The following is a 288,358-nucleotide window of genomic DNA, read 5'->3' on the forward strand; positions in this document are numbered from 1 at the left end:
TAGTTTAGCAGTAAAACCTTGAAATCAGCCCTAACCTTAACAGGAAGCCAGTGTAGAGAGGCTAGCACTGGGGTAATACGATCAAAGTGGTTGGTTCTGATCAAGATTCTAGCAGCCGTGTTTAGCACTGACTGAAGTTTATTTAGTGCTTTATCCGGTTAGCCGGAAAGTAGAGCATTGCCGTGGTCTAACCTTGTGATAACGTGCGCCTATGTGAGAGATGTAGGAGTCAGAGCAGGAGAGCAGGGATGTCGGAGAAGCGTGTTTAATCAGACAGTCCACCAACACAAAAATGACACAATCGAAAATACAAACTACGCTCTCGATTACTGAGAACTCGTGCAAACGCACCGAGGAACAAACACAGTTCCGACACTCAAATACACGTGCGTAACCGTGAAAACAACAAACTGTAAATACAAATCTAATCCCGCACAAACGAAGGCAGGCAACAGGTTACCCTTATTCACACAGAAATTAACGCAAATGAAACCAGGTGTGAAAAAAATCACAGACAAAACAAACAGAAAAGGAAAAAGGGATCAGTGGTGGCCAGTAAACCAGCGACGCCGAGCGCCGCCCGAACGGAGAGGGGCTACCTTCGGTAGAAGAATTCGTGACAAACCTAGAAGTGACAAAAGCATGGATACATTTTTCTGCATCATTACTGAGAGAACACTGAACTTCTCCTTTAAGGAGACAGGGCCTTCCATTATGTTGCTGCAGAACACTTACAAGAGGGATTCTTATCATAGGTCAGTAGGACAGTAGTTATTGCACCTGACCCACATGTCTTGTGCTATAAAACCTCTTTTTTTTTTTTTTTTTTTTTTTTTACCCCAACCCAAATAATTGAAAGTCAATGAGAATACTGAACTGAACCTTTAAGGAGACAGGGCCTTCCATTAGGTTGCTGCAGGACACTTACAAGAGGGATTCTTATCATAAGTCAGTAGGACAGTAGTTATTGCACCCAACCCACATGTCCTGTGCTATAAAACCTCTTGTAGTTGTTAACGTTTGTGGTTTGGTATTTCTGGAAAAACATGAAATGCATCCTAAAGTGCCCCATTGTAAGCATGAACAGTCAATGAATTATCTTGTCAATCTCCAACAGTATTTGGGGATAGATTGTGCCTTTTACCACTGTTTAATTCTGGTAAATGATTGGTGTAGTTATTTGATTTGTTTAATAACATCGATAAAGATTCCGGAAATAATATCCAATCAATAATCATAGTAGAGCTTACAAAATCCCAATCAGTATGTTCTAGTGAATAAAGAGCTCCCCTACCAATCCTCTTACATCACCACACAACCTATGGTGACATCGCCCTCCCGTGGTCCACTATGCAACATACACATATGTGTATGACATCATGGTTTCGAGGCCCATTTATTCCCATTATCATTCCTTCTACAACAAGAACCAGTTCTGAGAAGAGACATTCATTGGAGCTGAACATCAGTTTGATACTTCAGTTCACCTCAGGCCCAACTTGAATACACGTTGATCCTCTTCTTATGTGGTTTAACCTCTGGCAAAAATGTTCGACAAAATCATTCCTTGTTAGGTTCTACTTTTAGCTGGTGGGTAACACTGGAAAAACGTTATACAATATGTTGCTGCTTTTAGGGTTGAGGCATTTTATTTGTATTAGCTTTTATATACAAATGCATAGTTCTATATAATACAGTATGTATGTTTTTCCAGTTGGTGCCTTTAGGGTTATAAATATTATAACCCTAAAAGCGCCAATTTGGGTAATATATTTAAAAGAAATCACACATTTTTTGTCGAAGTTCATGTTTAAAAACATATGTTTTTGTATGTTTTTCATGTTTGGTACAGTTATTTTGATCAATTTCATCCATAGCAATTTGTATAAAATTGTTGTTATTTTTATTACATCACAGAAACACAAGTGTTGTGTTTCTGTGATACTCAGAGGCTGTACTGTACTATACTGTAGAATACTATACTACACACTGTAGTATCCCTCATTCATTTGCAGTACTTACTATACAATTTTGTAGCATAATGTAAAATACTATAGTAAATACTACAGTATACTACAGACTGCAAAACACTACAGTAAATATTACTGTAATGTCCACAAAAACACTACATATTACTATATTATATACCAGGGGTACTCAACTCTTACCTTACAAGGTCCGGAGCCTGCTGATTTTCTGTTCTACCTAATCATTTATTGCACACACCTGGGAGGTGTAATTCAGTCTCTAATTAGAGGGGAACAATGAAAAAATGCAGTGGAAATGGCTTGAGGTCCAGAGTTGAGTTTGAGGGGTATATACTACAGTATTTAATTAAACCCTGCCCATTCCCCTCTCCCATATCCCAATTTCTGCCACTGTCATGACTCCCACCGAAGGTGGCTCCCCTGCCTGTTCGGGCGGCGCTCGGCAGTCGTAGTCGCCGGTCTACTAGCTGCCACCGATCCCCTTTTCCTGTTCTGTTTGTTTTGTCTTATTGGTTGCACCTGTCTCTTATTTTGTTTTTGATTCAGGACTATTTATTAAGCCTGTTAGGCCCGCCTGTTTTTCTGCGGGTTTGTTTTCTGTTAGTCATGGTTGTGCGTTTAGTGTTCCTGACTGTTTGTGCTCTGTGTTGGGTTGGACATTTTTGTGATTATTTCGCCTGTTGGTTTGGGCGTTAGCATTGGAAACCGAAATAAAGTCCAGTTTCCCCAGTATCCTCTGCTCTCTGCGTTTGACTCTGCACCCACCATCCACCCATAAGTGACATCCACCCATAAGTGAGAAACCTACATGTCATGTATAGACCACACAGTAACCCTGCAGTTTATAGAAAAGAGCAGAAGCTCTGAACTACTGTACCAGTTCAGACCTCAGTCCTTCCTTCCTACCTACAGGTTACATTTGCTCATTGAGTATTTTGTCCAGTAGGTTTCCTCAAGGAGAAAGCCCTCACTGCCCTTACAAAAAAATAGTAGTCAGGGTGCAGTGTAACTGCAGCACACTGTAGTTAGAGTGCAGTACAACTATTCTGTTATTGCAGTTATTCTGCAATTACTGTGTACAAAATACCATAGTCGACTTCAATTGCTGCACTTTTACTGCAGTTTCAAAACTGTAATCTTTTTTTGTAAGGGTGCTATGTCAAAGATAATAAAACAAAAACACTATAGTAAATACCACAGGAATGTCTGCAAAAGCACTACAGTAAATACTACAGTATAATAGTCTGCAAAAACACTACAGTAATTATTATACTGTATGTATATTATAGTAAACGGTACTACAGGCATGTCTGCAAAAACACTACAGTTAATACTATTTATAACATAGTTATCATGGCTCAGGAGAAGACACAGATGCAGATAGTTCAAAGTAACACATTTTATGACAAAAACATGGGGCAGGCAAATGACAGGTCAAGGGCAGGCAGAGGTCAGTAATCCAGAGCAGAGTCCAAAAGGTACAGAAAGGCTGGCAGGGTCAGGGCAGGCAGAATAGTCAAAATCGGGAAAACAGAGACTAGAGAAAAAACAGGAGTAAGGGAAAAACGCTGGTAGGCTTGACGAGACAAGATGAACTGGCAACAGACAAACAGAGAGCACAGGTATAAATACACTGGGGATAATGGGGAAGATGGGCGACACCTAGAGGGGGTGGAGACAAGCCAAAGAGAGGTGAAACAGATCAGGGGATGACAATAGTATACTATAGTATTTTTTCATGTGGGGATCTGCTCAAACAGAGGGCATGATCACTCATTTGACTAATTGCACCCTTTTGAGTGAAATGTACATAATATATCATAACGAGGGCAGATTCAATGTCAAGTAATGGGCCACAAAGACCAGTAATTTCACCAAGCACGCGCTTAGGTGTACTGTATATCCTTTCTGTGTCCTTCTTGCTGTGTGCAAATAAAACTATTTTCCTCCAGCAATACATTCCATATTTTGAGTGTCCTATGAAAAAAAATTCAGGGTCCTGATAATTCACTCGGATTTCCAGATTCAAAATGTATGAGAGCATGAGAGTGACCATAGATTAAATAACGTGTAACTTTGTTACTGGCGTGAGTAGTCAGACATCTGTCAGACAAGATAGTAGTCAGACATCTGTCATTGGAGAGAAAGTTACAGTAATTCTCAACGGACACAGACAAAGTTGCTGTGACCTTCTCCTCACAAACGTTACTGGTAAGGGCAAGGAATGATGATTTACAACAAATACAAATCAGTATGTGCTATACATTGGATAGAGAGAATACAATGTAAATGAACATACATGAAAACAATGTGCACCATTTTTCCAATAATGATATATATTTCTTTCAGAGAGCAAGAAGAATATGAACATTTACTGAATAACTTGCAGCTGAGAGCGAGAACATAGAGAACACTCATAGTGTCTGGCATTATAAGTAATGACAAGTGTATTTAATAACACATTGAGAACATCTTACAATCACATGACAGATTATATCTCAATAAAATGATTCATAACCATTTTGTCTCCAATGAATTACATGTGGCGTAAAGCATCCATGTGCTGTACTTCCTGGAGGTAATCACTGATCTGTAAGTGGATGAGTGTAGACATGGTGTCCATGTCATTGCTCTCACCGATCTTACAATGGCAGATCAGTGATTTATTTGACAAAAGAAAGAAGCAGGGGTCAATTTCTTAAGTACTCAAACTTAGTCCCCTTGGACTAACTCAGTCTGTGTGATTGATAGGAGAAATGACCAATTCGGCTGTGTTTTTATCAGAACTATAAACACCAGGGCTGAAGTATGGATAGAGCTTCTCAGTGGCTGCGTTTCAAAGTCATAAAAGACACACCCTCGTCCACTTACCCTTTCCTTATGCCCTTGGGGGAATCCCATATTTGTTGTCGGTTCAAACGATTAGCCAAGCAAGGGAAGTTTGCAACGAAAGCCCCTTAATTTTATAGCTATCATACAGTAGGCATATATTAATAATTATATACTTAATATAAGTAGACATGCAATCGTAATTGACTGTAGTGCATATAAAGCACCCATAAGCTACCGGTGGCTGAAAACACAATCATCACAGGATGAACAAGTGACAAGATTCCGGGCAAGGGCGGTCCATTCCTTCCTCCCTCGCCCCTTGCTCTGCAAGTGTATACTTGTCAGACGTATTGATACGTCATCAGAAGTGTCCACTTAATTTGAGGGCGGAGGGGATAGGGTGTGTCTGTTAAGTGTTTGGAATGCAGCCATTGAAGGCTTAGCCTGTGAAAGAGTAAATATGAGACCTGGCCTTCACATCATAAAAGGAGTTTCAAGTTTCAAGTTTTATTGTCAAGTGCACAAGTACAGTGAAATGCCTTTCTCGCAAGCTCTTTCCCAGTAATGCAGTAATCAATATCAGTAGTACTATCAAATAAAGTAAAGTAGAACAAAAACACACAATAAATATAAATAAGACCATTTTATTTTATTTTATTTGACCTTTATTTAACTAGGCAAGTCAGTTAAGAACAAATTCTTATTTTCAATGACGGCCTAGGAACAGTGGGTTAACTGCCTGTTCAGGGGCAGAACGACAGATTTGTACCTTGTCAGCTCGGGGGTGAGAATATGAGAATGAGAATATATGTAAACTACACAGTGCTACACAATGCCTTCAGAAAATATTCATACCCCTTGACTTATCCCAGATTTTGTTGTGTTACAGCCTGAATTTAAAATGGATTAAATATGATTTTTTTTCAAACGACAAAGTAAAAACATATTTTTAGAAATTTTAGCAATTGTATTGAAAATTAAATAAGAAATATCCAATTTACATAATGTAAGAATAATTTTTAAATAAATACACAATGCAGAGGACGAGTGGTCAATAGATTACTAATGATCAATGGAAATAGTGTTTTTTCTGTAATAGCGAAGTATTGATCAATGGGTCAGAGACATAGGAGGAATTTCAGTCCGGGACTCATAGCTACATGGCAAGTTCTCATTGGTCCAAATTGTTTATACATTGAACCTGAAATAGGATACTTGTTATTTGGCCATTGGCACAGTTTTATTGCAAGGAATTCTAATTGGTCAACCACAGGTTAGGGCTGGGTTATAAAACTACATTCTGTCCCATTGTTCTGTGGAGAGAATCACTGAGGACAGGTGAGCATGAACATCTACCATCTATGTCACGTGTGCTCCGTCTCCGGCCTCTAGGTCATCAGGCTGCTCATTATCCTGCACACCTGTCATCATCGTCACACACATTTTAATTTTAATAGTCAGAATAAAGACGTTGCGTCCGGGAGCCGTTACAGGCTCTCATGCCTCAGCCAGATCGCCAGGCTCCCCTGCCGGATCGTTGGGCTTTCATGTCTCCGCCGGATCGCCTGGCTTCCCTACCTCAGCCAGATCGCCAGGCACCCCTGCCGGATCGTTGGGCTTTCATGTCTCCGCCGGATCGCCTGGCTTCCCTACCTCAGCCAGATCGCCAGGCACCCCTGCCGGATCGCCTGGCTTCCCCTACCTCAGCCAGATCGCTTTCATGTCTCCGCCGGATCGCCTGGCTTCCCTACCTCAGCCAGATCGCCAAGCTCCCCTGCCGGATCGTTGGGCTTTCATGTCTCCGCCGGATCGCCTGGCTTCCCTACCTCAGCCAGATCGCCAGGCTCCCCTGCCGGATCGTTGGGCTTTCATGTCTCCGCCGGATCGCCTGACTTCCCTACCTCAGCCGGCTCATCGGGCTTTCATGTCTTTGCTGGGTGGTCAGGCTCCCCTGCTTCCACCAGCTCGTCAGGCTCTCATGCCTCAGCTGGACTGTTAGGTTCCATGGGTGACCGGTCCGCTCCTGATCCCCGGGATCACCCCTTGGGTTGGCACCCTGCGGCTGGAGCCGAACACACCGGGGAGGGGGTACTGTCACGTATGCTCTCTCTCCGGCGCTCTAGGTCGTCAGCCGGATTGACAGGTTCCCGCGTCTCAGCAGAGGTGACCGGTCCGCTCCTGATCCCGGGATCATCATCTTGGCCGGTGTCCTGCGCCCGGAGACGCGCGTCGGGGAGGGGTTACTGTCATGTCTGCTCCCTCTCCGGCCTCTAGGTCAACAGGCTGCTCATTATCCCGCACACCTGTCACCATTGTCACGTGCTCCAGCGCTTCATGACACTCACCTGGACTGCATCACCTCCTTGATTACCTTCCCTATAGATGTCACTCTCTTTGGTTCCTTCCCCGTGCATTATTGTTTCTGTTTCATGTCCGTGCATTGTTTGAGATTCTTGTTTTGTATTCTGTTCTGTTTATTTATTAAAACATTCACTCCCTCTACTTGCTTCCCGACTCTCAGTGCACATCCTTACATAGTTACAATCTACCTCCCCACACGATTTGTTCTCTTTGAATTAAACCTATTTTTCTCCCCCTGATCTGCTTTGGGGTCTGTGTTATTGAAGAGTAACATCAACTGCTAACATTTGGTGCCATGACCTGGAAGAATAGGTCTGAACAACAACAAAAACTCAACTGTGTGTTGATCCAGAAGAAAGAGAGAAGGCTGAGTGCAACCCACTTTGGGGAGTCAACTCTTAATCTCCTGATTGACAGCATAATTGCTGGGTGAGTCTAGACCAATATCATTTTAAAATAAACAAATCAGGTTAAAATTAGTGCATGCAATGAGTGATACACATCTGTGATGTATAAGGATCAAGTCCTTTGTTTTCTATAACAGGGGTTCAAGTCCTATATTAAAAGGTTTGAGTCCTTTCTTTTTGTGAAACCTTCTTGTTGCATAGAAGTGAATTGCTAGTTGAGTTGCAATTTTTACACTTGTGGTTAATGTAAGTCTTCAACAAGCTTTTTGAAGTGAACACAGGTTTTATGAGAAGCCAGGCTCTACAGAGACTATTTGTGTTCTAGAAGAGGTCTGAGTACTCAAAAGGGGTTATACATACACTACCATTAAAACATTTGGGGTCACATAGAAATATCCTTGTTTTTGAAAGAAAAACCTTTTTTTTGTCCATTTAAATAACATCAAATTGATCAGAAATACAGTGTAGACATTGTTAATGTTGTAAATGACTATTGTAGCTGGAAACGGTAGATTTTTTTATGGAATATCTACATAGGTGTACAGAGGCCCATTATCAGCAACCATCACTCCTGTGTTCCAATGGCAAGTTGTGTTAGCTAATCCAAGTTTATCATTTTAAAAGGCTAATTGATCATTAGAAAACCCTTTTGCAATTATGTTAGCACAGCTGAAAACTGTTGTTCTGATTAAAGAAGCAATAAAACTGGTAATCTTCAGACTAGTTGAGTATCTGGAGCATCCGCATTTGTCGGTTCGATTACAGGCTCAAAATGGACAGAAACAAAGACCTTTCTTCTGAAACTCGTTAGTCTATTCTTGTTCTGAGAAATGAATGCTATTCCATGCGAGAAATTGCCAAGAAACTGAAGATCTCGTATCCGGGATGCTGGCCTTCGAGGCAGAGTTCCTCTGTCCAGTTTCTGTGTTCTTTTGTCTGTCTTAATATTTTATTTTTATTGGCCAGTCTGAGATATGGCTTTTTCTTTGCAACTCTGCCTAGAAGGCCAGCATCCCGGAGTTTTGCTATTACATTACAAATTGAGATCAGGTATATACAATTTCCTTTGATCATCCTAGAGATGTCACTAAAACTTGATTTGGAGTCCACCTGTGGCCAATTCAATTGTATGAACATGATTTAGAAAGAAACACACCTGTCTATATGTAACTGATGTGAAATGGCTAGCTAGTTAGCGGTGGTGCGCACTAATAGCGTTTCAATCGGTGATGTCACTCACTCTGAGACCTGAAGTAGTTGTTCCCCTTCCTCTGCAAGGGCCCTGGCTTTTGTGGCACTATGGGTAACAATGCTTCGCGGGTGTCAGTTGTTGATGTGTGCAGAGGGTCCCTGGTTCGAGCCCAGGTTGGGGTGAGGAGAGGGACGGAAGCAAAACTGTTACACACTGTATATAAGGTCCCACAGTTGACAAGTCCAAGAAACTGTCCGCAGATCGCCGAGGTAGAATTGTGATGAGGCATGCATCTGGGGAAAGGTATAAAACAATTTCTAGAGGGGTGAAAACATTCTGTAGTCTGATGAGGAAAAAATGTTAACATTGCTCCTGAATGCAAAGCGCTATGTCTGGAGAAAACCAGGCACAGCTCATCACCTGTCTAACACCATCCCTACTGTGAAGCATGGTGGTGGCAGCATCATGCTATGGGGATGCTTTTCGGCAGGGACTGGGAGACTGATAAGAATTGAGGGAACAATGAATGGAGCCAAATACAGGCACATCCTTGATGAGAACCTGTTTCAGAGTGCAAACAACCTTAGACTGGTGGTGAAGATTTGTGTTTCAACAGGACAATGGCCCCAAACATACAGCCAAAGCAATGCTGGAATGGCTTTAAAACAAGAATATGAAAGTCCTTGAGTGGCCCAGCCAAAGCCCAGACTTGAATCCTATGTAAAGACTTGAAGAATACTGTATACCGGCGCTCCCCATCTAACTTAACAGAGCTTGAGAAAATCTGCAGGGAAGAATTGTCGAAAATTTCCAGATCCAGATGTGCAAAGCTGATACAGACATACCAAAGACGACTCAAAGCTGTAATCACCACCAAAGGTGCTTCTACAAAGTATTGACATTTACATTTAAGTCATTTAGCAGACGCTCTTATCCAGAGCGACTTACAAATTGGTGCATTCACCTTATGACATCCAGTGGAACAGTAGTGCATCTAAATCTTTTAAGGGGGGTGAGAGGGATTACTTTATCCTATCCTAGGTATTCCTTAAAGAGGTGGGGTTTCAGGTGTCTCCGGAAGGTGGTGATTGACTCCGCTGTCCTGGCGTCGTGGGGAGTTTGTTCCACCATTGGGGGCGGGAACCGTTCCTCAGTGGTAGGGAGGCAGAGCAGCGAAAGTTTTGACTGGGCTGAGCGGGAACTGTACTTCCTCAGTGGTAGGGAGGCAACCGTGATGGCGAGATCATGGAACGGGCAGTCCTTCCCCGGGAGGAAGAGCAGCTCCGTCTTGCCGAGGTTCAGCTTGAGGTGGTGATCCGTCATCCACACTGATATGTCTGCCAGACATGCAGAGATGCGATTCGCCACCTGATCATCAGAAGGGGGAAAGGAGAAGATTAATTGTGTGTCGTCTGCATAGCATTGATAGGAGAGACCATGTGAGGTTATGACAGAGCCAAGTGACTTGGTGTATAGCGAGAATAGGAGAGGGCCTAGAACAGAGCCCTGGGGGACACCAGTGGTGAGAGCACGTGGTGTGGAGACGGATTCTCGCCACGCCACCTGGTAGGAGCGACCTGTCAGGTAGGACGCAATCCAAGCGTGGGCCGCGCCGGAGATGCCCAACTCGGAGAGGGTGGAGAGGAGGATCTGATGGTTCACAGTATCGAAGGCAGCCGATAGGTCTAGAAGGATGAGAGCAGAGGAGAGAGAGTTAGCTTTAGCAGTGCGGAGCGCCTCCGTGATACAGAGAAGAGCAGTCTCAGTTGAATGACTAGTCTTGAAACCTGACTGATTTGGATCAAGAAGGTCATTCTGAGAGAGATAGCGGGAGAGCTGGCCAAGGACGGCACGTTCAAGAGTTTTGGAGAGAAAAGAAAGAAGGGATACTGGTCTGTAGTTGTTGACATCGGAGGGATCGATGGGGTGCAACTCCTTGACTCGGGGGTGTGAATACTTATGTAAATGACATGTTTCTGTATTTCCTTTTCAATACATTTGCAAAAATTTCGAAAAACATGTTTTCACTTTGTCATTATAGGGTATCGTGTGCAAATGGGTGAGAAAGAAAAAATACATATTATCCATTTTGAATTCAGGCTGTAACGTAACAAAATGCGGAGTAGGTCAAGGGGTATGAATACTTTCTGAAGGCACTGTATTTACAGGATTAGTAACAGGGTCAGTGCCAATAGCATATTTACAATGTCCAGGGATACTTGAGTGGTAGGGGTAAGGTGACTAGGCATCAGGATATATGATAAACAGAGTAACAGCAGCATATATGATGATTGTATGTGAGTGTGAATGCGTGAGTGTGTGTAGAGTCAGTATGAATGTGTGTGCGTATTATGTGTGTGTGTCAGTGCGAGTAAGTGTGCATAGTCAGTGCCATTTTGTTATCTAATTAGCAGTTTTATGGCTTGGGGATAGAAACTGTTCAGGAGCTTGTTGGTGCCAGACTTGTTGCTCCTGTACCGCTTACCGTGAGGAAACAGAGAGAACAGTCTATGGCTTGGGTGGGTGGAGTCTTTAACAATTTTCCGGGCCTTCTTTTCACACCGCCTGAAACAGGATGGCAGGGAGCTCGGCCCCAGTGATGTACTGGGCTGTCCGCAACACTGTAACAACGTTCTTCGTTTGTAGAAAGAGAGTCGGACCGAAATGCAGCGTGGTGGTTACTCATGTTACTTTAATGAAAGAAAACGGAACGATACATGAAATAACTGTGAATACAAAACAACAAACGGAACGTGAAACTTATTACAGCCTATCTGGTTAATACACAAAGACAGGAACAATCACCCACGAAATACAACGTGAACACAGGCTACCTAAATACGGTTCCCAATCCGAGACAACGAGAAGCACCTGACTCCAATTGAGAACCGCCTCAGGCAGCCAAGCCTAACTAGACACACCCCTAATATTATGCAATCCCAAATCCTATAAAACCCCAATACGAAACACAACACATAAACCCATGTCACACCCTGGCCTGACCAACTATATAATGAAAACACAAAACACTATGACCAAGGCATGACAGAACCCCCTCCCTAAGGTGCGGACTCCCGGACGCACCTCAAAACCATAGGGAGGGTCCGGGTGGGCGTCTGTCCATGGTGGCGGCTCCGGCTCGGGACGTGGACCCCACTTCATAAATGTCATAGTTCCTCTCCCTCGCGTCCTGGGATAATCCACCCTCGCCGCCGACCAAGGCCTAATAGTCCTCATCCAGATCCCCACATAACTGAGGAGCAGCTCGTGACTGAGGGGCATCTCGGGACAGAGGGGCATCTCGGGACAGAGGGGCATCTCGGGACAGAGGGGCATCTCGGGACAGCTCGGGACAGAGGGGCAGCTCGGGACAGAAGCAGCCCGGGACTGAGGGGCAGCCCGGGACTGAGGGGAAGCACAGTACTGAGAGGAAGCCCAGTACTGAGAGGAAGCCCAGTACTGAGAGGAAGCCCAGTACTGAGAGGAAGCTCAGGCAGGTAGTAGGCTCCGGTAAATCCTGGCTGGCTGGCGGAACTGGAAGATTCAGGTTGACAAGCAGATCAGGAAGATTCTGGTTGTCTGGCAGATCTGGAAGAGACTGGTTGTCTGGCAGATCTGGAAGAGACTGGTTGTCGGGCAGATCTGGAAGAGACTGGTTGTCGGGCAGATCTGGAAGAGACTGGTTGTCGGGCAGATCTGGAAGAGACTGGTTGTCTGGCAGATCTGGAAGAGACTGGTTGTCTGGCAGATCTGGAAGAGACTGGTTGTCTGGCGGCGCTGGGCTGACTGGCGGCGCTGGGCAGACTGGGAACACTGGCGGCGCTGGGCAGACTGGCGGCGCTGGGCAGACTGGGAGCACTGGCGGCGCTGGGCAGACTGGGAGCACTGGCGACGCTGGGCAGACTGGCGGCACTGGCGGCGCTGGGCAGACTGGCGGCACTGGCGGCGCTGGGCAGACTGGCGACGCTGGGCAGACTGGCGGTACTGGCGGCGCTGGGCAGACTGGCGGCACTGGCGGCGCTGGGCAGACTGGCGACGCTGGGCAGACAGGCGGTACTGGCGGCGCTGGGCAGACTGGCGACTCTGGGCAGACTGGTGATGCTGGGCAGACTGGCGGCGCTGGGCTGACTGGCGGCACTGGCGGCGCTGGGCAGACTGGCGGCACTGGCGGCGCTGTAGAGGAGGAAAGCGCTGGCTGCGCTGAACAGGCGAGGCGCACTGAAGGCCTGGTGCGTGGTGCTGGAACTGGTGGTACTGGATCGAGGACACGCACAGGAAGCCTGGTGCGGGGAGCTGCCACAGGAGGACTGGTGTGTGAAGGTGGCACAGGATAGACTGGACCGTGAAGGTGTACTGGAGAGCCTGAGAGCAGGACTGGCACAGGACGTGCAAGGCTAGGTAGGTACACAGGAGGCCTAGTGCGTGAGGCTGGCACAATTCTCACCAGCCGACTAACACGCACCTCAGGACCCTGTATGGAGCGCTGCCCCAGGTGCCATCAACTCCCCGACTCGCTCCGTCGGACGAATTTTGTACCTATAGCACCAAGCTAGCAACTCCCTCATTACTCTCCACTCCACTTTCCCCATTAACTCCTTCACAGTCTCTGCTTCGCTCACCTCTAGCACCGGCTCAGGTTCTGGTCTCCTCCTTGGCTCCTCACGATTAACAAGGAGAGTTGGCTCAGGTCTATCCCCTGACTCAGCCATACTCTCCCTGAGCCCCCCAAGAAATCTTTGGGGCTGGTTCTCAGGCTTCCATCCGCTACGCCGTGCTGCCTCCTCATATCTGCGCCTCTCAGCTTTCGTCGCCTCCAGTTCTTCCTTGGGGCGGCGATATTCTCCAGGCTGAGCCCAGGGTCCTTTACCGTCCAGTTCTTCTTCCCATGTCCATTTCTCCAGGTGGTGCAGCCTCTCCCACTGCAGCTGCTCTTCACGATTAACCGGGAGAGTTGGCTCAGGTCTGACTCCTGACTCCGCCACTCTCTCTCTGAGCCCTCCCCCAATAAATATTTGGGGGTTACTTTCGGTTTTCGCTCTGCGCCGCCGTGTTTTCCTTTTTGACTCCATTCGCCTATAGCCCTCTTCGCACTGCTCCAGCGAATCCCAGGCGGGCTCCTGCACTCTCTCTGGGTCGGCCGCCCACCTGTCTAGACTACTGGGGGGCTCCATTTCTGAAACACAATAAAATAGAATCCATGAAATGACTTCAGGAATGAGTCAGCTTTAATAAGAGTCATGTCATGAGTCAGTATAATCAGAGAGAAAGAGGTGAAGCGAGAGGGTCCACTCCCATCAAAATCTGTCCACATGGGAATACAGCGATAAGCAGACCGCGTGCCTCCCAGCCATTGGGAAAATGACTCCCATTGTTGTTATTATATCTCGTCATTTATATACAGTATCTCTGGTATAATTCACTTTGAAAACCAAATGTATCATGATTTCTAGAGCCATTTAAATGATTCCTCACGAAACCCAGACAAAAAAGAACATGTAATCTACGAAATGTAATCTATAGAACAGTCCTTCGGAGGTAGGATTGTTGACATTGATATTTGACATTTGTATCTGATAGCATTACTGATAAATAATTGAGCAAAGTTAGCATATTTATTACATTTTGACCTTACCCAGGCCTCCTTTAACACTCCATAGTGTTTCATTTGTAGGTGCTACAAAGCAAACATTGGTGTCACATGAAGCTTTACTGCTTGCTCTGCTAATATGAGTAGTATTTTGATTTCTCCCCAAAGAATTGACATTCATTTATGAATATTGAAAAATGGAAACATGAATATTCAAAATATAAATGTTTTAATTTAGGTAGTTTTTCAATAGATTGTTGAACATAATATACTCTAAGGTACATCAAAGTTCCACTGGGATCTCTGCTACTTTTAGAGTTATGATCCAATTTCCAAGCATTACCAACAGTGAATGTGTAATTGGATCCAAAATCGTCGCCCTCTGCTGGTGATTTGTAAGATGTGCAATGATACAAGTAAAAGGAGAGCTGTGATTGGTTACATTGGTTACATTGCCTTCTATGCCAATTTCTCTGTATAAAATAGGCCATAACCTTAAAACTAGCAGAGATCCCACTCTGGAACTTTGATATGCCCGTAGATTATATTATGTTCAACAGTATATTGGAAGATTTGCCAAATAAAATATTCCATATCCCCCCATCACTCTACTCACCTGAGAGTAGTTACTCTGTCTCGGTGTGGTCTCGACACTCTGTAGATGTGTTGTTATCTTTACGAAGAGCGAGTTTGTTCTGCATGCAGTTCCAACTGCACTGAACAAAAATATATACAAAATATGCAACAGTTTCACAGATTTTACTGAGTTACATTTCAGATAAGGAAATCACTCAACTGAAATAAATTAATAAGGCCCTAATCTATGGATTCCACATGACTGGGAATACAGATATGCATCGGTTGGTCACAGATACCTTTAAAAAAAAGTAGGGGGGCGTGGATCAGAAAACCAGCAGTATCTGGTGTGACCACCATTTCCCTCATGCAGCGCAAGACAACTTCTTTGCATAGAGTTGATCAGGCTGATGATTTTGACCTGTAGAATGTTGTCCCACTCATTTACAATTACATTTAAGTCATTTAGCAGACGCTCTTATCCAGAGCGACTTACAAATTGGTGCATTCACCTTATGACATCCAGTGGAACAGTAGTGCATCTAAATCTTTTAAGGGGGGTGAGAGGGATTACTTTATCCTATCCTAGGTATTCCTTAAAGAGGTGGGGTTTCAGGTGTCTCCGGAAGGTGGTGATTGACTCTGCTGTCCTGGCGTCGTGAGGGAGTTTGTTCCACCATTGGGGGGCCAGAGCAGCGAACAGTTTTGACTGGGCTGAGCGGGAACTGTACTTCCTCAGTGGTAGGGAGGCGAGCAGGCCAGAGGTGGATGAACGCAGTGCCCTTGTTTGGGTGTAGGGCCTGATCAGAGCCTGGAGGTACTGAGGTGCCGTTCCCCTCACAGCTCCGTAGGCAAGCACCATGGTCTTGTAGCGGATGCGAGCTTCAACTGGAAGCCAGTGGAGAGAGCGGAGGAGCGGGGTGACGTGAGAGAACTTGGGAAGGTTGAACACCAGACGGGCTGCGGCGTTCTGGATGAGTTGTAGGGGTTTAATGGCACAGGCAGGGAGCCCAGCCAACAGCGAGTTGCAGTAATCCAGACGGGAGATGACAAGTGCCTGGATTAGGACCTGCGCCGCTTCCTGTGTGAGGCAGGGTCGTACTCTGCGGATGTTGTAGAGCATGAACCTACAGGAACGGGCCACCGCCTTGATGTTAGTTGAGAACGACAGGGTGTTGTCCAGGATCACGCCAAGGTTCTTAGCGCTCTGGGAGGAGGACACAATGGAGTTGTCAACCGTGATGGCGAGATCATGGAACGGGCAGTCCTTCCCGGGAGGAAGAGCAGCTCCGTCTTGCCGAGGTTCAGCTTGAGGTGGTGATCCGTCATCCACACTGATATGTCTGCCAGACATGCAGAGATGCGATTCGCCACCTGGTCATCAGAAGGGGGAAAGGAGAAGATTAATTGTGTGTCGTCTGCATAGCAATGATAGGAGAGACCATGTGAGGTTATGACAGAGCCAAGTGACTTGGTGTATAGCGAGAATAGGAGAGGGCCTAGAACAGAGCCCTGGGGGACACCAGTGGTGAGAGCACGTGGTGTGGAGACGGATTCTCGCCACGCCACCTGGTAGGAGTGACCTGTCAGGTAGGACGCAATCCAAGCGTGGGCCGCGCCGGAGATGCCCAACTCGGAGAGGGTGGAGAGGAGGATCTGATGGTTCACAGTATCGAAGGCAGCCGATAGGTCTAGAAGGATGAGAGCAGAGGAGAGAGAGTTAGCTTTAGCAGTGCGGAGCGCCTCCGTGATACAGAGAAGAGCAGTCTCAGTTGAATGACTAGTCTTGAAACCTGACTGATTTGGATCAAGAAGGTCATTCTGAGAGAGATAGCGGGAGAGCTGGCCAAGGACGGCACGTTCAAGAGTTTTGGAGAGAAAAGAAAGAAGGGATACTGGTCTGTAGTTGTTGACATCGGAGGGATCGAGTGTAGGTTTTTTCAGAAGGGGTGCAACTCTCGCTCTCTTGAAGACGGAAGGGACGTAGCCAGCGGTCAGGGATGAGTTGATGAGCGAGGTGAGGTAAGGGAGAAGGTCTCCGGAAATGGTCTGGAGAAGAGAGGAGGGGATAGGGTCAAGCGGGCAGGTTGTTGGGCGGCCGGCCGTCACAAGACGCGAGATTTCATCTGGAGAGAAAGGGGAGAAAGAGGTCGGAGCACAGGGTAGGGCAGTGTGAGCAGAACCAGCGGTGTCGTTTGACTTAGCAAACGAGGATCGGATGTCGTCGACCTTCTTTTCAAAATGGTTGACGAAGTCATCTGCAGAGAGGGAGGAGGGGGGGGGGGAGGAGGATTCAGGAGGGAGGAGAAGGTTGCAAAGAGCTTCCTAGGGTTAGAGGCAGATGCTTGGAATTTAGAGTGGTAGAAAGTGGCTTTAGCAGCAGAGAGAGAAGAGGAAAATGTAGAGAGGAGGGAGTGAAAGGATGTCAGGTCCGCAGGGAGGCGAGTTTTCCTCCATTTCCGCTCGGCTGCCCGGAGCCCTGTTCTGTGAGCTCGCAATGAGTCGTCGAGCCACGGAGCGGGAGGGGAGGACCGAGCCGGCCTGGAGGATAGGGGACATAGAGAGTCAAAGGATGCAGAAAGGGAGGAGAGGAGGGTTGAGGAGGCAGAATCAGGAGATAGGTTGGAGAAGGTTTGAGCAGAGGGAAGAGATGATAGGATGGAAGAGGAGAGAGTAGCGGGGGAGAGAGAGCGAAGGTTGGGACGGCGCGATACCATCCAAGTAGGGGCAGTGTGGGAAGTGTTGGATGAGAGCGAGAGGGAAAAGGATACAAGGTCGTGGTCGGAGACTTGGAGGGGAGTTGCAATGAGGTTAGTGGAAGAACAGCATCTAGTAAAGATGAGGTTGAGCGTATTTCCTGCCTTGTGAGTAGGGGGGGAAGGTGAGAGGGTGAGGTCAAAAGAGGAGAGGAGTGGAAAGAAGGAGGCAGAGAGGAATGAGTCAAAGGTAGACGTGGGGAGGTTAAAGTCGCCCAGAACTGTGAGAGGTGAGCCGTCCTCAGGAAAGGAGCTTATCAAGGCACCAAGCTCATTGATGAACTCTCCGAGGGAACCTGGAGGGCGATAAATGATAAGGATGTTAAGCTTGAAAGGGCTGGTAACTGTGACAGCATGGAATTCAAAGGAGGCGATAGACAGATGGGTAAGGGGAGAAAGAGAGAATGACCACTTGGGAGAGATGAGGATCCCGGTGCCACCACCCCGCTGACCAGAAGCTCTCGGGGTGTGCGAGAACACGTGGGCAGACGAAGAGAGAGCAGTAGGAGTAGCAGTGTTGTCTGTGGTGATCCATGTTTCCGTCAGTGCCAAGAAGTCGAGGGACTGGAGGGAGGCATAGGCTGAGATGAACTCTGCCTTGTTGGCCGCAGATCGGCAGTTCCAGAGGCTACCGGAGACCTGGAACTCCACGTGGGTCGTGCGCGCTGGGACCACCAGATTAGGTGGCCGCGGCCACGCGGTGTGGAGCGTTTGTATGGTCTGTGCAGAGAGGAGAGAACAGGGATAGACAGACACATAGTTGACAGGCTACACAAGAGGCTACGCTAATGCAAAGGAGATTGGAATGACAAGTGGACTACACGTCTCGAGTGTTCAGAAAGTTAAGCTTACGTAGCAAGAATCTTATTGACTAAAATGATTAAAATGATACAGTACTGCTGAAGTAGGCTAGCTGGCAGAGGCTGCGTTGTTGACTATGTAGGCTAGCTGGCAGTGGCTGCGTTGTTGACACTACACTAATCAAGTCGTTCCGTTGAGTGTAATAGTTTCTACTGTGCTGCTATTCAGGGCTAGCTGGCTAGCTAGCAGTGTTGATTACGTTACGTTGCATTAAAAGAACGACAATAGCTGGCTAGCTAACCTAGGAAATCGCTCTAGACTACACAATTACCTTTGATACAAAGACGGCTATGTAGCTAGCTATGTAGCTAGCTACGATCAAACAAATCAAGCCGTTGTACTGTAATGAAATTAAATGAAAAATGAAAAATGTGATACTACCTGTGGAGCGAAGCGAAATGCGACCGGATTGTTGAGTGCGGAAGTTCTGTTCGGTAGACGTTGGCTAGCTGTTGGCTAGCTAGCAGTGTCTCCTACGTTAAGGACGACAAATAGCTGGCTAGCTAACCTCTGTAAATTAAGATAATCACTCTAAAACTACACACTCTAAACTACACAATTATCTTGTGCACAATGGCTGTGCAAAGTTGCTGGATATTGGCGGGAACTGGGACACACTGTCGTACAAATCGATCCAGAGCATCCAAACAGGCTCAATGGGTGAAATGATCGAGGACTACAGGAAAAGGAGGGACGAGCACGCCTCCATTCTCATCGATGGGGCTGTAGTGGAGCAGGTTGAAAGCTTCAAGTTCCTTGGTGTCCACATCACCAATGAACTAGAATGGTCCAAACACACCAAGACAGTTGTGAAGAGGGCACGACAAAGCCTATTCCCCCTCAGGAAACTAAAAAGATTTGGCATGGGTCCTCAGATCCTCAAAAAGTTATACAGCTACACCATCGAGAGCATCCTGACTGGTTGCATCACTGCCTGGTACGGCAACTGCTCGGCCTCTGACCGCAAGGCACTACAGAGGATAGTGCGTTTGGCCCAGTAAATCCCTGGGGCCCATCTTCCTGCCATCCAGGACCTCTATACTAGGCAGTGTCAGAGGAAGACTCCAGCCACCCTAGTCATAGACTGTTCTCTCTGCTACCGCACCGCAAGTGGTACCGGAGCGCCAAGTCTAGGTCCAAAAGGCTTATTAACAGCTTCTACCCCCAAGCCATAAGACTCCTGAACAGCTAATCAAATGGCTACCCATTTTTACGCTGTTGCTACTCTCTGTTTGTTATCACTTTACCTCTACCTACATGTAAATATTACCTCAATTACCTGTACCCCCTGTATATAGCCTTGTTACTGTTATTTTATTGTTGCTCTTTAATTATTTTTTATTTTTTAACATTAACATCCAATTGACTGGTGGACATTCCTGCAGTCAGCTTACCAGGTAAATTGACTATTTCGCTCATGAAACATGGGACCAACCCTTTTATGTTGCATTTATATTTTTTGTCCAGTGTAGTTTAGGCCTATATATTTTATTCACCTGTGAAGTTCCTAAACACACTATTATTTGTGGGGTGGGCATCTACTATTATGTGTGTGTGCCGTCATCTGCACCTATCTTGGATGAAAGCCATTTAACTTGGAAGTTGCTTAGACCACATTGTTCTCAGCGCAGGGAAAGTTCATAAGGAATGAAGCCACTCATTGTCCATGTGGACAACCTGTTTTCGACTTCCCCACATGGGGCGCTCATTCAACATCGTCTTCCTCCCGTTGCCAATGACAGCAGTCAGCTGAGGATTTTGCATTACTTGATTCAGTGTAGCCGAAGCAGCACCGTAGTCCTCTAGCTTTGACGTTGTTGGAGAATGCCTAAATTGGGATAGCTGGTGTTGTGAAGACAAGTCACCTTGTTATGAAAACCATTTTCCTTGGAGCAGGTAAATGCAAAATTCCCGTAGCTTGCGTCAATTGATCGAGCAATACGTAACTTAGCTAGCTTGCTACCGCTAACGTTAGCTAGCTATTAACAGTAGGTAACTGGTGCTCTTTCAGTAAATGCTAAATTAGCTTACCCTTTACGGAAATTAGTTAGCTGGTAAACATGAATAAGCTGGTAAGATTTGATTCTTTGGTCACCGTCACAACGAATTGGTTAGCTAGGTAAATGGCAGTGCTATCAGCTAGCCGTTAGCGGTTAGTATTATTATTATTGATGAGCGCAACAGAGAGGTTAGCTAGCGTTGCAGATGCTTCCTGGTTTGAGTTGCTATGGTGGGGTTAGCTCAGGTTAACCAGCTTGCTAGTTAGCATGCTGTGTTTCCATAACGTTTCAAGTATGAACCATAACGTTACCTAGCTATCTACGCGTATGCTAATATTTAGCTGGCTGGGTCTTAGCTGTGTAGGTAACGTTAGCTAGTAGCGTTACGGTTAATGCATGTATTTTCTCCATGATACAGATAGTTACTTATCTCTAACGGGTGTTGACGTCCACTTTTCACTGTCTACCTTTTAGCTTGCTAGTTATGGCTGGAGTCAAATTATGAATAGTTTAAGGTCTTGTACTGTCTTGCACCTACCAATTCCTTCCCCTCACACAAAGGCAAAATGACAGTCATGCAACATCTTCACTATATTACTAGGAACCTAGCTAATGAGCTATGCTCATTGATTGTGCAGGTGGAAACAGTAGAGTGGAGCCGCTACACAATGTACTCAGACTGGCGCTCGCTGCACCTAATGGTGCAGAGTGACCAGGGCCACCTCAGTGTCCTTCACACGTACCCTGGAGGCGTGGGGTTGGAGGTGGCCAACGCAGTGGTCAAACCCCTGGGGACGGCCGCCATCCCCATGGCCACCGAGAACATCCTCAAGACGGACAAAGAGGTGAGGGATGGACAGAGAGTATTGTCATTGATGTGGGTTAGAGTTAATGGGGCCTTTCTGCATGAGGCTAGCCTGGGTGACGTCTGTCTGTTTCTGCCTTAGCCAACTTGTTGTTGCCTTGCCAAGCATAGCATTGTTGGATGCAGAAACAGTTCTTCGACCCCATTTTGTCACATTAGCAGTGTCAAGTGGATCAGAGGGGAGTAGATGCCTCATAACCATTTTACACTACAGAGCTGAGCCGAGCTGTACTGTGCTGGCCCGGGATACACTTCCTGAAACCGTTTTGCATTGGATACTGAAAATAAAATATTTGAGCCATCACAGTACGGTTTGGGTTGGCTCACTAGCGTGAAGGGTAGCCTATAATGCCTGATTCACACTTGGGCTGATCTGAACTGTACTCTGCTGGCTCAAATGTTTTCTTTACGCTGTCCATTGCAGCACAGTAAGCACAACTATGGTGGATACGTTACCAGGCCAGCCCAGTACACTTTGGTTTGGCTCGTTTTGGAGCTATAGTGTGAATCGGGCATAACTGTCTCTTTGACTCTGGTTCCAGGTGAAGTGGACCATGGAGGTACTGTGCTATGGCCTAACTCTTCCCCTGGAGGGGGACACGGTGAAGCTGTGTGTGGACGTATACACAGACTGGATGATGGCCCTGGTGATGCCCCGGGACTCCATTCCACAGCCGGTGGTGAAGGAGCCCAACCTGTACGTCCAGACCATCCTCAAACACCTCTACAACGTCTTCTTACCCAGGTACAGCCACAGTTGAGCTGAGCATGCACAAATGCACACAAAACACACACACATCAGGGTTTCCGTTATGAAAATGTATCTCCGGTCATTTGACCGGCAGCATTTTAATTTACCGGACATTTGAGAAATGTACCAGACCCATTTGCATTGGGTGCGTAATCTGATTAGGGCGTCCACCCACGGTGCTCAGAATGACTGAAATCACATTTCGATGATGGTAATTAATCTTAACAGAACATGCAAGTAGAGGATTTAATGACTTGTGTCCTTACCGTACACTTTGAAGATGTTAAAATAACTGTCCACATTTAATTTTCCTCAGCCAACAAGACGAGTAACGAAAAGCAAAATCACGGGGAAGCTATGTCTTTGGGGAAGCACATTTTCACCATTAAAAACGCACCTTTATAATAAAGCATTACATGCATCATCGCGATTTATGTAAAATAGCATACTATTCATAATGTGATGACTCGATTGGATCATCATTTAGGCGAATAATATAACTTAATCACTGGTCGCAAAGAAAGATGGCTGAGCACGTGTTGTGTAGAGGCCTCGGCTGTATCAGATACGTTTCTGCTTTCTTTGTACTGGAAAAACACATTTTCATGCAATTCTACCACACTTTATATGACTGGAGATATTAGCAGAATCTTTTTTAATATTACAAATTACAGGGTAGCCTACTCTGCCAACACTGACATACAATCAATAAAAAATAAATTGTACATTTTATAGGCCTACGAGAAGGGGAGACACAAATAGAATATGATGTCCATCTAAACTGGAGGAGGAAATTATTGTCCAAAAACAAACTTTTAAGTAGCACTGACCCAACATTGTTAAAGAGTGAATATGCAGTGTGCACTCACCTGGGATATGGCCGATGCTCTCCGCTGATGCCAATAGGACAGGATATAGGTTTTCTGTTGTTCGCTCAATTAAGTTGAGCATTTTGTTAACTTAAAGACAGATGAGTCTTTTCATTGTCTTCTCTTTACAGCAATAGCCATTTGCTTTCCAAACTACACTACATAACCAAAAGTATGTGGACACCTGCTCGTCGAACATCTCATTCCAAAGTCATGTGTGTTAATATGGAGTTGGTCCCCCCCTTTTCTTCGATAACAGCACCCACGCTTCTGGGAAGGCTTTCCGTTAGATGTTGGAACATTGCTGCGGGGACTTGCTTTAGCTGCATTAGTGAGGTCGGGCACTGATGTTGGGCAATTAGGCCTGGCTCGCAGTCGGTTTTTCAGTACATTTCAAAGGTGTTTGATGGGGTTGAGGTCAGGGCTCTGTGCAGGCCTGTCAAGTTCTTCCACACCGATCTCGACAAACCATTTCTGTATGGATCTCGCTTTGTGCACGGGGGCATTGTCATGCTGAAACAGGAAAAGACCTTCCCCAAACTGTTGCCACAAAGTTGGAAGCACAGAATTGTCTAGAATGTCATTGTCATGAATGTCATTAAAATGTCCCTTCACTGGAACTAAGGGGCATAGCCTGAACCATGAAAACATCCCCAGACCATTATTCCTCCTCCACCAAACTTTACAGTTGGCACTATGCATTTGGGCAGGTAGTGTTCTCCTGGCATCCGCTAAACTGAGATTCGTCTGTCGGACTGCCAGACATCACTCCAGAGAACGCATTTCCACTGCTCCAGAGGCCAATGGTGGCAAGCTTTACACCACTCCAGCTGACACTTGGCATTGCGTATGGTGATCTTAGGCTTGTGTGCGGCTGCTCGGCCATGGAAACCCATTTCATGAAGCTCCCAATTAACAATTATTGTGCTAACATTGCTTCCAAAGCTAGTTTGGAACTCGGTAGTGAGTGTTGCAACCAAGGACCGCTTTAGCACGCGGCAGTCCTGTTCTGTCTGTTCTGTGTGCTTGTGTGGCCTTCCACTTCATGGATGAGCCATTGTTGCTCCTAGACGTTTCCACTTCACAATAACAGCACTTACAGTTTGCAGGAGCAGCTCAGGAGCTCAAGCAGGGCAGAAATTTGACGATCTGACTTGTTGGATCCAATGACGGTGCCATGTTGAAAGTCACTGAGCTCTTCAATAAGGCCATTCTACTGTCAATGTTTGTCTATGGAGATTGCATGGCGGTGTGCTCAATTTTAAACATCTGTCAGCGACGGGTGTGGCTGAAATATCAAAATCCACTAATTTGAAGTGGTGTCCACATACTTTTGTATAGTATATGCCTGGCTGGGCCTCTACAGTCGCAACTGAACAATCATCTATTTTGTATCGGACAATGAATGAAAGTTAATAACCAATAGGACATGAGAGAAATAGGCTACTGGTTTCAATGGCATCTGGAAGTCTCTAAAACAATTGCGTCCGGATATGGTAGAATTTTTCCTGAGCTACTTTGAAGCCTAGGAAAAATATATGTAATAAAACGTTCAGGTTTCAAACAATTAAGTAGATATGTTTTCAAAATGCATACTGCCTCCATCTCATTGCAAAGTGGTGTGATGCACTGATGAAGCCTGTTCTTTCCTTGCCTATGCATTTGACTGGCGAATGGGAAGTGCACTTCAATTACCAGTTGAGAAATACAAATATTAGCTATTTTTAATCGTGGCCAAAAACTATTTTTAACATAAGATTACATTTAGAATTGTTGTGCAATGATTGGGCTTATAAAGGGCCTGTCTGACTGATTTTCCGCTAAATGCATTGTATATATATATACATTTATTTCCACAAAATTATTCAAATGAACCCCATAGATAAGCATGACCGGTTAAATGTTTTTCAACAAATGAATAGGATAAAAAGCATTATTTCGCCATGGAATGTTTTTTGGGTGACAATGGTGCAGTACCAATTTTATTTATCAGCTTTTTTAACAGATTAAAAAAAATATGATTTTTTTTTACATCCAAAAGCCGGCTATTACCGGTTAACTGAAACCCTGACACTCACACATGAAACGCGTACACACTCACTCCCTCAAACACTCTCCTCTTTTTTTTCTTCTACCACATCCCCCTTCTCATACCCCCACACACCCTTTCTTCCCTCTCCCTCAGGCCGGAGCAGTACAGTCTGAGCCACATCCGGCTGTGCCAGCAGGTGCTGACGGCAGTACAGAAGCTGGCCAGGGAGTCCGTCTCCATGGTGAGAGAGACCTGGGAGGTACTGCTGCTCTTCCTGCTCCGGATCAACGACACGCTGCTGGCCCCACCCACCATTGGAGGTCAGCCCCGTCTCCTCACCACACCACAACTCACTGGGTTTCCCAGGGTCATGTTAATTAGGGCACACAACGTTTTAAAACATTTTGTAACAGAAAATGAATGTTTCTTGTAGGACAAGTCCAGGTAGTCCCTCCCTGTTTCTGTTTGTTTTCTTACGTTTGGTACTTTTATCAGATTGTTCATATCTTAGCCCTTTTAGAACTTTGGAATAGGTGGTCTAAACATGGCCGCAGTAAAGGCGTAGTATAGCAGGGGTTTGACTGACTCTAGAATTAGACATCTGTTCCACTGCATAACATTATTTATCTGTGTACTGAAAGTCCCACATTACACTACTTTTCAGTTTAACCGCTGACTGCATCTGTTGAGCGAATTGATTAAGTGTATCCGATTTGAAATGGCTAGCTACAGAGCCTTCAGAAAGTATTCACACCCCTTGACTTATTCCACATCTTGTTGTGTTACAGCCTGAATTTTAAAATGGATAACATTTAGATTTTTATGTTCACTTGCCTACACACAATACCCATAATGTCAGTGGAATTATACATTTTTACAAATTAATTAAAAATGAAAAGCTGAAATGTCTTGAGTCAATAGGTATTCAACCCCTTTGTTATGGCAAGCCTAAAAAAGTTCAACAGTAAAAAAATGCTGAACAAGTCACTCACAAGCAAGCATGGGCAAAGTCCTAGAGGAAAACCTGGTTCAGTCTGCTTTCCACCAGACACTCAAAGATGAATTCACCTTTCAGCAATACAATAACCTAAAACACAACGGCAAATCTACACTGCAGTTGCTAACCAAGAAGACAGTGAATGTTCCTGAGTGGCTGAGTTACAGTTTTGACTTAAATCAGCTTGAAATTCTATGGCGACTTAAAAAGGGTTGACTAGCAAAGATCAACATCCAATTTGACAGCCCTTGAAGAATTTTAAAAAGAATAATGGGCAAATATTGTACAATCCAGGCGTGCAAATCTCTTAGAGACTTAACCCAAAAAGACTCAGCTGTAATCGCTGCCAAAGGGGATTATAACATGTACTGACTCGGGTGTGAATACTTATTTAAATGAGATTTTTGTATTTCATTTTCAATACATTTGCAAAAAAAAATTACAAATGTTTTCACTTTGTTATTATGGAGTATTCTGTGTAGATGGGTGAGAAACAATCTGTTTTTAACCTATTTTGAATTCAGGCTGTAACAACAAAATGTGGAATAAGTCAATGGGTATGAATACTTTCTGAAAGCGCTGTAGTTACCTGCGCTAGTATTGTTCAATTGGTGACGTCACTCTCTGAGACCTAGAAGTAGCTCTGCAATTCAACGTCAGTAAGACCAAGGAGCTTATTGTGGACTACAGGAAACAGGGGGTGAGTACGCCCCCTTTCACATCGACGGGGCTGCAGTGGAGCGGGTCGACAGCTTCAAATTCCTCTGTCCAAATCACTAAGAACTTAAATGGCCCACATGCGTACAGTCGTGAAGAAGGCATGTCAGCACCCCCCGGAGGATGAAAAGGTTTGGCATGGGCTCTCAAATCCTCCAAAAGTTATACAGCTGTACCATTGAGAGATTTTGACTGGCTGTATCACTGCTTGTTATGGCAAAACCGCCCTCGATCGCATGGAGCTACAGAGTGTGGTGCGGACAGCCCAGTTCATGTATTTTATTCTTATTTTTGCACTGTTTCTATGCACACTCACAGGGCTCTACATGCTACGCACGCTGATGCTCCAACACACATACAAATGTGCCAGGCACTTAACCCTAATTATTCCAGTGTTGCATTTGATAATGGCTGACCCTGGCCGCCATGATCCACACTTCAAGGGTGTCTCAGGGGGAGGGGGGGATAAGCAAACAATACATTTCCATTTCACACATGCGTGGACAAATATAAGGACAAATATAAGTTATCGATGTGTTCAGAGGGTCCCTGGTTCGAGCCCAGTTTTGGGTAAGCCAATTGACAGAAGCAATACTTCTAGTATTAATTTTATTTATTTGAGTAATTAGAAATAGATGGCCTAGATTTTCATTTTGAGTATTTAAACATAAATGACTCTCAGCATCCTGTTAACCTTTGACCCTCTCCCACTTTTGCCCCATGCCTAGTGGGTGTGGCAGAGAAGCTGGCGGAGAAGCTGATGGCGGTGCTTTTTGAGGTGTGGCTGCTGGCGTGCGCTCGCTGCTTCCCCACGCCGCCCTACTGGAAGACTGCTCAGGAGATGCTGGCCAACTGGAGGCACCACCCACCCGTGGTGGAGCAGTGGAGCAGGGTTGCCTGCGCCCTCACCTCCAGGTGATTGGGAGAGGGATGTAACCTGCTCTTAGATCTGTTTGTGCTCTTGCAAACTCCATTGCTGTCATTGCAATGTTTGGCATGACAATTCCTTAAGGAGTTGGCTGGAGGGGAGAAACAGACTGGCACCCAAGCTTAGAGGGTTGAGGTTCACAAACCGAAGGGCCCGGTTGCGCCAGCATTGCTAAGGAAAACCAAAGCTAGCAGGTGACTGATCACCCACTTTTGGGGGGTGCATGGAACATGGGGATTCTTTTCTTTCCCACTTTCTGAAGAAGAGCTTATGTGTTGTGTTCCTTTGTTGGTATTTATTTAGACACTCAAAAAATACAAAACTTGAGTACCATTCTGTTCAATTAGTTTGGATTAAAGACAAAGACCGTTTTGTTCAGTGAGCACTATAGAGGTGTCGTTCGACGAAATGAGTCCCTTTTTGATTCCTTTTGATATTGTGTAGAAATTGTGCACCAATATAGAATTTTAAAAGAAGGGCCTTTTTAATTTAGACCACATGGAATATTCAATACATCTGCAATAAAGACTTGCTAAAGTGCCAAGATTCAGCTTTTTGACATGTCCCTCTGTGACTTTTAGAAGGATTTTAACCCACTTAACCCCAACATTTCGAGTTTTCACCGTCAGTGTAAAGCCGTAGTAATTTTGTCTCTTTGACAGTCATTTCTGAAGATAATTTCTGAAGTCAAAAGCTTGCCCCTTTTAAGGTCAACCCTGTTACGTGAACTGAACTCTCATTTTAATATGGTAAAAACATTCCAATTCAAAAGAAACATACAACATTTTAATAGTCAAATCATAGTGTAAAAGCAGATGACCTAGTTCTGCTTTTTTAGAAAATGTTCGGGTGGTTGAAAACTGAATGGGTCCAGCATAACACGCCATCCCTGTGTACAAAACATTAGGGACACCTTCGTAATATTGAGTTGCACCCACCCTTTTGCCCTCAGAACAGCCTCAATTCGTCCGGGCATGTCGAGTGTTCCACAGGGATGGTAGCCCATGTGGACTTCAATGCTTCCTTCAGTTGTGTCAAGTTGGCTGGATGTCCCTTGGGTGGTGGACCATTCTTGATACACGGGGGAAACCGTTGAGTGTGAAAAACCCTGCAATGTTGCAGTTCTTGACACAAACCGGTGCGCCTGGCACCTGCTAACATACCCTTTTCAAAGACACCCCCTGAATGGCACATGTACACAATCTGTGTCTCAATTGTCTAAAGGCCTAAAAATCCTTCTTTAACCTGTCTCCTCCCCTTGATCTACACTGATTGGAGTGGATTTAATAAGTGACAACTGTAAGGGATCATAGCTTTCACCTGGATTCACCTTGTCAGTCTGTCATGAAAAGAGCAGGTCTCCTTAATGTTTTGTACACTCAGTGTATAGGCAGGCTAGAAATGTTTTAACATTTTTGTGAAGTTTTGGGGGAGAATTTCCCCTCCATGTTGCACTCAACAAGCTTCCATTCCCCTGTCACAAGGGGATTTATGGCTGATTTAAGATTATTTTCAATCCTGTTACTTTATTTGGCGCTTACAGATGCATTATACATATATATATGCTTCACCATTTCCTGGTTGCTACAATTCTAATAGTTTGCCTAGTTTCAGTTTGTGACAAAACAAGCAAGTGTAGTGTAGATAATACTTTTACCATTTAAACTACAGTGTAAAATCTTTTCAATATCCAATAATATTGTATTTTCAGCTGTTTGAAGCTGGTATACAAAAGCGAAAGTAAAAGATGCTAAAATGAAACTTCAGAATGGGAAGCATAGAAATGGTGCACAAGAACAGATCTACCACTTCTTAGACTTGTTTTCAATGAGAATGACAGATCTATGTCACATTTCTATGTGAATTTGGTTGGGTCGCCCAAAAAGTTAGATATTGCAGGTTGTATTTTTTTATTTGTATTCACTTATACATTTATTTTATTTTATTTGAGATTGAAAAACAAGTTGAGCATGTGCTCTTCACGATAGAATGTAAAAATGTGTATGTATATACAGTACCAGTCAAAAGTTTGAACACACCTACTCATTCAAGGATTTTTATTTTTACTATTTTCTACATTGTAGAATAATAGTGAAGACATCAAAACTATGAAACAACATATGGAATCATGTAGTAACCAAAAAAGTGTTAAACAAATCAAAATATATTTGAATGTCTTCAAAGTGGCCACCTTTTAACTTAATGACAGCTTTGTACACTCTTGCCTTTCTCTCAAGCAGCTTCATGAGATAGTCACTTGGACTGCATTTCAATTAACAGGTGTGCCTTGTTAAAAGTGAATTTGTGGAATGTCTTTCCTTAATGTGTTTGAGCCAATCAGTTGTGTTGTTTTAAACTAGGCAAGTTCTTAGTTACAATGATGGCCTACCCCGGGGCAAACCCGGACGATGCTGGGCCAATTGTGCACAGCTCTATGGAACTCTTATCACGGCCGGTTGTGATACAGTCTGAAATCGAACCAGTGTCTGTAGTCACGCCTCTAGCACTGAGAAGCAGTGCCTTAGACCGCTGCGCCACTCGGGAGCCCGGTAGGGGTGGTATACAGAAGATAGCCCTATTTGGTAAACGACCTAGTCCATTTATGGCAAAAACAGCTCAAATAAGCAGAGAGGAACGACAGTCCGTCATTACTTTAAGACATAGTCAGTCAATCCTGAAAATTTCAAGTACTTTGGAAGTTTCTTCAAGTGCAGTCGCAAAAACCATCAAGCGCTATGATGAAACTGGCTCTCATGAGGACCGCCACAAGAAAGGAAGACCCAGAGTTACCTCTGCTGCAGAGGATAAGTTAATTAGAGTTAATTGCACTTCAGATTGCAGCCCAAATAAATGCTTCACAGAGTTCAAGTAACAGACACATCTCAACTTCAACTGTTCAGAGGAGACTGTGAATCAGGCCTTCATGGTTGAATTGCTGCAAAGAAACCACTACTAAAGGACACCAATAAGAAGAGACTTTCTTGGGCCAATAAACACTAGCAATGGACATTAGACCGGTGGAAATCTGTCCTTTGGTTTGATGAGTCCAAATGTGAGATTTTTGGTTCCAACCGCCGTGTCTTTGTGAGACGCAGAGTAAGTGAACTGATGATCTCCGCATGTGTCATTCCCACCGTGAAGCATGGGGGTGCGTTGCTGGTGACACTGTCAGTGATTTATTTAGAATTCAAGGCACACTTAGCCAGCATGGCTACTGCAGCATTCTGCAGCGATACACCATCACGTCTGGTTTGTACTTAGTGGGACTATCAGTTGTTTTTCAACGGGACAGTGACCCAACACACCTCCAGGCTGTGTAAGTGCTATTTGACCAAGAAGGAGAGTGGTGGAGTGCTGCATCAGATGACCTGGCCTCCACAATCACCTGACCTCAACCCAATTGAGATGGTTTGGGATGTGTTGGACCGCAGAATGAAGGAAAAGCAGCCAAGAGTATGCCAGGAGTGCAAAGCTGTCATCAAGGCAAAGGGTGGCTACTTTGAAGAATCTATCATTTGAATTTGTTTTACACATTTTTTGGTTATTACATCATTCCATATGTTTTATTAAATAGTTTTGATGTAGAAAATAGTAAAGATAAAGAAACCCTTGAATGAGTAAGTGTGTCCAAGCTTTAGACTGGTTCTGTATTATATTTTTACACTAGCCAAAATGTTACACTACCCAAAAGGGACGGATTTCATGGAACGACCCATAGAGCGACTTAATTCAATTTAATTTTAGTCGCCCTCTTTGGTGGTATTATTTTAGCAGTTTTCCAATTCCACTCTCCTGGCTTATTGTGTGGGTGCTCTGGTGTTGACTTAGTAGTTGTTCTAAAAGCTACTATCTAGACATCTTGTCCCTTGATTTGCATATCTAGTGAGTCAATTTGACTTTTGGATTACTGTCTGGCATTGTACTTTTCCTGTAATGTAAGCTAACCAGTGGTGGAAAAAGTACCCAATTGTCAAACTTGAGTAAAAGTAAAGATACCTCAATAGACAATGACTCAAGTAAAATTGAAAGTCCCCTGGTAAAATACTACTTGAGTAAAAGTCTAAGTATTTGGTTTTAAATATACTTAAGTATCAAAAGGAAATGTAGTTACAAAAATATACTTAGCATCAAAAGTATGAATAATTTGAAATTGCTTATATTAAGCAAAACTAAAGACGATTATATATATTTTTTATGGACAGACAGGAGCACATTCCAACACGCATTTGTACACGAGATCAGAGGTAGTAGGGATGACCAGGGAGGTTCTCTTCATAAGTGCGTGAATTGGACCATTTTCCTTTACTGTTAAAAATAAAAAATGTGAAGAGTACTTTTGGGTGTCAGGATAAATGCATGTAAAAAGTACATAATTGTCTTTAGAAATGTACTGAAGTAAGAGTTTGAAATATAAATAGTAAAGTACAGATATCCCAAATAACTACTTAAGTAGTACTTTAAAGTATTTTTACTTAAGTACTTTACACCACTGTAGCTAACCTCTGAAGTTTTCAGTTGTTTCAAAAAGAACTGTGAGAGCAGAGAAACAGTATCTGCTATTTCATTTTGCAGGAAGTACCACTATCAATTTAAAACATAATGACAGAGAGGAGGAAATGGGCATACTAAATTGTGTGTGTATGTGTGTCTGCATGTGCGTCTTGTCTGTGTGTTGACTTTTCACCCAGGCTGTTGCGGTTCACCCATGGCCCCTCGTTCCCCCCGTTTAAAGTCCCTGATGAGGATGCCAACCTGATTCCAGTAGAGATGGACAACGACTGTGTTGCCCAGACCTGGTTCCGCTTCCTCCACATGCTGAGGTAGAGAAGTTCTGGGCCTATATCCACAAAGCATCTGAGTAGGAGTGCTGATCTAGGATTTTTCCACACAATCTTATTCATTGTGATCTAAAATTCAAAACTGATACTAGATCAGCACTCCACCTTTTGAGACGCTTTGTGCCCTGGTGATGTCCTTACATGCCCTCTTTTCCTCATCTACTTTATTTCTTGGCCACATAATATTGGGTCGTATTAATTATGCACCAAATGGAAGAAATCGAACTGAAACATTGAGGGAACTGGACCAATAAGAACTTTAATTTAAAAAATTTTTTTTTTTTTTTTAGCAAAAATGTTGTCTGTTGCCTAATGACTACAACCCCCTTTTTTTTTGCTGTGGCTAATGCCATTCAATGTTCTAGACATATTTTCCCAGCACATTGTCAACCCCACCCACTAATACAGGTCTGTGTCAGTGAATGAGGCCCTCAGTGTGTGTCAATCCATCCTCACTTCTCTCTCCTGTCCCTTGTGGTTTCCGCAGCAACCCCGTGGATCTGAGCAACCCGACGTTGGTTAGCACCACGCCCAAGTTCCAGGAGCAGTTCCTCAACTCGAGCGGCATCCCCCATGAGGTAGTGCTGCACCCCTGCCTCAAGCAGCTTCCCCAGATCTTCTTCAGGGCCATGCGGGGGGTCAGCTGCCTGGTGGACGCCTTCCTGGGTGAGAAGACGACCTCCGTCACTCAGGGTCAAGTGGTGGTGCAACACGGTGCACCTCTAGTCTGAATTTGCGTTGGGGTCAATTCAGGAAGTTAACAAATTCCAATTACACTTTGTTTTCCTCATTGAAAGGAAATTAGGAAAGTTGTAATTGGAATTCAGTTTACTCCCTGAAATGGATTTGACCCCAACCCTGGTCGGAATTTGTTTGCATACAGTATTTGTCAGCAGTTTGAACTGATAAAAGTGTAAATTTGTGCCTTAAAGGGATAGTTCACCCAAATTACAAAATTACATGTTGTTTTCCTTACCTTATAAGAGGTCTTGGACAAGGTATGACATCAATCTATGCTTTGTTTTAATTTTGTCACTGTTTCCACATGCTAATGTGCACATTAGCGTTTGTGGAACAAATCCCATTCAAGTCATGGGACTCATTTTAGCATTTTTCGTGCATGTTCAAAACATCTGCAAGTGATTTTGTTGAGCTTCACAATCGATTTTTGCTTGCTAATATCGGTACCATGACTTGAATGGGGTTTGCGCCACAAATGCTAAAACGTTAGAATTTGGAAACCGTGCCAGGGAAACTAAACCAAAGCATGGATTGCATACTGGGTAAGCCCAGTAAACGGGATGTCCTGAGGACATTCAGCGACATTCCCATTAGGTTCCTTAAGGGTCTTTGCGCGACGGTATCCCACTGACGTTCTAAGAATGTTGCTTGATGGTCCCATGGGAATGTTCTCTGGGGGCCCTTTGTCTATTTACCTCTATTTACAAGACGACATTGAGGAACATGTAGGGCCTTTTTAGGACAATTTTAGGACTTTAGGACTAATTTGACTGGGCCTTAGAACGTCGCATGATGGTCCCAAGGGAACCTTTTTTATAGTTCCAGGGATGTTCTTGGGACGTTGTGTCATGGTCCCCTTAACGTTCTTTGGACATTGTGTCGTTGTCCCCTGGAGTTTTTTTTTCTAGTACCCGATTTGTCCCGAGGATATTTTTAGGCCGTTCTGTCATGGTCCTCTGGAGGTTTTGGCAAGTCAAACTGGGCTGAAGGGCTCGCTATTACTCTCAAATGGGCTGTTTCAATGATTTGATGGTTCAAATGGTTTATAAAGAGCTGCAAGATGTGACTTGTACTAGTTGAACTGGCTGTCATTGACAACTGATACCACAGTAGCATTGTTCTGTTGTTTGGGCATAAGTTAATTGATACCCCCTAATAGTCTTATGTTTTAAGTGTGTCAATGAGTCCTGAAAAAGCACAGGCACAAGTAATAGCTCTATAAGCTGCCTATTAACACCTATTGGCTGTGCGGTTGGACAAACATGGGGTTAACACAATCCTGTTTACATGGGATGTTGCTTTCTTACCTCTTAAAACCTGTTGTGACTAGGGGGCAGTAATTTCATTTTTGGAGAAAAAAAAACGTTCCCGTAGTAAACGGGATATTTTGTCAGGACAAGATCAGTGATAACCTCAAGGAAGGAAGGGAGAATCAATGGCATTTCAAAGGTATTGGAACAGAGGCTTGTTTTTCCACTGTAATAGAGGACATTCTATCAGAGGCAGGACACGCCACAACCGCTGGTTATTCAGACTATTGGGTGTGTCTTGTTTTGGCACCTGCCCCCTTCTCCTCTGCAGGCATATCACGGCCCAGGGTCGACAGTGCCCCGCCCACACCGGTCAACAGACTGAGCATGTCCCCTCCCTCCTCCAACAACACCACGCCCCCACACAGCCGCAAGCAGCGACACACCGTGGTCACCAAAACCGCCAGCAAGAGTTTAACGGTAAGTCAACTGTATAGCCTACAAATCATGTGCATATGTCATCTTGGCCTGTGTACTGTGCTTACATCAGCAGACCTTGTTTCAAACCAAATTTGTTTTCTTTCAAGTACTTTGAGTGTTCAATCTCGCTTGCCTGGTGTGCCGGACAGGGTGGGGTTTGCACTTTCGTCGACTACTCCATTGGTTCAATCTCGCCAGATCAAGCTCAATACAGTGGCGCTAAAGTATTTGAAATAAAAAATTGTTAGTGGCCCGGATTTGAATGTCTGTGCTCTAACTCAGACTAAACGCTCCCCTTACAGGGCAGTGCAGCCCAGCCAGCCAAAGTGTCCGCGTCCCAGCAGCTGTCGTCATCACCCACCATGCTGGCCAGCCCCACCCAGAGCAGTTGGGAGATGCAGCCGCTGCCCGCCCCAGCCAGGCCTAAGGTCAACAGCATCCTCAACCTCTTCGGTCAGTGGCTGTTTGACGCGGCGCTAGTGCACTGCAAGCTCCACAGCGGCCTCAGCCGAGACCCCAGCATGACTGGTAAGCAATGACTGATCTGACTGACTGATTGCCTGCCTGACTGGATGGACAAGCTTCTACCATTTGTGTGTGTGGGGGAGGTTGGGTTGGATGCATGTCTTTGTGTTGGGTTAAGGGTTGGACTTGTGTGTGTTTTGGGTGGAGTGGGCTGGGGTCAGAGGACTGTGGTTTTTCTTTTTTCTTTCTCACTGCTTTTCACATCTGCTAAAGCACTGTGTGGAGACCACTCTGATATCAGTTAGTCTAATTGACATTCCACTCCACAGAACACTGTAGGATGGAGAATTCAATCTAGATGCACCTTTGTGCATTTCCCCAGTCAGTACACTCAATGTCTCCATCTGCAGTGTTTTATTGCAGTGGTCACAATATTGAATTTATGCTGTGAGATAAACACGATGAACTTCTGCATGTGTCTGTGTCGTTCCGTCTTGTGCCTTATGATTGTAGGAGATGACGGCACTATTGTAGGGTTGATTGTCAATCCTGCTCCTGGAGAGCCATAAGCTTAGTAGTGATCTGCCCGATTCGGCTCACCAAGGGCAAGAAGAGATCAGTTGATTTAAGGGTGGTATTCATTAGGGCTCTCAGTCGCACAATGTTTTGCAACTAAAAATGGAAATGGGTGTTTCTTATTGGACAAGTTCAGGTAGTCAGTCCATGTTTCAGTCCATTTTCTTCAGTTTGGTGCCAAATAAATGCGACCCAGGTGTGATGGCACTAAGCTGGGAGAAAGTCCTGCAATACGGCGGTTCTTCAAGAACAGGATTGGGGAACACTGATTAAGCACATGTAAAAAGGTAGAAAAGGATCATTATGTCGAGGACTGTCTCTTATCTCGTGTTTTGGTGCTTGTGTCTGTCCTGCATGCTGACTCGTGTCTACCATGTCTGATGTTTAAACAGTTTCAGGATGAAAGGTCATCCATTGAGGAGGAAAAACACAATTCATGCATTTAGAATGAATTGAGAGAATATTGATATGCTTTGATTTCTCTCTCCATTATTTCTGTTATCTTGCAGCCTCTTTTATCCAAATTCTCCTTTCTTATAAATCTTGTAAGTAGGAGCTGCGGCTTTTCTCTTGACTCGTAGTCAGTTCTTTGAATCCTGCTTTGGTTTAATTTCTCCATGGTCATCATCGCCCATCATCGTTACCTTTTACCCCCACCACCGTCATTTGAGCGTTGCGCCAACGTTCTCTCAATGTTCTGCGGGTTGGAAATGGAATGAGAGCACACAGCCTCGCCACTGTCCCGACATAGCGTTGCCAGTTTGTGACCACACCACCATATTCCATTGACTTTATATCTATCGTGGCACTAACGCTTTTTGGTTTGCCCTGAATTCAGCGCATTGTTCTCATATTGTTTCCCCTTGTGTTGTCAGTTCATTTATACGTTTATAGAATTTTGGTTTGGTGCCTCAATGCATGAAGTAAATGTCTGTACCTTGAGTGACGTCATCATAATGCAAGTACAAGGGAGCTGAGCTGACAGAGATTTTGTGCCGACGTCTTCTCACAACTTGTGTTGGGAAAAGATGTTCACGTAAAAGTTTCAAACCTTTAATTCCATTCACTTAGCCCATGATAAAGACAACACTTTTTATGGCAAACTCTGTGTCAGACGTCCCTCTTTGTGCGCCTGCTGATTTACGTTCGTACGCGTAAATGTGTGTGTGAGTCTGTGTGTTTTGTAGCCATTTAGGTTTGTTTTCCTTGTCTCATTTTGTGTCTGCACAGTTTGTGTACAGTATTTACCTCAGTTTGTGTACTTTTAATGTGTATGTGTGTTTGGTCACTTTTCAATGTGTTGTACGTGTGTTTATGTCTTCGTTTCTATTTGTGTGTTTCTATCTGTTTTCACACGTTCACGTGTGAAGATGTCCCATTCCGGGCTCCTTTCACTCCTGTGTCTCCTTCTGTCCCCTCCACAGCCATAGCCACTCAGGTGGGTCTGGAGCTGAGAAGGAAGGGATCCCAGATGTCCACCGACTCCATGGTGTCAAACCCCATGTTCGACACCAACGAGTTCCCCGAGAGCTACGAGGCGGGCCGTGCCGAGGCCTGCGGTACCCTGTGCCGCATCTTCTGCAGTAAGAAGACTGGAGAGGACATTCTCCCAGTCTACCTGTCCAGGTAAAACGGCAGTTTCATCCTAGCGTGCTGCGCTGCTGTACAGTAGGGCAAAAAAGTATTTAGTCAGCCACCAATTGTGCAAGTTCTCCCACTTAAAAAGATGAGAGGCCTGTAATTTTCATCATAGGTACACTTCAACTATGACAGACAAAATGAGGGAAGAAAATCCAGAAAATCACATTGTAGGATTTTTAATGAATTTATTTGCAAATTATGGTGGAAAACAAGTATTTGGTCAATAACAAAAGTTTCTCAATACTTTGGTATATACCCTTTGGCAATGACAGAGGTCAAATGTTTTCTGTAAGTCTTCACAAGGTTTTCACACACTGTTGCTGGTATTTTGGCCCATTCCTCCATGCAGATCTCCTCTAGAGCAGTGATGTTTTTTGGGCAACATGGACTTTCAACTCCCTCCAAAGATTTTCTATGGGGTTGAGAACTGGAGACTGGCTAGGCCACTCCAGGACCTTGAAATGCTTCTTACGAAGCCATTCCTTCGTTGCCCGGGCGGTGTGTTTGGGATCATTGTCATGCTGAAAGACCCAGCCACGTTTCATCTTCAATGCCCTTGCTGATGGTAGGAGGTTTTCACTCAAAATCTCACAATACAAGGCCCCATTCATTCTTTCCTTTACACGGATCAGTCGTCCTGGTCCCTTTGCAGAAAAACAGTCCCAAAGCATGATGTTTCCACCCCCATGCTTCACAGTAGGTATGGTGTTCTTTGGATGCAACTCAGCATTCTTTGTCCTCTAAACACGACGAGTTGAGTTTTTACCAAAAAGTTATATTTTGGTTTTACCTGACCATATGACATTCTCCCAATCTTCTTCTGGATCATCCAAATGCTCTCTAGCAAACTTCAGACGGGCCTGGACATGTACTGGCTTAAGCAGGGGGACACGTCTGGCACTGCAGGATTTGAGTCCCTGGCGGCGTAGTGTGTTACTGATGGTAGGCTTTGTTACTTTGGTCCCAGCTCTCTGCAGGTCATTTACTAGGTCCCCCCGTGTGGTTCTGGGATTTTTGCTCACTGTTCTTGTGATCATTTTGACCCCACGGGGTGAGATCTTGCGTGGAGCCCCAGATCGAGGGAGATTATCAGTGGTCTTGTATGTCTTCCATTTCCTAATAATTGCTCCCACAGTTGATTTATTCAAACCAAGCTGCTTACCTATTGCAGATTCAGTCTTCCCAGCCTGGTGCAGGTCTACAATTTTGTTTCTGGTGTCCTTTGACAGCTCTTTGGTCTTGGCCATAGTGGAGTTTGGAGTGTGACTGTTTGAGGTTGTGGACAGGTGTATTTTATACTGATAACAAGTTCAAACAGGTGCCATTAATACAGGTAACGAGTGGAGGACAGAGGAGCCTCTTAAAGAAGAAGTTACAGGTCTGTGAGAGTCAGAAATCTTGCTTGTTTGTAGGTGACCACATACTTATTTTCCACCATAATTTGCAAATAAATTCATAAAAAATCCTATATGTGATTTTCTGGATTTTTTTTTTCTCATTTTGTCTGTCATAGTGTACCTATGATGAAAATTACAGGCCTCATCTTTTTAAGTGGGAGAACTTTCACAATTGGTGGCTGACTAAATACTTTTTTGCCCCACTGTATGTGGGCCTATGTGTGGAGGTATCTTAACTCTGCATTTGTGTTAGCTTTCAATTATTCACTATTTGTGTTAGTCTTGAATCTGTCAGGTTCCTCATATAGATACCCAAATTAATATTTTGACCCACTGCAAGTTCAATCGCTATGGTTCCTATTTTGATCTGAAGAAACCTCTGTCTTTTCCCCTCAGGTTCTACATGGTTCTGATCCAGGGCCTCCAGATCTCTGACTTCATCTGCAGGCCCGTGCTTTCCAGCATCATCCTCAACTCCTCCTCTCTGTTCTGCTCCGACCTGAAGGGCGTCAACGTGGTGGTCCCCTACTTCATCTCAGCTCTGGAGACCATTCTGCCAGACAGGTGACAATACAATATATATATTATGTACAATCCTCTAAAACTACCAAATGTGAACCAGGCTCGATGTTGAAAATGGACACTATTGAAACAGACCCAATAGTATATTTTAAATCAAATCTGACTTTATTTGTCAGGTGAACAGGATATAGCAGATGTAAACGGTACAGAGAAATGCTTTTACTTGAACGCTTTTCCTAACAAATGCGAAAGCTAAGTCACATTTAAAAAATAATAAAATAATAATAATAATGAATAAACAATTTAGCTGTTTAATAATTGGGGTACAATGACCAAAAACCCGACCATTCTGGTGCTGTGACCATCTGAATGCCATGGAAGTTGTCCCGGGGCTAATAATATCTGTAATGTTAGCTAATGCTATTTAATGGGAATTCCTTGAGCAGCCATAGCAAAACAATTCAGATCATTTCTATGCTCTAGAAATTATAATTATAGGGTACTGTCCCCTTTGCTACAGGGAGCTGTCTAAGTTTAAGCTGTACGTGAACCCCACTGACCTGAGGAGGGCTTCCATCCACATCCTACTGGCCATGCTGCCGCTCCCACACCACTTTGGCAACGTCAAATCCGAGGTATGGAAATTGTTACAACCGTGGCTTTTTTTTAAGTGTCTGGTGACTACATTACATCATCTAGTCTAGTAAACATGCTTTTTAATATATATTATTTCCCAATACACCTTGATAAGAGTGATACCAGGGCGGCAGGTAGCCCAGTGGTCAGAGCATTGGGCCAGTAACCAAGGATTGACTGATTTGATTGATGTGTAGGTTCTTCTGGAGGGGAAGTTCAGTGATGATGATGGGGCACCCCACGACCAGTCCCTTTCCTTCCTGTCCCTGAGGCTACGTCTTGTCAACGTCCTCATCGGAGCCCTGCAGACAGAGACGGACCCCAACAACACCCAGCTCATCCTAGGTCTGCCACTCGGTACCATTCTCTCTCTCTCCCTCTCTTGCTCTCTCTTGATTTCTTGTCTCTTTTTTTTGTCCCTTACATGTATTTAATCTATACATTTTTATCCTTTCAGGTGCAATGCTTAATATTGTTCAAGACTCTGCTCTGTTGGAGTCCATAGGTGCACAAACTGAAACGGTAAGGCCTTTATGATTTCGGTCGGTGTTGATATGAACCAAACTACCGTCATTGACTCAAATAAACAAATGGCTCAATGGAGTTGTGTTTGTACGGTACCAGGGTAGTGTGGATGGGAGCCACGCGGGGCTGAAGGGCCACAGCCGCACCAGCAGTAGCTTCAGCTTTACTAGCGGGGGCAGCACTGGCACTGAGGCCACCAGCCCAGACTCAGAGCGCCCGGCCCAGGCGCTACTCCGGGACTACGGTAAAGCTAGTCATTTAAACTATAACTAGCTTTCTTTAGTACGATAACCATTACTATGATAACTGATTGTAGCCACGTCCCAGACTACAATAAGGACTTACTACATGCTAACTAGCTAGCGATAGCACAATTGCTATATCTACTGTTACTATGATAACCGATTATAACCAATAGCCATTTTCACAAGCAGGCTGTGTTAAGGTTAGACTAGGCATGCTATGTATTGTTTAGCACGATAGCCATACTACAATAATTTTATTTAGCATATTCATTTCACTCAGATGTTGAATGTTGTTGCTGTTTCCATTCACAAGTACTGACACCTGGTCAATGTTCTAGAAATGCAACTGTCTCAATTAACAACACTGTATTTGTCCATAGCCAACGTGGTGAAAGTGATATACAGAGTTAAAAAGCGCTGGGTAAAAATGATCTGTATGTGATGCAAGTACTACACTTGTTTGCTGTGATGCTGTGCTACTGCTCTTGAACTGGAAAAGACTGTCCCTCAACACTATATTTGTTATAACTTTATCGCTCTCTAGGCACATGTAGTTATCTTAAAAAGCCATTAATTTTTTTGCTACTGTGTGAATTCTGTTTTCACCTGTTGAGTTTAACACTTACTTCCGGTTTTACACTGCATCTGATATTTCATATGATTAGTGTATCTTCTGTGTGCTGTGTTATGGAAGGCTACTACATGATCAGATCTTATTGAGGTCATTATTCAGATAACAAGTCATGGGGTGGTCCATCTGTGGTGGTGGTGTTTCGGGGTTTACATCCTCTAGCTTTTACAGATACTGCGGCGGGCCTCCTGGTGCGCAGCATACATCTGGTCACCCAGAGGCTCAACTCCCAGTGGAGGTCCGACATGAGCATCTCATTGGCCGCCCTGGAGCTGCTGGCTGGCCTGGCCAAGGTGACACCACAACAACGCATGCTAGACCTAACTACACAAAACTAGACCTAACTACACTACACTAAACCTAACTACTGTACACTATCCTAACACAAGCTAGACCTTACTTTGACATGAGGTTGGAGTATACTGAACTTTAATATATTCCAACTGTTCTTTCCCACCACATCCCTTTCCCTTTTCTTTCCCACCCCATCTCTAACCTAAGTACCCAAACACATCCCAGCTTTAACATGACTTAAAATACACCGGCCCCAACTTCACCCCAACACACAACAAGGTTCATTACGTATAAATCCATTCTATTTTTATTTTCACCACTGCACATGCTGAGACTTAACACCAGTCCACCACACCAGACCCAGCCACTACCCAACTTCCACCCAGCTGTAAAACACTCTTCTGCAAGGGATAACCCTCAATAAAAAGATAACACATTGAAAAGGAGTCGATTAAGGTTTAGCATCCACCCAACCCACTGTACATGCACATCTAAAGTGTGTTTCTGGCTCTGTGTCCTCAGGTGAAGGCGTGTGTGGACTCTGCGGACCGTAAGCGTGCCGTCAGCTCAGTGTGTGGTTACATCGTGTACCAATGCAGCCGGCCGGCCCCCCTTCACTCCAGAGACCTCCACTCCATGATCGTAGCAGCCTTCCAGTGTCTGTGTGTGTGGCTGACCGAGCACCCAGACATGCTGGATGAGAAGGTCGGTCACCTCAGTCTAGACTGGATTCCAAACCAGATTGTAAAATGATTCAGCAGATGGCCATATGCCATCTGGACAGTAGGGTGGAAAAAAGTCCTCGTGTTTTCTTGCGCTCACACCTGCACATGTTTTCTTCCTGGTACTGATTCTGCTGATAGCTGCTATTTTAAAGGAGCGTCTCCTTGTGTTATGAAACTAATAAGTAGCTTGCTAATATTGATACCCTCGCTAATTCTAGGGGTCCGTAACCTGATCTACGGTGTGTATGTGAGAAATCAGTGTATGAGAACTGTGTTGTATGTACATGTGCCCAGGAGACTGCAACCTTACATCAGGTCCAGAGCCAGCTAGCCCATGCGTATTATTGTTTGTTCAAAATGGTGACCGATATACATATACAGTTGAATTCGGAAGTTTACATACACTAAACTTGTTTTTCAAGCACTCCACAATTTTCTTGTTAACAAACTATAGTTTTGGCAAGTTGGTTAGGACATCTCCTTTGTGCATGACACAAGTCATTTTTCCAACATTTGTTTACAGATATTATTTAGCTTATAATTCACTGTATCACAATTCCAGTGGGTCAGACGTTTACATAAAATAAGTTGACTGTGCCTTTAAACAGTTTGGAAAATTCCAGAAAATGATGTCATGGCTTTAGAAGCTTCTGATAGGCTAATTGACATAATTTGAGTCAATTGGAGGTGAACCTGTGGATGTATTTCAAGGCCTACCTTCAAACTCAGTGCCTCTTTGCTTGACATCATGGGAAAATCAAAAGAAATCAGCAATCAAAATTGTAGACCTCCACAAGTCTGGTTCATCTTTGGGAGCAATTTCCAAACGCCTGAAGGTACCACGTTAATCTTTACAAACAATAGTACGCAAGTATAAACACCATGGGACCACGCAGCCATCATACCCCTTAGGAAGGAGATGCGTTCTGTTTCCTAGAGATGAACGTACTTTGGTGCAGAAAAGTGCAAATCAATCCCAACAACAGCAAAGGACCTTGTGAAGATGCTGGAGGAAACCGGTACATTAGTATCTATATCCACAGTAAAACAAGTCCTATATTGACATAACCTGAAAGGCCGCTCAGCAAGATCGAAGCCACTGCCATAAAAAAGCCAGACTATGGTTTGCAACTGCACATGGGGACAAAGATAGTACTTTTTGGAGAAATGTCCTCTGGTCTGATGAAACAAAAATATAACTGTTTGGCCATAATGACCATCGTTATGTTTGGAGGAAAAAGGAGGAGGCTTGCAAGCCGCAGAACACCATCCCAACCGTGAAGCACGGGAGTGGCAGCATCATGTTGTGGGGGTGCTTTGCTGCAGGAGGGACACTTCACAAAACAGATGGCATCATGAGGTAGGAAAATTATGTGGATATATTGAAGCAACAGCTCAAGACATCAGTCAGCAAGTTAAAGCTTGGTCGCAAATGGGTCTTCCAAATGTACAAGCATACTTCCAAAGTTGTGGCAAAATGGCTTAAGGACCACAAAGTCAAGGTATTGGAGTGGCCATCACAAAGCCCTGACCTCAATCCTACAGAAAATTTGTTGGCACAACTGAAAAAGCGTGTGCGAGCAAGGAGGTCTACAAACCTGACTCAGTCACACCAGCTCTGTCAGGAGGAATGGGCCAAAATTCACCCAACTTATTGTGGGAAACTTATGGAAGGCTCCCTGAAACGTTTGACCCAAGTTAAACGATTTAAAGGAAATGCTACCAAATACTAATTGAGCGTATGTAAACTTCTGACCCACTGGGAATGTGATGAAAGAAAAAATGCTGAAATAAATCATACACTCTACTATTATTCTGACATTTCATGTTTTTAAAATAGTGGTGATCCTAACTTACCTAAGACAGGGAATTTTTACTAGGATTAAATGTCAGGAATTGTGAAACTGAGTTTAATTGTATTTGGCTAAGGTGTATGTAAACCTCCGACTTCAAATGTATACTAAAAAGGACAAACTAATGATTCAACCCAAAACCAAAGGCCACATGGCCACCAAGAAAATAAAAACCTGCAGCCTCCTGGCTCTGCAAGCTTGCACACTATTCGTCTCCCCATTGCCTCCACCTATGGGCTTAATAAGCCTTAACACCCGCCACTGACCCGGTTGGTGCTGCCACCTGGGTATGGTGTGTGGAAGTGTATCCTGGTAGTGTGTTGCCTAACTGTGCTAACACTAAACTACCCACCATATCATACGTTTAACACTTGCAATAACTGAGATATGTGGTTGTTTTCCCCCCTGCTTAACCTAGTGGGATGCACTTACTGCAAGTAGCTCTGGATAATAGGTTCTGCTAAATGACTAATGAAAAATGTGTCATAACTGAACTTTTACACAGTAAAACGGCTTTGGCAGTAGGTCTGTACTAAGTCAATTGTGTTTTATTCAACAGCAATGTGCCAAATTGCAATATGCTTTGTGTTACAGTGGATTTTAGAGTAGACTAACATTTTGTATACACTACCGTTCGAAAGTTTGTGGTCACTTAGAAATGTCCTTGTTTTCCATGAAAACATACATGAAATTAGTTGAAAAATGAATAGGAAATATAGTCAAGATGTTGACAAGGTTGTAAATAATGATTTTTAATTGAAATAATAGTGTCCTTAACTTTGCTTTTGTCAAAGAATCCTCCATTTGCAGCAATTACAGCCTTGCAGACCTGGCATTCTAGTTTTCAATTTGTTGAGGTATTCTGAAAAGGTTTCATCCCATGCTTCCAAAAGCCCCTACCACAAGTTGGATTGGCTTGATGGACACTGCTTATGTACCATACAGTCAAGCTGCTCCCACATCTCAACAGGGTTGAGACCCGGTGACTGTGCTGGCTACTCCATTATAGACAGAATACCAGCTGACTTCTTCTTCCCTAAATAGTTCTTGCATAGGTTGGAGCTGTGTTTTGGGTCATTGTCCTGTTGTAGGAGGGAATTGGCTCCAATTAAGTGCCGTCCACAGGGTATGACATGGCGTTGCAAAATGGAGCGATAGCCTTCCTTCTTCAAGATCCCTTTTACCCTGTACAAATCTCCCACTTTAACACCACCAAAGCACCCCCAGACCATCACATTGCCTCCACCATGCTTGACATTTCTGCGTCTCACAAATGTTTTTCTTTGTGATCCGAACACCTCAAACTTAGATTTGTCTGTCCGTAACACTTTTATCCAATCTTCCTCTGTCCTGTGTCTGTGTTCTTTTTCCCATCTTCATCTTTTCTTTTTTTTGTCCAGTGTGTGATATGGCTTTTTCTTTGCAACTCTGTTTAGAAGGCCAGCATCCAGGAGTTGTCTTCACTGTTTACGTTGTGTTTTAGAGGTACTATTTGCCAGTTGAGCACGTGAGGCGTCTGTTTCTCAAACTAGACACTCTAATGTACTTGTCCTCTTGCTCAGTTGTGCGCTGGGTCCTCCCACTCCTCTTTCTATTCTGGTTAGAGACAGTTTGCGCTGTTCTGTGAAGGGAGTAGTACACAGCGTTGCAATTTCCCGCATGGAATAGCCTTCCTTTCTCAGAACAAGAATAGACTGACGCGTTTCAGAAGAAAGTTATTTTGTTTCTGGACATTGTTTGGCCTGTAATCAAACCCACAAATGCTGATGCTCCAGATACTCAACTAGTCTAAAGAAGGCCAGTTTTATTGGTTCTTTAATCAGAACAACAGTTTTCAGCTGTGCTAACATAATTGCAAAAGGGTTTTCTAATGATCAATTAGCCTTTTAAAATTATACACTTGGATTAGCTAACAACATACCATTGGAACACAGGAGTTCCATTAAATATCTGCTGTTTCCAGCTACAATAGTCATTTACAACATTAACAATGTCTACACTGTATTTCGGATCATTTTGATGTTATTTTAAATGGACAAAAAATGTGATTTTCTTTCAAAAACCAGGACATTTCTAAGTGACCCCAAACTTTTCAACGGTAGTGTATGTGGAGTTAAATATGTGTAGCGTGATGCCTGTTTTTGACGTGCGTCTCTGTCAGGACTGTCTGATGGAGGTATTGGAAATTGTAGAGCTGGGTATCTCAGGCAGCAAGTCCAAACAGGAGCAGGAGGTGAGACACAAGGGAGAGAAGGAGCACAACCCTGCCTCCATGAGGGTCAAGGATGCAGCAGAGGCCACCCTCTCCTGGTGAGGCTCTAAATCCAGCACAATGCACTAAACACCTTGGCTGTGTTCATTAGACACCAACTGGAAGGAAAGTGGTTGATACAGGGTGGGACTACCCATACTTGTCCAATAAGAAATGCTGATTTTTGTTCTGATTCAAAAGGTTTTGCTACAGTGTGCTCTAAAAGAAATGACTGCATTTATGCTCAGAATTTCACATGGTCCATTAATAACTAATCACACAAATTATGAATGTTTGTTGGTCCCATCTGGGGATCAGTCTAGACTCTTTGAAACCACTATCTGTCCCTCCCCTCCCTCTCTTGTTGTTGTCCAGTATTATGCAGGTCCTGGGGGCCTTCCCATCCCCAAGCGGCCCGGCCTCTACCTGCAGCCTGCTAAACGAGGACACTCTGATCCGCTACGCCCGGCTCAGTGCCACGGGGCCCAGCAACTTCCGCTACTTTGTCCTGGACAACTCGGTCATCCTGGCCATGCTGGAGCAGCCACTGGGCAATGAGCAGAGTGAGTGTGGTGCATGTAAAACCGTTTTCTAAAGCAATAATTCACTTTGGTTATGATTTACTGTGGTACTAGCACGGCTGTGGTGGTAGACGGTACGAGGCGAAGACCGCACCGCAGCCTTGTTTATAACCACAATAATTCACGCCCACTCATGTATTATTGCTTTAGTAACGTTGTCCTTTATGGTATTGATGATTCTTGTCGTTCTTTATATTTATTTACAGTTTGTAATATTGTTGTATTTGGTGTTTGTGTTACTCAATTTGACTCATCTTGTAAAGTGAACAGTACTGAGACTGATACATAAATGCAAATAGGATAGTGTCTTATGACAGTGAGTAGGCATCTCAGTGGCAGGTGGCTAGTCAGGTGGCAATTTTGGCTCAAACTAGTAGTTGGTTTCCACTTTCACTGGGAGCCCGGTGTAACTGCTTCTGCTGTCTTCTCAGACCCCAGCCCGTCAGTGACGGTCCTAATCCGGGGCATGGCCGGCCGACACGCTTGGACTATGCAACTCTTCCACCAGCCCAGAGGAGCACGGGCCAACCAGAGGGTGAGAGGAGTTGGCCCACTGTGCCACCTTGGTCTGCCAGTTTTACACACTCACTCCGTACTGTGAGTGTGCTAGCATACTAAACTAATGGAGCCAACTCCAGCAACACCATCCAACAGCAGAATAGAGGCCTTCACCAAGAGCAGGCACCATCTGAAGCTCTCAAGATTAGACTACTCTCCTTTTAATTTTAATTTTTTTTGACGAACTCTGATCTACTTTTTGTCTATACACTGCATGCTGTGAATGTGTACAAGACAGCCTAACTAATTTTATTATATATATATATATATATATACACACACACACACACACACACACACACACACACACACCCACACACACAGAGTGCCTTGCAAAAGTATTCATCCCCCTTGGCGTTTTTCTTATTTTGATGCACTACAACCTGTAATTTAAATGGATTTTTACTTGGATTTCATGTAATGGACATACACAAATTGTCCAAATTGGTGAAGTGAAATGCTCCAGAGTCTGCAACACCACTAAGTAAGGGGCACCACCAAGCAAGTGGCACCATGAAGACCAAGGAGCTCTCCAAACAGGTCAGGGACAAAGTTGTGGAGAGTTGTACAGATGAGGGTTGGGCTATAAAACAAATTCAGAAACTTTGAAGGTCCCACGGAGCACCATTAAATCCATTATTTAAAAAAATTGAAAGAATATGGCACCACAACAAACCTGCCAAGAGAGGGCAGCCCACCAAAACTCACAGACCAGGTGCAAGGAGGGCATTAATCAGAGAGGCAACAAAGAGACCAAAGATAATCCTGAAGGAGCTGCAAAGATTGGAGTATCGGTCCATAGGACCACTTTACGCCATACACTCCACAGAGCTGGGCTTTATGGAAGAGTGGCCAGAAAAAAGCCATTGCTTAAAGAAGAAAATAAGCAAACACATATGGAAGAAGGTACGCTGGTCAGATGAGACTAAAATTTAGCTTTTTGGCCATCAAGAAAAACACTGTCAGGCACAAACTCAACACCTCTCATCACCCTGAGAACACCATCCCATGGGGATGTTTTTCATCAGCAGGGACTGGGAAACTGGTCAGAATTGAAGGAATGATGGATGGCGCTAAATACAGAGAAATTGAGGGAAACCTGTTTCAGTCTTCCAGAGATTTGAGACTGGGACAGAGATACACCTTCCAGCAGGACAATGACCCTAAGCATACTGCTAAAGCAGCACTCGAGTGGTTTAAGGGGAAACATTTAAATGTCTTGGAATGGCCTAGTCAAGCCCATACCTCAATCCAATTCAGAATCTGTGGTATAACTTAAATGTTGCTCTACACCAGCGGAACCCATCCAACTTGAAGGAGCTGGAGCAGTTTTGCCTTGAAGAATGGGCAAAAATCCTAGTGGCTAGATGTGCCAAGCTTATAGAGACATACCCCAATAGACTTGCAGCTATAATTGCTGCAAAAAGTGGCTGTACAAAGAATTGTCGTTGGGGGGGTGAATACTTAAGGTTTCTTGTTTTTTTTGGTCTTATTTCTTGTTTTTCACAAGAAAAAATATTTTGCATCTTCAAACTTCAAATCTTCATCTTTACACATGTTGTGTAAATCAAATGATTACAACCCCCCCCCCCCCCCCCCAAAAAATATATTTTAATTCCAGGTTGTAAGGCAACAAAATAGGAAAAATGTCAAGGGGGTTCATACTTTCGCAAGCCACTTTGTGTGTGTATATATAATCTCAGCAAAAAAATGAAACGTCCTCTCACTGTCAACTGCGTTTATTTTCAGGAAACTTAACATGTGTAAATATTTGTATGAACATAAGATTCAACAACTGAGACATAAACTGAACAAGTTCCACAGACATGTGACTAACAGAAATTGAATAATGTGTCCCTGAACAAAGAGGGGGGGTCAAAATCAAAAGTAAAAATCAGTATCTGGTATGGTCACCAGCTGCATTAAGTACTGTAGTGCAACTCCTCCTCGTGGACTGCACCAGATTTCCTGTCTTACAGGAAATCACGCACAGAACGAGCAGTATGGCTGGTGGCATTGTCATGCTGGAGGATCATGTCCGGATGAGCCTGCAGGAAGGGTACCACATGAGGGAGGAGGATGTCTTCCCTGTAACGCACAGCATTGAAATGGCCTGCAATGACAATAAGCTCAGTCCGATGATGCTGTGACACACCGCCCCAGACCATGACGTACCCTGCACCTCCGAAACGATCCCGGTCCAGAGTACAGCCCTCGGTGTAACGCTCATTCCTTTGACGATAAATGCGAATCCGACCATCACCCTTGGTGAGACAAAACTGCGACTCGTCAGTGAAGAGCACATTTTGCCAGTCCTGTCTGGTCCAGCGACATTGTTGCCGGTGAAGTCTGGTGAGGACCTGCATTACAACAGGCCTACAAGCCCTCAATCAAGCCTCTCTCAGCCTATTGCGGACAGTCTGAGCACTGATGGAGGGATTGTGCGTTCCTGGTGTTACTCGGGCAGTTGTTGTTGCCATCCTGTCCTGCAGGTGTGATGTTCGGATGTACCGATCCTGTGCAGATGTTGTTACACCTGGTCTGCCACTGCGAGGACGATCAGTTGTCTGTCCTGTCTCCCTGTAGCGCTGTCTTAGGCATCTCACAGTACGGACATTGCAATTTATTACCCTGGCCACATCTGCATCCTCATGCCTCCTTGCAGCATGCCTAAGGCACGTTCACACAGATGAGCAGGGACCCTGGGCATCTTATTTTTGGTGTTTTTCAGAGTCAGTAGAAAGGCCTCTTTAGTGTCCTTAGTTTTCATAACTGTGACCTTAATTGCCTACCGTATGTAAGCTGTTAGTGTCTTAACTACCGTTCCACAAATGCATGTCAATTAATTATTTATGGTTCAAGCATGGGAAACAGGGTTTAAACCCTTTACAATGAAGATCTGTGACGTTATTTGGATTTTTATGAATTATCTTTGAAGGAATCCTGAAAAGGGGACTTTTCTTTTTTTGCTGAGTTTTTATTTATTTATATATCTATCTATCACACACACATCCCATCTTTTTGGTAGCTGTTTACACCAGCAGTTAATACTAATACTAAACAGTAAAGAATACACCACTGTTATTAAAACTAACACAACTGTATATAATAATTCCTTGCTCTCCTACAGCAGGTGTTTGTCCCTGAGGGCCGCCCAGCGCCTAACAATGACGTGGGGATTCGCTACACTGTCAAGCAGAGGCCCTTCCCCGAGGAGGTGGACAAGATCCCCCTGGTCAAAGCCGACGTCAGCATCCCAGACCTGGACGACATTGTTAACAAAGAGGTGAGATGGACCGAACCGCACCATGATCCCAATTAGTTAGGATACCATTGGGTAAAGTGCCAAAACTCTTGATAATCCTACTTTTCTTATCCTCTCCTTCAAGACTAACAATTTGAAAGTACCTTGATAGGTTTTCATGTTAGTTCTTTCACCTATCCAGTTCTTTCAACTATCCATGGTCATGAAGGAAGGAAAGAATGCAAGTAGAGGAGGGTAGGTGAGTGTATTCGAACACAGTCCTTATCAGTGCTAAAATGTAGTGCAATATAAGCTATTTCCAAAGTGAATGACTTTTTAAGAGAAAATTTGGCACAGAGCATAAAGAGAGTAAAAGGTGTTTATGGAGACTTAATATTATTTGGGTATATTGTTGTTGTGGAGTCAAGTGTCTTCTATGAACTGACAGGATGAAGCGAGTGTGACATACACACTAAAGACTAATCACCCACACGTAAGTTGTCCAATCTTTCAAGGGGTCTGAGGCAGGTCAAAGGTTAACCAGATCACTGATGGGTGGAAAATGGAGAATACTCACATTATGTTACTCCCTAACTATCTAATCTGGGTTACTGGGGGCTCTATTATATCAAAGCCAGAACACTGTTGTTTTGCCTTAATTATGCCACTCAGATATTAATAGAGCCCTTAGACTAACATCGATCTGTTCTTGATTTCAGTGGTTTTGGTAGAGGTATGGTTGTGGCAGAACTTGGTTTACTTACATTGTTTAAGATTATAGGGTGGGTACAGTTTCAGGTACATATACTAATATATTTACAAACCTTATACAATGTGAGATTTGAGTGTGTGTCAGGATTGGGGTCAATTTCATTTACATTGTGACTCACCACCTGGATTCGGTTTTATGTTGCAACATTTTACAATTTGTTTTTTACATTGGATAAAAGTAGAGACTGCTACAAAATGGTATATCACACTGCATTTTTGAGGAACAATGGGAAAGTAATTCTGCTTTGAATGTTGATAAACTTGTAAACTCACTTTTGAGAAAATGGCCTTTGAATGTTTTGGTATCTAGTGAAGAGCTCTTTGTCTACACCCATTCAGCATTGTTCACACCCTCTTAAGCTTTAGCCCCACCCATCTCGTTTCGCTCGCGGAGCGTTTAGAGCACAAACTTGATGCTCTGGCCGATGATTTGTTTACCTCTGGATAAAATGAAAACAGCCTGAGCAGCTCTGCTAGCAACAATTTCATTACGCTTTTTTGCGACGTTTACTGACACCGGCCATATTCATCGGGTGTTGTACACTTTATTTGATTTATTTTACCTTTATTTAACTAGGCAAGTCAGTTAAGAACAAATTCTTATTTTCAATGACGGCCTAGGAACAGTGGGTTAACTGCCTGTTCAGGGGCAGAACGACAGAACAGGCAGACAGAACAGATTTGTACCTTGTCAGCTCGGGGGTTTGAACTTGAAACCTTCCGGTTACTAGTCCAACGCTCTAACCCTAGCTTAAGACATGTACAGTGGGGCAAAAAAGTATTTAGTCAGCCACCAATTGTGCAATAATTTGCAAATAAATTCATTAGAAATCCTTACAATGTGATTTTCTGGATTTTCTTTTTTCTCTCATTTTGTCTGTCATAGTTGAAGTGTACCTATGATGAAAATTACAGGCTCTCATCTTTTTAAGTGGGAGAACTTTCACAATTGGTGGCTGACTAAATACTTTTTTGTCCCACTGTAGCTAGCTAGCTAGCTAGGTAAACAATTAACCTTGCTAGGTAAACAACGTGTAAGATCACACACATCACGTAACGTTAGCTAATGACTGCTAAGGTTAGCTAGTTAAACAACAATTAACACAGTGGCAAATCATGCTGTTACTACTACCCTGCATGAATATGCTGGGAGCTAACCAACCAGGTTGAATGTTATCTAGCTAACATTAGGCTCTAACTAGAAAAGCAAATGGCTCTGGGATACGAATAATATCAGATAGGCAGCCAGCTAATGTTAGCTAGCTAGCTAGCTAACAATAAACTTTAGCTTGAATTAAAACCACTTCCTGTCAAAATGAGAAACGTGCAACATCTGAGAAATTAGCTAGCTAATGCTAGCCCATCTTACCTGTATACATCATCATGCGTGATGGACGCGTTTCCCTGTCACGAAAGCCATGCCACAATTGCCCTTAGTTTGAAGATGTAATCCTGAGGCAGATGTTTTCTCCATCGCTTTAGCTATCATACTCTAATTCCGCAGATTTCAAAACTTAATCCTCCAGAAAGTGGAGAGCAACACTTATGCAGCTCCACTACACACTCCATTTAAAAAAGGCTGCATTCGACAGGATTACCAACACAGACCGACCAGCTCAAATAGACAGAACCTTTCTATATGGCAGATCAATCCTCTCTTTGCATGTCCAGCCCGCTCATTACCTCAGCCAATCATGGCTAGTGGGAAAGTTGTTGTCTTTTTCTGTGGCTTAACCAACAAGGCTCATAATTTAAATATTGTTATTCGTATTTACAGATGACATACATGTTTGTTATTAAGGCACATCAAAGTTCACATGTTCGAGAAGGCATTTCTGCTAAAAACCACATTTTTTTATTTTTTATTTTTTTAACCGTCTCCTGTGAAGTCGTGACCTGCGACATACACCTAGTTTCCTGAATCGGGTCACAATTCAGGAATTTCAGTTTACTTCCTGAATTTAAATCCAATTTAACCTAACCCTGGTGAGTGCTTTGCATCCTTATAGTTGCCTCCAGTCACACAAACTTGACCTTGTCCGTCCTCCTCTCAGCTGGGGATGCAGCATGATAGGCTGCGCAGCATGATGACCAAGCAGATTGAGTATGAGTGTTCCCTGGAGCGCCACAGCGAGGACGTCTGGAGTTCCAAGTCATTCCCAGACCCCCTGACTGACTGCAAACCCCCTCTGCCCGCCCAGGAGTTCCAGACAGCCCGCCTCTTCCTCTCTCACTTCGGCTTCCTATCTCTAGAGGCACTGAAGGTTTGGAACTGTAGTTTCATAGTGTTCAGAACTGAAGTTTATGTCAGTGGTTGGGAACTGTAGTTTGTCAGTGGTTGGCCACTGTTGTTTATGGAAAATGTTAGAATTAAGATAAAATTATATGTTTGGTCTCTCTGCCTAGCCTTCTGTCAGCTACCGTCTTGCCTTCACCTATCGCAAAATCCAGTTTCTGGGTTTGATTGAAAAGGGGCCATAGCTCTAAAGCATGACCTGTTCACGTTGTACTGACTCTCTTACTTCAGGAACCGGGCAACAGCCGTTTACCCCCTCACCTCATCGGACTGGAGTCCTCAATGCCAGGGTTCTTTGATGACATCGCCTACTTGGACCTGTTGCCATGCCGACCTTTTGACACTGTCTTTGTGTTTTACGTGAGGGCGGGACAGAAAACCAGCCACGAGGTGAGAACTTATTACTTTTGATTAATTTTCTCATGCCAGTTTACACTATGTTTGCATTGATCCACTGTGTTATGCATTGTGATTGGTAGATCCTGATCCACTGTGTGAATGATCCATTGTAATTGGTAGATCCTGAGGAACGTGGAGATGTCGTCCAGCGTCCAGCCCCACTTCCTGGAGTTCCTGCTTTCTCTGGGCTGGCCCGTGGATGTGGGCCGGCACCCCGGCTGGACCGGACACCTGGACACCAGCTGGTCCCTTAACTCCTGCAGCAGCGACAACGACTCACAACAGATAGGTGTGCCACTCACCCCAGGGGTCGTAACCGACATGGAACCCAGGCTATTGGTGCATCTCAGGGGATTAGCTTTGAAAGCTAAAACATGTGCATGGGTCTCAGTAAAAAGTTAAAAGATGAAGATCCGGGCGTATATTGTCAGTGTGACACATTCACCACTGAAGGTGTTCGCTCGCTGAGCTAAAGCCAGGGCGATGTCTTGGTTGACTCCGGCTATAGAAACAGCATAACAAAGATTATTATTGTAATTCTATGTCTTGGTCAGGGTGAATAGGTAATGCTTCATAAAGCCAGGCCAAAATATAGTATTTTTTAGCCCGAGCCATAGTACACATTTTCTTATTCTAATTCTATATCTCAGACGAGGTAAGTATGTAATGTTTCATATTTTGCTCTGTCGCCGTAGAGGAGGCAGCTCCACCGGGGGACACGGGAGGTTCTGTATTCAACGGGGAGAAGAAGGTGCTCTACTACGCCGACGCTCTGACTGAGATCGCCTTTGTCGTTCCATCGCTGACAGACTCCGGTCAGCATTTACAAATGCTCATATTTAAATTGTCATTTTATTTTGTCTTAAAGGGACATTACATTAAGGTTTGTCCGATGTTTTCAGACCTCGAAAGTACTCTGTCAAGATGAGTCCACTTACCTATTCCATTCATTTTGGATTGTGGCAGAACAGATGGCCTGGGACGTGGTCTTATGTTAATGGTAGATCCCTTTTGAAGTGTAAAACATCTGACAAACTTTGATGTTTTTGTTGTTGTGTAATGTCTTTTTAATGCAGCCTATGTGAAGATACAGTTTTGCCCATCCCTGGGTGGCTGATAGCTGTTTTTGTGTTTACAGAGGATTCCTCGGTGCACAGTGACTCTACAGTGGAGGCGGACACACACACAGACCTCCTGCCTAGTTTACTAAAACAACCCAAGCTAACACTGGAGCTCTTCCCCAATCACTCAGACAACCTAGCAGCTTCCCAAAGGGTAATTAACCCACAATCCTACATTAATAATAATATATACCATTTAGCAGGCACTTTTATCCAAAGCGACTTAGTCATCTGTGCATACGTTTTACGCCATGCTCTACCAACTGAGAGGTTTTCGTAGTGGCATGAACCATCAAGTCTAAGATTTGTCTGTTTTTTTTCTCTTCTGTTGATATATATATATAAAAAAAAAATGTTGGCCTATATAGCCAAAAAATATTTCAAGACTTAAAGGCCCAATGCAGTCAAAAATGTGTTTTTCTGTGTTTTATATATATTTCTACACTGTGATTGCAATAATACTGTGTAATTGGGAAAATTATGATGAGCTATTTGAAAGAAAATCCCACCTGTTTTGGTGGGATTGAGGTTTGGCATGCCTGGTGCCATCACCAGTTAATAGACTGATGAGAAAGAGCTCCAAACCTCTCTGCCAATAACAGCTAGTTTTCAGTTTTTCCCTCACCGCTTAGACCACTCCCAGACAGTCCTAACAAAATTCTTGCTTGAGAAATGGCTCTTTGAAAGGAATACATTTTTGTTTCCTTTTTGACCATTTGAATTGAAAACAATAACATTAAGGTAGTTAATTGTTACCTAGAAATGATTTGATATTGAAATAAAAAAATGGCTGCATTGGCCCTTTTTAAACTAATGCATTGGATACAGTTTACATATTTGAAGGCTGGTTTCTTGCATTCTTTTGAGGAATAGATTAAATCTCAGGGTGTCTCGACAACCCTATGCCTGTGTATTTATATCTCTCTCCTCTAGCAGAATTCTATGGTGAAGACTAAGAGGTCCTCCACAGGAAAGACTGCCCCTCCCCTGGGGCCTGAGACTAAGGTGCTAGTGGTCTGGGTGGAGCGCTACGATGACATCGGTAAACAACCTCCGATAACTTCCCCTAAAAACCATTGTGCGTCCCCTAGTACAGTTTCACTTTACGTCATCATGGCTCTGTGTCATTTCTGATGTCTGTCCTTGAACAATGTTATGAGACCACTCATGATTTTTTTACTGTTCCGTTAGGACCTGCCTTTTGAAAGTGAGAAACCAAAGTGAGAAACTGTTGAAGGTGTTTCCCCTCAAATGGCCCCGTTGTTGTTTTTCCTCTAGAGAACTTCCCTCTGTCTGATCTCTTGGCGGAAACCGGTACTGGTTTGGAGGCGAACAACAGCACTTCCTGCAGGTAGGCTACTAAGACCCACACCCAACCAAACACTAACCCTAAACACTTACCAAAAACGATTGTAAATTAAGCTTGAGTAAATGTTTCAATATTGTGTCAAATTAAAGTTAGGCCACTCTAAAATCCACTGCGTCACATTTTCAGTAGGTTAGTTTACATCACACTGTGATAGTGAAGACCAAGTCTCATATTTCCTGTTGAATAGAATGGAAATGTCATGTCTTTCTTCAAACCCCACCACTTTCTCTCTGCGCCTCTTTCCCTCCTCTACTTCAACTCTCCCCCTCTTCAGGTCTGGGCTCCTGGAGAAGGACATGCCCCTGATCTTCATCCACCCCCTAAGGACGGGTCTGTTCCGGGTCAGGCTCCACGGGGCCATGGGCAAGTTCAACATGGTCATCCCCCTGGTGGACGGCATGGTGGTCAGCCGCAGAGCACTAGGTGACCAAATCATCTCTTTTTCTCTAATCTCTCATTTCTCTGTTTCTCTCTCTCTTTCTACCTCTAGATTAATTTCAACGGTCTCTCTCTGGCTTATAGTCATTTATGTTATGCTTCCTTCTCTACCCATTGCCGTGTTGGCGGTTTTGTCATCCTGCCCCTGGGATATTACAAACTACAAATATGACTAAATTCCACTCCTATTTTGTTTGGCTCATTATGTCACATTCTACTTGCTGTTTTCACCCAGGGTTCCTGGTGCGCCAGACGGTCATCAACGTGTGCCGGCGGAAGCGACTGGAGAGCGAGACGTACAGCCCGCCGCACGTGCGGCGCAAGCAGAAGATTGCAGACGTTGTGCACCGCTACCGCAACAAGCAGCTGGAGCCCGAGTTCTACACCTCACTCTTCCAAGACGTGGGGGAGGGGAGGCCAGTTCACCTTTGACCTCTCCCCTCCCTTTGAAAAACACTAACAGACACACACTCTCTCTCACACACACACAGCCCCAGATTCTCTATATTTATACAGTTCTATTTTGTTATTTATGTCAAACGCTGCCATTGACGTCGAGAGCAGTGTCAAAAAAATTGTTACCAGGTGCAAGCAGTACATTTGTAGTACGAACACATCTGAGCCTGTCTTTTCGGTGGCTACTAAGCCCCAGTTAAGCTCGGGACACCTGGCATTGAAAATATACTGCACATCCTTATCAGTCTACTCTATGCTTTGTGGCACCAGTTTCTGACGCTCTATAATTTGCAATAGGATAATCTACTTTTGGTCTTTTTTTAATATTGTGATGAAGAGTGGACAACGTTATTGGCCTTTTAATTCTCCATTTTAGAGTTTCTGTTTTTAATGAAGATGTAGCCTAAATGTAGATGGACCAGACTCCTAATATAGGGTTACTTGATCATTTTACATGTATCATATCGATACAGATGGGGAGAGAAAGGAGAGACTCTGGGATTTGGGCCGATACAGTGCGGGTGGTTGTGGTGAGAGATTTGGTGAACTGCAGTTGGATCAAGATATTATACGCGATGGATCCATATATTACTTTGAAAGTGTTTACATCTTATCTAAAAACGATCGTAAAAAAAAAAAAAAAGTATTCTCTCATGTATCTGTCAAGTCTTCCATGTCATTGAGAAAATGGAGTTGAACATTGCAGCAATATTAGGCATTGGTCAGCTTACTTACTGAGTCTCAAAACATGGAAAAATAAGCAAAGACATTTAAAGGGGTACTTCACTCCCTTATCTAAATTCTTCTGTTTTCATACCAGTTTTAAGGTGTAGTGGTGAACTATCCCTTTAATGTTGGTCAGCTACTGACTGAAGGTTGCATAGATATTGTTCTTACAATGAAGTGGACCAGTGTTATTCGTTCCGGCACTGAACCATTTTGACGTGTAGGTCATATTGCACTGTTTGTGTGAGACTGCAGATGTCAACATTGCATCTGAGGTGTTTCTGCTCTCGTCTGCAAGTCTAATCAGATCAGTCACTCCATCCCACGCAACGGCATGTCTATACTGTATGCGTGATGCAACACATGGAAGTGATGGAAGATGAGCATACGGTTCTTCTCCTTTCTGCTGATGGCACATGGTTCTTCTCCATTCTGAAGAAGGCACACTTTTTGTCAGATGATGTGTCTAGGCATTGCTCTTCTTTATCAGAAATGCATCTCCTTGTGTACGGAGAAAAGTTGTTGGTCTCTTTGAATGTGTGAGATTGTCTCAAGATCTATTTTGTTTTTTGTTGCATCTTCTAAAACAAAACGTTATGCGAAAATACACTTTGTTTCATTGGATGGCAAGTTGACTGATAGGCTAGTTGTATTAAGGAAAGGTCAAGTACAGTTACATGTGATTAGGAATCAGAAAATGATTAGAATTAACAGATTTTAATATTCACTGCAAATTAACAGTTTTATTCCATCTATACAATCGTGAGTTTACTTTGCGTATTGCAATTGGTTTACCTATTTTTGTTTACTTACTGTGCTTTTAAAAGCCCTGAAGCGAACCCTTTACTGTCTGCCTGTAATAATGTGCATTTATTTATGGCAATGATTGAAAAGGATAAACCTCCATACATATTTATTTGATCTTTATGCACTGAGCACATTTTTATATATATATTTTTTAACTTACTATTTTTTTTTTTTTTTTTTACAGTGGTCTGCAGTTTGGAGATATACTCAAGGAAGAGTTTTATCTTATGAAATGTAAATGACGAAAATACTTAGGGTCTATTTTAACAAACCTAACGCAATGCGGCGGTAGCACTATAGGTCCAGGGGTGTGTCAGAAATATTTTAGCTATTTTCACAGTGGGAATTATGGGTACAGTAGCTGGCGGTGGTGCGAAAAGGCTGGGTTTTGATGAATAAATAAGTTCTAGATGTGTTGAGGTGCTCCCTGGCTAAATATGTGGTTGCTTCAAGTTGTGTATTTCCTTTATTTTGTTATCCAATCCAATTGGACATGCCAGACGTTGTCAAAAAGCAACATTCAATTTACTATTGATAAGACCCCAAAAAAGACAGTGAATAATACTCGTGAAATTCGAATAAAAACAAAACAACTTGTTTGAAATAGGCTACATCTAAATCCAGTTACAGGCACCAATTACTCCCTGTGGGCATATAATATTCAGACAATGTAGACAGTGGAGGGTTTTACACACACACACTTTTCACGGGAGCTGGAAAAAATTTGAATAGATATTTATTTGTCTGAAATAGACCCCTTAGTCTACGACATGTTTAATCTATCATTTAATTAGATTGTCTTACTTTTTGATGGTTTTATGAATGTATGTGCTTTTGCACATAGCCTACCTTTTTGTTGTTGTTAAGGAACAAAAGTATGGAATATTAATTAATCAAAGCAATTGCATACAATCAATAGCTAATCTTATCCTGAATTACTTATTTGTCGTTTGGTCATATTTAAGAACTTGTGTTGTACAGAAAGGAAGAATTATATGTAAAATATAAGAAACGGTGAGGTTTGTCTGTTGCATTCCTCTTTTAAAAAGGCAAAAACAAAATGTATGTATGTATGCAACTGTCTGGGAGGATCACAGTGGAAAATGAATGTAACCTGCATTGATTAAAACGTATCTTTTCATTTAATCCTTTTGATCCCCAACCTTTGTTTACATGGTGTCTGAGGAATAAAGTTGAATCACACTTTTTAATGTTCTCTGAATGAGTGGATTGTTTGAGTTTGATGCTGTGCTACGAATGAGTCCACAAGAGGTCCCCTTGCGCTGACATGTATAAATCGGACACTGCTGCTGTTGGCGTTCAACTACAGTGCTCGAGTCCGTAGGAACTTGGTGGTAGCAAATTGTTTCTCAGACCCTCTTCATAATAATGACAGTCTTCTAAAATATTAAATTGAATCCATTAAAAATGTTTTTTCATTTGCAGCCTGTTCCATTGACTTGCCCATCAATTGTTCAATAGGCCTGGTTTGTGCCATGCATAAAGTAAAAATAAGTAGGCAGCCTTATTGAAAGAATGACTGGGCATATGTATTTAATTAAGAGGTGCAGAATGAATGATTTGATATTGAACTTAATTAAATTCGCAATGTTAACGTAAAGACAGTCCCTACACTGCTGCACTTCTGAAAGCGACCACTGGCACGTTGTTGCATTGCTCTCATTCCCCACAGAAGCCAGGAGGACAACAAGCGCTTTTCAGACTGCCTTCTGAGAGTCTGTGAAATTACTGCTGCCTGCATCATGTGCTGTCGTCTCCTCAAAACTTATGTTGACACACAACTAACCATCTCGAGAACATGTGATTTAGCAATCCTCAGCCTTTATTGTGAGCTGTACATTCTCAGCTGAAGTTATTTTCTTGTCGCAGAATCGGATCTCGCAAATCGATCAGCAGTCATTCGTCGTTTATTGCAGTGTCTCTGTCTTTTCTAGAGAGAAAAAAAAATCAGAATAAAGACGCATGTTTTTGTTTTGTTACTTTTGTTGAAGTTTATACGCATTGCGCATCATTGCATTTGGGGGTTTGAAGATACGGCGTTGAAAATGGACTTAAACTGCAACTAACTCGGAATACTTTTGCAGTGAACCAAGTATAAATAATAATTGAACGTGTTATTTTCCTACTCTTTGGATAAATATAAATTATGGAAGAAGACGGGCAACATGATAACGGCGGTGTTCACGGCACCAAAGATTCGGACCGCCAGCAACGCCTGAGGCTCTGTGTTTTAAATGAAATTTTGAACACCGAGAGGGATTACGTTCGGGTATTGCTTTTCCTTCAATCGGTAAGTTTTTGATCGCTCTTTCTTTGCCTCAATTGAACCCATGGCTACTTGCCAGACAGGATATGTATATTGTTCAGCTGTTGGCAAGCAGTTGTATCATTGTATCACAAATTGCTGGCAACAAACACCCTTGCAGAAAGTGAAGTCATGGCCAGCTTTCTACAGCTGCTGCTGGCTGTGCTAGGCTGGCTGAATGCATTTTTATCACATTCCAATTTTTGGTCTTAATGTGTAGCGACAGTTCACCCTTCTGTTGATGGCAGCCTGTAGAGTGGTGTCCATAATAATGATTAGCTGCATTTTATAGTGTTTCCGTTGGGGGGAACGGGCACTTCTCAGGCTTGGGCTAGTACAACACCGTTGATTTTGGGACATCTTCCGCCTTCATTCATCAGTCTGTTCATCTTGTAAATTCTGATAAAACCCCAGTAGAAACCGTGAATTTAATAGAAGCGCAATTCAAATGATGTAGCCTGGTTTCCCGCTGATTCGCGACAGTAATGGTGTGCATTTATTCATTGATAATTGCGAGCCAGTGTATCACTTCATACTAAGTGTTAGGTATCACGTTTTCTGTAATCACATCTGAATAATGAATGGCTCATTTTTCACGCGTCACCCGAGAACACACCGCTGTGCCCGAAGCTCGAGTCTAGACCAGCTGCAGGTGGCAATTCAATTTGTCACCTCTCCTTGTCATTTCTTTGTTTCCAGTCTCCTGTGTTGTCTCCTCCCATTATCCGGGCCGTCGTCTCTATGCACAGTGCAGGTGGCCTCGTTGATGGATGATGACAGCCTAACCTTGAACTATGGCTATTGCAAACTGCTATATGACAGGGTTTCCCAAACTCGGTCCTGCCCCCCTCTTGGGTGCACGTTTTGGGTTTTGTCATAGCACTACACAACTGATTCAAATAATCCAAACTTGATGATGATGAGTTGGTTATTTGAATCAGATATGTAGTGTGAGGGGAAAACACAAAACGTGCACCCAGGGCTGGTGTGGGGGACCCAGGACCAAGTTTTGGAGACCCTGCTATATGATCCAACATGTGACCTTAGAGAGTTGTAAGATACAAATGACCACATGTGATTGATAAGCATCCAAGGGCTGGAAAGAATGATGACATGTGCCCAATGGATTTTACACATTTGAAAAGAGGGCTGTCAGTCAATTGATAGGCATTCTGTGCTGGGGTGAACTCAATATTTTGTCCTCTTACACACTTCCCATGGAGAGCCTGAACATGGAAGGGGGCTATGCATGAACATGAAGGTGGGGTTGTTCTATGAAAGTAGAGTAAGTAATGAACAAGCATTAAACTAATCAACTGTTCATTTTTAGACCTGTATGACTATAACTCCTCATGGGGCAATACTCTTCACGTTTAATCCCCAATTTATTATTCACTTTATGTGGAGCAGCGTTGCATAACGGTCAACAAACCTCATTAACTGGTGTAAAGCAACCGGGGACTAAACACACACCATGACTCCCAACTTCTATGTATTTCTAAAACATACAGGCAATGTCTGAATCTCATCCCCCTACTTCTCCTCACCCCAGCCTCTTGCCTCCCATTACATCATGTAACATCTCTTAATTTAACCCATGCTTGCTCAGGTGAAGGGGTGGATCGCCCCAACAGCAGCACACTGCTTTCCACTTAACTAACCCGTTCACATCACTCCAGGGGTTAGACTCTAGAGACGTACGTTTATGCCTCGACAACGGATTTGGACAATTGCAGAATCAACTGTCTGCTGTTGTAATGATACGGCTGATAATACTATTTACAACTGTTGTAAAACTCATTTTCATGGCACCCGGTTTTGTGTGAGTGCATGTGGCTATATATGTGTGTCCTGTGTGCTTCGCATGCTACCCAATGTCCATTGATCTAGTGACGGCCATGGCGTGGCATCAATGGCTCAGCGGATTGTGGAAAGTCTCCAACACATCCATAAAATCAGTTTCGCTCCAATCCTGGCTAATCCGATAATGCTATGCTACTCCCTTCTCCCCTCCCTGCCGGGAATCCAAGCTTTTGTCGTCAAACAGCCAATCTGGTGTTGATAAGGACTGTCTGGCTGGGGGTTAGATGGGCCAGGACTGAGGCCATATGTTTTTAGTAAAGATAGAGAGAGACTGGGGCTATCTCCCCATTGAAGACACCTGAGCCGATAGATGGGGAGTCAGTGATCACCTTGGTGGGGAGTTGAGGGGGAGATTGAGAGTGTAATCTGATACTGTACTGACCACTAAGCCTCACAGCTTTTCCTCTTTGAGAGACACTTGGTCGGTTGGTTGGTTGTTTGTTCATAATCTACGCTGGTTATGAGAGGGGCTGGGGTGAAATGGAGGCGCAGCGGTTGATGAAAGAATACCCCCCCCCCCCCCCCCCCCACACATTGCTCTCGCCATCGATTCTGTTTCCCCCACCTTTTGTGTTGCAACTAGTCTGCATCAAACACACAATCGATACACGTACGAGCGGGATGACACTCAGAGATGTTTATCGAGCTTTTGTCATCTCTAACCTGCGTCCCTTATCTCTTGGCAATTACCGAAGCCAGCGAGCATATCAAATTGGCTGGGTGGGGGTGGGGATAACAGGATTCGTTTTGCGCCACAATGTCATTCCAGATCTCCGGTCCAATTTTTGGGGGGGACTAGTAGAACTGATGCTTTGCATTTGGACAGCTCACTTTAATTTAATTTCAGTCTTTGGTGGTAACTGGTATCTACTCATGTTTGTTAAATGGTACGGTGCTTTATTTGCGTTGATCAGCTCTCTGAAGAATTGGAGTGCGGCGCTAGTTTTTTCTGCTCACATCAGCTCGGATTTTCCCGACATTATCCTACAAAATGTAGGATATGGCATGAATATGGTTAGTGACATCATCCTGTGTGGATGTGGTGTGGGATTTCCACAACATTTAAGCAAACCTTAGAAAAAAGGAGATGCAACTTTTACAACGATTGGTGTTTTTTTAAATGAGATGTCTTTTTGCATCTTGACCACTCGTCACAACATTGGAGCCTTGCAAAAAACAAAGTGGCAATAATATCCACCCAAACCTCGACACGCTTCTCCCACAAAACTCCACCCGACCTGGGTCGTGTTCAGTAGGGAGAGAACGTTTTTAAACAAAGTTTAACGAATATTTACCATCTAGGACTTGTCCAATTAGAACACTTATTTGGTTTTCCGTTTCAAAGCATTTTGCTACGGTCTCCAACTTAACTCAACCCTGGACATCTACATGGCCTTAACTCTGTATTATCGTAATGTTCTGATTAGCTGGGTGATAACCTCTGTCATAACCACTGTCTGTCATGTGCGCATGTGGAAAAGATGGAAGTGGTTCAGGGATGACTTTGAAACATTTGATACTCCATAACCTATAATAGGAAACATCTGGAGATGCAGCCCCTTTGTAACCCGCTCCTGGCCACACACACACACACACACTAGATAACTTACTTGTAAGGGGGTTCATCTGATTTGTGTGTGTGCTTGAGTGTTCCTTCCCATGCCAGTGAGTATATGGCCGAGGATATGTCTGTGGTTTCCTCCTTAAAGGTGAAACCTTCAAATCCTCTTTATTTCCCCTTGCTGCCAAGCTGGTGTTGACTCCTGTGGCCAAGCCAGCTGTGGTGGGGCCAATGACAAGCCTGGTTGAACAAACAGGATGACCCACAAGGCTGTGCTCATTACCTTGGAAGACACACAGGAAGTCAGCCTTGAGCTTCCTCTCTAAGCTGCTCTCTCCATCATCCCGCCATCTCTCCACACTAGGATACACCAGCATCAGGTTTCTCTGCCCTGGTGTCTACTACTATAAATAGGTCCGTTTATAACTCCCGCCCGCTGCGCCGGTGGCTTCAACTCTGTAACCCCAACTCCAGGGCTCTAACTAACAAACCAGACTCTACTCTGCAAAAGGGAAAACGCCCCGTCGTGTCTTTATGGAAGGGTCTGGAATAGAAGCGCTGGGGGGTTGCTGCTGGGTCCCGACTCCTGCCAAGTAGTTTGTTTCTGGCCCTTTTAATACGCTTCTTAATAAGACTTCAAAGGCCTGACACGAAAGCTCATCATGTGCCTCAACTTGATGAGTGACCAATAAGGAGCCAAAGGCCCAATATCTTTACCTGTCTACTCACCCTGAATTTATTCCCGCTGCTCTATTGATCGTTTCATACAACCAGTCTGAAACTTCCATCTTTGAAGTTGTTTGTGTTACTTGAAAATGAGAGGAGTTGTACAAAACAAATGTATCAGTGATTGGATCGTCTCTAATCGATCAGAGTATCAAAGTTGATACTGGCCCAACCCATCGGTTTCTGGGACCAATCAGAGTGGTCGGAATGTGTTCACGTTCTAGGAATCATTGGGGAGGGAGGCCAATCCAGACTCATCGTGGAAAATGTGCTTACATATCCAGTTTCTTTAGATTCTACGTGGTAAGCATTGTTTTATTGATCTAAAATAGTCCAAATACACATTTCAGGCAGCGCAAGAGGAGTACTGCCTCTTGTCTTACTCTTGAAACTGGCTCACGGTTGAGATTTAATAAAATCTTAAATCTCAGCATATCCAGGAGACCTCTACTCCTCCCCAAAGCTCACGTAAATTGCCCCCCCATTGGGCCCTCTCTTGGTATCCCACCCTGTCTTCCAACACTGTGACAATTCCGTTACACAAGCCCTACAGTTCTGTCCAAACCCAGGGCCAAGGCTTAACCCTCCAATGGGAGGTATGCATTTGATGTCGTGCTCCTTAAGAAGTCACAGCGCTCGGTCTCCCTCAAGACAATTAGTACCTTATTGCAGCCGTTATGTTGCCAAGCCAACAGATTACAGCCACACCGTGACACAAAAAGAGGAAAGTGTCAGGCCCAACTAATCTTGGTTTCATTTCTAGTCATGTGTGCTCGTAAGCCATTTCTTTCCGAGGCATAAGACTGCATCAGGAATTTGAGGAATCTAGTTAACGTGTCTAAACCTCTGGAGTAGCGCAGTGGCATAATGTCACATACCCTGTGGCTATGTTTTAAAAATGTTACAGATATTTCTGAGCAGATTAGCATAGGAGGGAAGCACATATCGAGCTACGTGTTTGGCATTAAACTGTCTATATTGGACTGATCACCCCATTTTAATCCTACTTGGACTGCCACATACATACATATACAGTTGAAGTCGGAAGTTTACATAGACTTAGGTTGGAGTCATTTAAAACTCGTTTTTCAACCACTCCACACATTTCCTGTTAACAAACTATAGTTTTGGCAAGTCGGTTAGGACATCTACTTTGTGCATGACAAGTCATTTTTCCAACAATTGTTTACAGACAGATTATTTCACTGTACCACAATTACAGTGGGTCAGAAGTTTACATACACTAAGTTGACTATGCATTTAAACAGCTTGGAAAATTCCAGAAAATTATGTCATCGCTTTAGAAGCTTCTGATAGTCTAATTGACATAATTTGAGTCAATTGGAGGTGTACCTGTGGATGTATTTCAAGGCCTACCTTCAAACTCAGTGACTCTTTGTTTGACATCATGGGAAAATCAAAATAAATCAGCCAAGACCTCAGAAAAAAAATTGTAGACCTCCACAAGTCTTGTTCATCCTTGGGAGCAATTTACAAATGCCTGAAAGTACCACGTTCATCTATACAAACAATAGTTCGCTATTATAAACACCATGGGACCACGCAGACATCATACCGCTCAGGAAGGAGACGCGTTCTGTCTCCTAGAGATGAACGTTCTTTGGTGCGAAAAGTGCAAATCAATCCCAGAACAACAGCAAAGGACCTTGTGAAGATGCTGGAGGAAACCGGTACAAAAGTATCTATATCCACAGTAAAACAAGTCCTATATCGACAACCTGAAAGGCAGCTCAGCAAGGAAGAAGCCACTGCTCCAAAACCACCATAAAATAACCAGACTATGGTTTGCAACTGCACATGTAAACAATTGTTGGAAAAATGACTTGTGTCATGCACAAAGTAGATGTCCTAACCAACTTGCCAAAACTATAGTTTGTTCACAAGAAATTTGTGGAGTGGTTGAAAAACGAGTTTTAATGACTCCAACCTAAGTGTATGTAAACTTCTGTATTCAACTATATGTGTGTATATATATATATTGGTGTATGTATGTGTATATATATATATATAGATATCTCCCTTCTAGTTTTTAAATTCTTTGTGGTGTTAAATCATTTTCTGTGAGGCCGTAATGATTGATTTAATGCAGAAGCATTTGCTTTAGGAATTCAAGGGGTAAATGGTGGTTCATGAGATCAGATAAACGTGGATCTCTCTGCATCGTCGCGGTGAATACAATACCATAGGCATAGCAGCACTGTCTGTTGAAAGACTGTTCTCTCCCTGTCAGGAGTCAGTGACGTTCTCAATTGGCCTGTGTGTTTGTTTTCTAGCACACTGAAGTACGTGGACAAAGTGAAGTCTATCCAGATGTGTTGTTCAGTTTGAATGAGGACACTTCGGTGACACAAGCCTTCAATGTAAAAAAAGTCACGACAAGGAATGTTAATGGTCACACAAAGTGTTTTCGAAATGGGTGATATATATATATATTTTTTTTTTTAACCTTTATTTAACCAGGCAAGTCAGTTAAGAACACATTCTTATTTTCAATGACGGCCTGGGAACAGTGGGTTAACTGCCTGTTCAGGGGCAGAACGCTCGGGGGTTTGAACTCACAACCTTCCGGTTACTAGTCCAACGCTCTAACCACTAGGCTACGCTGATGAATTAGTTACATGGCCTCCCTTGTAAAAGGCAGCAATGGGAGACCATCAATGCCCGCTTGACATCTTGACCTGAACAAAAGCGAGACAAGTACTTTCCCAGCGCAAGCCAATACCCATTAATTGAACAGGGCGTTTTCTTTTCTCCTCCCAAGTGAAAAGGTAGAATGGAAGGATGCCTGTAAAAGTTTGGAATTGAACCCAATGGCATGTCAGCCAGTCACACAGAGAGAACTATCCAGGAATTCCCATCAGCACCCTTTGGGAATTGCCTGGAACAGTTTGTGGACAGAGGCTGCTGGGCAGCGAAACGTTTGTCAGGATTGTCAAACAGAACCAGATGTGTGGGGGATTGACAGGGGCGAAGGTCACCATTCTATTGAGAAACATTGACCACAACCAAACGCTATGACCGTAGTAGACCTTCCATTCTGACACACTCTCCAACCATGAACAGCGCCAAAGGGTTTTGATGAACGTTGAATTGGAGTTCCGAAGTTGAACTTTCTGCACCCCGGCCTAGTTGAAGACTAATAGGAGAAGGTTGATTTGTGACAGTAGTGATGGATGGGGTGTGTGACTCCTTGTGGTTTATCTTAAGACCTCTAATTGACTGTGCTCCGTGTCTACATGTGTCCTTAAATATGAGATGGGTTGGAAGAGTGGGCGAACGCTCCTTGAGTGTTTTGAGGGAATCCTATTTCAGGGACGAATTGTGCACTTACGTTGAATGTTCGCTTTGTGATGCATTGATAAGTGAACATTTGACTTGGAACTTAGGATTTACCCCAATGTCTGTACAGTCATGTACAGGTAACTTCCAAAATAAAGGAAACACCTGAGTAAATGAGGGATACAAAGTATATTGAAAGCAGGTGCTTCCACACAGGTGTGTATAAAAATGCTGGGCAAGCCTAGTTGGCTATTTTCTTTGACCACAATGGCTAGAAGAAGAGATCTGTGACTTTGAAAGAGGGGTGATTGTTGGGGCACATTTGGCAGAAGCTTCAGTGACTAAGACTGCTCAACTTGCTGATGTTTCACGATATGGCCGTCTGTCACCAGATCTCAACCCAATTGAACACTTATGAGAGATTCTGAAGCGGTGCCTGAGACGGCGTATTACACCATCAACAAAACACCGAATTATGGAGTTTCTCGTAGAAGAATGGTGTCGCATCCCTCCAATAGCATTCCAGACACTTGTTGAATCTATGCGAAGGCGCACTGAAGCTGTTTTGGCGACGTGGCGGCCCAACGCCCTATTAAGACACTATGTTAGTGTTTCCTTTATTTTGACTTCCCTGTATTTTTCTAGTGTTGTAAAACTAGTCTCATTGGGTTCAGTTAAAGATGGCATGGTACCATCTGATCAGAAGATGCGTCATGGTGGAGGGGTTCTGACTTAGAATATGTGGACAACTACAAATACCTAGGTGTCTGGTTAGACTGTAAACTCTCCTTCCAGACCTACATTAAGCATCTCCAATCCAAAATTACATCTAGAATCGGCTCCCTATTTCGCAACAAAGCATCCTTCACTCATGCTGCCAAACATACCCTTGTAAAACTGACCATCCTACTGATCCTCGACTTCGGTAATGTCATCTATAAAATAGCCTCCAACACTCTACTCAACAAATTGGATGCAGTCTATCACAGTGCCATCTGTTTTGTCACCAAAGCCCCATATACTACCCACCACTGCGACCTGTACTCTCTCGTTGGTTGGCCCTCGCTTCATACTCGTCGCCAAACCATTTGGCTCCTGGTTATCAAGTCTTTGCTAGGTAAAGTCCCGCCTTATCTCAGTTCACTGGTCACCATAGCAGCACCCACCCGCAGCACGCGCTCCAGCAGATATATTTCACTAGTCACCCCCAAAGCCAATTCCTCCTTTGGCCGCTTTTCCTTCCAGTTCTCTGCTGCCAATGATTGGAACGAACTGCAAAAATCACTGAAGCTGGAGACTCATATCTCCCTCACTAACTTCAAGCACCAGCTGTCAGAGCAGCTCACAGATAATTTCACCTGTACATAGCCTATCCAACTACCACATCCCCATACTGTATTTATTTATTTAGCTCCTTTGCACCCCAGTATCTCTACTTGCACATTAATCTTCTGCACATCTATCACTCCAGTGTTTAATTGCTATATCGTAATTACCTTGCCACTATGGCCTATTTATTGCCTTACCTCCCTTATCTTACCTCATTTGCACAAACTGTATATAGACTTTTTTTCTACTGTATTTTTGTTTACTCCATGTGTAACTCTGTTGTTATATGTGTCTAACTGCTTTGCTTTATCTTGGCCAGGTCGTAGTTGTAAATGAGAACTTGTTCTCAACTAGCCTACCTGGTTAAATAGAGGTGAAAAAAAAAAGTATGCCAGTGACTGTTCTCATCAGTTATGGTGACTAACTGGCTGGGAACAATGCTTCACAGAGAGAACACCGTTCAGCTGAATCGGGACTGTTTATTGGCTACGGTACTGTCTCTGCCTGGTTCCGCTCCTCTTGTCTGATTCAGGACCAGTGGGTGTCTGCTTTGATCCCATTATGACCGTGATCCTATGCCAGGGTGCTAATGCACTTTCCCCCACGAGCCATCTCCTCAGCGGGTCTCAATGACGCTGCTTATGTCGAACGGATTGATACACACCTCATGTTGTACCACTCCGTGTTCGTATGGTTAACCATTTCACTACATACTGAAGCTATACTTCCAAAGCTGTCAAGAACTCCCGATTCCTCTACATTAATCAAATGTTAGAAGGTAATCTTATCTAGCGAACAGCAATAAAAGGGGCTGCAGTATGGAGTGGAGATGCACAAGTTACCCAATCCATTTGAATTCAATCTCTTTCTGACCGTACCCATTTTTGACTTGAATGAAACCTTCCATATGTATTTGCTCATTGTATAAGTGATCAGAAAGCGACTTTTTGGACATGAGTTTCAAAACATTCAAGAGACAAAGACATTCAAAGTTGACCAATTTGGCATACCCCATCATACCATGAGACATGTCTTCATCGCTGGAAAAGATAAATGGTTGAGATTATCATTTTAAAAGCATATTTATTTATTTCATGTCAATGATCTAAAATGCTTCTTCGTGTTTGCATGTTTTGTAGCTTAGACCCTATTTTACATCAAGGCTTTGTTGTGCCGGCCATCGGTTCAGACACATTAACATGAGTTATTTTCTTAGATCAATGCGCACATTGCACAGTTTTTCTAGGGCTAAATCAGATCCAGTCTAAACTGTGCTATCTAGTAGGGAGTTGTAGTTTCCAACAGGCCAATAGTCTACATATTTTAATGCATAAAACATGGTAATTGACGACAATGACCATAACCCATTGCGCATCTACTTGTCCGGTCTGTTTTTCTTTTACGCCTGTGGTAATTAACTGATAATTGGTATTCAGCAGTCATAAAAGTATGCCTTAATTACTTTGAAGAACCACTAAAATAGTGATTTTTGTCAGACAGCATAGGGCAGCAGCTCTATAGAGATGATGACCTGGAATTTAAATAAAGTCATCAAATAAAACAAATGTAATATACACAACTGAACAATTTTATAAAAGTAATGTGAAATAAATGAGTGATGAGCAGTAAAGGGACTACCATCATGGGACTTTTACAGCATTCAACCCAAATAATCTAAACCAGAATCAAATTCATTTAGTATTTTTTAATAATCGAACCGAAGCGTCCTCAAAAAGCACTAATTTCTCAGCACTACTGATACATCTACTAAAATGGGAATAGATTTTAAATGTCAACTTTTTCAAATGGTACCACAAAGATGGTTGGAGGTCCACACATCAGAGAATGTTGACTTGAATGGGAATATCTGTTTTAAATGATACTGTAATAGGAAACCTATTGAAATATAGATAATAGATATGGCCATTTTAAGTTGACATTCAATAGTGGGTGGACCGTTGGCCATCTTTGGTAGTAAGCTTTTAAATGATATCAAAGCTGAACTGTTTCTGTTTTCCAGTGAGGAAGACATGGATGTCTCATGACATGCAAATCGGGTGAATTTGAAATGTTTTGGCATTCATGTCCAATGTATTTTAAAAAAAAAAAAATCTATTTCACCTTTATTTAACCAGGTAGGCCAGAACAAGTTATCATTTACAACCGCGACCTGGCCAAGATAAAGCAAAGCAATACGACAGAAACAACACCACAGAGTTAAACATGGAATTAACAAGCGTACAGTCAATAACACAATAGGAAAAAGAAGAATGTCTATATACAGTGTGTGCAAATGGCATGAGGAGGTAAGGCAATAAATAGGCCATAGTAGCAAAGTAATTACAATTTAGCAGATTAACACTGGAGTGATAGATGAGCAGATGATGATGAGCAGATGATGGTGTGTAAGTAATGATACTGTGTGCAAAAGAGCAGCAAAGTAAATCAAAACAATATGGGGATGAGGTAGGTAGATTGGGTGGGCTATTTATAGATGGACTATGTACAGCTGCAGCGATCGGTTAGCTGCTCAGATAGCTGATGTTTAAAGTTAGTGAGGGAAATGTAAGTCTCCAGTATGGAAAGTTTAAATTAAAAGGGATGCTGTCAAAAAGTGATTGAATTCAAATGGATTTACCCTTACATCACCGTCAGACTTAGGCCTGTATCATAGTGGAACCTTCCAGATCTCTGACAGCTCACCCTGTCCCAGTGATCCCTTTCACAGTGGACACACATCCAGACGGCCTCTCCACTCTGTCCCTAGATGTTATCTCCAGTGCCACACGTCCCCACTACTATGTACTTCTCACGCAAACGCACATTATTGAGTTGGCTTTGGAAGTCTGTAATTATTGTTTAGAAGTGTGTGTGTGTGTGTGTGTGTGTGTGTGTGTAGGAGGGGACTGTCCATAATTATGTGGCAGCAACGGCGGATTGACTTGAAAGAGCCAAGAGCTCATAAAAGGATATTTATACCCGATTCATTACACGTTCAGCGACTGTTAAGTCGGGAACACTTACCCCCAAATGAGATGGTTAAAAAGACCCTCCCCTCCAATTGGACACGCTTCTTTTCCACTGGGCCAATAAAAAGGCCCTGGTTCAGAGGACGAGCTGTATTCCATCATTTCTGCAACCCAGAGGTATTTGAATGTTCAGTCTTCTCACTTACAGGCAAGTAGCAATATGAGATGCATTGTACACTGTACCCTGTCATGATAGAAGCCTCCATTCTCACGGAGTCATGTTTAATTATGGGTCCTAGCAGCACAGCTGCAGGAACTCATTTGTTTTGGTTAGAATTATTATTATTGTGATCCCATTCCTTCTAGACATTCAAGAACCAATTAGTACAACGTTTTACGTTGTTTTTTTTCATTTATGTTAGAAAGCACAGCTTCTTGCGGGATTTCCGACAACCCCCAGACAAAGTGTCATGTATGGAGAGACTTCTTGTGTGTGACGAACGAGCAAATGTTTCTGAAGTCATTGTCAGTCGTTCAAATGGAACCAATCTCCTCAGACCTTCAGAGAAGACCGCACAGGGTCTCTCTTGTCTTTGAGAGGAAGATTCTGCTCTAGTCTTCCTGTCTACAGCACCACTTTAATCGAATGGAGGAGACCGACTCGTCCCCCGTAGCGAGCCAGCTTCCGCCCGTGTGAGCCACTCAGAGCCATGACCTCTAAAGCCTTTTAAAGCGGAAGTGAGACGGGGAGAAAAAGGAGAAGACTCAAAGGGGACTTTGTGTTGGCGATGAACTTGGCCAAGAGGGTCGCTTTTGGGAGAGAGTTGGATGGTGGGGGAGAGGGTAAGATTTTAGAGGGGGGGTCAGATAATTTACGTCTTGAGAGAAAAGGGGGTTTGTTGGGGTTCCCTTCATGGTGGTGACACGATGGGGCCCTTTCTCTCGCTCTGCTGTGGCCCGGCCACAAAGAGGGGATTTCTTCATTTATTTCTTCAATTTCATGCCATGTCGACCCAAAAGGGCCTCTCGGCCTCCTCTCCAAGACTACCATGTCCACCCTCACTGCCAAATCTCTCCCTCCCTTCCCAGCAAAAAACCAAGAGCCCCTTTTTTGGTGGACACTACTGTTTTTAGCTTGTTTTCTTTTGGGGGGGTTGTGGGCGGTGAACTGCGATGTTAGGCTACATGGACAAAGCTTGGATCTGCAATTCACTCAGGGGCTTCGTTTTTACTGGTGTGGGAACTGGAGCGAATTGAAAAGGGGGGGTTGGGTAGAGAACCTGACAAGTGTATTTAGTGCTTGGCTATGTTATTGATACACTGGGTTCTCTTGTGACTGAGCTGGCCTGGTGCTCATCGACGACCATAGCTGCTGAATGCTGAATGCCATTGCTGGTGAGCAAACAGGAAAATACTCCAGCTTTGTACCAGTCTCTCCCCTGACTCCCACCCCAATGCTTGGTTATGTAAGACCTGCTAGACTACCGTGAGAGAGTTCTGCCCCATTACGAATCATGAAATTGGGTTGGCAGCATGTATTTAGAAGTATATGCAGTACCTGTTTCTTATGAGTATTTCCCATATCATTTTCTCTTGCCCAGTAGACTGCCTACAAGTGGAAGACTTCCAATCCTGTTACATTTTGAAAGATTCACCGGTGCCGATTTGCCTTTTTATTTTTCCTCTCCATGTGTTTCCTGTTCACACCCACAGTTGTTCATTGACCCATGAAAGGGTTCCTACCAGAGAAGGTGAAATAGGGATCTTTGCTCCTCAATTGACTGACCTCTTTAACAGGTGCGCACGCACGCACACACAGGGAAAAGAGAACCATAATGACGCACATACTTTCTTCACTTTGCCCATGGTCGTACCCAGATGTAATTCCTGGAAACCAGTGGTTGATTTGCTTTTTCATCATACCACTAATACTCTAGGCCACTTCCCCTACAGCCACCCATCACAAAATAACAGCCTTTTCATTTGCTTAATAAAGGCATGCGTGAGACCATGCAGCAGTTTAGTGGCAAAATGTACCTGCCGCCCTTTCCCTGGCCAACCTTCTGCCCTCCTCCTCCATCACATCTTCTGCTCTCCTCTCCTCTTCACAATGGACGAGCGGCCCCTTTTGTGACTTCTGCTTTTTCTTGCCCCTCCCCCTCTTCTTCCTCTTCCTTCCCCCTCAGCCCTTGGCCCTGAGCTGCAAAACATCTGACTGTCAGCAACAGCAATCACATGAGGTGCAGAGAGAGGGCTTCGAATTTTATTCAAATGCACACACTTATTTTAATTTTTTTAAGAAACCCCCGTGCTACTTTTAGCATCACGTTCTTTTTTTTGTCTGCCTACCCCTCTGCCAGATTAGCGGCATGGGATCCACGAAAAAGCTCTCCTGTCTGTGTTTGAATGAAGGACTGAAAAAGGCTTACCCTTTTTGGCTCCTTGTTTAAACACACCCATCACTGATGTGGAGAGGGAACGTGGGAAGATGAATGACGGTAACTCAACAGTAGGACTTTTGACAACCCCAGTCAGACGTTTGGTTGTTATTGTGGATGTTTGGAGAGTGTCACTATGTCAATGTGACTTAGCAGTGAGCACACTCCATGAGTTGTGCAAAAAAATGTCGATGCACGGACAACGTGGCGATGTTTAGTTCAACGCCAGTTAACTGCCCAAACGGAACAGAACATCCTTTGAGACATTTAACAAATCAGCCGAGAAGGGCCCCCTCTTCAACCCCCTGTGTCATTCATAAGGTTGTGAAGTAGAACATTCCTAGTCAAGGTGCCGTGAATCTCCTGATTAATCCTGTTAAATTAATCTGGATAACCTTTTCAGAGCGTCTATAACCCCATTAAAGGGATCCCTTTCCTCTCGTGAATCCACGTGTGTATTCAGTGAGGGGAAACATTCGGAACATTGCAGATAGAAATGTAATGAGTAGAGATGACGCCAGTCCCTGTTCTACTCAAAACATTTCTAGCTGAACGTGCTGTAACCTCTTGAACAGACCCCACGTGCTAACAGCGTGATGGCACTTCCAGCATCGCCACTACAGCTGACTGACTTTGTGTGAGGCTCTCTGATTTTACCCCACTTTCGCAACTTGGAACGCTCCTGCCGGCTGTTATGACATAGCAGAATGATCCACTTCTCTATCAGTTAATCCCCAGCTGAATGCACCCACTTTTTTTTGTTTCTTACTGAATGTGCCAATTTAGATTTCCCCATCAGATAGATGTTGCTTGTTATTTCACAATGTAAAGAGGAGATATAGCTGAAGCACTTCCTCCCCGTGTCCTTATGGACACAACTGCGTCACAGGGACTATGGGGTTGATTTGGTCCACACGACCAGGGGAAGTCGAGCTTTAATGGATGTAGTCTGGTGTTACCATTACCACTCTCAACAGAATGGTCTCAAATATGAGCTGATTGAAAGCGGCCTTCTTTCTACGTCAGTATTTCATGTGATTTTAGAATTTTGAACACAGTCATGTTTAGATTGGCGAGCTTAGCTCAGAGGGGCCACTTGTCGTCAGACTGGCTTAGGGTCAGAAAATAGTGTGTTTTAGAATCAGTGTTGTGTTCCGTAGGCATGAAACGGGCGAGAGCGTTTTAAAGTGGAGGAGGTCGCCAACTACCTTCCAATAAGAAAGGTCACTGTTCATTGCTCCATTTCAAATATGTTTTCTGTGGCATACCCAGTGAACCTGACCCAGGCGCTTCAATCAGAGGGCAGACGTTGGAGGCAGCAGGCCTTTTCACTCTCCAGTCACTTTCCAGTTGAGCGAATGGAGAGCCCGACGCCAGCATATGGTCCGTCTGCTCGTTCACACCTCTCGGTCTGGCCCCTCCTCGCTTCGCTAATTCACAACAAACGGAGAACCCGGTCACCAACCCACATCTGACCCTTTGGCTGTTGGTCATACAAGACTGGACCACGTTTGGCTGAGCATGCCTCCGGCAGCTTGTGGCAGAGAAAGGCTATCTATCTGTCTGTGGTGATGGTTGGGCGTTGGCTACTAGGCTCTCTTCCTCTTCATCTATGACATAAAAAGAGTATGGAAGTAGAAATAAATAAAACCCTAACAAACCCATTTTCTGAGTAGTAGTAGTGCAGCCTTATGTCTCTTATGGTGACGTCCAAGGTTTTGTTGCGGTTCCTAACCAATCAAGCATTTGATGTAGCCTGTGTTCAGAATTCAACTGCATTAATCATATCTGTGGGCCTAAGACTTTTGGGCCTAATATGTTTAAATGTCACAGTACTGCAAAGTTAGTCTTAATGCTATGATCATTTCCCAACTTTCAATTCTCCAACAAGAACTTATTAATTTAGCGGTAGCCCACTACTGTACACTCTGCAGTTCTGTCTTAACTTCTTGCAGTGTGTTGTTTGCACAAAACCAGCAGTTCTGTTCATGCATGTCCTGATTGGAAATGTTCAAACCGACATGTCACTCGCACACTTCCTCTCTTCACAAAGCTTCACTTCCTGTCGCAGGACAGCCTCCTTGCAGCTTTTGTGTTGCGAGCCAGCCAGCAGATCTTCACTCATTCTGTGTGCATTGTTTGTTTATTTCCCCTTCCCCTCTGAGTCCAGCCACCGCATATCTAACTTGAAAAAAAGAAACACTTTTTAATAGATTTTGACAAAAGAAATGTTCATTTCCTGTTTGCACACCACAGAGGTACCAACAAAGAAAGAAAATAAACAGCAGCAAATCCTTTGTAACTGGGCTTCTGTGTACTAGACCTAAGTGGGACTTTTGTCAAATGTTGTCTAAACTAATTGACTTGTAGTAGTGTTTGTTAATGAGGGGTAACAGGAGTGCTGTTTGTGAAAATGGCAATGAAAAGCTAACATGCAAATGAAAAGCTAAGCGTGCTCGTGTGAGGAAATGCATCGGCGTGGGCTTATTAAAGGGGGCTCACTCAGAATTATACACAGACTTAGTGCCTCTTGAAGGTGTCACAAAATGGTTGTTGTGGCGCTGTTGACCCTCATTGTTTGGGGAAGTGAGCAGTTCCCTTGCACGTAGTCTTCTGACCATTGAAATAACATATTGAAGCTAGGTCTGCAGCACCAGCTTGTGCATCAAAGTTGATTTAATGTAATAAGGATCCCCATAAGCCGACGCCAATGGCGACAGCTAGTCTTACTGGGTTCCGACACCGAATGAAAAAGACATTGCAGACAAAAGACTTGACAGTTTACATACAAAGTGATAAAACATTCATTTTTTTTGTTTTACCTTCATATCATCCAGTCCACACAATTACCATGTTGCAAGTGAACATTCTGTATGAACTAATTATTAATATGTTGTCACTGAGGCTGTACTGTGATTCGTATACCTAGCGTTCCCCCGACTCTCTCGCTAAAGCATGGAAATAACCAGACCCAGCCAAGATAGGTTTAATATTGGGTGGCATTTTTCTAATACCTGGTTATTACGGGTGGGATTTAATCGTTTCCTCTTCCACAGACCCCAGAGTCGGGCTCAGTAATGAGTTGAAAGCAGGTGGGCTCTTAGGAGGGGGGCAGAATGTATTCAGACCAGAGAGAGCAATAAAAGCACATCTCCAAGGCAATCCTGACAAAGCCCTCAGTGGCTCATGAGGGGCACAACAATTAGAGGTATGGCTGCATGGAAGAGAAGAGGTTTCGTACGGGGAATTGACGATTGGGGCCTGGGTGATGAATCATTCATTAGTGTTATTGTACCCCTTTGGTAGAAGAATTAATGGTTTGGTTTATTTAGCATTCAACGTTGTTTGTGGCTTATGGTGTATGACTGAACAGTTGTGCAGAGGTGTGTGTGTGTGTGTGTGTGCACATGCACGCTGAGTGTGTTGGCACTGGCAGCAAGCCACCAAAAACACAACAGTGACAGAGTGCGCAAGTCTCTTTGGAGCTCCAACAATCAATCAAGTATGCCTCTGTCCAGATCGCACACTGGAAACCAAGCCCTGACTGAGACAGTGCACACAAGGTTGAAGACTCAGCAATTACCACATCCCTACTGTATAACCTATTGCTAGCAAACTGGATAGTGTATTTATATCTCAAGACCAAAGCTAAACTACAAGTTGAGATATTGAGTCAGGCATTCAGTGGTTTAGCTGTGATTAATAGTATTTGTATGCTACTTAAATACTTTGAGATTTGGCTTTTCAACCGGAAAAGTAAAAACATTTCTGGAGTGTCTAATACTGGACCGTCTGGCGGTCATTTGTCTGGCAAGCCGAGTTTAAGAATGAACTGATCTCCCTTCCAGCCCATAGCCCCTCTGGCTACAGACCCTGGATTTGTAATATTGCTCCATTCACCAGCTGTGCCTGACCTTGCACCGTACAGTAGCAGACGATTAATCACCGAGATGAATCTGAGGATCTCCAAAATGAAATTTGTGGCCCTGGTCGGTGTATCATTTGACGTGCTGTTATTAGCACATTATGTATTGACGATTTACCTAAATGTAGTCTGCATGCTATTTTTAGCTATCAGTAAGAGCACAGTGGATTACATATGCAGTGTCAGGTGTCTTGCCATCAGGGTTGGGGTCAATTCAAATAAAATGTTTTCTATGACAATTCATGAATTAAAATGTATTTCAATTCAATTGACAAAAAATAACTAACTGAATTGACCCCAACCTTGCTTGCTATTTATGACTCGCTTAGCTTTTTTTTGTTGGCATGCATACCTTGCGTATTGTACTTTTATAATTAATTTATAGAGCATACCCCAACCACAGTGGGGAGTGCCCAACATAAATGCACATGATGCTTTTTTCTTTCTAGTCCCTGACTTTTCACCAAACGTCACAGTTGTGCCCTTTGACTCCTAGAATGCCGATTTCACCCAATCACAGCAGCTCTAACTGTGGGGTCAGTCGAGTCCTCTGGCAGCTTGACTTCCACCTCTCTGTCACGTTCCCCTAGCGAGAAACGACAACAGTAACCATGGTAGTGTCCTCCCTTACCTTGATTTGCCTATTTACAACAAGAGAAAGGTTGATCTTACCGACGCGGAAAACCAAAGCCCCGATGACTGTTCACTGACGTCAAAAACCTGCATAAAGGGCAACCTGAGCCCTGGACATATGAAAAACAACAGTGTCAGACGTGATCTACCACCTTAATTGATTTGGAAATAACAAGTGAATAGTCATCTTAGAAGCATGTCGAATGGAAGATTCCTGTCAGCATGAATCTGTGATGTCTACTCTCTACACATTGTTTATTGTTTTGTCTGCTTTTTTCCTTGCCAGCCACCTGTTTTTAAATTTATTATAATTTTTGTTTAAATTTGTTTAACCCCCCCCCCCCCCCGGTCAGAATTATTTTAAATCTGACCGGCCAATGTGTTACCTGATCTGCACCCCCCATTCTGTGATGCTGGTAGCGGCGCATGGCGATTTGAGATGGACAAAGCTGCCCCCTCTTGTCTTAAAATAAACAAGTGCAGTCGTTTGGTGACGGAACACTGCCGATAGCCAATACAGCCCAGGTGAGAATCACTGGTGTCTGGATGTAACACAGACACCGAAAGGACCTCTTTGTTGCTTGCGGCCTCGCACACTTATACAAACCCCCTTCTTCCTCCACATCTTTGTGGCACATTTAGACATTTTAAGAGCAAGACCGTCCATGGTGCAGATGTATGAACTACGAAATCACAAATAAGTTGTGGCTCGAGATACTCTCGTTTTCCCCTCCTCTCCCATTCTATACCAACCCTAACCCCCCTCACACCACTCCTCCATGCCCATCCCCCTGTCCTCCTCACCATGTAGTGTGGAAGTCCTTGTTTCTTGCCCCCCCTCCTTCTAAGATGCCAGGGGGCAATCTTCCACATGAATGGACTCCTTCAACATGGACATGGTACAAGTCACCATATGGGAGGATTAATGAGTATATTATGCCTGGAGCACAATTCACCCGTTCTGAACCATCCCAAAGCAGAACAGCACCAGACCTGGGTTCAAGCCCTATTTGAAATCTTTCCAAGACTTGGAGCATTTGTTCTAGTCTGCCTGGAGCGCCAGATGGGTGGGATTTGCAGTAAGGGGATTATTTTATTGCTACATATTTCATTGCGTGTGTGCATCTGCCTGCTCTGTCATTGTGGATAGGGATGAGGAGGTGTAAAGCAGTGCCTCCAAACCCCACAAGAGGTTGGGGTCCACATTGCAAATGCCGGATGAGCAATCTGCTTCCTTGTGGACTGTCTATTAGGCGTCATGATCAAGTTCCACATACATTTTCTTTTTACACACACTGCTCCTATTTGGCAAGCGTATGCTTCGTAGAAGTTGTGAGAGACATTCAAAGACAGACAATCAACCTGAGAGGAAGTGAGGTGGGAAGAAAGAGACAGAGGGGGCATTCTAGGACCCCCTCCCTTTTTTAGTTTTCTCTCGTCAGGATTTGAGTGACAGGTCAGCTTTCTGCAGGGAGACGCAGTGCTCACAAACACACTGTTGCGAGCCACTGAGCAGCTGATCAGTCTGACGTGGGCTTATCACCGCACAGCTACATCGAGGAAATGGAAAAAAGTGTGATGCTCAATAATTAGGGTATTTATAGAGGTGTCTCCGATGATTTCCCAGGTACATTAGTTTAAGTGTCTTCTATAGCAAGGGCTTACAGTATACATTAGTTACACGTACCATGGGGATTCTGTATGCATGTAAGGTATTTGAGGCAGAGCTTAAGCTAAACACAGGTGAGACCATAATATTTACGAAGCTCACTGGATGAAGTTCACCCCCAACCTAACCCTTAAATCTAAAGTAAACTGACGACTGCAATCCCCCATATTGTATATTGCTGTACATATACCACCTAGTGTATGATACATACAGTATGAACCTAACCACTATCTTTCTCTTTTATTTTTTTTCCTCATGCAGGCCTTTTTGCACAGAATCCGACAAACTGCCGAAGAGCAACAGTGTCTGTCGCCTGAGCATGTCAAGGTAAATATGGCCGCCTATTAAAAACTATCCTAATGATGCTTTGACAAAAATTACTACGCATAAAATATTTTTTACAAAATGTGGCGAGGCCCTATGGGTCCTCGTCCAAATAAGTGCACTATTTAGGGAATAGGATGACATTTCAGACGCACCCTCTCTCTGCTACCACAGATCCTGTTCTCCAACATTGAGTCAATCCTGGACGTTCACAGAGAGGTGCTGTCTGCAGTGGAGGCCAGCCTGCACCCGGAGCCACAGCCAGGGCATGCCCTCGGACAAGTCTTCCTCCAGTTTGTGAGTGACACACACTTCCATGCACACACACGCTTGCAGTGCACATATATATGGACACAGAGACCGGCTTGAGCATAAACGCCCAGCTACGCTCTGACGCTACTTCTCACACCCTATCCACTGTTTCAATGACCTGCAGTTAGGATAAAAGATCAAAACTCATGTGAAAGTGGCCTTCGACAACTTTCATATAATAATATACACACAATCCACTCCCTCTCTTCCTCCCTCGCTAATTCCCCCATCCCGCTCCCCCCTCCCCTCGAAAAAGCCTGCATCCTGTCAGCCAGAAAGACCCCTCTATCCGTTCCTCGCCAACCCCATGCAAGGCCCCTGTCACTTGCATCCCCTTCAGCAGATTGCTTTCCTCCCTCCGTCCCTCAGTTCCCGACACCCCCCTCCCCCCTTTTGAACTCGTTTGGCCCTTGGGAACAACAAAGAGCTGCCTGTGTCGGGGGAAGAGATGGTGTGTCAGTCATCAATGGGACAATGGCGGAACTAGTTGCTCTTGCGCACACACAGACACATGGACACACACGCAGAGACACGCATCCACACACATACACACTTAGGGGACTTTGTAGAACGAGGTATTAGCTTGAGGATTGTCACCTGACAGAATACATATTGTAAAGGGTGTTTGTTCAAACAGAAAGCTCCTGTAGTCAAACTAAAACTATCAATATTCTATTAATTGAAAGGATGTTGAGAGTAGCCTCCTCAAGGAGGTGGTAACCAAGCTTTGTTTTCTAATTGGACTACTATACTGTAGAATACTCCAATCAAGAGCTCTCAGAATAAGTTCTGTGTGTGTGGGTGGAGGGGGGAGAATCTTCACATGGCCACTGGCATTGTAGCTCCGTATTCATTACAGAGCTCTCTGTCTGTGACCTCTCTCTCCTTCAACACCAACACCTCTCGCCCAATCAATTGCCCCCGTTTGGTGCACTCCGCCTCCTGCCCTTGACCCCAGTGACAGCAGACACCCCTGCTGAGATCTGATTAACCCCCAGCATTGTTCTGCTGTCAATCAAAGCCAGAGAAATACATCCTGATTCTCCTCTTATCTCGCTCAAGCTCTGTCTATTCCAATGTTGCTTAGATCACACTATAACCCAGCATTGTTGAGCGGGCCATTCACTGTCAATCACAATCACAGCATACAGATTCTCCTCTCTCTGAAGATCTGTCTTATTTCAGTGTTGCTCATAGGCCACAGTATAAAACAGCACAATGGCTTTATTCCAATTCAAAAGCATACTCCCAGTGCCTGATAAAGCTTACATTCATCAAAGGGGGAGAGGAAGTGAGAGTGGAAAATTGGATTGGAATCCAGCCTATAGTAGCCAGTGGGCCTCAAATATCACCCGCCACCATGTTGACTTTTAAGGCGTGCATGTTGTTGAATCATTGGGGGGTGTTCAACGACCGGCAGACTAAACCAACCCTGGGTAGAACCTTTGGCTGACGTTTGAACCATGTTGGCGTGAGGAGGAGGATTACACAAACCTACCCCCAAAAAACTACTAGAGAATGTTAATTCGGAAGGATACAGATGTCAATATTTGCTCTATTTCTGGGCTGTCCCCTGACCAAGGCCTCTTTCTCCCAAGCTAACAGTCATCATATTATGGCCCTTCTTAAATAGACTCATTATGCTTTGACACTCCTATTTGCCCTGTGTTTGTTATTGCCCCTCTTATCCTGCTGAAATTCCACTGATGGAAAAGGAAGAAAACCAAGTGTTTATCAAAGACACAAACACACTCTTTGAGCTATTCTGAGCACAAGTGGAGCCCTTCAAATCAGGCCCAGTTTCTTCAAGGCTGACCCGGCTTTGGAATTGTACAGGTCACATTCAGGAACTTAAAGAAATGCCCATAAGGTAAGCTTATAGATGGATTAATGTTCACTTTTAGAAGTCCTTAAAGGTCCAATGCTGCTGTATTTATCTCAATATCAAATCATTTCTGGGTAACAATTAAGTACCTTGCTGTGATATTTTTTTGATATTTAAAAAAATAAAAAAAAAAATAAAAAAAATAGCAAGAAGTTTGCTAGGACTTGTCTGAGGGGGAAACTGAAAACTAGCTGTTATTGGCTGAGAGGTATGGAACACTTTCGTATTGGTCTATTAACCCATTTACCGCCTGGTGATATCACCAGGCAGGCCAAAACATAATTCCACCAAAACAGGCTCTTACACTAAATGCATAATCATCCTTTTAACATTATTATTCCAACCTCATGGTGTGGAATGAATATATTATTATTATTATTTAACCTTTTATTTAACTAGGCAAGTCAGTTAAGAACAAATTCTTATTTACAATGATGACCTACCCCGGCCAAACCCTCCCCTAACCCGGACGACGCTGGGCCAATTATGCGCCACCCTATAGGACTCCCGATCACAGCCGGTTGTGTTACAGCCCAAATCAAATGTTATTGGTCACATACACATGGTTAGCAGATGTTATTGCGAGTGTAGCGAAATGCTTATGCTTCTAGATCCGACAGAGCAGCAGTATCTAACAGGTAATATCTAACAATTCCACAACAAAACCTAATATCTAACAAATTCCACAACAAAACCTAATATCTAATAAATTCCACAACAAAACCTTATACACACAATCTAGTAAAGGAATGGGATAAGAATATATAAGTATAAAATATATGGATGAGCAGTGACAGTGACTAAGATGCAATAGATAGAATAGATAGTGAAGGATACAGTATACGTTATACACATAAGATATGTAAACATTATTAAAGTGACCATTTATTATAGTGGCCAGTGATATGAAGTTTGTAGGTAGGCAGCCACCTCTCTGTGCTAGTGGTGGCTGTTTAACAATCTGATGACCTTGAGATTGAAAAACCGCTTCGATCTCTCTGTCCCATCTTTGATGCACCTGTACTGACCTCGCCGACTGGATTGAAGCGGGGTGAATAGGCAGTGGCTCGGGTGGTTATTGTCATTGATGATCTTTTTAGCCTTCCTGTGACATCGGGTGCTGTAGGTGTCCTGGAGGGCAGGTAGTTTGCCCCCGGTGATGCATTGTGCAGACCGCACTTCCCTCTGGAGAGCCTTTTGGTTGTGGGCGGTGATACAGCCCGACAGGATGCTCTCAATTGTGCACCTGTAAAAGTTAGTGAGGGTTTTGGGTGACAAACCAAATTTCTTCAGCCTCCTGAGGTTGAAGAGGCTCTGTTGCGCCTTCTTCACCACACGGTCTGTGTGGGTGGACCATTTCAGTTTGTTGGTGATATGAACACAGAAGAACTTAAAACTTTCCACCTTCTCCACTGCTGCCCTGTCGATGTGGATAGGGGGGTGCTCCCTCTGCTGTTTCCTGAAGTCCACGATCATCTCTTTTGTTTTGCTGACATTGAGTGAGAGGTTATTTTCCTGACACCACACTCTGAGGGCCCTCACCACCTCCTCCTCCCTGTAGGCTGTCTCGTTGTTGTTTGTAATCAAGCCTACCACTGTTGTGTTGTCTGCAAATTTGATGATTGAGTTGGTGTGCATGGCGCACAGTCATGGGTGAACAGGGAATACAGGAGGGGGCTGAGAACGCACCCTTGTGGGGCCCCAGTGTTGAGGATCAGCGGAGTGGAGATGTTTCCTACCTTCACCTGGGGGGTGGCCTGTCAGGAAGTCCAGGACCCAGTTGCACAGGGCAGGGTCGAGACCTAGGCCCTCCAGCTTGATGATGAGTTTGGAGGTGTAGTCAATGAACAGCATTCTTACATAGGTATTCCTCTTGTCCAGATGGGATAGGGCAGTGTGCAGTGTGATCGCGATTGCATCGTCTGTGGACCTATTGGGGGGTTAAGAAAATTGAAGTGCGTCTAGGGTGACCGGTAGGGTGGAGGTGATATGATCCTTGAATAGTCTCTCTAAGCACTTCATGATGACAGAAGTGAGTGCTACGGGGCGATAGTAATTTAGTTCAGTTACCTTAGCTTTCTTGGGAACAGGAACTACAGACCCCTGGGATTGAACCAGGGCCTGTAGTGACGCCTCTTGCACTGAGATGCAGTGCCTTAGACCGCTGCACCACTCGGGAGCCCATATATACAGTGCCTTCGGAAAGTACTCACACCCCTTGACTTTTTCCTAATTTTGTTACGTTACAGCCTTATTCTAAAAGGGATTATATAAAACATTTTAAACTCTTCCTAGAGCTGGCCACCCGGCCAAACTGAGCAATCGTGGTAAAAGGAGAAGGGTCACTCTGACAGAGCTCTAGAGTTCCTATGTGGAGATGGGAGAACCTTCCAGAAGGACAATCATCTCTGCAGTACTCTACCAATCAGGCCTTTATGGGAGATTGGCCAGATGGAAGCCACTCCTCAGTTAAATGAACATGGCAAACTCCAAATGGGCTGTCAAAAGTCAACTAATGACTCTCAGACCATGAGAAACAAGATTCTCTGGTCTGATGAAACCAAGATTGAACTCCTTGGACTGAATGCCAAGCGTCACGTCTTGAGGAAACCTGGCACCATCCATATGGTGGTGGCATCATCATGCTATGGGGATGTTTTTCAGCGGCAGGGACTGGAAGACTAGTCAGGATCAAGGCAAAGATGAATGGAGCAAAGTACAGAGATCCTTGATGAAAACCTGCTCCATAGCGCTCAGGACCTCAGACTGGGGCGAATGTTCACCTTCCAACAGGACAATGACCATAAGCACAGAGCAAAGACAACTCAGGAGTGGCTTCGGGACAAGTCTTTGAATGTCCATGAGTGGCCCGGACTTGAACCCAATCGAACATCTCTGGATAGACCTGAAAATAGCTGTGTAGTGACGCTCTCCCATCCAACCTGACAGAGCTTGAGAAGAATGGGAGAAACTCCCAAAATACAGGTGTGCCAAGCTTGTAGCGTTATACCCAAGAAGACTATGCTGTAATCACTGCCAAAGGTGCTTCAACCAATTACTGAGTAAAGGGTCTGAAAACTTTTATAAATGTCATATTTAAATAGTTTATTTTTAATAAATTAGGAAAAAGGTCAACCTGTTTTTGTTTTGTTGTTATGGGGTATTGTGTGTAGATTGAGATTTAATCCATTTTAGAATAAGGCTATAATGTAACAAAATGTGTAAAAAGTCAAGGGGTCTGAATACTTTCCGAATGCATTGTATATACATTTATTTTTATAACACACAGGAAATCTAGTTTTTGACTGCACTGGGCCTTTAGGAAGTTCTGTTCTAAGCCTAGTAGTAGTCTAAGAGGGTCAAAGACGTTTCATGGTCTTTACTTTCTTGTGATGTTCCATGGAAACTCAGTCAAAAAAATTTGATTGTTATGATGAGGTGGCCATGAGCTTAGAAGTTTGGTATTTTAAGCATTGCGTCAGAAAAGTTGAATGCAAGTGTCCGGGAAGACATGCACGCACACTCACTCTCTCTCACACACACCAGGTTTCCGTTTTCCGGTAATAGCCGGCTTTTGGCCAAAATTTCTTTTGAGAAAAGCCAATAAATTAAATTGGCACCGGCCAAATGTCCAGGATAAAGAAAAAAAATCCCATTGCGAAATAATGCTTTTTAGTCTATTCATTGATGGAAAAGGCAGTCGATGTAAATACATTTGTAAAACGGGATCATCTCAAACAGGCTTCATCAGCGGGTCACACGAGTGGGCTGGAGGCAGTAGGCTTCCAAAATATACTTGTTTGAAACCGGAACGTTTTAATAGATATTATGAGGCATGTCTTGCCTTGCTTTAAAGTAACATATTAGATCTCCTCTCTTTCAAAATTCGTAATGGAAATGTATTTTAATCTCACTTCTTTTTGACATCAGTGTTTTCCCGCTAATTGCATTATAGAACGAACATTTGCGCCTACTGCCTTGTGCGCATGGCTGCGCGTATAATGTGACGGATAAAAAAAGGTTAACAAACTTTTTTTAAGCTAAACGTTCTGATCTGTTACATCAGACCTTTTTTTGTATGTATCCTAGGGCTACTAGTTGTATGAATGTGGGATCTACCTTCCCACAATTGTCCCAGAGTCTGTTTGGAATAGGCTATTTTTCTCTCTCTCAACAAACTAACCATTAGAATAGGTCAACTTTTCTACTATGGAGTATAGTAGATTGACATAGGCTAGTGATTTTGCTGTTCGTTAGGCTACTCGTATTGAGTTTTTTTTATTCGTTTTTTTTGTTGGTGTTTCACACCATATACTGGGCTAGCTGTTGCTCCCGGTGATGCCTCGGACTTTGTTGCCCTGCCAGCCAGCGGCTTTGTGTGTTTGACAGCGGAGCCCTGGGCTACGCTATCCCTCTGTTACTTCGCCGTTTACAGCCGCCAAACACGGTGACACACTTTGAATCTACCCTCGTCATGGGAACCGGAGAGATTGCTGAACGTACTGTAATGTTGCATACACGCCAGATTAGTTCTCTCTTCTTGCTGCGTTGCCATGTGGACCTGACGCATGCATGAGAGGAGGTGGAGGATGGAAGGCAAGAGCGGCATGGCCTCTTGAGGTTGACTTTGATATACTGTTTCCAAAGAGCTGTGAGAGTCGACATTTAGAATGGGGAGATGAGAGCAAGAGGGAGACACTGAGACCAATGGTGCACCTGGTAGAGATTGTTACCCTGTGAACATTTTATGGTGCTTGGCCCCATCAGTTTTACAGTGACCTCGTGTATTTAACGCTGGATGCCTGATAGAAATGCTACGCAGCATTCTTACCTCATGCTCAATATTTGAAGATTCAAAAACAAACTTAACAGCATCAAAGGAGTGACTCAGTGCCTCCTATATTGATCTGCCTTTTAAGTCGCTACCTAAAATGCACACGTCCGGCTTTTCAGAGAGCGCGAGTGTAGCGTTTCTCTGAAGGTTGTGAGGATATGCTAGCCTCGCAGGCACGAGCTAAGATTTCACTTCCTGCCGCTGTTTCGGGTGACCGCAGCACAGTTTTGGTTACAGTACCAACCAGAGCAGAGTGAGGAGGCCCTACACTGAAGCTGGTTTCACTTCCTAATGACTTGAAGGCCTATATATCGGGTTTTGGGCTGAAGCCTACATTTAAATTCTGAGGAATAGATTCCTTAGGCCTATATGTTGTTCCTAGTGGTGGGTAAATAATGCATTGAACCTATGCGCATAGCTATCATATAACTAAGTGATCATGAGGAAAGTCTTCAGTGGCTAAACCTATACAGTACAGTATATCCACATAACTATGTCTGTGTGAATAGAGGAAGTTCAGAGGGCTTTCTCAGTTCAATATTTACCCAAATAAGGAAAGCACATCTCATCAGAATTGTAATCTTAATTGTTTGGTATTATGTGTATAGGAGTTAATCTTCAATTCAACTGATGTTGTGACATTATCACTAGATATCTGTGTTTGACTAAAAGTTGTTCTGTTCCAGAATATTCAATGCCAAGTTTTTCTATTCGGATCAGATCAGGTCCCGACTGAATTGTGTTTCTACCATCTTTCAGAAGGGGCGGTTCTCGGTGTATGGGGAGTACTGCAGTAACCACGAGAAAGCCCTGCGGCTGCTGATGGAGCTCAACAAGATCCCCGAAATCAGGACCTTCCTCCTGGTGAGGATCCCACCGCTGACACCAACTCTCACAGTCTTTTTACATATCTTGTTCTCTCTGAAGAAAAACAAGTCTTCTCTTCCTCTATCTATTCTTCTTCCCATTCTATTCCTCTTACACCCTGCTCTCTCCCTCTTCCTTTACCACCTCTTCTTGTCTACCTCTTCCTCCCACTTTCTCCCTGATCCTCTTCCCATGTGTCATCATTTTCCACCTTTGTCCCAATCACCATCCTTCTCTCTATCCTCTTCATAATGTCACATCTTCTTCTGTTTACATGTTTATGTTTGTTATACAAAATAACAGGTATTAGAAAAGGGCAGACTCACGACGTAACCACAGGGTCGTTTTGTCACCAGAAGTCCAGCTGTTTCCTTGTTTTGACAACCCTTCTTGCCCCTCAACAATGAACACAGGAACTGCCTTTGATTGCACTTCCAAAGATGATGTCATGGTTGGTGTGAGCTGTCCAGCTGCGGTACATTGGCACGGCTGGCTGGAAGATCTGAGCCTTGTTGACACCGATGTGTTTCCTCCGTCTCATTATTGACTGACCTGAACTTGTTCTAGTTGTGTTCTGTACATTCTATCCCAGGCTGCTAGTGGAACATCACATGGGGGGGGGGTGTCAATGTGTTGATGTCAATGGGAGACTAAGATACATTTGACATATGTGGATGTTAGGATTCTCCCCATACATTTTCAACTTTTAGCGGAATGACCCTTTAAGCTACAAGTCTGAACTCCACAGGTTGAAGCTGTAGGCTGGTTTCAACCCAAAATGCATGGTAGTCCACAGTGCTTTTTGTGGATGATGTGGAGTGAGGGAATTGGGAATGTGGTGTAGTCAGTCGATGAACTCTGGCGTGGAGACGATGCCTTCTGTAATCGCAGGGAGCCTGGAGGCTTAATGAATAATCACATTTGGATGTAAGCTTTGCATTAATTAGTCATGATTTATAAATGCAAATCGTTATTAGTATTATAATGATATTTGAGGGTGGTGCGGCATGAAGAGCCATCGGGGCATCTGTTTCCTCTCTTGAATTCCGTTCCATTTCCATGTTTTTGCAGTATTTGAGCTGATATTTCCATGTTAATTGACAAGCACTGAATATGTACGCCGTCTCTCTCTACACGGACATCAAAACAAAGCTGTACAGCTGAGAGGAGTAAAGTGAAAGTATGCTGAAAGGAGGTCAAAGAGAAACTCTCGGAGGGAGTTTGGCTGCAGGCACGCTGATGGAAATAAGGTTCAGATTAGAAGACTAGAGAAAGAGAAAGAGAGAGAGAGGGGTGGAGATGGGGATTGCGTCAGGATTGCCAAGCCGGCTGGAATCTGTGGAATCACACAATTTTGCAGTCAGTTTTTGCGCTCCTCTCCTCCCCCCAGCCCCCAAGCGTAAACTTCAACCAAAAAACTGCATGAGCACAACACTGCTGTTTCTTCTCAGAGTGCCTTATGAAGTTGAAAGTGGTGGAAATATGTGCACTATACCGACCAATGATGTGCTTTCTGTTTTCTACACCAAAGTATTTTCATGCGGCGTATCTAGTTTGGCCTTTGATCTTGTGGTGAATGCTGCTCATGCTTGCCCTCTGCGACTTCGCATTTGACAGACCTGGTTACTGGAAAATAAAGCACAGAGAAGAGAACCCACCAGCTTGGTCTCTCACTCTCTCACTCACTCACTCTCTCTCGCTCTCTCACTCTCATCTGAAGAACCCTCAGTAGGGTTTCACTACCAAACTGTTTTCTTGGGTACATTTTTCAAAGCATGACTTTAGTTCCAGTTTGCCACCCGATCCCCATTGAGGCTGTTAATGCAACACTGAAGACATGCTGTGGTGTTTTTTTAGATTTAGCTTCTTGCACTCAACCAATTCACATCATCATTTTAGTGGAGTTACCAAATTACATTTCTAGAAGAATCACAAACAAGATGGAGGATGTGTCATAGGCCATAGATGTCCCTGTTTGATAAATGACAGTTTTGTTAACATCTGTGTCTTGTTTGTTTTCCAGCACTGTATGCTGCTGGGAGGGAAGAAGAGCACAGACATTCCCCTGGAGGGGTACCTGCTATCGCCCATTCAGAGGATCTGCAAGTACCCCCTTCTACTGAAGGTAAGGCCCTTGGACCCGAGGAGAATGACACAAGCGCATACACAAACATAAACACACACGTTCCGACCTTGTCCGCCACACTCCTACCACGCACAATCTTTTATTCTCCACCCCACGTCCAATTTCTCCCTTTTTTCCAACTTCTCCACAAAACTCTATCCGCACCCTCCGTCCCACCACTTCATCCTCACTATCCTATGTCCGACCTCCACGCTCCCCCCTCCAGCCTAACATTCCCCCAGTACTCTGTTCATCCATCATCCCGCAATCTTAACTGACCTCTCCACTTCTAAATGCAACTCCATCCACCGTTGACTCTGCAGGATACTGTTGAGATGATTCCTAATAATGAGCATTATCAATGGCTGTTTTATATACTGTAGTTCTACTGAAGACGTCTTGACTTTGGCTTTAACCCGTTAATGACCTGACCAAGTGACCACTCTACTCGCCTCTCCCCCGCCTCTAGGAGCTGCTGAAGCGGACGCCCAAGAAGCACGCGGACTACCCTGCGGTGGAGGAGGCCCTGCAGGCCATGAAGGCAGTGTGCTCCAACATCAACGAGACCAAGAGGCAGATGGAGAAACTGGAGGCCCTGGAGCAGCTGCAGTCGCACATCGAGGGCTGGGAGGTGAGGGATTCTATTCTATTCTACTCTAGACCATGGCTAGGATGCACCCTATAGGTCACCATTGAGGGGGGGAAGCACTAAAAGGTGAAAAGAGGGGGAGAGTAGTGTGCGTTTAAAGATGAGAGGCGCGACAGAAGGGTGGGGGGTCAGAGAGAGAGGAGGGAGGGAAAGATGAGAGGATGGAGAGGGGTGGGAGGTGAGAAGAAAGATTGAGAGAGGAGAAGTAAGAGAGAGAAAGGATAGTTAGGAGGGCGAGGGAGCAGAACGGTTCTCCTTTATATAGAAATGGTTTGAATGACAGGAAAGAGACGGAAAAGGGAAGCTCAGAGTTTAGATTTGTCAATGGTTTACACACACACACACACACACACACACACACACACACACACACTGTCCTCCTCATTGACTCAGTCACGGCTGTGGCGAAAAAGCTTAGGCCAGTTTTCGAGAGTCCACTAAATACTGAGCACCACTTCATTTTCTGTGACAGTAAAACACTCCTCCAGCTTCCCCCAGATTACCAGTGTGCACAGGGCACAGACAGGTCTTGGGAGCGGAGCGGAGTGCCCAGTGCGTTTTTCACGCCTCCCTCACCCTCCACAACAGAGCCCTTGTCCCCTGACTCTCCTCGGGCCCCCTGGGCCCCGGAGAGGACAATCTGCCCGCTCAGGAGCCATGGGAAGGCCAAAGGGCACCCTGCCCAATCGGCAGAGCCCGATGAGGCAGGGCCTAGTCTCACGCGGGCCCCTTTGAGGAAAAAGCGAGGGCCTCACAATAGCATCCTACACACACACACATACACTCAAAGCCTGCCAAGATTTGCCTCGCTCTGACGAAATATGCCACCGTTTCACCCCTGCGATTGTCCTATGTCAAAAATGTGACAAAACAAGAGACTGTTGTGTGTTTTACAAGGATAAACGATGTGGGGGAAAATTACACCATGTCGTCTGTTCCTTCCACAGATATATCAGACTTGTCTTGATATAGGATTGTTATTGGCATTTTTGTTAAATGACTCTCATTTGATTCCAGCCACTGATGTGGGGGCAGTTGGACATCTGTTTTTGGGATTGGTTCTCTGATTCACTTTGCGTTGACCCCTAGAGGTCAAAACATATCTGAGAGTGAATGAGTATTGGGACATAGAGCCTCTGTCTACTCACTCTGTATCACAGTCCGTCCTCATGAAAGACAATCCCCCTCTCCCTACCTACTTCCCTCTCTTTAGCCCATTATTCCTACTCTCTCCACTGCTCCACTCTCCAGTGTAATCACTGCTCCACTCTCCAGTGTAATCACTGCTCCACTCTCCAGTGTAATCACTGCTCCACTCTCCAGTGTAATCACCGCTCCACTCTCCAGTGTAATCACCGCTCCACTCTCCAGTGTAATCACCGCTCCACTCTCCAGTGTAATCACCGCTCCACTCTCCAGTGTAATCACCGCTCCACTCTCCAGTGTAATCACCGCTCCACTCTCCAGTGTAATCACCGCTCCACTCTCCAGTGTAATCACCGCTCCACTCTCCAGTGTAATCACCGCTCCACTCTCCAGTGTAATCACCGCTCCACTCCTCCACTCTCCAGTGTAATCACCTCTCCACTCCTCCACTCTCCAGTGTAATCACCTCTCCACTCCTCCACTCTCCAGTGTAATCACCTCTCCACTCCTCCACTCTCCAGTGTAATCACCTCTCCACTCCTCCACTCTCCAGTGTAATCACCTCTCCACTCCTCCACTCTCCAGTGTAATCACCTCTCCACTCCTCCACTCTCCAGTGTAATAACTCTCTCCACTCTCTCCACTCTCAGTGTAATCACCTCTCCAGTGTAATCACTCTCTCCACTCTCAGTGTAATCATCTCTCCACTCTCTCCACTCTCAGTGTAATCACCTCTCCACTCCTCCACTCTCCAGTGTAATCACCTCTCCACTCCTCCACTCTCCAGTGTAATCACCTCTCCACTCCTCCACTCTCCAGTGTAATCACTCTCTCCACTCTCCACTCAGTGTAATCACCTCTCCACTCCTCCACTCTCCAGTGTAATCACCTCTCCACTCCTCCACTCTCCAGTGTAATCACTCTCTCCACTCTCTCCACTCTCAGTGTAATCACCTCTCCACTGCTCCACTCTCCAGTGTAATCGCCTCTCCACTCTCCAGTGTATCCACTCTCTCCACTCTCCAGTGTAATCACCTCTCCACTCCTCCACTCTCCAGTGTAATCACTCTCTCCACTCTCCACTCTCAGTGTAATCACCTCTCCACTCCTCCACTCTCCAGTGTAATCACCTCTCCACTCCTCCACTCTCCAGTGTAATCACCTCTCCACTACTCCACTCTTCAGTGTAATCACCTCTCCACTCTCCAGTGTAATCACCTCTCCACTCTCCAGTGTAATCACCTCTCCATTCCTCCACTCTCCAGTGTAATCACCTCTCCACTCCTAATGGGGAGGTAATAGTGCAGAATCGGGGCTCAGATGCATTAGCTTTGCTCTAATAGACAGACAGCCCTCCTGCTTCCACCACCCCTCCCTCTGTCATCCTCTATCCATTCCTCCATCCCGCCTTCCTGCACAGTTAAACATGGAATTTGATCGATCGGGTGAAATGTAAAACCGTCTGCTAGACCGACTGGAATGCACCTGACCTACAAGAGTGAGGATAATCCTGTTTTTCGGGGGGGAGCTATGCGCGTCTGTCAGAGATGTAGTGGCCAGAGGAATCAATTATGGATGGTAGTGGGGGTCTGGTTTTGGGCGGCTACAGTGGTTTGCTCTCAATGACATCAAAGAGACAGTTACATTTGGTAAAGCAACCATAAAAGAGAGTTTGGTGTCTCTACCAAAAATGGGGGTGGGACAGGAGATCCAGAGTCCACACATGGGCACGCTTATTTCCGGTTGATTTAGATTGGTGCGTTCCATTGAACAATGATGTTTTGTTATGGCTACGTGTATGGCATGAATGTATCCATGCACATGCACTCTATATTACCAATCATTACTTTACGAGGCAGCCCTAAATGTGTATGTGTGTGGTTAATTGCAATGGTGTAGGTTTGATTGAATTCCTGTCTGAAATGGCACCCTATTCCCTATATAGTGCATTACCTTGGGATCAGAGGCCAAAGGGGAGGTCCCATATGGCTCTGGTCTAAAGTAGTGCACTATATATGTAATGGTGCCATTTCTGAAACACCCCCATCCATAATTAACGTCACAGCTAGAATCCCATAGGTCAACCCTAAGGAATCCCTTTAGGTTTCTTGTTTACAATGAGCTAATGTAAAACCCTGCAAATACAGCTTTAAAAATGACTTCATCTAATGACTAAATAGTGACTCACTGACAAAGTCGTGGCCTAGGATCGTTAAAAGGTTTTAATTGGCTCTCGTACCTCGCGGTGTGAGTTGATGTCCATGTCCCCCCCCCCCTCCACGGAGTGCACGGTCAACTCACGTTTTACCATTCAGATTTGAGCAACACTTCACATGAAGTACCCTGCCACTAAACTGTCATAACAGTGGCTTTCCACCGGTCATAACGCGAGTCCCAACACTGCCATGACATTACATATCAGGGAAGCGTTGGGAAATAACTGGAATGCTTCACATGTTACGTCTCAGCTCACCGTACGAGTGGTATGTGGCTTGCAGGGGTAAAATAAACAAGCTTTGTCTTAAGTCTGACCAGATGTCCCTTTGGGACCCAGAGCTGGCACTATTTAAACAAAATCTTGTTTCCTCCCCATTTTAGACTAGTTTCCTCCAGTTCAGTTCAGTTCGGGGGCCAGTTGGAAACTTGTCTAACCACTGTGGGATGAAGAACAGTGCACAGCTGACTTTTGTCTTGTGTTAAGGGTCATTGGCAAAGTTTAGGGAAGGACTGTTGTATACACTATTGTTCTGTTGTATAACAGTAGGAGTGAGGGTGTCGTCTGTTGTTCATTCCATCCTATTAGCACAATGAAACCATTAGTTTAGTATAAACCGAATCCAATGTCATCTGATGTGTGAATTCTCACAGCTGCATTTTGTTGTTCGACTGGGGTTGTGCACTCTGAAGGTAAACACATGCTGAGTAAAAGAGAATCATTGTTATAGACACACGTACACACACAAAGAACCCACCCCCCCCCCACACACACACACGTCAAGTTGAGAGATGACAACAGGCACCAGCGGTTAACTGCAGTCCTCTCTTGACTGTCCCCAGGGCACCAATCTGACTGACATCTGCACCGAGCTGCTTCTCCACGGTAACCTGCTCAAGATCTCAGCCGGCAACATCCAGGAGAGAGTCTTCTTCCTGTTCGACAACCTCTTGGTCTACTGCAAGAGGAAGTCCAGGTGAGAATGAGGGAGGAGATGTGGGGGAGGGAAAGCAGGGGAGGTTGTGAGGGGGTGACTGAGAGGAGAGCGAGATGGTGGAGAGGTAAGTGGCAGGAATGAGCACAACTTGTGTTCATTCAGTGGCAGAAAGAAGCCAGACATGGAAAAACCGGGTGAATCCCCAAATCCTGTTTGTGTAGTGTGTACCAAGCTCATTTTACATACAAACAAAACAAGTCCACCTAACGTTGTGTGTGCGTGCGTGCGTGCACGTGCTTCAGGACTGTGAAGTTGTTTTCAAAATGTATTTAGTTATACATATCTTTAGCAACATTTTATTTTTTTTCTGTGCAGAAAAAAACCAACACATTTTCAAAATGTTCTGTACAATTTCCTAGGGTTTCTGGGAAGAAGTCCACCAAAAGGACCAAGTCCATCAACGGTCCCCTGTACCTGTTCCGAGGAAGAATCAACACCGAGGTGATGGAGGTGGAAAACGTCGAGGACGGAACAGGTTTGTGCCAGTCTCACCAGTCTTCATATACTGTACAGTGCTGTGAAAAAGTATTTGTCCCCTTTCTGTCGTCCAGGTCCTGAGGCAGCAAAGCATCCCCAAACCATCACACACTACCACCACCACCACGCTTGACAGTTTTAAGGTTCTTACTGTTGAACGCAATGTTTGGTTTTCGCCAGGCATAATGGCGACCCCATGTCGTCTTTGTAAACTCAGGTTCCCTTTATCAAATATTACACTTTGGTTGAAGATCTGATAACATTCAGTATTAAAAATGTGCAAAAATAGAGAAAATCAGGAGGAGGGCAAATACTTTTTCACTACACTGTAGGAACATCATCTCGCTATTCACCCCTCCATTTATTCATTCATACAATCATCCCTTGCTCTAATCATTCATCCATGTTTAGTCATTTATCACATTTGTCCTCCATCAGTTGATCATTTAATGTTCTTTCTATTTATGTGGGATTAACTCTCTAAAGATCTGGCTGACGTAAAATCATAAACTAATTACACCAATCTATTCTATCTATGCTACAGTGTTACTTTTAGGCTTCAAAAACTAGATAATGAATTCACTGATGGAGTAGGTGATACAAATCTGATTAGAGCTTACAGTTTGGGTGTAACTATAAAATCTTGCTTAGGTTTCTCACACTTTGAATGACTAACTGTGGATAGGGAGGTTACATGGATTTGACGAGTGCTTGCTCGCGGTGATAATGTCTTACATTGGTTCGGGCAGGATGCACAACCTGTGTTTCTCACCTTTGAACTTCTGGGATAGCTGCTGCTGCAGGAACTGGAACTTACCAACTTACCACACTGTTCTGCTCATTTTGCTCTAGAGATGTGTTGCACACTAGCCTATTTTTGCAAGACCTGGGTTAAAGTAGTATTTGAAATGTTTTAAATATTTTAGTTTTGCTTGATTGAGTTTACCAGGCGCATAGAAACAATAAAATTGTCCCAAAACTGCCAACCCCACATATCTTGCATTCCAGGCAGGCTCAAGCAAACATTCAAAGTATTTGAAAGATTTCAAGTACTATTCGAACCCAGGTCTGATTTTGTTTTCTCATGTAGCTCTTGCTTTAGGGCCTTAGGGGTAGAAATGCACTTCTTCCACTCACATGCCTCCTTTCTGTGCCCCGGGGCTGTTGCCTATCGCCTGGTACGTTCAGAGGTAACCACAAAGAAAAATATGTTCTCTCTCTCTCTGTGTTTCTCAGAGAGACAATATAACCTAATAGTGACACTTAAGGTCATGTGCCATTTTTACACTGCCAGTTGTATGTGTCTAACTTGGATGTGTCTAAGGGTATTAATGTGTTGATTTGTAGCATTGTAGAAGCCCTGAAATATCTGTGCTTTTTATACCGTTCAGCAGACAATTTTAAAGCAGGGCTCTCTAACCCTGTTCCTGGAGAGTTACCCTCCTGTAGGTTTTCACTCTAACCCTGTTCCTGGAGAGCTACCCTCCTGTAGGTTTTCACTCCAACCCTGTTCCTGGAGAGCTAACCTCCTGTAGGTTTTTAACTCCAACCCTGTTCCTGGAGAGCTAACCTCCTGTAGGTTTTTAACTCCAACCCTGTTCCTGGAGAGCTACCCTCCTGTAGGTTTTCATTCTAACCCTGTTCCTGGAGAGCTACCCTCCTGTAGGTTTTCACTCCAACCCTGTTCCTGGAGAGCTAACCTCCTGTAGGTTTTTAACTCCAACCCTGTTCCTGGAGAGCTAACCTCCTGTAGGTTTTTAACTCCAACCCTGTCCCTGGAGAGCTACCCTCCTGTAGGTTTTCACTCCAACACCAGTTGTAACTAACCTGGTTCAGTTTATCAACCAGCTAATTATTAGATCAGGTGTGCTAGATTAGGGCTGGAGTGTGAACCTACTGGGCGTTAACTCTCCAGGAACAGGGTTGGAGTGAACCTACAGGAGGGTAGCTCTCCAGGAACAGGGTTGGAGTGAACCTACAGGAGGGTAGCTCTCCAGGAACAGGGTTGGAGAGCCTTGATTTAAAGTAATATGTTTAGATTAATAAGGATATTGAGTGAATCCGTTTGAATGAGATTTGTAGTTTGTGTCTTGTCGGGCCTGTGTTCTTCCATTGAAGAGCACAACCTTGAAATGCACTGACGGTAGGTTTCCCATTCACACGAAGAGCAATTCAACGAGTGTTTTGGCGTGAATGCATTCATCACACTCAGATGAATGGAACAACATTACCCTCCTCCCACGTCCACTATTGTTTGAAACACGCACACCTAGACACCATTAGCCCTTTTTTTAATGCCCCCCCCCCCCTCGGGCCAGGTGGTTTCACATCTATTTATATGACCTTTTAACATTACACTAATGTACTTCCATTACCCCCAGTCCATTCATTATGCATTACAGTCACCTAGAGCCAAAGAGCTGGTCAAATTGGAATGGAGCTGAGAGGAGAGTGAGACAAAGAGAGGGAATGCGAGGGCGGAAGCAAGGCGGACCTTTCTGTCGAGTCAGCGGAAAGATGTCTTTTACTAGTCAGTTATTGTTTGTTATTTTAATTAGCAGTACTTACAGTCTGATGGATATTTGAACTCTGAGGTATTTCAAGGACAAGTGAAGCTTGAGTGTTGTGGCTGGGCTGTATTACCCTCAGTTACTTCTGAGGTCAACGCGAGTTCACGAACACTGCATGTTTTATCCCCAAGGAAAGCTAATACAGTATTCATATCAATGTCCATCAACAGCATTGAGGTTAAATGTAATAAAGGTTATTTCTAGAAGAGGAGTCACATGTCGGGTGTGTACCATGGTCCGTTAATAGTTTTTTTTAACCTCTTGTTTTAGCCGACTACCACAGCAACAACTACACGGTGACCAACGGCTGGAAGATCCACAACACTGCCAAGAACAAGTGGTTTGTCTGCATGGCCAAGAACTCTGAGGACAAGCAGAAGTGGCTCGACGCCATCTTGAGGGAACGAGAGCAGAGAGAGAGTGAGTTTAACAAAAAAAAGGGGCATGTCCTCTCTTTCGGAGCCCTGCTCCCACCTCCCTTGAGAATGTAAGGCTATCATGTTTTCCGATTGTGCTCTACTTTCTGACCTCATAGACTTATACAGTATCTCAACAACGCTATGCTATGGTGAGCTAACACAATTAAGGTTCGGATAAATAAATGGTTAGCTTTGCAAGAGGTTACAAATGGAGTCCCTCTGTTGTGAGAGATCATACAATATGCATGCAAATGAATGCCTCACTAGGACGGTTGTGGTATGCTTATGGTATGTGGATTATGGGATGTCTTGCTGCTCTTTTTGTCTCTCTCTCTCTCTGGCTTTTGTTTTATAAATACATAAAGATTGTGGTATATTGTGGAACTTTAATACCAAATGAATGCAGATGAACAGTCTGGAGTTTAACATTCAAAAGAAAGAGCCAGCCGCCTCTTACCATGCAGTACGAGACCCATGTTTGCTAATCAACACTCCCGAGAGGAGAACACACTCTATACAACAGTTCATTCACAAACAATCTCAAGATGCGCTAAAAACAGAATATTCGATCCAGCAAGAGCCTGAAATAGAACAGCCAGTAGCAGCTTGCCAGAAACGGCAGCTCACTAGAGTATTGCAACACAGTCACAGGTTGTTGTCAGTCTGTGACACCACTCTGTTCTCTCTCTGTTTTGTCTACCCATCTATACCGTGGCATGAAAATGAGGCTCCGTAACACACTTTGTATGCCATTTCGCGACTTGGTGTGGAGTGATTGCAGACGTTTGGCATGAATTAGCAGCTTGGGAGCAGTTTTCAAGAACTGCAATTTTAATTGTGTGTTCAAATCGAGTCACACCCAAAACATCCTGGCACTGGAATAAAATGATCTTTGGTCCTCTCTAAAAAAAAGAATGCCACTAAAATACCTCTTTCTCTAGTTAAAATGTGCTATTTGCAGTAGTGTTTGACTACACATTGAAAACATGTATTTTGGGAAAGATGGATTATTTGTTCAAAACGTCATTGTAAGCCGAGCACTCTCACTCCTCTTGTTTAATGACTTTGCCTCCACTCCCCCCCCCCCACTCTTTTGACTTCTAAAGTGTCTCCACATGAGGAGTAAGGACACCTGTTCAGCACTGGCCACCTGTCTTTTTGTTTGCGTGCGCATTGGGGAGGGCTAATAAAGCTTGAAAGGCTTTTACTGACTTCTGTGCCTGTAGGCATAGTGACACCTGATAGCATTGGAGGCAGAAATCACCACTGCTTCCCACCCAAGCTGTAAGTGTATGGGAAGGATTCAACTTAAACAGCTGAGGGGTTTTGAACGTTCAACCATACCTGTGTTCTAGCTGTTTACAACAACTGTAGCTTTAATATTTCAAATGTAGCAAATGAGCCTTCCACATGGACTTGTGCGAGCGGTCACCTGGTCCTGTGGCTAAAATGAAGACGTGGAGCTTTGCAGAGTACCAAGGGCCATGTTGGGTATTGGGTTACGGCAGGCGGAAATTGACCTGAGGCTAACAGATGCCAGATCAGTCACAGTGCAGCCAACCCCTCCCTGAACCACCAGCCTGGCCCACATCTGGAAGGCTTGACCACATCCCTTTCATCCCCGTTTCACTATTGATACCTAACCCATTGTTGAATCCCAGTTTCCACCAGCACACCTCCTTTTAAATGTACCCCTGTTTTGCCATGGCACTGACTTTAGTTGGCATTTTGGTTGTAGCCCCTTTTTAAATACTCCCAAGACAGATCCATTATTATTGCCCTGCCGGCTGGATGGGGCTGGGATCGTCTTATCAGTGTTTTCGTGGAGGCTGAGGGGAAATGAGTGGGCTAACATGTTAGCCTGTTTGCCTGTGCCAGTGAGAGTGGGAAGAGGGGGCCTCTGGACAGGCTCTGACAGCTGGACCAGCAGGCCAGGGCCGGGGGCCCCTTGCACCAGGACCAGACCCCATTCTGTTCAATGACTCTTTGTTTGAATCCACTCCAGCTGCTGTCAAGTGTAATCCAACCCCACCTTCATCAGCGGCACCCAGCTCTGGCACCCCCGCAAATTTTGTTGGAATTGTCTGAGTCCCACGGTTTAACAGGACCGAGAGGCTGACAATGGAGTTGAGTTAGTCAGAGAGCCTGGTGATGGAGCTCCAAAGTTCAGAGAGCCCAACAGTGTAGTTTAGCAGCTAACTGAGCGCCACTGTGGAGTTTAGCCAGTCAGAGAGCCTCACAGTGACACTCCAAAGTTCAGTTAGCCCCACAGTGGAGTTAAGCTGCTCAGAGAGCCCCATGTTGGAGTTATGGTTTAGAAGCTCTATCAGCATGCTGGACCTTCAAAGGGCTCAACATCAACAGACTAGTTTTGAATTGTCTGTACATATTTGTCATAATTTAACATATTTCTCACTCAAGGGTGTTGCAGCTTGGTAAACATAACTGCTGCTCTACACTAAAGATAAAGAACTCTGTGGCGTCACAGTACATTAGCAGGCGACACAGTACATTGTTCTAGACCTGGACAGACTAACTTCTGGCTTTCCCTCCATAGGAGGCGGCAGATGCGAGCCGCCATGCTCCGTTCCTCTCCTACCCCTGTACCGTGTCAGAAACCCCAACGGGACCCTACAGGCAGGGGCATTGTGTCTTCTCACAGCCCCGTGACAGCCTCTTCCCCCCCGGGGGCTGAAACGCATAGATGTCTGAGGGCAGACTGGAGGAAATGGAGTCCCTCAGGGCTCGGTGTTGGGCCCTCTTTTGTTTTTGCTGGCACTGTGGGACAATAGCTGCTGCCCCCCCCCCCCCATACCAGCCAGAGTGTCAGACATGTGAATCAGCATGATGTCTTAGGCAGTGAGAGGAATGATCTGTAGTCTTTATCTCTCTCTCTCGCACACACACTCATACACATTCTCGGACCACACAGTTTATCGTTACCCCTAGACTCACTGTTGGGTTAGAAATATATTAATAACAGTTTATAGTCAACTCAGGCTTTCGATAATGAACGTCATATGCAAAATGCTTTGGTGTCTGAACTCTTGAGTGTTTGTCTGTTGCAGGTCTGAAGCTGGGGATGGAGCGGGATGCCTATGTGATGATCGCCGAGAAGGGCGAGAAACTCTACCACATGATGATGACCAAGAGCCGCCACCTGATCAAGGACCGGCGTCGGAAGCTGAGCATCGTTCCCAAGTGCTTCATGGGAAAGTGAGTTCTTCCACACTGAACAGTCCATTGCCTTTGTGCAGGCTAAGCTTGAAATCTCAAATGGTACAGTGGTTGGATGACAACAATTGGTGCTCAGTTCAGGGGGTGACCTTTCAACTGGGAACAAGGGTACTTTTAAGACGTCTTCGAGGTACAAATACATGAAAACTGTGGGATTCTTCCACTGAACCAAAACTTCTGCTATTAATAGTGATCATATTATATATACATTGATAATAATATTTGAAATCCCTACATTCTGTAGTTCTGAGGGACGTGGATCACAACAGGGATGTTGTGTTGAAAAGGGCTCCATCCATTCTATCTAACCATTCCATGACTAATTTCTGTTGCATATAATTACCGGCCACTGAGAAGTAGAGGAGGAATTGAATGGCAGAATGCCTAACCTGGCCCTATCATTACATCTCTCCTAGCCTGCCATAATGATACCTACTGTAATCACCCTTGCATATGGAACGGCCTAAGTTGATTCCCTTACACACCGTATCATTAAGCAGGCGCTTCCTGAGTCTGCCGGCCTTTCCTCATCCATGTGCACACGTGCTCGCACACACACACACACAAACACACACAAGCAAACCCGGTGCAATCATTCACGCCACACACTACACACCACTCACTAACACAATCAGTTTCCCAACCCCAACTGATGAGTGAGATGACTGGGAGTTGTTTTCCATCCTGTGTTGGGAGCCACGAACTTGTTGTCGGAGGCGACTGTTTTCAACCGACACATATAGAGCTTCCTTAAGGAAGAGACCTTCCCTTTAACTGCGAGGACATCATTAGACAGACCGTTCAACAGCGAGCTGCTGGACTAAGCAGCCCCCCCCCCCCCCCCCCAGTCTTTCAATGCTGTGAATGAACAATGAGGGCCTAGTTTGCCTCCAGTAATGCATTTTCCATTATGCCCCACAGCTCCACACACAGTGTTTTGTGAGATTCCGAACAGTTATTAAAATTATTTATTATTTGGCACAATTTTTCTTTTTGGGGGGGTGAATATAAAAAAGAGGGTAAAACCGTGATGGTGATCACTGGAGCTTACTTTATGGAGAGTCAGCATCCAAGGGAAATATTTAATGAGTTTCTATAGAACTGTAAACCGCAATGCAACCTGCAATGAAATGTCAGGGAGGTAAGATTCGATGGGCATTATAGGGGTGGGGCTGTTGCCATTGTATCTTCACCTTTCAGTATTATTTGAGAGTACACTGACAGGTAGTGTAGTTTCCTGTATTCAATTAGTAAAGGGTTAAAGTTCACTATCCCCACCGGGCAAAAATACATTGAGCCAACCAGCATCTATCGATGTCATCTGTCAAAATAATAACGTTGGAAATCAATGGAGTTTTTGGTTGATAACACCAATAAGTGGTCAACGTACACATTCTAACCCGTTTTCAACCCCACGAATCAACGCAAGCATTTCAACGTGCGGGCGATTTATTTCAAGAAGAATTCCCGTTTGTTGACAACTCAAATATAAAGCAAATATGGCCGTTAAGTCAAGATTTTGTCCCGGAAGGTAACTACTATCATATCGAAGACGAGGTGCTATAAAATGACAATAAAATAACCCCTCCTTTTCTTTCCCCGAAGATGGTTACTCTACTGACTGTCTCGTACCCAGACAAGCTCAGTGCGTCAAGCCATCCATGTTTTCTGATTATTTTGTATTTTTGCTCACTCTGCTAGACATCGTAGTTCGGGCTCCTAATGTATCCTTTTCCAGGAAAAGCACTCTACCTCTTAATGCAACCATATAGACTGTTTGTGTTTGAGTGTGTGATCGCACGTGCGAGCGTGTGTGCAAGCGTGTGTGCGCACTTGCTCTCTCTTCTCCGTGGCTGTCTGAGAAAAGTGATCCATGTAAGCACTAGGGGTTTTTCAGCACTCTTACCTCCTGCCAGCACCTCACTGTAGAGTGAACAAGAGGCTCTCACTTTCCCTCTCTTCCTGTTTCTATTCCTCTCTAACCGCTCTAGTTCTGATGTTATTATAAATTAGCATAGCTCACTTCGGGAGACGGCATTGCTCACTAAGTGTGGTTGTTAGATTAAATGAATCTCATGCAGAATGCCGATTTGGTAGTGCCTCTTATTTACGCAGCTCCCTTAATTCCACCATTTGTCAGCAGCGTATTTGGGTGGTTGGTCACACTTTGGTTCTTCTTTTAGCCTTCCTCATTCTCACCCCATTTGCTGCTGTGTTTTCTGTTGTTGTTGTGTGTTTGCCCACATTTTGGGCCTGTATTGCATCATGGGTATGGCAATGCACCAGGGCCAGGTCTGTATTCATTAGGCACGAAAGGAAGAACCATCGAGGGAACCATGGTTCTTCTTTCTTATTACTTGTGTAATAAGAAAGGCTTGGTTTTGTGTGAAAACATTTTTGCTGTTTTTCTACGTTGTGCACTAATAAATACGACCTAGGTTGGAACATTCTTGTGCTTACTGATGTGGTATTTGTTTTATTTTTTTTTACAGATTAGTATCTTGTACATTAGAAACAACTTTTTGCAATCAAGGCAACAGAGTTTACAAAACATTATGAACACCTGCTCTTTCCATGACAGTCTGACCAGGTGAATCCAGGTGAAAGCTATGATCCCTTATTGATGTCACTTGTTAAATCCACTTCAATCAGTGTAGATGAAAGGGAGGAGACATGTTTAAAGAAGGATTTTTAAGCCTCGAGACAATTGAGACCTTGTGTATATGTGCCATGCAGAGGGTGAATGTGCAAGACAAAAGATTGAAGTGCCTTTGAATGGGGTATGGTAGTAGATGCCAGGTGCACCGGGTTGTGTCAAGAACTGCAATGCTGCTGGGTTTTTACACTCAACAGTTTGCCGTGTGTATCAAGAAGGGTCCACCACCCAAAGGACATCCAGCCAACTTGACACAACTGTGGGAAGCATTGTGGTCAACATCCCTGTGGAACGCTTTCAACACCGTGTAGAGTCCATGCCCCGATGAATTGAGGCTGTTCTGAGGGCAAAAGGGGAGGGGTGCAACTTAATTAGGGAGGTGTTCTTAATGTTTTGTACACTCATTGGTTGTCACAGCAGGGGTGGAATGAAGAAAGGACTAAATGTGACCGATTGTTTGTAACTAACTGGTTGGTGTTTTTTTTCTGTGTGTCTTTTGCAGCTGCTCTGGAAAGTTAAACTCTTCTTCTGCTTTGGAAAACACACACATTGTTCAGAAATCACATCCAGGGCCGGTTCTAGGAGGGTGCTGGATTGGGCATTACCCACCCTACATTGAATTTTGCCCACCCAATCAGAAATAATGGAACATATTTAAAATAAAGTCAAATAAATGCATGCTGATTAAAAATTTAAGCCATAAAGCTGAGGAGCAAAATGTTGATAAAGATAGTGTCCTTAATTTTACACTTCTGAGGTCGAAAGAGGGGTTGAACTCAATAGTAGGAAGGTGTTCTTAATGTTTTGTACACTTAGTGCCCTATTTCACAAGGGGACCTACTTGACATTTTTACCTCGGGTCCCTTGTTCAAGAGGAAGAAGCAAGCCTCTTGTTGACTGACTGATAACAATATTTCCAATAGCTAATTTGGAAGACCTCATTCTAGCATGCTGTAGGTAAAGAATTTATGAAGCTTCAGATACACGTGTGCACACACACACACAACCTCTCTGTATTCTCATCATTAGCAGTGATTTACTCCTCTGTGTGACCGCTCCAGTGTTAAAATGAACCAGAACGCTTACGTAACACCCCACCTGGCCAGAGTCCACTTGAGCCTTCTGCCAATGTCAATCAGCAGCATGTCTCTTTGAAAAACACACGCAGCCGCACACATCGTCACACACACACATACATACACAGTCGGGAAAAAACACACTTGTGAGAGGTGCACTACACAGATCTGGCTGACAATCACCTCCAAACACACACCCCCAACACCACCACAGGCCAAAAAAAGCAGTACCCCAATTCAGTAGGTCATGAGTGACTCTTTTTATTTATGGTAAAATATTCCCATTGTTAGTCAACCGGACAGACGAGCTCAGGTGGGAGCAGATGGCTCAAGGTGTCTGTGTTCTAGCAAGAAGACACACGCCACAGGAGTCACACGTTTACTGCTTTCTCAGTGATACCCACACACATTTTGGCGTGAACATGAGGGAATCACACTTTTATTCTGCTTTTGCAGCAGGGCACATAAGCATGCTTACACAGACCGAGGCGCGCACACACTTGTTTTTCTATCATTGTGGCTACCTCAAATTGATTTCCATTCAACATCCTATTTTCTCTAAACCCTAACCTTTACCACTAAACCTAAATGGAGGACCAGACACGGTTGCCCTGTTTTTAGCTTCTAGCCAACTTTGTAGGATGTCTTTTTGTGTGTTATTTCTCAGAACGTTTCTTGTATTATTACCTACAGCCGGGAAATAACTTTAGGATTTTAGATCCGTGGTCACTCACCAGGAATTCAAGCAAAAATGAGATTTTCCCTGACCTGGATCCTTTCCAAGGCAGCTCTGTTCATCCCGGGGGCTGTACCAAAACATTGACACCGGAGAAGAGGTAGAAGGAGTGAGGCCCTAGTCAGTTCCTAATCAGGAACTGTAATGTACTCTGTTTTACGGGAATCATGGCTCTCCTGGATATATTGTCCCCGTTATTCGGTCATTGTCACATGCCGTGTATATTCCCCCCCCGAAGCCGACACCGCGACAGCTGGAGTACATGCAAACTGGAAACCGCATATCCTGAGGTGACATTTATTGTAGCTGGGGACTTTAATAAAGGAAATTTGAAGGAAACCAAAATTCTATCAGCGGATGTCCTGTGCTACATATGCAACACTGACTCTGGATCATTGCTACTCTCCCTTCCAGGATGGCTGCAAGGCCCTCCCCCGCACTCCCTTAGGCAAATCAGACCACGCCTCCATTCTACTTCTCCCCACCTAGGCAGGAACTTTAACGGGACCCTCCTGTGGTAAGGACAATTTTAACGTTGGTCTGACCAGTCCAAATCTATGCTTCAAGCTTGTTTTGAACACATGGACTGGGAAATGTTTCGGGTCGCCTCTGAGAATAGTATCGACGTATACACTGACTCTGTGACTGGGTTCATCAGCTAGTGCATAGATGGTGTTGTTCCCACTGTGACGATTAGAACTTATCCTAATCCAAATCTGTGGCTAGATGGCAGCATTCACACAAAACTGAAAGCGCAAACCACCGCATTTAACCATGGCAAGGTGACTGGGAACATGGACGTGTACAAACAGACCAGCTACGACCTCCGTAAGGCAATCCAAGAGGACAAACAGCAGTACAGGGACAAACTGGAGTTGCAATTCAATGACTCAGACACGAGACGTATGTGGCAGGGACTTCAGACGATCACAGATTATAAAGGGAAAGCCAGCAACGTTGAGGACACCTCGCTCCCGGACGAGCTAAATACCTTTTGCCCGCTTCGAGGAAAACACCTTAGAGCCGCCGATGTGGGCCCCTGACGCTCATGTGGACTGTGTGCTCTCGTTCTCCGTGGCTGACGTGAGCAAGTCATTTAAGCATGCTAATCCTCGCAAGGCTTCCAGCCCAGACGGCATCCCAAGCCGCGTCCTCTGAGCATGTGCAGACCAGCTTGCCTGAGCGTTTACGGACATGCTCTATCTCTCCATATCCCAGTCTGCTATCCTCACTTGCTTCAAGCTGTCCATTGTTCCTGTACCCAAGAAAGTGAAGTTAACTGAACTAAATGACTATAGACCCGTTGCATTTTGTCATTATGAAGTGCTTTGAGGCTAGTTAAGGACCATATCACCTCCACCCTACCTGACACCCTAGACCCAATACAATTTGAATATTGCCTCAACAGATCCACGGACGACGCAATCGCCACTGTACTGCACACTGCCCTATCCCACCTGGACAATAGAAATACCTATGTAAGAATGCTGTTCATCTCCTACAGCTCAGTCTTCCAACACCATAGTGCCCTCCAAGCTCATCATTAAGCTCAGGGCCCTGCATCTGAACCACTCCCTGTGCAACTGGGTCCTGGACTTTCTGATGGGCCGACCCCAAGTGGTGAAGGTAGGCAACAACACCACCGCCACGCTGATCTTCAACATGGGGGCCACACGGGTGCATGCTCAGCCCCCTTCTGTACTCCTCGTTCACTCATGAATGCATGGCCACGTCTCCAGCTCAATCATCAAGTTTGCTGATGATACAACAGTGGTAGGCCTGATTACCAACAATGACGAGACAGCCTACAGGGAGGAGGTGAGAGCCCTGGCGGAGTGTAGCAAGAAAAATAACCTCTCCCTCAAAGTCAACAAAATGAAGGAGCTGATTGTGGACTACAAGAGTCCGCAGAGAGAGCACCCCACCCACAGAGACTGAGCTGCAATAGAGCGGGTCAAAAGCTTCAAGTTCGTCTGTGTGCACATCACTGACAACCTGAAATGGTCCCTTCACACAGACAGCGTGGTGAAGAAGGCGCAGCAGGGCCTCTTCAACCTCAGGAGGTTGAATAAATTTGTCTTGTCCCCTAAGACCCTCACAAAATAAAAATTAATCAGATGCATTATTGAGAGCATCCTATCGGGCTGTATCACCGTCTGGTATGGCAATTGCACCATCTGCAACCACAGAGGGTGATGCAGTCAGCCCAAAGCATCACCGGGGGCACACTGACCTTCAGAACATCTACAGCACCCGGTGTCACAGGAAGGCCAAGAAGATCATCAAGGACCTCAGCTATCCGAAGCATGGCCTGTTCACCCCGCTACCATCTAGAAGGCAGAGACCGTACATGTGCATCAAAGCTGGGACTATCAGACTGTTCCACAGCCGCCACTATCCGGCCTCAGCCAAGTACCCTGCCCTGAAACTTAGGGCAGCATTCTATTTACAGAGTCATTGAACAATAGTCACATTAACAATGTTTACATACAGTTTCACTCAATTTATATGTATATACTGTATTCTAGTCATGGCTCATCTTATTTAACTTATTTTTTTATTTGTCTTGATTATGTGTGTATTTTTATTGCTACTGTAGGTATTACTGCACTTTTGGAGCTAGAAACGCAAGCATTTCGCTGCACTTGCGATAAAATCAGCAAATCTGTGTACGTGACCACAACTTTGATTTGATAACACTAACGCCTAACCCTAAACCTAACGCCTAAACTTAAAATAGCTTTAACTGCTTGTGGGGATGTGATACTTTTCCATGTTTTACTATCCTTGTGGGGACTTTGGGGGATTTCAGGTCTGAGGATAGAACAAGACCACACACACATTGCATGAACACACACATTGCATGAACACATGCATACATACATTTTGGCATTAACACACACACAGAAATCACACATTTGGCCTGCTTTCGCAGGAATGCTCATGAACACATTTATTATGAAAAAAATGCACAGGAATCGCACGTCAAGGCTGCTTTCGCACCAGAGCACGTGAGCAAACACATGGGTCGTTCCACGAAATGAGGGCCTTTTGCGTCCCTTTGATATTTTAAATAGAAATGTTCTATACTCACAAAAAGCTTATTTCTCTCAAATGTTCTGCACAAATTTGTTAACAAATTTGTTAATACATCCACCTGACAGATGTGTCATATCAAGAAGCTGATTAAACAGCATGTGTGCTGGGGACAATAAAATCCCACTCTAAAATGTACAGTATTGTCACACAACACTGCCACAGATGCCTTAAGTTTTGAGGGAGTGTGCAATCGGCATGCTGACTGCAGGAATGTCCAACAGAGCTCTTTCCAGAGAATTGAATATTAATTTCTCTACCATAAGCCACCTCTAATGTCGTTTTAAAGAATTGGGCAGTACATCCAACCGGCCTCACAACTGCAGACCGTGTGTAACCCCGTCAGCCCAGGACCTCCACATCCGGCTTTGTCTGAGGAGGGGTGGTGCTGAGGAGTATTTCCGTCTGTAATAAAGCCCATTGGTGGAAAAACTTCCGATTAGCTGGGCCTGGCTATCCAGTAGGTGTGCCTGGCTCCAAAGTGTGTGGGTCTATGCCCCATTCAAAAGAGAATCAATCGCCCTCTCCCAGAAACTTGGCTGGTGTGTAAAACCCACACATTCAGACAAACAAAAAGGTGTTATGGCTTTGCGTTCAAAGACGTTGCATAAAGCTTACTTAATTATTTCTTTAAAAAAATAATAATAATAATTGCATCAGGGATAGCGTACCTGTATGGTTCAGCTTTACAGCCTTTCAGTGTGTAGGAACATTTTTATTTGAATTCAAAACAGAATTTGTAAAGAACAACAAATGAGCAGCAGGTGTTCTAATCAGAGTTGCCACTCATCTGCCAATCAGGGATGTGGATTTTCTGGTCTACCTGTATACAAATTAGTCACAAAGAAATCCAGAATTATAGGGTAAGGGAGTGGGCACTTAGGACAACTCACTATGCCCTCCCAGGCCCACCCATGGATGCACCCCTGTCTAGTTGTGAAATCCATAGATTAGGGCCTAATGAATTTATGCCAATTCACTGATTTCCTTCTATGAACTGTAGCTCGGTAAAATCTTTGAAATTGTTGCGTTTTAGGTTTTTGTTCAGTATAATAGTTCTAATAGTTCAATCATATTTGAGAAGTAGGTGAGCTGGTTCTACTCTTTTTGGCCATTTTTCTGGTGTTTTGTGGTAGAAAACTGATTGGCTCTATCGTAACACGGCAACCCTGTAACCCATAATCAGGCTAGAAATATTTGACCAATGACATGTTTTTTGTGAAGCTTGCATTCAATTGCCCCTGGCTGTTGTACACAAGCTTCCATTATTTCCTGTCACAAGGGGATTTATGGCACTTTTTTTTATTTTTATGAAATCGTCAACCTGTTACTTAATTTGACATTTAATAGGCACTTACTATAGTCGTTTATTTTATTTAACCTCTTGATGGGAGAACATTTTTTCTTAAGTTGAACATGTGCTCTTTATTATGGTTTTTTTGTTTGTTGAAATCACACCTTTTTTAAAAAAAAATTTTTTTTTTTTTTTTTTTTACAAAGTTACACATCTCAAAAGGCACCGAATTGGTGGAATGACCCACATACACACACGCACGCACGCACACACACACGCACACATTTTGCATGAACATACACATTGGAATCAAACATTTAACCTGCTTTCGCAGGAATGCTCGCTCTAACACACATTCACACAATCAGACACACGCTCACATTCACTGTTCCTCGTTCTCCGGGGAATTGATTTTGCTCAGTGGCGTGGAAGATTGAGCAGAGGGAAATGTAATTTTCTCCTCTCCAAACATTTGACCAACACTTGGTGTCAGAAGAGGGAGAATACACTTTGAGGAGAGAATCTGTATTTATGTGAGAGAGCTTCTGTATGAATGGCACCACACAAGCCATGAATTGGCACTTTTTGGAGCGAGAAATGAAAGAAATGGATGGAGAAATGGAGAAAGATGGGGTTTAAGGCTGGTGGGAGGGGAGACGAGGGGAGCAAGGGAGAAGGAGCAGAGGGATAGAAAGTGGGAGGAAATGTGGGTTGGGGGATGACGAGGAAGAGGAGTGAAAGGGAGGGGAGAGAAGGCAGAAGTAGCTTTGGGAGAGCTTATGTTACAAAGGGCTTTAAAGGGCTATTTATACCCTACGGAGACGGACCCTACAGAGCGTAGCACAATGTCGTTTTTCGTCACAAAAGGGTGCGCTCCAACATTCTATTCCCGTGCCACATGAAGATTGTAAGGCACCGTATCATTCCTTGGCAATGAAGCTCACTTGGTTCCTTGATCTGATCTATAGGCCATGCATCAAAGTAACCTATTTTGCATTGATAAATAAATATAATCTTAGCGAATGTTCAAACAGTAAACCAAACAACATTGTAGCCTTATTAGAACTCCCCTAAAAATGTATTTTGTTTTAAAAGTAATAACAATTGATTCCAGGCTATTTGTAAAAAAAACAGCTGCAAGAGATGTGCTTTTTCTCTGTGACCAAAACATGATGATATTCTATTTTTAGCTGATATGGGAGTGAATACTTTGAAACATCAAATTATGGTAATGTTGTAGGTTACACCGGCAAGTGTAAGAATATTTCCCAGGGCGCATTATTTCATTATAAATCAGATTATTTCACATGGTGATGTGGGAATTTACTCTACTTCAAAATCACTTTATATTCCAGATTGCTGTCTTGGTTTAGCTTGGCATTAAACAAATAGCCTATGTTGCATTGATAACTAAATATTATAATCTCAGCGGATCTTCAAACAATAAACCAAACAGCATTGTAGCCTTATCAGAATCCTCCAAAAAGGATTTTGTTTAGAAATAATGTTATTCTAGGCTATTTGGAAGCCTAAAAACAGGTGGCCATGTGCTTTTATTTCGTGACTAAAAATGATTTTCTATTTTTAGCTGATAAGGGAGTGAATAATATTGAAGCAGCATGTCAAACTGGGATAATATATTATGTTACACCGGCAAGTATAACAATATTTGCCAGGGCATATTTCATTTTAAATCTGATTTTTATTTCGCATGGCGATGTGGGAAGCTAAAAGGCTAGCTAGCTTGTGTGGCTACCCAATTAGCACCGGCTACCCAATATGCACGGGGGCCATTGTCGCAAGAACCCATATTGACGAATGACACTGTTTTGATAGCTACGTCACAGACAGAACAACGAGCTAGATGTTTCACCGGATGTATAAATCTGAAGCATCCAGTTGGCATTTCCACTCTCCACCAAATATGGTGATGAGAGGAAGTCCAATGTGGGAGAAGATGGAGCGAGATGGATTTTGGCAACATTGAGACACAAATCACTTTTTTTTTTTTTTTTTTTGTGGGAATAATCGGTGAACAGATTTCCTAAATTCTGCAATTGTTTTGCTGAATTCCTTGTGATTTTAGTATTTTTTTTAACAGAACTTTTTAGACCTGTGTGGCTTGGGTTGTTTCCTGCTGGGGCCACATACTGTTCACAAAGAAAGTATGCACTCACTTTCAACAGATAACATACGTCATTTAAAAGATTTTCAATCTATCTACTGAACAGATATAAACCCAACGTGCAACAATTTTAAATAGTTTACTGAGTTACAGTTCATATGAGGAAATTAGTCAATTGAAATAAATAAATAAGGTCCTAATCTATGGGTTTCACATGACTGGGAATACAGATATGCATCTGTTGGTCTCCGATACCTTTCAAAAGGAAATTGACCTCACAATGGGCCTCAGGATCTCGACACGATATTTCTGTGCATTCAAATTGCCATCGATAAAATGCAATTGTGCTCGTTGTCCGTAGCTTATACTTGCCCATACATAACTTCACCGCCATCATGGGCACTCTGTCCACAACGCTGACATCAGCAAACCGCTCGCCCACACGACACCATACATGCGGTCTGCGGTTGTGAGGCCGGTTGGATGTACTGCCAAATTCTCTAAAATGACGTTGGCGGCGGCTTATGGTAGAGAATGTAATATAAATGTATCTGCCAACAGCTCTGTTGGACATTCCTGCAGTCAGCAATGCAATTGCACGCTCCATCAATACTTGAAACATCTGTGGCATTGTTGTGCACATTTTAGAGTGGAATTTTATTGTTCCCAGAAAGGTGCACCTGTGTAATGATCATGCTGTTTAATCAGCTTCTTGATTTGCCACACCTGTCAGGTAGATGGATTATCTTGGCAAATATACAATTTGAGACAAATAAGCTTTTTGTGCGCATGGAAAATATATGGGGATCTTTTATTTCAGCTCATAAAACATGGGACTAAAACTCTAAATGTTGCATTTATATTTGATTTCACTAATATATATACATATATATATTGTCTGTTTCCCCACAGTGAGTTTGTGTCATGGCTGATAGATAGTGGAGAGATCAGCAAGCCAGATGAGGGGGTCAACCTGGGTCAAGCTTTGCTGGAGAATGGCATCATCCACCACGGTGAGAGAACAGTCTCTGTCCTTCATATCATCCGGTCATTATTTCTGACTTTCTCCCTTACTCTGTATCTGTTTCTCGCTCTGTCTCCGTCTCTGTATCTGTCTCTAGCTCTCTTTCTCCCTCTCCATCTCTGTATCTGTCTCTCGCTCTTTCTCCCTCTCCGTCTCTATCTGTCTCTAGCTCTCCTTCTCCGGTTCTCTTTTTCTCTCGCTCTTTCTCCCTCTCCGTCTCTATCTGTCTTTAGCTCTCCTTCTCCGGTTCTCTTTTTCTCTCGCTCTTTCTCCCTCTCCGTCTCTCGCTCTCCTTCTCCGGTTCTCTTTTTCTCTCGCTCTTTCTCCCTCTCCGTCTCTCTGTCTTTAGCTCTCCTTCTCCGGTTCTCTTTTTCTCTCGCTCTTTCTCCCTCTCCGTCTCTGTCTCTAGCTCTCCTTCTCCGGTTCTCTTTTTCTCTCGCTCTTTCTCCCTCTCCGTCTCTATCTGTCTTTAGCTCTCCTTCTCCGGTTCTCTTTTTCTCTCGCTCTTTCTCCCTCTCCGTCTCTATCTGTCTCTAGCTCTCCTTCTCCGGTTCTCTTTTTCTCTCGCTCTTTCTCCCTCTCCGTCTCTATCTGTCTCTAGCTCTCCTTCTCCGGTTCTCTTTTTCTCTCGCTCTTTCTCCCTCTCCGTCTCTATCTGTCTCTAGCTCTCCTTCTCCGGTTCTCTTTTTCTCTCGCTCTTTCTCCCTCTCCGTCTCTATCTGTCTTTAGCTCTCCTTCTCCGGTTCTCATTTTCTCTCGCTATTTCTCCCTCTCCGTCTCTATCTGTCTCTAGCTCTCCTTCTCCGGTTCTCTTTTTCTCTCGCTATTTCTCCCTCTCCGTCTCTATCTGTCTTTAGCTCTCCTTCTCCGGTTCTCATTTTCTCTCGCTATTTCTCCCTCTCCGTCTCTATCTGTCTCTAGCTCTCCTTCTCCGGTTCTCATTTTCTCTCGCTATTTCTCCCTCTCCGTCTCTATCTGTCTCTAGCTCTCCTTCTCCGGTTCTCTTTTTCTCTCGCTCTTTCTCCCTCTCCGTCTCTATCTGTCTTTAGCTCTCCTTCTCCGGTTCTCTTTTTCTCTCGCTATTTCTCCCTCTCCGTCTCTATCTGTCTTTAGCTCTCCTTCTCCGGTTCTCTTTTTCTCTCGCTATTTCTCCCTCTCCGTCTCTATCTGTCTCTAGCTCTCCTTCTCCGGTTCTCTTTTTCTCTCGCTCTTTCTCCCTCTCCGTCTCTATCTGTCTCTAGCTCTCCTTCTCCGGTTCTCTTTTTCTCTCGCTCTTTCTCCCTCTCCGTCTCTCTGTCTCTAGCTCTCCTTCTCCGGTTCTCTTTTTCTCTCGCTCTTTCTCCCTCTCCGTCTCTCGCTCTCCTTCTCCGGTTCTCTTTTTCTCTCGCTCTTTCTCCCTCTCCGTCTCTATCTGTCTTTAGCTCTCCTTCTCCGGTTCTCTTTTTCTCTCGCTATTTCTCCCTCTCCGTCTCTATCTGTCTCTAGCTCTCCTTCTCCGGTTCTCTTTTTCTCTCGCTATTTCTCCCTCTCCGTCTCTATCTGTCTCTAGCTCTCCTTCTCCGGTTCTCTTTTTCTCTCGCTATTTCTCCCTCTCCGTCTCTATCTGTCTCTAGCTCTCCTTCTCCGGTTCTCTTTTTCTCTCGCTCTTTCTCCGTCTCTATCTGTCTCTAGCTCTCCTTCTCCGGTTCTCTTTTTCTCTCGCTCTTTCTCCCTCTCAGTCTCTCGCTCTCCTTCTCCGGTTCTCTTTTTCTCTCGCTCTTTCTCCCTCTCCGTCTCTATCTGTCTCTCGCTCTCCTTCTCCGGTTCTCTTTTTCTCTCGCTCTTTCTCCCTCTCCGTCTCTATCTGTCTTTAGCTCTCCTTCTCCGGTTCTCTTTTTCTCTTGCTATTTCTCCCTCCGTCTCTATCTGTCTTCTAGCTCTCCTTCTCCGGTTCTCTTTTTCTCTCACTCTTTCTCCGTCTCTGTATGTCTCTCGCTCTCTTTCTCCTGTTCTCTTTGTCTTTGGCTCTTGCTCTCTCTCTTCCTCCTACTATATACATTCTTAAACCATTTGAAATACCATGGCAATAATGATTTTAAATATAAAACATGTAATTTAGTAATATAACAAAATATCATAATAAAGATAGTGTTGCACCAAGATGGGAATGAATTTTCTGCTGAAATTCTCATTACCGCGACACGTCCAGCTCTGTCTGAATGTTATGTTGTAATTTAAACAGACTCAAATAAAAATATTAAAACATAAATAAATGGATGTTCTACTAGATGTTTTCAAATGACAGAAAAATGACCTGAATTTTCATGTATAATAATAATTTGTAATAATATTTAAAACATTTTGGAAAAGTGTCCATGACTGATCTCATCCCCCGCAACATTTTTTGACGGACTGTTTACACACACACACACACACACACACACACAATTTAAAATAAAGTTTGAATTTGAATGAAGCAACACATCTGCCAGTACCTTCAAGATGGCTACCAGGTAAGCAGATGTCTTTATGTTTCTCCAGTTAAAGGTTAGACATTCTCCTTGACAGGCTGCGTACACGACACTATTGATTATCATTACAGATACAGGTAGTTTTCCACATTTAGAAAAATGTTACGTGTAAAATGTTCTATGAAAATATACTTCATTAATGTCTTGTGTACAATGAGTAAAAATGTGTTGTCATGGCTTCTCTATTGCTAGCAAACATGCTAAGGTTTGTCATCCTCCGCAACACCATTCTCACTTACCGCTGCTATTTAAGGCCAGTTGCGGTAGAGAGAACTTCTGTTTCGGTATAGAGAATTTAATCATAGACTATTTTTTAAATATATATATTATGAACTATTTAATTTAAATATGATTTATTAACTGTTGATATTCTGCTTTATGTCCCGTTTTAATTGCAGACAGTCAGCAAGTGACAAAAAGAAAGTTTTAGCGAAGCCTGACAAAATTCCGAGAAAAGGTTTGCACCAACCCAGAACTGCTGGAAGAGTACAGAAGGAAGGAGAGAGAGAGAGAGAGAGGTCAGGGGTTGGAGAGGTTACAGCAAGAGTAATTAGCATATATATATAGGAAGCCTATTCCCTCATACAGTGTCTATAGGAAGTCAATACCCTACAGTGTTAGGAAGTCTACACACACGCGCACACACAATCAGTAAGTCATTCAGTCTCTACTATAGGATGACGTGTCCATAACGGTAAGATCCCATGTTTTGAGACGTGCTCATTTCATTTCATGCTTCCTTTCCATTTCCAGGTGTAAAAAAAACTACAGCAAAATTGTAAAATCAAGAGACCTCGAGATCTGACAAAGAAGCAACATGAAAAGAAGACAAAACAGTGGTGGGAAAACTCAAAGGTATTACAGGAGAAACAGCTAAAAGCTGTAATTGGACGTGACACCATCAAGCCAGGAAGAAGATACACTTCAACATGTTCAAGAAGCAAATGAAGTTATTCAAAATCTTGAAGAAGGCACAGCCTCCCCAGGAGACCAGTCATTCTCACCTCAGCAGGTAAATGTCCCTGCCATCAACTCAACTCCTAAAAGAAGAGAGACATCTCGACAGACACCAGGACCAATGAAGACATCTACCCCGAAGGAATTACCCAAAAAGAGGACCAGTTTCTTCTTTCTTCTATCAAAATCAAGGTCAAAGTTGCAATATTTAGAAGAGAAGCTTTTGGGGAGGACCAAAGAGCTGGTCAACCTTGAAGAAAAAACTGAAAAGACTAGAGATGATGGCCAAGAGGAAGCAGGTAATTGTCAACATGGAAGGCAGATTGGTCCAGAAAACTACAAAGAGAGGTCCTCAGAGAACATTACCCAATAACAGCCAGAGAAGACTAATGCGCACACTTGTTAGCCACTTCCTTCATCAAGATGAAGTCTCCACTGTAATAAATGGGAACTCCGGAAAAAGAGCCAGATATTCTGTAAGAGAGAGAGAGCCTTAACGAATGGCAAATCTTCATAGAAGATTTCTGTCTGAAAATCCAAGGCACAGCCTTTCCAAGGCTCAATTCTTTAAACTCAAGCCATTTTGGATTGGTCAGCGAAGAGTCACAGACAGAGAAACATGTGCTTCAAAACATATATGTGTGAACTTTGGCTTGAAGAGGAAGAAGCTGCACCAGCTTGGGGATCATAGAAACATCATCTCCAAGGGACACTGTACAGGCCAGCGTGTGTCGTGACGGTGACGTTTACAGGACATACAGCAAATTCAAGCATAAGACATTTCACACAACACTGGATCCTTCAACGAAAGGAAACCTCATCGTATGGGAGGAGTGGGTCACTAAATCTGTACCAATAACAGAGAAATGCAAAGATGGGTCCACTGAAGAGAAAGAAATGAGGAATGGGTTTCTTGAGAAGAGGCATACCTCCATTGAAAAGCTGGTGGACCTCAAACAGGACCACCTCTCAAACTTCTCCAGACAAATTTGTAACATCAAGCACCAGTTTGAAAAGACTGAGTTGATCGAGACCCTGACCCAGAATGACGTAATGGTTCACACAGACTACAGTGAGAACTACGTTTGTAAATACACCAGGGAAATAAAATAAACTCACTTTGGAGGTGGAAACCAGCAGGGGACCCTCCGGTCGGGAGTTATTTATCTCGGTGGGGGCAGGGTGGAGTCCTTTCCATCGCTGTCAGCCTGTCTTCAGCACGCCGCCACAGCCACGTGGGCTCACCTTGACCCAGTACTGAGGAGCATATGAGAGGACCAACCAAATGCCAGGATCATCCACTTCATCTTCAGATTGGCCCACATCTCAATATTGGAATGGAAGCAACTTTTACCGAGCCTCAACAGTGCCATTCGTGCGAGGATTTAAGCTTGTAACCTGGAATTTCACGGAGGCGTCCCATGGAAAGGGTGCTCCTGATGGAAAAACCTGGCTGATAGAATTGTGTCCTGTGGTACCAGCATACCAGATGCCAAAAGTCTCTTTTGAGCAGCTGAAACTGTGTTCAGTGTTGTTTACGTTCTCTGTTTTTAGCCTACGTTATGTCATGTACTTTTTGAAGCACTGCGAAATGAAATTGATTGAACTTGAATCCATGATTGTGCCAATGTTATCTCATTTATTTTCAACATGAAATGTTACGTATTTTTTTTTATCCCGACCTCAGTCTTAATATACTTACTGTCATTACCGAAATCATCAACCTCCTTTCCGAAACCTGTGTATCATTAGCGCAACAGGTGTTCATTTAATGTTCATCTAATGAATGGGGAAAATGGTGATTTGCTTTGAAATGCATGTGCAGAATCTATAGGTTGTGTTCTTTCAGGTGTGCCACGTCATTATGAAAATATGTCAGGTTTCAATGCCATATCAAAAATATTAGGTTGTAGATTTCGGAAGGTGTTGCGGTAATGAGAGATCAGCCATAAAAAGACTTGTTGATGCAAGTCTTTTTAAAGAATTCATGTTTGAAATCTTTGAAACCGAGATTCCGTGAGAATCGCCCAATTTTATGCATTGAAAACAGAAAATAATTGTCTAAGGCAATAACAGACTTGAATTTTGAAAGCCGTCTCACTCCGAAACTGAGCGACCCCTGCATATTTCTGACACCGCCTACGGTGGCTCAGTAGGCCCACAGACAACACTGACTGGATTAGGGGGGGGGGGTTGTTGGATTGCGGAGGCCACTGACGGTGATGGCTTTGGCCCTCCGGGGGACAGGGCTGTCACCCATTAGGCACTGACCTTAAGGGGGGAGGCGATGGGGGACAGGTAATGGTGACTGAGATTCAGCGTGACAGCAGAGGGGCAGGAGAGCGAGAGATACATGCTTTGGTCATTGGTAGCTCTGTGTGTGTCGAGTCTCAGCATCTCAAAACCGCACACCGATTTCCCCCTGTGTTTTCCCCTTTGACCTCAACGGGTCTCCCCTTGCACTGGCTCAGTGGATGTTCTGTAAGTGTTTATCTATACTCAACAACAACCCTACTGGTTAAATTAAGTGTGATAGAGATGAATGTTTAACTATTACACCAATCAGTTGTTGACATCTCACTTTCTTCCTTATTTCTTTCTTGACATTTCAGTGTCCGACAAGCACCAGTTCAAGAATGAGCAGGTGTTGTACCGTTTCCGCTACGACGACGGCACCTATAAGGCCAGGAGCGAGATGGAGGACATTATGTCAAAGGTACCGTATCTATCTACAGTGCCTTCGAAAGTATTCGTACTCCTTGAATTATTCCACATTATCTTGTTGCACAGAAATATTTTGTGTCCCTAATCTACACACAATATCCCATAATGAGTGAACATGATTTTTGACATTTTTGCAAATGTATTGAAAATGAAATGCATAAATATCAAATGGACATAAGTATTCACAGCCCTGAGTGATTACAGCTGTGAGTCTTTTGCCCGTTAATCTTTTCTAAATTAAATTAAAGCGCTTTCAAATTGGTTGTTGATCTTTGCGAGACAACCATTTTCAGGTCTTGCTATACAATTTCAAGTAGATTTAAGTCAAAACTGGAACTCGGACACTCATCAACATTCACCGTCTTCTTGGTAAGCAACTCGTGTATATTTGGCCTCGTGTTTTAGGTTATTGTCCTGCTGAAAGGTGAATTAATCTCCCAGTGTCTGGTGGAAAGTAGATTGAACCAGGTTTTCCTCTAGGATTTTGCCTGTGCTTAGCTCCATTCTGTTTCTTTTTTATCTTGAAAAACTCACTAGTCCTTAACGATTACAAGCATATCCATAACATGGTGCAGCCCCTACTATGCTTGAAAATATGGGCAGTCCTGTTATATTGGATTTGCCCCAAACCAAACACTTTGTATTCAGGACATAAAGTTAATTGCTTTGCCACATTTTTATTGTTGCTGTATTACTTTAGTGCCTTGTTTCAAACAGGATGCATGTTTTGGAATATAAGTGCCTTCTTTTCACTCTTATCAATTAGGTTAATATTATGTAGTAACTTCAATGTTATTGATCTATCCTCTGTTTTCTCCTATCACAGCCATTAAACTTTGAGCAACTGTTTTAGTCACCATTGGCCTCATGGTGAAATCCCTGAGCCGTTTTCTTCCTCTCCAGCAACTGAGTTAGGAAGGACGCCTGTATCTTTGTAGTGACTGGATGTATTGATACACCATCCCAACTGTAATGAACTTCTCCAGGCTCAAAGGGATATTCAGTGTTTTGTTTTTTGTTTTTTTACCCATCTACCAATAGGTGCCCTTCTTTAAAAGGCATTGGAAAACCTCCCTGGTCTTTGTGGTTGAATTGAAATTCACTGCTCGACTGAGGGACCTTACAGATATTGTTGTGGGGTACAGAGATGAGTTAGTCATTCAAAAATCATGTTAAACACTATTATTGCACACCGAGACCATGCAACGTATGTGACTTGTTAAGCACATTTTAGACATTTCAGCTTTTCATTTTTGATGAAATGTCTTAACGTATTTCCACTTTGACATTCTGGGGTATTGTGTGTAGGCCAGCGACAAAAACATCTCAATTTAATCCACTTTAAATTCAGCCTGTAACACAACAAAATGTGGAAAAAGTCCAGGGGTGTGAATACAGTGCCTTCAGAAAGTATATATGAGGGTTTGGGTCAATTCTACTTCAAATCCTATGAGAAAAATGTGGAATCCTCTATCTCATTTTAAATTTAAATGGACTCCAAGCCTGTTGAAATATCAAATGGAAAAACAGCAATAGTGCACTTAGCAGCGATAGCCATAGATGTAGAGAAATCTGCAAAGTCGTTCTGAGATGTAGGACTTGAGGAGGGCATGAAATCAGAGCTGAGTGATACTTTTGATGTCTGAACATATCTGACTGACTCACATTTGTTTGGTGTGAACTATCACTTCGAACAGGCAATCTGCAATTAGAAAAACAACAAAGCTGTCATCCCCCCCCCCCCCCCCCCACTTAAACTGGTAAACAGCTAAGGGATGGGGCTAGAGAAATGTAACCACTCTCAAATCTATAGATCAAGCTATGGATGCACTTGAGATCAAAATGGTAGTTTTATCCAAAACCATGTTTTGAAGCTAAACAGTGTTTGTTTACTATTGCATTATTTACAAACAATGGTGTGAAAGACTTATATGTTGGGTTATGATGATAAGACAGTTGAACTAAGTTTATTAGGCATTCATAAGTTATATTATTCAAGAATCAATGGCTATATATCATTCATTTAAAAGTCCAAAAATGTATGTACTGATTACCTCTTTTAAGAAGTCAACTTCCGGCAGATGTCTCTAGCCGACATACTACAGAACTGCTTCTGCTTTTGCAATCTCTGGGTTAATCCTAACTGTCTCTTAAGTAAAATGGTCACATAGTCATGCATTGACGTCAATGGGAGACTAAGAAAACATTAGACTTACAGTACCAGTCAAAAGTTTGGACACACCTACTCATTCTGGGCTTTTTCTTTATTGTGGAATTACCCCTGAGTTTGAGGCTTTCCCGTTGAGGATACAGTGAATCAAATCTCGTTCTCTCTCTTCTTCCCGTAGGGTGTGAGGCTCTACTGTCGCCTTCACAGCCTGTTCACCCCTGTTGTCAAGTAGGTATTCCTCCTCCTCCCCCTTTCTCCTCCTCCTTCTCCCCCTCTGTCCAGGTGCATCCGTATGCATATTCATACAGGATTCATATTCAGCCCACGCCGCCATCTATGAATGACTGAACAAACATGAGTGCTGCTGCCATTCACACCTTTCCCTCCCCGCGCCTAATCTGGCAACCGTCCGCATCTCGTTCTGTCCGCTGCTGTGGGTTAATGTGTCAGCCTTCAGCTTGGAGTTGCCCGTTTGAAGTTTCGTAAACAGTTCTGAGAGGGCGGCTGTCGCGTGTAAGCAAACCTGAACGTCGGCCTTGCTGAGTCAGACAAATGTATTTAACATGATTTTTTTGTTGAAGTACATAATCAGCACGCACACCCAACCCACGCACTCATTTACTCTCCCGTCCCACCTCCCTTGACAAACACAGCACTCCATCAATCTTAATTTTACCCCACAAGTCACCTTCACCAGTAGCACTGGAATTGGAGAAAGGACGTCAAGCAAATCAAGACACACACACAGTGCCAACGCCTTTCCCTTTTGCTCTGGGGCACTGATTGTTGTTGCCAGGGTGTGCTGTCATTTCAGACAAAACATCAGGGGTTTGGAAAAAATCACACTGATAAAAATGTCGGCCTGCCACTCTCACATTATGTAACACTGTTGGACGCGTTTGGTATTTGCAATGTAGTTTTGTGATTACCAGCCTGCCAGTTCTGAATGGCTATCGTTAACTGGGTCGTACAAGGTTTTAATTACGGACACAGATTTTTGTTTTCCATTGCAAAACATTGTGCAACGGTGTGACCGACTGAACAGGACCACGCAGCTGTATGATCATTATAGTACCTGTGAGTGACAAAGCACCTCACTCTCATTTAATATCCCATTTGGGTCAGTGTGCCATCATTCATACAGTAGGGCAGTAGAGATACACCCTGTACATAATTCACCACATTGAGATTCACAGGCAAACACAATGATAATGTTCTCCAAACGTTCCGCCGTTCACGTGACCCAACCATCCAATTTATTTTCAGAGCTTCCTGATTCGCTTATCTGCTTCCTCTACAAGAAGAGCCTAGTTTAGATAGTAGGAGTTACCACTAACTGCAGATTTATGTGACAAAAAGCTATCTTTATTTCTCTACCCCAAATCCTAATCTTATCCTTTTAGGGGGATGAAGAAATACCTGATCCTAAATCAGTCTAGGGATCAGCTTTTACCATCTCCTATGCAATTCAGGCAGTCATTCCCTAGAAGTTCACAGCAACTCGAAATAAATGTCACTGGTAGTACACCCACTGACCTGAGCTTTCACACAACACTTGTGTGTCAACAACACAACAGGTGCTGTATGCATTGGACATTACCGGACATTATTCAAAGCAATCAGACGCGATTCGTGAAGGGAAGATCTACTGGAGACATTAGACAACTACTAGAAATAATTGAAAACTATTGAGAATACAAGGAAACCAGGAATAATTGTTATAGCAGATTTTGAGAATCCTTTGATACGGTATGTCTAGAATCTTAATGTGCCCGGATTCTTCCAACTTTGGAGATTCTCTCAATAAGATGGGCAAAACTCGTGTAAAACAATCCTATGTTAAAATAAAGGTCACTTCTCAGAGAAAGCCTTCAGTAAATCTGGATTTTTTTTTTCAATTTTGGATTATCTCTCATAAAATGGGTGAAAGTCATGTAAAATAAATAAAAAAACGTAAGTTCTCTGAACTTTGAATTGTCAAGAGGTGTAAAACAAGGTTGCCATATTTATTATGGCCATTGAACTGATAACTATAAACATCTAATGACATAAGATTTTAAGGGCCAAAGAATGTATGGAGTACATAGAAAAGTATCAATGAACGCCGATCATTCAAGTTTTCATTTGAGTCCTAAATCTTCAAACTTGAAGGCCCTTATTGGCAAACTGGATAAATTTTCAAGTTTCTCTGGACTAAATCCCAACTATGATAAGTGTACTACTACAGTTGAAGTCAGAAGTTTACATACACTTAGGTTGGAGTCATTAAAACTTGTTTTTCAACAACTCCACAAATTTCTTCTCAACAAACTATAGTTTTGGCAAGTCGGTTAGGAAATCTACTCTGTGCATGATACAATACAATTGTTTACAGACGAATGATTTCACTTATAATTCACTGTATCATAATATCATTGTGCCGACATTGTAACTGTAGCTGCTTCTAGGCTAGATTGAACAGACTCAAATGAGATGCTCAAAAGCTACTGCTAATGCTCATGCTCTGTGTTAGAAAAAGTTACCTGCCCATAGAAACACACAGGAGATTTTGGAAGGTACTGTTGAAGTCGTAAGATGATGTAAACGGGTTTTAATGACTCCAACCTAAGTGTTTCAACCACTCCACAAATGTCTTGTTAACAAACTATAGTTTTGGCAAGTCTGTTAGGACATCTACTTTGTGCAGGACACAAGTTATTTTTCCAACAATTGTTAACAGACAGACTATTTCAATTCCAGTGGGTCAGACGTTTACATACACTAAGTTGACAGTGCCTTTAAACAGTTTGGAAAATTCCAGAAAATGATGTCATGGCTTTAGAATCTTCTGATAGGCTAATTGACATCATTTGAGTCAATTGGAGGTGTACCTGTGGATGTATTTCAAGGCCTACCTTCAAACGCAGTGCCTCTTTGCTTGACATCATGGGAAAATCAATAGAAATCAGCCAAGACCTCAGAAAAAGAATTGTAGACCTCCACAAGTCTGGTTCATCCTTGGGAGCAATTTCTAAATGCCTGAAGGTGCCACGTTAATCTTTACAAACAATAGTACGCAAGTATAAACACCATTGGACCACGCAGCCATCATACCGCTCAGGAAGGAGACTCATTCTGTCTCCTAGAGACAGAATCAAATCAATCCCAGAACAACAGCAAAGGACCTTGTGAAGGTGCTGTAGGAAACTGTTTTTATATTATGTATTTTTCGATACCTCTGAATAGAAAATGGTGGTGGTGTAAGTTATTCCTATTTTAGTTAAAGTTATTTCAAATGTTTAAAAAAAACTGTTTCTATAAGGCATAATGTCATTTTCTTCATGTCATTTAATAACATCTTTAAGGTTCTGGGAAATGTCTTTTGTGTGCACCTGCTTGCTTGAATGTGTTTTTGATGCATTTAGCTTTGAAACCATATCCTTATTCCCTCTGTCTCATTCTCCCTTGCAGGGACAGAGACCACCATTTAAAAACCTTCAAGTCTGTGGTGCCTGCCAGCAAACTGGTTGACTGGCTTCTGTCACAGGTACAGTGTACACACACAGGAGCACACGCAACACACACACACACTGGAGTGGAGGTGAAAACAACAAGTCTAAGCTTGATTTGTACCTCCATTCTGTTTCCCAGGGTGACTGTTCCACACGTGAGGATGCGGTGACGTTGGGGGTTGGACTGTGCAACAATGGCTTCATGCACCACGGTCAGTGCAGCACACACGCGTCACGTGACTGAATGACATACAGTACATCGGGGATATTGCGTAACATTTGTCATCGGGCTTATAATTCCCCTGAGCCGATGGTCGGGGACTGCAACATAATTTCATAGAATTAATTTATGCCAACACATGTTACACATCACTGAGTGATACACTGTATATACACACACACACACACCTTGCTACAATGCTTTTACAGCCACAAGGAAAATTGGGTCTGCAAAACTAGTCCTTATTTGACCACTTTTGCATGAAGTTTCTGTTGCTTGGGTTCAAGTGTTTCTCTGATTTTCGCCAGAGTACATAATACTACTCCTTGTTATTAGATTCGGTTATTAATCATGTTGTATTCAAAACATAACATTCCACGTTAACCATTTCCTTCCTCACACAGTAGGCGTCAGTTGTCATTCCTGTACGGTTGTTTTCTTGTAAACCAGTAACACTCGATTATTGCATTTTTCCTAACTGTCATACTGTAACTGTCACTTGAAAGGTGTTCCTATTAACTTTGGGACGAACCTTAACTTCCACTTATGTCAAATTCTCACTTAGTCATGCATTGAGGAAGTGAAAATTCCACGTGCCCAAATTATGACAGTCAGTCGGTACACGTACAGTCGTGGCCAAAGGTTTTTAGAATGACACAAATATACATTTTCACAAAGTCTGCTGCCTCAGTTTGTATGATGGCAATTTGCATACTCCAGAATGTTATGAAAAGTGATCAGATGAATTGCAATTAATTGCAAAGTCCCTCTTTGCCATGCAAATGAACTGAACCCCCCCCCCCCCAAAAAAACATTTCCACTGCATTTCAGCCCTGTCACAAAAGGACCAGCTCATGTCAGTGATTCTCTCACTAACACAGCTGTGAGTGTTGACGAGGACAAGGCTGGAGATCACTCTGTCAAGCTGATTGAGTTCGAATAACAGACTGGAAGCTTCAAAAGGAGGGTGGTGCTTGGAATCATTGTTCTTCTGTCAACCATGGTTACCTGCAAGGAAACGCGTGCCGTCATCATTGCTTTGCACAAAAAAAAGGGCTTCACAGGCAAGGATATTGCTGCCAGTAAGATTGCACCTAAATCAACCATTTATCGCATCATCAAGAACCTCAAGGAGAGCGGTTCAATTGTTGTGAAGAAGGCTTTAGGGCACCCAAGAAAGTCCAGCAAGCGCCAGGACCGTCTCCTTCCCCGCGATCGGGGCACCACCAGTAGAGAGCTTGCTCAGGAATGGCAGCAGGCAGTTGAGTGCATCTGCACGTACAGTGAGGCGAAGGCTTTTGGAGGATGGCCTGGTGTCAAGAAGGGCAGCAAAGAAGCCACTTCTCTCCAGGAAAAACATCAAGGACAGACTGATATTCTGCAAAAGGTACAGAGATTGGACTGCTGAGGACTGGGGTAAAGTAATTTTCTCTGACTAATCCCCTTTCCGATTGTTTGGGGCATCCGGAAAAAAGCTTTTTCGGAGAAGACGAGGTGAGCGCTACCATCAGTCCTGTGTCATGCCAACAGTAAAGCATCCTGAGACCATTCATGTGTGGGGTTGCTTCTCAGCCAAAGGAAGTGGGCTCACTCACAATTTTCCTAAGAACACAGCCATGAATATAGAATGGTACCAACACATCCTCCGAGAGCAACTTCTCCCAACCATCCAGGATCAGTTTGGTGACGAACAATGCTTTTTCCAGCATGACTGAGCACCTTACCATATGGCAAAAGTGATAACTAAGTGGCTCGGGGAACAAAACATTGAGAACTTGTGGTCAATCCTCAAGAGGCGGGTGGACAAACAAAACCCCACAAATTCTGACAAACTCCAAGCATTGATTATGCAAGAATGGGCTGCCATCAGTGTGGCCCAGAAGTTAATTTACAGCATGCCAGGGTGGATTGCAGAGGTCTTGAAAAAGAAGGGTCAACACTGCAAATATTGACTCTTTGCATCAACTTCATGTAATTGTCAATAAAAGCCTTTGACACTTATGAAATGCTTGTAATTATACTTCAGTATTCCATAGTAACATCTGACAAAAATATCTAAAGACACTGAAGCAGCATACTTTATGGAAATTAATATTTGTGTCATTCTCAAAACTGTTGGCCACGACTGTAGAAAGTTTTCCCACATCCATACGATGGATTCAAGTCCAATGACCATAAACCACAATCAGACCACACTGTTGTCAACATCAACAGTATTTGCAGTGTTCCTTGGCATTTCCACGGTCGCAGTCTGGGTCGCAGAATTGAACCACGGAAAACTCTTAAAGGTCTTCCTTAGCCTGGTTAAACCAGACTGAATGTTCTGCTCACCAGTGAAACAATGGTGAGTGCAGGGCTCATTCTGATTTGAACTAGGCTAGACCTTCCATAGTTTGCCAGCTATATCCTTGTGAACTTTGAATGCCCTCAAACCAGCACAATCTACTATACGTCCTACGCATATACACACACACACACTTATAAACTCAGCAAAAAAAGAAACGTCCTCTCACTGTCAACTGTGTTTATTTTCAGCAAACTTAACATGTGTAAATATTTGTCTGAACGAATAAAGATTCAACAACTGAGACATAAACTGAACAAGTTCCATAGACGTGACTAACAGAAATGGAATAATGTCTCTCTGAACAAAGGGGGGGGTCAACAGCTGTGGCCACCAGCTGCATTAAGTACTGCAGTGCATCTCCTCCTCATGGACTGCACCAGATTTGCTAGTTCTTGGTGTGAGATGTTACCCCACTCTTCCACCAAGGCACCTGCAAGTTCCTGGATATTTCTGGGGGGAATGGCCCTAGCCCTCACCCTCCGATCCAACAGATCCCAGATGTGCTCAATGGGATTGAGATCACGGCTCTTCGCTGGCCATGGCAGGAAATCACACACAGAACGAGCAGTATGACTGGTGGCATTGTCATGCTGGAGGGTCATGTCAGTATGAGCCTGCAGGAAGGGTACCACATGAGGGAGGAGGATGTTTTCCCTGTAACGCACAGCGTTGAGATTGCCTGCAATGACGACAAGCTCAGTCCGATGATGCTGTGACACACCGCCCCAGACCATGACGGACTCTCCACCTCAAATTCGATCCCGCTCCAGAGTACAGGCATCGGTGTTATGCTCATTCATTTGATGATAAACACAAATCCGTCCATCACCCCTGGTGAGAAAAAAACGCGACTCGTCAGTGAAGAGCACTTTTCCTGTCTGGTCCAGCGACGGTGAGTTTGTGCCCATAGGCAACATTGTTTCGGGTGATGTCTGGTGACGACCTGCCTTACAACAGGCCTCCAAGCCCTCAGTCCAGCCTCTCTCAGCCTATTGCGCACAGTCTGATTACTGATGGAGGGATTGTGCGTTCCTGGTGTAATTCTGGCAGTTTTTATTGCCATCCTGTACCTGTCCCGCAGGTGTGATGTTCGGATGTACCGATCCTGTGCAGGTGTTGTTACACGTGGTCTGCCACTGCGAGGACGATCAGCTGTCCGTCTCCCTGTAGCGCTGCCTTAGGCATCTCACAGTACGGACATTGCAATTTATTGCCCTGGCTACATCTGCAGTCCTCATGCCTCCTTGCAGCATGCCTAAGGCACATTCAACAGATGAGCAGGGACCCTGGGCATCTTTCTTTTGGTGTTTTTCAGAGTCAGTAGAAAGGTCTCTTTAGTGTCCTAAGTATTCATAACTGTGACCTAAATTGCCTACCGTCTGTAAGCTGTTAGTATCTTAACGACCGTTCCACAGGTGCATGTAACATTACTTGTGTATGGTTCATTGAACAAGCATGGGAAACAGTGTTTAAAACCTTTACAATGAAGATCTGTGAAGTTATTTGGATATTTACGAATTATCTTTGAAAGACAGGGTCCTGAAAAAGTGCAGTTTCTTTTTTTTTTGCTGAGTTTTTAGTAGACACACACACAATCTCACACACCCACTAATACAGTATTGACACACACACACACCTCCCGATGCCATCTGCTGGCTAGTTCTCCTTTTCAAGTTCACACGTCTCTTCTCTGCCTGCTGAGTGCATAGCATGTCTCTTCTCACCTCAGCTGTCCCTTCACATGCCCCAGCTCAGTCAGTATGTCTGTGTTCTTTCTCTTAACCTCTCTTTCACCCACTTCCTCGTAAGCACATTCTCCCTGTCCCTTTTCCTTTCGTCCCCTCTCTCTCTCCCTCTATTTCTCTCGTGCACATGCTCTCAGTCCCTGTATCATTCTCCTATCTCTCCCATCTCTCTCTCTCTCTCTCTGTGTACTGTAGATCAAGCAACGCAGCGTTTCTCCTAAATATTTCATCTTAGGCGGGTCGCAAGTGCCCTGCATAGCTTCATACAATGAAAGGCTGCAGACCAACATCAACATTGTCTGCTTTATGTAATAGCAGGGGAACACCGCTATAAGTAACAGACGCTATTCAAGGGTTCAGAGCTTTCCTGTGGTATTCACTTCCCCAATTGAATTCACACTCATAACAGCAGTCACCAATTTCAATGGGACACCAATTTAGTGTCAGTGGTAGTGTGCGTGTCTCTCTCTCTGTGGGTTGGGTATGTGTGTGTATAGTGGGAGTTTCTTGATGACTTGAATAGGTGGTATTAAAGGTATTCAAAGGATTCACCGTCTGACCGATTGGAAATGCCCCCTAGGCTTAATTGTTTTGGCATAGTGCCGGACTGTGTGTGTGCAGCACAAATCCGTTTGACTGATTTTGTTCCGCTTGGCCTACCAGATGGTCTCCCATACAGCTGTGTGCCTTTACCCCAGATACCACTGTTCTTTACAACCCTTCACTCTGACAGAGAGACCGACAGGTAGACAGACTGACACCTGTCACAGCCACCATCGACCACAGTTGGCTCGATACAATAACATGGCATCAGACTCCAAGTGCACAGTGCGCTGTCTAGTCATGGAAAAACTGGGGAAGCTGTTTTCATGGAAAGATTGAGACGGACAGGATCAGAGAGGAGAACAGAGTGTCCTTCCAACATGGCTATGAAAACACAGACATTTAAAGCCGACTGTCCTTTTTTGAGTAACACGCGCACACACACTCGGTCCCTTTCTGATGAATGACAGTGGGGTTGGGTTACCTGAGTGAAAGAATTGACGGTAATGTTTCCACTGGCATTTCCTTGGTATATCCTAGGAAATTATATAACTAACACACACACACTGCAACCTTTAAGCAAGTATTTCACCCCAACCTGTGTTGAATTAGCAGCTAGTCACTTGCCTGTGAATGAATGTCCAAGTAGGTGACTAAAGGTGTATTATTTATTTATATATGTATATATATACAGCCCTACTTTTGACCAGTGGTAGTATGTGGCTAAAGGTGTATTATTTATATATATATGTATATATATACAGCCCTACTTTTGACCAGTGGTAGTATGTGTCTAAAGGTGTATTATTTATATATATATATATCCAGCCCTACTTTTGACCAGTGGTAGTATGTGGCTAAAGGTGTATTATTTATATATATATATCCAGCCCTACTTTTGACCAGTGGTAGTATGTGGCTAAAGGTGTATTATTTATATATATATATATATATATCCAGCCCTACTTTTGACCAGTGGTAGTATGTGGCTAAAGGTGTATTATTTATATATATATATATATCCAGCCCTACTTTTGACCAGTGGTAGTATGTGGCTAAAGGTGTATTATTTATATATATATATATCCAGCCCTACTTTTGACCAGTGGTAGTATGTGGCTAAAGGTGTATTATTTATATATATATATCCAGCCCTACTTTTGACCAGTGGTAGTATGTGGCTAAAGGTGTATTATTTATATATATCCAGCCCTACTTTTGACCAGTGGTAGTATGTGGCTAAAGGTGTATTATTTATATATATCCAGCCCTACTTTTGACCAGTGGTAGTATGTGGCTAAAGGTGTATTATTTATATATATATATATATATCCAGCCCTACTTTTGACCAGTGGTAGTATGTGGCTAAAGGTGTATTATTTATATATATATATATATATATATATATATATATATATATATCCAGCCCTACTTTTGACCAGTGGTAGTATGTGGCTAAAGGTGTATTATTTATATATATATATATCCAGCCCTACTTTTGACCAGTGGTAGTATGTGGCTAAAGGTGTATTATTTATATATATCCAGCCCTACTTTTGACCAGTGGTAGTATGTGGCTAAAGGTGTATTATTTATATATATATATCCAGCCCTACTTTTGACCAGTGGTAGTATGTGGCTAAAGGTGTATTATTTATATATATATATATCCAGCCCTACTTTTGACCAGTGGTAGTATGTGGCTAAAGGTGTATTATTTATATATATATATATATATCCAGCCCTACTTTTGACCAGTGGTAGTATGTGGCTAAAGGTGTATTATTTATATATATATATATCCAGCCCTACTTTTGACCAGTGGTAGTATGTGGCTAAAGGTGTATTATTTATATATATATATATATATATATATATCCAGCCCTACTTTTGACCAGTGGTAGTATGTGGCTAAAGGTGTATTATTTATATATATATATATCCAGCCCTACTTTTGACCAGTGGTAGTATGTGGCTAAAGGTGTATTATTTATATATATCCAGCCCTACTTTTGACCAGTGGTAGTATGTGGCTAAAGGTGTATTATTTATATATATATATATATATCCAGCCCTACTTTTGACCAGTGGTAGTATGTGGCTAAAGGTGTATTATTTATATATATATATATATATATATCCAGCCCTACTTTTGACCAGTGGTAGTATGTGGCTAAAGGTGTATTATTTATATATATATATATCCAGCCCTACTTTTGACCAGTGGTAGTATGTGGCTAAAGATGTATTATTTATATATATATATATATATATCCAGCCCTACTTTTGACCAGTGGTAGTATGTGGCTAAAGGTGTATTATTTATATATATATCCAGCCCTACTTTTGACCAGTGGTAGTATGTGGCTAAAGGTGTATTATTTATATATATATCCAGCCCTACTTTTGACCAGTGGTAGTATGTGGCTAAAGGTGTATTATTTATATATATATATTTTGACCAGTGGTAGTGCACTACATAGGGAATACGGTGCCATTCCTTTTCAGAAGCAGACTTTACTTGAAGGTGCTGTGACCCACATTTCTCTTTAGCTCACCACTTCTCTCTTTTCTTTTCCCTTTCTTTCTCACAGTCCTGGAGAAGAGCGAGTTCAAAGACGAATCGCAGTTCTTCCGTTTCTATGCCGACGAGGAGATGGAGGGCACGAGTTCCAAGAGCAAGCAGCTGCAACGCAATGACTTCAAGCTCATTGAGAACATCCTGGCCAAGTCCCTGGTGGTGAGCGTGACTACACACACACACAGGAACGTATACACACACACACACACACACACACAAATGTATACACACACACATGAACACACACACGCATGAACGTATACACACACATGATTACACACACACAGGAACGTATACACAGACACACACGCATGTATACACACAGGAATGTACACACACACACGCATATGAACAAACACACACACATGAACACACACGCATGTACACACACACGAGCGTATACACACACACACATGAACGTGTACACCCAAACACACATGAACACACACAAACGTATACTCACACACACATGAATGTACATTATACAGTACACACTCACGCATGAATGTAAGTAAACACAGGCATGAACACACACTTGCACACCTGCATCTGTGTATGATCATAACAGCACTATACAGAATTATTTGCCAGTAATTCATTGCATGGTTTATCCACTGCTGTACCAATAAGCTACCACTCAGTGTTATTTAGAGGACTAGGTTTTCGACTTCCCCAGTGGTCTGGGCATGATTTGGAAACAGCCATGTCCTGTCCTCCGCTCCACAAGGCCTGTGCGTACACGTGACGGCGTGAACCACATCTGGATGTGAGTCTCAGAGAGCACTTGAAGATGTCTCATCCCCCGTGGCTGTTGCAGCTCAAAAATCTCCTCCTCACGCCTTTGAAGACGAGACAGGGCTTTGAAGTCCTTCTGATCCAACAGCGTATTAATGGCAGTTGTCTTTTACAAATCGTGTGTGTGTGTGTGTGTATATGTGTGTGTGGGTGGAGGTCTCATAGGAGGCGAGCATCAGGAAGAACCATTTTTAAACTGATGAGATCAGTTTGATGGTTTGCCCGTAGTCAAACCGAAAACCATCGATAACATTTGTTCCGTTTGAATGCTAAAAGGCTAAGAAATAAATATAATCGACAATATGTAAGGAATGTCACGTATCGACACCCACAAACGCTCATGAGTTCGGTTGAAATGCATAGGAGGACGTGGTGGAGACTTTTTGAAGAAGATGGTCCTCAAAGAGGAACCATCACATACATGCTTCCATGTGTGAGCTGCAGTTAGACTTGACATACCCCCCTACTGTGTGTGAAGAGGCTAATTACAAAGCTCTCCGAAGGCCTGCCAGAAATGTCTCTCTGACCTTTAACCATCTCACCCTTGATTGGACATGTCCGTTTGTTGCCATAAAGGGACCCCCCCCCCCCGAAGCACTCTGAAGAAAAGCTGTCTCATTATTTGAAAAGTAGGGTCCACAGCAGAAAGGAACATGGCGGTGTCTCTGTTCGACTGTTGATTTTGTGTGTCTGAGACAGCCTTGCCTGTGTGGCACTCCATCTCTCCTCACATTCTCTCTCTCTCTCTCTCCCCACTCTCACTCTCTCTCCTTCTCACATTCTCTCTCGCTCTCTCTCTCCTTCTCACGTTCTCTCTCGCTCTCTCTCTCCTTCTCACGTTCTCTCTCTCTCCCTCTGTCACTCTTTCTATATTAGTTTCTCTTCATCTAATGTTCTGTCTCTCACACTCTTTCTCTCTCTCGGTCCCTTCCTCTCGCGCTCTTGGTCTCTCTTGATCGATGCATCAACACCGTGCGACTCTCCCCTGTGACATCCACCAACAGGTGCTAGAAGAATGAGAGTAAAAGGTCAAACCCACCTCAGAAAAGGGTGGGAAACTGGAAGCTACATCAAGTTACGTTGTGTCCAGCTAACATAAGTGCATTAGCTTTTCCAAGCGTTTCGTCAGCAGAACGAACGAGGAAGTGGACCATTTTTATTTTGCCTAGGAGACGCCCCATCCCTGATCAGCTCAAATGCTAATCCTTCCCATTCCCGACAGCTATGACTGAAGTGATAGTCCGACACACACACACACACACACACACACACACACACACACAGCTCCTTGATGCTGCAGAGGCCATTGTTTAGTCTTTCTCCTTGTAGCAGTCTCCTCAGACGGGCGTTAGCGATAGCCATCTTATCACAACTCTGCAGTAGGGAGATAACCCCCACCGTGTGATTGTTAGTGCTCGGTAATGGAATCGTCCCAAATAAACCCACATGTGAAGTATGCATTTGACCCAGGTCTGTTCATTGCCATTGTGTCATTCGGTTGTCATTGACAAGCACAGTGATTGCCAGACAAAATGTCCAGATTTGGTTGGTTCCTTCAATTTGCGCAATGGATGAATGAATTAGTCAATGTCAATCAAAGCCTTCCAAGCTCCTTGGTCGATGTTGTGTTGTTTGTTTCTCTCCCCACAGATCCACCCTGAGGAAGAGGACTACGGCTTTGAAATCGAGGAGAAGAACAAGGCCATCGTGGTGAAGTCTGTCACCAGGGGCTCTCACGCCGAGGTGAGGAGTCTACATACACACACACACACACACACACACACACACACACACACGTCTGTGCTTCTTCCTTCTCACTGACAGAGTCCATTAGTCCCAGTGATTCAGGCGCTGGTGGTTCTGTCACTCTCCTCAGGGCATCTATTCTCAGTGTGGGGATCAGATCAGCCGTATTACATTAGACATGCCTGCTCACATTCTCCTCAATGCCACCACACGCCACAACACGACATCCCAGCTCTTTGTGTGTGTGCTTACGTGTGCGTGTATGTACGCGCCTGCACACGTCTCCATCTGTCTTTCTGCCTGCAGCCTTATGGGAGGACAGCCTTCTATCTCTACTCTCTCTCTCCTCTCTCCTGACTCAACTAATCAGGGTCTTGGAATCTTGATTGGTTGAAGTAGAGGAACTAGTGTTGGGATGGAATAATGACTGGGGATCTCTGAGTGAAGGGATTGGGGGAAACAGCCTTACTGCACTCCTTCCCTAACTGTCCCTAACTGTCCCTTACGGTCTTTCTCGCCTCCCTTGTTCCCTGTCACCTCCATCTCATTCCTCAGCCCCCTCTATCGCCTCTGCTTCTCTGCTCCAGACAGTGCCAGCTTAGTTCGGTCCTGGCTGACACAGAGCGTGCGTGTGTGTGTGCGTGTGTGTGTGTGCGTGCCAGCATTGTGAATGAGGCTCAGCTGATTCACAGGGCCCAGTGAAAAACCCTGGGAGAGCCAGGGACTCTAAGAGGGTCGGGGGGGAGAATACCAAACATGCGCACACACAAACACACACACACATATTCAGAGGGCCACTGTGCCTGGCTGTCCCTATTCTGGTCTGTCCTCCAAAGCCAACCCCGCAGGCAACCAAAGCCAAGCGGATCTGGTCCCTGGGTCCTGGGCGAGCCAGAGAGGATATAGAGGATGCATTATTCTCACGACGTGACCAGACACATGCACGCAAAACCCATCACAGTTCAATATGCATTAATGCCCCGCAAATGGCGGGCAGATGTGCAAAGCTCATATCGTTGAGCTTCCCTTCTTCATTAGCGTTTAAAAAGAAAAATGTATCATTAAGATTTCACCTGAATGCCTTTCCCCATTATTTAACCAGGTTTTATAAGTGACATCTGGTCAAATTGTTCGCAAGCATTTTTACATTTGCAAAGCAAAATGGCCGCTGATCTAGCATGAAATGATGAGACAACCTATCCGGACACTTCACCGGTGTTGTTTCCACTCCGTCCTCCCTCTCCAGATGGCGGGGCTGCAGGCGGGCAGGAAGATCTTCACCATCAACGAGGACCTGGTGTTCCTCAGGCCCTTCCAGGAGGTGGAGACCATGATCAACCAGGCCTTCTGCATCCGCCGCTCCTTACGCCTGCTGGTCAACACCAAGGCCAAGGAGTGAGTTACAGTAGTACAAGCATGGACACGCACGTATACACATACACAATTTCATTACACACACACACACACACACTTAACTAGACACACAGGCTGTGTTTGGCCAGTCTCTGATTCACTCCCTTGTTGATTTAGGATCGTGAAGGTTCCAGACACTCCAGATCCCCTGTCCTTCAAACTCTGTGGCTCCGCCCCACCTCATGTACACGCAGTAAGGAAAGGTGAGTATCAACCGCTTTGATTGGCTCTCTCTGAATTTGACCTCGAGTCTTGGGGTTCACTCATTGGACGTGAACACCACACACAGGAAATATGTACTGCGTCGTATGTTAAATGGCTCGTGATTTAGTCACGTCTTGTCTGCTAATAGACCATTTATGGGAGGGAACCTGGAATGCTAGAATACATGCCAGAAGCCTGTCTTTAAATTATAGGATGAGGTAACGTTACCTTCCAGCTATGCACCTGTCAGCTTCAGTTCCCATTTACTGAGGCTCTGCTTTTTTGGACCACATGTTCGCTAGGGTTCAAAGTTAAAACCCTAAAAGACGGCACTCCCCCCTACACACACACAGAACTTAACTCCTCTTTGTTAATACAACCACCTGGGCCACATTCTCCCGGTACACTGCCTGCTAGGCAGATGTTTATATTATATAAAAAGAAGAAGCGAAAGAAGAGCGGGGGGGAGATTTACGGCTATCGAATTGCGAGCGAGGGATTGGTGCAAATGTGTAAAACAGCTGGAAGAGGAGGTCGGAAAAAATGTCTGACTCCTTTCTGTAGCATCCAGGGATGAGGACAAACACACACACGCAGGCTGCGGAGCGTGGGGTTCCTTCCAGCTACCGGCCCCATATGAGTTGTCTCTGAATGATGTCAGACTCTCCAGGCACACTCTCATCTCCTAAATCAGGGCCCTACTTGACGGCTGGGAGGGGTTGCTGCTAAACTGAAGTTATGGCGCTGTGTGCTTTGTGTGAGGTGGATGACAGGGAAAGGGATGCTAGGCCTGGTATTTTAAAATGGGACAGGAATATCTGTTTAGTGCACAGCTAAAGTGTTACCAGGAGTTATTTGAAGTTTTTACACCCACGTATGTCTTCATTGTGTGCGTATCTCTTTCTTTGAGAAAGATGGCCTTGGATAGGTCTTCTCTGATGAACCGATTCTTAATTTCAATGGGATGTCCTAATTGAATGAAGGTTACATTGAATAAAATACATATTTACACGAAGGACTAGATTTAAAATTAAAATTGCATTGCACTTACAGTATATTACAACAATTTGTAGAATTTTTGTTTGGGGGGGGGGGGGGGTGTGACTAAAAGTATAACCGCATTGCGATTACAATGACGACCCTGCGGCATATCCAAATGTGATCCCTGACCCCTGTGTGACTCCAGGGTCGGAGGCGGCGGCAGCGGGCCTCCAGCCAGGTCAGTGTATCCTGAAGGTGAACGGCAACAGCATGAACCTCAGTGACTACCAGGAGGTCCTGGAGCACTTCACCTCCTCCCAGCAGGAACACCCCGACATGGTGAGAGGCCTGGCACTTCCATTGGTTTAATTCTGTCTGCATAGCGTTAGAGGAAACAAATGTTCGGAGATGGTGAGATTCAACCACAAAGGCATGGCCCAGTCTTCCCCTATCCTGGTCCTGGGGGCCCCAAAGGTCCTTTTGACCTTTATCACTAACATACCTGATTCCACTTATCAAAAGCTTGATGAGGAGTTGAATCAAGTGCCTAAGCACCAGGATTGGAGAACACTGACACAGCCTAATGTAGCTTTAAAAAGAGCCTTAAACCATTGCTACTTTTCTACCCGTGCCAAGATGTTTTTCTACCAAACTAGTGTGTTCCCTTCTACAGTGTCACGTGCAAGGTTTTATTTGTATTTGTTGCATCACAACTAGGGTTCTTCCTGATTCTCAGTTTCAGTCTTCTGCCAGTAGACCTCTTTCCCCCCCTTGTTTTTCTTTTCCTACTGCGTCAAATATAGTTTTTTGGCTTTATCCTGCTTGGGACCCAGCAGGATGTACTGTGGTGCTTTTTTTATTAGGTGATGTGTTGATATTTACTCTTGCTCCTCTCCTCCTATCCAATCCCCCGCTTTGTTGATTTTTTACCCTGGATTCTCTTGTCCTATCCCCACAGCTCTTGCCCAGTCAAATCTCCTCAGAGCTGCTCTGTTTGGACCATGTCTCTGTTAGTTCATTCACACAGCTGGTTAATTGCCAGTGTGTTTCCTGAACCAGTGCCATGTTCTCTGAGAGAAAATGCATTATACAGGGCCTTCAGAAAGTATTCACACCCCTTGACTTATTCCACATTTTGTTGTTACAGCCTGAATTCAAAATGGATTAAAACGTTGTTTTATCTCACCCATCTACACACAATACCCGATAATGAGAACGTGTAAACATATATATTTATTTTTAACATTTTTTGCACTTTTATTGATCCCTAATTTACATAAGTATTCTCACCCCTTTGCGATGACACTCACACTTGAGCTCAGGTGCATCCAATTTCCTTTGACCATCCTTGAGATGTCACTACTACTTGATTGGAGTCTATTGTGACCAATTCCTGTGGCCAATTCAATTGTTTGGACATGATTTTAGAGGGTCCCACAGTTGACAGTTTGTCAGAGTGGAAACTATACCATGAAGTCCAAGGACCTGTCTGTAGATCTCTGAGAACTGTGGTGATGAGGCATATATCTGGGAAAGTGTATATAACAATTACTACTATGTAGAAAGTTTCCAAGAGCACAGTGGTCTCCATCATTGGGAAATTGAAAAAATATGTAACTACCCAGACTTTGCCTAGAGCTGGCAGTCCGACCAAACTGAGCAACCAGCCAAGAAGGACCTTGGTCAGGGAGGTGACCTAGACCGCAATGACCACTCTGACAAAACTACAGCATTCCTTGGCTGAGATGGGAGAACCTGCCAGAAGAACAACAGTGTCTACAGCACTTCACCAATCTGGGCTTCATTGGGAGAGTGGCCAAACAGAAAGCACCCCAGAGAAAAAGGCACATGACAGCACGCCTGGAGTTTGTGAAAAGGCACGTGAAATATTCTGAGAGCGTAAGGCAAGAGATTCTGTGGTCTGATGAGACAAAAGATTAACTATTTGGCCTGAATGCAAAGCTCTATGTCTGGAGAAAACCAGGCCCAGCTTATCACCAGTCTAACCCCCATCCCTACCATGAAGCTTGGTGGTGGCAGCATCATGCTATCAGAATGCATTACAGCGGTAGGCACTGGGAGACTGGTAAGGATAGAGGAAACAATACAGGCAAATCCTTGATGACAACCTGTTTCAGACTGTAAATGAAGATTTACGTTCCAACAGGACAGTGTCCCAAGCATACAGTGAAAGCAATGCTGGAATTGCTTCAGAACAAGAATGTGGAAGTCCTTGAGTGGCTCAGCCAAAGCCCAGACTTGAATCCCATTGAAAATCTGCGGAAAGACTTGAAGAGTCACCGCCGCTCCCCATCTAACTTAACAGAGCTTGAGAACATCTGCAAGGAAGAATGGGAGAGAAATCCCCAAATCCAGATGTGCAAAGCCGATACAGACATACCAAAGGCAGCAGGTAGCCTAGTGGTTAGAGCGTTGGACCAGTAACTGAAAGGTTGCTGGATCGAATCCCCGAGCTGACGGAGGTTAAAATCTGTCGTTCTGCCCCGGAGCAAGGCAGTTAGTTAACCCACTGTTCCCCGGGCACCGAAGACGTGGATGTCGATTATGGCAGCCTCCTACACCTCTCTGAATCAGAGTGGTTGGGTTAAACGAGGAAGACTCATTTCAGTTGAATACATTCAGTTGGACAACTGACTAGGTATCCCCCTTTCCCAAGACGACTCAAAGCTGTAATGGTCGCCAAAGGTGCTTCTACAAAGTATTTACTCGGGTGTGAATACTTAAGTAAACTGTATGATGGCATGTACAGAAACACACACCAATGTTTGACTCCAGTGTGTCCCTCTCTGTGTCCTATAAGTATCAGTGGGTGTATCGGGCATTTGAGGATGTTGAGGAGGACAGGGGGGCGTTCGGGGCCTGCCCAGCAGAGAATGGCTCTGAGACAGAGGAGGAGAATGCCAGGAATGGAACAGGTACTGTAGTGTATACTTACCTCACTGTGGGTTTGTCTCTGTCCATCTACCCATCTATCCAACAACAGGTGTGTACTCAAAAGCGTCCTGTATTTTGTGTCTCATCCAGACTATAGCCTGAGCAGGCTGTCCATGTCTGATGACTCTGTGCCTCTGGTGAGCATGATGGTTGACAACGTGCACCTGGAGCATGGCGTGGTGTACGAGTACGTCAGCACGGCCGGCATCAAGAGCCACGTCCTGGAGAAGATGGTGGAGCCCAAGGGCTGCTTCAGCCTCACCGCCAAAGTACATGTCCATTGTTGTTGTTAGCATTAGCATGCTAACACTGCTCAGCAGATTGTGGTATACTGCTGGAGCAGGTTGGCCACAATACATATATATTGTTGTTGTGTTCTTCTAGCATTGGCACTATGGGTTTCTGTTCATAGCCACAGCCAACGACTCGTTAACATTAGCATTTATGACAGACAACAATGGGAGTGAATGCTTCCCAAGTTACATGCTGTTCAATTCCATGACTTAAACATTAGTTTTCACCTGTCAGATCCTGGAGGCCTTTGCCGGTGACGACAGCCATTTTGTGCGCAACTGCAGCCAGCTGATTTCACAGAGCGACCGCGTGGTGTCGATGCCTCAGTTTGAGTTCAGGAACATCTGTGACACCAAGCTGGAGAGCATCCGCCGACGAATCAGCAGCTACCAGCAGGTACAGGAACTACAGGATCCCTCTGTCTCTCATAGCCCCATATGTAGTGCAAGAGCAGCTACAAACACGGACTGCTTGCCGCCTGTCTTCAACTCTTTAGTACACACTCACTCTCCCCCTCTCTTCCTCAAGCATACACACTCACTCTCCCCCTCTCTTCCTCAAGCATACACACTCACTCTCCCCTTCTCTTCCTCAAGCATACACACTCACTCTCCCCCTCTCTTCCTCAAGCATACACACTCACTCACTCTCCCCCTCTCTTCCTCAAGCATACACACTCACTCACTCTCCCCTCTCTTCCTCAAGCATACACACTCACTCACTCTCCCCCTCTCTTCCACAAGCATACACACTCACTCACTCTCCCCCTCTCTTCCACAAGCATACACACTCACTCACTCTCCCCCTCTCTTCCACAAGCATACACACTCACTCACTCTCCCCCTCTCTTCCACAAGCATACACACTCACTCACTCTCCCCCTCTCTTCCACAAGCATACACACTCACTCACTCTCCCCTCTCTTCCACAAGCATACACACTCACTCACTCTCCCCCTCTCTTCCACAAGCATACACACTCACTCACTCTCCCCTCTCTTCCACAAGCATACACGCTCACTCACTCTCCCCTCTCTTCCTCAAGCATACACGCTCGCGCACCCCCCCACTTCAGTAATTCAGCACCAACTACACCCCACTCACACAGACAACGCACCGATATCAGCAGTGAGCATTGAGCCATCATTATCTTATAGCGGTGAAGGTACCAATTTCAATCTCCTTCATTGTGTGTGTGTGATTGTTTTCAGTTTGCCCAGGAGTTGAGGAACAAGGCGTGTCCCACGTTCAAGCAGGCGGGTGTGCGGCCTCACCCACTGGGCTGCATGGACTTTGTGCCCACCAACTGCCACGTCAACCTGATGCAGGTATCTTACCCCAAGACCACCACGGCCACTGGCAGGGCCTTCAGCATCCGCTTTGGACGCAAGAACTCCTTCTTCGGCCTGGACCCCGACCAAGGTGGGGCGAGCAGACGTGTGTGTGTACACACATGGACGCATAAGACGCATGTGCATGTATGAACTGAGACACACACACATACCTTTGGCTTACACAATGAGAAGAACAGCAAGAAAATACGACAATAGAGCCCAGTTGGAATCATATCCATGGCTAAGTTCAGTTTTTTTGTTTAAGTCAAGTCACATTTGAGTTTTGCCAACAATAGCCAATATCCCCTTATTAACAACATTACGCTGCCAGCCTTTAAGGCTTCAAACAAAGAGATCATTTCAACTAATTACCCTCTCTGACCAATGAAATCCCATTGTGCAAATGACTTTATGAGCTCTCGTGATGAACCAAACCTTGTTAACCTTGAGCCGTATATCGGGACAATTCCCACAGTAGATTAGCAGTAATGTAGTTGTAATCCCGCCACTAATCGTCCCCGCCGGTCGCCCATTGAAAACATCCATTAGCCTCAGGTGACCCTCCCTTCCACGCCGTCACGTGTAGCCTTCTTCTCTGTGGGGGATGAGTGATGTCACCAAAGCGGGCCCTCCAAGGCACCACGGGTGGGATATTCTCCAGAGAGTAAGAGGGTGATGAGGAGATGGGGATCATCAGATGAATTTACTGTAGATGTTGTTAGGTCAAGGGACAGAGAGAAAGTGAGCGTGAGATAAACAGAGAAGGGGCAGAGACTGTTATAGAGTCAGAGAGAGCGAGGGAGTGAGAGATCTTAACAGGTGTAGCCCTCGGCCCATCCACAAAATGAAATAGAACATTATACACGGAGTATACAAAACTTGTAGAATGACATAGACTGACCAGGTGAATCCAGGTGACAGCTATGATCCCTTATTGATGTCACTTGTTAAATCCACTTCAATCAGTGTAGATGAAGGGGAGGAGACAGGTTAAAGAATGATTTTTATGTCTTGAGAGAATTGAGACATGGATGGTGTATGTGTGCCATTCAGAGAGTGAATGGGCAGGACAAAAGATTGAAGTGCCTTTGAATGGGGTATGGTAGTAGGCGCCAGGCGCACCGGTTTGTGTCAAGAACTGCAACGCTGCTGGGTTTTTCACGCTCAACAGTTTTCCGTGTGTATCAAGAATGATCCACCACCTAAAGGACATCCAGCCAAGTTGACACAACTGTGGGAAGCATTGGAGTCAACATGGGCCAGCAACACTTTGGACACTTTGTAGATTCTGTTCCCTGACGAATTGAGGCTGTTCCGAGGGTAAAAAAGGGGGGTGCCACTCAATATTAGGAAGGTGTTCCTAATGTTTGTTATAGTCCGTGTATACAGTTGAAGTCGGAAGTTTACAGACACCTTAGCTAAATATATTTAAACTCAGTTTTTCACAATTCCTGACATTTAATCAGAGTAAAAATTCCCCGTTTTAGGTCAGTTAGGATCACCACTTTATTTTAAGATTGTAAAATGTCAGAATAATAGTAGAGATTTATTTCAGCTTTTATTTCTTTCATCACATTCCCAGTGGGTAAGAAGTAAACATATTAATTGAGTGTATTTGGTAGCATTGCCTTTAAATTGTTGAACTTGGGTCAAACGTTTCAGGTAGGCTTCCACAAGCTTCCCACAATAAGTTGGGTGAATTTTGGCCCATTCCTCCTGACAGAGCTTGTGTGACTGAGTCAGGTTGTAGGCCTTGCTCGCACAGGCTTTTTCAGTTCTGCCCACATAAATCTTCTATAGGATTTTTGCAAAGCACCCCCACAACATGATGCTACCACCCCCGTGCTTCACAGTTGGGATGGTGTTCTTCGGCTTACAAGCCTCCCCCGTTTTCCTCCAAACATAACGATGGTCATTATGGCCAAACAGTTATATTTTTGTTTAATCAGACCAGAGGACCTTTCTCAAAAAAGTACGATATTTGTCCCCATGTGCAGTTGTAGACCGTAGTCTGGCTTTTTTATGGCGGTTTTGGAGCAGTGACTTCTTCCTTGCAGAGCGGCCTTTCAGGTTATGTCGATATTGGACTCGTTTTACTGTGGCTATAGATATGTTTGTACCTGTTTCCTCCAGCATCTTCACCAGGTCCTTTGCTGTTGTTCTGGGATTGATTTGCACTTTTCGCACCAAAGTACGTTCCTGTCTAGGAGACAACGTGTCTCCTTCCTGAGCGGTATGATGGCTGCGTGGTCCCATGGTTTTTATAATTGCGTACTATTGTTTGTACAGATGAATGTGGTACCTTCAGGCGTTTGGAAATTTCTCCCAAGGATGAACCAGACTTGTGGAGATCTACAATTATTTTTCTGAGCTCTTGACTGATTTCTTTTGATTTTCCCAAGCAAAGAGGCACTTGAAGGTAGGCCTTGAAATACATCCACAGGTACACCTCCAATTGACTCAAATGATGTCAATTAGACTATCAGAAGCTTCTAAAGCCCCGGCATAGTTTTCTGGAATTTTCCAAGCTGTTTAAAGGCACAGTCAACTTAGTGTATGTAAACTTCTGACCCACTGGAATTGTGATACAGTGAAATAGTCTGTCTGTTAACAATTGTTGGAAAAATAACTTGTCATGCACAAAGTAGATGTCCTTAACCTACTTGCCAAAACTAACAAGAAATTTGTAGGGTGGTTGAAAAACGAGTTTTAATGACTCCAACCTAAGTGTATGTAAACTTCCGACTTCAACTGTATATATCTCTATGGGCCCATGTGGTCCTCCTGTCTGTTTAGTCTCTGTGGTTTCAGTAGCCTACCGTTTGGCCTGTCATCCGGCTGCCGCTCTGTGCCGAGCCACAGAGACACTCAGACAGCCATGGGGGAAGGAAGCTGCAACAGACAGCCAGCCGTCTGAGATAACCATTAGCATTGTTTCAACCTGTCTCTCGCAGAATGATTTCACATCTACTCTCTAGTTGTGTCTTTTCAACATGTGCAAGACTTGGCAATTCCCCCAGCAACCGAGTTTAAAGTTTCTTTACCAGGCTGAAAAAAATCATACAACTCCAAAGTGACGGCTTCATTGGCTTTGCGGTCAGAAATGCATGGACAAAATGTTTGCTTTTTTAGGGCATTTAGTAGCCTCGTGGAGTGCTCAGGGCTGGAATGTGCGCAAAGTATAGGAGCTCCTCGACTTAATGGTAGGCTATGCTAACGTTACACCCTCAGGCTCCACAAACAGGACATAGAATTAGACCACAATACCAAATAAAAAATATTTTACTGTGTTTTTGTCACGTTCTAGGCATTTCTTCACGACTCGCAAGGCAGTATACATTTTATACATGTATTTTTTTATTTAACCTTTATTGAACCAGGTAGGCAAGTTGAGAACAATTTCTCATTTACAATTGCGACCTGGCCAAGATAAAGCATAGCAGTTCGATACGTACAACATCACAGAGTTACACATGGAGTAAAACAAACATACAGTCAATAATACAGTAGACAAATAAGTCTATATACCTTGTGAGCAAATGAGGTGAGATAAGGGAGGTAAAGGGAAAAAAAAGGCCATGGTGGCGACGTAAATGCAATATAGCAAGTAAGACACTGGAATGGTAGATTTGCAGTGGAAGAATTTGCAAAGTAGAAATAATGGGGTGCAAAGGAGCTAAATAAATAAATACAGTAGGGGAAGAGGGGGAAGAGGTAGTTGTTTGGGCTAAATTATAGATGGGCTATGTACAGGTGCAGTAATCTGTGAGCTGCTCTGACAGCTGGTGCTTAAAGCTAGTGAGGGAGAAAAGTGTTTCAGAGATTTTTGTTCCAGTCATTGGCAGCCGAGTACTGGAAGGAGAGGTGGCCAAAGGAAGAATTGGTTTTGGGGGTGACCAGAGAGATATACCTGCTGGAGCGTGTGCTACAGGTGGGTGCTGCTATAGTGACCAGCGAGCTGAGATAAGGGGGGACTTTACCTAGCAGGGTCTTGTAGATGACCTGGAGCCAGTGGGTTTGGCGACGAGTATGAAGCGAAGGCCAGCCAACGAGAGCATACATGTTGCGGTGGTGGGTAGTATATGGGGCTTTGGTGACAAAACGGATGGCACTGTGATAGACTGCATCCAATTTATTGAGTAGGGTATTGGAGGCTATTTTGTCAATGACATTGCCGAAGTCGAGGATCGGTAGGATGGTCAGTTTTATGAGGGTATGTTTGGCAGCATATGAGGGAAGGATGCGTTGTTGCGAAATAGGAAGCCAATTCTAGATTTAACTTTGGATTGGAGATGTTTGATGTGAGTCTGGAAGGAGAGTTTACAGTCTAACCAGACACCTAGGTATTTGTAGTTGTCCACATATTCACAAGTCAGAACTGTCCAGAGTAGTGATGCTGGACGTGCAGGCAGCGATCGGTTGAAGAGCATGCATTTAGTTGTACTTGTATTTAAGAGCAGTTGGAGAGTTGTATGGCATTGAAGCTCATCTGGAGGGTTTTTAACACAGTGTCCAAAGAAGGGCCAGAAGTATACAGAATGGTGTCGCCTGCGTAGAGGTGGATCAGAGACTCACCAGCAGCAAGAGCGACATCATTGATGTATACAGAGAAGAGAGTCGGCCCAAGAATTGAACCCTCTGGCACCCCCTTAGAGACTGCCAGAGGCCCGGACAACAGGCCTTCCGATTTGACACACTGAACTTTATCAGAGAAGTAGTTGGTGAACCAGGCGAGGAAATCATTTGAGAAACCAAGGCTAACGAGTCTGCCAATGAGAATGTGGTGCTTGACAGAGTCGAAAGCCTTGGCCAGGTCAATGAATACGGTTGCACAGTATTGTTTCTTATCGATGGCGGTTAATATATCGTATAGGACCTTGAGCGTGGCTGAGGTGCACCCATGACCAGCTCTGAAACCAGACTGCATAGCGGAGAAGGTGCGGTGGGATTCGAAATGGTCTGTAATCTGTTTGTTGACTTGGCTTTCGAAGACCTTAGAAAGGCAGGGTAGGATAGATATAGGTCTGTAGCAGTTTGGGTCAAGATTGTGTCCCCCCCTTTGAAGAGGGGGATGACCGCAGCTGCTTTCCAATCTTTGGGGATCTCAGACGACACGAGAGAGGTTGAACAGGCTAGTAATAGGGGTTGCAACAATTTCGGCAGATCATTTTAGAAAGAAAGGGTCCAGATTGTCTGTCTAGCCCGGCTGATTTGTAGGGGTCCAGATTTTGCTGCTCTTTCAGAACATCAGCTGACTGGATTTGGGAGTAGGAGAAATGGGGAAGGCTTGGGCGAGTTGATGTGGGGGGTGCAGTGTTGTTGACCGGGTTAGGGGTAGCCAGGTGGAAAGCATGGCCAGTCGTAGAAAAATGCTTGTTGAAATTCTCAATTATAGTGGATTTATCGATGGTGACAGAGTTTCCTATCCTCAGTGCAGTGGTCAGCTGGGAGGAGGTGTTCTTATTCTCCATGGACTTTAGTGTCCCAGAACATTTTTGAGTTTGTGTTGCAGGAAGAACATTTCTGCTTGAAAAAGCTAGCCATGGCTTTTCTAACTGTGTATATTGGTTTCTAACTTCCCTGAGAAGTCGCATATCACGGGGGCTGTTCGATGCTAATGCAGAACGCCATAGGATGTTTTTGTGTTGGTTAAGGGCAGTCAGGTCTGGAGAGAACGAAGGGCTATATCTGTTCCTGGTTCTACATTTCTTGAATGGGGCATGCTTATTTAACATGGTGAGGAAGGCATTTAATAATAATAATAAAAATAACCAGGCATCCTCTACCGACTGGATGAGGTCAATATCCTTTCAGGAAACCCAGGCCAGGTCGATTAGAAAGGCCTGCTCGCTGAAGTGTTTCAGGGAGTGTTTGAATGTACATAGAACAGCGATATATATATATATATATATAAGGCTCTTCATTTAAAAGCACAGTTTTTGTCAAAACGATAGGCCGTATATTCATCAGAGTGTTATTGTGCATGAAGACTGAACATCTGGTGTAGATATGGGTCTCTGGAAGTAAGAGTTGATTGTCTCTCCTCTCTCTCTCTCTCTCTCCCTCTCTCCCCCTCTCTCCCTCTTTCCCTTTCTTCCCTCCTCTATTTCTACCTCTGCTTTCACTTAATTTACCTTTCTTCACTATTTATTTTCTCTCTCCCCACAGCTAACCTGAACCCAATGTCCCACACCCAGCACTGTGTGACAAGCATGGGCGCCCCGTCCTACAGCTGCAGCGGTCTGGGAGAGGAGGGGGAGTGGGACATCGAGGGCTCTGTAGAGGGCACTCCAGACAGGAGGCAGCAGGCCCACCGGGGGAAAGGCCTCAGCTTCCTGCTCAAACAGGAGGACATGGAGATCCAGGACGCATACATCCGCCTCTACAGCCGCCTTGACATCGCTGTCCGAGAAATGAGGCAGTACGTCACCCAGATAGATGTGTAAGTACACATATGTGACAATCCTCGCTAAGTACCCATGTCAGCGATCTCAAACTGGTGGCCCGCGAGCCAGACACGGCCCACGAATCGATATAATGCGGCCCGATATACTGTATGTATGCGTATCATTGCTAAATACCTGAATTTCATTGTTCAGCTTTACCCAAGGTACCCCAATAGTGTGAGTACCCAAATAATACACATGTAGGCACCCAAAATCACATGAGTGGTTTTAGAATCGCCAAATTATATATCACCGTCGTTTATTTTTAGTTCCTGTAGTCTATTCGTTGACATTTTCCTCTGAAGATCTGTTATTATGCTGCATGAATATGGAAAGCTGGAAGGCCAATATATTATGAAACCATTGTCCCCAGGCAGCCTTCCTGAGACCCACGCCAAACCCCCTTTGTCTGACTGCCCTTTTTGCTTGTTTAATGTGGATACTTTCAAAACAGGGGAATTTGTCACTCCAAAACTGTTTATGGATTGGGCTAACAGCAACAGGCCGTGAAGCCACTGCCCCATTGGAAGGAGGGGAAACCTTCTCTACTGTGTGTGTAAAAGATATGTGTGCACATATAAAAGCAATAAATGTGAGTCCACATTATAAGAACATCTCTACTTTACTATTCATGTGTTTTCTCCTCGTATGTGACGGTCGATAACTGCAGCCTTCTGTCGTCCATCACGGAGCCCACCCAGCCGCAGGGCAGCGAGCCCCCAGCCTACGAGGCCAGCCAGCCCCCCTCTGTGGCCCCTGAGGAGGGGGACCAGGAAAAAGCAGAGCACGGGGGCATCAAGAGGGTCTGCTTCAAGGTGACTGAGGAGGACCAGGAGGACTCGGGCCACGACACCATGAGCTACAGGGACTCGTACAGGTAAGATAAGATGAGAGTTGAGATAAGATTCACTTTGTTGTCCCCCAAGGGAAATTTGTCTTGGACGTTTGAAATTGGTGCTTCTTCCCAATCAAATGTACATTATAGAGCCTTTTTTTTTTTTTTTTTTACATCGGCAGTAGTCACAAAGTGCTTTATGGATGCCCAGCCTAAAACCCTTAAGGAAGGGCAAAGCAGAAGCACATAATACAATACAAATCACCATAATACTAAAAGTAGTGCAATGGGTTAAAAGGTGGAGGTGGAGGAGGTGATGGAGATTACCCCTAATCCACTGTAATGGTTGAGGTTAGTATTGGGGGTAGGATTATCTGATTCTATTTCTGTGGTGGGCAATTATCTTGTGGGTGAAAGACAGAGGAGAGGTGTCACTTATCCAATGCGACCTCACAACAGGGTCCGTCATTCCAATGCTACTCCGTTTCCCTTAGGCACTGATCTTGGATCAGCTCCTGAGTGGCGCAGCGGTATAAGGCACTGCGTCTCAGTGCTAGAGGCGTCACTACAGACCCTGGTTCGATTCCAGGCTGTATCACTGTGATTGGGCGGCGCACAATTGGCCCAGCGGCGTTCGGGTTTGGCCTCCATTGTAAATAAGAATATGTTCTTAACGGACTTGCCTAGTTTAAAAAATATATATATATGTATTTTTTAATTCTCGCAAATGAGTGTGCTCTGTTTCACCATGGTAAAGTAAACATAGAAAACTGAATGTATAGTAGAAAGAAAATGGGTGTTTCCGTGAGCCAGCTTCATGTGAAACCAACAACAAAGATCTCCCTCTCTTTTTATTTATATTTCCCACTGTGATGGCATCGGGTTCCTTCCGACTCTCCCAATAGGTTCCAGATGTGGGGAGTCGAGTCACACATCAAAAAAAAAAAAGGAATCGGGGAGCTCAACATGAAATGTATTCAGTGATGTCACTGTGCTACCTCCTCGCTAGCTTGAGTTCATTCAGATGGTTGTTGGCAGCGGTGGTAGTGTCTTTCAGGCACCGGTCCACGGCCTCCGCCCACTACCACCCACTAAGAGCAGTGGTCAGCTCCTGGCGAGAGTGCAGTGTGTAATAGAGGCTAAATGAGTAGCTTGCGCTTCTCTCGCTCTCTCTCTCTGCCCAGTCTGTCATTACAGCAAGAACAGCAAGCGCAACTCCTTCTAGCCAACAGCCACCCACAGTACAGGGTCTAGTGAGCTCCCTCAGGTTGCATCTGCAGTGACACCCTATTCCCTATACAGTCCACTACTTTTGGCCAGACCCTCATGGGTTCTGGCCAAAATAAGTGCACTACACTGAGTGTGCAAAACATTATAGACTGACCAGGTGAAAGCTATGGTCCCTTATTGATGTCACTTGCTAACTCAGTGTAGATGAAGGGGAGGAGCCAGGTTAAATCAGGATTTTGAAGCTTTGAGACAATTGAGACATGGATTGTGTATGTGTGCCATTCAGAGGGTGAATGGGCAGGACAAAAGATTGAAGTGCCTCTTAACAGGACACAGTAGTAGGCGCCAGGCACACCGGTTTGAGTGCGTCAAGAACTGCAACGGTGCTGGGTTTTTCATGCTCAACAGTTTCCTGTTTGTATCAAGAATGGCCCACCGCCCAAAGGACATCCAACCAACTTGACACAATTGTGAGAAGCATTGGAGTCCACGTGGAACGCTTTCAACACCTTGTTTAGAGTCCATGCCCCGACGAATTGAGGCTTGTTAGGAAGATGTTCCTAATGTTTTGTACACCGTGTATATGAGTATTTCCAGAAGTAGTGCACTACATAGGGAATAGGGTGCATTTAGCTTGTTAGTAGAACTATATAAGGAGAGGGTGCTATAGGTTTGATACGGGATGGGATGAGTTGTCCGGCCGTCCAATGTGCTCTGGGACGAGAAGCACTTTGTAAATGCATGACGTTCATGATGATTGGAGAGAAAGACACAACGATAGGTGGGGAGAGGTGAAGAGAGCCAGACAAAACACAAAGGAGGAAGGATAGGGTAAGGTGAAGGTCAACAGCAAAAGGCTTTGGGGGAGAGTCTTGGAGAGGAAAATAGAGGGGCGAGGTCACCACAGTGAAAGACGGCGAGTGAAAGGAGGAGGAGAGGAATGAGCAGATGGATGGGTGGACGCAGACAGAGAAAGAGGTAATTGTACACCCACCACCAGTCTGGTTTGTTTGTCTCTTAGACAGTCAGTCTCGTCACATCTGGTGAGGGTGGGCCGCTCCAAACCTGCCACGAGATGCGACTAAATTTAGAACCCTTTCCCAGGAGAACTTGTGTGAGTGTGCACGAGTGCCTGAGTGTGACCGTGTGCGTGGAGGAGAGAGTCAGAGCCAAAGCCCTGGGTGTATTACGTAACGGTTGGCACTTCAGTCCCAGTTTGTCGGGAATGATCCAGCATCCCATTTAGAGACACAATAAGACTCAAACAGTGTCAGAGACAAGACTCTGACTCACTAAGAACCCCCTAACCCAGGGATGGGCAACTTTGATGGGGATGGTAGCCCAAAATGCTGAACTCATCATGAGGGGCCGTAGTTGCCCGTGGGTCTGGGTACACGTGTGCATAGCCCCCCCACACACTGTGAGGAAAAACATTTTAGCAGCCCGCCTATTAACAGTAGAGAGAACATTTTTACATGATGGTGTTAATTTCCTCCAATTCTACACAATTTGCCATGGGCCGAGCAAACGTTGCAGTTTTAATGCAAGTTTTCTGCATTTTACACATTTTACCAATGGGCAAAGAGAAGATTTAGCCATTTTATAACACATTTCATGCAATTATACAAATTTTGCCATGGGGCAGAGAGGAAAATGTTCTGTTTTAAAGCTCATTTCATGCAATTCAACAAATGTTTCCATAGGGTGGAGATACATTTTTGCTAGATTTAATGAGACACCGCATGGCTGTGGACACCTACTTGTAAAGTATGTGGACACCTGTTTGTCAAAGATCTCATTCCAAAATCATGGGCAATAATATGGACTTGGTCCCCCTCCTTTGCTGCTATAACAGCCTCCACTCTTCTGGGAAGGCTTTCCACTAGATGTTGGAACATTTCTGGGGGGGCGACAAGATTGTTAGTGAGGTCGGGCAAGGATGTTTGGTGATTAGGCCTGGCTCTGTCAGCTTTTCAATTCATCCCAAAGGTGTGCGATGGGGTTGGTGCAGGCCAGTCATGTTCCCGAGTTGCGCAGTGGTCTAAGACCCTGCATCTCATTGCAAGCGGCGTCACTGCAGTACCTGGTTTGAATCCAGGCTACATCACATCCAGCCGTGATTGGGAGTCCCATAGGGCGGCACACAATTGGCCCAACATCTTCCGGGTTTGGCCCGGGTAGGCCGTCATTGTAAATAATAATTTGTTCTTAACTGACTTGCCTAGTTAAATAAAAAATTAATTAAATAAAAGTTTCTTCCACACCAGTCTCGACAAACATTTTTTGTATGGATCTCATGCTGAAACAGGAAAGGGCCTTCCCCAAACTGTTACCACAAAGTTAGAAGCACAGAATCGTCTAAAATGTAATTTTATGCTGTAGCGTTAAGATTTCCCTTCATTGGAACTAAGGGGCCTAGCCAGAACCATGAGCCAGCCCCAGACCATTATTACTCCTCCACCAAACTTTACAGTTGGTACTATGCATTCGGGTAGGTAAACATTCTCAAGGCATCCACCAAACCCAGATTCGGTCTTCCCATTGCTCCAGAGTCCAATGGCCGAGAGCTTTACACCACTCCAGCCAAACATTTAGCATTGCGCATGGAGATCTTAGGCTTGTGTTCGGCTACTTGGCCATGGAAACCCATTTCATGAAGCTCCTGATGAACAGTTCTTGTGCTCACGTTGCTTCCAGAGTTAGTTTGGACCCGAGGATACAATTTTTACAAGCTTTAACACTGGGCAGTCAAATTCTGTGAGCTTGTGTAGCTTACTACTTTGCGGCTGAGCCGTTGTTGCTTCTAGACATTTCCACTTCACAATAACAGCACTTACAGTTGACCCGGGCATAGCAGGGCAGAACTTTGACGGACTGACTTGTTGGGAAGGTGGCGTCCTATGACGGTGCCACTCTGAGTCACAGCTCTTCAGTAAGGCCATTCTACTGCCAATGTTTGTCTATGGAGATTGCATGGCTGTGTGCTCAATTTTATACAATATTATTTTTTCATCAATCTACAGACAATACCCCATAATGACAAAGCGAAAACAGGTTTTTAGAAATGTTTGCAAATTTATTAAAAATAAAAACAAGTTATTTATATAATTATTCAGACCCTTTGCTATGAGACTTGAAATTGAGCTCCGGTGCATCCTGTTTCCATTGATCATCCTTGATGTTTCTACAACTTGATTGGAGTACACCTGTGGGTAAATTCAATTTATTGGACATGATTTGGAAAGGTACACACCTGTCCATATAAGGTCCCGCAGTTGACAGTGCATGTCAGAGCAAAAACCAAGCCATGGGGTCAAAGGAATTCTCCGTAGAGCTCCGAGACAGGATTATGTCGAGGCACAGATCTGCGGAAGGGTACCGAAAAGCTTCTGCAGCATTGAAGGTCCCCAAGAACACAGTGGCCTCCATTCTTAAATGGAAGAAGTTCGGTGAAGAAGTTCTGATGGTCACTCTGACAGAGCTCTGGATTTCCTCTGTGGAGATGGGAGAACCTTCCAGAAGGACAACCATCTCTGCAACACTCCACCAATCAGGCCTTTATGGTAGGGTGGTCAGACGGAAGCCACTCCTCAGTAAAAGGCCTGTTTTGGAGTTTGCCTAAAGGCAACTAAAGGACTCTCAGACCATGAGAAACAAGATTCTCTGGTCTGATGAAACCAAGATTGAACTTTTTGGCCTGAATGCTAAGCGTCATGCCTGGAGGAAACCTGGCACTGCTCATCCCTACAGTGAAGCATGGTGGTGGTAACATCATGCTGTGGGGATTTTTTTAAGCTGCAGAAACTGGGAATCTAGTCAGGATCGAGGGAAAGATGAACGGAGCAAAGTACAGAAAGATCCTTGATGAAAACCTGCTCCAGAGCACTTAGGACCTCAGACTGGGGCGAAGGTTCACCTTCCAACAGGACAAGCACACAGCCAAGACAACACAGTGTGTTCGGGACAAGTCTCTGAATGTCCATGAGTGGCCCAGCCAGGGCCCGGACTTGAACTTTATTGAACATCTCTGGAGAGACCTGAAAATAGCTGTACACGATGCTCCACTTCCAACCTGACAGAGCTTGAGAGGATCTGCATAGAAAAATGGGAGAAACACCCCAAATACAGGTGTGCCAAGCTTGTAGTGTCATGCTGTCCAAGGTGCTTCAACAAAGTACTGCGTAAAGGGTCTAAACACTTATGTAAATGTGATATTCCAGTGAATATATTTATTTTTGCAATGATTTTGAAAACCCTGTTTTTTTGCTTTGTCATTATGGGGTATTGTGTATAGATTGAAAAAAATAACATTCATTCATTTTAGAATAAGGCTGTAACGTCACAGAATATTAGTATTTATTTTTTATATTTTTTTGTGGAAATTGACCCGAGGGCCTTCAAAAGGGGGGTGGGCCCGCAGGTCGCTCCTCCCTGCATTATGCTGGCGTTGCATTATGCTGGCGTTGCATTATGCTGGCGTTGCATTATGCTGGCGTTGCATTATGCTGGCGTTTCATTATGCTGGCGTTTCATTATGCTGGCGTTGCATTATGCTGGCGTTGCATTATGCTGGCGTTTCATTATGCTGGCGTTGCATCCAGTTCACATTGTGGGATTTTTTTTTTTGTCGAGCTCGATGATTATAGGAACACAAAACAAAGTGACTATTTTAACGGGAAGCGCGATGACAATGCTACTTCTGTCTCCTTAAATTCCTATGATTCAGCATTGACATCATAATGCCAAGACGTACACACACAACATTCACAAAGAGTAGCTGTGTAATCTGGAATTTGCAACACAGTAAATCTTCTCTGCGCTCACACTCATCATCTTTTTAAGACCTTCCGTTGAAGATATCCAGCAAAGCCATCCAAAGGCATTTTAGGCAAGATGAGACGCATATCTAGCTATTAAAATGCATTGAAAATGTAGAGGTAATAGGAAGAGAATAAATCTTCATCGTTAAAGGTGAAAGCACATATGTTTTTCCTTACCATAAGGACAAGGAGTGACAGCAATCCACTCTTTGGTTTTGTTCAACTAGCCACTGACAACAAATGGAAACACATATCTAAATGCATGTTTTTCGAACCTTTTTAAGGCATAACTATATGTTAAATCTTTTGGGATGGTGGAGGCATCTCCTTTAATGTTTAACTATCATTTGACTTCAATTTACCTGGTGTTTATTAATCAAATTCTTGTTTGGCACACTGGTGTAGCCACACGTTGGAATGCATTTTAGTCACGCCAATGAAGTAAGTTGATGTTGTTTGTGAGAAGCATTTGATTACTGCTCTCTCTGACTATATTTCATACAGTCAGTCGGATTATTTGACTGGATAATTACAAGACAGACTCCATATTTGACTTTTTTTTTTTCTTTTTCTTTTTTTCTGAAGGGAATGAACTCTGGTTTGTTATTCAACTGTTTCTCTCTGTGTCTCTCTCTCTGTGTGTCTCTCGCTGTCTCTTTCTCTCTCTGTGTGTGTGTATGAACTCCTGTCTGCGTGTGTTGCAGTGAATGTAACAGTAACAGGGATTCTGTCCTGTCATACACAAGTGTGCGTAGCAACAGCTCTTACCTGGGGAGTGACGAGATGGGTTCAGGTAAGAAACAGTTAATGAAGACTAGACTAAGATGTCCATACCCCTCTAGCATTAAAGAAGCCACATTGGTTTGCCTTATGTGGGAAAATGTTCAGAATCTCCTTGTAAATGGTGTCCAGTTTATTCTTTCGTTCTTTTTCTTTCTTTCTTCTGGTCTTTTTCTTTCATCCGGTCTCTTTCTTTCCTTCTTTCTTTCTCAGGTGACGAGCTGCCCTGTGACATGAGGATTCCCTCAGACAAGCAGGACAAGCTGCATGGCTGTCTGGAGCACCTTTTCAACCAGGTGCAGCATCTCTACCACTATCCTCTGTGCAATCAGCTTCAATGGCTTTGCCAACCCACATCTCACTCTGTTTTTGTAAGCCATGCTTTTAATGGTTACCACGGTGTTGTGTGTAATGTAAACACTGCTTGGCACTAATATCATACACCAACATGCGTACACACACTTACACAGACGTTCTCTCTCTCTCTCACACACACGTACTCGCTCTCGCTTTCTCTCCCTCTCTCTCACACACACGTACTCGCTCTCGCTTTCTCTCCCTCTCTCTCTCACACACACGTACTCGCTCTCGCTTTCTCTCCCTCTCTCTCACACACACACACACACGTACTCGCTCTCGCTTTCTCTCCCTCTCTCTCTCACACACACGTACTCGCTTTCTCTCCCTCTCTCTCTCACACACACGTACTCGCTCTCGCTTTCTCTCCCTCTCTCTCACACACACACGTACTCGCTCTCGCTTTCTCTCCCTCTCTCTCACACACACACGTACTCGCTCTCGCTTTCTCTCCCTCTCTCTCTCACACACACGTACTCGCTCTCGCTTTCTCTCCCTCTCTCTCTCACACACACGTACTCGCTCTCGCTTTCTCTCCCTCTCTCTCACACACACACGTACTCGCTCTCGCTTTCTCCCCCTCTCTCTCACACACACACACACACACAGCTTTTCCATTAGCCTTCAGAAACATTTGGCACAGATCATGTTTATCGTAATCAGTAGTCGTACTCATCTGCAGTACTTTGTTTTGCAATCGCTGTCATCTTCCTCGCATCTCCTCTTACACATCTCATGCCCTTTGACCTCTCCCATACTCCCTGAGGGACACGGCCATTTTGGCTTCCGTCAATTACCCGGGGCCCCAGTTTCCTGTTGTTGTGGTTGAGGGACTGAGGCCAGCCTCTGTCTGACTGGTTGTGACTGTCATCTGCAGGTGGATTCCATCAATAGCCTGCTCAAAGGGCCCGTCATGACCAAGGCCTGCGAGGAAACCAAGCACTTTCACCCCGACCACACTCAGCCAGGTGCCCGCTACATTTAGTGTGTGTGAGTGTGTAAGGTATGCCTGAGTGCATGCTTGTTTAGAGAGAGAAAGAGACTTGTCTGGGTATCACTGAGAAATGAGTGTGGGTGTGAACAGATGTGTGTGTGTGTGTGTGTGTGTGTGTGTGTGTATAGATATGAAATGGTGTTACACTGAAGAATTGTCCTAGAATTTTATATTGCTAATTCATTGACACGTCATGTTTTCTGAACAGAGTTCCGTCACACTGAGGACTGGACGGTACGCTGTCGTTACATCATCCACAAAAACATCCAGGAGGACCCTTGGAACCTGCCCAGCTCCATCAAGACACTGGTGGAGAGCCTACAGAGATTTGTGGATGGTCAGTAGAAAACGCACACGCACCATAAGCACACATGTAACACATGCATCGCACACACAAACACATAGCTACAGTAGAAACACATGCGTATCACTTAGGTAATCAAATCCACATTTTTCTGTAGATGGGAAGAACCAGCTGCTTCTGGCCCTGCTCAAATGTACAGGTAAGCCTTATGTCAGCCTTTGTGTGTGTGTGTGTGTGTATGTGTGTGTGTTCCCTTTGAAGTGTGCTGTGCCATATGGCGGCTGTTAATGGTCCTGTCCTCATGAATGAGTCAGTGTGATAGAGCAGATTGTAAACCCCCTGGCTATGTTTGATTAGAGTTTACACACCACTCTGAGGACAGTCCGGTTGATGGTAAGAACGGTTGTCAAAAAGCCCGTCTACCGCCCGTCTCGTGCTCTTTCTTTTACCCTTCCCACCTCTCTCTCTCTAGAATTTTATTTTTCAATTTGCTCCCTTCCTCTTACCTCTCTTCCACCGGCCTATCGCTCACCTCTTTCCACTATTCTCCTCTGTGCTCCTCCCTCTAGTCACAGGGGAAACTCCCTGTATAGTCTGTCTTCCATATTGTTTGTACGTTGCTGTAAATGTCCTGTAAGAAGTTAGTAAAGCAAATTTCTCTGAAAATAAAACGCTTACCTTATTTTCCCCTTCCCCCGAGTGGCGTAGCGGTCTCAGGCACTGCAATTCAGTGCTAGAGGCGTCACTACAGAACCTGGTTCGATTCCAGGCTGTATCACAACCGGCCGTGATTGGGAATCCCATAGGGCGGCGCACAATTGGCCCAGCGTCGTCCGGGTTGAGGGTTTGGCCGGGGTAGGCCGTCATTGTAAATAAGAATTTGTCTCTTAACTGACTTGCCTAGTTAAGTGAAGGTTAAAAAAGAATCCTCCTCCCCACCCCAGACACGGCTCTGCAGCTGCGGCGGGACGTGATTTTCTGCCAGAGTGCGGCGGGTGCCGTGTGCACTCTGGCCGAGCAGCTCCTGGCGGCACTGCGTGCCCGCTTCAACAACGCCGGCGAGTACGAGGAGGACAGCAAGGAGACGAGCCGCAAGTGGCTGGAACAGGCGGCCGCCATTGGCGTGCTGCTCAACTTCCAGGCCTCACTGGCGCCACACGTGGTAAGAGACGGCGACTGTGAAGCAGGGCTCCTCGACCCTGTCCCTGGAGAGCCATCATGTTGTAGGTTTTCGCTTCTACCCTGATCTAGCACGCCTGGTTCTAATGGCTAGCTGGTTGATAAGCTGAAAGTGGGTTGGAGTGATGACCTACAGGAGGGTGGCATGACAGGAACAGGGCTGTAGAGCCCTGCTGCTTTGAACAAACACTTTTACTGATGTGATTTATTTACCTTTGGACAGTCGGCAGACTTGGGTCACAATAGTGGAGTTGTGCTTAATTTAAGTTTAACCAATAATATGAAACCATTTCATTTCTATTTGGACTTTTATCTTTTACTCCGTTGAGGTCAAAATACTTGTTTTTCATAAATGTTTTATCTCCAGTAAAAACATTTTTTTTAAACACACATTAAAAACACAATTCAAAACAGCAATGTCCCATAGGCAGACGGGCACCAATGTAGAAACGTCTAGCCATCAAGGAATCACCAATAGAATAGTATAAGGGTGTAAATATAATGGCTCTGTACTGTGTTGATCCAGAAAGAAGGGTGCCATTGACTGTCTGAGTCCTCTTTCCACACTCCGCTGTCTCCATTGGCCGCTAAGCTGAAACAGTGAGCCCTGGGCTCATATTCACTAAGAGTCTCAGAGTGCTGATCTTAGGATCAGGTCCCCACTGTCCACACAATCGTCTTTATTAGGATCTAAAAGGAAAAAACGATTCTATATCAAAACTCCTAATCTGAGGCGCTTTGTGAATACGGCCCCTGGCCTGTTAGCTGAGCTCTTTGGTTTCTCTCTACCGTGTAGAAGGAGGAGAGGACGATGCTGGAGGATACCAAGGCGGCCCTGTTGGACCTGGACAAAGTCACTGTGTTCTTCCGCCAGCTGGAGGATGAATGCCTGGTCGCAAGTAAGTAGACCCTTTCCCATAGCAACCACATATTTTCTTAGCAACGGTGGCCAGTCAACGGAGTTGTCAGTGGTGATTACGTGTGGCGGTTGGAGACACACACACACACACACCTTGCATGTCAACCACAACAAAGGGCTTTGTTACTGTAGACCCAGAGATTTCCCCGTCATACAATTGCAGCTTAATTTCAATGAAACACCTCGGTCAAACCCAGCTTCGCTGAAAGACTTGTACTTTCCAGTCTGTTCCTTTTCAAGAACCGCAATATGGTGATATGGTGAGCCGAGACTGCTGCTCTAAGCAAGCACATCAGTTGCATTTCACATTCTGGGGGAGAAAGCCACGGATAAAACAGGGATGTACTATTCTAGGTTACTGCTCAGCAGTAAGCATAACTGTATACGCACACACACACACACACACACACCCCTTCCTCCCCCCCTCCTTTAAAAACCTTTTTACACTGAAATCGCTTTTTGGAAAACATGCCCACTTCAGCAGAATGGCGCGGCCGTTGCTTAGGCAATCAGTCTGTTTGTGGCTGTGAGCTCGCCTGACAGTATTGATTTGATAAAAGGCTGTTCAGAGAGGAAGGGTTCGTCTAAACCATCACACTCAATCCAAAAGGATTATGGGTAGATGGTCTTCAGGAGGTGATGCGCTGACCTCACAGGGGGTTGTGTTGTTCTTAGGGTTTCCCCCATAGCTTTGGATGATGTTGGTGGGCCACTGAAGCAAGAATCCATACCAATGATGCCTATGTCTGATTAACTACCAACCCATCAAATGAAATATGTAATAGATCGGTGGATGTTGCCAAGTATAGAACGCCGAGTACCAATGTTGTATTTGTGTAACAGGATTTAAATGCAACATTCTGATCTCTGTTATCTGTAAGTAAACAGTTGTGCTAACGTCAATCAGTGGTCCGGTGTGTATTAGTCACCTCATGCCTAAGTGAAGGGAAAAGCAACCAGGGCCCGTATTTATCAAGCGTCTAATAGTAGGTGTGCTGATCTCGGATCAGCTCCTCCCTGTCCATAATAATCTGCTTCTGTTATGATCTGAAGGGCCAAACTGATCAGCGCTCTGCCTTTTTAGACGGTTAATAAATACAGGCACAGAACTCTATGAAGTCGTTTTAACATTAAGCCAAACTAAGCAGTGTTGTGTTCCCCAGACACGCCGGTGTGTTACCACGTGGAGGGCAGCCGGCAGGCCCTAAAGGTCACCCTGTATCTGGACAGCTGCCACTTCAGTGAGCTCCCCACTCGCTTGCAGAACGGGGGCAGCCTCAAACTGCACACCGTGCTCTTCACCAGGGGTGAGTAGGAACAGAACAGCCCTCTAGTCTACCTCCACGCAAAGGTGGCTGAACTCAATTGAGTCGACTCGAGTCAAATCATCAACCAATCAAAGTGTCGTTGAGTTGAGTCGAATCATCATTGACTCAAAGTTAGCCGAATTCATATGAGTCCAGTTGGATTGTCATCCAATCCTAATTGAATCACAGTTCACTGAATTGAGTCGAGTCAAGTCAATTGGCATTGGATGGAATTTGATGGAATTTGATGAAATGCACTAAGCAAACGTTAAGGAAATATGTTGCAGGTTCACAAATACACAGATCTTCACAATGTAGAGGAATTTACCCTATCAATTTGCTATAATCTTGACTATGCACACAGTGTTGCAGATACAGTAGAAATTAGATGTATGGAACAGTTTCTTCATTTATTCACCTGTAACATTCCCGGAGAAGTCTTGCCAACCTCTCGGTCTACACTATGATCATGTCTGCATCCCAAATGTGCACAAAAGTAATCTATCGTATATGGAATATGGGGCTGTTTGGGATTTAGCCCCATATATCTATAATAATTTACAGTACACTAGCAGGGGGCATTGAATCAGTATCTCTTAATCTCCTAACTGATTAGGTGCTAAATGTTCTAGTGAAAATGCCAGCGTGAAAGTGGCTATAGAGTTTCACAAACAAAATACTAATTCTAGAGGATTTGCTATATATTTACCATTTGCATTGTGGTAACTACCATTTGAGGGACGGACTGTGTAAGTCTAACCGGGAAAGGTATTCTGTGCTTATCTAGCCACTCCCCCTCTGTGTTTTCACTGCGGCTCTCTTTCCACCTGCACCGGGCCAGTAGAAGTGGCTGGAATAATGCTTCATTCCCTGTGCTAGGGAACTATTCATTTTCCATACACGTGCCAATTGGGACAATAAGGGACGGCTCCCGTTGTTAAGTGGCTGCCTCAAAGAAGAAGCCTGTGATGAAATGTAATACCGTACTGCAGTCAGAGAACTAGGAATAAACGGGCTGTTAGCGCCACCTATAGGCCGCTTCTATGGAATACAGTTGTTGAATTAAATACAGATTCACTTGTCAGAGACGGACTTTGGTGGAGCTGTCACTTTTAGATGTGAAGTGTTATCGATGTGTAGGTTACAATGTGGTTACTTGTCCCACATACACGCAAACCTGCTGAGCGCAGGTCATGGAATGTGAGCGCAGGTCGGTCATGGAATGTGAGCGCAGGTCGGTCATGGAATGTGAGCGCAGGTCGGTCATGGAATGTGAGCGCAGGTCGGTCATGGAATGTGAGCGCAGGTCGGTCATGGAATGTGAGCGCAGGTCGGTCATGGAATGTGAGCGCAGGTCGGTCATGGAATGTGAGCGCAGGTCGGTCATGGAATGTGAGCGCAGGTCGGTCATGGAATGTGAGCGCAGGTCATGGAATGTATGTGTGTGGATGGGTGTACTGTGTTGTTAATGTGCTACCTCTGTCCCATGGTCAGCCCTGGAGAGGCCAGAGGGAGTGTCCCAACAGGACTGCGTGTCCATGGAGGAGTTCCAGCAGCGTACCAACGCCGTCTCACTCGAGAAGGTTAAAGCCTACTACCGAAAACTCAGGTAGAAATCTACACACTTTATATACAGTCATATTGATTGTACTACCCACTGACATAGTCAAACCCAGGTTGTCACCTGACATATGGCAATATGTGTTGTACTACCCACCACTGTATTGAACTGCTTTATTCCTATGCTGATTAGTTTGGCTACTGTATTAGCTGTAGAAATTGACTTTTGTCTGAAGTTTTTACAGAGTAAATAGAATATCAACAGGTCAATTCATTGGTCAATTGCGTTCATATTGAATGGTAACTCATTGTGTTCTAACAGGGCTTTTTACCTGGAGAAGTCAAATCTACCCACTGACTCTAACACCACGGCTATGAAGATAGACCAGGTAAACAGAAATCAAAATGGCTCTCTGTTTACAAACAAGCTCAGGGGCAGTACTTAAATATATATTTTTATTTTTTATGTTTACCCCCTATTTCTCCCCAATTTCGGGGTATCCAATTTCGTAGTTACAGTTCTGTCTCATCTCTGCAACTCCCGTATGGACTCGGGAGAGGTGAAGGTTGACAGCTGTGCGTCCTCCGAAACACAACCCAACCAAGCCGTACTGCTTCTTGACACAATGCCCACTTAACCCAGAAGCCAGCCACACCAATGTGTCGGAGGAAACACCGTACACCTGGCGACTGTGTCAGTGTGCACTGCGCCCAGCCTGTGGCGATGTGACAAGGACATCCCTGCCGTCCAAACCCTCTCCTAAACCCGGACAACGCTGGGTCAATTGTGCGCCGCCCCATGGGTCTCCCGGTCACCGCTGGCTGCAAAAGAGCCTGGTTTCGAACCCAGAATCTGTAGTGGCACAGCTAAAACTGCGATGCAGTGCCTTAGACCACTGCGCCACTCGGGAGGCCCAGGGGCAGTACTTTTGAAAGGAAAGTTGGAGTACACCTTTAAGATTTTAACCCCTAAACCTCTGTCCCTCCCAGCTCCTACGACCCCTTAACACCCTGGACGACCTATGTCGCCTGATGCACTCGTACCTGAATGTGCGTCCCAACGCAGCGGGCCACCTGTCGGGCGTCAGCGTGCTGTGTGTGTCCTCGGAGCTGTGCAACCGCCTGGGCGCCTGCCACATCACCATGTGTGCCACCGGGATGCAAAGGTTAGTCGTTTGATCTTGAAAGTGACACATAAGGGTCAGGTGTATTGCTTAAACATGCATTAATGCAATGTATGCATTACCCACCTCAAAATGGTGTATTTTCAACCCCTTCTCCTATTAGCCTCCACACAGCAGCCTTTACATAACACTGTTCTCGCATGACACGTAGTTAAAAGACCGTTGACCTACTAACCTCTGACCTTTTGTGTTGAGTAGGTGCACCCTGAGCGTGACCCTGGAGCAGGCCATGATCCTGGCGCGGAACCACAGCCTCATGCCCCGCTGCATCATGCAGACCATGGACATCATGCGGAAACAGGTGCCCTGAACACACCCTTCAGCGCTTTACATCCTTAGCAACAGATCTCGGACCTGGGTCGTATTCATTAGGGCACACCGTAACAAAACATTTTGCAATGGAAACCGAATGTTTCTTATAGGACAAATTCAGGTAGTCCCTCTATGTTTCAGTCCGTTTTCTTCCGTTTGGTGCATAATAATTACAACACAGATCTCTCTCTATCACCTTTGTTAATATTTAATGGAAACTGAACATGAAAGGAGGCAACTTCCACCTACTGTATACCATAGCCTTACCAAGCAGTACCGAAGTGGCAAACAAGACTTCACTTTTAACCCTGGTTAATTCTAAAACATTCACTACATACGATGCAGTGGAACGGGTACATTTAGTTTACACATAGTTGTTTTTCACCAATAAGTGTGGGTCGCTCTTAACCTAAAGGCATTAAGTAGGAATACAACTTTAAGTACACTGTCTGAGCAGATAGATGATTTGGGTACAGGAGCTAGAACTACGTGGGCACTTGTCCTCAGTGTAAATATGTCAACATTGTCTCACCCTCTCTTCTCTGATAGGGCACCAGGGTAGAGATCTCGGCTAAAAACCTCAAAGTGATGGATCAGATGCCACCCGCAGCCCCAAGGTACAGACAATAGTTCCAAAGTAGTTTGAAAGTACTAACCTGGTTCCAGGGCTGTTTGTGCTGTTTGATTCGACAACACAAACAGGTCTGGATGCATGCTACGCTAAGTCCAGATCTTCATTTCTTATTTTCCCTCCTTTCCCACAGGCTCTTCAAGTTGTGTCTACCACCCCAAGACGGAGATCTATAAAAGAAAGGGATGCTGTGTTTTTATTCCTAGTAGAGCAATTTATTTTGTATTAGCGATATACTGAAGCCTCGGTGACTAGAGATCATGGATGAATGGGTAAGGTAGAATGGGGGAGGAGGAAGAACGGGGAGCTCTCTGCTCTCCTCTCCCATCCAGGAGTCATAGACATAAGTGTGGTACCCCCCCCCCCCCCCCCCCAACCATGTCCCCGAATGGAACATTCCAGCACAGGAACATCAAGTGTCTGGATCCCACAGGGTCCGTGGTGTCCTGTATAGCCCCCCCCTCCCCCTGTGACATGAGACTGCTGTCACTGACCTGGCAACCCGTCACTAACCTGGTAATTCATTGCTGGGAACCTAGAGAGGAGTGTGGGGATGGTGACATCAGACAAGACATGACCTAACAAAAATATGTCCGCCACCACGACAATGCTCACACCGGGCTATTATCAACTGGGTTAACGCAAAAACCGCTTGTAGCAGACATTCTTCTTCTTTATCCACTTTGCCTTGGACTGCAACGCCAGTGTGTGGTATCTTCGTCAGACAGCGTGTCTGGTATTGCAGCTAGGAACAGAAGGCACTGCATCAAGGAGGAGAGAAGAGTGAAATGATAGGGATGGATGGAAAGATGGATGGTATGGGCTGCCCTTTGCCTTAGCCCCCCTTGCATGCGGCGAATGTGCAATTACTGTAGGCTAGTGTGAGTACTGTATTACTGCACTATGACGCATAGTGATTTATTGTATTACTCAATAATATCAGGTATTCAAGAATTGAAAGCATTCCAGCCTACGCATCATGCAGTATTTAATGGAGCAATGGCATGCCATGTTTTGATTTTTTTTAAACTCCTTATCTATTTTTTTATGTTTTGATTTTGTCTTTGTTATTTCCTCGGGAGTTTGATCTGTTGACAAGTGTTAAAATGCAGGGAGTTTTGTTAAAAATGAATAGGAAGGGGAGTTTTAATCTGAGTCGGGGAAACAAGCTAACTTTATCTAATCTCAAGAGTTTTTTTTTTTGTGTTTTTCCAATCTGCATCCCGAGTCAACAGGTTGGAATTTTTTAAGCCTTTTAAAGTATTAATATATATTCAGTAATATTAATAGTGGGAGATTGCCTCCTGTTGACCCAGCCAACTCACAAGACCTCTTTGCGATTTGATTTTAATGTTTCGATATTTAAATGAGCACAAGGATTCATCTAATTACTCTGAAGTGTTAGCACAAAGTACTGTAAACTGTCCCGAGGATGATGACAACGAAGGGATCAGTGAAGTTAACTCTTGATAAACAGTAGCATTATTTTATTGAAGATGTTATATTTCTTGTATATACTTACTGTAACCAATGTCTCTGTCAGAGAAAATAGAATATGGTCTATATCTATGCCATTGGCAGCAGAATTAATGCTATAATTTAAATGTGATTATTTTTATGGACATAATATAGTATGTAAAATGTTTGAACTTTTTGGGGTATTCATTGTACATTTGGACAGGGATGGATTTTGGTGTCGCATATATATCCACACTGACGACGTTGTTGACCGTTAAAATGGCTCCACTTTCGTTTTTAGCTTGGTTTGTATCTGTGTCGAGATGCTGCACTCTGACTAGTTGCTCAGCCCTTGTTATTTATTTAGAAGCTCTTGTCAGGTCCCAGTTGAAGGTCATGTTCATTAGGCACCAAATGTATAAAAAATGTGGCACCCAATGTTGAAGAAGAAAAAAAAGTAAAACAGGAAGGGACTACCTGGACTTGTCCAATTCGAAATGCTTACTTTTGTTTTCTGTTGCAAAACATTTATTTTTTTATGTTTTCCGAACACACCCAGATTTAAATTCTCTTTGCAACCTCTGGTGTTGGCATAGCTGTCATTAAGTGATCAATTGATAAATTGTTCCACTCTTACCAGGTCACCTATTGATAGAAATGTAACATTTACTTGTTTTAATTTCTCATCGCTGTACATACTTTATTTGCAATTTTATGTTGCCTGAAAATAATTGTACAAATACGTTTTTGAATATTTCTTTCTAAAAATACCATTTGTAAATTGAACTTTAACAAGCTAGTAAAATAAAATGCTATTCACAAAACATTGTTGAATTTTAAGAAGTATTGAGGTACCCATGCAGTTTCTTAATTCCAGGTAAATACATTGATACTAATTATGACTGTAAAAATACGTGTTAGCCCAAATTGTGGTCCACCTTTCTGTTAAGCTGACTTATTTTCTTAGGGGACCCTCCCAAGAACACCTTCAGGCTCCATAATCATGGAGTCCACCACTTATTGCATTTAAACCAGTTGTGTGAGTGAAGGTCCATCATTGGCTTATAGGCCAGGCGTATGTGGTGGTTTTGTAGTGGGTGCACAATGGTGGTTGTGGTTGATTGCGTTCTAATTCATAGTCTGGTCTCACCCTGGTCATTATGATGATGATATGGAAATATAGACACGTACCCACAGAGAGACACCATTACATCTTCACTCTTGCATATGTGTAAGATTCTGTTTTGGATCAATCATGTCAGCCCTCTTGAATGATGTGAAATGAAAACACTGATGCCATGTTGGGTTGCTTTGTACAGTCGTGGCCAAGAGTTTTGAGAATGACACAAATATTAATTTTCACAAAGTCTCCTGCCTCAGTGTCTAGGTATTTTTTTTAGATGTTACTATGGAATACTGAAATATAATTACAAGCATTTCATAAGTGTCGAAGGCTTTTATTGACAATTACATGAAGTTGATGCAAAGAGTCAATATTTGCAGTGTTGACCCTTCTTTTTCAAGACCTCTGCAATCCGCCATGGCATGCTGTCATTGAACTTCTGGGCCACATCCTGACTGATGGCAGCCCATTCTTGCATAATCAATGCTTGGAGTTTGTCAGAATTTGTGGGGTTTTGTTTGTCCACCCGCCTCTTGAGGATTGACCACAAGTTCTCAATGGAATTAAGATCTGGGGAGTTTCCTGGCCATACCCCAAATATCGATATTTTGTTCCCCGAGCCACTTAGTTATCACTTTTTCCTTATGGCAAGGTGCTCCGTCATGCTGGAAAAGGCATTGTTCATCACCAAACTGTTCCTGGATGGTTGGGAGAAGTTTCTCTCGGAGGATGTGTTTGTACCATTCTTTATTCATGGCTGTGTTCTTAGACAAAATTGTTAGTGAGCCCACTCCCTTTGGCTGAGAAGCAACCCCACACATGAATGGTCTTAGGATGCTTTACTGTTGGCATGACACAGGACTGATGGTAGCGCTCACCTTGTCTTCTCCGGACAAGCTTTTTTCCAGATGCCCCAAACAATTGGAAAGGGGATTCATCAGAGTAAATGACTTTACCCCAGTCCTCAGCAGTCCAACCCCTGTACCTTTTGCAGAATATCAGTCTGTCCCTGATGTTTTTCCTGGAGAGAAGTGACTTCTTTGCTGCCCTTATTGACACCAGGCCATCCTACAAAAGCCTTCGCCTCACTGTACGTGCAGATGCACTCACAACTGCCTGCTGCTATTCCTGAGCAAGCTCTCTACTGGTGGTGCCCCGATCCCGAAGCTGAATCAACTTTAGGAGACGGTCCTGACGCTAGCTGGACTTTCTTGGGTGCCCTGAATTCTTCTTCACAACAATTGAACCGCTCTCCTTGAAGTTCTTGATGATCCGATAAATGGTTGATTTAGGTGCAATCTTACTGGCAGCAATAATTCCAAGCACCACCCTCCTTGGACCACCCACCACCCTCCTTGGAACAATGATTCCAAGCACCACCCTCCTTGGACCACCCACCACCTTCCTTGGAACAATGATTCCAAGCACCACCCTCCTTTTGAAGCTTCCAGTCTGTTATTCGAACTCAAAATTAGTATGACAGTGATCTCCAGCCTTGTCCTCGTCAACACTCACACCTGTGTTAATGAGAGAATCACTGACATGTCAGCTGATCCTTTTGTGGCAGGGCTGAAATGCAGTGGAAATGTTTTTTGGGGATTCAGTTCATTTGCATGGCAAAGAAGGACTTTGCAATTAATTGCAATTCGTCTAATCACTCTTCATAACGTTCTGGAGTATATGCAAATTGCCATCATACAAACTGAGGCAGCAGACTTTGAAAATTAATATTTGTTTCTTTCAACTTTTGTCCATGACTGTACATTGATTTTACACAGCCGTTTTATATCTGAGGGAAGTCTAATTGCTCTCTGTCCAACTGCCCCTATCACCACTTCTACCATTAGGCCTGTCTCTAGAGGGCTTCCAGTCTTCCATACAGGGGCCCTCCAAGACTTACCTTAGTAAGATATTCAGGGAGGGAGCCTTACTGCTGTAGCATGTATACTTTACTCTCCAACCAAACTATGAACATGATAGGGAATCAACATACAGGATGATTAGGTTTGTTTCTATTTTCTTGACTAAGGAAGACTTTGCATTACTTGTGTGCAAGATATTATGAAAGCCTGAGGTTATGCTCTAGCCTGTCATAACTTGAAGGGAGTGTTGACTGAGGAGCAAGACTTGAATGATGGCAAAAAACAATCCATTGAGGCCTCTGTATTTGCATACATGAATCTTGTTTACAACTTAGACTTTAAATGAGCAAGTTCCAAGGTCATCCTAAACCATCCATTTGCCAGTTGTTCCACTCACAATGGCTTTCTTACAGACAGAATTACTCCTCAGTTACATCAGCTGTCCGGGTTGCTGGTCTCAGACGATCCCGCAGGTGAAGAATGCCAGATGTGGAGGTCCTGGGCTGGCGTGGTTGCACGTAGTCTGTGATTGTGAGGCGTGTTAGACGTAATGCCAAATTCTCTAAAACAATGTTGGAGGCAGCTTATGGTAGAGAAATGAACATTAAATTCTCTAGCATCAGCTCTGGTGGATATTCCTGCACTCAGCATGTCAATTGACCAAGCCCTCAACTTGAGACATATGTGGCGTTGCGTGACTAAACTGCACATTTTAGAGTGGCCTTTTATTGTGTGGCATATCAATAAGCTGATCAATCAAATATATTTATAAAGCCCTTTTTACGTCAGCCGAAGTTAAAGTGCTATACAGAAGCCCAACCTAAAACCCCAAACAGCAAGCAATGCAGATGTAGAAGCACAGTGGCTAGGAAAAACTCTCTAGAAATGCAGGAACCTAAGAAGAAATCTCGATAGGAATCAGGCTCTGAGGGGTGGCCAGTCCTGATTTTAAACGGCATGATCATTACACAGGTACACCTCGTGCTGGGGAAAATAAAAGACCACTCTAAAATGTGCAGTTTTGTCACGCAATGCAACAGATGTCTCAAGGTGCACCTGTGTAACGATCATGCTGTTTAATCAGCTTTTTGATATGCCACACCTGTCAAGTGGATGGATTATCTTGGCAAAGGAGAAATGCTCACTAACCGGGATGTAAACAAATCTCTGCACAAAATTTGAGAGCAATAAGCTTTTTTTGTTTATGAAAAATTGAGGATATTTTATTTCAGCTGATGAAACATGGGGCCAACACTTTACATGTTGCATTTATATTTGTGTTAAGTATATATATTTTTTATATAATTTAGCTTAGGCCTACGTGTATAGATGTTAAATATTATGTTAAATATTTAAAGCGCATTTCCCCCTACCCAAGCTTGTCAGATGGCCGGAAGGAGCTGAGAGAGAAGCCTATACAGTATAGGCTACACATTGCAGATTCGCAATCGCATGGACATTGCAATTGCTATTCCAGAGGGACACCGACTGCATTTACGAGCACACACAACACTCACCAGTGATGCTACCCCGCAACGAGATTGAAAACTCCCGGTTTGAGTCACCTCGACTTTAGAATGGTGCAGAAAAATGTTAACGGTGGGGTTTACCCAACTCAAGCCGGAGAGAAGAAGCACAAAGTCGGCTTTGTCGGATTGGACCCTGGGGCTCCCGAATCTAGCAGGGACGGGGCGCAGCTGATTGCGGGCTCGGAAAGCACAAAGCGGACCAGTATCCTATGCAGACGGAGGTCCAGTGCCATAAGAGGTGGGAGAACGCCGAAGAAAAACCCCAGCTATAGGAAACTACAGAATTTTCTATATAATGCACTTGAAAGACCGCGGGGATGGGCGTTTATTTACCACGCTTATGTGTAAGTATACCAAGCTACTCGGATATGGAACTCAGCCTAGAGGCTAGACAAGCAAGCAATAATATTATGTGGCCCCGAATGTAGTGCCATAGGTTGGGGTAAGACATATCATGCGTAGCTATTTGGGGTGTGAAGTTGGACTTGTAGCCATTGTTCTTCAGTGATGCGTTTTCTGCAGATAAAAAAGGGTTGAGCAGGAGTAGACTAGTGTGTATCACCACTACCACAGTCCTTATCTGCATAGGGAAACAATATTTAGGCTAACCCACCCCCTGAATAACGTCCATGCAATCATTCACATGCATAGCAGGCCTATTTGCCAACTTTGTGCCAAACCTTTAGTAACCCCCCCCCCCCCCCCCCCCCCCCCTATTGGCGCTCCTATTTTCTTTCAGCACCTTTGCCTGATGGACAGCTCCCGTGCGGCGTCTATACTTTAACTAATTGACGTTGCAGTCATGCATGGCCTGTATAGTCCGGCGGGCCAACACATACACACACGCTTCTCGATACTAAGCGGCACTGTATCAGGAAATATGCATGACAACCGCATCAACCAAAAAAGTATATTGCCAAATGTATTAGACTAACGCGCAAGCAAGCAAGTCATTGTCTCTGAGTCATTCAAATTGATCAGTGTAGTAGTTATGAGGGCGTCCAGCACCCTGGGAATTCACTGCTGAGGCTCTAGTTAAAATCGGATACATTGTACAGGCCTAATGAGCGAATGTAATGGCATTAAGTTGCTCTGCACCTTAACTGCTTAATTTGTTTGTAGACCTATTTAATGAAGAGCCAGCTTTGCTGTGTAGTAGGCCTACGTGCTGAAATTGGAACAAAGCTAGGAAATCTGTGTACAAATCACAGAAATTGAATACCCCAAAATTTGCCTCGTTAAAATACACTTACAGTAGCCTAACTGAGTCTTGCCTGTTGGGGTTGTCGTCAACCATTAATAATGGGATACTGTAACAGCTACTCAAAGCTCAGCCCTCATTTGACCCTGGTTAGCTTTTGGGGGTCATCATTGAAATTAGCTGCTAGTGGGTAGTAGACTCGTAGAGGATCATCTAACCTAGACAATGCCTTACTTCCATGTAGTAAGCTGTCATCTTATATGGTAAGGATGTAGCCTATAGGCATGTGATATGTTACCAATGCCTCCAATCAAATTCTCGTTTAGACAGGATCTATGTTGTTTGCACATCGTGCTTGTGTCAAAGGCAACCCACACACGCCACAATGGCAGGTTAAATAGGCTGTTGAATTCTAATCACATGACTGCTGTGGAAGCCCATAGTGAAAATGCAGTGGACCTCCTAGCAAGACGGTATCAAGGCACCTGTGAATGTATACACGGTATCCACCCTCTCAAAATGGGAGCTAGTAAAGCAACTGCAGCTCTGCTTCTATCCCATTTGTGTGCTCGCCGTGATGCATCATTTATAGCATCCACCTCATTTAATCCATTTAGTCTTGTTTTACGTTCAGGCCAGCTGATTTATACAACTGGCATGTGCTGACTTCAGTCAAATCTTGTCCTCCTGCAAGGGTTTTCCATCTTCTTCTTCCAGGAGCTGAAGCAAAACGTTGCTCCTATTTGTGTCGGCTAGCCAGCTACATGCTGGTCTTGATGTACAATCCAGAAATGTTAGGCTCGGTCTATGGTCTTATTTGGATTTTATGTGTGAAGGATCAATACCTGGAAGTGGTATTCTCTGTCACTCCCTCTTTCTCTCGTGTGTGCTCTCTCTGAGGACATCTTACCTCCTCTTCTATCCTGTCAGTGTTCCAACACCAGTCAAAGCGAAAACAAGAGAGGGCTTGTCCATTTTTAAACAACAACAAAATCCACACTGTGCCCCAGTTCTCAACCAGGAGAGTGTCAGTCAAGGGATAGTCCATGGGCACTGCATGTCAAGACCTGTATATGTACAGTTGAAGTCGAAAGTTTATACATGCACCTTAGCCAAATACATTTAAACTCAGTTTTTCACAATTCTTGACATTTAATCCTAGTAAAAATGACCTGTCTTAGGTCAGTTAGGAACACCACTTTATTTTAAGAATGTGAAATGTCAGAATAATAGTAAAGAGAGTGATTTATGTCAGCTTTTATTTCTTTCATCACATTCCCAGTGGGTCAGAAGTTTACATACACTCAATTAGTATTTTGTAGCATTGCCTTTAAATTGTTTAACTTGGGTCAAACATTATAGGTAGCCTTCCACAAGCTTCCCACAATAAGTTGGGTCAATTTTGGCCCATTCCTCCTGACAGAGCTGGTGTAACTGAGTCAGGTTTGTAGGCCTCCTTGCTCGCACATGCTTTTTCAGTTCTGCCCACAAATGTTGTATGGGATTGAGGTCAGGGCTTTGTGACGGCCACTCCAATACCTTGACTTTGTTGTCCTTAAGCCATTTTGCCACAACTTTGGAAGTATGCTTGGGGTCATTGTCCATTTGGAAGACCCATTTGAGACCAAGTTTGAACTTCCTGATGTCTTGAGATGTTGCTTCAATATATCCACATAATTTCCCTACCTCATGAAGCCATCTATTTTGTGAAGTGCACCAGTCCCTCCTGCAGCAAAGCACCCCCACACCATGATGCTGCCACCCCCGTGCTTCACGGTTGATATGGTGTTCTTCGGCTTGCAAGCCTCCCACTTCTTCCTCCAAACATAATGATGGTCATTATGGCTAAACAGTTATATTTTTGTTTAATCAGACCAGAGGACATTTCTCCAAAAAGTACTATCTTTGTCCCCATGTGCAGTTGCAGACCGTAGTCTGGCTTCTTTATGGCGGTTTTGGAGCTGTGGCTTCTTCCTTGCTGAGCGGCCTTTCAGGTTATGTCTATATAGGACTCGTTTTACTGTGGATATAGATACGTTTGTACCTGTTTCATCCAGCATCTTCACCAGGTCCTTTGCTGTTGTTCTGGGATTGATTTGCACTTTTCGCACCAAAGTACATTCATCTCTAGGAGACACGCGTCTCCTTCCTGAGCGGTATGACGGCTGCGCGGTCCCATGGTGTTTATTTGCGTACTATTGTTTGTACAGATGAACACGGTACCTTCAGGTGTTTGGAAAATGCTCCCAAGGATGAACCAGACTTCTGCAGGTCTACTGATTTCTTTTGATTTTCCCATGATGTCAAGCAAAGAGGCACTGAGTTTGAAGGTAGGCCTTGAAATACATCCACAGGTACACCTCCAACTGACTCAAATGATGTCAATTAGCATATCAGAAGCTTCTAAAGCCATGACATCATATTCTGGAATTTTCCAAGCTGTTGAAAGGCACAGTCAATTTAGCGTGTGTAAACTTCTGACCCACTGGAATTGTGATACAGTGAAATAGTCTGTTTATTGTTGGAAAAATTACTAAGTAGATGTCCTAACCGACTTGCCAAAACTATACTAAAACTTGTTAACAAGACGTGTGGAGTGGTTGAAACACTTAGGTTGGAGTCATTAAAACTCGTTTACATCATCTTACGACTTCAACAGTACCTTCCAAAATCTCCTGTGTGTTTCTATGGGCAGGTAACTTTTTCTAACACAGAGCATGAGCATTCGCAGTAGCTTTTGAGCATCTCATTTGAGTCTGTTCAATCTAGCCTAGAAGCAGCTACAGTTACAATGTCGACACAATGATATTATGCGTATACAATACTCTTGAACACAAAAACCTTATCAGTTTGCATCTGTGTGGTAAAATGAAATATACACCTTATTTTTAGCAGTATACCTTTAAGAGCAGAGGTTAGTCATCACTATGGCGAAAGGAGGGGCTTACAACGTCATTTTGCTGAAATGAAACTTAAGAGTATTTCCACGTAACTGTACCAAATCCCCAGTCACTGTTATCCTTTTTCTCTGATCCGAAGAGGAGAACGAACAGTCAACAACATACTGCACACTGAGGTGAGTAGAAACATTAAGAGCTTTGCCTGGACAAGATTAGACACTAAACAAATGACAGCCCTAATTATTATCCTGTCTGCGTTTGACTCTCGTGATATGATATGTTAAAGAATGGTTACAATAGTATAGTTTGACGTTACTACATGGGTTGATATCAGTGGCGGTCGGTGCCGTTTAAGATGATGGAGGACGATTAAAAAAAAAAGTTTAAATTATGAACATGGCCTTATTTCTATAACCACATATTGGATGACCGTTATTCATATTCCATTCACCCAGTTCAACATATCATTGATACTGTAGGTTTAGGCTCCTACATGATACTCAAATATTCCCTATACCCAGCCTATGAATGAATGTAAATTTACCTGACAGCCAGTGACACATGGACAGCCATTCAATACATTGACACATTCAATACCACTTTGCACACTCTTGCTTGGATCTAGCTGATTTAGGGTGTAATTATTTGTCCTACAGTTGCAAACAAGAGTTTCTATTGGACAAATGCAGGTATGTTCATCCCTGTTTCGTTCAGTTTGCTTCCGTTTTAGAAACGTTTTTCAACCGACTCGGCGGAATGAATAGAACCCTGATCACACGTAAACACAGTTCACTTTGATAGCACATACAGCCACATACAAAAAGCTCGCTGTATTCCTTCTCACATCTACGCGCTCTCCTCCTCACCTTTTCCCTTCGCGTGTGGACTTCAATGCACAGCACATCAGCTGTCTGTGACAAATGAAAATACCTTTCCAAGACACAACTTCATATCATAACCGCTAACCGCTACACACAGCCTACATTATTCTCACCATATTACCTCAAGTAACGTCATAGTCAACATAGCTAATGGAACTAACGCATTAGTAAACCCGTTACAATCATGCAGTACAGTGAGCAGTTTAGCAGTTACACTGGCAGGCCTCAGTGGTAATAAATTATTAAAACCAAAAGCTTACCTTGACTTGGAAGAGTTCCGGTGTTGGATAGTCATTGCCAGCTAGCTAAAATAGCATCCCTCTGTTTGAGCCAGGTGTTTGAGTAGGCTAAACTATCTAGCTGCATTAGCTAGCTAAGTAAGTGAAAGTGGGAAAAATAGAATATTGCAATCTCTCTCTTTTGCTTCTCCTTCAATTTTTGAAGAAATTAATTTGTTCTAAACTGTTCAACGATTGTCTTTCTCGCGCTTTGAGTCAACTACTCACTACATTTTATGCACTGCAGTGCTAGCTAGCTGTAGCTTATGCTTTCAGTACTAGACTCATTCTCTGATTCTTTGATTGGGTGGACAACATGTCAGTTCATGCTGGAGCAGCTCTGATAGGTTGGAGGATGTCCTCCGAAAGTCGTCATAATTTCTGTGTAAGTCTTTGGAAGCGGGTGAGAACCATGAGCCTCATAGGTTTTGTAATAAATCAATGTACCCAGAAGAGGATGGAGCTAGCTGTTCTCTGACTACACCATGGTGCTACACTACAGAGTGCTGTTGAGGCTACTGTAGACCTTCATTGCAAAAGAGTGTGATTAATCAGTTATTTTGTGATGTGAATATTTTTACTCTAGTTTTCTTTAAAAGTGATTAACTTAACTACTTTTTATTTTTATGAAATTCACTGAGGAGGATGGTCCTCCCCTTCTTCCTCTGAGGAGCCTCCACTGACTGATATTGACACATGAAAATAATAATATGTTTTTTGGCCTCTTTCAGCTATGGCTTCCTCCAACAGTCTCCTGTCTGAAGAGCAGTTCCAGTGCTCTATCTGTCTAGATGTGTTCACTGACCCAGTCTCCATCCCGTGCGGACACAACTTCTGCATAGCCTGTATCGGAGTGTACTGGAACGCTAACGGGCTATGCAAGTGTCCAGTGTGTCAAAAGGCTTTTGAACAGAGACCAGATCTCAGTGTCAATACTTTTATTTCTGAAATGGCTGCCCACGTCCGGAAGCTAGCTCCAGCTGACAGCACACTCAAACAGCACCCCGCCAAGCCTGGAGAAGTGGCCTGTGATGTCTGCACTGGGAGGAAGTTCATGGCCTTGAAGTCGTGCCTGGTTTGTCTGGCTTCTTACTGTGAGACTCACCTAGAGCCTCATCAGAGAGTTGCTTCCTTCAAGAAACACAAGCTAATTGACCCTGTGGAGAACCTGGATGACAGGGTGTGTGAGAAGCACCAACGACCCCTGGAGTTGTTCTGTAGGAGCGACCAGTCCTGTGTGTGTCAGTTCTGCACTGAGACAGACCACAAGTTCCACAAGACTGTCCCCATAGAGGAAGAGAGTGGAGTGAGGAAGAGTCTACTGTGGGAAACCAAGGGAAAAGTGCAGAGGATGATCAAGGACAGACTGCAGAAGGTGAAGCAGATGGAACACTCAATAGCACTCAGGAAGAGGGGTGCAGAGAGAGAGATAGAAGATAGCGTGCATGTCTTCACTACTCTGGTGCGCGCTATTGAGAATAGCCAGGCTGAGTTCATTGAGGAGATTGAGGTGAAACAGAAAGCAGCAGAGAGGCGTGCTGATGGGCTCATCAAAGAGCTGGAGCAGGAAATCACTGAACTACAAAGGAGACTCACTGATCTGCAGAAGCTGTCAAACACAGAGGACCACCTCCACGTCCTCCAGAGCTCCCCATCGCTTTGCACCCTTCCACGCACCAAGGACTGGTCTGAGATCAGGGTTCACAGCGGTTTGTGGGTCGGGACCCTTAGGAGAGCTGTGTCTCAACTGGAGGAGACGCTTTATGAAGAGATTGAGAAGTTGTGTGAGACCGAGCTGGAGAGAATGCAGCAGTCAGCTGTGGATGTGACTCTGGACTCTGATACGGCAAATCCTAAACTCATTTTGTCTGAGGATGGGAAACAGGTGAAGCTAGGACACAGACAAAAGCTCTTCCTTGACAACCCAAAGAGGTTTGATCCTGTACCCTGTGTACTAGGAAATGAAGGCTTCGCCTCTGGGAGATTTTACTTTGAGGTGCAGGTGGAGGGGAAGACTAGGTGGGCTTTGGGAGTGGCCAGAGAGTCCATCAACAGGAAGGGGGATGTACGGCCCAGTCCTGTGAATGGATACTGGACTGTGGGGCTGATGAATGGGGATGAGTACATGGCTCACGCTGGGCCCAGTGTCCCTCTCTCTCTGTCAGAGGAGCCTCAGAAGGTGGGGGTGTTTGTGGATTATGAGGAGGGGGAGGTCTCCTTTTATGATGTGGAGGCCGGGTCTCATATCTACTCTTTCACCGTCTGCACCTTCACTGAGAGACTCTACCCATACCTCTTTACAGGCATAAATAAGGATGATAAAAACTCTGCCCCATTGATCATTTGTCAGATCATGTCCGTCAATCAGTATGAGATTTCATCTCTCGATGATGCACCTTAGATTTCATCAATTGATTCAGTCAAGTGATTGTTGATACAGCTTTTTTTCGAAAATGGTCACAGCATTGGAATGTCACAGTGAGAAAGTTAGGTGTCTAATCAGGCGTGCAACTAACAATGTTTCTTTTTAGCTTTTCATTTAGATTGAATGGACAAAGTCCCCCTCATACAAAAACATATATTTTACCTCCACAATCATGTAGGAATTCATTATTATTTTGCCTATTTTTCTCTGTGGCATATATAAGTAACTGCCAAAATAAAGGAAACGCCAACATAGTGTCTTAATAGGGCGTTGGGCCACCACGAGCCAGACCAGCTTCAATGCACCTCGGCGTTGATTCTACAAGTGCCTGGAACTCAACTGGAGGGATGTGACACCATTCCATCATTTTGGGTTTTGTTGATGGTGGTGGAAAATGCTGTCTCAGGCGTCGCTCCAGAATCTCCCGTAAGTGTTCAATTGGGTTGAGATCTGGTGACTGAGATGGCCATGTCATATGATTTACATTGTTTTCATGCTCATCAAACCATTCAGTGACCACTTGTGCCCTGTGAATGGGGGCATCGCCATGGCAGCCAAAATAATGGCCTGCCCAGCATGTTTAATAATTTCCCTAAGCATGATGGGCATGTTAATTTGCTTAACTTGAGACTCAGAAATGACGCTGCCACGAGCATCACCGCAGATATTCAGATGAGAGAGATGCAAGACTTTGCTCTCACACAGTCACACACAGTATCTGTGCATGGGTTCACTTCGCACTGTTCACAACGTAATATCCACGGGACTAAAACAGCAGAGAAGTTGAGCCTCACACTTCAACGCTCTTAGTTGTTGCAGAAATGTACTCACTATGCCGTTTACTTTGTGCATCTACATCATATCGCTGAGTCTACCTTTAATTAGCTCAGGAACCACACCTGTGTAGAAGCACCTGCTTTCAATATGTTTCATATCCCTTATTTACTCAAGTATTTTGGCAGTTACCTTTGATATTAATTTCCTTGAAATGCGTAACAATGGTATGTGTATAATCAATGGGCTACTGGAGAGGGAGTACTGCTCTGTATATTTTGGAGGGTACGTTTTGGGGTGAGGTGAAAGGTTTTGTTGGGCGTTTTTCTTAAAATAGAAAAAATAAATGCCACAGTGCTTTATGACAGTTTATACAGGTGCATCAGTTGGACTCTTTTAAATCTTCCAAAGTGTACAAAGTCTTTGGTTGGAGAAGCTCTGCAGCCTGCAGAGTATTGATGTTTGAAATTATGTTAACCGTAATCACACAGTCCTTTAATGTTGGAATTTAGCAAAAAAAGGTTTGAATGACAAATCAATGCCCTGTTATCAAATAAACATTCAGCACGTATTCTTATTTGGTGTTTATTCCAAGGGAGAAGGACTGCCCCCTCTCATTGAAGCCACAAAGTTCAAGACCGACCACAGTACTGCAGGCAGTTTGCAGAAAACAGTATCCACCATTGTAGTGAATGGGAAGAAGGCAATATTCATGGTCAATCTTTGTGTACAAAAATAAAAAGATAAATACATTTGAAAACAGTCTTGGTACCAATAATTGCTTCTATTACACCAGATGTATGTCCTTGAACCAATTATTTTAAGTTATTCTTTTTAATTCGCAGAATAAGTTTTTAGTTGCTAATGGCAGAATGCTGTACCCCGTTCGGCCTCCAACTTGAGATACTCAGTGAGAGGGGGCAGCACTGAGTTTGCCTGCAATGTCACTTCCTGGAGTAGCTCATGGAGTAGCCCACCTGAGATATCTTAACCAACTTCTTTGGCTTCAAATGTGCAGAATCGCATAGGTGGGAAACCAAGATTTCTGATGGCAGGCCTGGTCATAGCTAGATTTGTTTGATTCGCATCGGTAGACAATTTTAGCGTTTTAGCAAGACTAACCCTTTTCCTAACCTTAACCTAATTCTACTAACCTACGGCGTTCATTTTCCTAGCCTGCTGCATAAATTATCCTAGCTTGCTGTGAAAAGTCACTTCTGCTAGTTAAAACTGGCAGACCTGCCTGGAGAGCAGTGTGAGTATCCACTAATAGTGCTTCAAATCCGCTATTGAGTCTTCACATAGGAATGAATGGTGTCACGTAATCAATGGCTTTGTCCATTCCGATATAAAGTCATTGGTTTATTGTCTTGTCCAGCCCAATTCGTATTAAATTAATTCTGAATCATATTTAGTATCCTTTTCATCATAAAATGGTCCTCCAACAACAAATCCATGGACTGTTTAGAGGAAAGGACTTAATTTTCATTAAGGAACACTGAGGACAAGATTTGGTATGTTAGCAACACTATAGTATCTGTACTGTGTGTCAGATGGGCTCCTTCAGAACCTTCATCACATGTCTCCACAAGAATCAATAGTAGCAGAAGTGCAGCACTTGCGTTAAATATATACATTTTTTAGCTTAACAGACAATTGTTTTAGTAAAAAAAAAAGTGTATTGCTGCTGTGTTTCCCCTGTCATTGTATACCTCAGTTTGGCTTCGTGGTTGCATTTGGCAGTTTAGTCTGTTGCTTTGGGGCCCTTTCTTCCCCATCTGGTAAGTCATCTGGGGGAATCTGCTTCAACTGCACTCTTAAAGTCCTCATAGACCCAGCCAGGCAGATAGACATGTCTGGGTCTGGACATCTTGCTGAGCGGGGCAGATCAATGTTTCTTTATCTGCAACTGAGTGAAAGTGCAGCTCTTTCGGGTTCCAAGAAACCATTTCCATATTGTTTATCAATTCCTGTCTCGCGTGAAAACATCGAGACATCCGTCAACAAGCAGAGAGATGCCACGGTGCCTTTATGTATAGGCACAATCAGGAATTTAATTAATGTGATTTTCTCTCTAATGTATCTTTAGTAGTAATGCCAGTCTTGCAATAGCCGAGATGTTACGGAAATTGAGCTCTATTGACTTGTGTGTGTGTGTGGCTCTATCGCAAGGTGACCAGATCCATTGTCTCTTCTCGTCCACAGTACAGCACAAACAGTAGTAATGTATCTACTGCACATATGCTGTGAGTGTAATCGCACACTCTCTATTCCACTATTAGGCATTATTAATTAGGTATAGTCACTTTTGTAGTGACAATCTAGGGAAGTTGATTGTGCTCTTGTTGGCGGCTGTTTGTTTGAATGAAAAATGTTACTGTGTCTAATTGGTTGGCTGCTTTGGAAAGTGTTCTATTCCACCCCTCTTATTAGGCATTGACCAGTTACAGCTGTGCTTGTCAGGGAGTGCTAATGCGCTTGGCAGCATCAGGTGTGTGTGCTATAATGAGCTACTGTTGAAATTTAAAAGGAGACGTGAAAAGTTTCATAAAATAATCTTCATTCAAGCTCCGCTGTCTATACATTGAGGCTTTTCTGAGGTATGATGCTCGTCATGTGTTTACTCTAGTGCTTTTCTCAGACCCAAACACGCTTATGTAGTGACTGTGTGTGGCCTAGACTCTCCTGACTACCACTGTATGCAGTGTCCGCGGTTGTAAGACCAAACGATTTATACTGCAGGTCAGGAGTGTCGTTTACTGTCTCTTGCGGCATAGCTGTGTGATTTATCTAGCTAGCCAGACTGCTTCACTTTCTGAAAGCTGCTGTTAAATCCCCCCCCCCCCCCCCCAAAAAAAAATCTGCTTTCGTAAGGACATCTCCATTAGCCCCGGATTGGATTAGCTCCAAAATGGTTCACCTAAAGAAGCTTCCCAAAGACCAGTCTCTGTCCATCTATTTCCAAGCATACACCCAATTCCTGCCTCTTCCTATCCCTCCCCAAATCACATTCACCATTCTGTTTCGAACAGCCCCAGTGAAAGCTACTATACTGGGTTATGTGGGGGATGGCCTAGAAAAAGTGGTTTCTGTAGAACTGCAGGAAGGTGGACTACAGTCTGCAGACTTGGAGCATTTCTCACTCTCGGGGGTGGTACTGACCGAGCGACAGAAGCAATAAATACTGTCTCACAACAGAGCTTTGGCACAGCAAGCTGATGGCATCGTTAGAGGATCTGGCCGCACACCAACACTGTGTTAACTTAAGACTGACCTGAAGTTTATAAATAGTGTGTGCAACTGCCAACAGAGGATGGAATTAGTATAACTGAGAAGAGCCTTAAATAAAAATCTGATTTTATTCGTGACGTACACAGTTTTACAGAAGGCATAAAAGGTGAAGTGCTTGTGCTAGTTCCCACAACATTGCAATTTGATAATCAAATATAATAAGAGTTATCAAAAATAACCAGTAGTAGAAGAAGTAGTATGCTTAGTAGTAGTATTAAGATATGTACACAATAGGATACACAGTAGGGGAGAGTGGGGTAAGATGAGCCATCCTTGTCTCTCGGAAACCATACACAAAATGAATCATTTGACCAAATATTTAGGAAGAGGTCACCATTTCATGGACTCTGAAGGAGGAAACCACATGGGAAAAGTGGTAAGCAAGTTAGGTGAGAAAAACAACAGATTTTCAAGTCAACTTAATTTAATGTGTTAAACGGTTTCATGATGCTTGTATCTACATTTTTGATCATTTTAAGAGTGTTCTATACATCAGTTGGGATCTCTATAAGCTTCAATATGAGGTCCTAAACCAAGTATGAAAGAGCATCCTTGTATCTGTCTGGGGTAATATAGTCAAAATGTTTGCCTTTGGGTAAGTTGAGCCAATAGCCATGCTTGCCTTAGGGTAAGTTGAGCCAATGCCCAGTTTTTCCTTCCCGGGCATTATGGGATATGAGGTAACAGGGCCTGCCCTATGTTAAATGAAAGTGTTAGGTGTTAAGCCCATGTTAAAATATGATTAAAATACCAAAAGGGTGATTGTGTTTAAAGATAGACATTTTTTTAAAGAGAGAGTGGTAATATTTCATTCAGTACAGAAATTTGCCCTCAGCTGAACTTGTGACAAAATAACACTTTAAAAAAATATTAACAAGCAATGTTTTTAAAACTAATGTTTACAAGAATTGGGATAATTTCCAGGAATACACAACATCCTGAAATATACACTACCATTCACAAGTTTGGGGTCATTTAGAAATGTCCTTGTTTGTTAAAGAAAATCTCTCTTTTTTTCCAAATTGATCAGAAATACAGTTGTAGACATGGTTAATGTTGTAAATGACTATTGTAGCTGGAAACGGCTGATTTTGAATAGAATATCTACGTAGGCGTACAGAAGCTCACTCCTGTGTTCCAATAGCACGTTGTGTTAGCTAATCTAAGTTTATCATTTTAAAAGGCTAATTGATCATTAGAAAAACCCTTCGAAATTATATTAGCACAGCTGAAAACGGTTGTTCTGATTTAAAGAAGCAATAAAACGGTCCTTCGTTAGACTAGTTGAGTATCTGGAGCATCAGCATTTGTGGGTTTGATTACAGGCTCAAAATGGCTAGAGTCAAAGACCTTTCTTCTGAAACTCATCAGTCTATTTTTGTTCTGAGAAATTAAGGCTATTCCATGCGAGAAATTGCCAAGAAACTGAAGATCTCGTACAACTCTGTGTACTACTCCCTTCACAGAACAGCGCAAACTGTCTCTAACCAGAATTGAAAGAGGAGTGGGAGGACCCAGTGCACAACTGAGCAAGAGGACAAGTACATTAGTGTCTAGTTTGAGAAACAGACGCCTCACAAGTCCTCAACTGGCAGCTTCATTAAATTGTACCCGCAAAACACCAGTCTCAATATCAACAGTGAAGAGGTGACTCCGGGATGCTGTACTGCTAGGCAGAGTTGCAAAGAAAATGCCATATCTCAGACTGGCCAATAAAAATACATGTTTAAGATGGGTAAAAGAACACAGACACTGGACAGAGGAACTCTGCCTAGAAGGCCAGCATCCTGGAGTCGCCTCTTCACTGTTGACGTTGAGACTGGTGTTTTGAGGGTACTATTTAATGAAGCTGCCAGTTGAGGAGAAGCAGTTTCCAGTTTGTATGACAGGTTAGGCTACATGTGAAAGTAATGTGATTATTTTGTGTGCATGTGAAATATGCAAATACAATTTCAACATACAGGGTATGTGCATGTATTATTATTATTATTAGTGAAAGGTCCAACTGACCGCAAACTTGTTTCATGCACGTTCAACATATGCATTTTATGAATGAAATTGCAAACTATTTAAAGCAGATCTTCTTATTAAACTCTATGACCAAGGCTGTGACAGGTCCCAGTGTCCTTTGCAGTCATTAATCACTTAAGTATAAGCCCCCCCCGGCTACAGCCATAGATGTACAGATGGGGGAATTGGCTTATGTTTAAAAGTACCACCCGGGTCAAGGACTGTTGACAGCTAGCCAGCTGTTCGGGTAGCATTTATTGGGGATTCTACCAGGCCATTTTCGAATACCTCAGAAATAAACCCGTCCTTCCTTGAGTCATGGATTGGTAAGTAATAGGGTGGTGACATTGGCTTACACCCATCCAATTGCTTATTGATGTGTGTTTACCTCAAGCAAGGAAGGATGCATTTCTGAATTATTTGAACAGGAGCCTATAGTTTAATGTCCTCTTATTTCTTTCAGCTTCCTGTTGGTGTTTTCCTGTCTCATCCTCTCTGTTTTCGCTACCATCAACGAGTTCAAGAACAGTTCTGAGACTGCCTTGTACATTCTGGTATGTAATGTGGTGGTTTGCTCTGAAAAGTACTGTGCTCTGTCCATGGTTTCCACGCTCATTTTATGCTCAAGACGGCAAAGTATGCCGCAATCAAATATGTGCAATATGTATTTTTAAATCCGACGTAATCCTAAAATGAATTATGTTCTCTCGGGTTCATATCTCTCACATTATAGCCACTCATATCTTTTATGTCACTTATCTTTTTTCAGAATCTTAAGTAGTTCCCAAGTGCTACTCTAGCCATCTGGTTGTGTTGCGCATGGTACTGCACTATGATAAGATTTGGGGTGTAGTGGCAGTATAATATGTCTGTGATTTGATGTCACAGGAAATGGGGAAGTGTGTGGTCATACGCACATCCCCCAAAAAACAGGTGCTGGGCAAGGAAGTACAGAAGTACTTGAAAAGAACAAAGGCCCACACAATGAATTTGCTCCCAATTACCACAGGAAATAGTGACCATCGTGGTGTTTGGAGTTGAGTACATTGTGAGGATATGGGCGGCGGGCTGCTGCTGTCGCTACAGAGGATGGAGGGGAAGGCTGAAATTCGCCCGCAAGCCTTTCTGTGTTATCGGTGAGAACAGAAAGACCTTCTTCTCCTTCTACCTCTCTCTTTTCAGGATGTTTCTTCTCTTCTGGCTTACAACTCCCCTGTCCTGGTCTTCTCTCGTCTTTCTCCTTTCTCATCACTCTCTCCTTTTATCTCTCTCTTCCTCCGACTTTGCTGTTCTCATTTCCATAAAAATAAGCGTTATTCACATAAAGCACTTTTTGTTTTTAAACCAAAAATTACTTTTTTATTTCTAAGGGTAGTCGGTTTCTCTCAAGTCAACATCAACATTCAACACAGCCTTGTTTTAGAACTACACCAGTTCACTAGTCACATTCTCTGAAGTCATTTTGTTCACTACCATGTTATTAAATAGCAACACCTGAATAGTGCCTCATGGGATTGTCATGTGGGGTCGGCCTCTCCGTGTTGGAGGATGTCAGTAATCATTGAACACTATCAACGCAATCTCAACAGTGTTTGGTGATGCTGGTTGCCATGGAAACCCCGCTGACATTATGTGAATCCCCTTCCTACCCCAGACATCGTGGGCTTGAGAGTGTGTGCGTGTGAGCGCATGGAACACCATTGACATGATGTGAATATCTTTCCTCCTCTAGACATCATGGTCTTGATAGCATCTGTGTCGGTGCTGGCTGCTGGCTCCCAGGGAAATGTCTTCGCCACCTCTGCCATCCGCAGTCTCCGCTTCTTGCAGATCCTCCGCATGCTGCGGATGGACCGGCGCGGGGGCACCTGGAAACTTCTAGGATCAGTGGTCTATGCCCACAGCAAGGTGACCGCTAGAAAGGCTATATGTTTAGTTAGCCTCAGGAGCCCAGGTTTCTCACCTGCGAGATGAGATTTGGAATGAAGGCTCTGTAAAAAAAAACAATCAAAAGCCTACGTAAAAGGCATTGGGTAGAAGTAAATTAATCTACAAATTTGAATAAACTGTGTCGTCATGAATTTGATTACATAGTTCAGTCATAATCAGAAAAGGTGGATTTGGTGGATTTGGTGGATACAGATATTATTATGTATTATTTATGAAGGCTTTATGAATGTATACATACCATGAAGTGTTACCAAATTCTATATCTGATGCTCTGTTCCTCTTCTCCAGGAACTAATCACTGCTTGGTACATAGGCTTCCTCTGTCTCATCCTGGCTAGTTTCCTGGTGTACTCGGTCGAGAAAGATGACAACGACATGTTTGAGACCTATGCTGATGCCCTGTGGTGGGGGCTGGTAAGTTCAATCATATTTTCAAATTAGAAAGTGCGCAAGGTATTGAATAGTATGTTTCTATTAGGACAGACTTACAGTTAGTTTTCCAATAATATATTTCCCTAATTTATCTGCAGTACCCAGCAAGATACATATCTAAAACTGAGCCATAATGTCACTTGTGAAAGTATAATGTATTGTCGTGGAATGGGGTCTTGACTTACCAGCTTTGGCGGACCACTGTATTATATAAGGTATGCATTACTGTAGGTGCTGTTGAAAATGCCTCTTCTTTCTCTAGATCACCCTGACCACCATAGGCTATGGGGATAAGTTCCCAAAGACCTGGAATGGACGTCTGCTGGCTGCAATGTTCAGTATGATAGGAGTGGCTTTCTTTGCGCTCCCAGCTGTAAGTTTGAGGGACATTTTAGGTGCTAATTCAAACCCTTATGGCGCAGAAGGCAACTTAATTTAACTGTATTATGTTTCTGAATATGAAGGAAATGTTAAACCTTTACTCACAGTTCTAGCCTTATGGCCAAGTGCATGAACTCCAATGGTTATATTCCCGGAACATTTTGCAATGTTCTGTGTCATTAGTACACTTTAGAGTTGTTGTGCTCTTCAATTGTGTGCTTCTGCTTAGGCAAAACATGGCCTGGTACAACACTTGCATTTAAAACGTTCCGATAACCATTATTATTATAATGTTTTAATCTGTTAGTCCTACATTCTAGTTTCAGATGTTCATATTCAAGAGGGTAGAGATATTCTGACGGTGTGTAAATGATCTCTTGTATCCACACCTACTCGCATGTGCAGGGTATCCTGGGGTCTGGTTTTGCTCTGAAGGTCCAGGAGCAGCACAGACAGAAGCATTTTGAGAAGCGACGCCAACCTGCTGCTGGTCTGATACAGGTGGCCAACACGCACCACCATTTAGTCTGGACACACCCACTGACACATTGTGTACCATTTTTACTTTATTTTAGATTTTTTTTACCAGGTTTTTTCTGACTGATTTCATTGAATTATATATCACCCGTTGGGTCATTGAACATCCTCTGCATTATGACATTGTCTGCATCACTCGCAAATAACACCATCTGTCTCACAAATAGAATGCTTGGCGATTTTATGCTACGAATCTCGCTCGGACTGATCTGCTGTCGACGTGGGATTTTTATGAGGAGAACGTTTCTCTCCCAATGTACAGGTACAGACCATATCTGTTCTCTATACTTTATTTACATTTTTATCCTGGAAATAAAATAAAATGTTATCCTTGAAATAACACTAACCAGTCTGGCTTTCCAATTTGAAGTTGAACTCTAATACCTTTCATTTTGAGATACTGCTGGGCTTTCAAAGCACAACTAATACAGGGCCTTCAGAAAGTATTCACACCCCTTGACTTTTACCACATTTTTGTTGTTCCAGCCTGAATTTGAAATTGAGATTTTGTGTCACTGGCCTACACACAAAACCCCATGAATGTCGAAGGGGAATTATGTTTTTAGAAATGTTTACAAAATTGTATTAAAAATGAAAAGCTGTAATGTCTTGAGTCAATAAGTATTCAACCCGTTTGTTACGGCACGCCTAAATAAGTTCAGGAGTAAGAATGTGCTTAACAAGTCACGTAATAAGTTGCATGGACTCACTCTGTGTGCAATAATACCGTTTATAGAAAAGTCTGTGGTCGTACGCACATCCTTAAAAGCATAGGTGCTGGGCTAATAAAGAATACTAAAGAAGAAGAAGACCCGGACACTGTTAAAACTCCCAATTCACCGCTTTATTGACGTTTCCATCTGAAACGGATCTTCGTCAGGTCAAACAACCAAACTGAGTGCTCACTTCCCCAAATAAATGATGCATGGTGTCTGTGGAAAACTCAATTCAAATCTAATCTAATTGTATTTGTCAGATCTGCCAAATTCAACAGTGAGATGCTTACTTACAAGCCCTTAACCAACATTGCAGCTTTAAGAAAATACCTAAAAATATATATATAAAAAAACTAAAGAAATAAGAAATAAGTAAGAGATGAGAATAACAAATAATTAAAGAGCATCAGTAAATAACAATAGCAGGGCTATATACAGGGGGTACTGGTACAGAGTCAATGGGTGGGAGCACCAGTGTCAAGGTAATTGAGGTAATATGTACATGTACAGTGGAGCAAAAAAGTATTTAGTCAGCCACCAATTGTGCAAGTTCTCCCACTTAAAAAGATGAAGCCACTGCTCCAAAACCGTCATAAAAAAAGCCAGACTGAGGCCTGTAATTTTCATCATAGGTACACTTACACTATGACAGACAAAATGAGAAAAAAAAATCCAGAAAATCACATTGTAGGATTTTTAATGAATTTATTTGCAAATTATGGTGGAAAATAAGTATGTGGTCACCTACAAACAAGCAAGATTTCTGGCTTCACAGACCTGTAACTTCTTCTTTAAGAGGCTCCTCTGTCCTCCACTCGTTACCTGTATTAATGGCACCTGTTTGAACTTGTTATCAGTATAAAAGACACCTGTCCATAACCTCAAACAGTCACACTCCAAACTCCACTATGGCCAAGACCAAAGAGCTGTCAAAGGACACCAGAAACAAAATTGTAGACCTGCACCAGGCTGGAAAGACTGAATCTGCAATAGGTAAGCAGCTTGGTTTGAAGAAATCAACTGTGGGAGCAATTATTAGGAAATGGAAGACATACAAGACCACTGATAATCTCCCTCGATCTGGGGCTCCACGGAAGATCTCACCCCGTGGGGTCAAAATGATCACAAGAACGGTGAGCAAAAATCCCAGAACCACACAGGGGGACCTAGTGAATGACCTGCAGAGAGCTGGGACAAAAGTAACAAAGCCTACCATCAGTAACACACTACGCCGCCAGGGACTCAAATCCTGCAGTGCCAGACATGTCCCCCTGCTTAAGCCAGTACATGTCCAGGCCCGTCTGAAGTTTGCTAGAGAGCATTTGGATGATCCAGAAGAAGATTGGGAGAATGTCATATGGTCAGATGAAACCAAAATAGAACTTTTTGGTAAAAACTCAACTCGTTGTGTTTAGAGGACAAAGAATGCTGAGTTGCATCAAAAGAACACCATACCTACTGTGAAGCATGTGGGTGGAAACATCATGCTTTGGGACTGTTTTTCTGCAAAGGGACCAGGACAACTGATCCGTGTAAAGGAAAGAATGAATGGGGCCATGTATTGTGAGATTTTGAGTGAAAACCTCCTTCCATCAGCAAGGGCATTGAAGATGAAACGTGGCTGGGTCTTTCAGCATGATCCCAAACAGGCCGCCCGGGCAACGAAGGAGTGGCTTCGTAAGATGCATTTCAAGGTCATGGAGTGGCCTAGCCAGTCTCCAGATCTCAACTTCATAGAAAATCTTTGGAGGGAGTTGAAAGTCTGTGTTGCCCAGCAACAGCCCCAAAACATCAATGCTCTAGAGGAGATCTGCATGGAGGAATGGGCCAAAATACCAGCAACAGTGTGTGAAAACCTTGTGAAGACTTACAGAAAACGTTTGACCTCTGTCATTGCCAACAAAGGGTATATAACAAAGTATTGAGAAAAACTTTTGTTATTGACCAAATACTTATTTTCCACCATCATTTGCAAATAAATTCATTAAAAATCCAACAATGTGATTTTCTGCATTTTTTCCCCCTCATTTTGTCTGTCATAGTTGAAGTGTACCTATGATGAAAATTACAGGCCTCTCTCATCTTTTGAAGTGGGAGAACTTGCACAATTGGTGGCTGACTAAATACTTTTTTGCCCCACTGTAGGTAGAGTTATTAAAGTGACCATGCGTAGATAATAACAGAGAGTAGCAGCAGCGTAGAAGAGGGTTGGGGGAGGGCAGGCAATGCAAATAGTCCGGGTTGCCATTTGATTAGCTATTCAGGAGTCTTATGGCTTGTGGGTAGCAGCTGTTAAGGAACCTTTTGGTTGTAGACTTGGCGCTCCGGTACCGCTCGCTGTGTGGCAGCAGAGAGAACAGTAAATGACTTGCGTGACTGGAGTCTTCCTCTGACACCCCCTAGTATATAGGTCCTGGATGTCAGGAAACTTGGGCTCAGTGATGTACTGGGCCGTACGCACTACCCTCTTGTGCCTTACGGTCAGATGCAGAGTAGTTGCCATACTAGGTGGTGATGCAACCGGTCAGGATGCTCTCGATGGTGCAGCTGTAGAACTTTTTGAGGATCTGAGGACCCATTCCATGTAATGTGTATGCTTGTAAACATTAAGGGCTGGGGAGTTTTTCAGGATAAAAAAATAAACGGAATGTAGCTAAGCACAGGCAAAATCCTAGAGGAAAAACTGGTTCAGTCAGCTTTCCGCCAGACACTGGGAGATGAATTCACCTTTCAGCAGGACAATAACCTTAAACACAAGGCCAAAACGACACTGGAGTTTCTTACCAAGAAGACAGTAGATGAGTGGCTGAGTTACAGTTTTGACTTAAATCTGCATGAAAATCTATGGCATGACCTAAAAATGGTTGTCTAGCAACGATCAACAACAAATTTGAGAGAGCTTGAAGAATTTTGAAATAACAATGGGCAAATATTGAACAATGCAGGTGTGGAAAGACTCACAGCTGTAATAGCTGTCAAAAGTGCTTCTACAAAGTATTGACTCAGGGGTGTAAACACTTACATAAATTGGATATTTCATTAGTTTTTTCATCTAAAATTTCAGTTTGCCATTATGGGTTGTTGTGTGTAGTTGATAGGTGAGAGAGAAAAAACTATTGAATCCATTTTGAGCTCAGGCTGTAACACAACAAGATGAGGAATAAGTCAAGGACATATGAATGCTTTCTGAAGGCACTGTAGCTACTTTGAAAATGAATCATTCTGTTTACCTTCCAAGTCTGTTGGAATCAATGGGAAATGAATCTGCAGGCTGCAATATTTGGTTTTCTCCCAGCAGCTTTCTGCTTTTTATTTCATTTTACAGCCACATACAGTGTTCTGTGCAGCAGTGTCTAAGGAATGGTTCTATTTTGAAACAGTATAATGTTAAGCTTCAATGCTCCAGACGAGAGGGCCACTGAACTTAAGAGGTCATTTGTTCTTTTTAGAAAGACATGCACTAGCCTTCCAGTGGGATATATAAAAGATCATGAAAACCGTCTCATCTTCTCTCTCCAGACTCATACCCCCCCTCAATCAACTGGACCTCCTGAGGAATCTGAAGGCCAAATCCTTCAGCAGGTCTGACTATACAGTAGGAGGAGGATGATTATGTGAATGGAGAATTCTTTCTGTTTTGGAGAATCTCACTTGAATGCATAGTCTCGTGGTGTCTCAGGGCTGCAGTAACTTACTGCTAATCACCCGATTAAGTCAGTGCCTTGACAACTCTGTTTCTCTTTTTTTCCCCTTGCTACTTGACAGGTGCTTGCTTACCCAAATGCTAAGTCCTGATGATCTTAATGACATATAGCTACTACTGTTGACTTTTTCAGATGTTCACCCTTGTCCTAACCTCTCTGACTTTAATAACCTAAATAATGCTGCCCGTTTTTGTCACGGAAATGCATGTGTGTGTCTCTGTGCGTGTCTCTGTGTGTGTCTCTGTGTGTGTCTTTTTCATTTGTCTGGAAACAAAGGAAGGACTCTCAGACAGAAGCCTCCCCCAGGTCTGTTATTCAACCAGCCTTTGTTGTTTTACCACACTTCTTCTACCCCCTTTTGGCTTTACTTCAATTCTGCTCAAAGCTGCTGAGGCACTCTTCTTGTGGGAGTGTGTGTGTGTCCCGGGGCAGAAAGGACTGAGGTTTTGATGAGTCTTGTTTTTTTACAATGTGTGTCAGATATGGATGTACATTTTTGATAAGATCCTCCTTCAAGAACAGTGGCCTTACATTTACCCACAGTGCCCTAGCTCAGGGGTTCCCACACTTTTTTATTCAGGCCCCCCTTCCAGCATTGGGAACCCCCCCCCCCCATCTATTTCTATGCGCACAGGCACCGTTTGTGACACAAACTGTTCACATACCTCTAAATGTGCAGGTTCAAAGCTTATTTTCTTGTAATTCTACACGTTTTGCCATGGGGTGCAGAGAGAATGTTGCAGTTTTGAAACTAATTTTCTTGCAGTGTCTAATGTGTATTCATGTGATATTTGAATGACTTAAACCTTACAACAACATCTATGGGTGAAAAAAACCTAGCGAAAAAGTTACCTAACATGGGCTAGTTGATCTGGACATTTCTGACAAGTTAGAAATACAGTCGCTTTCGAAGGTAGACACGAGAAGAGGAAAACTCATGATGCACAACCCAATTTCGAAATTGTACCTTGTCCATTCTACTATTACAACCTTCAAGATTAATTTGAAAGCGGGATGAGTTCCTTAAATAGATCTACCGTACCAGTCAAAAGTTTGGACACCTACTCATTCAAGGGTTTTTATTTTATTTTTACTACAATGAAATTATTACTATTTTTAATACAATGAAATAACACCCATGGAATCATGTTGTAACCCAAAAAGTTTTTTGTTTGTTTATGGTTGAGGTTCTTCAAAGTAGCCACCCTTTACCTTGATGACAGCTTTGAACATGGTTGGCATTCTCTCAACCAGCTTCATGAGCTTGTCACCTGGAATGCATTTCAATTAACAGGTGTGTCTTGTTAAAAGTTAATTCGTGGAATTTATTTCCTTCTAAATGCGTTTGAGCCAATCACTTGCGTTGTGACAAGGTAGGGGTAGTATACAGAAGATAGCCCTATTTGGTAAAAGACCAAGTCCATATTATGTTAAGAACAGCTCAAGTAAGCAAAGAGAAACGACAGTCCATCATTACTTTCAGACATGAAGGTCAGTCAATCCAGAACATTTCAAGAACTTTGAAAGTTTCTTAAAGTGCAATTGCAAAAACCATCAAGCGCTATGATGAAACTGGCTCTCATGAGGACCGCCACAGGAAAGGAAGACCCAGAGTTACCTCTGCTGCAGAGGATACGTTCATTAGAGTTAACTGCACCTCATATTGCAGCCCAAAAATAAATGCTTCACAGAGTTCAAGTAACAGACACATCTCAACATCAATTGTTCAGAAGAGACTGCGTGAATCACCAATAAGAAGAAGAGATTTTCTTAGACCAAGAAACACATGAAATGGACATAGACCAGTGGAAATCTGTCCTTTGGTCTGATTAGTCCAAATTTGAGATTTTTGGTTCCAACCGCCGTGTCTTTGTGAGACGCAGAGTAGGTGAACGGAGGATCTCGGCATGTGTGGTTTCCAACATGAAGCATGGAGGAGGTGGTGTGGGGGTGCTTTGCTGGTGACATTGTCATGATTTATTTAGAATTCAAGGCACACTTAACCAGCATGGCTACCACAGCATTCTCCAGCGATAGGCCATCCCATATGGTTTGTGCTTAGTGGGACTATCATTTGTATTTCAACAGGACAGTGACCCAAACACACCTCCAGGCTGCGTAAGGGCTATTTGACCAAGAAGGAGAGTAATGGAGTGCTGCATCAGATGACCTGACCTCCTTGCGATGGTTTGGGAGGAGTTGGACCACAGAGTGAAGTAAAAGCAGCCAACAAGTGCTTAGCATGTGTGGGAACTCCTTCAAGACTGTTGGAAAAGCATTCCTCATGAAGCTGGTTGAGAGAATGCCAAGAGTGTGCAAAGCTGTCATCAAGGTAAAGGGTGGCTACTTTGAAGAATCTTAAATATAATTTGATTTGTTTTTTGGTTACTACATGATTCCATATGTGTCTTCGCTATTATTCTGCAATGTAGAAAATAGTACAAATGTTATTTTATTTGTATTTTATTTCACCTTCATTTAACCAGGTAGGCTAGTTGAGAACAAGTTCTCATTTACAACTGCGACCTGGCCAAGATAAAGCATAGCAGTGTGAACAGACAACAACACAGAGTTACACATGGAGTAAACAATAAACAAGTCAATAACACAGTAGAGAAAAAATAATAATAATAAAAAAATATATTAAAAAAATAGTCTATATACATTGTGTGCAAAGGGCATGAGTAGGTAGGCGAATAATTACAATTTTGCAGATTAACACTGGAGTGATAAATGATCAGATGGTCATGTGCAGGTAGAGATACTGGTGTGCAAAAGAGCAGAAAAGTAAATAAATATAAACAGTATGGGGATGAGGTAGGTAAATTGGGTGGGCTATTTACCGATGGACTATGTACAGCTGCAGCGATCGGTTAGCTTCTCAGATAGGAGATGTTGGTGAGGGAGATAAAAGTCTCCAACTTCAGAGATTTTTGCAATTCGTTCCAGTCACAGAATTCTGAAATAAAGAAAAACCCATGAATGAGTAGGTGTGTACTCTATATATATTTTGATCTATCTATCTACTTATAGATATATTTCTTTGAGGGGGTGGGGACCCCGGCGCCCCTGACAGTTTGGGAACCACTGCCCTAGCTAAGCTCACTTTTCCCTCACTGCCAACATTAAGCTTTTATCCACAATTCCAGGTCCTTTCCCAAGATCAACATTTGAGATGTGTTAATTACCCCACCGGCATAGAGAACATGGCCTTAGTGACCCAGTAACATATCTGAATTTCATAATGGGTCACTGTAAGGCCATGTCTTTGCGATTTGTAGAACGATTACATTTAACAGCCAATGCTGTGGTGTGGACTGTACATATTTCTGCCTACTGTTTCTGAATGACAGAGGGCTTTGCATAGGCGCTTTGTTGCGTTTTTTTTGTGGGACAAAATTCCTGGAATGTTTATTTTCCAGAACGGTATGGATCACTTTTGTTCCAGGTTCTAATTTTCATCATAGGTACACTTCAACTATGACAGACAAAATTAGAAAAGAAATCCAGAAAATCACATTGTAGGATTTTTTATTAATTTATTTGCAAATTATGGTGGAAAATAAGTATTTGGTCAATAACAAAAGTTTATCTCAATACTTTGTTATATACCCTTTGTTGGCAATGACAGAGGTCAAACGTTTTCTGTAAGTCTTCACAAGGTTTTCACACACTGTTGCTGGTATTTTGGCCCATTCCTCCATGCAGATCTCCTCTAGAGCAGTGATGTTTTGGGGCTGTTGCTGGGCAACAAGGACTTTCAACTCCCTCCAAAGATTTTCTATGGGGTTGAGATCTGGAGACTGGCTAGGCCACTCTAGGACCTTGAAATGATTCTTACGAAGCCACTCCTTTGTTGCCCAGGCGGTGTGTTTGGGATCATTGTCATGTTGAAAGACCCAGCCACGTTTCATCTTCAATGCCCTTGCTGATGGAAGGAGGTTTTCACTCAAAATCTCACGATACATGGCCCCATTCATTCTTTCCTTTATACGGATCAGTCGTCCTGGTCCCTTTGCAGAAAAACAGCCCCAAAGCATGATGTTTCCTCCACCCCCATGCTTCACAGTAGGTATGGTGTTCTTTGTATGCAACTCAGCATTCTTTGTCCTCCAAACACGACGAGTTGAGTTTTTACCAAAAAGTTATATTTTGGTTTCATCTGACCATATGACATTCTCCCAATCTTCTTTTGGATCATGCAAATGCTCTCTAGCAAACTTCAGACGGGCCTGGACATGTACTGGCTTAAGCAGGGGGACACGTCTGGCACTGCAGGATTTGAGACCCTGGCGGCACAGTGCGTTACTGATGGTAGGCTTTGTTACTTTTGTCCCAGCTCTCTGCAGGTCATTCACTAGGTCCCCCTGTGTGGTTCTGGGATTTTTGCTCATCGTTCTTGTGATCATTTTGACCCCACGGGGTGAAATCTTGTGTGGAGCCCCAGATTGAGGGAGATTATCAGTGGTCTTGTATGTCTTCCATTTCCTAATTGCTCCCACAGTTGATTTCTTCAAACCAAGCTGCTTACCTATTGCATATTCAGTCTTTCCAGCCTGGTGCAGGTCTACAATTTTGTTTCTGGTGTCCTTTGACAGCTCTTTGGTCTTGGCCATAGTGGAGTTTGGAGTGTGACTGTTTGAGGTTGTGGACAGGTGTCTTTTATACTGAACAAGTTCAAACAGGTGCCATTAATACAGGTAACGAGTGGAGGACAGTGGAGCCTCTTAAAGAAGAAGTTACAGGTCTGTGAGAGCCAGAAACCTTGCTTGTTTGTAGGTGACCAAATACTTATTTTCCACCATAATTTGCAAATAAATTCATTAAAAATCCTACAATGTGATTTTCTGTTTTTTTTTTCTCATTTTGTCTGTCATAGTTGAAGTGTACCTATGATGAAAATTACAGGCCTCTCATCTTTTTAAGTGGGAGAACTTGCACAATTGGTGGCTGACTAAATACTTTTTTTGCCCCACTGTACAAATCCTATTGGAAATAAGTAGAGGGTGTTACATTTACACTATGTGAGTCAAGGTGCAACCTAAACGTGTAAACATCATTGGAAAGGAAAAGGCTCAACGCTCGCTTTACCATTACAAATTCTTAGCTTTATTAAGTAAGTTTATTTTCCTGTTTTCAGTTCTGTTCCCTGAACTGGTTCCATCCCCTGGTCTTGCATTAATAATACAGTATTTTGGTCTGTGTTATTGTGTAAGGCCCCACTGTTATAAAATGATAACCGATTTGTCATATCATTCCAAACAGTTTTTTTTTTCTCCCATTATTTTCTGATTAATCAAAGTACTTAGAACATATTCTAAGTCTTCAACCATTCCTCATCTTCTACCATTGCTCATTCTTGCATCATATCATCCTTTTACTGACCATTACAAGGCCAGCCACTTCATTTTTCAGATGCACTTAATTCCTCCATCACTGTTATCTTTTGTGTCTCCTCTACTGCCCACCATTCCACTATCTCGCTCTCCAATGTCCAGTATTGACCATTCACACAAAGACGACATGCTTTGTGGGTGCTGCCCGAGAACCTATAGGTACTGTTGCACAGATACTAACATCTGCACTGCAAGTATTTAAGTCTCTATATACCTGTCCTTACTTTCCTATCTGTTCTTATATTTTCCCACTTTTGACACATGTTCAGCTGAGTAGATGAAGCACATGACTAACTGACTCTTTTTAATCCCCCTCAGCTATTGAGAATCAGTCAAATGTAACATTAAATGATCCACATAGCATATAGACATTCACTTTTTCTTTGAAGTAAAAAACAGAATATTTTCTGCACATTTACCTGAACAGCTTCCTAGAAAATCTTAGTTTTTTTGTGACAGAGCATTGATTTGTTGTTTCTCTTATGCAGTTTTTTTCCCCGCTTTTTGCTTAGTCATCCCTTTGACAACGTTTGTTGAAAAGCAAGAAAACAACATGCCTTTTACGTTGGTATCTAACAAGCATTTCCTTTGAAATGATTCCCACATACAGTACAGTGGGAGACATGATGGTTAACCCTGTCTGCATGACCTGATTTACTTTTTGCATAGAGATGACAACCCCTTCTTTTTCTTTTTGAGGCCTATCACTGTGCTTCCCATGCATGCTTGCTTGTTGCTTCTGCTGCTTGCCTGACCGAATGCTCGACTATGTGCACACGGAAAAGGCTCCTTCCGCTGTAGGACATTGCCTCATTTTAAGTTACCGTAAGAGGTAAGACCTTTAATCGCACAGACATATCTCAGACATCACACTATGCTCGCATCACATTACTACTTTATGTATAAGCAGGTATAGATATACAGTAAGTGGCTCCATGTTAACATGCTATATTTATGAGTGAGAATAGCCAACATAGTCAAGCCCACATCATTACTAAAGTTGACTAAAATGTATTCTTGATTAATTTACTGCTTGTTGACACATTGACACTGCCAAGCAATTTTAGTTTCCCTACCCATATGATACTTGAACTAGACATAATGAACACAGCCTAGACAATATGTCTAAAGTAACTCTTGTTCGACACAACCCTATATTGCTCTTATACTGCACAGTATGCACATGAGTCATATCACCATGGGAACTCAAACCCACATGGATTGTCCTTACATCACAGCGAAAGATGCATCATCCATACATATCTATCTCCCTCTCACGCCGTTCTGTATTTCCTTCACCGGTCCCTGTAGCCGGAAGCCTAGCCTAAAGGACAAGGTGCATCCTAGTCCTTCCAAGATGGCTGGGGCCACAGGGAGGTCCCAGTCCCCTGGGCCTGAAGACGGGGCAGAGGGAGGGCCGAGCTGGAGCTTCGCTGACAGGGCCCAAGGGGCCATGCATGCTTTCCGTGCCAGGGGCAGCACCTCGCGCCAAAACTCAGAGGGTGAGGAGATTCTAAATCTACACCACTGGTTATATGACTAGCATTCTGTGTGATTAGCTCATCTTTAGATAATAACAATATTGTCATATTTCTATATAGACATTACACTGTTGCAAAGTAGGCTATGAAGTACAGTACACTGCCAGATATGCAAAAGACAAAGAAAACAGTGCATATGCTCACAATGGTATAACACATTCTTCGGATGATAGTCCAAGGAGTTGGACCTAATTAGCTTGGCAGATACCAAATATAATGCTAGGCAAGAAAATATATAGTCAAATACCTTATTATCTTCTTGACAACATATTTTCAAATATAATGCAAGTCAAGAAGATAATAAGCTATCTTCTTGACCAGTATTATATTTGAAAATACGCTATCTGCCTAGCTAATTAGGCCTAACCCCTAGATCAATCGTCCAATGAATGTGTTTAACCATTGTGAGCAAGTGAACCTGTGAATTTTATTTGCTAACATTCTTTGACAAGCGCTAGCGTTCTGTTGGACAAGCTACTACCTGCCTACCATTCAGTTTGACTAGACATGTACCTAAATACATTCTGTGAAACTAGTTGTCTACATGACTAGCATTTCTGTTTGACTATTCATCTAACTGAATACTATTCTGTAAAACTAGTTGTCTACATCAGGGTTTCCTAAACTCGGTCCTGGGGCCCTCCCCTCGGTGCATGTTTTTTTCCCCCCCTAGCACTACACAGCTGATTCAAATAACCAACTCCTCATCCAACTTTGATTATTTGAATCAGCTGTGTAGTGCTAGGGCAAAAAACGAAACGTGGAATGAGTTTGGGAATCCCTGGTCTACATGACAAGATCTCTGTTTGACTAGCCATCTAACTGAATACTATTCTGTAAAAATAGTTGTCTTACATGACTAGCATTCTGTTTGATTAGACATCTAATGGAATACCAATTTGCTTATCTTTGTCTACCTGACTAGCATTCTGTTTGACCAGCTGTCTACCTGACAAGCATTCTGTTTGACCAGCTGTCTACCTGACAAGCATTCTAGCTACTTGACTACCATTTTGACTTTAACTATCTGCCTGAGAGGCATACTGTTTTCTATCTACGGTATTGGACTAGCAATCTGTTTGACTAGCTACTGTATACCTGGCTAGCATTCTGTTGAACTACTATTGTATCTACCTGTACAGCTTTCAGGTTCTCTAGCTACCTCCCGAGCTAGACATCAGTTTGACTATCTATCTGACTAGCATTCTGTTTGACTATAGTTATCTACTGGACAACCTTCTGTTTGTTGTCGTTAGCTCTACTGTATGTCCTCAACTTGGAGTTCAGAGGATGTGCAAGGACGTTTTACTCTGTGGCCCCATGCCAGCTGTCACCCAGCGTGCCAACTGTAGTCTTTAAGGGATGTGCCAATGGCACTTCATTAAAGTGATACTCCAGAACTTTTGTATAATTTCAGCCAGTAGTTTTGAAAGTAGTGCTCACAAGCCAAAAATGGTTCCCTGAAAATTGTGCATATTTGTGTACTACGTCATCCATTTTGTATGATATGTTACGTCCTGCATGTATGATATGTTACTTGTTTCAATTCGTGTGATAGTTTACTAATTTCAATTCATTCAGTAAGTGCTTAAGATCCCAGCATGCGTCTTTAATTACGGTCTAGTGTCTGGAAGATGCATTAATGTTGCAGTCAGACAATGCAGATAGGATGCAGAGTAAGGTTGCGAGTAAGGTTGCCAATGTCAATGCCCGTTTGTCGGTGGTTGGTCAACGATACTACTCCTAGAAGTGGGAACTATGGACAGGATTCTTCAATGAAGTGATTGTTGTCATTCAATGAGAGACGACTTGTTGTCTTGCAATGTTTGTCACATGAGAAATACTACACCAAACATCTTAAGCCTTATTTAAACAGGGTTTGTTTTACTGGGGGTGGGCGGGTAATGTAAGTATGTGAACGAGCACAAACACCATCTGTAATTTTAGTCCTGTCCGAATCTGTCATGTCTTAATTTTTACATTTCCAGCCAGAATAACCTACTGTTTTTTGGCGAACTCTAATGTTCTCTGGCAATACTATCCCCGTGCGAATCGACATCCCTGTGTTTTGAGAGAAATCTCTGCGTTTGACAGGTGTTGATCACGGTTTGAGGAAGAAAACAATAAATTATTTGATAAATTGAACGAAGTGCTGTGCATAGCCTATGTATACGCTTGAAGTCGGAAGTTTACATACACTTTAGCCAAATACATTTAAACTCAGTTTTTCACAATTCCTGACATTTCATCCTAGTAAAAATTCCCTGTCTTCGGTCAGTTAGGATCACCACTTTATTTTAAGAATGTGAGACGTCAGAATAATAGTAGAGAGTATGATTTATTTCAGCTTTTATTTCTTTCATCACATTCCCAGTGGGTCAGAATTTACATACACTCAATTACTATTTGGTAGCATTGCCTTTAAATTGTTTAACTTGGGTCAAACATTTTGGGTAGCCTTCCACAAGCTTCCCACAATAAATTGGGTGAATTTTGGCCCATTCAGGGTTGTAGGCCTCCTTGCTCGCATACATTTTTTCAGTTCTACGCACACATTTTCTATAGGATTGAGGTCATGGCTTTGTAATGCCACTCCAATACCTTGACATTGTTGTCCTTAAGCCATTTTGCCACAACTTTGGAAGTATGCTTGGGGTCATTGTCAATTTGGAAGACCCATTTGCGACCAAGCTTTAACTTCCTGACTGATGCCTTGAGATGTTGCTTCAATACATCCACATAGTTATCCCTCTTCATGATGCTATCTATTTTGTGAAGTGCACCAGTCCCTCCTGCAGCAAAGCACCCCCACAACATGATGCTGCCACACCCGTGCTTCATGGTTGGGATGGTGTTCTCTGGCTTGCATTATCATTATGGCCAAACAGTTCTATTTTTGTTTCATCAGACCAGAAGACATTTCTCCAAAAAGTACCATATTTTTTTCCCATTTGCAGTTGCACACTGTAGTCTGGCTTTTTTTATGGCGGTTTTGGAGCAGTGGCTTCTTCCTTGCTGAGCGGCCTTTCAGGTTATGTTGATATAGGACTCGTTTTACTGTGGATATAGATACCTTTGTACCTGTGAAGATGCTGGAGGAAACAAGGTCCTTTGCTATTGTTCTGGGATTGATTTGCACTTTCCGCACCAAAGTACGCTCATCTCTAGGAGACAGAGCACGTCTCCTTCCTGGGCGATATGACGGCTGCATGGTCCCGTAGTGTTTATGCTTGAGTACTATTGTTTGTACAGATGAACGTGGTACCTTCAGGCGTTTGGAAATTGCTCCCAAGGATGAACCAGACTCGTGGAGGTCTACAATTCTTTTTCTGAGGTTGATTGGCTGATTTCTTTTGATTTTCCCATGATGTCAAGCAGAGGCACTGAGTTTGAAGGTAGGCCTTGAAATACATCCACAGGTACACCACCAATTGACTTAGATGTTAAATAGCCATGACATAATTGTCTGGAATTTTCCAAGCTGTTTAAAGGCACAGTCAACTTGGTGTATGTAACACCCTAGACCCACTCCAATTTGCTTACCGCCCCAACAGACGACTCAATCGCAACCACACTGCACACTGCCCTAACCCATCTGGACAAGAGGAATACCTATGTGAGAATGCTGTTCATCAACTACAGCTCAGCATTTAACACCATAGTACCCTCCAAACTCGACCCTGGGTCTCGACCACGCCCTGTGCAACTGGGTACTGGACTTCCTCACGGGCCGCCCCCAGGTGGTGAGGGTAGGTGACAACATCTCCACCCCGCTGATCCTCAACACTGGGGCAACACAAGGGTGCATTCTGAGCCCTCTCCCGTACTCCCTGTTCACCCACGACGGCGTGGCCATGCACGCCTCCAACCCAATCAAGTTTGCGGACGACACTACAGTGGTATGCTTGATTACCAACAACGATGAGACGGCCTACAGGGAGGAGGTGAGGGCCCTCGGAGTGTGGTGTCAGGAAAACAACCTCACACTCAACGTCAACAAAACAAAGGAGATGATTGTGGACTTCAGGAAACAGCAGAGGGAGCACCCCCCTATCCACATCGATGGGACAGTAGTGGAGAGGGTAGTAAGTTTTAAGTTCCTCGGCGTACACATCACGGACAAACTGAATTGGCCCACCCACACAGACAGCGTTGTGAAGAAGGTGCAGCAGCGCCTCTTCAACCTCAGGAGGCTGAAGAAATTTGGCTTGTCACCAAAAGCACTCACAAACCTCTACAGATGCACAATCGAGAGCATCCTGTCGGGCTGTATCACCGCCTGGTATGGCAACTGCTCCGCCCACAACCGTAAGGCTCTCCAGAGGGTAGTGAGTTCTGCACAACGCATCACCTGCCCTCCAGGACACCTACACCATCCGATGTCACAGGAAGGCCATAAAGATCATCAAGGACAACAACCACCCGAGCCACTGCTATCACCCTGCTATCATCCAGAAGGCGAGGTCAGTACAGGTGCATCAAAGCAGGGACCGAGAGACTGAAAAACAGCTTCTATCTCAAGGCCATCAGACTGTTAAACAGCCACCACTAACATTGAGTGGCTGCTGCCAACATACTGACTCATCTCCAGCCACGTTAATAATGGAAATTGATGAAAATTGATGTAAAAAATGTATCACTAGCCACTTTAAACAATGCCACTTAATATAATGTTTACATACCCTACATTACTCATCTCATATGTATATGTACTAGATGGCAAAGCAGTATTCAACTGACCTAAACCTTTGGAAAGTTCACTTTTTCAGCCTTAAAACAAATCTCAAGTGCAAGTTCACTGTTTAGCTCATCTGAAGAAAAGCTAGAGAATTTAGGATGTCTGCTGCGGATCAGAAGAATATCGTAATGATTAAAATCACACTTCCTCAATTCTAATTTTATGGTGACACTATACCAAATATGGTTGGGTATGGTTTCGAAACTTGGAAACATTGCTCCTGTTATAAGTGTAGCGATGTTATCGCCTGGACTTGTTGAAATATCTTCACACCTAGAAAAACACCTCCAGCCTTCTGACATAACTTTCAATTTATTAAAAATGAAGAATTACAGGGACTCGTCTAACTTTTCACACCACTCAGGCCGACACTTGGCTCCTGATGAACAGTTACTTTGCTGATGTTGCTTCCAGTAGCAGTTTGGAACTCTGTAGTGAGTGTTGCAACCGAGGACAGATGATTTTTACGTGCTTCAGCACTCGCCTATCTCGTTCTGTGAACTTGTGTGGCCTACCACTTCGCTGCTGAGCCATTGATGCTCCTAGACATTTCCACTTCACAATATAACAGCACTTACAGTTGACCTTGGGCAGCTCTAGCAGGGCAGAAATTTGACGAACTGCCGCGTTGAAAGTCAGTGAGCTCTTCAGTAAGGCCATTCTACTGTCAATGTTTGGCTGTGGAGATTGCATGGCTGTGTGCTTTATTTTATACACCTGTCAGCATCAGGTGTGGCTGAACTAGCTGAATCCACTAATTTGAAGAGGTGTCCACATACTTTTATGTATATATGTATATATATGTGTGTATATATATATGTGTATATATGTGTATATATATAAAACATATGTATGTATGTATGTATGTATGTATATATATGTTTTATATATATATATGTTTTTTATATATATATATATATATATGTGTGTGTGTGTGTGTGTGTGTGTGTGTATATATATATATATATATATATATATATATATATATATATATACCAGTCAAAAGTGTGGACACCTACTCATTCGAGGAATTTTCTTTATTTTTACTATTTTCTACATTGTAGAATAATAATGAAGACGCAAACTATTAAATGATATATATGAAATAATGTAGTAAACGAAAAAGTGTTAAACAAATCAAAATATATTTTAGATTCTTCTAAGTAGCCACCCTTTGCCTTGATGACATGTTTGCACACTCTTGGTATTCTCTCAACCAGCTTCACCTGGAATGCTCTTCCAACAGTCTTGGAGTTTCCACATATGCTGAACACTTTTTGGCCACTTTTCCTTCGCTCTGCAATCCAACTCATCCTAAACCATCTCAATTGGTTCAGGTCCGGTGATTGTGAAGTCCAGGTCATCTGATGCAGCACTCAATCACTCTCCTTCTTGGTCAAATAGCCATTACATGCCTTGAGGTATGTTGGGGAATTGTCCTGCTGAAAAACAAATGATCCCACTAAGCACAAACCAGATGATGGGATGGCGTATCGCTGGAGAATGCTGTGGTAGCCATGCTGGTTAAGTGTGCCTTGAATTCTAAATAAATCACAGACAGTTTTACCAGCCAAGCACTCCCACACCCTCATACCACCTCCTCCATGCTTCACGGTGGGAACCACACATGCGGAGATCATCCGTTCACCTACTCTGCGTCTCACAAAGACACTGCTTGTTGGAACCAAACATCTCAAATTTGGACTCATCAAACCAAAGGACCGATTGTCTAATGTCCATTGTTCATGTTTCTTGTCCCAAGCAAGTCTTTTCTTATTATTGATGGTTTCTTAGCAGCAATTCGACATTGAATCACGTAGTCTCCTGTTGCGATTGTGATAGAAAAATTGCGTATTTACCTAATTTGTTTGATATTAATAGGTAGCAATTAATACTTAACAAATGGGAAGATGTTTCTATTATGTTTAATTCTGTGTTTCTGTAAAGGGATGGTTTCCACTCTAGCTTCCTGCTGTTAGTCTGGGCATATGGTCAAGGAAATGGGTTTTGCTAGAGATATCTTGAGCTGACAATGACTTGGTGATTAACAACCTAAAGTGGTTGGGAATTTCATAGACTTTGTGGTGTGTGTGACACGAGATGGAGATCGTGCGAAGGAGTATATAACAATCTCTCATTGTCTCATCTTCCTGGCATCTGGGAAACTAAGCCGGGTTGGGGGTAAAACAACATCCCGTGTAGATAACCAAGGTGGCTTATGGGAGTACTGTAACCAGCGCTGACCAAGCATCTTTAGGTCCTATATATCATCTGTTTATTCGTTATTAGTTAAGCACTCGGCAACACACTTCGGAGTGTGGGGTCGACGGTTTCATTATTGCAATAATTAATCGATATTGAATAAAGATGATTGTTTGAAGAAATGACAGTGTCTCACTTTAATGGAATATTTCACGGCAAGATGTGTCTGTTACTTGAAGCATTTATTTGGGCTGCAATCTGAAGTGCAGTTAACTCAAATGAACTTATCCTCTGCAGCAGATGTAACTCTGGGTCTTCCTCATGAGAGCCAGTTTCATCATAATGCTTGATGGTTTTTGCGACTGCACTTGAAGAAACTTTCAAAGTTCTTGAAATGTTCTGTATTGACTGACCTTCATGTCTAAAGTACTGAGGGACTGTTGTTTCTCTTTGCTTATTTGAACTGTTCTTGTCATAATATGGACTTAGTCTTTTACCAAATAGGGCTACCTACTGTATACCACCCCTACCTTGTCACAACGCAAGTGATTGGCTCAAACGCATTTATAAGGAAAGAAATTCCACAAATGAACTTTTAACAAGGCACACCTGTTAATTGAAATGCATTTCAGGTGACTAGCTCATGAAGCTGGTTGAGAGAATGCCAACAGTGTTCAAAGCTGTCATCAAGGCAATTGGTGGCTACTTTGAAGAATCTCAAATCTAAAATATGTTTTGCTTTGTTTAACACTTTCTTGGTTACTACATGATTCCATATGTGTTATTTCATAGTTTTGATGCCTTCACTATTATTCTAGAAAGTTGTAAAAAAAAATAAAGAAAAACCCTGGAATGAGTAGGAATGTCCAAACTTTTGACTGGTACTGTATATATTGAATGACCAAGCTGATCCTCATGAGTTGTGTTTGTTCTCCTCTGCGGCATGCACGTTGAAAGTGCTGATTGAAATGCAGGATGAAGACTTTGGACTGAAGAGTTCTCCAGGTTAGATACAGCCCTGGCCTTAGTATTTACTAGCTAACTGATATTTATGATGAGAACATTCTACATCAGTCTCTTAATCAAATGATAAGTTGTAACTAACATCTTAACACTTAGATTGCATCGCTTTTTTTCACATTATGCCTATGCATTGTATGATACTATAGACCTATCATTGAAACAATGTCATAGTGAAGATTTTTATTGGCTTAACATTCGCCGTCTTACGACTTTCCTTCATGTACTGTACCCATACATGAGAATTTACTGAGGATTCCATACGTGGGTTCACATGTGTTGTTTTGGCATTGTTTTATAAAATGCCTTTCATTTTGTTTATGCCATTATTGTATATCTCTCCTCTCCTTTTCTTTGCAGCAATTGAGGGGTTAATAAGTAAGAACTAATTATGTTTTATTGGTTGGCTGTAGGGAAGAAGCAAAAGCACAGCGCATTTGTTTATATACACGTTTACAAATTACAGTACGCCTGGAAACCATGCATGTCCAAATTGGCTGAACTTTGCCAACTTAAATCCTCTGTCCATAGGAATTCTTGCTATGCTACAGTTGTTATGACTGCTTATGACAACTCATAAGTCAATTATCATCGAGTTAAGTTTCCTGTATGACAGAGGGTTCAAGTTAAGTGTTACCAACAAGTATAACCTAGAGGTAACTTGTAAATAATTCTAAAAGCAGTGCGGTCAGCTTGTTCCTGATTTAACATGCATGAAGAAACCTTAATTTCATCTCCTCATTTTTTCCTGAACCCTTTTAACAATGTACTCTATCCAAATATAGACCAGCATGTGCTGTAATCAGTATGCACTACAGTACAGACCAACACCAAAAGGACTTAAATAGCCTGATTGCTAGCCTAGTTAGCTTGAAATTTCTATTGAGATGACTAGAGAGCCTGTTTTGCTAGCAGTGAAACGTAATGCATGGCTGTGGAGTCATTGGTGGTGGACGGAGGGGACCTCATCAGAAAGCATTCTTGACTTTAACTGCCTCTGTTCGGTAGTAGATCCCTCAATTCCTGCATTCAGTCTTTTTGTTGTTGTTTCACAAATCAATACCGTTGAATTCCACCAATGCTATGGTATGCTAACAGTGCCAACATTCCACACTGGCTTGGAAGCTCTGAACTGCACTGTTGATGCTAACGGCTATGCACCAACTTTGCTTGACTTAATCTGGACACAATAACGGTGTTACAGTATGTATGGGAGCCGGTGGTTGAAGCTTTGACATTGTGGTTGATGTGGTGTCCTTGTCTTTGCTCCATAGAGGCTTGCCTCCCCGGGGAGGACGTTGGGGATGATAAGAACTGCAACTGTGAATTCCTTCAAGATTTATCTCCTGGGTTGAAGGTCACAATTAGGGCAATAATGTAAGAGAGGATTTATATTCACTTCATACCAGAAGAACCCAGTGTCTTGTGCAGAAACTAGCACTTTAGAAATTAGTTCCTCTGATTTTTAAAGGCAGTTGGCCTGTTTATGAACATGCACACAGTATAATTTGATTAATACATTTGATCGAAAATCTGATTCTATTCTTCTGAATGATTACCATACTAAAGTGTGTCAATAGCTGCTTTTGTTTTGAAAAATACATATTTCTGTTTTCTGCTTCAGCATCATGAGGTTTCTGGTGTCAAAGAGGAGGTTTAAGGAGAGCCTACGGCCATACGACGTGATGGATGTGATAGAGCAGTACTCCGCAGGCCACTTGGACATGCTGAGTCGGATTAAGCAACTACAGTCCAGGCAAGACCCCCCCCATTCTTCCATTCACCGATCGCCACACACCCTTTCCCAGCATAGCTCACATCTATTGTACCTCAAAACAGACTTGTGTTCGAACAGTAATTATTTTGTTCTTAATAATAGCTTAGCTGTGTTTGTTTGAGCATGTCTGGCACAATAGGATCAATGTGCAAACCCACCCATCTGGCACGGAAGGTTTGCTCAATAAACACTCAAAGTATTAGAAAGTAAACTAAAATACTATTTAGGGGGGGTAGAATGAAAAAGTATTATACTATTTGAACCTCAAACATCGACAGACCCACCAGGTTTTTCATCAGTAGACACACATTGACAGCTGCCACTCTTCACCTCGGCAATTCAATTACCAGCCCTGGAGTGCCAAAGTTCTGCTAGGAGTATTTCTAGCCTGGTAGTTAAATGATACATAATTGTCATTGATTGGCCAGAGACATTACGTACCTCGTGTCCCAGGTCTGAATTAGTCCTTGATTAGAAGGAAAAAATGGAAGGCTGTGCTACCAAAGGTAACCGCCCCGTTCCGCCCCCCCACCCATTATGTTCTGCACATATGTTTCTTTACCTCTACTTTACGCACAAATGTGTGTGCTCACCCTCCCCATCACTTTATATTTTCCATTTTACTCACCGTCAATTGTGAATGATAATCCTTCCAGTTTTACCAGTGAAATGTCCATGCCGCTTCTGCATGCCAACCCTTTGATCTCAATCAATTTCATGGGAATATGCATTTTGGTATTTTTCTTGAATGATACAGGCCTAAGCTCCAGTGTTTTTTGTATTATGTACAGTGAAATAATTTAACAAACTGTAGCCTACCTGTTTTTAATCCAAGCACATACTGTATATTGCCTAGTGGGGCATGCTGCGCAAAATGTTTCAAAAAGAATCATCCTAAAATCTCACAAGAAATGAGGTGGTGTTTTTCGTCTTACAGTAACATTATGCTATTATATTCAGTTCTGTTATGTCGAATATTAATGAATAATTATGTGATCATGCAGACGTTGATTCTGCTTTGATCAAACTTAATTGAACAAGCACCATTCTCAATTCAGCATTGAAATTCGGCAGTGTATCCTCTAGGCAGCCGTAGAAATCCTGATCATGCGCAGAAGCTTCAGTTGTTTATCTATCGAAAAAGAGGCGTCCAGAAAATGTTGCAACGCATCCACTCTGAAAAGGGAAACCAGAAATGTTTTGCCCTTCTTGGACCGTAATTGAATAGCTCTGCCTTAATTGTCCAGGCTTATTCAGTCTGGTGGACTATTGCAGATAGAAATGTAGAGCATAGATTTGACACGGTTTTGTCACTGTATACTTTGTTGTGTCACTGGACACATGCATGTTGTGATAATCACTAAACTAACATCCACCCCTATGTGCTATGCCTTCCTCTGGCACGTATACCGATGACGGACACATTTATGTGATGTTTCATAGCTTGAAACAACTTAATTAACTTGAACAGTATTTAAGTCAAGGGAAATGTCGATTTCATATATTCTCCCTCAAATAACTACCACATTTGTTTTGATTAGATGTACATATGTGTTGGACATGTATCATCTATTCCAACAATGAAACTGTAGGCCTGTGTACATTTCTGTTATAACAGCAACCAATATTTCATAGCTAACATGGTTCTTTATTTCTCTCGACAACCCAGTCACACAGCTGTGAGAAAGTAACAAATGTTAGATCTATGTTTGACATAAATAACCATGGTAGCTGCAAAGTGTTTGAGAAGCTAATATATTTAGACTTATTTGTCCATGTGTTTGGTCAGATTCCCATGTGTTGCTTCATTTTGCGTTGCGCTCACATCTTCTCTATGTGCCTTGCCAGGGTAGATATGATTGTGTGGCCTCCTGGCCAATCTCCTCCTCGCCATAAGAAGTCTACAGAAGGTCCTAGGTTAAGTCACAAGACTGCACTTTTCCTATACGCAAATGACTGTAGAACGTAAGGAAATTCTTATGTCATGCTGACATAAAGGCTGTATAATGCGCATTAGCCACAAGAATGATAAAATGCCTGTCCTAATTTGTAACGATGGCAGATATGGCACTAAATTGTGCCATAATTATGTAGTAGGTTATCATGTCCTGTTATGACCGGTATTAGGTCACTCTGCTACACGTCTTTACATCAATTGGGGCTCTAGTAAAGTGCCATCAAATGTATTTATTTAGATGAATAACAACCCTTTTGTAACTCCGGCTACTTGACAGCTCATTGTATCACTCCAACTAAAGCCCGATAGACCGAACCATGTCTTTAGACAGTCGACATCTGAGTGGATTTGCAGTCTAGTAAGACACACAACAAAAAAACAGAAGTAGTAGATTGAGCAATCTCTCACGCTCTTCTTTCGTAACGTTTGTGGATATTGTTGTGGGGGAAATGTTGCTCCTAGTTTATAGTGATAGTGGTAACACTTTACTTAAAGCATCCGGGCAAAATGCATTATGATTCCATTACAATGTTTTGTACGACTTGTCATGAGCAAGTATGACCCTACCCTTTATAATCTCTTACTGTATTCATCTCATAATGATACAGACTAAATGAGAGCCTGTTTGAGACCGTTTAAGTATTTATCCATAAAGAGACATAACATATTACAAACCTTGATATAAGACATTATCAAAGGCTTGAACATGCTTTAAACAAGTTATAAAGCATTATACCCGGATGCTTCAATAGTGTTCATGTGATAGCAATACAGTTATATAGACCTTTTCATTCTGAATGTCATCAAGAAGTGAATCAGCAGGGCATTTTCAAAAGTTTAAAATGGTCGCTGAATTGCTCATTTCATGGCCTTCAATATGTTATTTCCATTGGAAATCAGTGTCTCATTCTTTCTGAAGAAAAGGCCAATAGCACACACGCACAGGCAATGGGCTGAGTCATGTAGCCTTACACAACAGGGGTTTGACAAGGCTGCTTTTGTATCGGAGAAAGAGGGAGAGCTCCCCTGTTAGGAAGCTGTGGAAATGAAGCCTGAAACATAGTGAAGCATGCCACGTTGTCTCATCATTTTCATAGTTGTTGTTTTTTCCCATCAATAATTGTTGAGGCCTGGAACTCACCATTTTCCACGTCCAAAGAACATGATCATTCTTCAGCACCAATTCCATATGCACTCTTAAAAAGACCAATCTCTAACTTCACCGACATGATTCTAGTTTTGTCTTACCTTTCTAATTTTATACACCTTCTTCACTAATCCAGAGGGGGAAACGTAATTTAAATTGTGAAGTTAGTCTACTCTATAATGTTTCCTTTTGCTAAAAACACATCTCTTTGACTCTCTGAATCAAAGCATTAGCTTTATCCTCGATATCGCTTTCTCTAAATGCCAGAGTGGACCAGATTGTTGGTAAAGGTCCTCCAGATAAAGGTGCCAAAGGTGGCGGTGACGGGGAGAAAGAGGAGGTGGACCCCAGCATGATGGGACGTATGATGAAAGTGGAGAAACGGGTAAGCCATGTGTTCTTCTGACCTTATCTCAGCCTCCCTGTCCTAAACAGTCCCGGCTCTTGGTAGAAATGCCCTTAGAGACGAAACACTCCGTGTCAACGAACAGTTAGAAGCAGGGGGGTGGCCGTTCTGACACCTGTCGCCTCTGACCAGAACATCGGCCATCATTTTGTGTTCATTTTCCTGACAATGCAACATGTTGAATCGCCACAGTTTGTCGACAACCAGCAGGTGATTCTAACCTGCTGCTTTTAGCCATTCATCTCTGTGGTGTGTAATCTGATCTAGGATCTAGGATCAGATTATCCGCCCCTCCCCAAAGCAGGTGATTCTAACCCATTGCTTTTAGTCGTTCATCTTTGTGGTTTGTAATCTGATTACCCTCCCCAAATCCTAACCCAAACCGTTTGGGTGTGAAAGGCCCAACTGACCTCAGATCAGTGTCTATGGGCAGTGCCGTGCTACACTCCACATGCAGAGATTCTATGGGACTCTCTCTCTTCCTGCAGGTGGGCTCCATGGACAGAAAGTTGGATTTCCTGGTCAACGTGTACGTACAGCGCATGGGCATCCCGCGCTCTGAGACAGAGGCCTATTTCAACTCCAAGGAAGCCTACCCTGCACCCCCTTACATTAGCCCCGAGGATTGCAAGGAGGAGAAGCAGGAGGAGGAAAAGACGGTGAAAGAGGAGGAGAAGAAGGAGAAGAGCTGCTCCGCTGCCGAGGTCCTCCGCTCCGTGGAGAGGAAGAAGTGTTCCCCGGAGCCCAGGTCTTTGGGCACGCCCTCCGGCAGCCGCAGCCGCCCCTGCACCTCCTGGGAGCACCAGCTGCAGCACCCTCTCAGCCAGCCCGCCTGGAACAGCAGTGTGGCCAACAGCCCCTCACCTATAGGGGGGGGCAGCGGAGAGCACTCCCCCTCTCTGTTCCGCCTGCCACCCCCTCCCCCACCCATCCACGAGCGCTCATCCTCCGGGGCAGGAGGGAGCAGTAGCCGGGAGGGCTCCTCCCAGGGCAGGAAGCGCAACAGGAGGCAGAGGCGTCAGCCAGACGTGGCCCCGCTGCCCACCGCGGAGAGTGACACGTCCCTGTCCATCCCATCAGTGGACCACGAGGAGCTGGAGCGCTCCTTCAGTGGGTTCAGCATCTCCCAGGCCAAGGAGGACTTCTTTGGGGCGTCGTTCTTCAATGGGGTGGCTGCAGAAACAGGGGCATCTCTCTGCGCCAGGGTTAGACCCTTCATTGCTGAGGGTGAATCAGACACAGACTCTGACCTGTACACCCCTGGCGGCCCCTCGCCCCTCTCCTTCAGCGGTGAGGGGGCAGGGGGGTATGGAGACAGAATCTGGCCACCTCTCAAGTAGGCTAGGATCAGAATAACTGGCCCCTAGTATGAGCTGGGATGGATTGAGATATGAGGGGAGGATCAAGAAGATTGCATATGTTAACGCTAGTCACTGAAACTTTCACAAACAAAAAATGGCCCAATTGAATCTGTCTTGTGTGATTGTATGTGTATGACCATTGAGGTATTCAGAGTTGTTTTAGATAGGGTGTCAAATGCTTGAGTTGATGCTTTTCATGTGAACTGAAGCCGATTTTAAGTTAAAAGATTAATATCTACTGCGCTTTCTGAACACTCAGTGATTTCTCTGGACCAAAAAATGTGGGGGGATATTGGAAGATATGTCGATACAGTAGCCCGTCAGTCGGCTATACCTACAGTACAAGTCACCTACTGTATGTTTAGGTTATGCTGAGCCTTCGAAAATGATCACTGCCTTGTTGGTTTTATTCCAGTATGACACGATTTTATTAGAATTTAATTGTTGCTAATAGTTTTCATTCTGAATATGGCACTCAGTTACATCAGTGGCATTAGTATATGATTTAATCATGAATTTTTGCGGCAAATTCAGTATAATTCTAAAAGCCAAACTGTAATGTGCTGATGGGTTGTGTGCTGTGGTTTATGTACTGTTGTCCTTGGTAGAAAACATTATCGCAAACAAATAGAGAATACTGTAGATGCAGCAGCACAACCCTTCTGAAGCGTATGGTCTTATTAAACACTGCGCTGACTCCTGGAAACGCATGTCTTAAATGAGTTCTGCAGAGTAATACACAACGTACAGTTCTACACTCTTATTTAACCGCACGATGACAGAGCGAGATGACAAGATTCACATGACATGATTTTTAAGAGGAGGAGTTGTAGAACTGAGACACAAGCTAGTAGGTAGGCTTTCTACTTTTGAGATTTCATCAATAATATCTTACTGGTGGTGTCTGTTAAATATGTCAAGTCAATTTCTTAATTAAAAAAAAACTGCACGAAAATAATAATAAATGAACTGCATGGCATGTACAACAGAATAGTTGCTTTAGATAGGATGTGTATGACTGTGGCAAGTAGGAACCAAACTAAATTACATTCCTCAACCATTTCCTCAACCATTCCACAGATGATCGAACAGGAAAATAAAACCAAGCAACATTGCATGATTGACTTCAACTTAAATATATACACTGCCGTTCAAAATGTTGGGGTCACTTAGAAATGTCCTTGTTTTTGAAAGAAAAGCACATTTTTTGTCCATTTAAAATAACATCAAAATGATCAGAAATACAGTGTAGACTTTGTTAATGTTGTAAATGACTATTGTAGCTGGAAACTGCAGATGTATTTTTATTTTTATGGATTATCTACATAGGTGTACAGAGGGCCATTATCAGCAACCATCACACCTGTGTTCCAATGGTTGTGTTAGCTAATCCATGTCTATAATTTTAAAAGGCTAGTTGATCATTAGAAAACCCTTTTGCAAAGCTGAAAACTGTTGTCCTGATTTGAGGCAATAAAACTGGGCTTCTTTAGACTAGTTGAGTATCTGGAGCATCAGCATTTATGGGTTCGATTACAGACTCAAAATGGCCAGAAACAAATAACTTTCTTCTGAAACTCGTCAGTCTATTCTTGTTCTGAGAAATGAAGGCTATTCCATGCGAGAAATTGCCAAGAAACTGAAGATCTCGTACAATGATGTGTACTACTCCCTTCACAGAACAACGCAAACTGTCTCTAACCAGAATTGAAAGAGGATTGGACAGCCCCGGTGCACAACTGAGCAAAAGGACAAGTACGTTAGAGTGTCTGGTTTGAGAAACAGACGTCTCACAAGTCCTCAACTGGCAGCTACATTAAATAGTACCTCTAAAACACCCATCTCAACGTCAACAGTGAAGAGGCGACTCCAGGATGCTGGCCTTCTAGGCAGAGTTGAAAAGATAAAGCCTTATCTCAGACTGGCCAATAAAAATGGAATATTAAGGTTGGCAAAAGTACACACACTGGACAGAGGAACTCTGCCTACAAGGCCAGCATCCTGGAGTCGCCCCTTCACTGTTGACATTGAGACTGGTGTCAAAAAATTTGCAGTTTTTTTCCAAAAACGAGATTTCTAAGTGACCCCAAACTTTTGAATGGTAGTGTATGTAATGGGGCTAAGAATTTGGAACATTTCTGTAAATGCAGTCTTGCTTGCAAATGTTTGTCTCTTTTCAGGCACATTATCAGATTCATTCAAAGAATATGAAGACTTTAGTAGTTGCTAGTTATAATTTCATGTCACTGAATGAGACACGAAGAAAAACATACATTTGAATGTAACCCCAATGCACTTTAACTCACACGTTTTCTATGTTATTCAGTTTCATGTTCATAATTCAAATGAAGAAAAGAGAGCAGAACTAGAAATGCAATATGAAAAGAATAAGGTAAAAATAAGCAGTCAAGCATTGTCAATATGTTTAGTAGCATCAGAGGTCCATCATCAAAACCTTAATTACTTTCCCCAACTGAGACATAAATGTTACTGTCAGAACCACCCATTTGCCTTTTCTGTCTATGCCATTACATGAAGCCAAAATACTGCAGTCTCAGAACCACCATACTAGGCACTGTTCACAACTAAAGATAAAAGAGCAATGTTATTTGTCCAAATATATGCTTGCCGGAATGTTACAACCCAAAGAAATTACCACAGCTTTTACATCTGTAATATCTGTAGTTATGTACCTGCGTTGACAAAAATAAATGTTGTACATCACTGGGATTGTGTTGCGGACGATTCTTTCAGTTTAAGGATGAGGGTCACCAATGACCATAGGTCGGAATCCAAACTGAATATTGCTCTGTTTCATTAGTTTCACTTCATAATGAAACAATAATTTTTGTTTTCAATTCCTGGCTTCAACAAGCCATAGAACCAGAATGGTGTAATGATAACCAAACATCACTAGAGGGCGATCAAGTCCTCTAGTTGAGAAGCAGACCTGGATTCCATTTGTATTTTGGCCTTCTCTCCCCCATCAGTTCACGTTAAAATGTACACTTCATGTGAAGAACATGATAATGTTATCTGACTGACAGTCATTTGAAGTGGGTGAAGGGGAAGCTGGTTAGTATGCTCCATCTGCACCACAATAATACATTTTTCTCCAGTGTGCACTTGTTCATTCCTTCCCACGTGTGAAAGCATTGGATTGGTGTCCAACATGGGCCATTAGAGGGAGTTTCCACTATCTTTCTTATAGGTCCCACAGAGTCATTGTTTTTCCCAAGTAAACACAGCCTTGTAGTGACCGAAACATCACCTATAATCTTTTTACGCGGTTAAAATGCTCATAATTGTACCTTTTTATCTCATCTCCATCTATCAGGAAGCCTGAAAGAACAGGTTGAGTGGGCGGGGCACTTATATTCATGAGTTTACCTTGACTGACAGCTCTTTGAAATCGTTGTGGTCATTTGCCAGGTAACTAGGTAAACAATGGGCCACATTATTGATTACTTGACTTCCAAGGCTAAATAGTATATTTGTGTTTGAATACCCATACTAACATACAATATACTACATACCAAATACTATTAGTTCATTTTAGTACAATGTAAACTAAACGCTATCGTTTCAGTTGAGCGTACCAGCACTTCACCTGTCTACTGGAAGTTGATGATGTTAGCCAGGGTGCGACTACACCACTTAGCTAAGAATGACATGGATAATCAAGTCAATAAACGTTGGGTAGTTACATAGCATATAGTTAATATGCTAAAGTCAATAAATGTTTGGTAGTTAGTTAGATGGCTAATATACTGCCTCGCAAGTTCGATGTATTAGTAGCCAACTAACGTTTGGGACCTAACTAACATACTGCTGTAATGCTCTGCAGTTCGTAAGGATAGCGTAGCTAACATATTGTCGGCCAACATAACGTGTAACATAACTTATTTGAAAAGTCTACTTTATTACATTGCTCTACATTTTCTTAACATTTGTCATAATTTGTTAAAGCAATGAATTTGTATCCACTCTCGTTGGACTTTGGCTGTATATTTTCCCCCATTTTCTTCAAATCTGAAAACGTTCTGAAGCCACGCCCATTTTCTGAACAATTGCATTATGGGCCCTAAAAGCATGGAAAAAAAGTGTCCACTGCTTGTATACTTCGTATTTTGCCGAATTCAGTACGATATCCGGGAACTTTTGGTATACTAACTATATCCATACTATGACTGTAAGGAATTGCTATTTCATATGCAGGTGACTAACTTACTGCTAATTACATGGCTACAACTCACAGTAAAGCCTGTGGGGTCCCCTACAGGATAGCTCCCACATTACACATAATCTCTTTATACCGAACACTGTGCCCGAAGAAGATTCTACGATGACGGACAGACACCTGAGCCAATGGCGGAAGACTACCGACTACAACCAGCTGAACCAATCCGGAGATCCGATCTTCCTAGAATCAACCTTCTGTTTTTTCCGTATATTAGTGGTGGACTGAATAATAACGGTCTCTTTCCTGCTGTTCCAACACGAACTAACGGAAAAGCCGTAATTGCGCTGTACTACATATTTTCACACTGAATAAACTGTTTACTTGTCATAAAATTTACCACTTAGTCTGAATCGATCCTTGACCGGCTCACCCATCTACACATTTAATTTCTAACAGAACTTGGTAGCAGAGGATGGTTAACTAACGGTCCAGTCGAAGTGAGCAGATTGGGTGTGAGAGAGTGGGTGAGCGCGTGGAAAGGACGATTCAAGGAGGACGAGTGATGATTTACGCTGGGTGGACAACAATTCTGCTCAACTCGGGAAACTGATCTAAAGGTGCACCATAAATAAGGTAAGCAAAACCTGTTAAATCAAACTTTGCATATTGTCGTATAGTCTGCCTAAATTTTGATCAGTATTTCCGAGTAAGTATGAATTCTTGTGTAAATTTATACATTTGCTGACGAGTCGAAAAGAACAGTGTAGTGAAGATATGTAGGAACAAGCCAGCGACGGCTGGTGTGATATAAATCATTGATGAGATATCAGTAGGGGATAGTTGATTACTATTCATTAAACCTGGAACTGAGGGGAGAAATTGTATTTTTGTCCCGAGACCCGGTCAACACAGTCTGGTAGCTTTCAATTGATGAGAGATCACTTAGTCCAATAGGGGTTGGACATGTATGTGTATGAATTCTGATAGGGGTTAGTGTGATATAAATCAGGAATAGAGATCGGTAAGGGGATAGTTAATTACTATTCATTAAATCTGGCACCGAGGGGGGAAAGGGTAATTTTCTCCTGCGACCCGGCACGGCCCAGTCCGATAGAAATTCACTGATAAGGATCGGCTTTCAGGGGTCAGAGAGATAACGTGTATTAATTTTGATATTGTTAATTCGATAGGGGTCAGTAGGGGATAGAGTTGAATTCTAGAGTTGAATTCTATCCAGTAAATCCGCTTAGTTCGGTCTGATAGGGGTCGATTAATAAGAAATCAGAGATATAACCTGTAATTGTGTGTTTTGTCTTGTTTTGTCTATTTGTAACTGTTTAAATGAAAATGAAAGGTGGTTGTAATTGTTTCCATTAAGATTGTTGGTGGTCACATAGAGAGAGAGAGATAGAATTATATAATAAGGATTATTGGATAAATCCGAAACTTCTATATTGTATGTATCAATGACTTCTGTGTTGGATGTATAATCAGGAATGAAATGACTGATGTATAATTGAAATAATATCTGAACATAATATTTGAAAGTTGAGACTAATTAGTCGAATAGATCCCTTGGTTGTGCGCTCCACAAATCCCATACCGACTCATGCGTTTTTCTCGAACTAAAACATACAAAGGAGAAGCTCAGAGATAAGACAGAGCACGTGTAGCAGTGTCTCTTCAGTATATCGTGGGTATTAATCAACGTCGGGCGAAGTATATGCTAACTATATTCAGATAGAAGGAGAGGATTACGATTAAAACTACGATTAAATTCCGATTGAATTAAATTTAATTACGACTAAAGCAAATTCACAATGGCGACCCCCAGTACTCCAAAACTGAGGTTTAATGAGTTTTTAGAACAAAAAATAGAATATAGATCAGGGGGAAAGGGACAATGGAAGCACATGAGGAAAGTTTGGGAGGGTTTAAAGCTAAAATGGACACACATTTACATTTACATTTAAGTCATTTAGCAGACGCTCTTATCCAGAGCGACTTACAAATTGCTTTCACCTTATGACATCCAGTGGAACAGCCACTTTACAATAGTGCATCTAGGTCTTTTAAGGGGGGGGGGAGAAGGATTACTTTATCCTATCCTAGGTATTCCTTAAAGAGGTGGGGACACAGGAAGGTCATTTAGGAGGAGGACCGCCATCCGCAGTTCAGCTGAAAACAATGGAATGTGGGTTAAAAGAGACGTTGCAGGAAGCTAGAGAGAAAGAGACAGAAAAGAACAAAAATCACGTATTTAAGAATAAAGGGACTAAACAGAGAGAAAGGGCAGAAGTGGAACTGAAGATAGGAACTTGGGTCATCGAAGAGGCACTAAGAGCACAACTGAATAAAAAACCGGAAATGATGGGGGTGGCCACGCCCTCACAAGGGGAAGATGAGCAGACGGACCACCACCAGGAGATGGCGCCAAATCCATTTCCCTCTGCCCCGCCAACACAAGTGCCCTCAACGACCCGACCCCTTTACCCGGTCCTATCAAATCTGCCTCCACCTTATACTGAGAACGGAAAAAGGGCCGGGCCTGCGTCAACACAGGCCCCTGTGTTCCTTGTAAAAGAAGGAGTACTTAGAGGGGATACGTTGATAACAGGGGGCCACCTGGAGTGTGAAGAATTAAAGCCTGGCCCACAGGATGACTCCACACCAGTGGGTGCACAAAGGTGTACACCAGGGCTATCTGACATGCATACCCCTAGATCTATGCGAGAACGGCTCCACCCAAGTGGCCACACGAGGAATCCATTCAAAAATGGAGCAGGGGGTGACGGGAGCAGCTTGAAGTCAGAGGGGAGGGGAACCCCCACCTCTTGCACCTCCAGAGAGTACAGAGAATATAGAGGGGAACAAAGGAGCGATATTAGTAAGGAGTATTTCACAAGTGGCCGCCGACAAGAAGAAAATTTAATGACTTTTAGCGAACCGGAAGAACAGGAAGGAGATGATATGGAATCACAAGAGGAGACAGAGGAAGACGTTCCCCTCACGGCTGCAGGTGTATGGGAGGCAGAAAGCCAACTGAAACTCATGGAGGGAGTCGCAGGAGAAACGGGTGAAATGGTCCTGATACAAGGAGTTTTTAAGGGAACATCAACCCCCGTTGAAACGGCAGTAAGACGGTCGAGGCGCCTCATAGCCAGAAAAAGGAGAGGAGAAGAAGAAGAAGATCAAAGACGACATGGGTCGCATCAAATGCCACTCAGGATGGACGACACAACGCACCGAGAGGAATACGTTGCCTGGAAGATGCAAGATTTAACGGCCTTGATGGAACAGCTCCCGAGCTTACATGGGGGTGCCTCAGCCTGGCTGCTTCAGCTTCAGTCCCTAACTTCCGGGGTCAGGCTTGCCTTGGGGGACATGAAGGCCTTATTGGCTAGGTCAACCGACTACACAACCATGAATGCCCTAATAAACACAGCAGGACTGGGAAAACTGGGGTCAGCAACAGAACCTGAGAAATACAGAGTATCACTGTGGAATGAGCTCAGAAGGGCATATCCCACCGAGAAAAATTATGCAACCCTTACCTCTTTTGCCATGGAAGACGGGGAGCAGGCAGCTCGATACCTAGATAGGGCCAAGACCACCTGGAGGTCAGTCCACATTGAACCCCATGACCAAAGCGGAACCACTCTCAGCATGTGGAAGGAGATGGTGGTGAATGGGACACCCACAGAAGTGAAAACTAAGCTTAGGGCCACAGTGGGGCTGATGGCCTTGCCCACTGCCCAATTCAACTCCCATGTCCACCATCACATCTCTCAATACAACAAAGACAAGGGCACGGCGGATTCACAAGTTCAGTCGCTGCAACTCCAGTTGCTCAAATTACAATTGAATGAGGCCCAAAAGACCGCAAAGTCAAAAAAGCAAATGGTGGCGGAGGAACCCACTGATATAGCCAAAAGTTTGACTCAGACCATGAACCAGATGTTGGTGGCCGCTCCAGCACCACCGACCCCCACACAGGCTCCGGTCGCATACGCCGCCCCTCCAAATCCAGGAGCCAGCTACGGATATGGAAGTTATGCCCAGCCAAGTTTCTCCAACAACTCAGCACAAGCATGGAGGGGGGCACCACAAACAAGGGGGGGACCGCCACAAGCAAGACCTTTTCTCTGCTACAACTGTAACCACGAAGGCCATTACGCCAGAGACTGCCACGCTCCCCTCTCACAGCAGCGCCAGTCATACCTGGCCTACAGGGGGAAAAGAGGTGGACAACGGGGAGGAGGGGCCCCAAGATACCCAGCCCCTGCCCAGGGATATCCACCAGCCCACAACCCAGCGCCCCCTACCGGTCCCACCTTCCAGGGGATGTCCGAGGGATACCCCCCATGGGAATGAGGCTGCCCACCACCACCAGTCGGGTTAGATGGCCAACAATTCTCTGTCCACTTGGAACCCACTATTACATGTGTAGTACAAGGGGTCACCCACAGGTTCCTTGTGGACACTGGATGTACATATTCCGCCATCAATTCTCATCAACCCCTCTCTTCAGACAAAGTAAAGGTGGTGGGGGTTTCAGGAAATCCTGAAGATCAATACAAAACTACTCCCCTATTGTTCCAGTGGGGCCCTTCCAGTTTGAAACACCAATTCCTATATTGTCCAAATTGCCCAATTAACCTACTAGGTCGAGACCTACTCTGTAAGTTAGGATGCGCAATCTACCTAACTGAGTCAGGTGTGGAGGTCGCGCTAGATCCACCGCCAAGGGCCCGAATCTTGATGCTCCCAATTCTGCCCGCACCTGCTCTATCCACCACACAGGAGGTATACTGGCTTAAGTGCCTACCATCTGGACCTGGAACTCCTGCCATCCAATTTCAATTCAACCAATGGAGGAAGCTAATATACACCTTTCATCCCTATAAGACACCACTTGCAGAGTTGCACTGCACTCTCAACGTCACTGACGACGAAGACACGCCTTACACACAAGACTGGGATGAAAACATGATGCATCTTACCCCAAACATACGCTGCCTTACCATTGTGTGCGGCCCTGAGGGGGTGGCAGCCCTAGTCATACTCCCACACCATACTAAACCTTGGTATCAACTGGGACCCGACTCTGCTCCACACGTGACCCTCGCAGTAGGGAATGGACACGAGGCCCGAAGCCTGGGTCCAATGATAAAAAGGGCCTCGAAACTCACTTGGGAAGCGACTAGTACACCAGGCCTATTGAAGGCAACCACCGAACAGATGTGGCGTCTGACCATGGTAGACACTGAAGAACAGTGCCAGCCTGAGCGCCTCACTCTCCCCAGGCATCACGGGAAACCATATTCTGATCACCCTTCCTCTCCTGCTGTCTTGGAGTCCATAGACAAGGCAATATGGACGACCACACCATTTGACGTGGGAAAGTTACAGGTCCAACCAGTGTGCATTACCCTAACCAATCCGGCACAGGTACCAATATTTCGAACCCAATATCGATTGAAGCAAGAACAGACTGAGGGGATCAGACCCACTATCGAAGGCCTCCTTGGAGCTGGGTGCATATACAGGACTTGGTCACCCTGGAACACCCCCATACTTCCTGTTCTGAAGGCAGGAGGAGAAACATACCGGATGGTGCAGGATTTCCGGGCTGTAAATGAAGTTACCATACCCATCGATCTCCCTGTTCCAGACCCACACATCATACTGAGCAACCTGTCACCCAAACATCGGTATTTCACCGTAGTGGACTTGGCCAATGCCTTTTTTAGCATCCCATTGGATGAGGCTTCCCAGCCGTTTTTTGCCTTTACCTACGAGAATCAGCAATTTACCTATTCCGTACTCCCCCAAGGTTACACTTCTTCCCCGGGAATTTTCAATTACATTCTGAAGACTCACCTGGCGGAACTGAAAATCCCAGAAGGAGTGATACTCATACAATACGTAGACGACCTGTTGCTGGGGGCTCCCACCTCAGACCTCTGTCTAGAAATGACTAAAACCCTGTTAGACTTGCTGGCAGTCAAAGGCTACAAAGTCAAGATGTCAAAAGTCCAATCATGCAGACGAACCGTTCTGTTCCTGGGAAGGGAAATCTCAAGTGAGGGGGCCGGCCTCTCAAAATCACACCGAAACTCAATTCTACATCATCCCAGGCCCATTACTGTTTCAGGAATGCTCTCTTTCCTGGGGTTGACGGGATACAGCCGTACTCACATCCCAGACTATACTGAAAGAACTGAACCTCTGAGAGAAATTGTTCGAGAAGCTGGTCCAAGAAATCTACAGGCCCCACTTACATGGACTCCTGAAGCTTCAACGGCGTTTGGGCACCTGAAGACTGACCTGTCTGTGGCTGCTGCTCTCACGGCACCAGACTACGGTAAAACATTTCACCTGGATGTTTCTGAAAGGGAAGGTTTTGCATCCGCCGTCCTTTTTCAGAAACATGAGGGGGAGAGAAGAGTACTCATGTACCACTCTTCAAAACTTGACCATATTGAAACTGGCCAGACCGCCTGCTCCAGGTACGTTGCGGCGGTAGCAAAGGCAATTGAGAAGACAGCCCATCTGGTAATGTGCCACAAGATGCAAATACACACCCACCACGGGGTGGCAGCATACCTCATCAGCAAAGAATTTACCTTCAGTGCAGACAGAAAAAACAAAATCCAGAACAAATGCACCCAGTCACACATCACCTTTGTGAACACCGACAAGAACATGGCAGATGCACTTACTGCAGAAGATGGCATAGCACACTCCTGCGAAGAGAGGGCAGCACAAGAGCTCAAACTGAGACCAGACCTGGAAAATGAACCACTGACATCTCCAGACCTATGGCTGTACACAGATGGATGTTGCTACAAGGGAGACACAGGAAACGTAGCTGCCTATGCGGTCGTACAGCAGCTGCATGACAAAACACATGTCACGTTGGAATCAGGAATTATCCCCCAGCCAGCATCGGCACAACTTGCGGAAATTGTGGCCTTGACTCAAGCTCTAGAGAAAGCCGAAGGAAAAACTGTAAACATTTACACGGACTCGGCATACGCACACGGAGCTGTGCACATAGATGGACCACAATGGGTTAGGCGCAACTTTACCACCACAGGTAACCTACCCATCAAGCACCGAGCCCAAATGGAACGCTTGATGCATGCCGTGTCCTTACCAAAGACAGTGGCCATAATGAAATGCCGAGGCCACCAAAGACTGACCAGCAAAACCAATCAAGGAAATGATGCCGCAGACCTGGCAGCCAAGGCCGCAGGAGGATACAGCCCCCGACAGATGGTGCTCGGGATAGAACCGGCAAGGACTGAATTGACAAGCCAACACATACTAGAACTACAGGAAGAGGCGGGCCCTTACGAAAATTCGGTTTGGACACAGAAGGGAGGCTCCAAGGGACCAGATGGAATATGGAGATGCCATGACGGCCGACTGGTGGCTCCGGCTAATCTCTGTCCAGAACTGATAAGGGAAGCCCATGGACCCACTCATGAAGGGAAACTCAGAACTTTACAGAAGGTTTCATACATATGGTTGCACCCCCACATGAAGGACATGACAGATTTATTCTGTGACGAATGCAACATATGTGGGAGCCACAATCCAAAGAAGCCCTACCAAACCCCGATGGGGGCCTACCCGGTGCCAAACGCATGTTTCCAAGACATCAGTATAGACTATACAGACATGGGAGAAGACAATGTAAAGAACGGGAAGAGATATTTGCTAGTAATGGTAGATAGATTCTCTAGATGGGTAGAAGCAATTCCAACAGCTAAGGAGGATGGAAAAACGGTCATTAAGTGGCTACAAACAGAACTCATACCTAGATATGGGGTCTCTAGACATATCCGAAGCGACAATGGGTCCCACTTCGCAAACAAACACCTGAGACAGGTGGAGGAGAGGTTCGGCATTATACACAAGTTTGGTTCCGTGTATAAGCCGCAGGCCCAAGGCCTTGTGGAGCGCTGCAACCAATCTCTTAAGTGTAAGATAGCCAAAGTGTGTGCTGGTACAAAACTGACATGGGTGGAGGCCCTGCCACTGGCGTTGATGGCCATGAGGTCATCACCTGGGGCAGGGACCCATCTCTCACCCCACGAAATAATGACAGGGAGAGTAATGCCAGGTCCACCAAGAGAGGGAGGTCATATGCCCCCTCTTGATGTACACCAGATAGGTATGACTGACTATGTAAGAAAATTGACGGAACTGTCCGCAGCTCTTTCCAAACAGATACACAAAGTCCATGAGGGGGAGCTGACGGGAGATCCGGAGCAACTGAGGGTAAAGGTCGGCGATTGGGTAAGGATCAGGGTCCACAAAAGAAAGTGGGCGGATCCCAGGTGGACTGGACCGTACGAAGTGAAGGAGGTTACTTCACACTCAGTCCAGGTCAAAGGTAAATCGGGCGCACCTTGGCACCACTTGACCCATTGTACACCAGCACCGACTCCTTCCAGAACCCTGACTGAAGTCAGAGTCGATTTGAGCGACCTAAATTTGATTACAACCACAGAACCCTTAGTTGGTGAGGATGTGGGAGCAACTCCCCAGCACACCAACTAACAGGTCGTCCAGAGATAGGGGCTATCCCTGGACGAGATTGGGGATATCAGGCCCCGTGTTTGTTATTTTCATTGTAGTCACAGGAGTTTCCATGGGGATTCTCCTGTGTGTATTAGAGCATCATACACCCACATTACAAGCAGATATAGGACCCTCTAATGGGTCATCCAACCTGACCACACCCATGGCACATATAGAACTGACCAATCATTTGCATAAGAGGCATTCCACCACCCCTGACACTGATTGTAAGGCCAACGACATACGGAGCACGACCGTTTGCGTCCCCGCACACGCAATTAATATCATTAACATCCCTTGGGGGACTTTAGGGTACTCTAGGCTAAAGGGGAGGGAACAGGTGGGGGCCAATGCACTCCGGTTTGCCGGACATGTCTGGTATATGACATTAGGGAAGGTTGGAGATTGGTCTTGGAGGAATTTGGTGGGGGAGACAGGTAATGGGTGGGAAGACTGGACAACAGACGAGGGGGCAGTGAAATGGCGGAAGCGACTGACTTTAACTAAGACAAATACGGGACTGAAACTTACTGTCAGGCCAGGGGGCCAGCCCTTAGGGTGTTATGATTTCATACTGGCCCCAGGGAATTCAGGGGTCAGCTATTGGTTGTGGCGAATTTGCGTGACTAATAATTCTAAACCGACTTCGGTTACAGTAAGGAATGACATGACCACACCCGTAAAAGGGTCCCCGTCATCCCCACTGTTTGGCCCGGTGGAGGCAATATCCAGGCTTAAAAGTCCGGATGATGTAATTTTAACAGCCACAGGAATCTCAGGTTTTTCCAATAATTGGCTATTATTGACCGAGGAAGCTGCAAATACCACCAAGCAGAGTTGTGTGGTGTGCATGGGAGCTCGTCCATTGCTCCGCATTGTCCCAGCAGTAGTGACTCTAGCATGTCTAATCCCTCTTATGACTACAGATAACCCCAGGGATAATTGTACTGCCTGGGATGAGGTCTATCCGGTTACTAAATTCACCACTAGGAACCCAGTGTTTTCTAACCAGGTTGCAAGGGCAAATTTCACTTGTGTCAATATGACGGGAGGAGGAACTGAGGTGGGAGGGATTCCTGCGGATTGGTGTCTGGATACAGTTAATATTAAGGGGAGCCTCAGGCCAATATCCAGAGCAGATGTGTGGTGGTGGTGTGGTAGTACGGTCCTGTTTGATAAGTTACTCCCTAACAGTACTGGACGTTGTGCACTTGTTACTCTCTTGTTGCCCGTTTCTATCTACCCTATAGGAGCCGAGGACCTTGTTCTGCGGATCAAGGGAGTGAATCCCGGATATAGGGGACGTTTCAGGAGAACCACCACCCCATCTAGTGGAGACCCCTCCTACATAGACGCTATCGGAGTCCCTAGGGGAGTGCCTGATGAGTATAAGTTAATAGATCAGGTAGCTGCAGGATTTGAATCATCCATCTGTTGGTGGTGCACAATTAACAAGAATGTTGATCGTATTAACTATATTCATTACAACGTCCAAAGACTAGGCAACTGGACTCAGCAGGGTTTTGAAGCAGTACATGGTCAACTGGCTGCAACCAGCCTGATGGCTTTCCAAAATCGTATTGCCATTGATATGTTACTCTCTGAGAAGGGCGGAGTTTGCTCTATGTTTGGTGACCAGTGTTGTACTTTCATCCCTAATAACACAGCCTCGGATGGTAGTTTGACGGTCGCTCTGGAAGGTCTGCGGACGCTTAATGGTAAAATGAAATCTCATTCTGGGATAGATACCTCGATGTGGGACTCCTGGATGAGTGCGTTTGGTAAATATAAAACCCTGATGTCCTCCATTTTGGTATCCATTTCAGTGTTCGCTGCCATTTTAGTTCTCTGTGGATGCTGTTGCATTCCATGCATCCGTTCCCTTACTACTAGGGTCATCTCTAGAGCTATTGACCCTTCCTCCCCTTCCCAGATGTTTCCTCTGCTCGATAAAGACCTACTTGAATTCGAGGATGAGGAGGAGAGTGCCTATTAGGTTTATACTATATTTGCAGTGGCCTTGGGGGGATGTATGTATGTGTTATGTAAGTGGATCATTCCGCCTGACTTGCCTAGTTTAAGTCACACCTCTTTGGAGATGTGAAAAGAGGGAACCAAAACTTTTCCTGCGGGAAAAAGTTGGCTTATGTAGACAAACATTTTTACTTTTATTTTGAGCTGTTGTTCTCTGCTCTGTTAAATGAGGGTTGTAAGTTCCTAGGTGGCTGGTAGCCAACTTAGTACATAGTGGGATTGAATGGAGAACATGATGGAAATACATATATGTCTATTTCTGTTTAATACCGTGCCTTATTTCATAGTCCCTTATGGGAGAAGTTTCTTTTTGTGTCTGGATCCAGTTAGGTTGTGTCACGTCTCTGGTGAGACGTGAAGAGAGGGTTTTGTAAGGAATTGCTATTTCATATGCAGGTGACTAACTTACTGCTAATTACATGGCTACAACTCACAGTAAAGCCTGTGGGGTCCCCTACAGGATAGCTCCCACATTACACATAATCTCTTTATACCGAACACTGTGCCCGAAGAAGATTCTACGATGACGGACAGACACCTGAGCCAATGGCGGAAGACTACCGACTACAACCAGCTGAACCAATCCGGAGATCCGATCTTCCTAGAATCAACCTTCTGTTTTTTCCGTATATTAGTGGTGGACTGAATAATAACGGTCTCTTTCCTGCTGTTCCAACACGAACTAACGGAAGAGCCGTAATTGCGCTGTACTACATATTTTCACACTGAATATACTGTTTACTTGTCATAAAATTTACCACTTAGTCTGAATCGATCCTTGACCGGCTCACCCATCTACACATTTAATTTCTAACATGACCAATAAGCATACTACATACACAATTTATGTCACAAATAGTATGGTTAGTGCAGTTAGTATGAGAATTCCAACAGAGCTTATGTCTCAACCCATTTTCTCTCAAATGGCCTAATGGGTTAACAGAGTTGTTCATGGACTGTTGTGTATTGCTGCTGTTTGTCAGATACCTAATTGCCTTTCAATTGTTTTGTAACTAATTACAGAATACAGTTGATACACTTCTTCACAAGAAATTAGTAAAGCCTGAGTAAGCTTTGAAGCTAAGACATGAGGGTGAAAACTACATACACGAAATGTACTGGACAATGTCTTGGTGCCTCTGCATTAGCATTATAAATGAAATTTCTTTGATAATTTACAATAGGCCAGCATATTCTAAATAGTCATCAATATAATGGTGTCATCAATTATTATTAGAGCCTGAAGCCTAATGTAGGACCCTGGCCCCCTACTGTGTGCAAGACCCATTTGTACAATTTGTAAAACTCATCTCCCGTCCCAATGCTAGAAAAAACAATACCATTTATTTACATTTTTTATTATCACTTAAAAATGAATTACTTGGTTACGTGTCCAAAAAGCACCAACTACAGAGATTGATGGGGAGAGGAGGGTAGGGGGACCCATGTACCCCACTTAATTTAAGCAGGCTTCAGTCACGCACTGTGCGATTGAAATGGGAAACAAATCCAGCCTTGTCAGACCTCTCACACTGGGCAGACGGGTCCTGGGATGGACAGCTCGCACAGCTTCGCCACATACGGTGCTGGATCAAGGGCGACCTTGTTGAAGAGGAGATCCAAGAGTCTGTCTACGTTGCCTGTAATGTGTTTTAAAAGGGAAATGTTATAGGTAGTGAATTATATTTTCTTTACTATACTTTACTGAGTTTTGATGCTATCAATTCAATGATGTAGTGAGCCACTTATTCTGCAATGTTTTCTGGTGTTGTAGAAGTAATAATTTAGAAATATGCTATATTTACTTGTGTACTTTTTAGTGCAACTTTCAATGCTAGTATTTAGAATTATTGTCTGCCTGAAATGCTAAATTGATGCAGATTTGGAATGAAAAACTATGACTTACATTATGTTGGATCTGTCTTCACAGGAGTCACAGCATATCCCCCTTCTTTGCCTTGGGAATGCTGATATTAAGTCGCAGCATTCCTGCTGCGGTCGGCATTCTCATTGAAATGCATGGCGGCCAGGGACAGCCATAAGGGTTTGTTTCAAGTTTTAATGTCACATGCACATTTGTTTAGGAAAAACGATACTATTGTAGTCATTATTCATTACACGTGATGATAAAAAAAACATGTTTTTTTTGTGATGTACAGTGATTCTTCCTTTAAAAGTTGCGTCATACTGCAGCACACCTTGTGGGCTGCTGCAGCATTCTATGGCACGTTATTTAATTGTCAGACATTTTTTACATTAATGCAAGTTAGTGCTAGTTTGACCACCAGAGAGTAACTTTGAGAAGCATTTGATAGTCTCCCATATTGGCATTACTAGAGAATTTACATTTTTTTGTAATAACATAGTACATGGGATTGATTTTAAGAAATTAATTTGATTAATATTATGGTGTTTCTATTCCGAGAAAAAACTAAAAACTAAAACATCAGGGTTTCAGTTTGGATGGAATGGAAAATATTGCGCTGTACCTAATAAATATTTATTTTCAATGATGTGACTCTCAGCCAATAATTACATTTAGAGAATTGGAGGATTCTAAATTAATATCGAAGCGGAATTTTCCGTGAGGATCTGTGAGAATATTTAAGCAGATTTTATATCATTATAAATGAATTAATAATAATAATTGCGTTGTTTAAAAAGTTACGATATTGTGGAGATTTCATTTTCATTTAACCAAGAGTGAGCCAAGAAAAAGGCAATTCTTGAACATGGGGTGAGACATTCTCACAAATTTGTAAATAAAGCCTGTTATTTAGAATTATTTATTTCTGGAGAAACCTAACTTGATTATTTAGCAGACATCACTTGCTTATATTCAGTCAACACATATATCTTAAGAATATCATGGAATATAATTGAACATTTTAGTTTCTCCATGCTTGTCTCAGAGCAGTGTGAAACGGTCCTGAAATAGACGCCCACAGTGGGAAGGCAATATACAAGGATATTTTGGAGATGATTTCGCTTTCAAAAAAATGACAGTAATCGATTGTAATCTGAATAAAGGCAAAAATAATATTCATAAAGGCCAAAATATATCCCTGCTAATAGCCATAATGGCGCTGTACAACTTCACCATGTGTGTTTGAAAGAGTATTTTCCAGTAAGCAACCAATTATTTGCCTTCATGAGACAACTTTGTTCCAATATTTCTCTAATTCAGTGATATTTATTCTGATAGTACAGTATATACTTTTAAATTTGGATAATAACGCATTTCAAGTTTAAAGTATTTTGAAGCTATAAGCCACCTGTATTTGTTTATTAGGCAACTGTGCAGTCTGACAAGTAAACATAGCCTACAATACATACTGTAGTAAACCTGGGAATGCGGGCACGCGGGAGACTGGGATTCAATTCCCCGACTGGGAGGAAGGAGTAGGCTGTACTTGTACATATGAATTTGTTCTTAACTGATTTGCCTAGTTAAATAAAGGTTACACTAAGAGCATAACATGTCTGCACCCTATTTTTTTAATTATAGTCCAACCAATACCCAAACAGTGATTAAGTGGAAATAAAAATCTCTTATTTATCAAGACCAGTCCTCATGCTTGTCTCAGAGCAGCGCGAAACGGTGCTGAAATAGTTGTAGGCTTTTGCTTCAAATCCTGTTGCTTCTAACTTCAATATGCTCTTTAAATAAACAAGACCTACACCACTTTTAACATCACATTACTCAACACTAGTGAGACTCATGTGGCCTACAGTATATAGAAAAATATGACCTGACTCTCCGCCAATAATTACATATAGAGGATTCTAAATTAAAACCAAAAGCCACCTCATGGGTGGCGGCCTGCACGGGTATCGAACCTGCATCTGCAAATAAAAAACATACCTTATTTATAAGTATTCAGACCCTTTGCTATGAGACTCGAAATTGAGCTCAGGTGCATCCTGTTTCCATTGATTGGACATGATTTGGAAAGGCACATCTGTCTAAGGTAACCCACAGTTGGCAGTGTTTGTCAGAGACATTAAAGGTCTGCAGCATTGAAGTTCCCCAAGAAAACAGTGGCCTACATCATTCTTAAATGGAAGAAGTTTGGAACCACCAAGACTCTTCTTAGAGCTGGCTAAACTGAGCAATCGTGGGAGAAGGGCCTTGGTCAGGGAAGTGACCAAGAACCTGACAACCATCTCTGCAGCACTTCACCAATCAGGCCTTTATGGTAGAGTGGCCAGACAGAAGCCAATCCTCAGTAAAGGCACATTACCACCCGCTTGGAGTTTGCCAAAAGGCACCTAAAGGACTCTAAGACCATGATAAACAAGATTCTCTGGTCTGATGAAACCAAGATTGAACTATTTGGCCTGAATGCCAAGCGTCACGTTCTGGAGGAAACCTGGCGCCATTCACTATGGTGAAGCATGGTGGTTGGCAGCATCATGTTGTGGTGATTTTTTTCAGTGCAGGGGCTGGGAGACTAGTTGGGATCGAGGAAAAGATTAATGGAGCAGAGAGATCCTTGTAAACCTGCTCCAGAATGCTCAGGACCTTAGAATGGGGCAAAGGTTCACCTTCTAACAGGACAACAACCCTAAGCACACAGCCAAGACAACGCATGAGTAGCTTCTGGACAAGTCTCTGAATGTCCTTGAGTGGCCCAGCCAGAGCCCGGACTTGAACCCCATCTAAACATTTCTGGAGACCTGAAAATAGCTGTGCAGCTACGCTGCACATTTAACCTCACAGAGCTTGAGTGGATCTTCAAAGAAGAGTGGGAGAAACTCCCCAAATACAGGTGTGCCAAGCTTCTAGTGTCATACCCAAGAAGAGTCAAGGCTATAATCGCTGCTAAAGGTGATTCAACAAAGTATTGAGTAAAGGGTCTAGATACTTATGTAAATGTTATTTGTTAGTCTATACACTTCCAAAAATGTTTTTGCTTTGTCATTATCGGGTATTGTGTGTAGATAGTTTTTTCCCTCAACAATGTAATCAATTTTAGAATAAAGCTGTAACATAACAAAATGTGGAAAAAGTCAAGGGGTCTGTATGCTTTCCGAATGCACTGTACCTGCACATTATTCTAAGGTAGGAAAAAAACACATTATTGGGATGATGCTGTGGAAGCCATCCGGAGCAAAGGACTGGTGGAGAGGGCTCAGCTTGGCAACATCCTTGAGCAACTGCTTTTTCAGCAGCAGCTTTTCAAATTTGTACACTATTTTATTTTATTTTACCTTTATTTAACCAGGCAAGTCAGTTAAGAACAAATTCTTATTTTCAATGACGGCCTAGGAACAGTTGGTTAACTGCCTGTTCAGGGGCAAAATGACAGATTTGTACCATGTCAGCTCGGGGGTTTGAACTTGCAACCTTCCGGTTACTAGTCCAACACTCGAACACTCTAACCACTAGGCTACCCTGCCGCCGGTGTGGGCACTTGAATTGAAGTGAGTAGTATTACATATCTGAAATAGTCACAGAGTTGATTAATTTATTGTGCCAACTCCAGTATATACCAGGCTTCAGCCATTTGTTTGTGCTTCTGGAGAGAGCATGGAGGCACTTTGGGAAGAGAGGATTGTCATGTGTGAGGAGATCTGCAGGTGTAACAGGGTTGGTTTTGTTTCCACTTGCCTCTAAAGAAAGGTGTATTTAATGTTCAAGCATTCTTATTGGTTGGTTCAATTCCGATGACAATAAGGCGTGTTGTGATTGGCCCCGCTTGCCGATAGGGGGAGATTGCAAACGTCAGGTCTCCCCAGTATGAACATGTGATGCAAGCGGTAGGTCACATTCTGAATACTGTTTTCAATTTTCAATTTTACAATGTGTACAAGTTTGCTGTACATTGCTGATTTATACATGTGTGGGTATATGGTACCTGTTAGGGATTGAGGGGCTTTCTGGGATGTGCTTTGGTATATTAAATTTTTTAACATTTTACCTTTATTTAACTAGGCAAGTCAGTTAATTAAGAACAAATTCTTATTTTCAATGACGGCCTAGGAACAGTGGGTTGACTGCCTGTTCAGGAGCAGAACGACAGATTTGTACCTTGTCAGCTCGGGGGTTTGAACTTGCAAGCTTCCGGTTACTAGTCCAACGCTCTAACCACTTGGCTGCCCTGCCGCTGTATATAAGTATTAGCTAGCATGCTGGTCACATAAGCCCACTGCTAACACAGTTGTTTTCATGCTACAGATTTGACCATCGACAGCCATCAACATCATCAAGCCCTGCACAACGAACATGCTGTTTCCTATTTAACAACAGCAGATAATAAGTCATGCTCAACTGGGACCACTGGCTGGGGTGATTTATTTGGACAAAACACAACGCAAGGAGAGTACGATCGACATCTGTTACACAGGTGATTGAAAAGCAATGTCCACCTGGCCACCCTCTTCACCGCTTGGTCCAGTACTCGCCGGCCAGTAGAGGTGGTTGGTGATGCTCTGCGTCAATTTCTTCACCTTCAGACATTTCTTGTCCTTGGCTACTACTTCCACTTTCCACAATGGTTATTGCCATTGTAACAGTCTAGCTAAATCTAGCTTTTATATGACTTCTTACATTTTGCTACATGCCAGGAATCATAGTAGTGAATGATCCCAGCACACAGCTCTCTGAGGAATTTCTGGATATGGGGATGCCGATCCGTGATCATCGATGTGACCCTCACATTCGACCTTCGCAGGAATTCAAGGCTCCTTTTCAGTCCCTCCTTCTCCATGTGGCTACTGCCACCAACATCATTGCTAAATGATTTGATCAATTTAAGTCAATTTGTGAAAAGAAAAGAAACACCTGCTGGACATCCACAGTCTTGACAGTTTCAATGTCCATCACAGAGCATGACCTAAACTCGCACCTACTGTGGAGCACCATAAGAGCGTCTGCTAAATGACTCAAATGTAAATGTAAGAGCAATTCTGGGGTTGTTTCACCAGGGGAGTCTGTCCTCATGTCTCCTCCAATGGCAACTCCTCCCTCCCCCTGTGTCATGGATTGAATCAGCTCGGCCTGCTCAGTATTGTAGAAACTAAATATATGGTAGGCTCCACCTAGGAGCTGGTGTGAGAGATGTATATGGAGCGGCAAATCATCCTCACATGCAGAGCTGTCAGCATTTGTAAAGACATGGTTGAGTACATAGTTTTGAATTGGAATGGCAATTGAACAGCAGAATATATCCCAATATGTGTTTTAACTTGCCTTCTTTAACTGGATAAAAGATGACCCAGTGAAGTGTATATGTCAGCAGAGAGGTGGAGGTTTCCGTCTGGGATGCTGTCCATGAGGGGCTTGCTCTTCCACTGTGGTAAATGAGCAGTCGCTGTAGGAAGATTTCTGCTCCACAGACAATGTCCCCCTCACAAACCTTGTGCCACGGCACACCCTTGTGCAGATGGGGCAGTCTTGGAAGAGTTCCAACAGGCAATCCTCATACATAATGTATTTTGTAATGTCCTGCATGGATTTCGGTGGTGATCTGTGGGGAAAGAACACACTCACAGGACTCAACAAACCTCCCAACACTCCAAAAAGTATCCAGACAATACATTTCAAACGATGACAATATTTGTAGGCTACTTTATCGACATTATCAATCATGGAAATATTGTTTCGTGGTTGAATCTACATTCTTACAGTATGAGTAGAAAACAAGCCCATAGTAAAGGTCATAACAGAAATCATTTGAGTAACTATCTGTCAAATACTTGCTTCCTCCCATCACTTGTTGTCTCTTTTATTCACAACTTCTTCAAACCCGATGGATGAGAATCAACGGTCTCCTCCTCCAATGAACAATGCCATTGAGACAAGGATTTAAGGACACATGGATGGGAGTAAATATTCGATATCTAGTAAAGTGTGGTGTAGAGACATTCAAAGCAGTGTCACAACCAGTCCCAATTCACTTCTTAACCCTCCCCCTTAGCCCTAATGTGGTGGAAGCTCCATTACTACCTTTCCACACTATTTAGGTCTGTAAACATTGACGTGTTAGGGACAAGGGGGAGATGGAGGGAGCGATTGAATTGGGACTGGCAATTCCTCTTCCAATAGGAAGGCCATGGTAGAGTATGATATAGAAGACAGAGCCATGAAGATCTACACTTACTGTTTGATTGGAGATTCATCCAACCTTGAGACACTTGGATGGTATGAGGGAACATCATCAGGGTATCTGTTTGCAGTGTCACTTTCATCAAAAGAGGACTCCTCCGTGACTGTTTTAGAGGTGGCGGTTGGGATGTCCTGACCCAATCAAGGTGGTGCTGGTAAGTAGTTTGCTAGCTAAGTCATAACACAGTTGAAAATGGGTTTAATACCAGTATCTTTCTGCCACATTCTGCTTGATCTTCCGTATGATGTACACGGTGATGATGGTTTTAATGCGTTACATATTTAAATGAGTTAAGATTATAAAACGCTACCATTCGTGTATAAAATGTTTGCCTTTACGTGACGTTGCATAAAGCCAGAAGTAACGCTTGCCTCCTGAATCCAAGCGCTTGACATGGGTTGCTCATGGGGGAGGAGACCAGTAACTTTATGATCAACTTTTTCAATGTACCCGCTAGACAGTATTTTGTCATACTTGGGTCAAACTATTATGAACTGGTTTCATCCAAATATCAACCAATTTGATGAAAAACAGGATTTTCACTGTTTGGAAACTTTAACATTAAAGATCCCGAACATTTAATATCATGGCCCAGTCCAGTTCATTCAAATCCATGAAGGGGAGTGCACAGAAAATTATACATTATTTGGACACAGTGGTTGCGAAAGTGTCGAGTGAGGGATAAGGCCATGCACGGCATTGGCCATTTCACTCTTCATTTAAAGTGCTAGAATCCACCTTGAAATGAAGACATTGACACATCAGGATCTCAATGGGGATTCCCCGATGTGATTAAGCCCAAAATAAAAAGGAATTAGGCTAGCTCGTATACTAATACCGGTTTCCTTTTTATTGGGTTCCTTACCTTGCCCCCTGTCATTCATGACCGCTGTTCGGTGAAAGGTCTGGATAGACTTTCAACGTATTGCTATCGCCTACAAATTCCTGAGGAGAGGAAGTGATTGATAGGCATAATGGCAGGAAGCGGGTTTTTGTCATACTCACGAAAGTGATGCTGGGCCAGGCAATTTGTTAAGTGTTCTGAACCCATTGGAAGGGCAATACGAAGAGAAATTGATTGCATCATTAATACAAACCCCTGTAGGGCTATTTACTCACGATGGTACGCAGGGAGTTGCAGACACTTAGTGTAACCTTGGAAAGCCAACCCGGTCATCTCCCTGTGAGTAAATGCACTTAAAGGGGCAATCTGTAGTTCAAACAGTAACAAGTTTTGGTAGACAGCTGAGGGACAGAGCTGGAGAAATGTAACCACACAAATGGATAGACAGAGCTACAGACGCTGTATCTACAGTGCATGTGGAAAGTATTCAGACCCCTTGACTTTTTCAAAATGTTGTTACATTACAGCCTTCTAAAATGGATTAAAATTGTTTTTTTTCCCCTCATCAATCTATACACAATTTTATAGCCTTGAGTCTTCTTGGGTATGACGGTACAAGCTTGGCACACCTGTATTTGGGTAGTTTCTCCCATTCTTCTCTGCAGATCCTCTCAAGCTCTGTCAGGTTGGATTGGGAGCGTTGCTGCACAGCTGTTTCCAGGTCTTTCCAGTAATGTTCAATTGGGTTCAAGTCCGGGCTCTGGCTGGGCCACTCAAGGACATTCAGAGACTTGTCCCCGAAGCCACTCCTGTGTTGTCTTGGCTGTGTGCTTAGGGTAGTTGTCCTGTTGGAAGGTGAACCTTTGCCCTAGTCTGATGTCCTGAGAGCTCTGGAGAAGGTTTTCATCAAGGATGTCTCTGTACTTTGCTCCGTTCATTTTCCCTCGATCCTGACTAGTCTCCCAGTCCCTGCGCTGAAAAACATCCCCACAACACGATCCTGCCACCAACATGCTTCACAGTAGGGACGGTGCCAGGTTTCCTCCAGACGTTACGCTTGGCATTCAGGCCAAAGAGTTAATTCAATCTTGGTTTCATCAGACCAGGGGATTTTTTTTTCTCATGGTCTGAGAATTTTTGTGCCTTTTGGCAAACTCCAAGCAGACTGTCATGTGCCTTTTACTGAGGAGTGGCTTCTGTCTGGCCACTCTATCATAAACGCCTGATTGGTGGAGTGCTGCAGAGATGGTTGTCCTTCTGGACGATTCTCCCATTTCCACAGAAGAACTCTGGAGCTCTGTCAGAGTCACCATCAGGTTTTTGGTCACCTCACTGACTAAGGCCCTTCTCCGAATGCTCAGTTTGGCCAGGCGGCCAGCTCTAGGAAGAGTCTTGGTGGTTCCAAACTTCTTCCATTTAAGAATGATGGAGGCCACTGTGTTCTTGGAAACCTTCAATGCTGCCAATTCGTTTTGGTACCCTTCCCCATATCTGTCCCGGAGCTCTACAGACAATTCCTTTGACCTCATAGCTTGGTTTTTACACTGACAAGCATTGTCAACTGTGGGACCTTTATATAGACAGGTGTGTGCCTTTCCAAATCATGTCCAATCAATTTAATTTGGACATGTTGTAGAAACATCTCATGGATGATCAATGGAAACAGGATGCACCTGAGCTCAATTTCGAGTCTCATAGCAAAGGTTCTGAATATTTGTTTCTATGTAAATAAGGTATTTATATATTTTTTATTTTAATACATATGAATACATTGTATTCATCAGTGCACACCATAGCCAAACCTTTTGCAGAGAAAAACGAAAACAAGCTTTACTTCTTGGATAAGTTCAGGTAGTCCCTCCCCGTTTCAGTCCATTTCCTTCTGTTTAGCACCTAGTGAGTACGACCCTGAAGTCCCAAACCTGGTTCTTGTGCGAGTCACAAGACTTCGTCAGTGAGCATTCGATCAGGGCCCTAATGTCTTTAGATCTCAGTGAGTCAAGGTTACTCATCGTAAGTGTGGTTCACCTAACCACCTCATTTATCCAACATTACGGATCCAACTATTGGCTGTTTGCGAAATAGATACACATCACATTTATTTAAAGGAAATATATTTATGTTTAAATTAACTCATTAGGTGGAGGTAGGTAATTGACCTGAGAGCATGATAAATAACAACGACCAACAATCAATGAAGCCGTTAGCAATCACACGTTATTGGAAACCTGTCAAAAGAGAGACCATCCAGATGTGGATTTGTTTCTTTTCGTTTATGCTAGGCCTAGAATGCCTGCCCGATGTGCTTTTTGATTGGCTGGTTTGAACCATGAACAAATCATTTTTTTTGCAGTGTATCCCTTCCATTTGACCACATTGTGCAGCATTGAGTTTTATCAAAAACATTTTTGCTCTATATCTTTATGTTTTGAGATTGGGGTTGTTGGGTGAGCATCAAATCAATATGTTCATCAGATGCACTATGAGACGTGACGACTACCTAACTTGTCATTCATTGTCATATAGAAATGCTATTGATTGATTGTGGCGTTCTCTGTCTTTGATGATCTGTTATTAACTCCACAGATGATGATAATAATATAAATACTGTGCACATCCCTTTTATAATGTAAAAACATCCAGATAAATTGGGTCAGTTACAACAAGTTTAACAATCCATTACTATCTATCTGCTCTACAAATATTTAAACGTTTGAGATTACCTTAGATTGCCCGTCAATGGTGTTTGTTGTCACTGACGCCTTTGTCTTTGGTTCCCAGAGCCATGTGTATATCCCTGTGTCTGGGGGGCTTGTAAACATTTGATTTATATATAGCAAAATACCACTAATGTGAACCAAGGGCAGCACACTGCAAAGATCCATGATGTTGGCGGTGAGCAAAGAAGGTTGTCTGTATGGTATTGATTAACATATAGCTCCATTTACATTCCTTACACATCTATTCCAGACGGAGGCTTTCTCATTGAAGGCGGGGTGGGGTGAGGTAAGGTGGGGGCACAAAAGTAAAATGATAAGGGCAATTTGCATAGACAATTAGTCTTGCTCCAATTCGTGACTTAAATTGCTTCTTTGGTTAGGGTCACTTGTGATTTTGTCAAACCTTAAGAGTTTAACTGGCATGGTCGGCCAGGAATTTAAAAGGTTGTCAACATTATTTAAAAGTTGTGCATAAAAGTTTGTTTTTTTATCAAGTCTGAGCTTTAGGCAGTTAATAAAATAGTTGTAAAAATTATGATTTTTTTCTGATTCATTTTACAAATAAACAAAGACACAATTATAAACACAATACTATTGAGTTAATCAACCATGTATGATATAGCTAAACTCTTTATCTAGGTCTTTTGAAATTGGTACGTATTGCACTATCCAAATAAAGTGATCGATTGTTGATTCAATAAGGGCAGCTTATCATACAACACCAGCCAATTATTGAATTGATCTAAATTCCCTGAGGACATTTACAAGATGCAACACTTGTGGCGAAATCCTGCACGGAGCCTCCCTTCACCGTGCGCTGCCACTTTAAGAGCGCATCAGCAGTCACAAAGGAGGAAATAAGATGACAGTCCCGGTGTTCCCGCTCTAGGTCGTGGTTGTTATCTTATGGGACCGCAGAGGTTATGGATCGTATGGATTAGTAGCAACATTGTTGTGAAGCTTTGACATACAAACCATCAGACGGACAGACAGTGCAACTGCAAGTCTGAAGTCAACAGCTAATACCTCTCGCTCTCTCTCTCTCTTTCCGCTATCGTTCCAGTGCTTTACACTGCAGCAGACTTTCTTTTTTTTTCAATGCGCTTCCCTTTGATGTTCGTGTCGCTGGACTCTTTCCACCATTACCCTCCCCTCAACCTCTTCCTGTTACTCTGCCCAGACAGACTGGGAGAGGAGGAGTCTGTGCTTACCGGACAAAGGGAACAACAATGGACACATGCCAATCATAGTTTGACAATGGAGGAGAATGCCATTCACAAACTCAGTGAAAGTGTGGAGGCTCATCTGAAAGATATGCAGTGGAGGTTGGCTCACCTCGCCCGTCAAATGGAGGAAAACCAACAACAAACTGTTCAGAGACAGAAATATTTGCAAGATTCTCTGAAGCAGGATGTTCAAGGGAAAAGGCAAAGTCTCAAAACACTCATAGAAACTAACTATCATCTAGTCATAACCTATCTTGAGGAGGAACAAAAACAGAGAGCAGAGGAGTCAGCCTTTGTTGTGAAGGGAGTGTGTTCTTATCTGAAAGAGGTTATGGAGGACATGCAGAACTCTCTCACAGGGGAACTACGATGTTTGATTGAACAGACTTTAAAGGAGACCGTTAATGAGATGGAAAAAGCACAGAAGGCCACAGATCTTCAACTGGAGGAGCTGCACCAGGAGGTAATGCTGTGTTTTTCCCTTCTGAACAAATCCTCTGCATCTCCCTCGGGGTTTACCTCTTGTCTGCCATTAAGGGAATAGGTACAGTAGACCTACAAAGACCCCTCTGAAGATATTGTTATACAGAACTCCCATTTCCCCAAGACCCCTTGCTACTGTCATGCCTCCTCTGAAGAGCTCTCTCCCGATCAAACTACTTTTCCCCACTTTTGGCAGTTCAGAAGATGATGTTGATCCACTGATTTCCTTTCTATCTGGCCTCTTACTGACTTGGAGGTTATTGCTACCCTCCGCAGTGTTCTCCTTGGTACAGCAAGAGACTGGTGGGATATAGCCCGCGAACATGTGTCAACCCTGGAGGAGTTAAAAAAATATATATTCTTCTCAGAGGTCGACGAGGATGAACTGGCAGGACAGGTTCGTAACAGAGTCCAGGGTGAAGCAGAGCCAATACGGGACTTTGCCTTCTCCTATCGAGTTCTATGCAGGAGATGGAAGGCTGACATTACTGAGCAGGAGATGGTCAAACTCATTCTTAAGAACATGGATCCCCACCTTGCAGGTCAACTTTGGGAACGTGTGCAGAATGTGGATGATCTGGTGCATCTTGGGACTCAGTTTGAGAAGGACAGGTAGCCTAGTGGTTAGAACGTTGGGCCAGTAACCGAAAGGTTGCTGGATCGAATCCCCGAGCTGACAAGGTAAAAGGCTTGCTTACTGGACAAAGGGAACAACATTGGACACACACCAATCATAGTTCTGCCCCTGAACAAGCCCCGGTAGGCCGTCATTGTAAATAAGAATTTGTTCTTAATTGGCTTGCCTAGTTAAATAAAGGTTACATAAAAACATATATATAATTTAAAACCACCTCCAAACTCAAAACCCTGTTCCTTCAACCCAATAACTCTCCTGGGGCTAAACAGTCTCAGCAGTTTGTGCCCAAGATTCAAGTCCAGTGATGTGCTGGAGATGTGAAGTCCAACATCCTCCAGGTTCTTGCCCCCTCTATGGCCAGCGTCAGGATTCAGGAAAAGGACAGAAGACAAACAGTCTAGACAGGCATTGTGGCTTGCATACAATTGGGTCAGCCTTAATACTCACCATGAAGCCTTCAGAAGGCACAACTAGCTGTCTTAGTCCTATTCCACAACAACTATAGGTTCCTCTGACTGTTAGAAACTGGAAAGGGAAGTCCATAATCACACTCGAGCAACTTACACCCTGATGCAAGAGCCCCTGTGGCGAAACATAGCATTACCTCATGAGGAGCTTTGAACCTGGACCATTGTACTTGGCCAATGGAGAACCCTTGGGCTGGATTGATATGACAATAAAGCTGCATGATGAGACTATTAACCTGCCTGTGGCTATTCTTGCAGATCCAAGCCTTGCATTTGCTGTAGTCCTTGGCCTGGACTTCCTGTCCTTCAGTGGACACCTCGATGTCTGAAACATCTTATCGGCTGCGCTCTGACCATTCCCGGCCTCATCCAGTTCAACCTGGAAATAGCCTGCTACCTTATTCAGAGTCCGGACTAGGTCAAGTCGAAGACAAAGACAGAGAAAATACAAAGAAGAGACAAAGACAAAAACACTTTCCACCAGTGAAGTCAGAGAACCCAGCTATCACCCTGATTACAGTCGTACCCCCCTTCCTATTCGAGAGCAAAATCAAACCTGATGCTGATTTCTACATCAAACAAGCAGTGGAACAGGCATGTCTGTCGGATGACGAGAGGTGGCAGCTCTCCCAGATGTTGGAGATGAATAGTAAGGTCTGTGCTCTTACACCCGGCCGTACAACCGTTTTCAAACACAAAATCTATACCCGGCATGAAGTCCCCATTAAGCAGCGTCCCTACAGGCTGTCCCCTGCCAAACTGGCAATTCTCAATGAACAGCTCAAAAGCATGTTGGAGAATGGAGTTGTTCTTTTTCCAGATGGGCTACTCCGGTTGTCCTGATTCCAAAGAAAGATGATGGTTATAGATCCTGTGTAGACTACAGGAAGCCAAATGCCATAACAGAAAACAATGCCTACCCTCTACCAACCATCAATGACATACTGGAATCTCTGGCAGGAGCATCCATCTTCAGTAATCTGGATCTGAACAGAGGATATTGGCAGGTGGCAATGGATCCCGCCAGTCAGGACAAGACTGCCTTTGTCGGCCCTGCTGTTTTGTACTCCTACAAAGTCATGCCTTTTGGTTTTAAGAATGCTCCAGCAACCTTCCAAAGGCTGATGGAGACTGTCCTGGGAGATCTGAGGGGAAGAAATAGTATTCTGTGGAGTAGATTATGATCTGGATGACAACATAATCTACTCCTCCTCTGTCACTGATAATCTGCAAGACACACAGTCTGTCTTTGACAGACTAAAGGCTGCAGGTTTGACCCTGAACTTGAAGAAGTGTCATTTCTGTTTGCCAGAACTAAAGTTCCTTGGTCATGTGGTTAATGCTGAAGGTATCCATGCAGATCCAGCTAAAGTTGTAGTGGTGCAGGAATTCTCAATTCCAACATCACTCACATATTTTTCAGTGCTTTCTGGGTATGGCAGGATGGTACCGCAGGTTTGTGCCTGACTTTTCAAAGGTCGCCAAACCCCTCAACCACCTTAAGAAGAAGGGGGTGAAATTCCAATGGACCCGTGCATGCCACCGATGATCGAATTAAACACTTCAAAAGCTAAGCACACTGAAAATAAACAAGACTTCCGCAGCATTGCATACACTATAAAACTGTCGCGCCAACCAAGAGCCATTCACATAGAGCAGGAAGAGCTATATTTATTTCCTCCTTTCTGACTGCTGATGCACTCTTAATGTGGAAACGCATTGCGAAGGCTCCGTGCAGCATTTTTCCACACTCCTCCCCCATGAAAAAAACAAAGCCTGTAGAAACAGAGAGGATGCAGGCTTTGGCAGGTTCATGTTCCTGCTACACAAAAACCAGGGAAGTCCTCATCCTCAGAGTCCTCCAAGAAGACATCCTGCAGGTGTTGCTTTTGCCTGCAATCCCGCTCTTATGCTGGAATGTAGCAGGGCTTTAGGTCAACAACATGCACCGTCTTGACATCTTCCCCAGTGTCCTCCAAACAGACCAAGTAGTCCATTGAAAACGGCCACGTGGCATCGATATGAGTCAAACATTTATTGTAGTGTCAAGATTGACTACAAAGTGTAAATACGATAATTTTGTTAATAATGCCGGTCTTGTTTGGAACCTCAGTGTGTCACAACGAGTAAATTAATGTTTGGTTTGGATTATAATTGTCAACAATGAATACCCCCTTTTGACAAGCTCCACGTGCAAATCGCCCCTCCGCTCATTTTGCTTCGCTTCATTGAATGGGACTCTGTTGTTTCATCACCTCCAACACGGAATCAGTGTGATCAAAGGATCACGGCCATTGAGACTGAAAAGCCCTATATGGATTGACCTCCGCCTTGACAATGCATGCTTCCAGCAGGATGCACAGCCAGAGGAAGGACACTAGTACCCTACCATGCAGAATAGGTGGTCGAATTTTGTTGTTCCCCAATGGTGATGAGTATACCGGTAGCTAGACCATAGACTGCTGGTTATGTATCTAGCTAGCTACCTAACTAACTAGCTAGCTACTGTAACTGGCTAACTTTAGCCTACCTCAATACAACTCAGATTTGGCTATTGTTATTCTGACATTTCACATTCTTAAAATAGTTGTGATCCTAACTGACCTAAGACAGGGAATTTGTACTAAGATTATATGTCAGGAATTGTGAATTGGCTAAGGTGTATAAACTTCCGACTTCAACTGTGTATGCGTATAACTACCTCATCTGTCACCAGTATCACTGATATCGTTATTAATATTGTTCTTGTATATACTGTATATTATTTTGTTCTTTCTCTACTGGCATTGACACTTTTTGTTCTTATTTTTTGTTGTTGACACTTTCTATTTTCGATATTGCTAATACGCAAATGTGCAAGTGGCCGTGGGTGGTTTATATCCCCTCTTTCACATGACCCATCGCGTTAGCCAGGTGTGTCTGGGGGTGATTACGGCCATCTGTTATATTTCATGAACATGTGTACATGTCTAGACAATAGTGACCCACCCACTTAGCTAGATGTGGCTAGGGGATTTATTTCACATAACCCATCGTGACCCATCAAAGTGTGTCTGGATAAGCATCATCTAATAATTATAAAATATTTATACAATATTTTCATCTGGACACTTTCTATTTTTTATATTGCTACTATGCAAATATGCAAGTAACCATTCCAATGTACCGTTTACACAATCTGTATCCTGTGCATGTGACAAATACATTTAGATTTGATTTGATACAGTGTGTGTGTTTACCAGAGACGGTAATGTGAAGCACAACATGACCTGCACCAAAGTCAGATTAGGATACAGGCCAAGGACTAGATGAAATGTATTTTTACTGCTACTTTCACCCCTTTTAGTCTTGAAATCTTTGGTTGTTTACTACACTACCTTACTCACTCTGTTTAGCACATGGCCTCACATGTGAATCCTTAAAGAGATGGGTGGGGCTAAGGCTTAAGAGGGTGTGAATGAGTGTTGACAAAGAGCTCTCCAGTAGGTGTACCAAAACGTTCAATTATAATTTTCTCAAAATTGGGGATACAGGTGTATCAACGTTCAAAGCAAAATTATACCGAACAAAAATTTATATTCAATAATTTCAACAATTTTACAGAGTTACAGTTCATATAAGGAAATCAGTCAATTGAAATTAATTCACTAGGTCCTAATCTATAGATTTCACATGACTGGGCAGGGGTGCAGCCATGGGTGGGCCTGGGGAGCCCACTGGGGATCCAGGCCTAGCCAATCAGAATGAGTTTTTCCACACAAAAGGGCTTTATTACAGACAGAAATACTTTAGTTTCATCAGCAGTCCGGGTGCTAGTCTCAGACAATCCCACAGGTGAAGAAGCCAAGAGGTTACATGTGGTCTGTGGTTGTGAGGCTGGTTGGACGTACTGTCAAATTCTCTAAAATGACGGAGGCGGCTAATGGTAGAGAAATGTACATTAAATTCTTTGTCAACAGCTCTGGTATACATTAATTCAGTCAGCACGAAAATTGCATGCTCCCTCAACTTGACGAATCTGTGTTGTGTGACAAAACTGCACATTTTAGAGTGGCTTTTTCTTGTCCCCAGCACAAGGTGTACCTGTGTAATGATCATGCTGTTTAATCAGCTTCTTGATATGCCACACCTGTCAGGTAGATGCATTATCTTGGCAAAGGAGAAATGCTCACTAACAGTGATGTAAACAAATTTGTTCACAAAATTTTGTGAATATGGAACATTTCAGGGATCTTTTATTTCAGCTCATGAAACATGGGACCAACACTTTACATGTTACGTTTATATTTTTGTTCAGTAAATATTTCCACTGTTCCTCAACTCCAATCCATGATATACAATTTTATAGCTCTGAGTCGACTTTTATCCATTGTAAAAAACACTATTTCAAATTTAGCTACAAAATACTGAAAAGAAATGCTGGGTCACATTTGATTGTCCTTACACAACCTTATTCCTCTTCATTCCGTATGAGACATGAGGCGACAACAAGCTCCCTCCACTTCTTTCTGTCCTTGGTTGTGTCATGCTCAGAGAGATTTTAGGTTGCACTTCTGCAACCGGAATAGAGGAAGTTCCAGCTCGCCACTTCCAAATCAAAGATGACAGGTCCGGAGGGTCTTCATTTCATACATTAAAATTGATGATGGCTCAAGTCACTCATGCTTATCTCAATTCCTCTATCACTTCAATCGAATTACAGCATGGGGGTCAAGGATAGCCAATTACAAGGCGATACCTAACGAGCTGTATCACGGCACCGTTTCTCGCATTTCAGATCGGATCAGATGGTCCGCTTCTGACCGCTGAGATGCAAGTTACTTGCACAGACTTGCAATCTCATCACCCCTGGTTCTATTGTGCAGAGGTGCTGCAAGCCATACACTATGACCCCATGTCCCTCTAGCTCTAAAAGCGAGTGACAATCCCTGGCATTTCTTTCATTTGGCATAAATGACTGGGCTCTCATTAATCTATGTGGATCTGTCATCTTCTCCCAGGGGAATTCCTATCACAAAGCCAAGCAGCGGTGTGTTGGATGCCTCAGTAATAGAAGCATTCAATGAGCTGTTCCCAGTGGTAAAGCGTATTGTTGGTTTGGGCCAGATAATTTAGCAGTGTCTCGTCAGTTTTTCTGACATGGTGGGAAAGGTGTTCAAAGTACCTAATCTCCATTCAATAAAATGTATTTTCAATCAATCACATTTATTTATAAAGCCCTTTTTACATCAGCAGATGTCACAAAGTGCTTATACAGAAACCCAGCCTAAAACCCCAAAGAGCAAGCAATTCAGATGTAGAATCATGGTGGCTAGAAAAAAAACACATGGAAAGACCTGAACCAAGGAAGAAACCTAGAGAGGAACCAGGCTCTGAGGGGTTGTCATTCTTCTTCTGGCTGTGCCGGTGGAGATTATAAGAGTAGATGGTCATTAAGGCGAGATTGTTTTTCAAGAGGTGCAAATGTTCATAGATGACCAGCAGGGTCAAAACATAATCACAGTGGCTATAGAGGGTGCAACAGGTCAGCACCTCAGGAGTAAATGTTAGTTGGCTTTTCATAGCAGAGAGAGAGGGTCGAAAACAGCAGGTGAACAGGTCAGGGTTCCATAACTGCAAGCAGAACAGCATTGAGAATATTATAACTTAGTTGTCCAGTCAAAATCTAAAATCATACCCAATTAATGTTGTTGACTTATCCTATATACTATTATTTGGGCCCGAAGTAAACATTTTTGGGAAAAAACTTTAAAAAACATGAGAGTGAGGAGGATGAGCTGGCCAATCAGAGGTGTACTCACATTAATATGTTTTATGACCGGTATACACCCACACCATTCTGTTGTTGGGGTATGCCCACACCATTCTGTTGTTGGGGTATGCCCACACTATTCCAACACAGAAGTGTTTTTAACATGCTTAATTAAAAATATTTAGAAGGAAAACTATTTCTCGTACTGTAATTCATTTTAGGTCATATTTTATAGAAATATGGAAACACTGGACAGTTACATAGAAGTTCATAGAAACCCTGGACAGTTACTTTAATTGTTTTTGATAGCTAAAATCTAGCTGTCACAACAACTCAACACAACAGTACAAAGCCACAACACACGATTGATTTCCTTGTCGTTTAGTGCCACGCAACGCCAACTTCAACTGTCACACATGGAATTTGCATTGGTCTCATGGCACTGCATGCTTACTCACTCCCCCAGAGCCATGTTTTGCAGGCCAGAAATGGAAGAAAACTACCCAAAATGGAGTGAAATAGGGAGGTACTATCTGAAATGGTCTACTAAACAAATTTTTGTTTTTTCATGGCAAAACATTTTGCCATGGTGTGCCCTAATGAATACACCCCAGATTTTGGAGCATGTGAATGTTACGAATTAAATGCAGATTTGTTCCGGCCTCCGTGACAGGAAAATTACGAAGCCGATTCTTGGGCTGGATAAACCAAATGTCTGTCATCATTTATCAATAGCAGTTGAAATAAGGACACATAATAGCTCTTATCAAATCAAAATCAAATCAAATGTATTTATAAAGCCCTTCGTACATCAGCTGATATCTCAAGTGCTGTACAGAAACCCAGCCTAAAACCCCAAACAGCAAGCAATGCAGGTGTAGAAGCACGGTGGCTAGGAAAAACTAGGCCAAAACCTGGGAAGAAACCTAGAGAGGAACCAGGCTATGTGGGGTGGCCAGTCCTCTTCTGGCTGTGCCGGGTGGAGATTATAACAGAACATGGCCAAGACATTCAAATGTTCATAAATGACCAGCATGGTCAAATAATAATAATCACAGGCAGAACAGTTGAAACTGGAGCAGCAGCACGGCCAAGTGGACATATTTTCTGACAGATCTGAACAAAAGTACATAATGGTGCTTGTCTGCTCAAGGTCTGGAGTGGGTCCAGTTGTACTATTCCAAGTACAAACAAAACTGGGGATAGGGAAGGGCAGGCATACTTTAGCATATTGTATTAATGAGTATGAAATAGTTCTAGGCCTAGTATATTTTTCCCTGGCTATCCAATCTCCATGCTCCGGCCAAACGCTACACCAGCCTATGGACGACTAGAAGATGGCACCGACAGAGAAGGGAGACATCTTACGAGTTCCAACCCCATCTTTGCTATTTTGTGACTTATTCATATTTATCTTCTTTGTACAGAAACTTCATACTATTATCACATATGACCCCCAAGCACTTCTGGACATCAGATCGACAGTTACTAACATCGATTCTGACATCAAAAATCGACTTCACCTCTGGCTCAGCTGTTCCCTTGTTCATACCGGACCCCATTTCTTTGTTTCATGGGCTACCAAAACGCCGCAGGTGTAGACGTGGTGAGATTGAGACCGAGAATATCGACCGGCACTCCCCTCCATTCAATTGGCAAATGTCCAGTCACTCGAGGATATGATGGATGAGCTTCTTTGGAGTGTCTCCTATTAGAGAGACTTGAAAAGATGCCATATTATATGCCTTGCAGAGACGTGTCTGGATTACTCTATGTCGAGTTTACTGACGACACGACGATGGTAAGCCTGATCACCGGCGGCGATGAGATGAGACTTGGCAGTGTGGTGCCATGACGACAACCTCTCTCTCAACATCAGTAAGACCAAGGAGCTGATCGTGGACTATAGGAGAAAGAGGGGAGAGCACGCCCTCATCCACATCGACAGGGCTGTAATGGAGTGGGTTGAGAGCGTCAAGTTCCTTGGCGTCCACATCGCTAAGGAGGCCGAAAAGATTTGGCAGGGTCAAGTGACTACACATTGACAGGGCTGTAGTGGAGTGAGTTGAGAGCGTCAAGTTCCTTGCCGTCCACATCGCTAAGGAGGCTGAAAAGATTTGGCAAGGGCCATCGGATCCTCAAAACGTTCTACAGCTGCACCACCGAGAGCATCTTGACTGGCTGAATCACCACTTGGTATGGCAAATGCACCACCCTTGACTGCAAAGCACTACAGAGGGTGGTGCGGACTGCCGAGTACATCTCTGGGGCCGAGCTCCCTGCCATCCAGGACCTCTATATCAGGCGGTGTCAGAGGAAGCCACGAAAAATTGCCAAAGACTCCAGCCACCCAAAACACACTACCACATCGACACTCTCACAAAACCCATACATTCACTATATACACAGACACTACACTGACTCTGACACTCTCACAAAACTCATACATTCACTATTTAAACACACACTACACTGACACTCTCATAAAACCCATACATTCACTATATACACACAAACTACACTGACACTCACAAAACCCATACATTCACTATATACACACACACACCACACTGACTCTGACACTCTCACAAAACTCACACACATTCACTACATACACCCACACAAATCACACACACCGAAACAAAGCGCACACACACACACACACACACTTTTACAAGTATTATATGCTGTGCTACTCTGTTCTTTATTTGACTTCTATTATTATCTATCCTGATGCCAGGTCACTTTACCCTGCCTTCATGTACATACAGTATCTACCTCAAACACCTCGTTCCCTCGCACATTGATCTGGTACTGGTACTCCCTGTATATAGCTCCCTTGTGTATTTATTACACTTGTGTTACTATTTTTATATATATATTTTTACTCCGCATCGTTGGGAAGGGCTTGTAAAGCAATCATTTCACCGTTAAGTCGACACCCTTAGATTTAGATTTATTAGTTTCTTCTCCACAATGAGTACCTTCCCTACGATTTCTAGAATGGAAATACATTTCTTATACATTCTGTTCTGTTAAAATGCTACAGTATTAATATACATAAGTTGAAATGAACATGTCCAAAGACTCAACACCTCAACCTATTTGAATAAGAAGACTGACAAACATTAGTTTTGTAAAAAGCACAGTCATGACTGATACATCTGTGAATATAAAAAGTTGTCTTCTCAGCAGTTTTGCCATTTCACCTCAAAATCTCCATGAGCTGTGTCTCTTGGGTATGCACCTAAGAAATCAGATGCACTCTGACCCTTAATGCATTAGTGATATTTAAAAGAGCGTTGAGGTGTAAAAAAAAGGACTGGAAATGGAACTCCATATAATTATGGCAAGATGTCTTGCCTCTTTTTGGCAATCATTTGTATGCATTTATGCTTTCAGAGACAGTTCTGAAATTGCTGTGCTGCTGAAATTCAACCACAAACTTCAGCTATTTTTTTGTATTAATATTGACAGCAGTCCTGTGTCCACTCTACATGAGAGGAAAAGACGTTGCACGATGTCTGTACACAAATCTTTAAAAAGACAAGTGGTACAACTGTATGTATTTTCACAGCACACCTCACCAGAGGTAAGAAGGTGGTCTCTGCAGGTGTGCCTCAAACCACTGAAGGTGGTGAGAGTGGTGGATCGTGAACACCAGTAAGTCTTGTCTGCCACCGCAACACAATTAATCGCTCATACATCTTTAATATCCCATCCATCTCCTCAGTCTCAACTGACAGAAAGGTACTCACCTCTTAATTATTATCACAGCTGGCAGGCCAATCAGAGGAAACAGATCTTACGCTAGTAGAATGACTGATGAGGCAGCTGTAGTAAATAGGGGAAGAAACAACCAAACCATGCCAGGACTTTTGTAATATCCTGTACAACAGCCTGTAAAGTTGAAGTTTCGACTCTGATGGAGATCACCTGTACAACCATCAAAAACGGTAACATGATACAATGCATGTTTATTCAATGTATAGTTAAGAGGTCATTGTTTGCACAATACAATTATCATGTATTACACATAGCTAGCTACTGGACAAGTTGTCCAAATTTAACTTAGTTATGTAACTATTAATCATTTCTTCCACTATGATTTATTTTTACATGGGAGGATTGAGTTGCTCTTAGTTATTCTCACTGTCTCCACAAAGTTTATGTGGGTCTCCTAGTTTTTGTTGCGCTATTGGCGACGACATCATTATTCTTTATCTTCATATTCAATGTTACTGCTTAAAATCTTAATTGTTTTGATATTATTTAGCTGTTTTTGCCCTTGTCCCTTATTGGACGCTGTAAGTTTGTGGGGTGTTGTAACTTCCTGGTCCACTTCGTCAACACCTACACAGTGGACAGAAATGTAAGCAAAGTACAGCCACCTCTAAGCACTGGTCTAAGTTCAGCTGTTGCTTAAATGTAAACAGTAAGACTGAGGTCACTTCTTCTAGTCCAGCACAAAATAATGCCATAACCTGTGTTTTCTTACTAACTCTTGAAAAACAGGAACAATAATCTTGAAACAGAGTAAACAAACATATCAGGTATCAAATATGAATGAATGTGCAAGATATAGCTTTGCAGCTTCAACTGTAGTCATAGATGTGTGGAGTAAAGAAGTAGGTCATGTTAATTGGAGCATGATGTAGCCAGAAACTGGCACATGAGGGTGGTGGTCCAGGGTCCAAGGCCTTCCTTCATTCCATCTGAGGCAGAGTCTGTTCAATCCAGTGATGATGGGTGCAGAGTAGAGGTTGATATCTGGCAGCTCAACACTGCGCAGGAGGGTCTGGTCAATACAGCAATGACTGGCCACTCGGCAGTGGTTCTAACAGCTCGGGGTAGATGCCCGAGAGCCCAGGATGATAGAAGAGATCATGTATAGGACAGGAAATGTGTCATGACCTTTGCAGAAGAGATATGTGGCACAGCTATGGCAGAATTAGATGTTACATAAATAGTTTTGCACCCAATTTTAATAGTATTTTTACCTCTAGAAAAGTGCTGTGTTAACTATTCAAATACATGGAAAGCCCTATGAAGTAAACAATGCAATATGGGACCTAAACAGAGAACAAGTTTAGCCTCAGACTTCGCACTCTTAGTTGTTGCGGAAGTTGGCCTGATATGGCTGCTCAATTCTTGCATCGTTGACCACCTTTTAAGTCTAATTAATTCCCTCTGCCACCCAACTAAATGGGGTACATTTTATTTCTCTTTTCAATCAAGCTGGTATTTGAATAGTAGTTGAAACATGGTCTCTGTCACTGAGTCAGGTTTGTAGGCTTCCTTGCTCGCACACGCATTTTCAGTTCTGCCCACAAATTCTCTATAGAATTGAGGTCAGGGCTTTGTGATGGCCACTCCAATACCTTGACTTTGTTGTCCTTAAGCCATTTTGCCAGAACTTTGGAAGTACGGTTGGGGTCATTGTCCATTTGGAAGACCCATTGGCGAACAAGCTTTACCTTCCTGACTGATGTCTTGAGATGTTGCTTCAATATATCCACATCATTTCCCTACCTCATGATGCCATCTATTTTGTGAAGTGCACCAGTCCCTCCTGCAGCAAAGCACCCCCACAACATGATGCTGCCACCCCCGTGCTTCACAGTTGGGATGGTGTTCTTCGTCTTGTAAACCTCTCCCTTTTTCCTCCAAACATAACGATGGTCATTATGGCCAAACAGTTCTATTTTTGTTTCATCAGACCAGAGGACATTTCTCCAAAAAGTACGATCTTTGTCCCCATGTGTAGTTGCAACCCGTAGACTGGCTTTTTTATGGCGGTTTTGGAGCAGTGGCTTCTTCATTGCTGAGCGGCCTTTCAGGTTATGTCGATATAGGACTTGTTTTACTGTGGATATAGATGCTTTTCTACCTGTTCCTCCAGCATCTTCACAAGGTCCTTTGCTGTTGTTCTGGGATTGATTTGCACTTTTCGCACCAAAGTACGTTCATCTCTAGGAGACAGAACGCGTCTCCTTCCTGAGCAGTATGATGGCTGCGTGGTCCAATGGTGTTCATACTTGCGTACTATTGTTTGGACAGATGAACGTGGTACCTTCAGGCATTTGGAAATTGCTCCCAAGGATGAACCAGACTCGTGGAGGTCTACAATTTTTTTTCTGAGGTCTTGGCTGATTTCTTTTGATGATGTCAAGCGAAGAGGCACTGAGTTTGAAGGTAGGCCTTGAAATACATCCACAGGTACACCTCCAATTGACACAAATTATGTAAATTAGCATATCAGAAGCTTCTAAAGCCATAACATCATTTACTGGAATTTTCCAAGCTGTTTAAAGGCACAGTCAACTTAGTATATGTACACTTCTGACCCACTGGAATTGTGATACAGTGAAATAGTCTGTCTGTAAACAATTTTTGGGAAAAATTACTTGTGTCATGCACAAAGTAGATGTCCTAACCCGACTTGCCAAAACTATAGGTTGTTAACAAGAAATCTGTGGAGTGGTTGGAAAACAAGTTTTAATGACTCCAACCTATGTGTATGTAAACTTCAGAATTCCACTGTATATATATATATATAAAACATTTCTTACCGAGCCTTTCCATAAATCCACACAAATTTCTTCAACTGTCTACTGACTGTGATTAGAGCGACGTTGATGTTGTGCCGTGATGCCAGCAGATTACAGATTACCTTTGCCGATCGCTCATCATCTTCATTCATCAGTGAGTCGATGGCTTGAATATTCTTGCTGGAAATTAAATACAATGTAAAAATGTGCTGCATAGAGTAAAGAACAGCAGGTGATTTATTGAAGCATTATTCTTAGTATTATTAGGCCTACTTTACAGTATTGTAGTACTGTACCTGTTCATTTTCCTGGGCTTTCGAGTTCGGCGTAAAACAGGCATCTGATGACGAATACCACTGTCTGTGACCAAAATCCCCAAGTCTACCAGTAGTTTTGAAATGTCTCCAGTAGATTTTCCATTCCTCCTGAATGCCCTAATCTGCTCACTTAAATGAATAGAGATCCTGGTCATAGTGCTACATTATGTTGTACAGCATATTCAAAGTGAGGGCAATCGGGGATCTGCTGTATACTTATTGTATTGTTGTATTATTGTAACCTGAAAGTCACACCTTTCCTCACTTTGCCCAAACTCTACCCAAAACTCAATTTGGAATGATATAAAAGCCCCTTAGATATTCTCACAGATCCTAAGGGGCTTTCATATAATTCTAAATTAATTAATAATAATAATAGCTTTGTTTAAAAGTAATGATATTTTGGAGATTTCGTTTTCATTTAAGCTAGAGTGAGCGAGAAAGAGGCAATTCTTGAACATGGGGTGAGACATTCTCACTCATTTGTAAATAGACCCTCCAATAATTACATTTAGAGGATTGTTCAGTTAAGAACAAATTCATATTTACAAGGACAGCCTACTCCTTCCTCCCTATCTGGGATTTGAACCCCGGTCTCCCACGTGCCCTGCCTGCGCACGACACAGGGATTCTTTAGCTAAATAGCCCAGTACTGTACTGCCCCTGTCGATCACGTTGTACAGTGCCATATTTTCCATTCCATCCTAATGGGAACCCAGAGGGTTTTTCATTTTTCTTGGAATAGAAACACCATTAAATTAATCAAATGAACTAAGCAAGTATCAGTCAAAAGTTTGGACACACCAACTCATTCCAGGATTTTTCTTTATTTTTTACTATTTTATACATTGTAGAATAGTAGTGAAGACATCACAACTATGAAATAACATATATGGAATCCGTTAAGAACAAATTCTTATTTACAAGGACAGCCTACTCCTTCCTCCCATTCTCTAGTACAAACATGGGCTGCTCTCCCTTATGTAAGGAATTAGGCACTTTCCCATGTTTACTACAGTATGTATTGTAGGCTATGTTTACTTGTCAGACGGCACAGTAGCCAAGTAAACAAATGCAGTTGGTTTATATCTTTAATGCTTTATATGCTTTATTATCCTAATGTAAAAGCATATACTGTACAGTACTGTTTTTCTTCATCAGCATCTTTATGCTTTCATTAATAAAATAATGATAAAAATACTCTTTCAAAATGCAGATGTTGATTTAGTTATGGATCCATAACAAATTACTATGGGAATAAATATCACTGATTTACATAAATATTGGAACAAAGTTGTCTAATGAAGGCAAACAATTTAGAATCCTCCAATGTTGTACAGCACCATACTTTCCATTCCATCCTAACGGAAACCCTGAGGGTTTCGTTTTTTTTTTTTTAATCTCTGAAAAGAAACACCATAATATTAATCAAATTAGTGAAGCCAAATTTCTTACAATTAATTCCATATACTATGTTATTACATAGTAAATGGGTTATTAAAAAAGTTTTAAATTCTCTGGTGCCCTCTGGTGATCAAACTAGCACTAACTTGCATTAACAGAAAAAATGGCTGACAATTAAATAACATTGTGCGGCAGCCCGCAAGGTGTGCTGCAGAATGATGCAACTTTTAGGAGGAACCACTGAAGGTATCCAAATGTGCCTGCAGAACGGTGGGACTGATTAACAGCACCACCACTGCAGAGACACGAACGCATCTGAAACAAAGGGTTCATACAAATCTAATCCAAAATCTTGTTTAGGAGATAAATCAGTCCCAACCAGAAACTTAATGGGCTGGTGTGCTTCCACAAGAAGAACGTTTTTTTTTGTCCCTCATCTTTCTGGCGGATACGTAGGACCAGTTCGCGGACAATCCTTGTCTTTGGGCACTGTGGAAAAAGACTGATACCTCGTAGTAGGAGGTGACTTCTTTGGATGACTTTTTGTGCAGGGATAAGTACTGGGTACTTCTTTGGATTACTAGTTGTGCAGGGATAAGTACTGGGTGCTTTGTTTGTGAATGTAGCTCTATGTGTCAGCACAAACTCATCTACAAGGACAGCAGCTTTCTCAAGAGTGAGCTCCTTGTGCTCAATAAAGTAGTACGAGTGTCTTTAACTTTTAAACGTTAAGTCCCCTATATTGGGGACTTTGAGTGGTTCTGGACCGGTTCCGCCTGACATTTTGGTGTACCAAACACTCTGTGAACATCGAAGGGTCCTGTGACTTATAGTGGCAGAGAGCCCCATCTGTGTGCTCTCCCTACCACTCTCTCAGCGGAGCTGACTTAAGGTTTCAGACCCAACATTTGAATATGGAGTGACGTGTCACATTTTCTAGTTTATCCAGACAAATAATCGGTTTGCTCTCTCTCTGAGCGACAGAAACCCAACCGGGTAGACGGCATATGAAAGGCGACAATCTAGCAAATCCAACAGTTGTGGTTTCATTTAGCTGTGATATTCTCAGCTAAATGAGTTTCTCAACATGAAAAATGTAAACTAATTTCATAGGATTGAAACTAGACCACTTTCTCTTGGTCACAGATGGACAAAATCACTTCATGCTTAAAGCTAAAGTTGTATCGAGTGCACATATTTGAATGGTGATTCTCCGCCACTCAGTGGATGTTTAGGAGAAAAGTCTCTCGTCAGTTATGTGAAAAGGTGCCAATATTGTATTGTCACTAAGTATGATCATATTTATTTTACAGATATAAGAAAGGTGAAATCTTATAGTAAGTCATTTATAATTTGATTGTTACTATATTTAGAAAGCATTTCAGTCATTTAAAGCCCTATTACCCGACTTTTGTTGAATAGGAAAAAATCATGTTTTTTTCCAATGTACTTGAGCTTGCTATTCCTTAAGTGTATAAGTGAGTACACCTCAACAATATATATTTATTTTTACCAGAATAATGAGAACCAGCCCTTTCTAAAACTATGCAACATTACCAGTTATTATTTATGGAAATCTCATGAAAAATAATATTGAACCCATGTTTCATGAGCTGAAATAAAATATCCCAGACATTTTCCACACTCACAAAAGTGTATTTCTCAAAAATATGTTGCACAAATGTGTTTACATCCCTGTCCGTGAGCATTTCTCCTTTGCCAGATAATCCATCCACCTGACAGATGTGGCATATCAAGAAGCTGATAAAACAGCATGGTCATTACACAGGAGCACATTGTGCTGGGGACAATAAAAGGCCACTCTAAAATGTGCAGTTTTGTCACACAACACAATGGCACAGATGTCTCAAGTTTTGAGGGCGAGTGCAAATTGGTATGCTGACTGCAGGAATGTCCACCAGAGCTGTTGCCAGAGAATTTAACGTGTATTTCTCTACCATAAGCCACCTCCAATGTCATTTTAGAGAATTTGACAGTACGTCCAACCGGCCACACATCCGCAGAGCACGTGTAACCATGCCAGCCCAGGACCTCCACATCCGGCTCCTTTATCTACGGGATGGTCTGAGACCAGTCTGTAATAAAGCCCTTTTGTGGGGAAAACTCGTTCTGATTGGCTGGGCCTGGCTCCCCAGTGGGTGGACCTAAGCTCTCCCAGGCCCACCCAAGTCTGCGCCCCTGCCCAATAATGTGAAATTCATAGATTAGGGCCTAATGTATTTATTTTAATTGACTGATTTCCTTATATGAACTGCAGTGGCGGCTGTGAGGGGAGGACGGCACATAATAATGCCTGGAACGGAGCAAACGGAATCGCATCAAATACCTTGAAACCACGCGATTGATGTATTTGATACCATTCCACCTGTACCGCTCCAGCCATTAACACAAGCCCGTTCTCCCCAATTAAGGTGCCACCAACCTCCTGTGATGAACTGTAACTCAGTCAAATATTTGAAATTTTTGCATGTTGTATTTATTTTGAAATCTAAATTGTATTTAGTTTTATTTCACCTTTATTTAACAAGGTAGGGCAGTTTGAAACAAGTTCTCATTTACAATTGCGACCTGGCCAAGGTAAAGCAAAGCAGTGCGACAAAAACAACAGAGTTACACATAAACAAACGTATAGTCAATAACAACAGACAAATATATGTACAGTGTGTGCAAATGTAGAAGAATAGGGAGGTAAGGCAATAAGTAGGCCATAGAGGCGAAATAATTACAATTTAGCATTAACACTGGAGTGATCGATGTGCAGATGATGATGTGCAAGTAGAGATACTGGGGTGCAAAAGAGCAAAAAGATAAATACAATAGGGGGATGAGGTAGTTTGGTGTGCTATTTACAGATGGGCTGTGTACAGGTACAGTGGTCGGTAAGCTGCTCTGACAGCTGAAGTTTAAAGTTAGAGCTTTGGGTAAGTCCTTTGATGTTTCTGTTTACTTCTCCCAGCAACCATGATTATTAAGTAGCTAGCTAACAAAATATGCACCTTTGACCTTGCTAGCAAGCATGTTTAACAAGTGAGCTCGCGTTAATTAGCTAGCTAAAGTTGTTCAGCAGGTCGCTAGCAACACGTTGGGTAATGTATATAACTACTGTTAACGTTAGCCAGCCTGCTTCCTTCAGCCTTTGACAAGTTTGTCCACTGTACGTTAACGCACACATTGTTTCTAGCTAAGTAACAGCAACAACCTTGATTAACAATTTGATGTATGTTACTGTATTTGTACATGGCCATGGGATATTGCTTTCAACAGAAAAAGTTCAAATCGACTGAGTACGTCTAACTTACTTAAGAATAACAACAAAAAATATCTAGTTAACAGAAGAAAGGAAGACAAAATAAGGACAGAAGAAAAAGGAAAAGAAAAAGGACAACAAAGTGAAACCTCTAAAGAAACAAGAGACCATAATACAAGAAACAGCACTATAGAGAGATAGAACAACAACAACGCAGCCACTGCCAGCTAGCCTACTTCAGCAGTACTGTATCATTTGAATTATTTTAGTCAATAAGATTCCTGCTACGTAAGCTTAACTTTCTGAACATTCGAGACGTGTAGTCCATTTGTCATTCCAATCTCCTTTGCATTAGCGTAGCCTCTTCTGTAGCCTGTCAACTATGTGTCTGTCTATCCCTGTTCTCTCCTCTCTGCACAGACCATACAAACGCTCCACACCGCGTGGCCGCGGCCACTCTAATCTGGTGGTCCCAGCGCGCACGACCCACGTGGAGTTCCAGGTCTCCGGTAGCCTCTGGAACTGCCGATCTGCGGCCAACAAGGCAGAGTTCATCTCAGCCTATGCTTCCCTCCAGTCCCTCGACTTCTTGGCACTGACGGAAACATGGATCACCACAGATAACACTGCTACTCCTACTGCTCTCTCTTCGTCCGCCCACGTGTTCTCGCACACCCGAGAGCTTCTGGTCAGCGGGGTGGTGGCACCGGGATCCTCATCTCTCCCAAGTGGTCATTCTCTCTTTCTCCCCTTACCCATCTGTCTATCGCCTCCTTTGAATTCCATGCTGTCACAGTTACCAGCCCTTTCAAGCTTAACATCCTTATCATTTATCGCCCTCCAGGTTCCCTCGGAGAGTTCATCAATGAGCTTGATGCCTTGATAAGCTCCTTTCCTGAGGACGGCTCACCTCTCACAGTTCTGGGCGACTTTAAGCTCCCCCACGTCTACCTTTGACTCATTCCTCTCTGCCTCCTTCTTTCCACTCCTCTCCTCTTTTGACCTCACCCTCTCACCTTCCCCCTCTACTCACAAGGCAGGCAATACGCTCGACCTCATCTTTACTAGATGCTGTTCTTCCACTAACCTCACTGCAATTCCCCTCCAAGTCTCCGACCACTACCTTGTATCCTTTTCCCTCTTGCTCTCATCCAACACTTCCCACACTGCCCCTACTCGGATGGTATCGCGCCGTCCCAATCTTCGCTCTCTCTCCCCCGCTACTCTCTCCTCTTCCATCCTATCATCTCTTCCCTCTGCTCAAACCTTCTCCAACCTATCTCCTGATTCTGCCTCCTCAACCCTCCTCTCCTCCCTTTCTGCATCCCTTGATTCTCTATGTCCCCTATCCTCCAGGCCGGCTCGGTCCTCCCCTCCTGCTCCGTGGCTCGACGACTCATTGCGAGCTCACAGAACAGGGCTCCGGGCAGCCGAGCGGAAATGGAGGAAAACTCGCCTCCCTGCGGACCTGGCATCCTTTCACTCCCTCCTCTCTACATTTTCCTCTTCTGTCTCTGCTGCTAAAGCCACTTTCTACCACTCTAAAGTCCAAGCATCTGCCTCTAACCCTAGGAAGCTCTTTGCCACCTTCTCCTCCCTCCTGAATCCTCCTCCCCCTCCCCCCTCCTCCCTCTCTGCAGATGACTTCGTCAACCATTTTGAAAAGAAGGTCGACGACATCCGATCCTCGTTTGCTAAGTCAAACGACACCGCTGGTTCTGCTCACACTGCCCTACCCTGTGCTCTGACCTCTTTCTCCCCTCTCTCTCGAGATGAAATCTCGCGTCTTGTGACGGCCGGCCGCCCAACAACCTGCCCGCTTGACCCTATTCCCTCCTCTCTTCTCCAGACCATTTCCGGAGACCTTCTCCCTTACCTCACCTCGCTCATCAACTCATCCCTGACCGCTGGCTACGTCCCTTCTGTCTTCAAGAGAGCGAGAGTTGCACCCCTTCTGAAAAAACCTACACTCGATCCCTCCGATGTCAACAACTACAGACCAGTATCCCTTCTTTCTTTTCTCTCCAAAACTCTTGAACGTGCCGTCCTTGGCCAGCTCTCCCGCTATCTCTCTCAGAATGACCTTCTTGATCCAAATCAGTCAGGTTTCAAGACTAGTCATTCAACTGAGACTGCTCTTCTCTGTATCACGGAGGCCCTCCGCACTGCTAAAGCTAACTCTCTCTCCTCTGCTCTCATCCTTCTAGACCTATCGGCTGCCTTCGATACTGTGAACCATCAGATCCTCCTCTCCACCCTCTCCGAGTTGGGCATCTCTGGCGCGGCCCACGCTTGGATTGCGTCCTACCTGACAGGTCACTCCTACCAGGTGGCGTGGCGAGAATCTGTCTCCTCACCACGCGCTCTCACCACTGGCGTCCCCCAGGGCTCTGTTCTAGGCCCTCTCCTATTCTCGCTATACACCAAGTCACTTGGCTCTGTCATAACCTCACATGGTCTCTCCTATCATTGCTATGCAGACGACACACAATTAATCTTCTCCTTTCCCCCTTCTGATGACCAGGTGGCGAATCGCATCTCTGCATGTCTGGCAGACATATCAGTGTGGATGACGGATCACCACCTCAAGCTGAACCTCGGCAAGACGGAGCTGCTCTTCCTCCCGGGAAGGACTGCCCGTTCCATGATCTCGCCATCACGGTTGACAACTCCATTGTGTCCTCCTCCCAGAGCGCTAAGAACCTTGGCGTGATCCTGGACAACACCCTGTCGTTCTCAACTAACATCAAGGCGGTGGCCCGTTCTTGTAGGTTCATGCTCTACAACATCCGCAGAGTACGACCCTGCCTCACACAGGAAGCAGCGCAGGTCCTAATCCAGGCACTTGTCATCTCCCGTCTGGATTACTGCAACTCGCTGTTGGCTGGGCTCCCTGCCTGTGCCATTAAACCCCTACAACTCATCCAGAACGCCGCAGCCCGTCTGGTGTTCAACCTTCCCAAGTTCTCTCACGTCACCCCGCTCCTCCGCTCTCTCCACTGGCTTCCAGTTGAAGCTCGCATCCGCTACAAGACCATGGTGCTTGCCTACGGAGCTGTGAGGGGAACGGCACCTCAGTACCTCCAGGCTCTGATCAGGCCCTACACCCAAACAAGGGCACTGCGTTCATCCACCTCTGGCCTGCTCGCCTCCCTACCACTGAGGAAGTACAGTTCCCGCGCAGCCCAGTCAAAACTGTTCGTTGCTCTGGCCCCCCAATGGTGGAACAAACTCCCTCACGACGCCAGGACAGCGGAGTCAATCACCACCTTCCAGAGACACCTGAAACCCCACCTCTTTCAGGAATACCTAGGATAGGATAAAGTAATCCTTCTCACCCCCCTTAAAAGATTTAGATGCACTATTGTAAAGTGGCTGTTCCACTGGATGTCTTAAGGTGAACGCACCAATTTGTAAGTCGCTCTGGATAAGAGCGTCTGCTAAATGACTTAAATGTAAATGTAAATGTGAGATAAGTCTCCAGCTTCAGTGATTTTTGCAATTCATTCCTGTCATTGGCAGCAGAGAACTGGAAGGAAAGGCAGTGGTGTGGGCTTTGGGGATGACTAGTGAAATATACCTGCTGGAGCGCGTGCTATGGGTGGGTGTTGCTATGCTGACCAGTGAGCTGAGATATGGTGAGGCTTTACCTAACAAAGACTTATAGATGACCTGGATCTAGTGGGTTTGGCGACGAATATGTAGGGCCAGCCAACGAGAACATACAGGTGGGTAGTATATGGGGCTTTGGTGAGAAAACGGATGGCACTATGGGGATTTGATGCGAAATAGGAAGCCAATTCTATATTTAATTTTGTAGATGCTTAAAGTGAGTCTGGAAGAAGAGTTTACAGTCTAACCAGACACCTAGGTATTTGGAGTTGTCCACATATTCTAAGTCAGAACCGTCCAGAGTAGTGATGCTAGTTGGGCGGGTGGGTGCGGGCAGCAATCGTTTGAAGAGCATGCATTTAATTTTACTAGCATTTAAAAGCAGTTAGAGGCAACGGAAGGAGTGATGTATGGCATTGAAGCTTGTTTGGAGGCTTCTTAACACAGTGTCCAAAGAAGGGCCAGATGTATACAGAATGGTGTCGTCTGCGTAGAGGTGGATCAGAGAATCACCAGCAGCAAGAGCGACATCATTGATATATACAGAGAAAAGAGTCAGCCCGAGAATTGAACCCTGTGGCCCTAAATGTTGCCCTATCCTTCAAGTGGCAAGGTCCTTGACAACTTGAGAACCACATCACCAAACAAAAAGGCATTGTGATTCTGTCTTTTGTAATTTACTGAACTGTTGTCTGTGTATGCCTCTGGGACGAACTCATAATCCCAAAAGATAGCAGCTTTAACAGGGTCATAATCGGGAATTCTGATCAAGAGATAAAGCAGTGTAGATTATTTTTGCGGCCATTTCAGGGATGTGGCAATACTCTCAGAAATATAAAATATACTGTACATCCACCTCTTTTTCATTAAAAGTAGGTACAAGCCGGCTGTTCCAACCAAGATCAAACTGTGTTGAGGGTGCATGATGGCCTGACTTGATTCGGAGTACTTCCAGATCTATCTCTCTTTGCAGTGATGAGCAGATTCACCTTTGTACATTTAATAGTAATAATAATTTATTTCATTTTCAAAGCGCTTTTCATTATAACAAATCATCTCAAAGTGCATAAAATAACAAATAAAAACCAAATAGAAAAGAATGGATACAACTAGACAGGGCCAATTACACAAAGAACATAGCTGACTCTACAAGGGACAAGGACACAAAAGAGCAAAGCTATCAACTTTCACTGTCCCGCTCCGGTGCTCGAGGTCACTGGTCTACTAACCACCGGTCCTGGCAACCCACATTACGTGCACCTGGCAACTATCATTGCGCACAACTGCTCCCCATCGTTTCTCACACCTGGGCTTCATCATCAACCTGATTACTCTCTCTTTATTTAGCCCTCAGTCTTCAGGAAGTATTGTCTTTGTTTACGTTCAGTATGCTACTCCTGTTTTGATTATCTTCATGTTTCTTATTATTAAACTCACCCTCTGCACCTGCTTACTGACTCCCTGCGTATACGTTACAGAATACTGTCTCTCAAGATATGGAAGCAGGAGAAGTTAAGGATATCTCCCAGATGGTCGACAAACAGGGAACACCTACTCCGTCAACAGCACGACCAACTGGCTCAACTGGTTATGGTAATGGGTAAGGTCCTTCGCGTTCTCCACCACCTCGGCAACACCCAAGAGGATTCATCTCCAACTAGCGGAGGATCCTCTACCACGTCTCGTCCCAGCGAGCCAGTACCCAACCCCATCCAGCAATCCGCCCAGGTCAACGATGCCCTATTGACGGGCTTTGGAGTGGGCTACGGCCGTCAGAGGGAGGAGAGGAGGAGCTGGGTTCAAATGAGAGGTTCACGGCTCTGTTCAGGGCTGCCTGCAATCATACACCTGAAGGCAGAGGGAGGTGAGTGACTACTCCAACTCCGGCAGGGTACACCCTCACCTTCCGGACTGAGGCAGCCCCCAGTGGATGGAATGAGCCGACGCTCCGCACCTTATTCTGCGTGAAGAGGTGGAGTTGGCGTGACGGGACAGCAACCTTTCCTTGGAATACGCTCATAGCGATGGCCATTTGACTGGCTAACCGTCTTCGAGAGCGCTGACACCCCTCTCTTGCCTTCCTCCTTAGGCTGTCCTGAAACAGAGCCTGAACCCATGGAGGTAGGGGTCCCACCTCCCTGTGGCAGAGCGGCGTTGCCGGAGACAGCTGGGGCTCTGTTCCTATTGTGGTCAGTAGGGGCACCAGCTTCAGCGGTGTCCGATATGTTCCAACCCAGAGTCCACAAGGACAGAGGGGCGGCCCCGTGATCATCCATCTCCCAGGGTAGGCATGAGTATTCCATCATCAATTTCCGTCAAACCCTTTCTGGTTTCCATTGGCTGGCTGTCCCTCATGTGTCTCTACAGCTTTAGTGGACTCCGGTGCCACGGGGAATTTCATCGAACAGGCTCCTCCTCCCTGAACATCACCTAATACCCACTCTCCTATCCTTTTCTGGACCAAGCACTGGATAGTCGACCATTGGGAACCGGCACAATAACGCACATCACAGCACCACTCACAGTGGAACCCATGCATCAAGAAAGCTATCCCTTCCTCATCATCAATGCAACAGTACAAAAAGTAATCCTCGGCCTTCCGTGGCTCCAACGTCATGACCCCACCATCTCACGGTCTAGGATGAAAATCACTGACTGGGCACCCGAATGCCTGAGGACCTGCTTTCCTTTCCCCTGTGGTTCCGCGTTGGTTGAGAGTCCCGTGGTTGCCCTCCAGCACAGCATCTCAGAGGTACACCAGGATCTCTAGGAGGATTTCTCCAAGACCCACGCCACCTGTCTCCCTCCTTAATAATCGCCCCTTGGACTGTGCCTGCGACCTTCTTGCAGGCTCTGCACCTTTGCGCAGCCACATCTAGCCTCTGTCGGTAGCTGAAACCAAGACTATGGACAAGTACATCCAGGAGGCTCTCCAACAGGGTTTCTACTGCTACCCTCTACCGCGATTGAACAACTCCGCAGGGGCCCTTAATAAAAAAATATATATATATTTTTTTTTTTGCAAAATTGGACCTGCAGAGTGCCTACAATCTGATCCGCATCCGGGAGGGAGATGAATGGAAAACGTCATTCAGCATGATGTCTGGCCACTACGAGGACTTGGTGATGCCTTATGGATCAGCCAATGCTCTGTCTGTGTTCCAGGCATTCGTTAACAAGGTGTTCCGGGACATGCTTGGGCACCAGTGGTCGTGTACATCACCGACGCCCTGGTCTACTCTGCCACCGTGCAGGATCACATCGCCCACGTCAGAGTAGTCCTGGAACGCCTCCTGGAGAATCACCTGTATGTGAAAGCGGAGATGTGCCAGTTCCATCAGGCCACTGTCTCCTTCTTCGGATACCAGGTCAGTCCACAGGGAGTGATGGAGGAGAGGAAGTTAGGTTATGGACAGTCCCAATCACAAAGGGGCTATAACGTTTTTTGGGGGTTTGCCAACTTCTACCGCCGCTTCATTAGGAACTTCAGCTCCATCGCCTCTTCTCACCTTTCTCCTTATGGGTGGTCCCCGTAAATTGGTCTGGAGTCCAGCAACCGATGAGGTCTTCTGAAGGGGCGTTTCACCTCATTGCTGAAACACCCAGATCCTACGCTGTGGTGGAGGTGGACGCTTCAGAAGTGGGCGTGGGGGCTGTCCTGTATTGTATCCAAATTGTATCCATGTGTATACTTCAAAAAATAACTGTCTTCTGCACAGAAGAACTATGACATCGGTGACCAGGAGCTCTTGGAGACATTGGCTGGAGGGCACAATGGACCCATTTCTCATCCTCACCGACCATCGGAACCTGGAGTACATACGGCAGCAAGGCGGCTGAAACCGCGCCAAGCAAGGTGGGCCCTTTTCTTTGCTAGATTCAACTTCACTTTCTCATATAGCCCAGATTCAAATAGCATCAAAGCTGATGCAGCTCTCCTGTTTTGGGAGAGGTTCCTGTCCGGAGTGCACCCATCATTCCGCTCTCCCGAGTCGTTGTCCCCATGCTTTGGGACGTAGACACGATAAAAAGGCTTAAAGAGGAAGCGCTAAACAGCTGTGTAGCTCTTCCAACATCTCTCACGCCACCTGGAGCATTGGCTCTGCAGCTCTTAAATATCACCTGTGCCAGCACAGGTGCAACACATCCTGGACAACAAGGATGATTCCAATCAGTGCGCGTCCACACCTATACTGAACAAAAAATATAAACGCAAAATGCAGTTCATATCAGGAAATCGGTCAATTGAACTAAATTAATTAGGCTCTAATATATTGATTTGACATGACTGGGCAGGGGCACAGCCATGGGTGGGCCTGGGAGCACATAGGCCTACCACTGGGGCACCAGGCCCAGCCAATCAGAATAAAACATTTCCCCAGAACAGGGCTTTATTACAGACATAAATACTCCTCAGTTTCATCAGCTGTCCGGGTGGCATGTCTCAGACGATCCTGCCCGTGAAGAAACCAGATGTGTTCCTGGGCTGGCATAGTTACACGTAGTCTGCGATTGTAAGGCCGGTTGGAGGTACTGCCAAATTCTCTAAAACGACTTTGGAGGCGGCTTATGGCAAATAAATTAACATTCAATTCTCTGGCAACAGCTCTGGTGGACTCCATCGGTATGTCTTAGTAGGTATGGGTTTTGTTCTAGTTTTGTCGTCTTTTGTCATTTTTCTTCACCAACGGTCCTAATGTAAAAGTCCATCCTTTTCTCAACGTCTCTCTCCCTCTCTGTTTTTCCCAGGCCTCCCGTTAACCAAGTCCACTCTCTCATTGGCCACAGCTTAACAAGTGACCTTATTGGTCATAACTTAAACTTAAAAGTAAACCAACTTATTCACTTATACATTAAATAAATATTTCTTCAAATGAAATGCATTAACATTACAATTTAGGAGCTGTTCAATCACCTTTTAAATATAATACCAATTAATTATAACAAATAAACTCTACTTGGTTTTAACAAGAATAAACTCAATACCTAGTTCAAACAAGGGTATTACACACCTGTGTAATGATCATGTGGTTTAATCAAACTTTTTGATATGCCACACATGTCAGGTGGATGGATTAGTTTGGTAAAGGAGAAATGCTCACAAATTTGTGCACAATAATTGAGAGAAATTGGGTGTATAGAACATTTCTGGGATGTTTTATTTCACTTCACATTCTGTTGCATTTAAATTTTTGTTCAGTATAATTAAAACCAAGCCTGTAACATACCTGTGCGTCGTTTGGCATTACATATAATTCAGTTTATAAGTCAAGGTGAAATATCACAGAGAAGAGCCCAATTATCCCAGTCTGATCCCAGTATAGAATAATCTGGACCTTCATATTAAGTCAGTCTAGAACATCACATAGGTTCCCATTGATCTGTTTGAGAGAGACATAACTTGAGCCACCAGGTGTGCGTGCGTGTATACTTGCGTGATGTGATATAGGTTCCCATTGATCTGTTTGAGAGATACGTAACTTGAAATTCATAATTACATTGCTTGTGGGTTCGGCTAGCAACGACTCTCTGCATAGTGTGTTTACTGCTGGGCTCACCTGAGCCATCGTGTGTGTGTGTGTGTGTGTGTGTGTGTGCACTTGCGTGTAATAGTGTGTGCATGAGTATTAGAGATTATCTGAGTTTTCTCTGGTAGCGCATGTCTGAAACCTGTCTTTTTCTGCCTCATCCATCAGGACCATCTTTTCTGAGGATCCAGCTTCTTCTTCCGCCCCGTACCTATGAAAGCGATAGCCGCGACTGAGGAGTGATGTCATCAACCGCCTCACAACCTGTGCCACTGTTCTCCCTAACTGGTACCTCAGTGAGAAAGGTAATGGTCTTTGTGTATCCCATTCCACTGGAGTTGTCTCATCTCCTCTTATCCTTCAAATGACTTAATCATTTATATTTCTTGTTGTTAACAAATGACATATTACCTGTTAGATACTGTTGGGTCTAGAAGCATAAGCATTTCTCTACACTCGCAATAACTTCTCCTAACCATGTGTGTGTGACCAATAACATTTGATTTGATTTGGGTGTTGATATCCTTACTGTATGCCATCTTGTCCTCAAGTTGAAGTAATGTGTGCTGCACTTTTACTAAATGAGAAATCTGTATTCAGGAATGTGAAATAGGACTGCTCATCAGATTGTGTGAGTGAGACAAGGGCAAAACAGTTAAGGACTCATTCTGGACACCAATTTGTACAGCTTCCATTAGATTAAAAGAGGCACTGGATAAATGCCCAAAGGCGTCAGCGCCCAGACTCATCAAGTGAATTAAGAGGTGTGTATCAAGACGTGGGTAATCACGGGATATAATTAAATGGCACTTTGAATAGCACTCTCACTTTTCCCAGGGACTAAAAATACTCTGGACGGTCATTATTTGGCTGTCATTTGTGTTAAAGCCAAACCTTTGTTTTAAAGGAGTTGACTTGAAGATGGATGTCGATGTGCAGTGTTCCGAGTGAGACCTTGCTAATTGCGCCACAAGGGACAAAAGAGGCATTTATCTGTAGCTGGTGGAAGTATGGAGACAATAACTCAGTACTATCTCTTTGTACAGGGAGGGTGGTCAAAATAAAACAGCTGTACAACATAACTCAGTGAGGCTATGCCTAAATATTCAGATGTAATAAGGCATATTGCTGGGAACTATTGGCACAGCCCTCAGGTTGCAGCAACAGCAGATTACTATCCATTGTTTTCTTTAGATGACGGAACAAGGACCATTATTGGCAGACTTCGGAACTTACAATATGCTATATATACACAAGTATGTGGACACCCTTTCAAATGAGTGGATTTGGCTATTTTAGCCACACCAGTTGCTGACAGGTGTATAAAATCGAGCACACAGCCAAGCAATCTCCATAGAAATACACTGGCAGTTGAATGGCCTTACTGAAGAGCTCAGTGCCTTTCAATGTTGCAATGTCATAGGGTGCCACCTTTCCAACAAGTCAGTTCGTCAAATTTCTTCTCTGCTAGAGTTGCCCCGGTCAACTGTACGTGCTGTTTATTGTGAAGTGGAAACGTCTAGGAGCAACAACGGCTCAGCCGCGAAGTGGCCGCATTAGCTCACAGAACGGGACCGCCAAGTGCCAAAGTGCATAGCTCTTAAAAATCATCTGTACTCGGTTGCAACCCTCACTAACGAGTTCCGAACTACCTCTGGAAGCAACATCAGCACAAGAACTGTTAGTCGGGAGCGTCATGAAATGGGTTTCCATGGCCGAGCAGCCACACACAAGCCTAAGCTCACCATGCGCAATGCCAAGCGTCGGCTGGAGAGGTGTAAAGCTCGCCGCCATTGAACTCCGGAGCAGTGGAAACACGTTCTCTGGAGTGATTAATCAATGTTCCAACATCTAGTTGAACGTCTTCCCAGAGGATTGGAGGCTGCTATAACAGCAAAGGGGGGACCAACTCCATATTAATGTCCATGATTTTGGGATGAGATGTTCGACAAGTAGGTGTCCACATACTTTTATTAATGTAGTGTCAGTATGCAGTTTAATTAAGATGCACGTGCATTCAAAGTTATCCCTTTTTATTGAGGTTATGAATCCTTTCATATACTGTAGTTGGTAGTAATATTGTAGCAAAGGGCCTAGCCTGTGTGCCAGTCTGTTTCTACTCTCTTGCCAATTCATGTTTGGCATGACAAACAGACTGGCACCCAGGTTAGCAAGGGCTGTGGGACATTCAGATACTTTTTGGTGTAAACAAACACTGTATAGCTTCAAAACATGGTTCAAACAATACATTTCCTGTATGATCAGTCCTTGCATCCACAGCATCGTCTGTGAATTGAAGTGGTAAAAATGTTCCAACCCCGTGTCTCAGCTGTTTACCAAAAAACAGTCAGGCAGCTTTAAAAAAAATAAAACAATTACAGACTGCAGTTTTAATTAACTACCTTGTTCAAGGGCCGAACTGAATCTTTTTTTTCACACCTTGCCTGCTCAGGAATTTGAACCAGTGACCTTTCGGTTAGTGGCCCAACGCTCTTAACCACTAGGCTACCTGCCGCAGTTTAGTCACAATGACTGCAACCAAACACTTCCTGTAGTTGTTGATCGATCTCTAACATCATTGTGTAGGAATTTTGGCCCACTCTTCAATGCAGAACTGCTTTAACAGCGACATTTCTGGGTTTGTCTACAATGGTAACAAAACATCAAATGTTTTGCTTTTTAAGCCATTCTGATGTGGACTTGCTTGTGTGTTTTGGATCATTGTCTTGCTGCTTGACCCAGCTGTGCTTTAGCTCCAGCTCCAGCTCCAGCTCCAGCTCATGGACGGATGGGGTGACATTCTCCCGTAGAATTATCTGATACCGAGCAGAATTCATGGTTCCTTCAATGATGGCAAGTCGTCCAGGTCCCGAGGCAGCAGAGCATCCCAAAACCATCACAATACCAGTGGTGCAAAGAATGTAGAGAGGAACACCCCCCAGCTTTCAACCTCCCAAAATGCTGAGACAGATAAATGACTTCCAACTAGATCTCTGAGGAGTTCTCTTGCCTTGAGGTAGCACACTGTACAGTACCTGATGTTCCTCATGTATGGTGTTCATTAGAGCAAAGTACTACTTAAGTAGTTTTTGGGAGATATCTGTACTTTACTTTACTATTTATATTTTTGACAACTTTTACTTCACCACGTTCCTAAAGAATGTTCTGCCGAATGTGTTACACTGATGTATTTTCTGTGGAACTATACATGCATGTCCTTGATCACTCTATTGGGGCATAAAACACTGACTTTCAATATAAAATGTGACCCCTGTCAATACACAGCTGGACTCACCTGCTCTAGCTTTCTCCCATTGTGCTCTTTACAGACAAACATGTGACTGTTCTGGGGAACTATGGTAAAAATCAAAATCATATCAACTTTATTGGTCACATACAAGTGTTGAGCAGATGTTATTGCGGGTGTAGCGAAATGCTTGTGCTTCTAGCTCCGACAGTAATATCTAATAAGTAATATCTAACAGTTTCACAACATATACCCAAAATATACGTACATCTCAGTAAGGAATGGATTAAGAATGTCAGAGCGGCATTGGACTAAGATACAGTGGCATAGCATAGAATATAGTATATGCATATGAAATGGGTGATGCAATATTTACACACAAATTAAAGTGACTAAGATACCGCAGAATAGTATAAGAGTACAGTTTATACATATGAGATGAGTAATGCAAGATACGGAGACATTATTAAAGTGGCTAGTGATCCATTTCTAAAAGTGGCCAGTGATTCCTAATTCATGTCTATAGGCAGCCGCCTATGATGTGCTAATGATGGCTGTCTAGCAGTCTGATGGCCTTTTTAATGTAAAGTCAAATAATGTTACAGGTGAAATGAAGAACACAATCTGCTTTATCTCCTAACATATTGCACAAGTTGACTGCAGGTACAGTATTTACTTAAAAGTAGCTACAAACATGACAACTTATTGAAAAACGTATACGGTATACCGCCCAAGAATAGCACTCACTGTATTGTATTGTGTTTGTAGTCTCAGTTTGAAAAGAATTAATAAAGAGTAAATGAAATGTATTTTTGCTAATACAAATAGTTGTAAGAAAGGCTACATGTGCCATTACCAATCTGTAGCTGGCTGGATTGACACCAATGGGGGTGACTTTGACCACCAAACTGAACACGCCACAGCCTCAACAATCAACAGGCTTGCACACACACCGTTGAGGTGCATAAGTGGTGACTGGTGATATATTTTCACACTGCTGATGATTTCATTGACGGATCACCTTTTGGGACAGTCACACATGGCTGGTTGGGTAATGGTGTAAGATGAGCAAACTGGGATCAGAGTTGACACTTCACAGGCAGGTCCCTGGCGCTTTCTGCCATGGTGGCCTGTCATGTTGAGTTGTGATGGATGAGGGAGTCATTCCTAACATGCGAGGGAAACCCAAATGCAAGCAGGCCAGTGTCAGCGTGTGGTTTGCACATAGCGGAGATAAATAGCTCTTATTATGCATTGGAAATCCTCTAATTTACTTGACATTTCGCAGTCGGCAGCTTCTTAATTCCTTGTTCTATTTCAACGTTTTATTCGTCAAGCCTTTTACTCATCTCGCCAGTAAGTTATGGGTGGTCGATACATACAATGCAATATGTACAAATATTTCTGTACTATCTATACAAATTTGTTCTTGATTTTAATTCCAACCAGACCCAGTTTCAAATACATTATTTATATAATACAAATATTATATTTAAAGTGTGCCAAAGCTTTTAACACAAAACGAGTTTACTTTTACATAAGCCTAGCTTTCTTACACGCAAAACTTTTTTTCTTTAGGAGAGGTTAAATATCCCAATATTTAGAATGTATTTGGAATAAAGAAGCTGGTCACACCTCTGACTCACTCAGACTCCCAGAGGAGCATCCTCAGCTCTTTCTCCCTCAGATGTCCTCAACACACCAGAGAGAGAACATACCATAACCTTAAATATAACCCCATACAGTTTATACCAAGAATCACCATTAAACATATCCTCAGATCATAATTGCATTCTGCAGCCATATGATTGGGGTATGGCCTGTAGCCTTATTTATCATCCTTATTCATGCTCAGATATTAATTATAAGAAGGTTATTGGAGGTTGATTAAAATATAAACTTAAGAAGTATTAAGACTACATTGGAAAGCCATAATATCAGCAAAATAATATTCATACAGTACAGTAATAAACCAATATAAAACCTCAACGTTCTTCTCGATATGTTTGGTTATTTTCAATTCCATTACAAATAGTTTCCTGTTATCCAAGTAGAATATTTGAGTAGTTACACATATCAAACAATCTTTTTGTTATGATTACATTTTGTAATCCTCACATTACGGGACGGGATGCCAGTTTTGATAAAACTAAGACCCCCTTTTGTTTTTGTCAATCATGACAAGTACCCCACAGTAATAACTGACCAATAAGGATCTAGAAAGATCTCGCTGCTGGCTTCCTGTACCTCAAACACCATCTCCCAGGAGCTTTTGTTTCATTTAACATCACGCTACTTAAGGTCACTTATAGTGTTAAAAACAAATATGCATTGTGGGGGTGGGACCTTTATATGGGGGAAAGAGATACCTTGGGGAGGGCAATGATCGCAGGATCCTTCCTGTCTGATGCGTTTTCATTTCCCATTTGTAATTACGCTGAGACCACAGCACACACTATGATGCAAACAGTGTGTAATATAAAGTAATATTGTGTTTCCAACAGATTATACCCTCCAGGGATAGAGAGGGAGAGGGAGAGGGAGAGAACCATATTATTGAACTGGCAAAGTCATCAGGGTATTCTGACTCCTCACCTTTTTTTTTCTTTATTTGGACATACATTATTTTGTGTGTTTCTGTTGTCCTTCGTTAGCAAGAGTTAGTGTGTCCATGTCAAGAAGAAAACACTGACACAGCAATGCATGCAGAATGGGGTAAATGCAATATCAAAAGGTTTAACAAATGACAGTGTTTTTCAATTTTACAATAAGGCGACTTTGTAAACTCTAACCTCTGTACTGTATCTTACACACCTTCAGATCAATAATGTAAGCTATGGCACATATTCAAGTAATTGGTGTCAGCTGAACGGTCAAGTATACACGCAGTGGTAGATAATGTGACCATTTTTAAGAAAGAAATTTGAAGCGTTCCAAACTCAGAAAGCGGATATACAGTGCCTTCAGAAAGCCCTCGACGTATTCCACTTGTTACAGCCTGAATTCAAAATTGATTAAATAGATTTTTTTATTTTTCTCACCCATCTACACACAATACCCTATAATGACAAAGTGAAAATAGAAAATGTATTAAAAATGAATACAGAAATAACTCATTTACATAAGTATTCACGTCCAAGAGTCAAAACGTTGTAGAAGCAGCTTTGGCAGCGATGAAAGCTTTGAGTCTTTCTGGGTAAGCCTCTAAGCACTTTCCACACCTGGATTGTGCAACATTTGCCCATTTATTCTTAAAAAAAAAAAAATCAAGATCTGCCAAATTCGGGTTGTTGATCAGTGCTAGACAACCATTTTCATGTCTTGCCATCAGTGGTGACCCATCATTCAGGGCAGGTGTTTTTTGTTCTTTTACATGTCACATGTCAGTGTCACATGTCAGTTTGCAAACTATGTAAAAGAATAATAATATATAATTGAATTAATAAAGCTGCATACAAACATGGTCTCTTGTTTGTTTTCTTGAGTAAGGCAGCTTCAAAATGCAGGTGTTTCAGCCTATCCCAGTGCTTTCTGTGGTGGTGGTGGTGGGGCAAGCCAGCAGAAAATAGGAGCATAGCATCGGCTCAGTGTTCTGTCACTCGTGGGGACACTACGCCACAGGCCAAGTCTAGGTCCTTAGTAAGAGTAGACATCAAAAACGTCTGCCCTTTGGGTCCTGCCGTAGAGTTATATTATTAGTGCCCTTCCAAGAAGGCTCAAGGTCATCGGCCACAGATAAAATGACATCAAATCACATTATATGTACAGTACAGTAGCTTTGATTGGACAACATCTTACTTTCAAAATCTTAGCTAGCATCCATCATGAATCAAGTCGACAATCTACTGGTAAATCCTTTTTAATCCTTGTCATATGAAGAGAAATAATGAAGAGAATTTGCAGATAAAACGTATCGGTGCTCATCGGCCATTGGACATACCCATTACACAAAAAGTTGGAAATCGCTAATTCAACAATGAGTGGTTTGGAAGTAATCAGTGGCTAACTGCAAGCATTGCAAAGCAATCGCTAGCCTGCTATTCAGTGGAGTGGCTGTGTATTCTTTTCTCCGAGTTCTCACCATGAATCCAGAGAAGGCCAGACTTTGATGCCAAAGTTTGATTACAAAATTAGCCCACAAAGGTTTGCCGAGCCACCTTCCTGCTTAAGTGAGCAAGATGAGTCCAAAGATGTCTTGTATGCTGCTGCATAAATGATGTAATATGCCCGGGAGATATACATACCATTACTAAGAAAGTAATACTAAGTGTATGTTGTGTAGTAAGCTGTTGGTAGCCTATGTGCCTTACCTTAATAATTTGGTCTATTTACACCAACGCGGTATTGTAATCACATTGTTTGTGGCCGGTGAGTGATTGTTTGCAGACTTTTTTTGTACAGCTTTGACAGTGCTACTGATATTAGTGGTGGCGCTTGGCTTGCATGTGCAAATTCAGCACACACAACATTCTCTAATATAATTGTGTTATTTGACGGTTCAAATTAAAAGCTTATTTAACGAGTCAAATAGTGTTATTGCTTTTTTTGACACGCAAAGACCCAGACGCCGTTCAGTGTGCCTCACCCTAATAATTTGGTCTATTTTCACCTCTTAATTTCACCTACTGTTCTAACTTGGTGGTGCACATGTAGCCTATAATCTGTTTTAGAGAAATGTAATCATCGAATATTGTAAGAGCTTTCATTGTCTGCTTATATGCCCCCTTTATTTATCCTACGGTTCTGACTTGGTGTACAGGGAGTACACTGTAAGAACGGCCCATATTCTGAATTCTGTCCCTGTATATTTCAAAAGTGCTGAACAAATAGTTATATTGACTACGTCCGTCGTCGCTTGCTCATTAATGTCTTAATCGAAATGACGGATTGCCTTTTATCCACTTGTCGTCCCTTTATGCCATAATTTGTCAGCCATATCAGCTATGTTTTTATAAGGCATTAAATGAGGCTGAATTAACTGTTTCGCTGCCAGACAAGGCTCTGCTGATAGCCAGGTGTAGCAGTGGTAAGGTGTTGGGACTACTGTTGGGTCTTTGCTGTTGAGACAGCTTTATGTAGGCCCTAACAGTTTGTGGGCACCGTTTGTCACCGTTATAGTGCAATTAATGTATTGTTTAGTGTTGTGCAGTGGCTTTGCTAGCATGTATCCCACTTTTTTTTGCACCACCACGATTTACATGCTAAAATCGCCACTGCTTGCCATAGACTTTCAAGTAGATTTAAGTCAAAACTGTAACTCGGCCACTCAGGAACAGTCACTGTCTTCTTGGTAAGCAACTCTAGTGTAGATTTGGCTTCATGTCTTAGGTTATTGTCCTGCTGAAAGGTGAATTTATCTCCCAGTCTTGTGGAAATCAGACTGATTCCTCTAGGATTTTGCCTGTGCTTAGCTCCATTCTCTATCTTTTTTTATCCTGAAAAACTCCTGTCCTTTTTTTAAGGGGTGGATCAGCTTAATATTGTGGAAAGATTGTTGCTTCCATCAATGTAATTGTCTGCATCATTTCCAATCCCCCATATATTTTTGGGGTAAATATATATGCCTACATATACACATATATACATACAAATACCTATATAGACATACATACCTTTTTAAGAATATACCTTTATTATTCCCTGCAAACCCTACCACCCTTCCCCCAATTGGAGTAAACTAATAAACACTTAGGCTTCTACCTTCAGTTTATACATATTATGTACATTTTACAGACACAATCTATTTTACAATAGTTATATTTGGTTTGTTTTTAGTCCTTCCTCTATTTCTGATGTCCATCCAGTTTGATTTCTATTTGTAACTGTGCTATTTCACAACATTTCTGAACCTATATACATTTTACAGACCCTGTATGTTTTACATTGGGTATCTTGTTATTAGTCCCACCCTTCAGCTCCATTCAACCTCTCCCATCTATCTCTCAACATCATCCATTTTGGAATTCTGTTTGCCATATATTTTTCAACTGTGCTGTGATGCTTCACAAAAGTAATGAACCTTTCTATTCTCATAGCTTCTACAGGTTGTAAATTAAAAATAAAAAAAAATTCTAAAATAATTATTATATTATTGATTGATTGACTATGTCTTTTCAAATGACCCAGTATTGCTATCTGCAGCGTTAGTTCTAGGCAAATGTTGCAATTCTTCAGCCATTCCTGGACCTGTGACCAAAAACAAGCTACATATGGACAATAGCAATACAAATGATCTAATGACTCTGCTTCCTCACAGCAAAATCTGCAGACCTGGGAAGATTGTATCCTTCATATATACAACATTCTATTGGTTGCAAGAATTTTGTATAGTAATTTAAATTGAAAAATGTGAAGTTTTGAATCCGGCGTTGTTTTGCGTATCAATTCATAAACCATGTGCCATGGAATGGGTACATTGAAAATCTCTTCCCAACTATTTAGCTATGTACAGTGCCTTGCGAAAGTATTCGGCCCCCTTGAACTTTGCGACCTTTTGCCACATTTCAGGCTTCAAACATAAAGATATAAAACTGTATTTTTTTGTGAAGAATCAACAACAAGTGGGACACAATCATGAAGTGGAACGACATTTATTGGATATTTCTAACTTTTTTAACAAATCAAAAACGGAAAAATTGGGCGTGCAAAATTATTCAGCTATGGACTGGATCTTTATATATACCACATGGGTCCTGTTTCAGTAATCCTGATATCAGACCTTCTTGTTGCGTGTCTGATAATCTACCATTTAAATAGGAGTGGTTAAAACATGCTAATAATGGTCCTCTGAGTACATCAAAAAAGGTTTTGTATACGTCCACTGGTATGCCATCCAGCCCTGGAGTTTTCCCAGCCTTATTAAAGGCCCCAAGAAGATCCTCCTCTGTAACTTGGCCTTCACATGAGTCTTTCTGTACAGATGTTTATTTGACATTATTATTAGGAAAAAAATCCATAAAATTAGTTTCAGTTAGTGGAGATGGAGGAGACTGAAATGGAAACATATTCTTAAAGTACTTTACTTCCTCTTTCAAAATATCGTGACCCCATCATGAGTAACAAGTTTCAACACATTTTTTGGTAGCATTTCTATATTGAAGATTGAGAAAGAATTTGGTGCATTTTCCCCCATATTCCATCCAGTTTGCTTTATTTTTATAATATATTACACTGGATCCTTCTTGAATTAAGTTCCTCCATTTCTTTTAGTTTTTTCTCTAACTTATTCTGTGCCTCTATGGTACAGTTTTTATTGCTATCTAACTGTACTGTTAGTTCTTCAATTTCCTTTGTTAATATGGACTCTTGATCTAAATTGCTTTTGTTTTATTGATGAGTACTGAATTGCATGGCCTCTAAAGGCACATTTAAAAGTGTCCCATACAATAAGGGGATCTGCTGTACCTATGTTATGTCGGAAAAAGTCAGTTATAAATGATTCTGTCCTAGTTATAAACAATTTATCATCCAACAGGCTTTGATTACATTTCCAATATCCTCACCCACGTGGAAATTCTGTAAGAGTAATACATATGCCAATTATGTGCTGATCCGACCACATTCTGTCCCCTATCAACACTTTTTAAACTTTTGGTGCCAGAGAGAATGACATAAGAAAGTAGTCAAGACGACTAGCTTGATTAAGCCTCCGCCATGTATATCTCACTAGGTCAGGGTCTCCATATATCCACTAATTCCAATATATCCATGACATTCATGATTTCCTTAAGTGCCTGATGGTGATAGTTTGTAGTGCGATTTCCTTTCCAGTTCATAGAGGTATTTAAGACCATATTCAAATCTCCCACCATAATAATAGTGTTATTAATAGTTAAGAGTTGCTTGTTGATTTGATAAATTCTTCTATATATCCGCAGTCCTTAATGATTACAAGCATACTCATAACATGAAGCATTTCCAACTTCCGGGTTGGAGCGAGCGGTCGCATCCGAGCGCTTCGGTCTGCAGGTAGTATAACTTTTCATTACATTTCATTACATTTCATTATAGTACAACGGTTTGATTTGTCTAATCTTAGCAATTTCTTCTTAGCTAGCTACATAGCCGTCTTTGTATCAAAGATAATTGCGTAATTATCGTATTTTGTCGTCCTAACGTAGTCTACACTGCTATCTGCCCAGCAGCTAGCCAGCTAGCCAGCTAGCAAACGTCCACCGTCTTCCGAATAGCAGCACTGTAAAAACTATTACACTCAACTGAACGACTTGACTAGTGTAGTGTTAGCTAGCTACATAGTTGTCTTTGCTGTCTTCGTATCCAAGATAATTGTGTATTTTAGAGTGTGTAGTCTTAGAGTGATTATCTTAATTTACCGAGGTTAGCTAGCCTGCTATTTGTCGTCCTTAACATAGGAGACACTGCTAGCTAGCCAACAGCTAGCCAACGTCTACCGAATAGAACTTCCTCACTCAACAACCCGGTCGCATTCGCTCCACAGGTAGTATCACATTTTAATTTCATTTCATTACAGTACAACGGTTTGATTTGTTTGATCGTAGCTAGCTACATAGCTAGCTACATAGCCGTCTTTGTATCAAAGATAATTGTGTAGTCTAGAGCGATTTTCTAGGTTAGCTAGCCAGCTATTGTCGTTCTTTTAACGCAACGTAACGTAATCAACACTGCTAGCTAGCCAGCTAGCCCCCGAATAGCACCACTGTAGAAACTATCACACTCAACGGAACGACTTGATTAGTGTAGTGCCAACAACGCAGCCACTGCCAGCTAGCCTACAAAGTCAACAACGCAGCCACTGCCAGCTAGCCTACTTCAGCAGTACTGTATCATTTTAATCATTTTAGTCAATAAGATTCTTGCTACGTAAGCTTAACTTTCTGAACATTCGAGACGTGTAGTCCACTTGTCATTCCAATCTCCTTTGCATTAGCGTAGCCTCTTCTGTAGCCTGTCAACTATGTGTCTGTCTATCCCTGTTCTCTCCTCTCTGCACAGACCATACAAACGCTCCACACCGCGTGGCCGCGGCCACCCTAATCTGGTGGTCCCAGCGCGCACGACCCACGTGGAGTTCCAGGTCTCCGGTAGCCTCTGGAACTGCCGATCTGCGGCCAACAAGGCAGAGTTCATCTCAGCCTATGCCTCCCTCCAGTCCCTCGACTTCTTGGCACTGATGGAAACATGGATCACCACAGATAACACTGCTACTCCTACTGCTCTCTCTTCGTCCGCCCACGTGTTCTCGCACACCCGAGAGCTTCTGGTCAGCGGGGTGGTGGCACCGGGATCCTCATCTCTCCCAAGTGGTCATTCTCTCTTTCTCCCCTTACCCATCTGTCTATCGCCTCCTTTGAATTCCATGCTGTCACAGTTACCAGCCCTTTCAAGCTTAACATCCTTATTATTTATCGCCCTCCAGGTTCCCTCGGAGAGTTCATCAATGAGCTTGATGCCTTGATAAGCTCCTTTCCTGAGGATGGCTCACCTCTCACAGTTCTGGGCGACTTTAACCTCCCCATGTCTACCTTTGACTCATTCCTCTCTGCCTCCTTCTTTCCACTCCTCTCCTCTTTTGACCTCACCCTCTCACCTTCCCCCTCTACTCACAAGGCAGGCAATACGCTCAACCTCATCTTTACTAGATGCTGTTCTTCCACTAACCTCACTGCAACTCCCCTCCAAGTCTCCGACCACTACCTTGTATCCTTTTCCCTCTTGCTCTCATCCAACACTTCCCACACTGCCCCTACTCGGATGGTATCGCGCCGTCCCAATCTTCGCTCTCTCTCCCCCGCTACTCTCTCCTCTTCCATCCTATCATCTCTTCCCTCTGCTCAAACCTTCTCCAACCTTTCTCCTGATTCTGCCTCCTCAACCCTCCTCTCCTCCCTTTCTGCATCCCTTGATTCTCTATGTCCCCTATCCTCCAGGCCGGCTCGGTCCTCCCCTCCTGCTCCGTGGCTCGACGACTCATTGCGAGCTCACAGAACAGGGCTCCGGGCAGCCGAGCGGAAATGGAGGAAAACTCCCGCCTCCCTGCGGACCTGGCATCCTTTCACTCCCTCCTCTCTACATTTTCCTCTTCTGTCTCTGCTGCTAAAGCCACTTTCTACCACTCTAAAGTCCAAGCATCTGCCTCTAACCCTAGGAAGCTCTTTGCCACCTTCTCCTCCCTCCTGAATCCTCCTCCCCCCCCCCCTCCTCTCTCTGCAGATGACTTCGTCAACCATTTTGAAAAGAAGGTCGACGACATCCAATCCTCGTTTGCTAAGTCAAACGACACCGCTGGTTCTGCTCACACTGCCCTACCCTGTGCTCTGACCTCTTTCTCCCCTCTCTCCAGATGAAATCTCGCGTCTTGTGACGGCCGGCCGCCCAACAACCTGCCCGCTTGACCCTATCCCCTCCTCTCTTCTCCAGACCATTTCCGGAGACCTTCTCCCTTACCTCACCTCGCTCATCAACTCATCCCTGACCGCTGGCTACGTCCCTTCCGTCTTCAAGAGAGCGAGAGTTGCACCCCTTCTGAAAAAACCTACACTCGATCCCTCCGATGTCAACAACTACAGACCAGTATCCCTTCTTTCTTTTCTCTCCAAAACTCTTGAACGTGCCGTCCTTGGCCAGCTCTCCCGCTATCTCTCTCAGAATGACCTTCTTGATCCAAATCAGTCAGGTTTCAAGACTAGTCATTCAACTGAGACTGCTCTTCTCTGTATCACGGAGGCCCTCCGCACTGCTAAAGCTAACTCTCTCTCCTCTGCTCTCATCCTTCTAGACCTATCGGCTGCCTTCGATACTGTGAACCATCAGATCCTCCTCTCCACCCTCTCCGAGTTGGGCATCTCCGGCGCGGCCCACGCTTGGATTGCGTCCTACCTGACAGGTCGCTCCTACCAGGTGGCGTGGCGAGAATCTGTCTCCTCACCACGCGCTCTTACCACTGGCGTCCCCCAGGGCTCTGTTCTAGGCCCTCTCCTATTCTCGCTATACACCAAGTCACTTGGCTCTGTCATAACCTCACATGGTCTCTCCTATCATTGCTATGCAGACGACACACAATTAATCTTCTCCTTTCCCCCTTCTGATGACCAGGTGGCGAATCGCATCTCTGCATGTCTGGCAGACATATCAGTGTGGATGACGGATCACCACCTCAAGCTGAACCTCGGCAAGACGGAGCTGCTCTTCCTCCCGGGGAAGGACTGCCCGTTCCATGATCTCGCCATCACGGTTGACAACTCCATTGTGTCCTCCTCCCAGAGCGCTAAGAACCTTGGCGTGATCCTGGACAACACCCTGTCGTTCTCAACTAACATCAAGGCGGTGGCCCGTTCTTGTAGGTTCATGCTCTACAACATCCGCAGAGTACGACCCTGCCTCACACAGGAAGCAGCGCAGGTCCTAATCCAGGCACTTGTCATCTCCCGTCTGGATTACTGCAACTCGCTGTTGGCTGGGCTCCCTGCCTGTGCCATTAAACCCCTACAACTCATCCAGAACGCCGCAGCCCGTCTGGTGTTCAACCTTCCCAAGTTCTCTCCGTCACCCCGCTCCTCCGCTCTCTCCACTGGCTTCCAGTTGAAGCTCGCATCCGCTACAAGACCATGGTGCTTGCCTATGGAGCTGTGAGGGGAACGGCACCTCAGTACCTCCAGGCTCTGATCAGGCCCTACACCCAAACAAGGGCACTGCGTTCATCCACCTCTGGCCTGCTCGCCTCCCTACCACTGAGGAAGTACAGTTCCCGCGCAGCCCAGTCAAAACTGTTCGCTGCTCTGGCCCCCAATGGTGGAACAAACTCCCTCACGACGCCAGGACAGCGGAGTCAATCACCACCTTCCGGAGACACCTGAAACCCCACCTCTTTCAGGAATACCTAGGATAGGATAAAGTAATCCTTCTCACCCCCCCTTAAAAGATTTAGATGCACTATTGTAAAGTGGCTGTTCCACTGGATGTCTTAAGGTGAACGCACCAATTTGTAAGTCGCTCTGGATAAGAGCGTCTGCTAAATGACTTAAATGTAAATGTAAATTAGCATCGAACAGCCCCCGTGAAATGCAACTTTTCAGGGAAGTTAGAAACCAATATACGCAGGCAGTTAGAAAAGCCAATGCCAAGAAATTTGCTTCCTGCAACACAAACTCAAAAAAGTTCAGGGACATTGTAAAGTCCA

General features: G+C 43.6%; 4 protein-coding genes across 6 annotated transcripts; all 4 read left to right on the forward strand.

Annotated features, from left to right (window-relative positions):
- Nucleotides 1-20,300: 20,300 nt before the first annotated feature.
- Nucleotides 20,301-60,766, forward strand: LOC115132065 (ral GTPase-activating protein subunit beta-like). 3 transcript variants are annotated; one of them, XM_029664291.2, is made up of 30 exons: nt 20,301-20,456; nt 21,199-21,405; nt 21,968-22,170; nt 25,231-25,397; nt 27,520-27,706; nt 32,408-32,539; nt 33,045-33,223; nt 34,880-35,028; nt 35,331-35,556; nt 37,494-37,695; nt 39,504-39,671; nt 40,150-40,264; nt 40,463-40,610; nt 40,723-40,787; nt 40,890-41,034; nt 41,838-41,959; nt 42,483-42,665; nt 46,700-46,848; nt 47,165-47,352; nt 47,802-47,905; nt 51,059-51,214; nt 53,998-54,207; nt 54,471-54,629; nt 54,759-54,927; nt 55,334-55,453; nt 55,777-55,913; nt 56,693-56,801; nt 57,038-57,110; nt 57,403-57,551; nt 57,802-60,766. In XM_029664291.2, exons 2-30 carry the CDS (start codon nt 21,229-21,231, stop codon nt 57,996-57,998), a joined length of 4,488 nt encoding a protein of 1,495 aa, XP_029520151.1. In that variant the 5' UTR covers nt 20,301-20,456; nt 21,199-21,228; the 3' UTR covers nt 57,999-60,766. The 3 variants fall into 3 exon arrangements, with proteins under 3 accessions (XP_029520151.1, XP_029520152.1, XP_029520153.1); XM_029664292.2 differs by having other exon boundaries at nt 56,696-56,801; XM_029664293.2 differs by having other exon boundaries at nt 51,062-51,214.
- Nucleotides 60,767-61,245: 479 nt separating this feature from the next.
- On the forward strand, nt 61,246-170,507 carry prex1 (phosphatidylinositol-3,4,5-trisphosphate-dependent Rac exchange factor 1). Its single transcript, XM_065020664.1, has 40 exons — nt 61,246-61,866; nt 82,556-82,621; nt 82,793-82,915; nt 90,409-90,513; nt 92,540-92,641; nt 93,111-93,272; nt 97,494-97,627; nt 98,008-98,123; nt 100,966-101,115; nt 104,183-104,330; nt 116,247-116,347; nt 122,438-122,541; nt 124,898-124,947; nt 128,170-128,245; nt 128,350-128,422; nt 135,660-135,805; nt 138,092-138,184; nt 139,434-139,582; nt 139,718-139,803; nt 140,991-141,124; nt 143,607-143,721; nt 143,831-144,009; nt 144,269-144,430; nt 145,245-145,455; nt 151,536-151,809; nt 152,484-152,690; nt 159,403-159,491; nt 159,692-159,774; nt 160,713-160,803; nt 161,038-161,166; nt 161,291-161,332; nt 162,078-162,295; nt 163,109-163,211; nt 164,395-164,538; nt 166,033-166,147; nt 166,421-166,487; nt 167,089-167,264; nt 167,481-167,583; nt 168,144-168,211; nt 168,359-170,507. Exons 1-40 carry the CDS (start codon nt 61,723-61,725, stop codon nt 168,399-168,401), a joined length of 4,881 nt encoding a protein of 1,626 aa, XP_064876736.1. The 5' UTR covers nt 61,246-61,722; the 3' UTR covers nt 168,402-170,507.
- A 3,604-nt stretch (nt 170,508-174,111) lies between these two features.
- On the forward strand, nt 174,112-219,950 carry LOC115132067 (potassium voltage-gated channel subfamily KQT member 2-like). The gene is made up of 16 exons (XM_029664295.2): nt 174,112-174,541; nt 188,421-188,511; nt 188,967-189,093; nt 189,690-189,865; nt 190,196-190,321; nt 190,602-190,712; nt 191,126-191,221; nt 191,425-191,519; nt 195,493-195,555; nt 195,954-195,983; nt 202,385-202,575; nt 210,512-210,559; nt 211,849-211,951; nt 212,199-212,330; nt 215,723-215,840; nt 216,350-219,950. Exons 1-16 carry the CDS (start codon nt 174,246-174,248, stop codon nt 217,199-217,201), a joined length of 2,655 nt encoding a protein of 884 aa, XP_029520155.1. The 5' UTR covers nt 174,112-174,245; the 3' UTR covers nt 217,202-219,950.
- LOC115132068 (E3 ubiquitin-protein ligase TRIM39-like) lies at nt 178,367-183,416 on the forward strand. The gene is made up of 2 exons (XM_029664297.2): nt 178,367-178,474; nt 180,189-183,416. The coding sequence occupies exon 2, from the start codon at nt 180,191-180,193 to the stop codon at nt 181,856-181,858; it is 1,668 nt and encodes a 555-aa protein (XP_029520157.2). The 5' UTR covers nt 178,367-178,474; nt 180,189-180,190; the 3' UTR covers nt 181,859-183,416.
- Nucleotides 219,951-288,358: the final 68,408 nt, after the last annotated feature.

Source organism: Oncorhynchus nerka, linkage group LG7 (assembly GCF_034236695.1).
Source record: "Oncorhynchus nerka isolate Pitt River linkage group LG7, Oner_Uvic_2.0, whole genome shotgun sequence".
Lineage (NCBI taxonomy): Eukaryota > Metazoa > Chordata > Actinopteri > Salmoniformes > Salmonidae > Oncorhynchus > Oncorhynchus nerka.

Bases quoted from the DNA above. Each gene is read 5' to 3' on its own strand.
- LOC115132068 (XM_029664297.2), top strand. From the start codon at position 180,191: ATGGCTTCCTCCAACAGTCTCCTGTCTGAAGAGCAGTTCCAGTGCTCT.
- LOC115132065 (XM_029664291.2), top strand. From the start codon at position 21,229: ATGTACTCAGACTGGCGCTCGCTGCACCTAATGGTGCAGAGTGACCAG. The intron at 35,029-35,330 runs GTAAGTCAACTG...CTCCCCTTACAG, and splicing joins CCGCCAGCAAGAGTTTAACG to GGCAGTGCAGCCCAGCCAGC. The intron at 54,208-54,470 runs GTTTGGAACTGT...CTCTTACTTCAG, and splicing joins TATCTCTAGAGGCACTGAAG to GAACCGGGCAACAGCCGTTT.
- prex1 (XM_065020664.1), top strand. From the start codon at position 61,723: ATGGAAGAAGACGGGCAACATGATAACGGCGGTGTTCACGGCACCAAA. The intron at 90,514-92,539 runs GTGAGGATCCCA...TTTGTTTTCCAG, and splicing joins AAATCAGGACCTTCCTCCTG to CACTGTATGCTGCTGGGAGG. The intron at 159,492-159,691 runs GTAAGAAACAGT...TTTCTTTCTCAG, and splicing joins GAGTGACGAGATGGGTTCAG to GTGACGAGCTGCCCTGTGAC.
- LOC115132067 (XM_029664295.2), top strand. From the start codon at position 174,246: ATGGTGCAGAAAAATGTTAACGGTGGGGTTTACCCAACTCAAGCCGGA. The intron at 195,556-195,953 runs GTCTGACTATAC...CTGGAAACAAAG, and splicing joins AAGGCCAAATCCTTCAGCAG to GAAGGACTCTCAGACAGAAG. The intron at 210,560-211,848 runs GTTAGATACAGC...TTTGCTCCATAG, and splicing joins TGGACTGAAGAGTTCTCCAG to AGGCTTGCCTCCCCGGGGAG.